Here is a 288,358-nt window from a genome sequence, read left to right on the forward strand (position 1 = left end):
GGATTTGGAGATTTCCAACAGCTTGACACTAAGTTGAACCTTGAAATATTCTCAAGAGCTCTTAAGAAACAGCTGCAAAAGATATGTGAACAGCTGAGCGCCTGAGCATTTGTTAATAACAAACAAATGGGTACATTAGCAAAAGGAAAATAATTTCCCAAGTGCTTCGATATGGAAGGCTCTAAAATTTTCTGAAGTCGTTCCTTTTCTTTCTGTTTGTCAATAATAAGCATTTTTGGTGTGCCTAAAATTATAGGACATTTTTTACCAAAAAGCAAGACTAATTAATTGATTCTAAGTCCATGGGGTCGCTGAGGGTCGGGCACGACTCAGCGACTTCACTTTCACTTTTCACTTTCTTGCATTGGAGAAGGAAATGGCAAACCACTTCACTGTTCTTGCCTGGAGAATCCCAGGGACGGGGGAGCCTGGTAGGCTGCCATCTCTGGGGTTGCACAGAGTCGGACACGACTGAAGTGACTTAGCAGCAGGTCATTTTGGTGTTTTGAATTTGAAATATTTAAGTTTCTGACTACTATACCAACACACCAGTGTGGTAAAAGTAAAGACTTCCAAATTATAGAAAGATTGTTATTTTTTCTCAGGAGGAAATAGTGCATCATAAATGGGTTAAGTCTCTGGGTACTTTTAAATAGAAGGGTTTCTGCCAATGTCATTACAGATGAGATAACTGTCTGCTATTACTTTCCAGAAACTAGGGTTTATTTCCCCACAAAGTCAGAGCCACTGGGATTCCTTTTATGGCCATGTAAACGTGGATCAACTGTTTTAAAGCATGAGAACATCTTAGGACAAAATTTATATTTGAATTAGGCATGTTATGTATCCTCAATTTAATATTAGTTAAATACCAATTAAATACTCTGTGTTTTAGTTTAAATCAGAGATCCCTTGTAGCTTCATGGCCACAGAGGAATGACTTTTCTCTCTGAATTTAGATCTATGCTTCTTGAGGTACACCAATTTCTGAGCACTCACTTGGTTTCTGTATACAGAATATCTTGCACTGAATTCTCCTTTTCTAGGCATACAAGCATACTGTTTAGATGCCAAGTCCCACATCTGCTATGAAAGCCATTTCAACTGGCTGCCCCAAAGAAACTCTAAGACTTAGCTTCTCTTTGTAAATTTCCTGTCTTTTCAAGTGATCTGAATCATTTTATCTGTTTCAAACTTTAGTTGTCATTTATCATGTATCTTCTACAACAGTGACTGCATTAGACATATAAAGCTAAAGAGAACCCTGTACTCTGTACTTACAGTCCAAGGAGAACTGTCCTAAATATGAATATCTGCCTGATACCATGCATTGTGATAGCTGATTGAAAGAAGCAAAGTGAAGAACTAGACTCGCATCTTGGGCTCTGTCTCTTACTAGCCTTCTGCCATACATAGTTTATGAAATTTTCCTGAACTCAGTTATCTCCTTTGTAAAATCAGGATAACCCCATCGCTTACCTATAGGATTACTATGAGGACAAAGTGAGATAACCAAAGGAAATCTTTTATCATGGTGCTTAGCGTGTTGGCATTTGTCATTCACGGTCAACTACTTAGGTTTGTGAGATACTTGTGACTTATCAAGGTACATTTGTGTATTAGGAAATTTTAAAGCTCATAGAACTGCAGAAATCACGTAGTTCAAAAACAGATGCCTGTATGAGTCAGGGTTCAATGAAGAGACAAAAATCCCACCAGTTATTTAAACAAAAATAATGTAGCACAAAGAATTGTTAATCTGGTAGAAGGTTGTCAATTCTGTAACCAATAAGATAAACTTCAAGGTGGCCATTGCAGGAAGCATCTATCATACCAAGGCTAGAGGAACAAAAGGAAGAGAATGTGGTTAGCAAAACTGAGAAGCTTGAAGGAGGGGCCCTAGAGCTGAAACTCACACCTCTGAGGAGACAACAGTTCTCAGTCCTCTCTGAGCTCAGAAAAGAAACCCATGGGACTCCGGTTAGATTCTGAGGAGGAGGCATTGGCTGGCTTCTGCCATACATAGTTTATGAAATTTTCCTGAACTCACTTATCTCCTTTGTAAAATCAGGATAACCCCATCACTTGCCTTATAGGATTACTATGAGGACAAAGTGAGATAACCAAAGGAAATCTCTTACTGTGGTGCTAGGAAGTTGATTCTGTTAAGTCACTTTAGTCATGGCCGACTCTGTGCGACCCCATAGACGGCAGCCCATCAGGCTCCCCCATCCCTGGGATTCTCCAGGCAAGAACACTGGAGTGGGTTGTCATTTCCTTCTCCAATGCATGAAAGTGAAAAGTGAAAGTGAAGTCACTTAGTCGTGTCCAACTCTTAGTGACCCCATGGACTGTAGCCCACCAGGCTCCTCCATCCATGGGATTTTGCAGGCAAGAGTACTGGAGTGGGGTGCCATGCCTTCTCCGAGGAAGTTGATTCTACGTAAGTTCAAAGAGCTGTATGTTGGATTCAGCTGCTGCTATTGGAAGGCACCACGACTTCTGAGGTAGAAAAGAGAATGCTGGCTAGATTCCTCATTCTGGTTCTTTCAAGAACTGGCTGCATCTTGACCTAAGTTTCAAGTCAACCCTGCTGCTATTGCTGCTAAGTCACTTCAGTCGTGTCTGACTCTGTGCGACCCCATAGACAACAGCCCACCAGGCTCCCCTATCCCTGGGATTCTCCAGGCAAGAACATTGAAGTGGGTTGCCATTTCCTTCTCCAATGCATGAAAAGTGAAAGTGAAGTCACTCAGTCATGTCCGACTCTTCGCAACCCCATGGACTGCAGCCTACCAGGCTCCTCCATCCATGGGATTTTCCAGGCAAGAGTACTGGAGTGGGGTGCCATTGCCTTCCATCTTTAACATAAATCCTTCATTCTTATTTAAGACTTTAATAGAATCTCTCTTACTTGGGGGGTGGAGAAGTCTTAGCTAAAACATAGTGAATCAGAGAAAAAAGTAACATTTTGTTTGAATATAGTGTACTTTTTGTTGCACCACCAAACTCCACATGACCATGTATCTTAAAAATCTACTCTAAATGTTGCACTAAGCTCAGGGAACAGGGTTACATTAAAAGCTTTCCTTGTATAAATTCTGACATGACTCTAGATACTGTCTGTACATTTCACTAGGATTTATTGATACATATCCATAATTTCCCATTCTACTGTTTTCCTCTATTTCTTTGCATTGTTTATTTAAGAAGGCCTTCTTATCTCTCCTTGTTATTCTCTGGAACTCTGCATTCTTTCCCTTTCTCCATTGTTTTTCCTTTCTCTTCTTTCTTCAGCTATTTGTAAAGCCAATTGGGAAAGGAGTACAACAAAGCTGTATATGGTCACTCTGTTTATTTAACTTATATGCAGAGTACATCATGCAAAATGCCAGGCTGGATGAATTACAAGCTGGAATCAAGATTTCTGGAAGAAATATTAACAACTTCAGACATGCAGATGCTGCTGCTCTAATGGCCGAAAGTGAAGAGGAACTAAAGAGCCTCTTGATGAGGGTCAAAGAGGAGAGTAAAACAGCTGGCTTAATACTCAACATTCAGAAAACTAAGATAATGGCATCTGGTCCCATCACTTCATGGCCAATAGAAGGGTAAAAAGTGGAAGCAGTGACAGATTTTCTTTTCTTGGGCTTCAAAATCACTGCTGATAGTGACTGCAGCCATTAAATTAAAAACCGCTTGCTCCTTAGAAGTAAAGCTATGATAAATCTAGACAGCATATTAAAAAGCAGAGACAGCACTTTGCTGACAAAGGGCCACATAGTCAAATCCATGGTTTTTCCAATAGTCATGTACGGATGTGAGAGTTGGACCATAAAGAAAGCTGAGTGCCAAAGAATTGACGCTTTATTGTAGTATTGGAGAAGACTCTTGAGAGTCCCTTGGACTGAAAGGAGATCAGACTAGTCAATCCTATAGGAAATCAACTCAACATATTCATTGGAAGGACTGATGCTGAAACTGAAGTTCCAATAATTTGGCCACCTGATGCAAAGAGCTGATTCACTGGAAAAGACGCTGATTCTGGGAAAGACTGAAGGCAGGAGAAGAAGATTGAGCCATGACAGAGGATGAGATGGTTGGATAGTGTCACTGACTCAATGGATATGAATTTAAACAGACTGGGAGAGACTGTGAGGATAGAAGAGCCTGGAGTGCTGCAGTCCATGGGGTCACAGCCAGTTGGACGTGACTTAGTGACTGCACAACAATCCATAATTCTGGAACCATTCTCACTGCTTCTTTGAGTGTACCCATGCACGTAAAGCTATGCAGTATGATAGCAGTAGAATGGCTCCTTTAACTGACAACCTCTAATTCTGCCTGACACAGGTTCTGCCTCACATAACCTCTAATTCCTTCTGATAAAGGAAATATCTAATTTCTTAAAGAGAATGTCAGCTCTCTTTAAAGTGAGTAAGCTAACAAAATATGTTCATTTTGCATGCCAAGTTTCGTGGTGTGGTTCATTTCAGCTAACACTTTGGTGCATCTAACAGTCTCTGCATCATTATCATCAACTCTCTGTGGTGCCAAAAAATCGCCTAGAAAAGCCTGTTGTATATGCTGTAGCAGTATAAGTCATGAATGTTCATCTGGGAGTTGTTTTGACAGAAAAATATTGGTGTTTCCCTATTTCATCTAGAATAATTATTTCAGATCATGTATTAGGCAGGATTTACTACTCAACACAAAATCTGTTTGGCAATAAAAAAGGTGATGGGAAGAGAAACCAGCAAACCATATTAGTGAGTTAAAAAAAATTAGCACATTAGCAGGACAGAGTATTAACTAGAATTCTATTTTCCTTCACTTAATACTTTTCTGATAAGTTCAGTAGCTCAGTCATGTCCAACTCTTTGCAACCCCGTGGACTGCAGCAAGCCAGGCCTCCCTGTCCATCACCAACTCCTGCAGTTTACTCAAACTCATGTCCTTTGAGTTGGTGATGCCATATACTTGTCTAAATTGTAACACAGGCATTGTTGAGTGATGAGGGAAGACGTGGGAAAGGAGGTATAAGCTCAACTGAAATCAAACACTTGATCTGCACAAGGATATGATGACCAATATTTTCACCATCATTTATTGCTCTGTGTGTGAATGTTTCACTTTTATGCCTCAGTCACATACACCCACCATCAGTTCAGAATATTTTACAGGCACTTTTTGATCATATGTTAGGAGACAGACAGTTCACCACCATATTATGTGTATGGTCCTGACTCAAACCTTAAATCTGGGCAGTTCTGAGATTTAGTCTTACCTGAAGATATATCCCTGTAGAGTATTACTTTGTTTGTATAAGCCAAAGTGTTTGCAACCAATTCCTTATCTTTCTGTGCCCTATTACATTTGGCTGTATGACAAGCATTTTAAAAAGTACTTAGAGGAAAATGTAATGATGACAGTAAAAAGCCTTTAGTTAGATATTAATGGAAAGCTTCTGCCATGTTAGAAGTTTAAGTTGTGTAAGACTAGAAATTGAGCAAATAGTAAAAGTCCAGATGTAAATAATTTGTGTTGTTTGATTATGTAGGTTTGAACCTGAGCCTGTGTGACACCAGAGTTTCCCTGAGGACTTCATAGGTCCCCTTCTGTTTCTACCACCCTAAAAGCCTCAAACTCAGGTGTCAATTTGGTTTGTAAGTTTACATTTAGGTCCTGAGAGGGTGGTTGCTTAGAGCTCAAGGTTAATAAAGCAGGATTCTTAATTCTACTTCATAGAGAGATAAAGCTAAGACTTAAGAGTTACGGGCTGATTCCATTGATTTAGAAAAAAACAATGGACCAGACAGAGACATTCAAAATAGAACTCAGCAGCTAATTTCTGTTGGTCATATACAATATGCCAGGCACTACCATAGTTACTTCATATGCCTTAGCTCATTTATTCCATTCAAAGAGTATGAGAGGTACTATTACTAGACTTCTTTAGATGAGGACATTGAAAAGTAAGAAAGTCAGAGAGGTAAGAAAGTTATGTAATTAGTAAGAACCAGAGACTCTATTCAAATCAAGTCCTAACCTTGGACTCTACTGCTGCTCAAGTGAAGTGAAAGTGAAAGTCGCTCAGTCGTGTCCAACTCTTTGGGATTCCATGGACCATACAGTCTTCCAACCCAGGGATCAAACCCAGGGGGATCTTCCCAACCCAGGGATCAAACCCAGGTCTCCTGCATTGCAGGCAGATTCTTTACCAGCTGAGCCACAAGGGAACTGCTGCCCAAAGTCCTCTTTAAAGCTCTGGACTATCAATTTATTGTTGTTGCTGCTGTTCAGTCACTAAGTAGTGTCCGGACTCTTTGCAACCCCACAGACTCTGGCACCCTAGGCTCCTCTGTCCTTCACTATCTCTGGAATTTTCTCAAATTCATGTCCATTGAGTTTGTGACACTATCGAATCATCTCATCTTCTGGTGCCCCTTCTTTTGCCTTCAATCTTTCCCAGCACTAGGATCTTTTCCAATGAGTCAGCTTTTCACATTAGGTGGCCAAAGCACTGGAGCTTCAGTTTTAGCATCAGTCCTTCCAATGAATATTTAGGGTTGATTTCCTACAGGACTGACTGGTTTGATCTCCTTTCAGTCCAAGGGACTCTCAAGAGTCTTCTCCAACACTTCAGTTCAAAAGCATCAATTCTTTAGTGCTCAGACTTATGGTCCAACTGTCACACCCACACATGACTATTAGAAAAACCATAGCTTTGATTATATGGTCCTTTGTTGGCTAAGTGCTGTCTCTCTCTCTTTTTTTTTTTTTGCAGTGTCTCTGCTTTTTAATATGCTGGCTAGGTTTGTCATAGCTTTCCTTCCAAGGGGCAAGCATATTTTAATGACTGCAGTCACTATCAGCAGTGATTTTGGAGCCCAAGAAAAGAAAATCTGTCATTGCTTCCACTTTTCACCCTTCTATTTGTCATGAAGTGATGGGACCAGATGCTGTAATTTTAGTTTGTTGAATGTTGAGTTTTAAGTCAACTTTTTTTACTCTCCTCTTTGACCCTCATCAAGAGGCTCTTCAGTTCCTCTTCACTTTTGGCCATTAGAGTAGCATCATCTGCATATCTGAGATTATTGATATTTCTGCCTGCAATCTTGATTCCAGCTTGTGTTTCATGCAGCCTGTCATTTTCCATGATCAACCTCTGCATATTTTTGACTTAGGGAGGCTTTCTTATCTCTTCTTGCTATTCTTTGGAACTCTGCATTCAGATGGGTATATCTTTCCTTTCCTCCTTTGCCTTTCACTTCTCTTCTTTGCTCAGCTACTTGTAAGACCTCCTCAGACAACCATTTTGCCTTTTTGCATTTCTTTTTCTTGGGAATGGTTTGATCACTGCCTCCTATACAATGTTAGGAACCTCTGTCCATAGTTCTTCAGGCATGTACATTAAACAGGGTGACAATATTCAGCTTTGTCATACTCCTTCCCCAATTTTGAAGCAGTCTATTGTTCCATGTCCAGTTCTAACTGTTGCTTTTTGACCCACATACTGGTTTCTCAGGAGACAGGTAAGGTAGTCTGGTATTCCTGTTTCTTTAAGAATTTTCCCACAGTCTGTTATGACCCACACAGTTAAAGGCTTTAGCATATTCAATGAAGCAGAAGCAGATGTTTTTCTGGAATTCTCTTGTTTTCTCCATGATCCAACAAATGTTGGCAATTTGATCTCTGGTTCCTCTGCCTTTTCTAAATCCAGCGTGTACATCTAGAAGTTCTCAGTTCAAGTACTGCTGAAGCCTAGCTTGAAGGATTTTGAGCATAATCTTGTTAACATGTGAAATGAACACAATTGTACCATAGTTGGAACATTCTTTGGCACTGCCTTTCTTTGGGATTGGAATGAAAACACCTTTTCCAGTCCTGTGGCCACAGCTGAGTTTTCCAAATTTTCTGACACATTGAGTACAGAACTTAAAAACATTATCTTTTAGGATTCTAAATAACTCAGCTGGAATTCCATCATTTCCACTAGCTTTGTTCATAGTCATGCTTCTTAAGACTCACTTGACTTCACACTCCAGGATGTCCTGCTCTAGATGAGTGACCACATCATCATGGTTATCTGGGTCATTAAGACCTTTTTTGTACAGTTCTTCTGTGTATTCTTGCCACCTCTTCTTCATTTCTTCTGCTTCTGTTAGGCCCTTATCATTTCAGTCCTTTATCGTACCCATCCTTGCACAAAATAGTCCCATGATATCTCCAGTTTTATTGAAGAGATCTCTAGTCTTTCCCATTCTATTGTTTTCTTCTATTTCTTTGCATTTTTTTATTTAAGAAGGGCTTCTTATCTCTCCTTGCTATTCTCTGGAACTCTGCATTCAGTTGGGTATACCTTTCTCTTTCTCCCTTGTCTTTCACTTCTCTTCTTTCCTCAGGTATTTGTTAAGCCTCCTCAGGCAACTGCTTTGCCTTCTTATATTTTTTTCTCTTTGGGATGATTTTGGTCACCACCTCCTGTACAATGTTATGAACCTCCATCCAGTTCTTCAGGCACTCTGTCTATAAGATTAATCCCTGTATCTATTTGTTACCTCCAGTTTATAATCATAAATGATTTGATTTAGCTCATACCTGAATGGCCTACGGGTCTTCCCTACTTTCTTCAATTTAAGCCTGAATTTTGCAATAATGAGCTCACAACCTGAGCCATAGTCAGCTCCAGGTTTTGCTTTTACTGACTATATAGAACTTCTCCACCTTTGGCCACAAAAAACATAATCAATCTGATTTCAGTGTTGACCATCTAATGATGGCCATGTGTAGAATCGTCTCTTGGGTTGTTGGAAAAGGGTATTCACTATGATCAGCATGTTCTCTTGACAAAACTCTGTTAACCTTTGCCTTGCTTCATTTTGTACTTCAAGGCCACACTTGCCTGTTATTCAGGGTATCTCTTTATTTCCTATTTTTGAATTCCAATCTCTTATAATTTAAAGAACATCTTTTTTTATGTCAGTTTTAGAAGGTACTGTGGGTTTTCATAGAACAGGACAACTTCTGTGGAATCAGAGGTCAGGGCATAGACTTGGATTACTGTGATGCTGAATGGTTTGCCTTGGAAATGAACCAAGATCATTCTGTCTTTTTCAAGGTGGCACCCAAGTACTGCATTTCAGATTCTTTTGTTGACTATGAGGGTACTCTACTTCTTCTAAGGAATTCTTGCCCCATAGTAGATATAATGGTCACCTGAATTAAATTCACCCATTCCAGTCCATTTTAGTTCACTGATTCCTAAAATATTGATGTTCACTCTTACCATCTCCTGTTTGACTACATCCAATTTGGACCTAACATTCTAGGTTCCTAGGCAGTACTGTTCTTTACAGCATTGGGCTTTACTTTCACCACCAGACACATTCAGAGCTGACCATCATTCCTGTTTTGATCCAGCTGCTTCATTCTTATTAGAGTTGTTAGTAATTGCCCTCTGCTCCTCCCAATTAGCTGGATACCTTCTGACCTAGGAGGCTTATCTTCCAGTGTCATATTATTTTGGTGTTTCATATAGATCATGGGGTTCTCCAGGCAAAATACTGGAGTGGGTTGCCATTTCCTTTTCCAGTGGACCATGTTTTGTCAGAACTCTTCACTATGACATGTCTGTCTTGGGTGGCACTACATGGCATGGCTCATAGTTTCATTGAGTTAAGCAAGCCCCTTCCCCATGATAAGGCTGTGATCCATGAAGGAGGGACTATCAGTGCAGACTCTTAATTCCTTAGTGCTTAGAAATCGTCTTCATTCTGCTAGATCAGATCTGTTAATGGTATCATAGTCCAATTGTCTTCAAACCTATATACCTTATCATAATGGTAATTAGAAAAATACTAGGGTATTTACTTGTTTAATGTGTTTCCCCTGACAGAGCATAATGAGCATAAGAGCAGAGACCACATTTGTAGGCTTACCCCTGCACTCCCAGTCTCTAGGTCCAAATTCAACCATTGAAGGCATTCAAGAAATTTTTGTTGAAATAAAAATAAAGAATGATTGACTATTTTATTAATTATCTTGCTGCATAACAAGTTATCCTAAACCTTAGTGACTTTAAACAACATTTTTTCTTTCACAGTTTGTATGGGTTAGAACTATAGGAATTAATGGAACAAAAGACTGGTTCAAAATTGGGAAAGGAGTATGTCAAAGCTATATATTGTCACCCTGCTTATTTAACTCATATGCAGAATACATCATGCGAAATACATAAATGAATGAAGCACAAGCTGGAAACCAGATTGCTGGCAGAAATATCAATAACCTCAGATATGCAGATGACATCACCCTTATGGCATAAAGTGGAGAGGAAATAAATAGCCTCTTGATGAAGGTGAAAGAGAAGAGTGAAAAAGCTGGCTTAAAACTCAACATTCAAAACACTAGGACCATGGCATCCAGTCCCATCACTTCATGGCAAATAGATGGGAAAACAATGGGAACAGTGACAAACTTTATTTTCTTGGACTCCAAAACCATTGCAGATGGTGACTGTAGCCACGAAATTAAAAGATGTTTGCTTCTTGGAAGAAAAGCTATGACAAACCTAGACAGCATATTGAAAAGCAGAAACTTTACTTTGCCGACAAAGATCTGTCTAGTCAAAGCTATGGTTTTTCCAGTAGTCATGTGTGGATGTGAGAGTTGGACCATAAAGAAGGCTGAACTCTGAAGAACTGATGTTTTTGAGCTGTGATGTTGGAGAAGACTCTTGAGAGTCCCTTGGACTTGCAAGGAAATCAAACCAGTCAATCATAAAGGAAATAAATCCTAAATATTCATTAGAAGGTCTGATGCTAAAGCTCCAATACTTTGGCCACCTGATGCGAAGAGCCAACTTATTAGAAAAGACCCTAATGCTGGGAAAGATTTAAGGCAGGAGGAGAAGGGGACAACAGAGGACAAGATGATTGGATGGTATCACTAACTCAATGGACATGAGTTTGAGCAAGATCCAGGAGATGGTGAAGGACAGGGAAGTCTGGAGTGATGCAGTTCATGGGGACGCAAAGAGTCGGACATGATTGAGAGACTGAACAACAACAATAGGAATTGAGGCTTAGCTGGATGCTTCTGGCTCAGGGTCTTTCACAAATTTGCAGTCAAGGTATCTGCTGGGGCTGGATGATGGCTTACTCAGAGGGTAGCAAGCCTCAGTCCATGGCCTTCATATAGACGTACTTCATAGCATGTCCTCACAACATGGCAGCTAGCTTCCCCACTGAAAGTGTGTGTGTGTGTTGGGGGGGAAGGTAAGAGAGAGAGAGAAGAGCCTGCAATGCTTTTTATTACATATAAAAAGTCACACAGTGTCACTTCCACCATACTCTATTCATGAGAAGCAAGTCACTTGGTTTAACCCACATTCAAGAGGAAGGGTATTAGACTCCCCCTCTTGTACAGAGAACTATTAAAGAATTTGTGGGCATATTTTACAACTACCATACCCTTTAACCTTATGTTACATGGGCAATATTTAAGCATGCAGGCATGGGGCTCCAGAAAGGAGAACATTTTAGGCAAAGAACAGAGTATGACACACAGGTAGGGAAACAATTTTGTGGAGAACAGCAGGTATCCTACATTACAATGGAGAGTAAGGATAGAAGAAGAAGAGAAGAAAAACAAAATGAAAAGAGGGAGGAGACCTTGAAGAGCTTTTTCACTTGCAGTGGTGGGCAAAGAAAAACAGTGGAATGACAGGATTAGAAATACTTATCTGGAATGGCAGAATTCAGAAATATTTATCTGGGAATATGGAGTTAAGCATTGAAGACTGAAATCTGAAATCATTAGGAAACCATTCTCTTTGCAGTAAGGTTGCAGAGACATTGACTTGAACAGAACAGTGGGAGTAGAAGGCTGGGGACAGATACCACAGTTCTTGGTAATTAAGTAAATGAGAGAGGAACCCAGAAGGAGTTGCCAAAGGTGAAACTCTGTTTTGGGTCTGAGTGACGGTATGCTATCTGAGTGACGATATGCTATTAATCAAAAGGGAAAGAAAGAGCACCAGAGGATAGAGGTATGGATTTTATAAGCAAACTCCATAGAATCAGAAATAATCTTAGGACACTGACTGTATATTTTCCCAGGAAGATGATGAGATATGATTGGTTTGTTGACACTGGGTTATGGAAGGACATACAAAGGAAGATGCTGAGCAGGTAATCAAATATGAGTTGAGATGTCAGGGGAGAGGTCTAACGTAAAGAGCAGCCCTATTGTCCACATGAGTGGACCAACAGGCCATAGACAGCCTGGAGCCAACCATGTTACTGAAAAGTGTCAGGAAAACATTTCTATGACTTACTCACAATACGAATCCTTCAGGTACAAGTGTTTCATGTTAATGGTATGACTTGTCTTTTAAAGTCATTTTTCTCTGAAGTGTTTTTTTGAAGAAAAAGTGCTCAGGTGGGGATTTCAGTCCTGCCTAGTGAGTCACTCTATCATATTTCTATTGCCGCTCTAACAAAGAACCACAAAACTAGTGTCTAAAAACAATGTCACTTTGTTCTCTTATAGTTCTGGAGGTTAGAAGTTCAAAATCTGTTTCTCTGGGCTCAAGTCAAAGTGGCTTCAGGGCTGGCTCCTTCTGGAGGCTTCAAGAAAAGAAAGAATCTCTTTCCTTGCCTTCTTCAGCTTCTAGCAGCCACCTAGATTCCTGCATTTGTATTCCCGTGTAGCTCAGTCAGTAAGGAATCTGGCTGCAATGCAGGAGACCTGGGTTCAATTCCTGGGTCAGGAAGATCCCCTGGAGAAGGAAATGGCAACCCACTCCAGTATTCTTGCCTGGAGAATCCCATGGACAGAGGAGCCTGGCAGGCTACAAGCCATGGGGTCGCAAGAGTTGGACACAATTTAGCGACTAAACCACCACCACCTCCATCTTCAAAACATATCACTTCAGTCTTTGCATCCCTCCTCACACCATCTCTTCTCTGACACTAACTCCTATAGTGTCCCTCTTACACAGACATTGTGTTTACTCTGGATTCACCAGGCTAATTCAGGATAACTTCCTATCTCAAAATCCTAAACTTATTCACACATGCATTGTTCCTTTTGCTGTTTAAGGTAACATTCATAGGTTCTGCAAATAAGGCATAGAAATATTTGGGAGGTCACTATGCAGCCTACCATGGCCCCCCAAATCCAACTGGGTACAAATCCACTGCCCTCCCAGTTGAATATACACCATCAATGTGAGTCTTTAAATGTAACTTCCCCTACCCTCTCAGCTTTATGAGGTTTTATGTTGTCTGTTTTTCATCAACAGATCATCACCAACATTCTGAAAAAGCCTTCAGTATCAACACACAAGTTCATGGTCCAAAGGGACCTCAAATTTCATTTAGTACAGCATCACCTGTATATTTATTACTACTGGTCTTCAGATCTGGAGATGGAAATTGAAGTACTCAAATTTACTTCTCCATTTCTCACTCAATTTGTCTTCCTTTCTTGCCACTGATTCCCTGGCAACTTACTCTACCCACAGTTTCTCTGTCTTCAGCAAAGAGAAATCCTAGAGACTTTACGACTTGATGTGTTAAAAGTGTTCAACATCCTAATCAGAGAAATGGACATAAATCTCCAACTATGATTAGACCTGATACAATTTAAGACCCTTCAGACCCTTGGCTTCTATGATTATGTTGATGTAATATAGACTTGCATCCACTGTAATATAAACTTGCATTATTTTTCACTAGAAATAATTTTACTTTAAAGAAATGAGTGAACTGTAGATCATTCCATTATTGCTCATGACTGAACTGAGATTGTAAGAATTTTTTTCAAACCTGTATATCACGTAGTTTGTAATTTTCAGTGATACATATATTTAGGTATGAGGAATGTGGTAGAAAGAGCTGTGATTTAGAGTTGAACAAATCAGAATCAGATTTTAGTAATGCAGCCAAGATGTTGGCAAGTGTGTTAATTTCTCCAAAACTTCACTTCTTTATTAGAAAACAGGGGATAGGAATACACACACAAAGCCTGGGGAGATTGACTGTGACAATGATGTAAAGTACTTAGCACTGCTTGGCACATAGTAGATGCTCAATAAACACTAATCCCAGACAGTCAGCTAGTGTTTATCTTCTACTATGTGTCAGGAACTGACTTCAACTCATTATGCCCTCCTCTTCACAATCATTACCACGCAAAGAATAGAAGCAGCATGGTCCGAACTTGACACTCAAGATTCTTGACTAACTGGGTTAATGTCCAAGAAATAATGATTAGCCAATATATTAATGATTAGCAGATTTATGGTTCTAATGTAAAAGACGGTTAGTCATTAACTTGAGTAATGTTTACTAATGGTAGCAATTACAGAAAATTATAAACTGTAAGAAAGAAAAGGCCAGTAATGGTCACAAGTGCCTGACATATTTCAGCAGGCTAAAATCACTGTTACAGTCAATGAGGTCGTAGGTCAAAGATACGATCATTGTTGAAAGAACAAACCATTGCATTGAAATTAATTCAAAAGTTAAAATGCATTCCTTCTATATAATTATCAATAAATTTATTACCATTTTCAGCTACACTATTTATCAAGCATGTCTTCTTTTATGCCTGGAACAAGTTAACAAAAAATAGACTTTAAAACATGAGTTTACTTTGTAAGTTTCTTATTTCTCTAAATGTCAAAAAAAAAAATGTTTTGTGTTCTATATGGGGAGAGAAAGATGGTGTTGTTATGTGACAAAAGGAGACTGTTGCTCTACACTGGCCTGACAATGTAGGTTTTTGGTGAAGAGGTGACATTTGAAGTCCTCACACTCCCCAATACAAGAAGTATATACTGTTTAGATCTTTCTCAACTTTAGCTCTGCCTCTTAGACTCCATCTTTGTAGGATCTTATATGGAAATGCCAACATAGATTATAAATTTAGCAGTGATACCAAAATTAACTTTCCATCTACTCATGCCTTTGGGTTTTGTGTTTTCTCTATTTATGAAATTATTTTCCCCTTACATGAGTCTTCATTAATCTAGGATGTTAAAATTCATTCAAATTGAGTGTTCACATATTATCCCTTCTGGAATTAATATGACCTAATACCTAAATGAAATTTAAGCCTATGAAACTGATGAGGTAGTTTCATTAATACAAAATTCTGGATAAATAAAATTCAAAGCCAGAAATTTGACAAGTTAACACAAGATGGAATATAAACTCATTGAAATATTAGTGCAAGCCAAGGAAATTTGTAAGCCTTAAATTCATCTCAATTCAGAAAAGAACACTAGGGATAGTTTACTACTTATATTGTGTTTACTTGTTCACTTGTCAAGACCATAATGTTTTTCTTAATCCAAATTATAGCTTGCTAGTGACTTCCTATGGCATGTATCTAGCGTGACATTAATTTGTTGTAAATCTTCTTATGAAAATGTTGTTAACCCAAACTACTACTATTAAGTGTAGCTTAACACTCAGCTGCATTAAGCTTTGGGCTTCCCTGGTGGCTCAGACGGTAAAGCATCTGTCTGCAATGCAGGAGACCTGGGTTCAATCCCTGGGTTGTGAAGATCCCCTGGAGAAGGAAATGGCAGCCCACTCTAGTATTCTTGCCTGGAAAATCCCATGGACGGCGGAGCCTGGTAGGCTACTGTCCATGGGGTCGCAAAGAGTCGGACAGAACTGAGCAACTTCACTTCACTTCACAGTAAGCTTTGGGACTGGCCCATGATAAGGATGGAGAGGAAGTATGATGTATGTTATTTTTCCTTTCTATAACTTGAATGGCATGCATCTTGATTTAAATTTTCCTAGTTGTTATTCTTTTTTTTTTTTTTTTAATTGAAGTATAGTTGATCTACAATGTTGTGTTAAGTTTCAGGTATATAGAAGAGTGGTTCAGTAATGTGTCTATGTATGTATACACACACACATATAACACATATATATTTTAAGATTCTTTACTTTTATAGGTTATTAAAAATATTAAGTACAGTTCCCTGTGCTACACAGTAGGTCCTTGTTGGGTATTTATTCTGTGTATGATAGTATGAATATGTTAATCCCAAACTCCTAATTTATCCCTTCCCCACTTTCCCTCCCCGTGGTTGTTCTCTATGCCTGTGAGTCTGCTTCTCTTTTGTAGATAAGTTCATCTGTGTCATATTTAAGATTACACATTTAAGTGGTATCACCCGGTATTTGTCTTTTTTCTGATTTACCTTACTTAGTATGATGATCTCTAGGTCCATTCATGATGCGCAAATGGTATTGTTATTCTTTAAAAATTTTTTAAAGTGTGGTTATCAACATTATGAATGAAATCTTATTGTGTTGTATTTCTTCAAAAAATTCAGAAATCTAGTCATTTCTCTAACCACTTCAACATCCTTCTTTAAATTCTTTGTATATTCTGGACTTTTGACACAAAATTTATTATTAATTATTATTTTCCTAGTATTATATATGGAGAAGGCCGTGGCAACCCACTCCAGTGTTCTTGCCTGGAGAATCCCAGGGATGGGGGAGCCTGGTGGGCTGCCATCTATGGGGTCTCACAGAGTCGGACACGACTGAAGCGACTTAGCAGCAGCAGCAGCAGTATTATATATTTTCCTCTTTAAGAATTATTAAATTCTCATGCTATTTTGTAATAGTGTTTAAGATAATTGCATGAACAGTTCTGTATTGAAACAGCATTAATTTTCATTAATAACCTTTATTAACATAACTTACTCATTATTAAGCTCTTTGGTTTGATTCATGTTTTCTGGTTCTTAGGAATTTTTTCTTCAGAAGCTTGTGCACTTGTTTATTATTTTAATTTATTACATATATTACTTCATTTTGGTTTTTCTTATTATTTCATTTTTAATATTGTATAGAAGGCCTCTGAGTGCAAACTGATTTTTTTTCCTTTACAAGTAATCCTTCTTCCTCCGTAGAACTCAACCTTCTCTGATCCTTTGTAGGAAAAATTATCTTTATTTTTGAAATTCACTTATTTAACCAGGACAAGTGTAAGTGCTGAATTCACTTTAACAATTTTGCTTGCTACAAGACAAACACTTTTGACCTGCAAATTCAGATCTTCAGTAGTTTTCTATTGTGTCTAACTTTTATTTCAATTTTCATATACTTCTCTCCCCTTTTCATTTGTCTTTTAAATGTGGGAGAGTGATTCAATCTTTTCTTTTACATGACGAATTCAGTTTTCTACAGAAGTAATTCTATTCTTTACTGATTATGATTTAACTAAAACTTTTAGTTATGGTAATAGTTTCTTCATAGTTTTTCACTACCTACCTAGTTCCCTTTCTTCCTTAGTTTCAGATTTTCATCTAATTTTTCTTCTTGGTCTCAAAGATTATGTTTTACTGTATTTTATTGTGGAGTACAAAGCAGATGTTATATAGACTTTATTTTTGCTTTGATGTAGTTTTTTTTTTTTTTCAGATGGGTGTTCTTTCTCTATTTCTTGATTTCAGTGTTTACTGAATTTGCAGAATGCTTTTTTAAAAATAGATTCTACACTGTTTATCCATTCCTGAACATGAAGACATTGATTTAGGCCTAGTATTAAATCCAAAACAGGTGAGTAGGTTCTGTGTGGATCCTAGTTATTTACCTAAACCATGTAAGTATGCTGCTGCTGCTGCTAAGTCACTTCAGTCATGTCCGACTCTGTGCGACCCCATAGACGGCAGCCCACCAGGCTCCCCCGTCCCTGGGATTCTCCCGGCAAGAACACTGGAGTGGGTTGCCATTTCCTTCTCCAATGCATGAAAGTGAAAAGTGAAAGTGAAGTCCCTGAGTTGTGTCCAACTCTTAGCAACCCCATGGACTGCAGCCCACCAGGCTCCTCCATCCATGGGATTTTCCAGGAAAGAGTACTGGAGTGGGTTGCCATTGCCTTCTCTGCATGTAAGTATGTATATTCTCTGCAATATTTAAGTTGGAGGCCCAGCTGGTATAAGTTTCCATGAGTAGTTCAGTGATTCCCCTAGATCCTTGGGAATGGGGAAAGATTTAGGGCTGTAGGCATATCTGAAGGAACCCACTTTATTTTGAACAATTTCTTCCCTGTTTTGGGTGAGAAAGTGCAGCCAGCATTCATCTTTCTATTTTATCACTTTTCCCAATTATCACTCCCTATATTTTATGTGTCTGTTTCTGGTCTCTTTACTGCTGTTCAGTGACTATAAAGGGCTCTACCATATTCAGTAGATGGCAGTCATCTGGGTTTTTCCTTCAGTGGAGTCACAACTATCTTTAACTTCCCCCAAAATCTGCTTGGAAAGCTTTCTGTCCGTAGTACTGGAGCAGCTCCTAACGCAAGTTCCCCATTCTCCTTTCTACTTTCACCTTCAAAACCTTCCTCCACTATTCAGGAATATGGGTGGGTCCTATCTATTTATTTAATAAGTATCTGTTAAGTGTAATTGCTGTTGTTTTCCTACAGTTTTAAGTAGAAAGACCCCTCCTACCAATTAAAAAAGATTGCAGAGAATTCCTAAAAATACAGCTTTTGTAAAATGATACTTCTGAAACTGCATCAAACAATTTTAATGAAGACATTGCTGAGGGAAATCTGGCATTCTCATTCTGCAGCAGCAAATTTCAGTGGAACACCATGTACAGCAGTCAATGTGCCAGGTCAACGGGTAGCCTCCGTGCCCTTAAAGTAAAAGCTACCAACATAAATGTCAAAAATAGAATATCAGGCTTGAACAATTCGCAGAGCATTAGAAATAATTGGAGAGGCAACGTTAAAATTCTGATCATTTTCTGAGAAATCTCTTCTAGTTAGGTTATAACTGTATACTCCTGAGATGATAACAGAATTATCTCTCAAAGCCTTTTCAACAAACTAGGTTCTACTCTGTGCCTCATCATTTATTGATTCACCTGAGTACCTCATGCCCAGACCAAGAAACTTCTTATGATAACTATCACACAAATTCTTTGCATTAATCTTTGATGCTCCACAAAAGGCTGAGATGTGAATCTCCAACTCTAAATTAACTGTCAAAGTGTGGCAGAGCTTCTGGATGCAAAAAGGATCAGTCAGCAACTTAGTTAAGAAACGCCTACAAATCATTAAGATAAAGACAAACAACCATAGAGATTAATAGGCGGAAGATATAAGCAGAAATTTCACAGAAGAAATCCAAATAGCCAACAAGCATATAAAGAGATGCCCAAACTTACTGGTATTCAGGGAATGAAATAACCAGATGATATTTCATAATCATAAAATTGGCAGAATATAAGAAGTTTGCTAACATCAAGTGTTAGTGGGGGAAAAGGGAACTCATAATCAGTGGTAGGGGTGCCAACTGGTATAAATACTTTGGAGAGTGATTTGGCGATATTTAGTTAACATGCCTGTAGCCTATTACCCTCCATTCCACTTCTGGGTTTATATCCTAGTGAAACTTTTACACATGTGCAACAGGGAGACAGGCCAAAGAATGTTCTTTGCAGTAATGTTTTTAATAACAAAAAGTTGGAATCGACTCAACTGTTCATCTGTAAAAGGATGGGGATTAATAAATTGTGATATATCGATAAAGATGGAATGTTGTGCAACAACTAAAATAAATTAGGAATATCTTCATATGTCAACATGGACAGATCCGAAAAACACTGCTGGATGAGAAGAAGCAAGTTACATTTCGATGCCATTCATTTAAATGAAAAAAATGGTGAGCATGGTAATGCTATACATCATTTCTGGATATACTGGAGACATATGCACAGTAAAAGTTGAAAAGCATGGATTAGACAGACTCTATATTTAGGATGAGAGTTGCTTCTGAGATTGGAACAAGGTAAATATGTTTAGCATCTTCAGAAGAGGTGTCAACTTTCTCTGTAACATGTGTGTGTTTATTTCCTTAAATAAAAAGTGATCTTGAAGTAACTATGGCAAAAACATTGCTCATTTTGAGTGGTGGGTGTGTCAGTATTTGTTGTATTTAACCTTTATAAATATTAATTTAAAAAAAAGATTAAAAATATTCTGGAATTTACCCTCCAGGTCACTGGTCTTCTGTCACTAAGTCCCTTGAGGGGCTCTGGGTGCCAGAGCACCTGGAAGATGGGCTGGGGCTTCCCTCTCCTCTCTCTACCTTGGAAACTGTTTGGTTAGACCTTGATTCAGCCTACACATGGCTGTTCTGGCAACATTCTGCTCAGCAGCACACACCTTAAAAGACAATATCAATCCAGCTTCAGCAGGAGAAACTATTTTAGAATTAGGATCTATCTTCAGTAATTTATTATTTTTTATATTTTAGGGTAAATGTAGGAATACTCTTTAAATTAAAGCAACACAAATGACATATTTATGTACTCAGACATTATTCCTATTTGTCTCACCTGCCACTTTATCTGGTGTTCTCAGGAGTCCATAATTCTCAAAGTACACAGTGATCTCCCTGTTTTAAAATTCAATGACATGGGAGATAGACACCTATTTCTCCAACTTTCCACATCTAACAATCCTCATTTTGCATAGCTAAAGCAAAAACCTGAGGGTTATGAAAAATAAAAATCCAGGGGAAAGAATTGCACTTCTCTGGATTTCACCAGAATGATTTGGCATGTTTTGAAATGTTTTAAAGGAAACTGTCTTGCCTAGGGCCGGAGTGAGGGCTGAGAGTGGAGTGGATCAATACAGGAGCCATCCCAGCTTTGCCTGAAGAGCTGTGATAATTAGAGGAAATGGCTTATCGGGTCTTTTTACAATCCAGAAAAGAAACCATTTGTGGAATCAATGGATGCCTGGCAGAGCCCATCAGCTGCGGTTCAAAGATATATATCTTCATTGCTCCCAGATTCCTGAGCCAGACGGAACCTAAATTTCACAGCCCAGTGCATTATCCCGGGTAAAACGCATCCCTCTGGTTTATTAGGCATGGCTAGTATATGCAATGGAAGGCTAGACATTAATTTTTCTCATAGGGAAACAAAAGCTGGTTTTACTTTTATTATCTGTACAGCTTAATAGATTCCTTATCAGAAAAAACTTCAAATCTATTACGACTCACTTGCAAAGACGAACAGAAAGAGTGAAAGGATACAAAATACAGTCACACTGTCAATAAAGTGTGCAGTTGCTTCAGTTGCTGGAATACTTTGCAATGTTCAAACAAACTCTAGCATGTGCAGTCAAGGAGAGAACTTTTTCCTCATTAGTGGTGTATAGGAAGTATAGAAAAGAGAGCAGAGAGTACGCTAGTAGCCATGTGCTACTGCCTAAGCAGAGCTGACATAAGACTCCCTTTCATTCTGCAAATTATTTCTGGGCTACAATGTTTAAATAAAAACAAGATGGATAGTTCCTCAGGATTTCAGAGCTGGAACAGAGAACCTTTTAGAGGCTGGGTGGAACTGTGGAGGCAGTTACATTCCAAGGAAAAAGTCCTCAACCAGGGAGGTTTGGCTCAGAAGATAGTGGCTGGGCAGCTGAAGTCTGAAGGCTTGTACCTTTAACCAGGAAAGCCTGTTTATAGGTCCTTGAAAATTTTGGATCCTTGTGGTCTGGCCTGGCTAGGGAATTGCATCGTCGTATAAATAAGGCACATTGAGCTTGAACATTTTTCTTCTAAGTAATTCAAATAGATCCCAATATATTTATTAGGACTTTGGGGGCCACATAACTAATAGCCCACTTCCTTCTTGGAGTTCAGAACTCACTGAGAAATATATCACTGGAAATGAGATAGTCCGAGGTTAAAATGCCAGTTTTTACTGATGGAGCTGAGCTGGAACAGAGCATGGACCTGCAACCACTAACACTTTTTTCTCTGAATGAAAGAGGCCCTCCACTCAGTGAGGGTGGAGGGAGACAGTTGCCAGCCTCTTGTCAGGCAGACCCCTCAGCACATGTATGTGGAGGTGAGGCTGCTCCCTAGAGAGAAAATGCTGAGCCTCAGGCCCCGACTAACTTAACTGCTGGCAGGGGGAGGAGGGGAAAGAAGTTGGGGAGAAAGAGGAGGAGGAGGAAGAAGGGGAGAAGGGAGAGAATGGCCCAAGTGTTTCTCCCACACTTTTCCTACCTAGCAAAATGTTTCCCTCTATTGAAACACAAAAGGTATTATATTATCTGTAATTTTTGACTTTTAGATTCTTCATCCTAGGCAATGGGATGGATCTACTCATTTTAATCCACATCCTAGGGGTACAGTTTATTTAACTTAAATAGAGATTCACTCTTCAGCTTCCCTGGTGGCTCAGATGGTAAAGAATCTGCCTGCAATGTTGGAGACCTGGGTTCGATTCCTGGGTTGGGAAGATCCCCTGGAGAAGGGCATGGCAACCCACTCCAGTATTCTTGCCTGGAGAATTCCATGGACAGAGGATCCTGGCAGGCTACAGTCCATGGGGTCTCAGAGTGAAAGAGGAGAGTGAAAAAGTTGGCTTAAAGCTCAGCATTCAGAAAATGAAGATCATGGCATCTGGTCCCATCACTTCATGGGAAATAGATGGGGAAACAGTGGAAACAGTGTCAGACTTTATTTTTTGGGGCTCCAAAATCACTGCAGATGGTGACTGCAGCCATGAAATTAAAAGATGCTTACTCCTTGGAAGAAAAGGTATGACCAACCTAGATAGCATATAGAAAAGCAGAGACATTACTTTGCCAACAAAGGTCCGTCTAGTCAAGGCTATGGTTTTTCCTGTGGTCATGTATGGATGCAAGAGTTGGACTGTGAAGAAAGCTGAGCACCGAAGAATTGATGCTTTTGAACTGTGGTGTTGGAGAAGACTCTTGAGAGTCCCTTGGACTGCAAGGAGATCCAACCAGTCCATTCTAAAGGAGACCAGCCCTAGGAGTTCTTTGGAAGGAATGATGCTAAAGCTGAAACTCCAGTACTTTGGCCCCCTCATGCGAAGAGTTGACTCATTGGAAAAGACTCTGATGCTGGGAAGGATTGGGGGCAGGAGGAGAAGGGGACGACAGAGGATGAGATGGCTGGATGGCATCACTGACTCAATGGATGTGAGTCTGAGTGAACTCCGGGAGATGGTGGTGGACAGGGAGGCCTGGTGTGCTGTGATTCATGGGGTCGCAAGGAGTTGGACACAACTGAGCAACTGAACTGAACTGAACTGAAGTGACTTTCACTTACTCACTCACACTCTTCAGCATTGCCAGAAGCACTCAAATCTCACCTCTGGCAAGTTATGAGTTAGTAGTTGTTGAGAATCAACAATACCAGTCCAACCCACTCATTACTTACAGATGCAGAATCAGGGGCCTCACCAACTTACTCAAGGTCAGAGCTAGCTGGCTGTGAGCTAGGAAGAAAACATAGGTCTCCTTCTTAATGGGCCAGTGGCCTCTTAATATGGACCTGTGTTTACTTTAGTTTTGGAATATTATTAGTTAACATTTTTGGGTTGCTTATTACATAACAAATATGGTTCCAAGCACATGATATCTTATTTAATTCTTACACTCACAGTGGGATTGGTCACATTATCATTTCCATTTAATAGATAAGAAAACTGATGTCTAAAGAAGGGCTTATCCAGTGGCACTCAGCCAGTGAATGGTAGAGCTAGGACTCCAACCCAGACACTGGAGTCCAGAGTCCAGACTACTTGAGTGTCTGACAGAGTGAGAAAAGTTATTTTTAGGAGAAGAACCTGCCTCACCCTCTCTTTCCACTACAAGGGAAACAGGTTCCGACAACAGGAAGAATGACTGCATTTACTTCACTGATGTAGCTGATCTTGCTCTAAGATTTTTCCTGATGGTCTGTTTGTTGAGTGCTTTCCAAAGAAGTGGATCAATTAGTCTTTTACCCATATTAGTATATAGAACTGCACATGTGTACTCAATAAAGAATGCAATGGAGTCTGTGACTTCCACTATTAATGATAGGTATCAGAGTATTTGGTGGGTTCAGCTAACGTATTATAGTTTCACTCATTGAGATGATTTTCAATTAAAAACTTATTAACCAAGTACTGAGAAAGTAAGATAGACCAAATGCCAAAATACGGCATTCTTTAATTACATGAGAAGTCTTTGGAGTCAAAGGCTGTATAAAATATTTTGACCTCTCTATAATGAACAATTGGTCCTATTGGATTCTAATTATTTACAAGAATGCTTGATCCCTGAAATACCAGAGGTGTAAAATAAATAGATTTTTTTTTGTTAAATAAGATTACCACACATTTAATATTAATAGTAAGCAACAGAGGGGTCTTACAAAATTTTTGATGTGTTTATACAGAGTCAGTGAAGTGGACTGTATTATTCATTTGACTCATGGGGATTATCAGGATATGTTGTATCTCATTTTTGCTTACTTGCCTCATCCACACACATACAAAGGAGGCTTTGGAGAAGTTTAACACGATTACTTACAGATAACCAAAGGAAAGAAATATGGCCAGGGCATGGGATCTTGAACTACTGATTCTGGATCCACTATTCCAGAGGACTGTGGTGGAAATTCACCAACAGAGAACAAGAAAATTAGTTTGGAAAACAAATACTCCCACCATACTGAGATTTTGGCCTCAACTCCTAATGTTCAACTTGATCAACCCAGGTAGGCTAGGTCAAAGGATGGATTCTATTCACTATTCCTAGATTGGTAAAGCAGTCCAGAACTAAGCGGGCAGAAGCTTCCTGTTTTCCTCCAAAATTCAAGGCCCTATTCCTAAATTTTACCATTTCCATGTGGAAATGATAGGTCTGAAGTGTACCTACCAGAGAGGCCTAGGGAAGCAAGGGTTTACCCATTGGTAGGCCCATGGACTGTAGCTGGCTCAAAGATACATTTTATTTAGCTTCTCAACAGTGTTCAAAATTTTAATTTTAAAATAAAGAGATTTTTACATGAAACAATTATATTTCCAGTTCTCTTAATAAGTTATCAGAGGTAGGTCAGAATGGCCATCATCAAAAGTCTATAAAAAATAAACGCTGGACAGAGAGTGGAGAAAAGTGAACCCTCCTAACTTGTTGCTGGGAATGTGAATTGGTGCAGCCACTAAGGAGAAGAGTATAGGGGTTCCTTAAAAAAACTAAAACTAGAGCTGCCATATGATCTTGCAATCCCCCTCCTGGGCATATATCCAAAAAAGATGAAAACTAATTTGTAAAGATACATGCACCCCCATGTTCATGGCAGCATTATTTACAGTAGTAAGACATGAAAGAAATCTAAATGTCCATTCACAGATGAATAGATAAAGAAGATGTGGTATATATACATACAATGGAATAATACTCTGCTATAGAAAAGAATGAAATAATGCCATTTGCAGCAACATGGCTGGACCTAGAGATTATCAAACCAAGTGAAATAAGCCAGAGAAAGACAAATATCACTTTTATGTGGAATTAATTTCAGGCACAATAAAGGACAGAAATGGTATTGAACTAACAGAAGGAGAAGATATTAAGAAGGGGTGGCAAGAATACACAGAACTATACAAAAAAGATCTTCACAACCCAGATAATCACAATGGTGTGATCATTCACCTAGAGCCAGACATCCTGGAATGTGAAGTCAAGTGGGCCTTGGGAAGCATCACTACAAACAAAGCTAGTGGAGGTGATGGAATTCCAGTTGAACTATTTCAAATCCTAAAAGATGATGCTATGAAAGTGCTGGACTCGATGTGCCAGCAAATTTGGAAAACTCAGCAGTGGCCACAGGACTGGAAAAGCTCAATTTTCATTCCATTTCCAAAGAAAAGCAATGCCAAAGAATGCTCAAACTACTCATCTCACATGCTAGCACGATTGCACTCATCTCACATGCTAGCAAAGTAATGCACAGAATTCTCCAAGCCAGGCTTCAACAGTACATGAACAGAGAACTTCCAGATGTCCAAGCTGGATTTAGAAAAGGCAGAGGAACCAGAGATCAAATTGCCAACATCCAATGGATCATTGAGAAAGCCAAGAGAGTTCCAAAAAACATCTACTTCTGCTTTATTGACTATGCCAAACCCTTTGACTGTGTGGATCACAACAAACTGTGGAAAATTCTTAAATACATGGGAATACCAAACCACCTTACCTGCCTCCTGAGAAATCTGTATGGAGGTCAAGAAGCAACAGTTACAACTGGACATGGAACGACAGACTGGTTCCAAATTGGGAAAGGAGTACGGCAAGGCTGTATATTGTCACTCTGCTTATTTAATTAATATGCAGAGTATAACATGAGAAATGCTGGACGGGATGAAGCACAAGCTGGAATCAAAATTGCTGGGAGAAACATCAATAACTTCAGATATGCAGATGACACCACCCTTATGGCGGAAAATGAAGAACTAAAAGTCTCCTGAAGAAAGTGAAAGAGGAGAGTGAAAAAGCTGGCTTCAAACTCAACATTCAGAAAATTAAGATCATGATATCTGGTCCCATCACTTCATGGCAAATAGATGGGGAAACAGTGGAAACAGTGACAGACTTTATTTTGGGGGAATCCAAAACCACTGCAGATGGCAACTGCAACCATGAAATTAAAAGATGCTTGCTTCTTGGAAGAAAAGTTATGACCAACCTAGATAGCATATTAAAAAGCAGAGATATTACTTTGCTAATAAAGGTCCATCTAGTCAAAGCTATGGTTTTTTCATATCGCATATGGATATGAGAGTTGGACTCTAAAGAAAGCTGAGCGCTGAAGAATTGATGCTTTTAAACTGTGGTGTTGGAGAAGACTCTTGAGAGTCCTTTGGACAGAGATCCAACCAGTACATCTTAAAGGAGATCAGTCCTGAATATTCATTGGAAGGACTGATACTGAAGCTGAAACTCCAATACTTTGGCCACCTGATGCGAAGAACTGACTCATTTGAAAAGACCCTGATGCTGGGAAAGATTGAGGGCAGGAGGAGAAGGGGATGGCAGAGGATGAGATGGTTGGATGGCATCACTGACTCAATGGACATGGGTTTGGGTAGACTCCGGCAGTTGGTTTTGGACAGGGAGGCCTGGCGTGCTGCAGTTCATGGGGTCGCTAAGAGTTGGACAGGACTGAGCGACTGAACTGAACTGAACTGAACTGAAATATGGCTAAACTTTTTTCTAAATCATAAATGTGGAAACAGTTTGATCCTTTTGGGTTTTTGCTTTCAGGATATGTTAGATGACATGAGATCAGTCTAGAGATTCACCATTTCTAAGTCAAGATCTTCTGAGTGTTCTACCTAGTAACTGATGAATCAGGCAGTTTTCGATCCAGCTGATAGGAACACGTACTACACTTGGCCCTGTGTGAGTCCAAAAGGGTAGTTCTCTAATCCTTTTGGATGATTCTTTCTCCATCCTCAGGAAGTGTCCTCATACATGTGCAGGCCAGTCTTGTGATGAGTATTTTAAGGGGTTTTATCTGGGTTCTTCTTCCTGTACCACCGCTTAGAAACTATAGACAGTAAGCTGACAGAATTGCAGGATTCACTTCATGTGCTTCCTTCTCTCAGAGATCACTGTCTTTTGTTATCTGATGTTCACTGTCTACTTTTTGGTTGTTTGAGATAGGAAGACAGACACAGTCTCTATTGCTCCATTTTGTCTAGAAGTAGAAGTATATAGCTAAAAGTTTTCTTTTAATGGGTTATGTCTTTTCAATTTAATTTGGTTGCATTGGGTCTTAGTTGCAGCATGTGGACTTAGGTGCCCTGCAGCATGTGGGATCTTAGTTCCCAAACTCACATCCCCTGTTTTGCAAGATGGATTCTTAACCACTGGACCACCAGGGAAATCTTAAGTGAAAAGTTTAATGACAGTATTTTGTTGTATTATATTTGTTCCTATGGTTTGGTTCAGTTCAGTCACTCAGTTGTGTGCAACTCTTTGCAATCCCATGGATTGCAATGCGCCAGGCTTCCCTGTTCATCACCAACTCCTGGATCTTGCTCAAATTCATGTCCATTGAGTCGGTGATGCCATCCAAATATCTCATCCTCTGTCACCCTCTTCTCCTCATGCTTTCAATCTTTCCCAGCATCAGTCTTTTCAAATGAGTCAGTTCTTCACATCAGGAGGCCAAAGTACTGGAGCTTCAGTTTTAGCATCAGTCTTTCCAATGAGTATTCAGGACTGATTTCCTTTAGCATGTACTGGTTGGATCTCCTTGTTGTCCAAAGGACTCTCAAGAGTCTTTTCCAACACCACAGTTCAAATGCATCAGTTCTTTGGTGCTCAGCTTTCTTTACAGTTCAACTCTCACATCCATACATGACTACTGGAAAAACCATAGCTTTGATTATATGGACTTTTGTTGGCAAAGTAATATCTCTGCTTTTTAATATGTTGTCTAGGTTCCTATGGTTATCTTGTACTTATGATCACTGATAATGATTTTTGATTTGTTATAGTTAATTTTCCTTTTAAAATAAGTTGATGATAGTATGAAAAAGTGAGTCAATTTTAAGAAAAATATTTAGAAAGACACAGGATACACCCTGGGAAAAATCCCACATGATAATGAAGGTAGAAATTGGAGTGATAAAGCTTTAATCCAAGGAATAGCAAGGATTGCTGGCAACCACCAGCAAATAGGAGACTGGAATGGAACAGATTCTCCTAAGGAGCCTCCAGAAGGAGCCAACCTTGTTGACACCTTGATTTCAGACCTCTGGCCTCCTAAAGAGTGAGAGAATGAACTTCTGTTTCAAGCACTGCCCTCCCACTGCCCACCTCCATTTTGTGGTAATGTGTTATAGCTGCCCTAGGGACTAAATAGGCAGTTTCTTTTTTCTTACAAGTTTGTAGGAATTTATTAAAAAGAAGAAAAACATTTAGTGAATAACAAAAGTGATAAAAACATATGATAAGCAATATGATGGCAATAAACAAATGAGGGAAATTTGGGACAATAATACCTTAGCATATCTGTAAGAGATAAATAATGCTGGGCATTGTAGCCTATTAATCAAGACCTGGCTGAGAAATCTTGACCCAGATGTCTATCAAACTCAAATCCATTAGAGATTATGGGTGGTACTAAGGACCATAAATGTCCTCATTTCACAAGATGACCGGATTTCATGGGGTGTTCCAGGATAAAAGGAGAAAATGTTCAGTGGCCAGCTGATACATGTTGTCTTTTTTTAATGATGTTAACTCATTGCCTTCTCATGTAGTGGGGCAGGTTATGGTATTGTGTTGAGAGAGAATGTGGAATTTGGGAGGAGCTGTATACTACTGGGCTGAAAGGAGGTTTCTTTGTTTTTCCTTTCTACATTTTGGTTAAAAAGTGGAGGAAAATTGGAGACATCGCCTAATCTGTCTCTGTTGTGGCTCTTTGTCTCAATAAGGTTAATAAAAATCTATCAAGTTATTGCTACCCTGCCTATCTTTGTCTATGGCTAATCTTTGCACTGGTAACATGGTCATCTGAGCTAAGATCTGAAGGATGAATAGGAGTTGTCTAGGAGAAGAGTTCTTCCATGCTAGTAAGGTTATGTTCAAAATCCTCCAAGTTAGACTTCACCATTACATGAACCAAGAACTTACAGATGTTCAAGCTGGGTTTATAAAAGGCAGAGGAACCAGAGATCAAATTGCCAATATTCACTGGATCATAGAGAAAGCAAGGGAATTCCAGAAAAACATCTACCTCTGTTTCACTGACTACGCTAAAGCCTTTGACTTTGTGGATCATAAGAAACTGGAAAACTTAAAGAGATGGGAATATCAGACCATCTTATCTGTCTCTTGAGAAACATGTGTGAGGGCCAAGAAGCAACAGTTAGAACCCTGTATGGAACAAGTAAATGACTGGTTCAGGATTGAGAAAGGGGTGTAACAAGGCTGTTTACAGTCAAACTGTTTATTTAACTTATATGCAGAGCACGTCATGCGAAATGCCAGGCTGGATGAGTTACCAGCCAGATTCACAATTGCTGGGAGAAAGATCAACAACCTCTGATACGTGGATTATACCATTCTAATGGCAGAAAGTGAAGAGGAACTAAAGAGCCTCTTGATGACGGTGAAGGGGGAGAATGAAAAAGCTGGCTTAAAACTCAATATTAAAAAACTAAGATCATGGTGTCCAGTCCCATCACTTTATGGCAAACAGAAGGGGAAAAGGTGGAAGCAGTGACAGATTTCCTCTTCTTGGGCTCCAAAATCACTGAGGATGGTGATTATAGCCATGAAATTAGAAGATAACTGCTTCTTGGCAGGAAAGCTATGAAAAATCTAGACAGGGTGTTAAAAAGCAAAGACATCACTTTGCTGACAAAGGTCCATGTAGTCAAGGCTATTGTCTTTCCATTACGGATGTGAGAGCCTGACAATAAAGAAGGGAGAGAGCCAAAGAATTGATGGTTTCTAACTGTGGTGCTGGAGAAGACTCTGGAAAGTCCCAAGGAGATCAAATCAGTCAATCTAAAACGAAATCAACCCTGAATACTCTTTGGAAGGACTGATGCTGATGCTGAAGCTGAAGCTCTAATACCTTGGCTCCCTGATGCAAAGAGCTGACTCACTAGAAAAGACCCTGATTCTGGGAAACATTGAGGGCAGAAAGAAAATAGGGCAACAGAGGATGAGATGTTTGGATGGCATCACTGATTCAACGGGTATGAACTTGGGCAAACTCTGGGAGATGGTGAGGGACAGGGAAGCTGGGTGTGCTGCAGCCCATGGGGTCACAGAGGGTCGGGCATGACTTGGTGACTGAACAATAACAACGGGAGAAGAGTTAAGGGGCTCAGAGTGAATGCTCACCTCTTCCACAGGGGTTTTTGGATTTTTACCATTTTATGCAACTGTGTGTGTGTGTGTGTATGTGTGTGTTAGTTACTTAGGCATGTCTGACTCTTGGAGATCCCATGGACTGTAGCTCCTCAGGCTCTTCTGTCCATGGAATTCTCTAGGCAAGAATAATGGAGTGTGTAGCCATTCTCTTCTCCAGGGGATCTTCCCAACCCAGGGATCAAACCCAGGTCTCCTGCATTACAGGCAGATTCTTTAGCATCTGAGCCACCAGGGAAGCCCTTATGCAGCTATAGAGATTCCATAAAACTCAATATTGCCAAATCCAATATATCCTACTTGTAAATTTTTCTCATGTTGGAAGGGCTAACATTACTGTAGTACCCAGCCAAACAATATGTCTATAACTGAGTTATTTCTATGCTTATCTGTTATATTTCTTAAAAAGAAGAGTCCTTTCTATGTTAAATTTTATAGGAAAAGAAAACTTCTGGAGTAATTTTCCCCATGAGAGTTGAAATTTCTTTCAAAATTTAAGGTGGAGTTCACTCCTGATGCTCTAAAGTCCTTGTACACCAGAACTGCTGCTGTTAAGTCACTTCAGTTGTGTCCAACTCTGTGCAACCTCATAGACGGCAGCCCACCAGGCTCCCCCGTCCCTGGGATTCTCCAGGAAAGAACACTGGAGTGGGTTGCCATTTCCTTCTCCAATACATGAAAGTGAAAAGTGAAAGTGAAGTTGCTCAGTTGTATCCAACCCCCAGCGACCCCATGGACTGCAGCCTACCAGGCTCCTCTGTCCATAGGATCCTCCAGGCAAGAGTACTGGAGTGGGGTGCCATACACCAGAACTACCTGTGCTTTACTCCACAGAACACCATTCATTTCTGAGAAGACCCGAGGAAACAGGAAGGAGCTAGGAGTGCCTCCTTAGTATTGGGGGAAGTAGAGGAAGTGGATAAAGGTACACATACCTGATGAGTTGAAACATGCAAGGCTCCACATGTGTTGGTGTCTACCTTTCTGAACTCACCTCTCCCATCTCTCACCCCTATCTCACACCATCCTTATACACTTACTAACCATTTTAGCTTCCCTTCTCCTCCTCAAACAGGCTAGCACCTTCTGCTTTGGGCCACTTGCTCTACTCTCTGCCTGGCAGGGTCTTCCCCAGGTCATCATATAGCCAGCTTCTCTTCATCCTTCAGTGCAGGATCAAATACTGCCTCTTCAGAGAGGCCTTCCCTGTGTATTTGAGGACTTGTCCTGTTTTGCTAATCTATCTCTTTTTCTCTCTAGAATATAAGCCCAATGAGGGCAGGGGCATCCCCTCTACTATACTTACCTGTAAGCCCGGTGCTAGCACAGTACCTACCATATAATATGTGCTCAATGACTGTTCTGGAATAAGTGAAGCAGTATCAAGTACTATGCTAAGTAATGGTCAATTTATAGGTTAAATAATTCTAAAAAATGGGGGGGAGCTATCTGGTTTAACAAGATACACAAAAAGAAACAGTTGATTGACTTTTAACTTTGTAGGATGATGACAAGTCTCACCAAATAAAACCAGAACTATACACTCATTTAAATGGGTGACGTACATCAGCTTTTGTTGGCACAAATGCTGTCACAGACCTGGAAAATAAATCAGCTGTGACCCTTTAGAGACTGGTTCCTCTAATTGATGGAAACAAAAATTGCCATTCTCGTTTGATTGGGAGGCTGAGTATGTGGAGAAGACCTAAATTTACTTCTAGCCTTGATATAAACTCATCTGTTTGCCATTTGTCTGGTACAATTGAAATACCATTCTCACAGCCAGACTGCCCTGTAATGATTTATCATACTTGCTGTTCCTGATGTTGTCAGAACTACGTCTCCAAAATAATATGCCAATACCAACTTCTGCTGAAGTCAATAATTATGCAGGTTTATCAGCCTAGAAGGTCAGCATATATTATAGAGTAGACAGTTCTGGCTGATTAGAAATCTCAAACACTGATAGCAGCTTGAACATCTATTATTGCTTAAAACACAACAAAAAAACCCAGCAGCTCCCTCTCCTGTGATTTATTCCTTTAGGATATAGTCAGAAAGAAGATTGCATCAGATTGTCCAGAATCTCAGGCTTGCAGCATCAAGTATTTGCCTACGTGTACTTGGATCTTTCATCAGGAAACATAGAGAAACACAGCCTGGTAGCAAAACAGGAAAGGCAAAGAAAAGAAAGAAGCTTTCTTTCGAGGTCTGAGAACTAATGGTAAGACCACGGTATGGAAGGCTGAGGAGACGTAGAATCTGGGTTTGAATCTGGGATTGATTACCATTTACTGATTATGGGACGCAAGGTGGGTTTTTGGCCCCTTTGCCCAGTCTCAGTTTTCTGTCTGTAAAATAAGACAAATAATATTTACCTCCCAGGTTATTCTCAGGATTAAATAGTATAATGAATGAGTAACTCTTTAAACTAAAATTTACTGTGGAAATACCAGGTATAAATTACATTCATAGGTGTCTTTTTAATTTTTAAAATGGACTTGTGGAAAATGGTAGAAACTTTCAGGTATCAAAGGCCACTGTACTCTTTGAAATGCCCTGAATATTGGCAAGACAATACTGTGGCAGGAAGAGTTCAGGTCTCCAAAAGACATGGGTTTGAATCATGTCTTCACTACTTCCTAATGAGGTGGTACTCATCAGTAAAAGGATTACTGCAAAATTAATTGACATAAATGAGTTAAACTACACAGTTATTGAGATTATCTGTTCTTAGCCAGAGAAAAATAGTTTCACGGATAACAGTAGTCTCTCATGCATAGAATCACTAAGGATCTGAAATTATCTGAATTTTATGGAAGAAATGGAACACTCACAAGTAAAAATACTGTCATAGGATTTAAGAAAATCTCAAGTGTAATTTAAGGTCTTTCTATATATGTGGGTCTCATTACCCACAGCTATCAAGCTTAAACCTAATTCTTTCCACCAGCTGTTATCACCCAACACATATTATTACCAAGCAAAATCTTATTTATTTTCTTTGTGGAGAAACAGGCTCTTCTGTATCATCTGTCATCTGTGTGGTCTTTGCAGCCCAAATATGTTGAAAATAAGATGGCTTGAGGTCCCTTTTCAGCAGAGCTAACACAATCACCCATTTCCTAAGCTCACAACTGCTCAAATGGTTCAGCCCCTCTTTTCCTCAGAACGTCTGGCAGCTATTAAATTTTCACCCAGCAATCAGCCTTCTGTATCTTCCCCTGAGGACTGGTATGGGAAATTTTCTCCCCTCCCTGTGAATGGTGTTGGATTCATTATTAAATTCTGTCTGGTGAATGAGGAAATCAAGGAGACGTGAGGTGATTTCAAAAGGACATGTTCCCCATTCTTTTTGGCAGGGCCTAGGGTGAGAACAATGAGATTGTTTTAGAATTTTGTTTTACAAAGAGACAATTAGTGGTGTCTGTAGAAGTATACATATTTTAAAGAAATCAACTTAGAGTAATTCAAATGACTTAAGTAATTAGGAAGTCAGTTTTGTCAACAGTGAAAATATCAGCTGACACCGTAAGGACCTGGGGTTTATGTCAGGGGGTGAATGCAGGGAACTGGAAGTTAAATACTAGGTAGATGGGGCCACGTGTACCTATAAGATATGACCACTCTGTGTCCGATCTTGCAGGAGCAGAAGCAGATTTTCTGCAGGGCCATGAACAGGCACCAAGCAGAACATTTAACATTTAAAAATCACATAAGCCTCAAAACATCCAAGACATTATTACTGCATTTTACAGAACAAAAATGGAATTGATGGACGAAAAGTAGCTCCCTGTCATCACTAGGAAGTGGTGGGGCTGGAATTCAACCTAGGTCTGTGTTCTTTAGAGTTATTGCCTGAGGCTTCCCTAGAATTGTCCTCTTCTTGCAACTCTACCCACCCTTTGAGGTTCAGCCTGAGTGTTATCTTCTGCAGGAATGAAATATTTATCAAACAAATCTCAGATAACTCTCCTTCTTTTAAATAATTCACCCAACATTCATCTCTATTTCCATAGGACCTGTCTTGTATTTAGATCTCTAATAATCTTTCTGATGTTTTATCTTAATTGGTTTCATACTTTACTACATAAATTTAACCATCCACATACCCTTTAACTCCTTCAACATTCCTTGATAAATATATATTGACCACCCATAGCCTCTAGGCACTGAATTAGGTGTTTGGAAAAGGTAATAAACAAAATAGACATGGTTCCTGCCCTTGTCAAGCTTGCAGTCTAGCAGGAGACTACAGACACAAATTAACCAAATAATCACATACACATATAACTACAAATTGAGGCGAGTGCTATAAAGAAAGGCAGAAAGTTGTGAATAATGGGTGGTTCTGGCATGTTTGAGGGAATTGACAAGACCCCACTGGGGAAGTGCTCTGTGAGCTGAGAGTTGGGGGAACAACCAAAAAGTAAGAGCTATCGCTTACCGAGAGTTTACGATGTGCCGAGCTTTGTTCTAAGACTTTTCATGTAATAACTCATTGACTTCTCAATATAACCTTATCTATTATTTCCTAGAACCAGTATCCTTAATCACTACGCTACTGCTTTCTGTGTCAGAGAAGAGGGGGAAACATTCCAGAGAGCACAAGTAAGAGTTGCACAGAAGTTGGAGGCTGATGCACAGAAATTAGAAAAGAGTGCTATGTAATGAAACCCCAGAGGCAGGGAAGGCTAATGCTGAGGTCTTTGGCCTTACTTCTACAAGTTTTGAGAATGTTTGTTTATTAAGCTAGAAAAGTGACATATTAGATTTGAGTGTTCAAAGATCAGTTTGGCTGCTGTGTAGACTGTTGAATGCAGGGGGGCAGAGTGGTGTAAGAAACCCATTGGGAGACCACAGCTGTCCTCCAGAGGAGAGCTTGGACCAGAGTGGGAGCCCTGGAGATGGAGACAAATGGATTGATTCAAGTATAAATGAGTAGTTCTGTATGCAATTCCAGTTATATGTACAAAATTCCAATAGATTCATACAATAAACTATAGTCTTTAAATGTATATTCACTCAAAGTTGCTTTAGTCTATGTCTCTAAGATCCAAAGTGTTATGAATTTCACTTTTAGTTTTCAGTCCTCCTAGTGGGGATAGCTTGAGAGATGCTATTTCTTATAATCAGATTCCCCAGGGGTTTCAGGGCTTGTTTTTGTTGACTGGCTAAGTCATGTCCAAGTCTTTTGTGACTGCATGGACTGTAGCCTGCCAGGCTCCTCTGTCCATAGGATTCTCCAGGCAAGAATACTGGAGTGGGTGGCCATTTCCTTCTCCAAGGGAGCTTCCCTACCCAGGGATCAAACCAATGTCTCCTGCATTGGCAGGTGGATTCTTTACCACTGAGCCACTAGGGAAGCCCTTCAGGGGTTCCACATATAATTAAGCAGCAGGCAGCAGTACTAAGGTCCTTGGAAAACTGGTGGATGTGATTTGACATTGACAACTAAGCCTGAGAAAACCTAAATTCAGTAAACCCATGACTTTTTTTGGTTCAGTGCTTCAGTTTGTAGATTAAAAACAAACTGTCATCAATCCCATAAACTCTGACTGGTGATTCAAAGGGCAATTTCAAGAGATTTTTCATAAATAGAAAGTTCTATTGTGATCGCTTGCCCATAAACTTATGAAAACCACATAGACTTAATATTTATTAAGCTATGCCTGAGATTTTTAAACTAAATGGAAAAGTGTTAAGGGCCAAACATTCTTATTTGCAAGTATTACAGAAATTCAGGATTTAAAAAAATCAGATAAAGGAGAAAAATCTCCATGATTTATACTTACAGTGTGGGTATTCTTACACATATAGGCAATCGAGACATTCTTCTACTTAATTAATACCCTCCAAACGGTCACATCAGATACTTGAGGTGAAATTTGCTTTTGATTTTTGGAAATCTGTCTTGTTTTGTTTAGTTTCATGGAGGCTGTGTGAATTTGAGTGACTGAGTAAAGGTATCTTAAATCTGTCCAGAGTGACTGAATTGTTTGGGGACTGAAAGAATATTATTAATACAACATGGAAGCTGGAAATGGTGTTGCTGGATTTCTACAGGTGCAAATACAAGGTATGGGGAATTTACACAGGACTGAAGATTCCTTATTTACCTGGATCCTAAAGCCATGGCAGGTGTGACCACAGTTCTGAAGAGTCCTGCAGAGCTGCAGCTTGCCAGGAGGGCAAAGTTTCTCTTAGGTCTCTAGGAAGAGCAAAACCCCATGTTCAGCAATGTGTTTATGTGTACAACTATATCTGGGAATGACCAATGGGACACATTCCCAGAGGCCAGTGCCATGAGCTCCATTTTGGGGCTAGAGGATAAAAAAATTCAAGGAGCTTTGGAAAGTGGTGAAAGTGATGGAAAGTGGTGAGACTTATCTGTAGTCATTTGGCTTGGACCTTAAATCTCAGATGTGTATTTCAAGTGGGTTTGCTTATATTCTCCTCTTCCCTTTTTCTCCCTTCTTCCCTCAATCTACATTTATGAAATGCTTCTGTGAAGAATATTATAGTAGTCACTGCGGAGAGAACCAAGGCAATAAGCCAGCTAACCCAAGCCAAAATCAAAACAAACAGTTCCTAGAAAAAAGAAGAGTATAATTTCTGAGCCAGACTTCATAATGTCAAGCCAAAATTCAGATAATTGGACTAATTGTGGTTTGTTTTGTCTATTTGACTTAACTAGCTGACTAATGTCCTTATTCCTAATTATATCTCGAAGAATGGAACCCCAAACTATAAGATATTTGTGCCCTGGGTGATTTAGGACAAGTTGTTTTACCTCTCTGATTCTCAATGATAACATTTTTCTCAAAAGTATATATATTTATACATATATTATAAAAGCTTCTTCAAGTTAAAAAATATATAAATGTGTTTTGAAATGAAACCTGGAACTTCTTGGCATATACAGAGCTCGCAGGAAGAACTTGTTACAGCTTTTATTAAGGTGAGACATGAAATAGAAGGATGCAAGGGAAGGTGGGAGGGCTTCCAAGGGACCAGCATTTATTAAACATCTACTGTTTGTCAGTTTATTCACCAAGAAGGTGTGTCTTCTCACTCTGTATGTTGGCCATAACACGTGTACTTTCCTTGGGCCCCAGTGAGTCAACAGTCCCTATAACTAGAGAAATGGGGTTGCACTGAACACCCTACTTGTAACATATTTTTCCTAGTTACTGACAGTCCTTAGATAAAGCATTAAATCTCCCTGACCCATAGAGTGAGTAAGTGATTCCTTTTTAAATTCTTTTCCAACACTGATCTCATCAAGTAGAAAATCTAAGTTTGGAGTTGTTAAATCTTTAACACATCTTTTACACTTCATAATTTCCATCCTTAACTAAAAAGCAGGTCACAAGCTCAAAACCTTAGTCAGACACTGTCTAGTCAAATTTTTAACACTTCTTTTTACAGAAATTTTATATAATTAAAATAATAATATGAAACTTTTCCTTTAAATATCATTGACTAAAATGGGGAGGTGATTTAAAAGAATAGTGAGAATTAACCAACTACAATAAAAATATATGAGGATATACAGCAGAAAATAACACAACATTGTAAAGCAGCTATACCTCAACTAAAATATATATTTATAAATATATAGAAAAATATGTTTATATATATATTTGTAAAATATATTTATAAAATGTATATATTTATACATACATATGTGAAAGTGAAAGTGTTAGTCACTCAGTGGTGTCTGACTCTTTGTGACCCCATGGACTATAGCCCGCCAGACTCCTCTGTCCATGGAATTCTCCAGGCAAGAATACTGGAGTGGGTTGCCATTCTCTTCTTCAAGGAATCTTTGTGACCTATGGATCGAACCTTGGTCTCCTGCATTGCAGGCGGATTCTTTACCATCTGAGTCACCAAGGAAGCCTTTATGTTCTATTTAAAATAAGCAAGTGCCATGCTCTTGATGGATCCATACAGTCATGTCTATTATCTCTTTATTATCTTGGGGTAGACAGCCTTATATGACTTAAAATCAGGCTAGAAGATGATAAGCCCAAATAGAACAGTCAGGGTTCCCTTTTAGCAAGAGTAAGTGTAATGATCTCATTCCACAGATAGAGAAACAGGTTCAAAAGAGTGAAATAACACCCTAGTCAGTTAAAGAGTTAGTAGAGATGAAGCCATAGCCCAAACTTAGATCACACATCATTCATTTCTCACAATGTTCCAATTGGATGGAACAGTGTTTTTGTTTTTTATTCAAGGTCTATATACATCCTGGAGTGCGAAGTCAAGTGGACCTTAGGAAGTATCACTATGAACAAAGCTAGTGGAGGTGATGGAATTCCAGTTGAGCTATTTCAAATCCTAAAAGATGATGCTGTGAAAGTGCTGCACTCAGTACACCAGCAAATTTGGAAAACACAGCAGTGACCACAGGACTGGAAAAGGCCAGTTTTCATTCCAATCCCAAAGAAAGGCAATGGCAAAGAATGCTCAAACTACCACACAATAGCATTCATCTCACACACTAGCAAAGTATTGCTCAAAATTCTCCAAGTAAGGCTTCAACAGTACATGAACTGAGAACTTACAGATGTTCAAGTTGGATTTAGAAAAGGCAGAAGACCCAGAGATCAAATTACCAACATTTGTTGGATCAAAGAAAAAGCAAGAGAGTTCCAGAAAAACATCTACTCCTGCTTTATTGACTATGCCAAAGCCTTTGACTGTGTGGATCACATCAAACTGTGGAAAATTCTTAAAGAGATGGGAATACCAGACCACCTGACCTGCCTCTTGAGAAATCTGTATGCAGGTCAAGAAGCAACAGCTAGAACCGGACATGGAACAACGGACTGGTTCCAAATTGGGAAAGGAGCACATCAAGGCTATATATTGTCACCCTGTTTATTTAACTTAAATGCAGAGTACATCATGTGAAATGTAGGGCTGGAAGAAGCACAAGCTGGAATCAAGATTGCCGGGAGAAATATCAATAACCTCAGATATGCAAATGGCACCACTGTTATGGCAGAAAGTGAAGAAGAACTAAAAAGCCTCTTGATGAAAGTGAAAGAGGAGAGTGAAAAAGCTGGCTTAAAACTCAACATTCAAAAAACTAAGATTATGGCATCTGGTCCCATCACTTCATGACAAATAGGTGGAGAAACAATGGAAACAGTGACAAACTTTGTTTTCTTGGGCTCCAAAATCACTGCAGATGGTGACTGCAGCCATGAAATTAGAAGACACTTGCTCCTTGGAAGAAAAGCCATGACCAACCTAGACAGAATATAAAAAGCAGAGACATTACTTTGCTGACAAACGTCCTTCTAGTCAAAGCTATGGTTTTTCCAGTAGTCATTTATGGATGTGCAAGTTGGACCATAAAGAAAGCTGAGTGCCAAATAATTGATGCTTTTGAACTGCAGCATTGGAGGAGACTCTTGAGAGTCCCTTGGACTGTAAGGACATCAAACTAGTCAATTCTAAAGGAAATCAGTCTTGAATATTCATTGGAAGGACTGATGCTGAAGTTGAAACTCCAATACTTGGCCACCTGATGCAAAGCACTGACTCACTGGAAAAGACCCTGATGTTGGGAAAGATTGAAGGTGAGAGGAGAAGGGGGCAACAGAGGATGAGATGGTTGGATGGCATTACCGATGCAATGGACATGAGTTTGAGTAGTCTCCAAGAGCTGGTGAAGGGCAGGAAAGCCTGGTGTGCTGAACTCCATGGGGTTGCAAAGAGTCTGACATGACTGAATGACTGAACTGAACTGATATACATAAGACTCAAAGGTTCTGGCTCCTTTTCTTGGAATTGGAAACACATTTATCTGCAAGCAATTATTTAGACATTCAATGCAAGTCTGGATTCATTTTTCTGTTTCTTGATGCAATAAACTGTTGATGATGACCTAGCAGAGAGCTTGGACCCTTTTGGTATTTCCCACATACACACAATTCCACTTACTAATTTTTTTTTTAACTGACTGATCCATTCATTTGACTACATTTATGAAATAATTGGAAAAGACTCTGATGCTGGGAGGGATTGGGGGCAGGAGGAAAAGGGGAGGACAGAGGATGAGACGGCTGGATGGCATCACCGACTCAATGGACGTGAGTTTGAGTGAACTCTGGGAGTTGGTGATCGACAGGGAGGCCTGGCGTGCTGCAATTCATGGGGCTGCAAAGAGTCGGACAGAGTGAGCGACTGAACTGAACTGAATTGAAATGTATGCTTTGTGTTTGGCATTGGCCTTCATCCTCTGCGTCTATTTACAAATGCATTTGGAGTTATCCTCAACTCACCAGTGTTACTAATTTTCCTGCATCAGGTGTGTTTCATACTGTACCATATGTTAAATGTGTTCCCAACATATCTGATCATTTATTATATCAATGTGGCAGAAGTTCTCCCCAGGGCAGTTGAATGAAGATGAGTTAAGAAACAAATGCTTTGATAAGAGAAATGAGTTCTAGAAACTATGTCTTTCTTCCTTTTATTCCCATTTAAAAGGAACAAAGTGAGAGAGAAATGCACAGACAAAAGACATAATTTCTTCAGCATATTGATGGCCTCCAAAAGATCTTCATAGATATCAACATGCATACACACACTCTCTTTCTCAACTACCCCTTCCAGCACAGAGTTTAGAACACTCAGAATATACAGATGGTATGCTATAGGTGAAGCACCAGAATATGAAGAAATTAGTAAAATTTTTAGGGGAAACACTGACAGAAATAACCCACCCTGGTGGTTGGGCAGGCCAGGCAAGATAGTAGCCACTTTTATGAATTATGTTAGAATAGGAGGTTCTGGTAAGAACACAGAACTAACAAACCACCACCAACCAGAAGAACTCAGGAAAGGTCAAAAAGAAGAGAGGAGATGCCAGTCCACACGTCCTACCCACCTCCCAGAATCCTCACCAGAAGCGACCTTTGCTGAGTGATGCACACACCACCAGGAAGGAACCTGAGTCAGAATTACTGACCAGAGACAAGCCAGAAACTAACCTAGTTACCATAAAGCCAGAGACTGCGAGCCACGTGGCATAGCAGTTCTCCCGGGTTCCCTTACTCTGCTGCTCTCCACCCTGGTGCCCCTTCCCAATAAAGTTTCTTGCTTTGTCGGCTTGTGTGTCTCCTTGGACAACTCAGTCCCAAGTGTTAGACAAGACCCTACTCTCGGGGCCTGGAAGGGATCTTCCTTTCTGCAACAAAATGAGCTTCCTTCTATTTTGCTTCAGGGCTCCCCAATATAATTTTTTCTTATAGTTTCTATCTAGAAAGTCAATTCAACTTCCCTGTCTTGTTTACTCTAAATGAGCTTTTCAATACCTCTGTAGTCTTAGCTTTTCAGTTCTTTATCAGTCTTGGTTTGAATGTAAACCTTCACCTATACTTGTTTGTCCTCTCAAGAGTGGCTTGCAAGCCTCTTGTTTTGATGAGCCTTGGATTCTCATTATTCTGTTCTTTGAAATCAAAGGCTGATTTTTTTTTTTATAAATTTTTTTTTTTTCCCCTGATAACTCCTTGTTTTCTTTGTCCTGAAATACCAAACAGATCTCTAATTCTGTAAGGTAGGTTTTTTTAAGGCAACATTTAGACACTGTGCTGGCCATTCAGGAGAACATATTACAAATTGTACATGCCCTTTTCCTTATTCCCTGGATGAATTTAATGCATTATTCACCGACGAATCTATTTAAGTAACATGTTTACTAAATGCCTACTCTGAGACAGTATGCTAAGGTTTGGCGACAATGACGAACGAAAGGTATACACTGTATCAGACTCTCTGTTTAACAAAAGAGGGTGACTGTACAATCAAATACCAATTATCTTCAGGTATATAGAATCACATATCTTTGTTTTCCTCTGCTACAAAACCACAATGTGGCTATTGATACCAAATAGAACCCTGTGGGGCTCCTGGGCACCAAAGCCTTTCTGTGTCCCCTTCTCTGAGTTCCAAAGAACAGGTTCAAACAATGGCTAATTCAGGGAAGGGAGGGGATGCGGAGGGAAGAGTGGAGCAGTCAAGAAACAATAGGACCTAACAGTATAGTCTAAGGGTCCTGGTTCCCCCTTCAAGTGATATACAAAACATTATCTGTGAGCTCTTCTGGAGAACTAAAACCCCCACCAAATAGATGACTTAAAGCACTCTATTCCAGAGGTCACAGTTTGCCTCTCATCACCGGATGCCAGATCATCTCTGGATCGAAGGAATGTGGGTCCTATGCACCCTGATCCTTATCAGCAACTTCTACCAGTAGACTATAAGACTCCTCACAGGAATCCCCAGCTGGGGACACGCAGTGTTGAGGGCATTAGCCCACTGTGGCCCCCTTTGCCTGGCAAAGCAATAAAGATATTTTTTCTACTTCACCTAAAATTTTGTCCCCAAGATTTAATTTGGTGTCCAGAGACCAGATTCAGCTTCGCTATTATATAAAGTTTGTAGCTGTGGATGTAATGAAGTAATATTTAGTAAATCTCTGAATGAATAAATAAAGGAATACAGAGTTAGAGAAGAAAAGTCACTGGAAAAGTTCAGTTAATATGATCTAGAATGAGGGATTTTGGTAAATATACACGTGAGAAATAAGCACTCAGTAAAGAAAGAGCAAGATTGAGAAGACCTAGAACTGATGTTTTCAAAACAGCTGAGGGGCCCAGAGGTGAAAAATAAATATATTTACAAACTTGTGGACCTTTTTGCTGTTTTTCAGTCGCTCAGCTGTGTCTGACTCTCTGCGACTCCATGGCCTGCAGCCTGCCAGGTCTCCATATTGCACCCCATCTCCCAGAGCTTGTTCAGACTCATATCCATTGAGTCATGTTCTGGAGTCAGTGTGCACCTCCAGGACCAGGTTAATTAAACTGCTCACTGGACAGGAAGTTATCTTCAGAACAAAAAAGAAACAGGAAATAATGCTTTATACTCTGCATTAAATGTTTTAAATCTGCTTTGTTGATTTATCGCATTTACTCCTCAAGACGTGATATAAGTTGGAAAATATAGTCTATATATGAGTCTATATATGTCTATATATGAGCCATGTGAACAATGGAGCCAAATCAACTTGGTCACTCACAATATTAGGTCCTTTTTAGAACTAGTAGCCTTAAAAAAATGCAGAGGTAGTTTACAGTTAAAGATCTTCTCATCTACAACCTTGCTGTGAGGTTTCAATTTTTAAAAGTCTTAAACTAAAATCTTTCACACATAGAGAGTATATTAGAAAGTGGGCACTGAATAGTTTTGAATTCATCACTTGAATCCCAGTTCTATCCTTTTAGCTTCATAATTTACACTAAGCCTCATGGGATGTAAACTGATGATATAGTTCATGTCTGAGTAAGATACAGTTAATGCTTGGCTGGCATTGCACAAAGAGTCCTCCAATTCAATGAACTAAAGAGACCCTGGCTGCCATTTCAAAAGGTATAGATAAGGATTTCCACCTAGAATAGAGTGGTTTATGACAACTTAACACTCCCACCTGAGTGCAATATTAAAAAGTTAGATAAAATTTATTTTTAATAAACCTCATTTCAAGGCATCAGAGACCTGCAAAAACAATGAGAATGAGATGAAATGAAAATTGCAGGTTTAGCCAGGTCTGGGTGTGACCAAGAGGCTAAACAGCCTAACTGGGCTCCAGCAAAGGCTCCTTCCGGGAGGGAGAAATCAGCACACCGTGGCAGTTACGCAGCCCTGAGGTGACCAAAACTGGTGATGTAAACGGCCTCCACACACAGCTGTTGTCCAGTGCAAGACATCTGCTTAGTTCTTACACACACACACACACACACACACACACACATATATATATATATTTTTTTTTTTTTTCCTTTGGTCACGCCACTCAGCAGCTTCCTGACTAGGGACTGAATACAGGCCCTTGGCAGTCAAAGTGCAGAGTTCTAACCACCAGACTACCAGGGAATTCACTAACATTTGTTGAATTCTGAAGCTGAGCAGCACGAGGCTTAGAAAATAGATTGAAAAATCTCTGAAAAGGAGAGAAGAATTTTCCTGAAGTTCGTGGTTCTGAGGAGACTATGACTTGCTAGGGGAGGAACTCTGGTTAACAAAGCCCTGGAGCCAGTGGTGAGCTGGCCTTTCTGGGAGCACTGGCCAATTCCAGGTGTGGCCGGAGCTGAGAATCCAGCTTGGTCTAGACCACTATGAGGGACAAGAAACCTCAAATGTTGGCTTCCATGGGAGTCTGGAAGGAGAACTGAGAGGCCCCAACCACACAGCTGGTTTCCACTCAAGAAATGTGTAGAATTCTAAAGCTTCTTCTCAAGCTTCATGGAGCAGGAGACTACGAATTTGTTAGTACTGAGACGTCAGTACATTTGTTAGTACTTTTTGTTAGTACTGAGAACTGAGGATCTGCCAGGAATGGAGTCCTGGTTAACATGGCAGGCTCTCGTTTGAAAGAAAGGTCACATCCTGGGAAAAGAAAGCAAACCTGAGGGAGGGCCTGCTCAGTCACAGGCCTGGGGGAGGTTTTTCCTTCACCCCAACCTACCCACTCAGCAGAAGAAAGGTTTGGTTTTCTGGTGGAAGGTAACATTATCTAGAACTGCCATACATTTTTTATAACCAACTTCTGTCATTCAATCAAAATGCAAAGACCACTGAGGTCAGAAGATGCTCAAACTCTCTCATGTGTTCCTAGACTATTTCTAGCCAGTCAACATCTTGAACACCTTAATTTCACAAATGAATGCCTTTCTAGCATCCATTATTGCTATTACTCAGTTGCTAAGTTGTGTCCGACTCTTTTGCGACCCCATGGACTGTATCCTGCCAGACTCCTCTGTCCATGGGATTTTCCAGGCAAAAATACTGGAGCGGGTTGCCATTTTCTCCTCCAGGGGATCTTCTCAACCCAGGGATTGAACCCGCCTCTCCTGCATTGACAGGCAGGTTCTTTACCACACAGCCATCTGTGAAGCTAGCATCCATTATGCTAATAAGCAAAAGCTACTGTCACTAAGCTAAAGTGAACTGAAACTCTTGCAGCAGCACTTCCAGGTGGTCCTAATGGTTAAATGCTGGCTGACAATCCTGCAGTGTGCACTTCTGATTAAGATGTGGATGAATCTGTATTATCTACAATGTAGTGTCAATGAAGTGTTTTTAAAGTAAATAATAAACTACATAACAGACTAAAAGCTCCTTAAAATCAGGAAACTTTTAAATTCAGCTTCATATGCCCAGCTCATTCAGAGCTTAGAACATGATTATCAGGGATCAATGATATTGGTTGAGTAGATTCATATGAAAAGTTGTAAATGATGCATGACTCTAGATAACATTCCAGTGGTGAAGAGAGCCAAAATAAGGGTTTGTTAGCTACTTTGCCCCTTTTCTCCCTAACTTATGATTGTGAAGCCTCTATCATATCCTTTTTTCTCTCTTGGTTCTCATTCCCTGTCTTAGATTGTTATGCTTTTCAGTCAGTTCAGTTCAGTCACTGAGGCGTGTCTGACTCTATGTGACCTCATGAACTGCAGCACATGAGGCCTCCCTGTCCATCACCAACTCCCGGAGTTTACTCAAATTCATGCCCACTGAGTCTGCAATGCCATCCAACCATCTCATGCTCTGTCCCCTTCTCCTCCCACCTTCAATCTTTCCCAGAATCAGTCTTTTCAATTGAGTCAGTTCTTCGCATCAGGTGAACAAAGTATTGGAGTCTCAGTTTCAACATTAGTCCTTCCAATGAACACCCAGGACTGATCTTTAGGATGAACTGGTTGGATCTCCTTGAAGTCCAAGGGATTTTCAAGACTCTTCTTCAACACTACAGTTCAAAAGCATCCATTCTTTGGCACTCAGCTTTCTTTAGAGTCCAATTTTCACATCCATACACGACTACTGGAAAAACCATAGCTTTGATTAGACGGACCTTTGTTGGCAAAGTAATGTCTCTGCTTTTTAATATGCTGTCTAGGTTGGTCATAACTTTTCTTTCAAGGAAAAATAAAAGACACTTGTCTTTTATTTTCATGGCTGCAGTCACCATCTGCAGTGATTTTGGAGGCCAAAACAAACAAGTCTGTCACTGTTTCCACTGTTCCCCCATCTATTTGCCATGAAGTGATGGGACCAGATGCCATGATCTTAGTTTTCTGAATGTTGAGTTTTAAGCCAACTTTTCCATTCTCCTCTTTCACTTTCATCAAGAGGGTCTTTAGTTCTTCTTTGTTTTCTGCCATAAGGGTGGTGTCATCTGCATATCTGAGGTTATTGATATTTCTCCCATAAATCTTGATTCCAGCCTTTGCTTTATGCAGCCCAGCATTTCTCATGATGTACTCTGCACATAAGGTAAATAGGCAGGGTGAAAATATACAGCCTTGACATACTCCCTTTCCTATTTGGAACCAGTCTTTTGTTCCATGTCGATATAACTGTTGCTTCCAAACCTGCATACAGATGTCTTAAGAGGCAGGTCAGGTGGTCTGGTATTCCCATCTCTTGAAGAATTTTCCACAGTTTGTTGTGGTCCATACAGTCAAAGGCTTTGGCATAGTCAATAAAGCAGAAATAGATGTTTTTCTGGAACTCTCTTGCTTTTTCCATGATCCAGCAGATGTTGCCAACTTGATCTCTGGTTCCTCTGGCTTTTGTAAAATCCAGCTTGGACATCTGGAAGTTCACGGACTATTGAAGCCTGGCTTGGAGAATTTTGAGCATTACTGTACTAGCGTATGAGATGACTGCAATTGTGCAGTAGTTTGAACATTCTTTGGCATTGCCTTTCTTTGGGATTGGAATGATAACTAACCTTTTCCAGTTCTGTGGCCACTGCTGAATTTTCCAAATTTGCTGGCATATTGAGTGCAGCACTTTCACAGCATCATCTTTTAGGATTTGAAATTGCTCAACTGGAATTCCATCACCTCTACTAGCTTTGTTTGTAGTGATGCTTCCTAAGGCCCACTTGACTTTGCATTCCAGGCTGTCTGGCTCTAGGTGAGTGATCACACCATCGTGATTATCTGTGTCATGAAGATCTTTTTTTGTATAGTTCTTCTGTGTATCCTTGCCACCTCTTCTTAATATCTTCTGCTTCTGTTAGGTCCATACTATTTCTGTTCTTTATTGTGCCCATCTTGCATGAAATGTTCCCTTCATATCTCTAATTTTCTTGAAGAGATCTCTAGTCTTTTCCATTCTATTGTTTTCCTCTATTTCTTTGCATTGATCACTGAGGAAGGCTTTCTTATCTCTCCTTGCTATTCTTTGGAACTCTGCATTCAAATGGGTATATCTTTCCTTTTCTCCTTTGCCTTTCACTTCTATTCACAGCTATTTGTAAGGCCTACGCAGACAACCATTTGGCCTTTTTGCATTTCTTTTCTTTGGGGATGGTCTTGATCCCTGCCTTCTGTACAATATCATGAACTTCCGTCCATAGTTCTTCAGGCACTGTCTATCTGATCTAATACCTTGAATCTATTTGTCACTTCCACTCTATAATCGTAAGGGATTTGATTTAGGTCATACCTGAATGGTCTAGTGGTTTTCCCTACTTTCTTCAATTTAAGTCTGAATTTGGCAATAAGGAGTTCATGATCTGAGCCACAGTCAGCTCCTGGTCTTGTTTTTGCTGACTGTATAGAACTTCTCCATGTTTGGCTGCAAAGAATATAATCAATCTGATTTTGGTATTGACCATCTGGTGATGTCCATGTGTAGAGTCTTCTCTTGTGTTGTTGGAAGAGGGTGTTTGCTATGACCATTGTGTTCTCTTGGCAAAACTCTATTAGCCTTTGCCCTGCTTCATTCTGTACCCCAAGGCCAAATATGCCTGTTACTCCAGGCATTTCTTGACTTCCTACTTTTGCATTCCAGTCCCCTATAATGAAAAGGACAACTTTTTTGGGTGTTATTTCTAGAAGGTCTCATAGGTCTTCATAGAATCATTCAACTTCATCTTCTTCAGCATTACTGGTTGGGGCATAGACTTGGATTACTGTGATATCCTGATCCTTTTCCATGCATTCCCAGGGAGATAGCTTAGCACAAAGTTTGGGAAACAGATATATAGTTGTCAGGCTCTCTTTGTAGGGGCCCTTGATCTGCACTTAACCACTTCTCAGACCACTGGCAAGTTACTTAACCTTTGGGTCTGAGTCCTCCACTATAGGATGGGTGCAGCAATAGTAGCTTTTGTACAAAGTTAATGTGAGGATTTAAAAGATAACACCTGTCAAATGCTTATGAGTGTGCCTTGCACATGATCATAGTACAATAAAATATTAACATTTATTGTTTTCATATTGAAGCTTATGTTTTGAGATTCATCCAAATAGTTGCATGTATCAATAGTTCATCCCTTCTTATTGCTAAGTAGTATTCTATTATGTGGATATTTCACAACTTAAGTATTTCCCAGAGTGTATGCACCATTTTGCACACCTATCAGCCACATATGGGAGTTTTAGTTGCTTCACATCCTCATCAGCCCTTGACATTGTCAGCATTTTTAATTTTAGATATTTAATAGGCATACAGTAGGTACTATTGGGCTTCCCTGATGACTCAAATATAAAGAATCTGCCTGCAATGCAGGAGACATGAGTTCGATCCCCGGTTCAGGAAGATGCCGTGGAGAAAGAAAAGGCAACCCACTCCAGTATTCTTGCCTGGGAAATCCCATGGACAGAGGAGCCTGGTGAGCTACAGTTCGGGGGTGGTGGGGAGGTCACAAGAGTTGGATACAATTTAGCGACTACACCACCACCACCAGGTACTGTAACTACCTCAGTTTTATGGGTGAAAAAAACCAAGGCTCAGAAAGAGTGAGTAAATCATAGGAGGCCTCATATTTTATGAGGATCAGAGATAAGATTTGAACCCAGACTATCTAATGCCACAGTTTTAAAAGCATTTCATACTGGGGTTAGAAGCAATGTATTTGATCAGACGTGTGTCTACATGTGTGGCTTTTATTCACAAGTTATGATCCTTTATTATGACTTGTTGATGTTTTTCAAAGTTGGGAATATTTCATATAATTGTGAGTTTTGAGAAGAAGCTTGAGGATACCTTCTATACAAATAGTTTTTCTTTTGCGAAGGTGGTAAGAGACAGCCAAGCAGACATATTAAAGACTGGGATTTGAATTTTCTCTTGAGTAAAAAAAAAATATTCAGGCCAAAAACAAAAAGAACAACAAACAAGGGGAAAAAAAAAAAAAAGCTCCCTGTGACCTTTACTTCCTTTCTGCTCTTTCCTCCCACAGAGTAATCATTTTTTTCTTTTTTTCTGGACAACAAAATGCCAGCTCTTAGAGCCATTTTTATAGATTTGAAAATGGACATTTTTTTCTGCCTGGTTTTCCTTCTCCCATTAAAAATTTTTTTTCTTCCCCTTAAACTATGGTCTTAGAACAATTTCACAGCCTTCCAGCAGGTTATGTAGAAAAGCCTCAGTAGTGGTAAAGCTGTAGAGGAATAAAAGCCTGATCCCTGGGTTCACCTACCTAAAAGAAAATTTAAAAGTATGCATTAAGTTTCTTAACAACTCAAAATATCAACCATTTGCCTGTAATTTGGTTAGATGGTTTTCCACAAACTAACCAATCTCTTTGTTTGATAGGTACTTGAATTAACCACAGGCAGTTGATATATAAAATGGAAATGAAAATATGCTCGAGATTCAAGACAGAGGACAGAAACCAGTTATCTTCCCTAAATAGATGAATTTCATTTCTGAGAGCAAGAAATGATTGTTTGACTCTTCAAACATCCATCTTCGCACAATCAGTTCTCAACTCTGCTTCTGAATATATTGGCTTTTCTCCCTCTTGCAGCTTCCTCTCCCTTCCTCTCCTCCCACCCACCCAACCCTCCCTCCCAGTTGGGAAAGTCCTTCTGTTGTGTACAGGATATATTTTTAAAACTATGTACCGGAATGTCAGTGTTGCTGGGGAATTCCTCCTAAAAGTGGCTTTATTTGTATGACAAGAGCATTTAATGCTGGCCTTTTCAGTATTCCATTACACACAACAGATAAAGGGATGCCTCCCAGGGCAGGTTAGAAAGAATCTTTGGATTCTGCTTCTCTGTCCTTTCTCTATGGGTCCCTTATTTCCTTCCTCTCTTCCATCTCTCCTACCCTGCATCTTCTACTTCTTTCAGGCACATTTTCCAAAGCTCTCATTATCTCTGGAGAAAAATAAAGCTGGATCCCTTTCTAACACCATATTTAGATGTGGACTCCAGATGTGTTTAAATGTAAAAGACAAAATGATACATGTAACAGAAGAAAATATAGAAGAATATCTTTGTTTCCTAGGGTGGGAAAAAAATTGATTGAACAAAACATTAAAAGAATAAAGTAAAAATATTATGATTACTTCAAAAGTAAGAATTTCTTTTCAATGAAAGGCAAAGTTGATAGGCAGATGACAAAATTGGGAAAGATACTGGTCACATCTAAAACTGACAAGTGATCTTTATTTATATTATGTAAGAAACTCTTATTCACCAAAAAGCAAAAGAAACCCAGCAGAAGAGTGAACAATGAATATAACAGACAATCTGTAGAAGAGTTCACCAGGGATTCACAAACATTCAGGAAGTGCTCAAAATCATCTGTAAATACGTAAGTGCAAGCTGACATAATAACAATATATCACTTAACTGGGAAAGTTTAGACAGCGGGACAATATTAGGATCTGGCAAGGATGAAATTAAAAGATGCTTGGTCCTTGGAAGAAAACCTATGACAAACCTAGAGAGTGTATTAAAAAGCAGAGATATCACTTTCTGACAAAGGTCCATACAGTCAAAGCTATGGTTTATCCAGTAGTCATGTATGGATGTGAGAGCTGGGCCATAAAGAATGCTGAGCCCCAAAGAATTGATGCTTTTGAATTGTGGTGCTGGAGAAGACTCCTGAGAGTCCTCTGGGCTGCAAGGAGTTCAAGCCAGTCAATCCTAAAGGAAATCAACTCTGAATATTCATTGAAAGGACAGATTCTGAAGCTGCTGCTGCTGCTGCTGCTAAGTCGCTTCAGTTGTGACTGACTCTGTGTGACCCCATAGATGGCAGCCCACCAGGCTCCCCTGTCCCTGGGATTCTCCAGGCAAGAACACTGGAGTGGGTTGCTGTTTCCTTCTCCAATGCATGAAAGTGAAAAGTGAAAGTGAAATCGCTCAGTCGTGTCCAACTCAGCGACCCCATGGACTGCAGCCTACAGGCTCCTCCATCCATGGGATTTGCCAGGCAAGTACTGGAGTGGGGTTCCATTACCTTCTCCACACGGAAGCTGAAGCTCCAATACTTTGGCCACCTGATGTGAAAAGATGACAAAATGGAAAAGACCCTGGGAAAAATTGAGGGCAGAGGGAGAAGGGGGGTGACAGAGAATGAGATGGTTCGATGGCATCATTGACTCAATGAACATGAGTTTGAGCAAGCTCCGGGAGATACTGAAGGACAGGGAAGCCATAGGGTCCCAGAGAGTCAGATATGACTGAGTTACTGAATAGCAACAAGGATGTGGAACTGAGAAATCCTTAGGTGTTCTGGTGTTGCTGACTGGGGAACCATTTTGAGGGTGCAATTTGGCACTACTTTGTCAAACTAATTATGTATAATTTTATGACCAACAACGCTGTTCCAAGTGTATATAAAATAAATGATCACATAGATCCTTAGAGGGCTACATAGGAGGATGTGAACTGTAATTTTATCTGTGGTGGCAAGAAGCTGGAAGCAATCTGGCCAGCCACAGTTGAGAAAGCAGGCAGATACCATGTAATGGATGAGACCACATGGCTGTTAAAGGCAAAGAATTAGATGTAGATACGGTGACATGGAGAGACCAAAAATCACAATGATTGTGAAAGAAGAAATAGAATAAGTTAAAATGCAGTATCATTTATATAAATCTAAAGCACACAGGCACAAAATATAATTACATTCATTTTGCATCCAAAGAAAACAACACACTTCAAATGCATTCAATTAGATTGACTGGGGAGAGCAGTATGGAAGTGGAAAATGGAGGTGAATGAGAATAAATCAATATAGCAAGAGAGGAGCCTGGTCCCACGGATCTATGAGGATGCCACGCCACAAACCAAGGATTATTATTAATGCAAGCAAGTCTCCGTTTCTGACAGCCACAGTAAACAAAAACGAAACAAGTTTGCTTGGGTGCTACTTTCACCCTTTTTCCACATCAGGCTCTCAAACCCAGGACATCCTTTCTGTCCGCAGCGACCACTCCCTTAGTCCTGAATAACACTGAACTTTTCCTGGACTGCTAGACAAGAGTTGATGGACTCCTATTTTTCCTTTCAATCCTGTTGGTGAATTGTCCGTAATATTGTGATTCTCAGCATACTTGCCTCTATGCAACGTAAGTCTTTTATAGTCTACTTATCGTTGGGTTCTGTGATTCCAAGTCCCACATCGGAGGTGTCTATGACAAAATGCCCATATTAAATGATGCATTTTTGCTGCCGTCCCTCTCCCTTTTTTTTTTTTTTTGCCAAGGGATGAAAAATGTGGAGCTGGTTAGGTAGAATTTCTGGCTGGCAGAGATATTTCTACATAAAAAAAAAAAAGTATAGTTAGGAGATAATCTCAGGAAGAGGGAAGATGGGTCTGATGGCAGAAGGAGGTTCTTTATTCTGCATTTACTGAAAGAACACTACTTGCAATGAGGATACAGAGTGAACACACTGACAAGTTCCCTCTCTTTTGGAGCCTGCATCCCAGCGGGGAAGAACTGATGAGTAAAGATCATTTCAGCATTATGAATTGCTCTGAAGAGAATATGGAGGGTAATGAAATAGACAATGATGGTAAAGGACTTCAGAGGAATTTAAGTTGAGGAGTGAACAAATGCATCCACATTTTTAAAGGTTGCTTTGGCTTTTGTCTGAGTAATGTATTGGGCAGGGATAAGAACAGAAGCAGAGAGACTCTACTATCAGGAGGCTACCTCAGTAGACCTTGGGAGGAGGTGATGGTGGCTTGGACCAAAGTGGTGGGGATGTGGATGAAAGAGGCAGGTGGAGAGATTAGCTGGTTGAAACAGGAAAGTCAGGCATAAAGGTGAACAGAACAAAAGGTAACAGAATGGGAGTTTACAGTAGAATGAACACTTGGAGATCATTCTGGTCCAACCCCTTATTTTCTACAGATGAGGAAATCACATCCCAAGAGGGTGAAGTGCTCACATCATCACCTCTCTGAGCCTCCTGGCCCCAACCCAGCACTCCTTCTACACACCGTGCTGGCCAAACTAGCATGGAAGGGGGATGGAAGAGCAAGCATATTGGGAAGGATAGGGCAAGAAAAGTGAGAGCGATGATGAGGGAGAAAAGAGAGAGGAAGGGGCAGCAAAGGGTCAAGATAGAAGGTGATCAAGATGGAGAGAAGAAAATGACAGGGAGTGAATTAAAGCAGGGGTCCCCAGCCTCCAGAATCTAATGTCTGATGATCTGAGGAGGAACTGATGCAACAATAGAAATCAAGTGCACAATAAATGTGATGTACTTGAATCATCCCAGAATGATTCTCTGACCCCAGTCTGTGGAAAAACTGTCTTCCATGAAACCAGTCCCTGGTGCCAAAAAGATTGGGGACCACTGAATTAAAGGATAGGGGCAGGCAGGGGAAGGGAATGAGGAGGAGGAGGGGAGCTTGTTGCTAGGATTATTAGGGGTGATGGTTTCCAGTTGGGGTTTGGCTTAATAGACCAATGCCTGGCTCACCACAGGTGTCAGGGCACCAGTGGCAGCAGTTGGAGCAGTTGCCTGAGCCACCTGTGCCACAGGAACAACGGCAAAGGAAGTACAGATGGGCAGGAAGTTGCCCTGGGTCAGAGCCAGGCTCACCAGGGTCACACTGCTCTCACCCTCCTCGCGGGACATGCAGAGTCTTCCCAAGGCAGTCCAGAGACCAGACTATTCTTCACCATTGCCATCACTCAACACTGTCATGGTACTACCATTCCTCTGGGCCAGACAATAAGCGTAGGCTTTACATACTTGTCTCTTTCATCCTCACAAAAACTCTTGAGGCAGGTATTAGTTCTCTGGGTTTGCAGACAACAGAAACTAGGCTTAAGTAACTTGCATGACACATCTCAGAACCAGGCAGTGGCAGGAAGGTCCTGCTGTCTAACATGAAGTGCTGGACAGACTTTGCAAGGTGTCAGTGCTTTTGCCCTTTCCGCAGATAGAGGACCCCTGGCTTTGGAAGACAGGACTGATGGGACCAGATGAAACTTCACTTTTCCAGCCTCCCATCTGGTCCCCCCAGATACCCGCTGCCCTGGATGAATATTCAGTTCCAGTTACATAGGCAACTTACAGGATACAAAATGAACCTTCTTTTAGAGTTTTTGTGCTGTATCATTGTTTAAAATGTACAATTACTAACCTTCTTCGTTTCTTTTAAGGTTTTTTCAAATGTCAGCCTTTCTGTGAAGGTTTCATTTCTCTCCAAGGAAAATAAATCACTCCCTCCTTGGTGCCCTCATAGTCCTGCATTTTGGTTTGAGGCACTTGTTTCTATCCTTCATCACAGCATGGACTTCTTGAGGAAAGGAACTGTGTTTTAATCATTTCTATATCCTTGGCACCTTGCTCACACCGTGCCTGGCATAGTGGAAATGGTCAATAAATTTTGAGTAGACTGAAAGCAAAAAATGGAAATGGAATTTGTGGGTGCCATTATAAATCAGCCGTTTCCAATTTTGCTTCCTTAACTCAGAAACTCATATAAAAGAAGACATTGTCATCCATATCTGCTCTATTGGTAAAATGTTAAATAGCATATGTGTTTCTTTTGGGAGAATAACGAATAAAAATATGTTACAAAGATGTGAGTTCTAAAACTGACCATTTGTTATTTCCAAATTGTTATTTGTAAGGAAAAAACAAGTATATATGAGTGTGTGTTTGTATGTGTGTATGTGTGCAGTGTTATTAGCGCTGTTGGGTCCGGCTCTTTGTGACCCCATGTATTGTAGTCTGCCAGGATCCTCTGCCCACAGGATTTCCCAGGCAAGAATACTGGAGTGGGTTGCCATTCCCTTCTCCAGGGGATCTTCCTGACCCAGGGATTGAAACCCTCCCACATTGCAGGCAGATTCTTTCACAATCTGAGCCATGAGGAAATGTGAATATATATTTATATATACATATATATATACACACATATACATACACACATGACTTTTAAGCTTTTATTTCAGACTTCTGTTCCACAAGCAATAGAAATAAGATGACCAACCATAATACTGAAGAATAAGCAATAGATACAACTCATTTTAGAGGCAACTATCATATCACACATGATACTGACACATTTTTACATGTTACTATGAGTAACATTATTGCAAATTCACTTTATTTATGATTTGGTGTTTGCAGCTCCTGTTTTATTGTTGATTGAAACTTCATAGCATCATTCTCACTGACATATACTGAAGACAAAAATATACTATATTTTCTTCATCTATCCTTTCTTTATTTTTTACTAAAAATATAGACTTGGGCCAAAAAGGAAATGGCAGGAAGCATATTGAAATCACAACTTAAACACATGACAATAATCTATAATCACTATACTTGTCAATGAATCCTCCATGGTGGGAGCTCGCCATGATGTACACAGCACAGAGAGGACAGGCTGTGGGCTGAGTCTACCTCATTTCTCTGCTCAAGATATTGGGATACAAATATTCAAGGATGATCTCCTTATAGGGTCAACTTTTAATATTTCCTAATTACACTTGCTGCTGCTACTGCAGTCGTGTCCGACTCTGTGCGACCCCATAGACGGCGGCGCACCAGGCTCCCCCGTCCCTGGGATTCTCCAGGCAAGAACACTGGAGTGGGTTGCCATTTCCTTCTCCAATGCATGAAAGGGAAAAGTGAAAGTGAAGTCGCTCAGTCGTGTCCGACTCTTCGGGACCCCATGGTCTGCAGCCTACCAGGCTCCTCTGTCCATGGGATTTTCCAGGCAAGAGTACACTTAAAAACACTTAAAATATTAACAAATATTAGTGTACTTAACTATTATTATTAGTATAACCCAAGTCATTCGGTCTCACCTACATGAGGCTACATATGGGATCATATATATAAAACTTACAATGTCTTTCTGACTCTGACTTGCTCAAAATAGGATTTGTTCTCACTAGAAGACATCCCCTCAAGTGGTGCTTCCTCTATTCCTACAAATCCCTCTGGTTAGCTATTACCACATGGCATCCACGTATTCTCTTTATCTAGCGTCCATTCTGTCAATGCTTATGACCTGTTTTTAAACTTTTCTTAAGATTCTTCAGTTTTGCAACATAGATGGTGGCAAAAATACGAATGTTGTAACTGTGTGCTCCTGATTCCAAAGCTGGCTTTTTGCAGCATGCCAGCATGGGGCAGGTTCCATGAACAGAGGGTGACTTGGAACACTACTGTATTAGTTTTCCACGGCTAACAGAACAAATTATCACAAATTTAATGGTTTAAGCCAACATGATTTATCATCTTACAGTTCTGGAGGTTAGAAGTTCAACAGGAGCCTTCCTGGGCCAAAACCAAAGTGTGGGCAGGATTATATTTTTTTTCCCTAGAAGGTCTATAGAATACTCCATTTTCTTGCCTTTTTCTGCTTCTAGATGTTTTGTGCATTTCTTGGTTAATAGCCCCATCCTCCACCTTCAAAGCTAACAACATTTCATCTCTCTAATCTTTCTTCTGTACTTACATTTCCTTCTAGCTCTCGTCATTCCCTTTTAACAACTCTTGATTACATTAGGTCCACCCAAATAGTCCAAAATAATCCCCCTCTCAAAAGCACTAGATTTATAATCTTAATCACATCTACAACCTCAATTCTCCTCTGAGACGTAACCTAACATAGTTACATAGGTTCTAAGGATTATGATATGGATATCTTTGAGGGAGGAGGCATTATTTTGCCTACTAAGTATACTTTGTCAGTTTGACTCCAAAGTGAGATTTTTTTTCATATCCAAATTTTCTTGTGTCATTAATTAACAAAATTCTAGTATAATAAGGTCAAAGGAAAAACATTTCAATACACAAAAGTCAATCATATCTCTATATATTAATGACACACAACTGGAGACTTTGAACTCAGCATAATATCATTTGCAATAATCTTTAGGAATATAAAATACTCAGGGTTTAGAGTACAGAATGAAGCAGGGCAAAGGATAACAGAAGAAAAAAAAAAAGGATAACAGAGTTTTGCCAAGAGAATGCACTGGTCATAACAAACACTCTCTGCCAACAACACAGGAGACAACTCTACACATGGATATTACCAGATGATCAATATCAAAATCAGAGTGATTATATTTTGTAGCTGAAGATGGAGAAGCTCTATGCAGTCAGCAAAAATAAGACCTGGAGCTGACTGTGGCTCAGATCATGAACTCCTTATTGACAAATTCAGACTGAAATTGAAGAAAGTAGGGAAAACCACTAGACCATTCAGGTATGACCTAAATCAAATCCCTTATGATTATACAGTGGAAGTGACAAATAGATTCAAGGGATTAGATGTGACAGACAGAGTGTCTGAAGAACTACAGGTGGAGGTTCATGACATTGTACAGGAGGTGGTGATTAAGATCATCCCCAAGAAAAAGAAAAGCAAAAAGGCCAAATGGTTTTCTGAGGAGGCCTTACAAATAGCTGAGAAAAGAAGATAAACTAGAGGCAAAGGAGAAAAGAAAGATATACCCATTTGAATGCAGAGTTCCAAAGAATAGCAAGGAGAGATAAGAAAGCCTTCCTCAGTGATCAGTGCAAAGAAATAGAGGAAAACAATCAAATGGGAAAGACTAGAGATCTATTCAAGGAAATTGGAGATACCAAGGGAACATTTCACGCAAATAAACAGTATGGAACTAACAGAAGCAGAAGATATTAAGAAGAGGTGGCAAGAATACACAGAAGAACTATACAAAAAAAGATCTTCATGACCCAGATAACCATGATGGTGTGATTACTCACCTAGAGCCAGACATCCTGGAATGGGAAGTCAAGTGGGCCTTAGGAGGCATCACTACAGACAAAGCTAGTGGAGGTGATGGAATTCTAGTTGAGCTATTTCAAATCCTAAAAGATGATGCTGTGAAAGTGCTACACTCAATATGCCAGCAAATTTGGAAAACTGAGCAGTGGCCACAGAACTGGAAAAAGTCAGTTTTCATTCAAATCCCAAAGAAAGTCAATGCCAAATAATGTTCAAATTACTGCACAACTGCACTCATCTCACACGCTAGCAAAGTAATGCTCAAAATTCTCCAAGCCAGGCTTCAACAGTATGCGAATCGAGAGCTTCCAGATATACAAGCTGGGTTTAGAAAAGGCAGAGGATTTTCATTGGAAGGACTGAGGCTGAAGCTCCAATACTTTTGCCACCTGATGTGAAGAGCTGACTCATTAGGAAAGACGCTGATGCTGGGAAAGATTGAAGGCAGGAGAAGAAGGGGACCACACAGGATGAGATATTTGAATGGCATCACCAACTCAATGGATATGAATTTGAGCAAGCTCTGGGAACTGACAATGGACAGGGAAGCCTGCTGTGCTGCTGTCTATGGGATTGCAAAGAGTCAGACGTGACTGAGTGACTGAACTGAAATTAATAAATGACATACAAAAATTTTACACTGAAAACTAAGAAACAGTGCTAAGAGAAATTCAAGGAGATTTTTGAAAAAATTGAGAAGTACTCTATGTTTATAGGGGCTTCCCTGGTGGCTCAGAGGTTAAAGCATCTGCCTGCAATACAGGAGACCTGGGTTCGATCCCTGGGTCGGGAAGATCCCCTGGAGAAGGAAATGGCAACCCACTCCAGTATTCTTGCCTGGATTATCCCATGGACAGAGGAGCCTGGTGGGCTACAGTCCATGGGGTCGCAAAGAGTCGGACAAGACTGAGCGACTTCATTTTCACTTTCACTATGTTTATAGATTTGAAGACTGAATATTATAATGATCTATAGATTCAGTACAATTCTAATGAAAATACCAGAGACTTTTAATAGCAATGGGCAAACTAATTCTAAAATGTGCAAAGCACTCAAAATAGGACACATTAGTCATTTATGGTCAAAATTAACAGAATTTAGTTGAAAAAAAATGAGCTTATTCTACATTTCAATAAGTATAGTAAAAAGATGGCAGTGGTATGATGAAATGATAAGATATCTCTGAGTTCAAATCCCTGCTCTGTTACTTACAACTATCTCACCCTCAGCATAGCTTCTGGGGAGGGAAAGGAGATGATGGATGCATACAATTTAAGAAGACACCTAAGGAGGCCTGGCTATAACTCACCCCTGCCTTCTCCCTGCTCCTCCCTCCCCCAGCTAAGCACCATGATATTGAGAAGCACTGTTCTAAATAAGTCAATCAAATGACACTGTGCTATTAGACTTGGAAGGGAACTTAGGTAATACTATATTTACCCAAGCTGTTTAGAAATGTTCAGAAAGGAAAAGAAAGGCTCAAATAGGGTAGAGTGGCTTGCTCAAGATTGACCAATATCAAAGTAACTGTTATTTATCAAAGTCAGGCCAAAGTCCAACCCAATCTACCAAAATCTGAGTACAAATCCCCAGATCTGCCACCAGCTAGCCCTGTGACTCAAGAATGAACGTCTGAAATTCAGATCTCTTAACCTGAAAAAGTGAGGGAAAATAACATCCATTTTTTAGAGATACTTTGAGGGGTAATAATAATTTTTAAAGTGTTCACCAAATTGCTTGACACCAAGAGTTCTCAATGACTTTTTCTTTCCTCTTTCCTCCCTCCCTCTATACCTAGTTGTGTGCTGTGCTGCACTTGGTCTCTCAGTTGTGTCTGAATCTTCGTGACCCCGTGGATTGTAGCCCACGAGGCTCCTCTGTCCATGAGGATTCTCCAGGCAAGAACACTGGAGTGAGTTGTCATACCTTCCTCCAGGGGATCTTCCCAACTCAGGGATTGAATCCGTGTCTCCCACATGGCTGGTTTCTTTACCTGCAATGGTAAAGAATTCTTCACCGTCTGAGTCACCACAGAATCCCATAAATACTAGAGTGGGTATGAGTAGCCAGTCTCTTCTCCAGGAGAACTTCATGACCCAGGAATTGAACTGGGGTCTTTTGCAAAGCAGGCACATTCTTTACCAGCTGAGCTACCAAAGAAGCCCAAAGCTGACCTCTCCTTAAATGTATACTCTTAACACGGGCATTACTTAGAACTTTTGTTGCAAGTAACAGAATTCTATTCAGATTAAGGTAAGTAAAAATGGGGTATCTGCTATAAGGATAGAGAAGATTATCATAAAGACCCCAAAGTCAAGAACTCAGCCAGGCTTCAGGAAATCACCAGAACCAGAAACCATAAAGACCCCTTTATCATCTCCCCTCTCTGCTTATCTCTCTGCATTAGCTTTTCTGTCAGGCTCTTTTTTCTTCTTGATACACATGATAATAGAAGATGGGAATTCCAGAATTAATGACAGATTTCTTCCATTTACTGGCCCAGACTCAACCATATTCTTTAGTCTAAATCCTAAACTTTTGGGAAAGAGAATCTGGCTGGCTGGTGGCAGAGAGGGCTAGGAGAACCATAAAATATAAATTGCCTGCCAGGGACCCACCATTCAAGCTTAAATGAACAGTTATAGGGGGTCCTTGCAAATCGGGTAGAGACAACTTAAAAATCTACTACAATATGCTGTCAACTTGCTAGTAGATAATCTGAGATGAATCCCCTTCATGTTTGAAAGTTTCCAGCTTAACATATAGCTTAGAGAGGTATTGCCATAATGGTCTATTGCCACACTTGTCTATCAGTGTGGGTATGTTGACAGTTTAGATTTTAATCTATTTTCAAAGCTCCCTGTTGATTTTTTTTAAATACCCAGAGTCATGGTCACAGAACAAATTTTCTCAAATCTCTTTCCTTAACTCAGTCATGAGGAGGGTGAGATTGGATATTCTTACTCTTAAAACCTGGGCTTATGGAAAAACTGTTCTTAAAAGAATCATCTTATTTTAGATAGGCTTGGCTCTAAAATAAAAGGCCCCTTTCATGGAGTTGCTTTGGAAAGCTGCCAAGAAATATACAGTATCAGGAAAAATATTGGCTTAATGTTTTTCAACATTATTCATCAGTTATTCCCAGAGTCCAGTTATTAAAACTCTCCAGCTCAGCAGTCTGGTTTTCTGCTTGTATACATAACTGCCTTTCTAATGAATGAATTACAGGTGAGCTAACTATAGAAAAAAATGTTTTTGGTAGGCTCTGGCATGGTCTGTTATTGGCGAGACCAACTGCCTCTTCAAGTTTTAGATTTCATAATTTTCTTATTAAAACCATTGATTTTAGTGGAAAATTAAATAAACAACATGCTTTTCTAATGGATGTAAGCTTATCCTATGCAAATATCAAGAGTCATGCATTGCTCCAAGTATGGCCCCAGTTTATCACCAGTAAAACAAACAAAAAAAACTCTTAACACAAGTCTCTTTTACCCCAGATAACGTCAGCTCTGATTTGAAGTTTTGCTAGTAATAAGCAGAAAATACTGCTCAGAAGTTTCATGCTCAATTCTGAAGCAGCCCATTCTTTCCATAGTCTCTGCATGTTTAGTTCTAAACTGATTAAATTGAAAATTATGAGGGTTTCCCAGGGGGCACTAGTGGTAAAGAACGTGCCTGCTAATGCAGGAGACATAAGAGAAGTGGGTTCAATCCCTGGGTCGGGAAGATCCCCTGGAGAAGGGCATGGCAACCCACTCCAGTACTCTTGCCTGGAGAATCCCATGGGCAGAGGAGCCTGGTGGGCTATGGTCCACAGGTTCGCAGAGTCAGATGTGACGTAGAATGTATGCATGGCACAGGTATTCCCCCACTTATGAACGTTGACATTAGTGCAGTCTAGCTGGAAGCCCAGAATTTTCATGTGGATGCATGAGGATGATGAGCTGATTGTGAAGTGGAGTTAATTCAAGGAAACAGGAAACATGCCCTTGCCTTTTCTCTGTACAGTGGAGTGAAAAGTCCATGTATGAGCTTGTGTATCTCTTTTTTTCCAAATAGGATCAACCCACCATGCTCTATGGTCCTTTCTGTTAACTCCTTGTTCTGAGAAGATCTAGAGCCCTATCAAAGAGGGCAGTGACTTCAAGCACATCACAAAGCTGGAGTTATAATACTAACAGCAGGTAAGCACAGAGCCCTCTTCCTAACTAACTAATGGGAAAAAGAGCAGTTAAAATGTTTGTGTAGAATAATATGACAGTCAGTATACATCACCTTTTTATCTCTACTATGTCAGCCTTTATTTTTAGGAATTAAACCTTTAGAAATGTGTCCTAAGAAATGTTTGCTTGATTATATGAGAGTTTTTATTGTGACAGTTTTTAAAAGGAAGAAAACTTAAGAACAAAGTGAAGCGTCCATAACTGGGGCAACAGTTAAATAAATTATGGTACATCCATAAGATGGAATACTAAGTGGCCAGCAAAAGGAATTTAGTACAGACATACACAAGGATATGAGAAAATGTCCATGATATTTGGCTAAATGAAAAAATCAAAACAGCACATATATTTATGATTTAATTTTTATAAAACAGTACATTACTATGGGCTTGTGTATGTAATTTTCACATACCAAAAGAGCCAAAGGATACACAACAAATTGCTAACAGCAAAATCTTGGTCTATAATGAATGGAAAAGAACTTACACCTTTAACTATGTACACTTTGATATTATTGAATTTCCTACCATTAGAAGACATTATTTTATTAGAAAAATAAATTTGTTATTTATTTTTCTATCAAATCTAATTATTTGTTTAATTAGAAAACAAATATGATAGGGTATAGAATTTCGGTTTAGGATGATGAATGAGTTCTGGAGATAAAAGGCACTGATGGTTGTACAGCAACAATATGAATGTGGGAATGCCACTGAAATGGATACTTGAAAATGGTTGAAATAGTAGGTTTTATATTATGCATAGTTTATCACAAGAAAAAGATGGCGTCCTTTATAAGGGCACCTCCATTATATAAGCAAGGGGCAGTGGTGGCCTCAAAGATGAGTCACTTGTTCTCAGGTAAGTTCAGGTAAGTGAGCTTGGACCTACTTGTAAAGTGTGGTGATGCCAATGAATTAGATAGTGTCCTTGGAGTTACAGACGATGTCCTTGAGCAATTGGGATAATATAAAAGTCACCTTCCACTGTGAGCATCACAGGAGGATTCCCTCTGGTAAAGTAGATATTTAGGGGCAGGTTCTTCATATTTCTTATGTATATCATCATAACCATAACCCCCACCCCCTTCCCCACTTTAGTAATGACTGTTTTTTTCTCTTAAACATGCGCCTACCAATAATGTAATATGTTACACCTTTGTACACAATTGCCTAACCTCATTTTATCTTATTAGATCCATATTGGAATTCCTTAAGAATCCATATTAAATGTCCTGACCATTTAATTGTATGAAATTATACCTTTCAAGCTTACATAGTATCTATAAGATAGAAAGAAATGAGGGTCCAAGGCCAATCTATACTTATAAGACAAAGAGTGTCTTTAAGTTAAGTGAACCAGTCAGTAAACATTTATTCATCACCTACTGTATGAGTTAGATAGGACATACCGAGGAGCATAACACAAATGTCTAAGCTTAGGAGGCTTATACTGTATAAAGGAAATATCAAGTATACAAGCATTGGATTGCACTGAACTGAATTGAGCTGAATTCGATTGGATTGGGTGGAAACGGATTTTTTTGATTTGATACAACAAACATTTAACACCCATAAAGATGTTGCACTGAGCAAGGTAGCATAGGTTTGAAGAGGAGAATAAGAACACTATAAAACATGCATCCTCTCAGATTCACAACTGAGGAGAGAGCAGGAAATGAAGTAAGTGAAAATCAAGCCATAGTGTACAAGTGGTACAACAGAGTTATTAATCCAAATTGTGACGAAGATAATCATTCTCTATGTGGAGAGAAGAGTAGATGGTGGGAATAGACCCAGGGTGGAGGGTGGGTGGTATTCAGGCTGAGGAACAGATTGAGCAAAGGCCTGGAGGGGAAAATGTGCCAGAGTGTTCAGGGAACAGAGTAGCTCAATTCATCTAGAGCATAGCGAGCAGGATGGGGGACAAGGCTCTCTGCATGAGATAAATTAGGGGAGGGAGATCAGGGCCAGAGCCTCAAGGCACTAGTGAGGAATCACACATTCCAGGGGCCACAGAGGCTGACGGGAACTTAGTGTTCACCTAATAAGGCTTTTATTCACAGGAAGCCATCACCTCTCACCCAGGTTACTCTATTAGCTTTTAACTGTACTTTCTATTCCCACTCTGCTGCTACTAAGTCGCTTCAGTCGTGTCCTACTCTGTGCGACCCCATAGACGGCAGCCCACCAGGCTGCCCCGTCCCTGGGATTCTCCAGGCAAGAACACTGGAGTGGGTTGCCATTTCCTTCTCCAGTGCATGAAAGTGAAAAGGGAAAAGTGAAGTCGCTCAGTCGTATCCGACTCTTAGTGACCCCATGGACTGCAGCCTACCAGGCTCCTCTGTCCATGGGATTTTCCAGGCAAGAGTACTGGAGTGGGGTGCCGCTGCCTTCTTCGATTCCCACTCTGGTACCCTGTAATCCATTCCCCACACAGCAATCAGTGTGGTCTTTTTGAGACTGCAAATCAAGTCATGTCACACTTCTGCCCTGGATATGTCCTTTGTTTCTAAATTCAAAATGTTAACATAACCTCGAGGTCCTGCAGGGTAGAAGTTCCAACTCCCTGACCTTGTGTGTGCATGCTCAGTTCCTATCTTTCTCATAATGCCTCAATCCCCCTGAGCTGCTCCTTCCTGATCCTTACTGCTCTGCAGTGTCTCTGTGCCAATCAGGATGATGGAAAAATACCAAGTGGCTAACACACAGTTATGGAATAAAGTAGGACATGCAGGCAGGTATGAATGCATGCATGAGTGAATGAATGAATGACATCAACAAAATTCAAGTACCATTCACCCTTGCCACTTACATCTACTGGGAAAGAACTCCCAATTCTGCCTAGAGAGCAAAAGACGAATAGGCACAGGTGGAGAAAGATTCTGGGGAAGGTCAGGAGGGGTTTAGAGCAAGAACAAGGCCATTGCTAAATTGACCTTCCATGAGTCCATTCTGGATAAGAGATGTCAGAAAGGTGGATACAGCCTGAGAGCATAGCCCAGGCTGACTAGAATCCAAGGGAGTGTGAGAGACATGTCCACAAGACTGCAATCAGAGAAAGAAATGTCAAGATCACAGCAGAGAAGTCCTGCTCTAGGTGGCTGCGATAGAGAAGAAGGTTGTAAAGAATCAAGGTCAAGAAATTGTTGGACAGAGAGCTGTCACCAGGGCTAACAGCTCACCTATTTATGGTACAAATAACTGCAATCCCACACTTATTTATTGACTTATTTGCTATTGTCTACTTCTTTTTTGCCACCCCAACTAGATTATAGTCCCCTCAAAGGCAAGGACCAGACATGTTTAAGTGTGATATCTAGCGTCTAGCATAATCAGAGATGCTTACTGAATATCTGGAGGGTAAATGAATAATTGAAGGGTTAGGGTTGCTGACTGTACCTCACTCTCATTCATCCTTTTATATTTGAAACTTATAGAAGTTGTGTGCCATGAGTGGAAAATATTTGAGAATTGTATAGACAAAATTTTATCATATTATCAAACTCTGGATTATACACGATTGTTTGTATTATTATTTGTTTAAATTGTTCTTTCTACTCTGAAAGTGCACGGTCCTTGAGGGCAAGAGTCAAATTCTATATAGCACTTCATTTCTATCCTCAGAGCACCCAGAGAGTGATAGGAAAATAGTATGCAGATGCATAGCAGCCTTGAGGAGAGGTTTTACAGTTAAACAGACTTTTGTATTTAAACCAAACTGCTTCTACCAAGTGATCTTTATGTCTTCATCTCAGTTTCTGTGTCAACAAAACAGGGATAAAAACCAGGCTATGGCTCCCAGGGTTGATGTAATGCTTAAATGAGATAACTATATAATCATACTGGTGCCAAGTGTATAGCATTCCATGCATGGTAGCTAAAGATAAAATTATTTTTTACCTGTTGTGGGACCTGGTGGGAGCTGCAGATGCATTTAGGGTTTGTCATTGCCTGCGTCAATGATACATTCATGCTCCTCTTGGCAAGTTGGTTGAAAGGAACATTTCCTTTCCTGCTTTGCCTTAGCAGCTGTGATTCCAGCCCAGCACCACTCTTCCCCAGGACCAGTTTGGTCTGCCTGCTCTGGCAGAGGCTGGGGGTGGCGCCCATGACCTCAGGGGATGATCTGAGTGTGCACAGCTCCATGCTGCCCTCTGGTGGTGGTATTTCGGGCTGCCCCTGTCTGCATCGGACTTTCTCAGTGCTGTGCCGACAGAAAGGTACGAAGATAAACTACAGAAAGAGCACCAGTAAGGAGACTCCCTGAAGACTACTGGGTGGTAATGGGGTTGGGGGGGCGGGGCGGTTGGGGGCTGTGCACTGCACCAGCTGTTCTATTTGCCTCAGTTCCTCTTAACACTATCTCTACTCAGGTTACTATGAGGATGTCTAGTCTCAGTTCAGTTGGTCTGTCATATCTGACTCTTTTCTACCCCATGGACTGCAGCTTGCCAGGCCTCCCTGTCCATAACCAACTCCCAGAGTTTACTCAAACATGTCCATTGAGTCGGTGATGCCATCCAACCATTTCATCCTCTGTCATCCCCTTCTCCTCCTGCCTTCAATCATTCCCAGCATCAGGGTCTTTTCAATTGAGTCCGTTCTTTGCATCAGGTGGCCAAGGTATTGGAGTTTCAGCTTCAACATTAGTCCTTCCAATGAACAATCAGGACTGATCAACCAGAATGGACTGGTTGGATCACCTTGCAGTCCAGGTGACTCTCAAGAGTCTTCTCCAACACCAAGTTCAAAACCATCAATTCTTTGGCACTCAGCTTTCTTTAGAGTCCAAACTCACATCCATACATGACTACTGGAAAAACCACAGCTTTGACTAGAAGGACCTTTGTTGGCAAAGTGATGTCTCTGCTTTTTAATATGCTGTCTAGGTTGGTCATAGCTTTTCTTCCAAGGAGCAAGTGTCTTTTAATTTCAGGCTGCAGTCACCATCCGAACTGATTTTGCAGCCCCCCAAAATGAAGTCTCTCACTGTTTCCACTGTTTCCCCATCTATTTGCCATGAAGTGATGGGACCAGATGCCATGATCTTAGTTTTCTGAATGTTGAGTTTTAAGCAAGCTTTTTCACTCTCCTCTTTCACTTTCATCATTAGGTAAATACAATCAAGAGGCTCTTTAGTTCTTCTTCGTTTTCTGCCATAAAGGTGGTGTTATCTGCATATCTGAGATTATTGATATTTCTCCCAGCAATCTTGATTCCAGCCTGTGTTCATCCAGCCCAGCATTTCTCATTGTGTACTCTGCATATAAGTTAAATAAACAATATACAGCCTTGATCTACTCCTTTTCCTATTTGGAACTAGTCTGTAGTTCCATGTCCAGTTCTAACTGTTGCTTCTTGACCTGCATACAGATTTCTTAAGAGGCAGGTCAGGTGGTCTGGTATTCCCATCTTTCAAGAATTTTCCAGTTTGTTGTGGTCCACACAGTCAAAGGATTTGGCATAGTCAATAAAGTAGATGTTTATCTGGAACTCTCTTGCTTTGTTGATGATCCAACAGATGTTAACAATTTGATCTCTGGTTCCTCTGGCTTTTCTAAATCCAGCTTGAACATCTGGAAGTTCATGGTTCACGTCCAGTGGAAACCTGGCTTGGAGAATTTTTAGCATTACTTCGTTAGTGTGTGAAATGAGTGCAATTGTGCTGTAGTTTGAACATTCTTTGGCATTGCCTTTCTTTGGGATTGGAATGAAAACTGACTTTTTCCGGTCCTGTGGCCACTGCTGTGCTTTCCAAATTTGCTGGCATATTAAGTGTAGCACTTTCACAGTATCATCTTTTAGGATTTGAAATAGCTCAACTGGAATTCCATCACCAGCACTAGCTTTGTTCATAGAGATGCTTCCTAAGGCCCACTTGACTTCCCATTCCAGGTTGTCTGGCTCTAGGTGAGTGATCACACCATCGTGGTTATCTGGGTCATAAATATCTTTTTTGTATAGTTCTTCTGTGTATTCTTGCCACCTCTTCTTAATATCTTCTGCTTCTGTTAGTTCCATACCATTTCTGTCCTTTATTGTGCCCATTTTTACATGAAATGTTCCCTTAGTATCTCTAATTTTTTTGAAGAGATCTCTAGTCTTTCCCATTCTATTGTTTTCCTCTATTTCTTTGCATTGATCACTGAGGAAGGCTTTCTTATCTCTCTCCTTGCTATTCTTTGGAACTCTGCATTCAAATGGGTATATCTTTTTTTTTTTTCTCCTTTGCCTTTCGCTTCTCTTCTATTCACAGCTATTTGTAATGCCTCCTCAGACAACCATGTGGCCTTTTTGCATTTCTTATCCTTGGGGATGGTCTTGATCCCTGCCTCCTGTACAATATCACGAACCTCCATCCATAGTTCTTCAGGCACTCGGTCTATCAGATCTAATCCCTTGAATCTATTTGTCGTTTCCACTGTATAATCGTAAGGGATTTGATTTAGGTCATTCCTGAATGATCTAGTGGTTTTTCCTACTTTCTTCAATTTAAGTCTGAATATGGCAATAAGGAGTTCATGATCTGAGCCTCAGTCAGCGCCTGGTCTTGTTTTTGCTGACTGTATAGAGCCTTTTCCATCTTAGGCTGCAAAGAATATAATCAATCTGATTTTGGTATTGACCATCCTGTGATGTCCATGTGTAGAGTCTTCTCTTGTGTTGTTTGAAGAGGGTGTTTGCTATGACCAGTGCATTCTCTTGGCAAAATTATATTAGCCTTTTCCCTGCTTCATTCTGTACTCCAAGGCCAAATTTGCCCATTAATCCAGATATTTCTTGACTTCCTACTTTTGCATTCCAGTCCCCTATAATGAAAAGGACATCTTTTTTGGATGTTAGTTCTAGAAGGTCTTGTAGGTCTTCATAGAACCGTTCAACTTCAGCATTACTGGTCGGGGCATAGACTTGGATTACTGTGATACTGAGTGGTTTACCTTGGAAAGGAACAGAGATAATTCTGTTGTTTTTGAGATTGCACCCAAGTACTGAATTTCAGACTCTTTTGTTGACTATGATGGCTACTCCATTTCTTCTCAGGGAATCTTGCCCACAGCAGTAGATATAACGGCCATCTGAGTTAAATTCACCCATTCCAGTCCGTTTTAGTTTGCTGATTCCTAAAATGTCGATGTTCACTCTTGCCACCTCCTGTCTGAATCGGACTTTCTCAATGCTGTGCTGACAGAAAGGTACAAAGATAAACTACAGAAATAGCAGCAATAAGGAGATTACCTGAAGACTTCAGGGTGGTAATATTGGGGGTCTGTGCACTGCACCAACTGTTCTATTTGCCCCAGTTCCTCTTAACACCAACACTACTCAGGTTACTAACAGTATGTGTAGTCTACACCAATGAAAAGCTCAGTATCTTAATAAGATCTTGGAGCTCATGGAAGTGGTTCAGAGGCTCTGAGAGGGGCAGTGTCTAGCCTTAGATCACACAGCTAAATGATGACATTGGCTTCTTCAGTCTTATATAATAGCTACCTGACACACCATTTTCTTTGTAAGGAAAAGTCAAGGTTCCCAGCATAAAATAAAATTTCCTACAGGAAGGCTTCAGCATTCAGCTGAAATTTATCTAAATGTTCTTTGTACACCCAGGAGCCATCTTCATTTCTTCCCTTTCCCTCAAGCTTCACATCCAATAAATAGGCAGACCGTTTGCTTCCCATATCATACATCTGCTCACTCTTCTCCACCTCATCTGCTCCAAGTAGCACTATGCACTATTTCTTTTGCTTGGATGACTACAGTGTTCTCCTCATGACTCCCTTCACTTTCCTTTTCTCCTCTTTCATAACTCTCTGTCCTTTCAAAAATTGGAGTGAGCTGCTGTCAGATCACAGATCAGTCCTGTTAAAACCTTTCTCATTGCATTTAAAACACCAACTGTCTACCATGCTTTACACATCCCTATGTGACTTCAATCTCACAACACACCTGTTCCTTCTCAGTTGTCCACATTCCAACCAATCTGATCCCTCTTCCTTGCCTCCCAAAAGGCTAGTCTTTGCCTTGGTATTTACTGTTCTCTCTTTTTGAAATATTCTTCATCCTTTTATGGCTAATTCTGCCTCTTCCTTCATCTCTTAGAGAAGCCTGCATTAACCACTCTATTGGAAGTAGCCTCTCTCCCCTCTACACTTTTATTATTCTTGATCATGTTTCTCAATTAATTTCCTTCATGGCAATAATCACTATTTGTAATTATCTTCTTTCTTTGCTTAGTGAATATCCTCCATTAGAAATAACTTTCAGAGGAGTAGAGCTCTTGCTTTCACACTGCGATATTCTCAATGTCTAGTACATAATAGATACTCAAAAGGTGCTTCTTGTGAGGAGAAACAGCACTTCAGATCTTGTGAAACTGGCTAACTTTCCATCACTTGCAGCTGCTCCTCTGCCATGTCCAACCACTTGGAGCCATCTTAATCAGATTGTGCTCTGAGGTTGGCTGGCTAAGTGAATGAGCATGTATAAGGGATCTCATTTCCCCATAGCATGCCTTGTGTGTGTGTTTATACATGAACAGACTAAATTTTACATATTTACACAAATCACATTTCTGCCTCTATGTGATTTACAATAGTTAGTGGATTTGTATTCCTTGTTCTTCACTGCAAGTCACAGTAACAAGATTTTGCAGCACTAAATGCCATCCCAATACATTAATAAAAACTTTATATTACATGTGTTTGGTATAGTTCTTTCTGGAACTAGGCATTCAGGTATTATAGCCAAGAAAAATAAAATAACTGAATAGGGAAAGAGATTAGTTGCCTTTAAAAGTAAAACCAGAAATCAGTTTGTGTGTGCTATCCTTCTCTGGTTTCACCTACAGATATGACTGGAAACAGGTCCTTAAGGGTGAGTAACACGAATTAAAGTCATAAGAGTCAGAAATAATGAACCAGTATGAAAATAGGCTGGGTAGGAAAGTATGCCCATGTGAAAAAATAGACATTCCAGTAAAGAAATATGCAGAAGCATATTGATATGTACACACAGCATCATGTCTCGTTTTGAGTCAGTAACAGTAATCTGGTTATGCAAGAGTGATATTTTAGTCAGATCTGGCCCCTGATGTGGAAGGTGCTGAATCACCTGCCCGGGGGGAAGCTGCAGACATTTAGCACTTTCACAGACAGCAGTGAGGTAACAGAATTACAGTCTGGCTCACTAAGCACACATCACTCGGCTGTGCCAGCTCTCTTTAGAGTGAAGACGCTTTCTCAAATGTCGACCACAATTTACTCTCCCTGCACCATTTCCCTGGTATCTTTACATCCTTCTCTATGGTATATGCCACATGAAAAGAGGGTAAGTTGAGAGGGGAAAAAATGGAACTGATGACAGTCTCCTGGATTTGTTTAATGCACCTTATTAGCCTACCAATAACACTAGAGTTTTACTTCCTGGGTTTTATTTTCTAATTAGAGTAAAAAGCATTTATCTTGGTTTAGGTGATGGTAAAACCACATTTCTGCCTCCATCTAATTTACAAAGGTTAATCTTCAAATAACTTTATTGCCTCAAAATAATTTTTACCTTTTCATTTAAATGTCTATTCAATGTGTAAGAAAAACAAGCTTTTCTTAAAAAAAAAAACTTTTTAAAATTGTAGTTGAAAAGTTGTACTTTTCTAAGAATTTGTCCATTTCTTCCAAGTTGTCCATTTTATTGGCATATTTTCCAAAACTGAACCAGGAAGAAATGAAAAATCTTAACAGACCCATCACAAGCACAGAAATTGAAACTGTATTCAGAAATCTTCCAGTAAACAAAAGCCCAGGACCAGACAGCTTCACAGCTGAATTCTACCACAAATTTAGAGAAGAGCTAACACCTATCCTACTAAAAATCTTCCAGAAAATTGCAGAGGAAGGTAAACTTCCAAACTCATTCTGTGAGGCTACCGTCACCCTAATACCAAAACCTGACAAAGATGCCACAAAAAAAGAAAACTACAGACAAATATCACTGATGAACATAGATGCAAAAATCCTTAACAAAATTCTAGCAAACAGAATCCAACAACATATTAAGAAGATCATACATCATGACCAAGTGGGCTTTATCCCAGGGATACAAGGATTCTTTAATATCTGCAAATCAATCAATGTAATACACCATATTAACAAATTGAAAGATAAAGACCATATGATTATCTCAATAGATGCAGAGAAAGCCTTTGACAAAATTCAACATCCATTTATGATAAAAAACCTCCAAAAAGGAGGAATAGTAGGAACATACCTCAACATAATAAAAGCTATACATGACAAACCCACAGCAAACATTATCCTCAATGGTGAAAAATTGAAAGCTTTTCCCCTAAAGTCAGGAACAAGACAAGGGTACCCACTCTCACCACTACTATTCAACATAGTTTTGGAAGTTTTGGTCACAGCAATCAGAGCAGAAAAAGAAATAAAAGGAATCCAGATTGGAAAAGAAGTAAAATTCTCACTGTTTGCAGATGACATGATCCTCTACACAGAAAACCCTAAAGACTCCACCAGAAAATTACTAGAGCTAATTAATGAATATAGTAAAGTTGCAGGATATAAAATCAACACACAGAAATCCCTTGCATTCCTATATACTAACAATGAGAAAACAGAAAGAGAATTTAAGGAAACAATTCCATTCACCATTGCAATGAAAAGAATAAAATACTTAGGAATATATCTACCTAAACAAACAAAAGACCTATATATAGAAAACTATAAAACACTGGTGAAAGAAATCAAAGAGGACACAAATAGATGGAGAAATATACCGTGTTCATGGGTTGGAAGAATCATTATAGTGAAAATGAATATACTACCTAAAGCAATCTGTAGATTCAATGCAATCCCTATCAAGCTACCAATGGCATTTTTGTATGGAAATACAAAAAACCTCGAAGAGCCAAAGCAATCTTGAGAAAGAAGAATGGAACTGGAGGAATCAACCTGCCTGATTTCAGTCTCTACTACAAAGCCACAGTCATCAAGACAGCATGGTACTGGCACAAAGACTAATGGAAATATAGATCAATGGAACAAAATAGAAAGCCCAGAGATAAATCCACGCACCTATGGACATCTTATCTTCGACAAAGGAGGCAAGAATATACAATGGAGAAAAGACAATCTCTTTAACAAGTGGTGCTGGGAAAACTGGTCAATGACTTGTAAAAAAATGAAACTAGAACACTTTCTAACACCATACACAAAAATAAATCAAAATGGATTAAAGATCTAAATGTAAGGCTAGAAACTATAAAACTCCTAGAGGAAAACATGGGCAAAACACTCTCCGACATAAATCACAGCAGGATCCTCTATGACCCACCTCCCAGAATAAACAAATTCTGGGATCTAAATAAAAAATAAACAAATGGGATCTAATTAAAATTAAAAGCTTTTGCATAACAAAGGAGACTATAAGCAAGGTGAAAAGACAGCCTTCAGAATGGGAGAAAATAATAGCAAATGAAGCAACTGACAAAGAATTAATCTCAAAAATATACAAGCAACTCCTGCAGCTCAATTCCAGAAAAATAAATGACCCAATCAAAAAATAGGCCAAAGAACTAAACAGACATTTCTCCAAAGAAGACATACAGATGGCTAACAAACACATGAAAAGATGCTCAACATCACTCATCATTCAGATCAGATCAGATCAGTCACTCAGTCGTGTCCTACTCTTTGCAACCCCATGAATTGCAGCACGCCAGGCCTCCCTGTCCATCACCAACTCCCGCAGTTCACTCAGACTCACGTCCATCGAGTCAGTGACGCCATCCAACCATCTCATTCTCTGTCGTCTTCTCCTGCTGCCCCCAATCCCTCCCAGTGTCAGAGTCTTTTCCAATGAGTCAACTCTTCGCAGGAGGTGGCCAAAGTACTGGAGTTTCAGCTTTAGCATCATTCCTTCCAAAGAAATCCCAGGGCTGATCTCCTTTAGAATGGGCTGGTTGGATCTCCTTGCAGTGCAAGGGACTCTCAAGAGTCTTCTCCAACACCACAGTTCAAAAGCATCAATTCTTTGGCACTCAGCCTTCTTCACAGTCCAACTCTCACATCCATACATGACCACAGGAAAAACCATAGCCTTGACTAGACGGACCTTTGTTGGCAAAGTAATGTCTCTGCTTTAGAGAAATGCAAATCAAAACCACAATGAGGTATCATTTCATTCCAGTCAAAATGGCTGCTATCCAAAGGTCTACAAGCAATAAATGCTAGAGAGGGTGTGGAGAAAAGGGAACCTTCTTACACTGTTGGTAGGAATGCAAACTAGTACAGCCACTATGGAAAACAGCGTGGAGATTCCTTAAAAAACTGGAAATAGAACTGCCATATGACCTAGCAATCCCACTGCTGGGCATACACACTGAGGAAACCAGAATTGAAAGAGATACGTGTACCCCAATGTTCATTGCAACACTGTTTACAATAGCCAGGACATGGAAGCAACCTAGATGTCCATCAGCAGATGAATGGATAAGAAAGCTATGGTACATATACACAATGGAATATTACTCAGTCATTAAAAAGAATACATTTGAATCAGTTCTAATGAGATGGATGAACTGGAGCCTATTACACAGAGTGAAGTAAGCCAGAAAGAAAAACACCAATACAGTATACTAACACATATATATGGAATTTAGAAAGATGGTAACAATAACCCTGTATGTGAGACAGCAAATGAGACACAGATGTATGGAACAGTCTTTTGGACTCTGTGGGAGAGGGTGAGGGTGGGATGGTTTGGGAGAATGGCACTGAAACGTGTATATTATCATATGTGAATCAAATTGCCAGTCCAGGTTTGATGCATGATACAGGGTGCTTGGGGCTGGTACCCTGGGATGACCCAGGGGATGGGATGGGGAGGGTGGTGGGAGGGGGGTTCAGGATGGGGAACACATGTACACCTGTGGTGGATTCATGTCAATGTATGGCAAAACCAATACAATATTGTAAAGTAATTAGCCTTCAAAAAATAAATAAATAAAAAGAAGTATAGTTGATTTACAATATCATGTTAGTTTCAGGTGTACAGTACAGAGATTTGTTTATATCAATACATATATACATGCATATTTTTTTCAGGTTGTTTTCCCTTATAGGTTATTACAAAATATTGAGTATAGTTTCCTGTGTTTCTTGTGCTATATGGTAGGTCTTTGTTGGTTATCTATTTTATAAACATTAATGTATATGTAATTACATATGCATGCATATGCTAAATCCAAACTCCTAATGAGAAATAAATGCTTTCTAATTCAAGATTTGAGTGCTTTAGGAAAACCTGTTTCAAAGATACCTTTAGGAATGGACTAAAGACAATGAAAAGTCAAGGTTAATAATCCCATCACCTAACATAGTAAATCTAATTAAGAATGTGAAAGAAGGTTTTTATCAAAAGATACATAAAGTAGGCCATAGATGTTTATCTAGATGACCCAGCTTTCCTTCTCAAACATGACTCGTCACAGAAAGTTTATTTGCTGTGCTCTATGTTTGCTGAAGGGAAGAATCTAAGATCTAAGGGGAGATTCAGTTTCAGATGACATAATTCTAGAATGTCTTCAGTTGATGGGTAAAGCTCATGAACTCTGGCCTCAGCAGACCTCAGAAGATAGGCAGATGGGTTAATAGACTCAAAAAACACCCATGTGTCAACTTGGTTTCATTCTAAGCTACAAATAACACAATATCTTTGTGGATGCCTTAAATTCACAGTTCAAGATTCTGATCCAGACGAAGTTTCAGCAAAGGTCAAGAATGACCTTAGCCTATATAAAAGGCTAAGTAGTAGAAAATCAGCATGTGCTGGGGGTCACATTTCTTAAGAGTCTAAACACTCTGACATCTCATATAACCTTGTAACTTAGGAAATTGAATCTGGCTAAGCCTTTTTTTTTTTTTTTGGTAAGATATGGATAAATAATTTTCTTGCATGACCTAGTTCTCTACTTGGTAATTGTGAAGTTCAAGTAAAAAAGAAAACCGTTTGAAACTATAAAGAACTGAAAATTGTAGGCTCTGATGAGTGCAGCAATGGTGCTGCTGATTATGGCCTGGCAGCTATTTGGCTATCTAGAGGTCAGGATACTTCGGTCTCTGCCCAAAACCACACAAAAGAATGTATTCAGGGAGCCATAAGCCCCAAAGCAGTGGAGAAAGGCAAGGGATTCTGTCCCCAGGTTTATTGCTTGGTAGGTACCCAAGCCCAAGGGAACAGTGTCATCCAAGTTTCAACACAGTCACAATAAAATGTTCAGAATGTGATACCAAGCAAGTGACTTAACCCTTCTGGGTGCCCTGGGTTAAAAGTCTACTTCTGGCTAGTTGTGTGGCCTTGGACCGGAAGCTCCACTTTTAACTTTTGATTAAAATTTTAAAAAATACAGTGTAATGTACATTTCAAGGGGTACAGTTCTACAAATTTTGACATATGTATAGATTTATGATGGCTCCACTACAATTAAGATGTAGAAGAACAATCCTACCACTCCATAGAATTTCCACGTTTTTCCTTTATAATTGTACCCTTCTATCATCCATAGTACATGGTGAACACAGAACTGCTCTCCGTTACTAGAAATTTTGTCTTTTCATAAATGTTATATAAGTGAATCAGACAGTAAGTAGCTTTCTGAAACTAGTTAATTTCACCTGGCATAATGCTTTTGAGAATCTCTAAGTCATTGCTTATGTTAATAGCTTGTTTCTGTTAAATACTGTTCCTTCCAAATACTCCATCATACGGCCATAACACAATTTGTTCAGCCATTTATCTGCCGAAGAGCAATTGAGCTGGTTCAAGTTTTGGTGATTATAAATAGAGCTGCTAAAAAAACACTTTGTACACATTTTGGAGTGGACATATATTTTCATTTCTCTAGAGCAGGGGATGTATACCTCTTTCTGTATAAAGTCAGATAGTAAATATTTCAGCTTTGTGGTCTCTGTTGAAATTAGTGTAAGCAGCCATCAGTTCAGTTCAGTCACTCAGTCGTGTCTGACTCTTTGTGAACCCATGGACTGCAGAACGCCAGGCCTCCCTGTCCATCACTAACTCCCGGAGTCTACTCAAACTCACGTCCATCGACTCGGTGATGCCATCCAGCCATCTCATCCTCTGTCGTCCCCTTCTCCTCCTGCCTCCAATCCCTCCCAGCATCAAGGTCTTTTCCAATGAGTCAACTCTTCACATGAGGTGGCCAAAGTATTGGAGTTTCAGCTTTAGCATCAGTCCTTCCAATGAACCCCAGGACCGATCTCTTTTAGGATGGACTGGTTGGATCTCCTTGCAGTCCAAGGGACTCTCAAGTCTTCTCTAACACCACACTTCAAAAGCATAAATTCTTTGGTGCTCAGCTTTCTTCACAGTCCAACTCTCACATCCATACATGACCACTGGAAAACCATAGCCTTGACTAGAGAGACCTTTGTTGGCAAAGTAATGTCTCTGCTTTTCAATATGCTATCTAGGTTAGTCATAACTTTCCTTCCAAGGAGTAAGTGTCTTTTAATTTCATAGCTGCAATCACCATCTGCAGTGACTTTGGAGCCCCCAAAAATAAAGTCTGACACTGTTTCCACTGTTTCCCCATCAATTTCCCATGAAGTGATGGGACCGGATGCCATGATCTTCGTTTTTCTGAATGTTGTGCTTTAAGCCAACTTTTTCACTCTCCACTTTCACTTTCATCAAGAGGCTTTTAGTTCCTCTTCACTTTCTGCCATAAGGGTGGTGTCATCTGCATATCTGAGGTTATTGATATTTCTCCCGGCAATCTTGATTCCAGCTTGTGCTTCTTCCAGCATTTCTCATGATGCATATAAGTTAAATAAGCAGGGTGACAACATACAGCCTTGACGTACTCCTTTTTTTTATTTGGAAGCAGTCTGTTGTTCCATGTCCAGTTCTAACTGTTGCTTCCTGACCTGCATACAAATTTCTCAAGAGGCAGGTCAGGTGGTCTGGTATTCCCACCTCTTTCAGAATTTCCCACAGTTTATTGTGATCCACACAGTCAAAGGCTTTGGCATAGTCAATAAAGCAGAAATAGATGTTTTTCTGGAACTTTCTTGCTTTTTCGGTGATCCAGCGGATGTTGGCAATTTGGTCTCTGGTTCCTCTGCCTTTTCTAAAACCAGCTTGAACATCTAGAAGTCTACGGTTCATGTATTGCTGAAGCCTGGCTTGGAGAATTTCGAGCATTACTTTACTAGCGTGTGAGATGAGTGCAATTGTGTGGTAGTTTGAGCATTCTTTGGCATTGCCTTTCTTTGGGATTGGAATGAAAACTGACCTTTTCCAGTCCTGTGGCCACTGCTGAGTTTTCCAAATTTGCTGGCATATTGAGTGCAGCACTTTCACAGCATCATCTTTCAGGATTTGAAATAGCTCAACTGAAATTCCATCACCTCCACTAGCTTTGTTCGTAGTGATGATTTCTAAGGCCCACTTGACTTTGCATTCCAGGATGTCTGGCTAGTGATCACACCATCATGATTATCTGGGTCGTGAAGATCTTTTTTGTACAGTTCTTCTGTTTATTCTTGTCACCTTTTCTTAATATCTTCTGCTACTGTTAGGTCCATTCCATTCCTGTCCTTTATCGAGCCCATCTTTGCATGGATCTGTAAATAAAGTTTTTCTGGAACATAGCCATCCTTATTCCTCTATATATTGTCTATGGCCACAGAGGACGGCTATGTTCCAGAAAAACTTTATTTACAGAAATAAGCAATGTATTGGACTTCACCTGCTGGTCACAATTTGCCAATCCATGCTCTGTTATAAATACCCAGGAGTGGGGATTTTAGGTCATATTATAGGTGTATTTTTAACACCATGGTAAGATGCCATGCTGTTTTTCTCAGAGTGGCCATACTATTTCACATTACCATCAGTATGTATAAGAGTTCCAGTTATTCACATCCTTTTCAACACTTGGGGTTGTCAGTGTTTTTAACTTTAGTCATTCTGATAGGTACTCAGTGGCATTTAACAGTGGCAGTAATTTGATTTTCCCTAGTGGCTAATAATGTTCAATATCTTTTCTTGTGCTTATTGACCATCCCAATATTCTCTTTGCTGAAGTGTCTGATCAAATCTTTTTGTTCAGTCTTTAATTGGGTGGGTTGTTTTCTTACTGTCAAATCTTGAAATTTCTTTATGTATTCTGGGATAAGTTCTTTCTGAATATACTATTTGTAAATATTTTTGCCCAGTCTGTGTCTTTTCATTTTCTTGACAGCAAATTAAATTTTCTAATTTTGATGAACTCTAAATGTTTTCTTTAATGGATAGTGCTTTTTAGTGTTATTTCTAAAATCTCTTGGCCTAATCACAGATCATGAGGATTTTCTCAAATGTTTTCTTCTGAAAGTGTTGTAGGTCTAAATTTTACATGTAAATCTATGTAAATGGAGCTATGATTCATTTTAAGATTTCATAAAGAGTGTAAGGTTTATTCTTTTATACACGTACATGAAAATTGTTCCAGCACCATTTGTTGAAAAGACTGTTCTCTTTCCATTTAACTGCTTTTGCACTTTTGGGCAAAAATAAACTGGCTAATTGCAATGTTGTATCCTGGGTTAGATCCTGGGATAGCAAAAGGATCTTAATAGAAAAGAATTAGTAAAATCAAAGTCTATAGTTTAGTGAATAGTATTGTACCAATGTTAATTTCTTAGTCTTGTAAAATATATGACAGAAATGTAAGATGTTAACATTAAGAGAAACTGGAAGAGGGGTATATGGGAATTCTGTAGTATCTTCAAAATTTTCTATAAAGTTAAAATTATTCCAAAGAAAAAAATTATTTTAAAAAATCAGTTGGATGCATTTATGGAGCTTATGTTCTGACTACCAAGGAATTCCAAATTAAATAAGACCGAGAACCTAACATGCTCACCAAGGAGAGGACACAGGTAAAGCTCTTAGCACAGAATACAAAATATGGCCCATGTTCAGCAAATGGTAGACTTAAATACTATTTTTCATCATTAAAAAACAGACTTGAGTATTTTATATGACCTCAAATTATTTTATTCATTCATTCATAAAATACTTATCCATCTGACAGAATGTATACCCTTTGTGTTTTGTTAGGAGCTAAAGACACAGCAGAGAACAGAGCAGACATGAGCATGCTTGCAAGAGTAAATTATATGAATAAGCATTCAAATCAATTTACTCCACGTGTCCAAACCTAATGCACTGTGAACACCTTACTCCACATGGGTTATGCATTTGCTTTAAAAGTAAAACTCATCTTCATCCATTTTAAAAAGAAACCCTATCTGTATTCTGACAAGATTTTCGGCTGTTGTTTAGTAATCTGTGATAATTGTCATAGCTGTAATAATTAGCTTGTGATTTCCAAGTATGTGGGAAAGATGAAAGAGCTAATTCTGGAAGCCCTATTAACGGGACCAAGGAGAAACAATAACCTTCAGGGCTTTTTCAGCTCCAGTATGTCACTGCTGTTTTTCTCCCCACCTTCAGTATAATATGCAAAATGACTCAGTAATTCTCTTTCTCTCTCTCACACACACATCCCTACCAATCATACTTCCTTAATGTGATTAGTGATTAGGATTGCTATCATTGTCTTTTACTCTCAACCAAAAATGAGAAGAAAAAGAAAATATTCAGTGACTCTCTTACCATCTGAGGAAAATTATTAAGTCCAACTTTGGGTAACGTAGGGAAGTCCCCTTGTTTAAAAATCCTTTCTCATTCCATATCAAACAAACTTTTCTCTACCTGCATCCTTACTTGCATGTATACATTCCTCAGTTTTTGTAAATGTCATTTAATAACCCAAAGAGGCTTTTCAGTCCCCTCTTTCTGATTGAATTAGGCAACAGTGAGCACATCTGATTTCTGCCTTCTGTTGTCCCCACTGGCTTGGAAGCAATGGAGTTATGTACTATAGGAAGCTAATTAGACATTTTCCTCTTTTGAATACGCCTTGCATCTTGAATACTTTGATCCTAGTTAAACTACATTCTTAGCTAATTAACAGCAAAACAATTAAGAGACTGTGTTGTCTGTTGAAAATAAACAGTTTTCCAGAAAAGCCAACTCATTACACATAGGCAACTATGGTCTTTGAAACCAATTTCCTGCAAAGACTTAGATAAACTGTTTTTTTTTTTCCCCCTGCATATCCACTTCTGAGATATAATTCTTTTTACAGTGATAAAATCTTTCCAGTGGAATACCCCTCTGATCCTGTAACCTTACAAAAAACAGCAAGTTGACTGATCTACATCAAACCAAATCAAAACATTTGGCCTGTCCCATCATCTTTAGGATCAGCATACCCAATAAAATTAGTCATTATCATGGATGTTACAATTTACATAATTTAGATATTCTGACAAGAAATTATGTGTGTATTGGGAAGTTTTTTGGGAGCACAGCAATCTTGGCTACACAGTGCTAATATTCAAGGAACATCTACAGAATGATACCACCAGTTTTGTAGACATTTATCTCCTTTACATCACCCCAGAGAAAAGCCTAACTTTAAATGCTAAATAGTACTTACACAGAGATTATAAATTGAACCTCTCTCCCACTGAGCCATACTTTCGAATGGCTATTGTTTGGTATATAAATTGCATTGGTCTTTTCATTTGCAGCATAGCAGGTGAACTCTCCACTGGCCATAGGTGATGGATAATATCTGCTTTGGTGTGAGGAAATTTACATTAGTCAGGGCATAGTCACAATGCTGAAAGATAAGTTAAGCAGCAGACCATGAAGAGCCATGTTGTACAGGATGAAGGCTACCTTAAGGAAGGGCAAAACTGATAAACACTGTAATTGGTTGGTATGTAAGGAAACTAGCCAATTGGCTGGTTGGTTGGTTGGTTAATTTGTTTAAATGACTGATTTAACAATTACTTATTGAGTACAATATGCAAGGCACTGAGTGATATGTCAGCATGTGATGAACAGTGAAAGGCTGACCCCAAAACACCTGTGATAAAATCTCTCATTTACTTTTATGGTAACTCCATTATTTGGCAGAGAATTGACCACCTGCTGTGTGCCCAGCACTGTATTTCTGTATAGGTAGAAGGCAATGGCACCCCACTCCAGTACTCTTGCCTGGAAAATCCCATGGATGGAGGACCCTGGTGGGCCACAGTCCATGGGGTCGCTAAGAGTCAGACACGACTGAGCGACTTCACTTTCACTTTTCACTTTCATGCGTTGGAGAAGGAAATGGCAACCCACTCCAGTGTTCTTGCCTGGAGAATCCCAGGGACAGGCGAACCTGGTGGGCTGCCGTCTATGGGGTCACACAGAGTCGGACATGACTGAAGTGACTTAGCAGCAGCAGCAGCAAAGGAAAATAGTAGCTAACACTCATTATGTGTATTTACTGTATCCCATTCTATAGGTTTCCCATGTATTACTATATTTAATCCCCATGTAAAATACCCACCTATAAAGATAGGTATGTTTTTGATACCTATTTTGCAGATGAGGAAATATAGCAAGTAAGTAGCCCAAGGTTACAATACTAGTGAGCAGTGGAGCTAGGTTTGAATTTGGGCTGTATGACTCTCCAGCTCACCACACCAACTATATTCCAGGAATGGCAAAACATCAAGTTCCTGTTCTAAAAGACATTAACATTGATCTGGGAAGCCAACATTCACTAGCACAAGACAAATAGAAAGTATTTTCAGAGTCATGTGTGCAGAACTGTGGTTTGTAGTTTAAAACTAATTCTAAAGGGATGCAGTATATGGTGTGGTCATGTGGGACAGGGCAGGTTCTGAAATGCTCCATAGCTTTACAATCAACAACAAGGGGCACAAGCTTAGGAATTATTTGCGTTCAAATACTGCCCTATCACTCACCTCTGTCACCTTCACCTCTTATGTCACATGTCCGCATCAGTGATACTGATTCTGGTACATACCCACTGAAGATCAAACAGAATAAAATATGTAAAGCCTGGTACATAGGAACCACTTAGTAGGTGTTAGATCTTCTTGAGGTGAAAGGTTTTCAGATGGAGCTTAGCAATTTCAGTGTGTAAAGATTGGCAAAGAAAGGGCAAGACAGTGAAGACAGATAGGCAATACATAGAGAGGCACAATATGGGAAATAAACCAGACGGTCTCAAATTCAACCAACTAAGGTCCTTTCCCCTTCCTCATTCTTGGCTCCTCACAATCATTCTGGATGTCCTCACCTCAAATAACAAAATTAGGGCCTTTGTGATGATGACACACACACACACAGAAACAGGAATACACCCAAACCTGTACCAGAAGGTCTTGAGACTTAGAATTTAATTCTGACTAAGGCAGATCGTGCTTTGCCTAAGCTTATCTCTATCAGGTAGGTGTACTTTCAGTGAATTTCATGCTGAATTTCAAGTGAATTTCAGCATTAGTAATGTTTAGTAATTCACTGGCCCATTGTGCTAGCTGGTACTCTCATTTCCAGGAAGAATGGAAACAGGTTCCAGTCCAATTAAGCAACTAGATTGAGACTATTTGTGGAATGTTTACTCCATGCCTAGTACAATGCTTGGTTCTTTCCTTCTTCCTGGAGAATAGGCAGACACTGTAAGAATCCAGTTAATTGCCCATGAATGTGCGACAGCTTACATAGCAAATTCTATCTGGGATCAGTGAAACTGAACACCTACTCTCTAGGAAGTTACTACAAAAAATAGTATAATAGTTGCAAGAGTACACATATATGTCATGCCTTACAAGCAAATGTTTCATCGATGAGCCTTGATTATTTCAAATAGGCTGTTTCAGTATTTCTTTTCATTTTGCCCTTTATTTTTCACTGGTCTCCAAAGCTCAACATACAGTAGAAATGGAAGCTATATTATAAAACTTCTACACAAAAAGGATGTAAATATCACCTAACTTAAGAGTAGACATACCCTGAGAAAACCATAATTGAAAAAGACACATGAACACTAATGTTCACTGTAGCACCATATACAACATGGAAGCAACCTAGGTGTCCACTGACAGATGAATGGATAAAGAAGTTGTGGTATATATATATATATGTATACATACATATACATATGTATGTATACATACATATATATATATATATATACAATGGAATATTCAGTTCAGTTCAGTTGCTCAGTCGTGTCCGACTCTTTGTGACGCCATAGACGGCAGCCCACCAGGCTCTCCCATCCCTGGGATTCTCCAGGCAAGAACAATGGAGTGGGTTGCCATTTCCTTCTCCAATGCATGAAAGTGAAAAGTGAAAGTGAAGTTGATCAGCCGTGTCTGACTCTTAGCGACGCCATGGACTGCAGCCTACCAGGCTGCTCCGCCCATGGGATTTTCTAGGCAAGAGTACTGGAGTGGGGTGCCTTTGCCTTCTCCACAGACCTCCCTATCCATCACCAACTCCTGGAGTTTACCCAAACTCATGTCGATCGAGTCGATGATGCCATCCAAGCATCTCATTCTCTGTCTTCCCCTTCTCCTCCTGCCCCCAATCCCTCCCAGCATCAGAGTCTTTTCCAATGAGTCAGCTCTTCGCATGAGGTGGCCAAAGTACTGAAGTTTCAGCTTTAGCATCAGTCCTTCCAATGAACACCCAGGGCTGATCTCCTTTAGAATGGACTGGTTGTATTTCCTTGCAATCCAAAGGGACTCTCAAGAGTCTTCTCCAACACCACAGTTCAAAAGCATCAATTTTTCTGTGCTCAGCTTTCTTTGTAGTCCAACTCTCACATCCATACATGACTACTGGAAAAACCATAGCCTTGACTAGATGGACCTTTGTTGGCAAAGTAATGTCTCTGCTTTTTAATATGCTGTCTAGGTTGGTCAGAACTTTTCTTCCAAGGAGTAAGTGTCTTTTAATGCCATGGCTGCAGTCACCATATGAACTGATTTTGGAGCTCAAGAAAATAAACGTTGTCACTGTTTCCACTGTTTCCCCATCTATTTGCCATGAAGTGATGGGAGCAGATGCCATGATCTTAGTTTTCTGAATGTTGAGTTTTAAGCCATCTTTTCCACTCTCCTTTTCACTTTTATCAAGAGGCTCTTTAGTTCTTCTTCACTTTCTGCCATAAAATTGGTGTCATCTGCACATCTGAGGTTATTGGTATTTCTCCTGGCAATCTTGATTCCAGCTTGTGCTTCAACCAATCCAGCATTCCTCATGATTTATCCTGTATATATGTTAAATAAGCATGGTGACAACATACAGCCTTGATGTACTCCTTTCCCTATTTGGAACCAGTCTGTTGTTCCATGTCCAGTTCTAACTCCTGCTTCTTGACCTGCATAAAAATTTCTCAAGAGGCAGGTAAGATGGTCTGACATTCCCATCTCTTTCAGAATTTTCCACAAGTTTGTTGTGATCCACACAGCCAAAGGCTTTAGCATAGTCAATAAAACAGATGCAGATGTTTTTCTGGAACTCTCTTGCTTTTTCAATGATCCAACAGACATTGGCAATTTGATCTCTGGTTCCTCTGCCTTTTCTAAATCCAGCTGGAACATCTGGAAGTTCACGGTTCACGTACTGTTGAAGCCTGGCTTGGAGAATTTTGAGCATTAATTTGCTAGCATGTGAGATGAGTGAAATTGTGTGGTAGTTTGAGCATTCTTTGGCATTGCCTTTCTTTGGGAAGGGATATATGCCTTTCTTAGAAGTCATATATGAATATAAAGGAGATACAGTTGGAATGTTAATTAATGTTCAAATATTTCCTTATCCAGTCTCTTTCTCCAGGGTTCTCTACAGCTGGGCTCAGGTGAGTGTAGGTTGTCAGGGAATCACAGAAGCTCTGAGCTGCAAGAGATCTCAAAGTCAGCTGGACAATGTCTAACTGCTCCAGTGATTGTTAACACTTGGGGTGTTAGGAATTCCTTCATGAGGCTGAAGGAAGCTGTGAAGAACATGCACACAGGTGTAGGCTCAGACAGTTTTGAATCAGGTTCCAGGAGAATTCACTGATACATGTCCCGACTTCTAAGTTACAGAGTCTGCACATAAAGAGCTCTTGCCTAGGGCTTGGGCTAGTATTGTCCAATGGCAATTGACCCTGCCAGGCGATTGACCCTGCCAGGCAATTGACCCTGCAGCAATTGACCCTGCCAGGTCAACATTTTATAAAGACCCACTCTGGCTTTTTTCTTCTTCATTTCCACACTGAAATAAGGTGTTCACAGAGCACAAGATGTTTGCCTGAAGCCCAGGTTGTATATCCATTTCCAGGCCTCTCTCTGGGGACCCAACTTTTAGAGCCTGTTAGGAGCCTCTTTTCAGAGTTTGCCATATTTAAGATACACCAAGTCACAGAGTGTATACCTTTGGATGGCTGTTTCCTTTGTGATGGATTAAGAACTTGACTGTTTCGGGTGTGGGTATTCACACACAGGAGCCTAAATCCCCTTACAGTACAGGATGGAGGCAGAAATGGAGAGAGTAGACTTTGGACCCAAATCCTCCACTTGTACTGGCCTTCGCACACACCTGTTACTCCTCTCTCTTGGCTAATCCCTACTCAGTCTAAGTCACTGCTTAGATGTTCTTTTCCCAGAGAGGCATTTTGGAACTGCACCCTTAATTCCCTGGTTAATGGTGAGCACCCTATACTTTTCTTTCATAGCACTTATTTAAAGGTTATTTGAGTGGCTTTTGAAAGTTCTGTCTCACTTAAAAATTATTTGTGGTTGTTTGTGCAAACTTGAGTTTGTTCACTGCTGTATCCTCAGCACCTAGCATCATGCCTGGCATTTAGCTGAGCCTCAGCAAATGTTTCTAGAATGAATAAATATCAGCTCTGGGACCTACATTCTCCATATGCTAAGAAATAACCCTGTTCCATTCTTTGAAAAGCAGGCTTTTTTCTCCTTAACCTTGTAGAGCCTATGAGCCAAAATGAACTTGTAATGGCCCTATAATGTGAGTGAACTGGGAGGCCTGTAGGTCTATGGGCTCTTGGGCTGTGGCTGTGGTTGAGGAATTCAGGAAACATCTGGAAAGTGCTGCAGACTAGTCCTTGCAGGGTGCCAGGAGCCAATAAGAGTCAAAGAAATCTCATACAGCATTGTGTCTTCTTTGACTCTTGTCATCACTGGCTAATATCATGATATAATAATCACAGGAATCTACTATGTGAGTGCAAATAAAGGCAGTCCAAATCTGGCATGAAGTGTGAATAACAAGCAGAAATTTCTTACCTCAATACTCCCTTTAAAATGACAGCCTGACCTCGATAAAGTGAATACTCTGATTTCAACGTTTTAGCAACTGGGTTCTTTCCCAATGACTTGGCTCCCCTTGCTTTCACTGGAAAAATCATTGTCCATGAGAACAGATATTGTCAATATACGTAGATATTGCCTGAATGCTGTGATATAAGTTAGATTTTCTAAAGATAAAGTGTGAAGTTCAAGATTTTCTGCTATGGAATAATGGAAAGAAGGTGAATCACCAAAGTGATACAGTACATGTATACTAAATAGTCATGGTTACTATAGAACATTTACTTTGTGCCTGGATCTCTGCTAAGTGCTTTATGTTCATTGTCTCACTTCAGTTCAGTTCAGTTCAGTCGCTCAGTTGTGTTTGACTCTTTGTGACCCCATGAACTGCAGCAAGCCAGGCCTCCCTGTCCATCACCAATTCCCGCAGTCCACCCAAACCCATGTCCATTGAGTCGGTGATGCCATTCAACCATCTTATCCTCTGTTGTCTCACTTAAAGTTGTACAAAACACTGAGAGGTAAGAATTATCCCACTTTACGAATGAGGGAACAGAGCTTTGAAGTGTTAGGCACTTTGTCCAAGGTCACACAGCTAACAAGTGGCAAAGCCACGTTATAAACCTATGTTTACATAAACCATTGTAAGCCTATGTAGACCTATTGTTTTTAATCATTTTACATTCTAACATGCAGTATATTGAAATCTCTTTATATAACAAAGAGATAACTCCCAGGTCACTCTCAAGAACAGAAGAAAAGGGGCAGTCTCAAGGAGGTACCGAATCTTGTTTTGTTTTCAACACCAGACATCAAGGGAGATGTCATTGCAACACTGCCCTATCCATTTCCATTTTATTAACTTCAAGAATCTAAAACCGTGCTCTATTATCTGTTGTTATTGTTGCTGTTTAGTCACTAAGTTGTGTTCGACTCTTTTGAGACCCCATGGACTATAGACTGCCAGGCTCCTTTGTCTTTGGGATTTCCCAGGCAAGAATACTTGAGTGGGTTGCCCTTTCCTCCTCCAGGGGATCTTTCTGACCCAGGGATCAAACTGTATCTCCTGCATTGGCAAGGGCATTCTTTACCACTGAGTCACCAGCGAAGTCCCTATCATATCTGTGCATGCTTGGTCACTTCAGCTGTGTCAGACTCTTTGTGACTCCATGGACTGTAGCCAGCCAGGTTCCTCAGTCCATGGGATTTCCCAGGCAAGAAGACTAGAGTGGGTTGCCATTTCTTCCTTCAGGGGATCTTCCTGACCCAGGGATCAAACTCGCATCCCTTACGTCTCTGGCATTGGTAAACAGGTTCTTTACCACTAGCACCACCTGGGAAACCCCCTATTATCTTAATGGCATAATAAACTGCTCCCCAAATACAGATGCTTAAAACAACCATTTGATTTTGCTAATACCTTTGTGGCTCAGGAATTTGGGAAAAGTTTGTTGGGAGGCTTCTTTTACAAAGTTAAAAAGTATTTTTTTTTTATTTTCTAAATATGTTTTCAAATTTTTCCTAGCTTTATTGCAGGTATAATTGGAAAAAATTATATATATGTTTAAAGAGTAAAACATGATAGTTTCATATATGTATACACTGTGAAATGATTCCCACAATCAAGCTAACACATCCATTATCTCACATTATTAGTATTTTTCTTGTGTAATGAGACCACTTAAAACTTATTCTCTTGGCAAGTTTCAAATATACAATATGGTATTATTAGCTATAATCAATGTACTATACATGGGACTTATTCATATTATAACTGAAACTTTGTGCTCTTTGACCAACATCTCCCCATTTCCTCCAGCCCCTGGCAACCACCAATCTACTCTGTAACTTCAACTTTTTAAAATACTACATATCAGTGATATTATATAGTATTTGTCTTTCTTATTTCACTTGGAAGCATTATGCTTGCAAGTTGTTCCATGTTGTCACACATATTAGCACATCTTTTCTATGGTTGAACAAGATTCCACTGTGTATGTATGAGTTTGTGAGTGTATGTACATACATGTGTGTGTATATATATATACACACACACACACATAAATATGTATACATACACACACACCTATTTTCTTTATCTGTTTATTCATTGCCAAACACAAGTTGTTTCCATATCTTGGCTATTGTGAATAACACTGCAATGAATATGGCAGTGCAGATATCTCTTCAAAACACTGATTTAATTTGCTTTGGATATAACTCAGAAGTGGTATTGCTGGGTCATATACTAGTTATATTTTTAAAGAACCTTCATATTGTTTTCTATAGTGACTGCACCAATTTATATTCCCGCCAACATTCTTTCTACATCCTCATCAACACTTGTTATCTCTTGCCTTTTTGATGACAGCCATCCTAACAGTGTGAAGTAATACCTCATTGTGGCTTTGATTTGCATTTCCTTGATTATGATATTGAACACTTTTCCATATACCCATTGGCTAGTTGTATGTCCTTTTTGGGAAAATAAACATCTATTCAGATCCTTTGCCCATTTTAAAAATTGGGTTACTTTTTGCCATTGAGTTGTATGAGCTCCCTTATCAGATACATGATCTACAATTATTTTCTCCATAGGTTTCCATTTCAGTCTGTTGACTTTCTTTTGCTGCACAGAAAATTTTTAGTTTGATATAGTCACATTTGTTTACTTTTGCTTTTGTTGTCTGTACTTTTGGTGTCATATCCAAACAATTATTGCCAAATCTATTGTCAAGAAGGCTTTTCCTTGTTTTCTTCCAGGAATTTCAAGGTTTCAGGTCTTACAGAGTATCACTGAGTGTAGGTAGCTGTGGAGCAGCCACTTCCAAGATGGGTCTTTACTCACATGAGTGGAGTTGCTATGCTCCTTGGTGTCTCTGCTTCTCTTCATGTGTTTCATTTTGCTTTCTTATTGTCCTGGAATTCTCCATGACACTTAGGCCTCTCACAACACAGTAATTTTAGAACAGATGGATTTATCACCTTGTATCAACTTCTCCTAGAGAAACTATTCCAAGAACAAATGTTCTAAAAGACCCTGAAGAAGTTGCAAGGATTCACTGAACCTCACCTTGTTAGTTCCAGAATGTCAGTTCTGTTGCATTTTGCTGGTCAAATAAATTCAAAGGGTCGAGGGAAGAATATTTTCACTGTTAGACCATAGAATGGCTTGGAATAGAATAATATGGAAAATTCTTTTATTTTTATATAAGAAAAATCAAAATATTGATGGTGTCCCTCTTGGAGGCAAGTTATTATAGACTCTCTCCTAAGAGCATCCCCAAGTTATCAGCTCCCACCCAAATAAATATTATGACTCTTTCCCTTTCCTTTGAGAGTACAGCCTAGAATAAAGGCCTCTTAATGGAAACAATAAGAGGTCAATAATATTTAATAATTACTTGCTACATGCCAGAGCCTGAAATAAGTATTCTATATGTATGATTTAATCTTATTCTTACAACTTCTAAGGTAGGTCAGATCAGTCACAATATTAGGGAAGTTAAACAATTTACTCAGTGACTAACAGTAAGCAGAGACTCTAAAGATTTGAACTCAGGTCTTGTAAACCCCAAAATTTGTACCCTTAGTCAGCACACAAATCAGGTTAGAGTTTGTGCAGAAGGTGAAATCACAGTTGGTATCAGACAATTTGGCAGGCAAATTTGAGTAAGTGATCAGAGCAGAGACAAAGAGGCAACAATATGAGTGCGGATAGAGATGTGGGAACTGGCCTACTGGATCATCAAAAAGTATGACTAGAATTGGACAGATTGGCAAGAGAAAAATTCTGGTGGCCATCAGCAGAGGAGCCTGATCCATTGAAACAGGAGTCAGGCAGCCCACTCATTCCAGAGGAAGTCTTTATACCAAATTTAATACTTCAATTAATAGCATTGCATTTCTTTTATTAATAACAAAGCTTCTACTACTGGCATATATTTGGAGAAAACCATAATCCAAAAAGATGCATGCACCACAATGTGCACTGCAGTGTTACTAACAATAACTAAGACATCAAGGAAGTAACCTAAATGTCCATTGACAAATGAATGGATAAAGAAGATGTGGTATAATATACAATGAAATACTACTCAGACATGAAAATGAATGAAATAATGCCATTTGCAGCAACATGGATAGACCTAGAGCTTATCATATTAAGTGAAGTAAGTCAGACAAAGACAAATATTATGTGATATCACTTATAAATGATACAGATGAACATATTTACAAAAAAAATAGACCCACAGACCTAGAAAACAAACTTCCAGTTACCAAAGGGAAAAGGGGAGGGATAAACTAGGAGTTCAGGGTTAACATGTACACACGACCATATATAAAATAGGTGACCAACAAGGACTTATTGTATAGCACAGGGAACTATGAAGGAAAGTTATGACCAACCTAGATAGCATACTCAAAAGCAGAGACATTACTTTGCTAACAAAGGTCCGTTTAGTCAAGGCTATGGTTTTTCCTGAGGTCATGTATGGATGTGAGAGTTGGACTGTGAAGAAGGCTGAGCGCCGAGGAATTGATGCTTTTGAACTGTGGTGTTGGAGAAGACTCTTGAGAGTCCCTTGGACTGCAAGGAGATCCAACCAGCCCATTCTGAAGGAGATCAGCCCTGGGATTTCCTTGGAGGGAGTGATGCTGAAGCTGAAACTCCAGTACTTTGGCCACCTCATGCAAAGAGCTGACTCATTGGAAAAGACCCTGATGCTGGGAGAGATTGGGGGCAGGAGGAGAAGGGGACGACAGAGGATGAGATGGCTGGATGGCATCACTGACTCGATGGACATGAGTCTGAGTGAACTCCAGGAGTTGGTGATGGACAGGGAGGCCTGGCGTGCTGCGATTCATGGGGTCGCAAAGAGTCAGACATGACTGAGCAACTGAACTGAACTGAACTGATAAAGGAAAAGACTCTGAAAAATAATATATATTCTTTTGTATCTATATAAAACAACTGAATCATTTTGCTGTATACCTGAAACCAACACAAGAGTATAAATTAACCATACTTCAATTTAAAAAAACAAAGAATGATACTGGGAAAATACCTAAAGTTTCAGGATTTGGTTCAACTATCTTAATTCCCAGCTATAACTCACATTAAGAGTGAATAAAAGTTCATACAAATCAATAAGTAGGGTCAAACAGTGGCCCCATTTCCACTCCAGAGATTTCCGTTGTGTGTGAAAAACTCTGTTCCTCATTTTTCTTAGAATTAACAATATTTGGGAAAGGAAAGGGAGTTGTTAGCTGGTAAAGCAATTTCTAAATCAATACCTTGACTTTGACCCAACTGTAAGAACTTATGAGGTTTTGTAAAAGTTTAAGATGAAGCTGTCTGAAACATGACTTAACAACATAAAAGTTTCACAGCTTTAGTAAAGTCCTATGGTAAAAAGAATGCTGGCTTCAAAGCCAAACTTAACTGGGTTTCTTTCTAGCTCCACCACTTACTAGCTGGGTAAATTTGGATGAATTACTTACCTCTTGGAGCCTTACTTGACATGTAAAAACTGGAAGAAGCACAATATCTAGAGGAGGCAGTGAAGATTCAGTGTGATAATACACAGGGTCTGGCTTATAGAAAATACTCAGTGCTTATTAGTTATCCATTTTAGGTGTTAGGTTCCTTGATACTTGGCCTGACTTCAGGTCTAATGCCTGCTCCACTGCTTAAGGGTAGGAATGGGAATGCTGCAGTGGATGATATGATTATAGTCCTGAGACTTAGAGTTGTTCAAAAATCCAGTCTCTTCATTGAACAGAAACAGCAGTGAAGGAGGAATTTAAGTCAAAATCTTCCCCTCTACTGCATTAAACTAATGATTGAAGGTATAACAGTACCTCCCTCACGGGGCTATTTTGAAGGCTTAAATTACATAAATCACACAACAATGGTAGGTACAAGTAAAGTTGTAATACAGTAAACAGTCCATGTATTATTTACTATATTTATGCATTCAAATATTCATTAAGTGGCACCTGTGTGGCAAATACTGTCCTTGGAGTTTCTTCAGAACAGATGGGCCTATGCATAGAAGATTGACTCTTGGCAGACAGACAAGACTTGCTAGCTGCCGTTTCAGCACTTGAATAAAAGTACTGACAAGGTGCATTCTGTCTACACTGTGGTTGAAGCAAACCCAGGGTGTGTGGTGTTTCTGAATACCTATGTCAATGTCTTAAGTTTCCAGGAGGCCACTCTAAACCAGAGAGGACGATTATTCAGAATGCCCAAAACATGACATAGTCAGGGGAAAGTCTCACTGAGGCTGAGAGAAAAAGTAAAATGTGAAGCCAGGTCAATCATGCCAGATGTTATGTAAATGAAAGAAGTGAGAAACAAAGATGTATAGAAGCAAAGCACAAGCTGGGTCAGATCAGAATGAAGACCATGGTCAATATGGGTATCTGAGGATGACTTTTACATGATCATGGCAGGATATGTGAGAGTGAGTCTTTTGTCTCAAAATGATAGGGTGGGGCCAGATTAAAAATGATATTTATACATTTCCAAAAATTTTGGGCCTTCCATTGTTTGGAATGAGGCCCAAGTTCAAGTCTTGGAGGTTGTAAAAACAGACATTTCAAGAAGTAATTGATCATCAAGGCATTTTTATTTTGAACTGCCTCTGTAGAACAATCAGAGTCTAAACTTGCTGACTTTGAAAGCACATGAGTGGTTAGTTATGATTTATGCTAAGAAGCAAACCAAATATGGCATTGGATGATTTAATTTAGATGCTAAGCACATCTAAAGGCATGTGTGTTTTCACTGACATGCCTCAAGCTGTTTATTTGCTGACAGACTGTAAATGGACAAATGAGGTGGATATATTGCAAGATACTGAGGCTGTGCAAGAACAACATGGTTGGTCTGCTTTCTTGCACCTGGCTCTGCTGATTCTGCATATTAAAAAATAAAAGGAAAAGGTGAAAATGACTAACTTTGAAATAATCTTGAGTTAAATGCTTTTTGCAAGAAAAAAGAAAGGAGTCTTATTTCAGAGGCTTTACTAATATGGCAAAAATGATGGCTTCACCTCGAGGTGACTGGGGAAAACCAATGCCAAATTTTTAGTTAAACAAATACTGATAGGATTAAGTAAGAAGATAAATAAGTGTTCAAGCCAGTCACTGTAGAGAAAAGAAAAATCCAAACCAGGCGCATGGCATGAACGGGTAAGCCTACCATCTTGTTGTCTAAGTTTTTGGCTTGTCAACTGATTAAGGTCAGTCCCTTCATATATAAGAAAATGTACAGGACATAACATGTTGCTCACCACCACCCCCTGCCCAAAGTCCCATCTGGCTTCATTTACCATCTTATTTAGTCTTGATTCCATCATCCATCATTATAATAACTCCTTTACAAATCCACTTAGCTTGACTGTCCATCATTCCCTTTTCCATCTTCTGCTGGAAAAACATCAGACCAGATGAACATCATCTGCCTTCTTTAAGATTACAGTTGAGCAGATGAATGTTACCAGATAAATTCACAAAGGGGGCTATTTTCACTTTTATTCCTATTGGATCTCCATGAGGTATTCAATGCATTCCAGTAAACCTACTGTTTCTCTAGTAGGCTGGACTTCTCTTTTTCTCAGGAGACCTTTTATCTCCTCATACTTCCTACATTCTTTCCTCCACTAATGATGAGCTCCTCCTCATCAAGAAATCTGAAATTACCAGGGAAAGTCTCCTTGTCTTTTAACAACCAAAGGACGAAACTAGTCTATACTTACAATCTTGAATTCTCTCCTACTCTTCTCTTCTACCATAATGAAGGTCAATATCTTCTTCATAGAGCCAGCCCCTCCTCTGTGCTCCAGATTTCATCCCCTTTCCTTCCATTTGTCTCTCTCTTTTCCTTGTACTGGTTCATTTCCCTCAGCAAACATGCTCAAAAACCTCTCATTATAAAACCAACAAGTCACAGAACCAAAACTTTCCCTGAACCCCACATATTCTTCTAGTCATAACCCCATTTCTCCATTCCCTTCTGTATTAAACTTCCCAAAAGAGTTGTTTACATATGCTGAGTCCGCTTTCTAACCTTCAGCTCACTCTTGTTTATTAACAAGCTGGCTTCTTCCCAGCTACCCCACTGAAACTGCTTTTGTTAAGGTTTCCAGTAACTTCCATTTTGTTACCTCATTTAGCACCTCATTAGCAAATTCAGGTATGATCAGAAAGGAGGTTGTAATGAATAACAAAAGACTCCTTCCCCTTAGGAAATTCCAAGGGTTTTAGGAGCTCTGTGCCAGAGACCAGGGACAAATACCAAGTACTTATGTTTTTATTATAACACAGTAGCAAAATACTTTCAGAATATGCATAGACTATATTGCTAAAGACTGGAGGAAATAACTTCTAGACCAGATGATATATGACAGGAGTTGTATCCTACAGCCAAGATGAAAGTACAGATGTTTCTAGACGTCTTGAAGCATGCTATCTGCTAGATTAGATTTCAGTAATAAACAACATGAAGAATTGCTTTTTTTGGCGTGTCACTAAATTAAATATAACTAAAGAAGATTTTTTTTTTGGCAGGGGGGCGGGGAGGGGTTCCAAAATCACTGCAGATGGTGACTGCAGCCATGAATTAAAAGATGCTTACTTCTTGGAAGAAAAGTTATGACCAACCTAGATAGCATATTGAAAAGCAGAGACATTACTTTGCCAACAAAGGTCCGTCTAGTCAAGGCTATGGTTTTTCCAGTGGTCATGTATGGATGTGAGAGTGTGAAGAAAGCTGAGCGCCGAAGAATTGATGCTTTTGAACTGTGGTGTTGAAGAAGATTCTTGAGAGTCCCTTGGACTGCAAGGAGATCCAACCAGTCCATTCTGAAGGAGATCAGCCCTGGGATTTCTTTGGAAGGAATGATGCTGAAGCTGAAACTCCAGTACTTTGGCCACCTCATGCAAAGAGCTGACTCATTGGAAAAGACTCTGATGCTGGGAGGGATTGAGGGCAGGAAGAGAAGGGGACAACAGAGGATGAGATGGCTGGATGGCATCACCGACTTGGTGTACGTGAGTCTGACTGAACTCCGGGAGTTGGTGATGGACAGGGAGGCCTGGCGTGCTGCGATTCATGGGGTCGCAAAGAGTTGGAGACAACTGAGTGACTGAACTGAACTGACTGAAAGAAGATATATTTTTGAGAGTAGATGACTTCTATAATTAACACAACATTTTTTGAAGAAATTATTTAAGTGTATTCACTCATAGAGTGGCTCCTCTTGAGACAGGAAGGAAGGAGGCAGGGCACAGCCATTAAAAGAATCACACAATCATTAAGAACAACAGGATACCTAGAACCTACTAGGTCCAAGAGGGCAGATGACTCAACTTCCAGTAGATCTTGACCCTCATTACATGACACACCCACAGATGCCATGACAGTTCTGAGGCCAACCATGAAAGGCCAAAAAATGAGTGGTGCCCCAATTCCTAGAAATATCTAATTCTTCTCCAAGACAGTTAGAATATTTTCCCCACTCATTAGCCTATGAAATAACCCAGTCTATAAAAAGCTAACCACCCCCACACCTTGGAGCCCACTGTTGCCTTCTGAGATGGACTGCATTCTGTCTTTGCAGTGTGTATCTTTCAAAATAAACCTGCTTTCACTCTACTATGGCTCACTTTGAATTTCTTTCTGCATGAAGTCAAAGACCCTCACTCAGCAGCCCATCCCAGGGACTTACTGAGACATGACCATCCTTTCATGCCCCATTTCCCACAATACTCTGATTAAAAATTTCTTTAAGTTTCTGGGATAATGTTACATAGATAATACTAAAATTGAAATTCATTCATCATATCATTCATAAGTAAGCTAATACAGTCAAGAAGTCAAAAGCACAAATGGCTATATTGATGTGATCAATTTTAAAAATTAAATTTAAAAACTTTCAAAAATCAACTTTTAAATTACAGTAGACTCTATGCCTGCTTTTGTAAAAGTGGACTTTTACAAAGGAAATTCTTATTTTGGATACAGCATTTGGAAAATAGATATTTGGAAATATTTCTATTACTCTCTGATTCTGTAAACATGATTACGTGCCAACTCTTAAAAACTCTCATATCTGTACACTTAAAAAATTATCAGCATATATTTTCTATTGCTGTACAACAAATTACCAGAAATTTGGCAGCTTAAAACAATACACACACATCTTTTATTTCACAGTTTGTTATGTCTTGGGTCAGGAGTTTGAACACTGTTTAGGGGATACTGCCTAGGGTTTTCACAAGCTGCAGGTAAGGTCTCAATGGGACTGTTTTCTTCATCTGGAGGCTCAACTGGGGAAGAAACTGCTTCCAGGTTCATTCAGGTTGTTAGCAGAATTCATTTCTGTATGATGGAGGAGACAAATTTTTTGCTGGATGCTAGCTGGAGACTGTCTACAGGTTCTAGAAGCTGCCCATAGGACTTCAGGGTCACCACAGTTCTTGGCTATATGGGCTTCTCCAGCATGTCCACTCATTTCCTCCAGATGACAGGGAGAGTCTCTCATTTCAGTCTGCTAAGTCAGAGTCTAATATAACCAAACACAATCATGAGAGTGACATCCAATCACAATTGTCATATTCTATCAGCTGCAAGTCAGTCACATGTCATGCCCACACTCAAGGGAGGGTGATTCCACCAAGGAGTGAACTTCAGGAGGGAGAAACCATGAAGGGTCATCTTAGGGCCTGACACACAGAATTTTCCAATCGCTTTGCAAATCTTCATAATACAGAGTTTCAGTGGACTTTGACTCCATTTATTAAAAATACAAGAAAGCAACTAAAAAAACCACTGACTGATGTCAGAGAAGTGGAAACTTATATGTTAAATTACTGCAAAGACTTTTGCATAATTAGTGGATGGGATGAAATATTAGCATCATGATTTCAAGCACAACCACTAACGCACTTCTTTAAATTAGATCTATTTCTCTTTGGAAGATATTTTTCTCAGCTTCGACAGCCATTAAAACCAAAAATTAAAATAAACTGAACATAGTGACAGATCTTTGAGTTGCTGAATTAAAAGTATTACAAATGTTAAATCAAGATTTTCCAACATAATGAGGCTTATTTTTATCATATTGTATTTACTAATAACAGTCATATTAATGAGTAAAATTTTAGAATCACCAGGAAGTGAAAAATTTTAAGATATGCCTATGGGGAAAGAAATTATATCCCAGCATATGCAAATTTTTTCTTTAGAAATTGCACACATGGGTTATGTTATAAATATATACTTCTAAAATATACAAAAAGATAAGTCAAATGAGATACAGATGAAACAAGACATCTTTCATATATTTAGAATATAACCCATGTATATAACTTCTAAAGAAATACACATACATATGTTGAGATGCATGTTCACTTTTTTCCGTATAGGCATGTATGGAGAACAAGTTGGAAGCCACTGCTCTCTGTGCTGTTCATAGCAACCAGCCATGTTGCTACTGGGGCTTTCCTGGTGGCTCAGAGGTTAAAGTGTCTGCCTGCAATGTGGGAGACCCGGGTTCGATCCCTGGGTTGGGAAGATCTCCTGGAGAAGGAAATGGCAACCCACTCCAGTACTCTTGCCTGGAGAATTCCATGGAGGGAGGAGCCTGGTAGGCTACAGTCCATGGGGTCGCAAAGAGTCGAACACGACTGAGCGACTTCACTCATGTTGCTACTGAGTACCTTCAATGAGGCTAATCCAACATTTCTGAGGTTTAGCCAAAAGACAGAATCTTATTTGATTTTTTATATTGACATTAAAATGATAATATTTTGATATAGTGGGTAAAATAAAATGTATTATCAAAATTAATTTCACCTGTTTATTTTTATTTTTTGATTAAAATTACACATGCAGTTCACATTATCTATCAGAGAGCACTACCCTAAGTTCTTGACAGACTGTTAGAAAAAATAGAAGACTAGTTAGCTGTATTTTCTGCACTAAGTAACTATGGGATAAATCTAAGTGACTTTGTAGGTTAAATCCTGGCTTCACCTAAAATAATTTGCTATGGTTCATACTCTTGCAGTTAATTTTTTTCCCCCTCACTTATCAGTAGTAGTTAATGTGATATTTTAATAGGATTAATGACTGAACCAGATCTAAAGAAACAAACTGACTTCCCCTCCGGACTGTACCCTCTGCTATGTCAGATGAACTGACAGTATTTCTTCTGGTAACACACCTGTTTAGACTTAGATTTTAGGATTCATAGCTAAGTACTTTCAAGGATTTATTTATCTCAATTGCATGTGTGTGTTTGTAGAAATGTACCCACATCAATGCCTATAGTGAGGTCCTTTTATTAACTATTAATGGCAGTTAATAATAGTTAAATAGACTTCCCTGGTGATTCAGATGGTAAAGCGTCTATCTACCATGCAGGAGACCCAGGTTCAACCCTGGGGTTGGGAAGATCTTCTGGAGGAGGAAATGGCAACCCACTCCAGTACTCCTGCCTGGAAAATCCCATTGATGGAGGAGTGTGGTGGGCTACAGTCCATGGGGTCACAAAGAGTGACTGCACTTCAATAATAGTTAAATCAGATCAGATCAGTCACTCAGTCGTATCCGACTATTTGCGACCCCATGAATAGCAGCACGCCAGGCCTCCCTGTCCATCACCAACTCCCGGAGTTCACTCAGACTCACGTCCATCAAGTCAGTGATGCCATCCAGCCATCTGATCCTCTGTCATCCCCTTCTCCTCCTGCCCCCAATCCCTGCCAGCATCAGAGTCCCCTCCAATGAGTCAACTCCTCACATGAGGTGGCCAAAGTACTGGAGTTTCAGCTTCAGCATCATTCCTTCCAAAGAAATCCCAGGGCTGATCTCCTTCTGAATGGACTGGTTGGATCTCCTTGCAGTCCAAGGGACTCTCAAGAGTCTTCTCCAACACCACAGTTCAAAAGCATCAATTCTTCGGTGCTCAGCCTTCTTCACAGTCCAACTCTCACATCCACACATGACCACAGGAAAAATCATAGCCTTGACTAGACGGACCTTTGTTGGCAAAGTAATGTCTCTGCTTTTGAATATACTATCAAGGTTGGTCATAACTTTCCATCCAAGGAGTAAGCATCTTTTAATTTCATGGCTGCAGTCACCATCTGTAGTGAGCCCAGAGAAACAAAGTCTGACACTGTTTCCACTGTTTCCCCATCTATTTCCCATGAAGTGGTGGGACCGGATGCCATCTTCATTTTCTGAATGTTGAGCTTTAAGCCAACTTTTTCACTCTCCACTTTCACTTTCATCAAGAAGCTTTTTAGTTCCTCTTCACTTTCTGCCATAAGTGTGGTGTCATCTGCATATCTGAGGTTATTGATATTTCTCCCAGCCATTTTGATTCCAGCTTGTGTTTCTTCCAGCCCAGCATTTCTCATGATGTACTCTGCATATAAGTTAAATAAACAGGGTGACAATATATAGCCTTGATGTACTCCTTTTCCTATTTGGAACCAGTCTGTTGTTCCATGTCCAGTTCTAACTGTTGCTTCCTGACCTGCATACAAATTTCTCAAGAGGCAGGGCAGGTGGTCTGGTATTCCCATCTCTTTCAGAATTTTCCACAATTTATTGTGATCCACACAGTCAAAGGCTTTGGCATAGTCAATAAAGAAGAAATAGATGTTTTTCTGGAACTCCCTTGCTTTTTCCATGATCCAGCAGATGTTGGCAATTTGATCTCTGGTTCCTCTGCCTTTTCTAAAACCAGCTTGAACATCAGGAAGTTCACGGTTCACGTATTGCTGAAGCCTGGCTTGGGGAATTTTGAGCATTACTTTACTAGCGTGTGAGATGAATGCAATTGTGCGGTAGTTTGAGCATTCTTTGGCTTTGCCTTTCTTTGGGATTGGAATGAAAACTGACCTTTTCCAGTCCTGTGACCACTGCTGAGTTTTCCAAATTTGCTGGCATATTGAGCGTAGCACTTTCAGAGCATCATCTTTCAGGATTTGGAATAGCTCAACTGGAATTCCATCACCTCCACTAGCTTTGTTCGTAGTGATGATTTCTAAGACCCACTTGACTTCACATTCCAGGATGTCTGGCTCTAGGTCAGTGATCACAACATCGTGATTATCTGGGTCATGAAGATCTTTTTTGTACAGTTCTTCTGTGTATTCTTGCCATCTCTTCTTAATATCTTCTGCTTCTGTTAGGTCCATACCATTTCTGTCCTTTACCGAGCTCATCTTTGCATGAAATGTTCCTTTGGTATCTCTGATTTTCTTGAAGAGATCCCTAGTCTTTCCCATTCTGTTGTTTTCCTCTGTTTCTTTGCATTGATCACTGAGGAAGGCTTTCTTATCTCTTCTTGCTCTTCTTTGGAACTCTGCATTCAGATGTTTATATCTTTCCTTTTCTCCTTTGCTTCTCGCTTCTCTTCTATTCACAGCTATTTGTAAGGCCTCCCCAGACAGCCATTTCGCTTTTTTGCATTTCTTTTCCATGGGGATGGTCTTGATCCCTGTCTCCTGTACAATGTCATGAACCTCATTCCATAGTTCATCAGGTACTCTATCTACCAGATCTAGGCCCTTAAATCTATTTCTCACTTCCACTGTATAATCATAAGGGATTTGATTTAGGTCATACCTGAATGGTCTAGTGGTTTTCCCTACTTTCTTCAATTTAAGTCTGAATTTGGCAATAAGGAGTTCATGGTCTGAGCCACAGTCAGCTCCTGGTCTTGTTTTTGCTGACTGTATAGAGCTTCTCCATCTTTGGCTGCAAAGAATATAATCAATCTGATTTCGGTGTTGACCATCTGGTGATGTCCATGTATAGAGTCTTCTCTTGTGTTGTTGGAAGAGGGTGTTTGTTATGACCAGTTCATTTTCTTGGCAAAACTCTATTAGTCTTTGCCCTGCTTCATTCCGTATTCCAAGGCCAAATTTCCCTGTTACTCCAGGTGTTTCTTGACTTCCTACTTTTGCATTCCAGTCCCCTATAATGAAAAGGACATCTTTTTTGGGTGTTAGTTCTAAAAGGTCTTGTAGGTCTTCGTAGAACCGTTTAACTTCAGCTTCTTCAGCGTTACTGGTTGGGGCATAGACTTGGATTACTGTGATATTGAATGGTTTGCCTTGGAAAGAACAGAGATCATTCTGTCGTTTTTGAGATTGCAGCTTTGTTAACAAATAGTTTGGCATCAGGTCAAACAATAGGGAGGGAAAACAGCCATGCCCATCAACAGAAAATTGGATTAAAGATTTACTGAGCATGGCCCTGCCCATCAGAACAAGACCCAGTTTCCCCCTCAATTAGTCTCTCCCATGAGGAAGCTTCCATAAGCTTCTTATCCTTATCCAGCACAGGGAAGACAGAATGAAAACTAACACAGAAAACTAACCAAACTGATCACATGGACCACAGCTTTGTCTAACTCAATGAAACTATGAGCCATGCCATGTAGGGTCACCCAAGATGGACAGGTCATGGTGGAGAGTTCTGACAAAATGTGGTCCACTGGAGAAGGGAATGGGAAACCACTTCAGTATTCTTGCCTTGAGAACCCCATGAACAGTATGAAAAGGCAAAAAGGTAGGACACTGAAAGATGAACTCCCCAGGTTGGTAGGTGCCCGATATGCTACTGGAGATGGGTGGAGAAACAACTCCAGAAAGAATGAAGAGATGGAGCCAAAACAAAAACAACACTCAGTTGTGGATGTCACTGGTGATGGAAGTAAAGTCCAATGCTATAAAGAGCAATATTGCATAGGAAACTGGAATGTTAGGTCCATGAATCAAGGCAAACTAGAAGTGGTCAAACAGGAGAGGGCAAGAGTGAAAATCGACATTTTAGTAATCAGTGAGCTAAAATGGACTGGAATGGGTGAGTTTAACTCAGATGGCCATTATATCTACTACTGTGGGCAAGAATCCCTTAGAAGAAATGGAGTAGCTATCATAGTCAACAAAGGAGTCCAAAATGCAGTACTTTGGTGCAGTCTCAAAAACAACAGAATGATCTCTGTTTGTTTCCAAGGCAAACCATTCAATATCACAATAATCCAAGTTTGTGCCCCAACCACTAATACTGAAGAGCTGAAGTTGAACGATTCTATGAAGACCTAAAAGTCCTTCTAGAAATAACACCCAAAAAAGATGTTCTTTTTATCATAGGGGACTGGAATGCAAAAATAGGAAGTCAAGAAATAGCTGGAGTCACAGGCAAATTTGGCTTTGGAGAACAAAATGAAGCAGGTCAAGGGCTAACAGAGTTTTGCCAAGAGAATGCACTGGTCATAGCAAACACCCTCTTCCAACAACACAAGAGAAGACTACACATGGACATGACCAGATGGTCAATACTGAAATCAGAGTGATTATATTCTTTGCAGCCAAAGATGGAGATGCTCCATACAGCCAGCAAAAACAAGACCAGGAGCTGAGTGTGGCTCAGATCATGAACTCATTATTGCCAAATTCAGACTTAAATTGAAGAAAGTAGGGAAAACCACTAGACCATTCAGGTATGACCTAAATCAAATCCCTTATGATTATACAGTGGAAGTGACAAATAGATTCATGGGTTTAGATCTGATAGCCTGCCTGAAGAACTATGGAAGGAGGTTCATGATATTGTATAGGAGGCAGTGATCAACATCATCCCCCCAAAAAAAGAAACGCAAAAAGGCAAAATGGTTGTCTGAGGAGGCCTTACAAATAGCTGAGAAAAGAAGAGAAGCTAAAGGCACAGGAGCAAAGGAAAGATATATCCATTTGAATGCAGAGTTCCAAAGAATAGCAAGGAGAGATAAGAAAGCCTTCCTCAGTGAGCAATGCAAAGAAATAGAGGAAAACAGTAGAATGGGAGAGTCAGACACAACTGAAGCGACTTAGCAGCAGCAGCGGCAGCAGAAATCTCTTCAAGAAAATTGGAGATACCAAGGGAACATTTCAAGCAAAGATGGGCACAATTAAGGACAGAAATGATATGGACCTAACAGAAGTAGAAGATATTAAGAAGAGGTGGCAAGAATACATGGAAGAACTGTACAAAAAAGATCTTCATGACCCAGATAATCATGATGGTGTGATCACTTGCCTAGAGCCAGACATCCTGGAATGTGAAGTCAAGTAGGCCTTAAAAGCATCACTACGAACAAAGCTAGTGGAGGTGATGGAATTTCAGTTGAGCTATTTCAAATCCTAAAAGATGATGCTGTGAAGGTGTTGTCCTCAATATGCCAGCAAATTTGGAAAACTCAGCAGTGGCCACAGGACTGGAAAAAGTCAGTTTTCATTCCAATCCCAAAGAAAGGCAATACCAAAGAATGCTCAAACTACTGCATAATTGCACTCATCTCACACACTAGCAAAGTAATGCTCAAAATTCTCCAAGCCAGGCTTCAACAGAATGTGAACCATGAACTTCCTGATGTTCAAGCTGTATTCAGAAAAGCCAGAGGAACCAGAGATCAAATTGCTAACATCTGTTGGATCATCAACAAAGCAAGAGCGTTCCAGAAAAACATCTACTTCTGCTTTATTGACTATGCCAAAGCCTTTGATTGTGTGGATCATAACAAACTGTGGAAAATTCTTGAAAGATGGGAATACTGGACCACTTTACCTGCCTCCTGAGAAATCTGTATGTGGGTCAAGAAGCAAGAGTTAGAACTGGACACGGAACAACAGACTGGTTCCAAATAAAAAAAAGAGTACGTCAAGGCTGTGGATTATAACCCTGCTTATTTAATTTACATGCAGAGTTCCTCATGCTAAATGACAGGCTGGATGTAGCACAAGCTAGAATCAAGATTGCTGGGAGAAATATCAATTACCTCAGATATGCAGATGACACCACCCTTATGGCATAAAGTGAAGAAGAACTAAAGAGCTTCCTGATGAATGTGAAAGAGGGAGTGAAAAAGTTGGCTTAAAACCCAACATTCAAAAAACTAAGATCATGGCATCTTGTCCCCTCACTTTATGGCAAATAGATGGGGAAACAATGGAAACAGTGAGAGACTTTATTTTTGGGGGCTCCAAAATTAGTTCAGATGGTGACTGCAGCCATGAAATTAAAAGACAGTTGCTCCTTGGAAGAAAAGTTATGACCAACCTAGACAGTATATTAAAAAGCAGAGACATTACTTTGCCAACAAAGGTCTGTCTAGTCGAAGCTATGGTTTTTAAATCCAGTTGTGATGTATGGATGTGAGAGTTGGACTATAAAGAAAGCTGAGCGCCGAAGAACTGATGGTTTTGAACTGTGGTGTTGGAGAAGACTCCTGAGAGTCCCTTGGACTGCAAGGAGATCCAATTAGTCCATCCTAAAGAAAATCCGTCCCAAACGTTCATTGGAAGCACTGATGCTGAAGCTGAAACTCGAATACTTTGGCCACCTGATGCGAAGAACTAACTCATTGGAAAAGACGCTGATGCTAGGAAATATTGAAGGTGAGAGGAGAAGGGGACAACAGAGGATGAGATGGTTGGATGGCACCCACCGACTCAATGGAGATGAGTTTGATCAAGTCCCAGGAATTGGTGATGGACAGGGAAGCCTGGCGTGTTGGAGTCCATGGTGTCACAAAGGGTAGGACACGACTGAACACCTAAACTGAACTGAAACAAACTGTGCCAAATAGAGTTCAAAGTATAAACTAAATTCTGGCAAGTACTTGAGATATACTTTTTAAAAAACTTGTCTTGTAATTTGTTTACATTAAACCACAATTTTAAATAACCCAGTCTAATCTCTGATAATTTCCTCTGCAATCCCACCATTCTAATAAGAAATATATAACCTTCATTTTTCCTCCCTGAATTTCATAAAGTATCCTTTCTCTAGAACTTCTTGCAGAAACCATCCTCAAAGGAACAAATCTTGCCCACCCCCACTCTGTTTCCTTTCTGAAAATGTTTCATGCTTTGAGCTTTTCTCAAATTGGTCTGTGCTCACAGGTATTTTCCTGCAACTGGACTCCCTCTGAGGTGCCATTAAACTCTAGGAGCAGAGCCTGTAATAATGTCCTCCCTGGAGGAATTATAATAAAGTCTGATTGTTGATAGTCTTCTTTATGTTGATCCAGACTTATGGTGTTAAATCTTCCTTCTATGGATACACAAAACACTCCTTCTTCCAGAGTTAATTCTAATATTTCCCCTAAATCTTTTCTTCTCTGGGATGCTTAGTTTCTTTAAGTATCCTCTATTCACTAAATATGTACTACCAAATGCTCCGTTAGTCTACTAAGGCTGGTATAACAAAATATCACAGAATTATGTTGTCAAACAACAGAATTAATTTTTTTTCCCAATTCTGAGGCTGGAGGTCCAAGTTCAAGGTGCTGGCAGGGTTGGTTTCTCCTGAGGTTTCTCTTCCTGGTTTACATAGAGCTATCTTCTTGCTATGCTCTCACATGGCCTTTCTTTGTGTGTCCACGCTCTTTGTGTCTCTTCCTCTTCTTACAAGGACATTAGTTCTACTGGATTAAGGCCATATCTTTATGACCTCATTTAACCTTAGTTACCTCCTTCAAGGCCATATCATCAAATACAGTCACATTGAGGGTTAGGGCTTCAAATCTAAATTTGGAGGGAACACCATCCAATCTATAAGAGATGCTTACACAAAAGATCAGAAAAACAAATCTCTGGTACTATGGATAGATGACATGGTTTCAAATCTTTTAAAATGTCTTTAAGGGATATGGAAGTTAGAACATAATCCAATAATAGATATGGAACCTGATCAACATGAAGGGGGACTATGTCTTCTCTCTTTTTGGAATTTATGCTCATATTTATTTGGCCAAAGATAAGATTCACTCTTGTGATCTGTGGATTTTTTTTTTAACAAAAAGTAATACCAGTTTCATATATTTCTCTACAATCACTGTACCTTTGCTATTGTTATTCAGTGGCTCAGTACTGTCTGACTCTATAAGACTCCATGGACTGCAGCATATCAGGCTTCCCTGTCTTTCAACATCTCATAGAGCATGCTCAAACTCATGTCCATTGAGTCAGTGATGTTCATCCAACCATCTTGTCCTCTGTTGTCCCCTTCCCTCCTGCCTTCAATCTTTCCCAGCATCAGGGTTTTTTCCAATGAGTCCATTCTTCGCATCAGGTGACCAAAGTATTGGAGATTCAGCTTCAGCAGCATCAATTGTTCCAGTGAATATTCAGGACTGATTTCCCTTAGGATTGACTGGTTTGATCTCCTTGCAGTCCAAGAGACTCTCAAGAGTCTTCTCCAACACCACAGTTCAGAAGCATCAATTTTTCAGCACTTACCCTTCTTTATGATCCAACACTCACATCCATACATGAGTACTGAAAAAACCATAGCTTTGACTATACAGACCTTTGTCGGCAAAGTGATACCTTTGCTTTCGAACATGCTGTCTAGGTTTGTCAATGCTCTTTCTCCAGGGAGTAAGCATCTTTTAATTTTGTGGCTACAGTCACCATCTGCAGTGATTTTTGAGCCCAATAAAGTCTCTCACTGTTTCCATTGTTTCCCCATCTATATGCCATGAAGTGAGGGGATGGCATGATCTGAAGATCTTTGAACATTGAGTTTTATGCCAACATTTTCACTCTCCTCTTTCACCTTCAAGAGGCTTTTTAGTTCTTCTTCACTTTCTGTCATAAGGGTGGTGTAATCTGCATATCTGAGGTTGTTGATATTTCTCCCTGGCAATCTTGATTCCTGCTTGTGCTTCATCCAACCTGACATTTTACATGATGTACTCTGCATATAAGTTAAACAAGCAGAGTAACAATATACAGCCTTGATGTACTCCTTTCCCGATTTGGAACCAGTCCATTGTCCATTTCTGGTTCTGTTGCTTCTTGACCTGCATACAGATTTCTCAAGAGGCAGGTAAGGTGGTCTGGTATTCCCATCTCTTTAAGAATTTTCCAGTTTGTTGTGATCCACACAGACAAAGGCTTTAGGTAGTTAGTGAAGCAACAAAGTATCTTTGTTGGAGTCTGGATAACTCTTCCATTTCCAAATTACATTAAAAGCTGGTTGGAATAGAGGGTGATGTCTTATAAGTCTTGCATGCCTATATTGTGACAAATGCTGTGGCCTATATACAAGAAGTGGTATTGGCTGACCAAGACTGACTTCATGAGAGTATGATCTATGCACTTGGTTTAATGCCTGATTGTGGCTATCTGAAAATTTTGAACAAAAGGATTCACATTTTCATTTCTCACTGGACCCCACAAATTGTGTAACTGACTTTCAGAGGTAAAACATTTATGAACATTTATGAAAGATCAACTGGATAGAAGTCAGAAGACCTGGGTTTGCTCCCAGATTCTGCTACTAACTAGCTAAATGTTCATTTATCTACCTACTTAAAAGACCCTCTCTTTTGACTCAAAATTATGCAACCCTCTATAGTAACCAAAAGGTTACTATCTACTATTTTTACCTTCCAAGCATCCAGCTGCCCAATTTTCTTCCAGAACTATTCCTCCTCCCATTCTCTCCATGTGATTAGTAGGCTCAAGAGGATGGCCCTCCTTTCCCCCAACTCCTGGTCCAGAGTGACCTTGTGGCTCAGAACTGGTCAATCAGCTTGTTTTATTCCCTAAAACAATCTGCGACTGGACTTGAAATGGGTCTACGGCCCAACTAGGCCAATGGGATTTGACTATAGGACTTTTGGGGAGGGTGTTCTCTCTGGTGCTGCTGAAAGGACAAGGTGGACCTGCAGGTTCTGGTAGCCACCTTGCTTCCATGAAGGAAACCTACCTGAGGACACAGCCAACCCAAAGGAAGTTCAGCCAAGAGATGAAGAGTGTGAGACCAAAACCTGAGGACATGGTGTGAGCCCTGGGCGAGCAGCTATGCCTGCAACCTGTACATAAAGATCGTGAGAGTCAATCAGGCCCTGAGGCTACTGATTTTGGTGTCTGTCCCTTGTGATAACAGGGATTATTAACCACTAGATCCCAGGTCCATGGCAGGGTGCTGCCATGTAACAGACACTAGGCTAATGAACACAGGAGTGCTTTGTCATGGGAGTCACTACAAGAGCAAATCTAATTGATACAAGAAGAATAATTTCTTAAAATTATATATAAATGATTTTCTTTGTTTATAGACATATTTTAGGGCCCCAGAGGTCAATAAGAACTAGGAAACATGGCACACTGGAAAATCGCCAGGCAGAGAATCAATTTTAATAACTGCCAAATCATCCTAATGGAGCTAATGAAAACAATCTATGAAAAATTTACAGGAAATAGCTTCTAAAATTCATACTCCCTTTTAAGTCTGGGAATTCAGCTTTAATGTGAGGATGTGTCCTACTTATTAAACATATCCTTGAGAAATACATGCTGAACAAGGAAGTAGTCTTTGATAAATAAACAATCAGAGCTAGACGAAACCTGAAATAATCTGTCTATACTTTACCTGCTGTGTCATCACAGATGTTGATTGGTAATGGAATAGCTTAAGTTATTTACCTTTAAAATATTATTACTTCTTGGATATTGCATTATTTTAAATTGTTCTTTGGTCACAGCTAAGAAGTAAGTCTACAAGGCTTCCTTTGGGGCAAGAGCCCACAGCTTTCACAATGAAGAGGCAGATGACTGTATGAAAAAGGCAGAGTCTGTTTCAGTATGAAAGAAACAAGTTAACTGCTATAGCCATAGAACAGTGGAAATGGACATCTCAGAGACTCTTTGTCCTTAGATAAAGAGTTAGTCTATTCTAACTGAGGATGTGTGATCTCTGTACAGAACTCTGGAGAAAGGTAATAGGTAGCTGGTTATTGGTTAGGTTTCTAACTCTGCAAATCTTAGGAGAAGTCACAAGAAATTATTTTTTAAATTGAAGTATAATTGATGTACAATGTCATGTTAGTTTCAGGTGTATAGCAAACTGAGTCAGTTATGTATATATATGTGTGTGTGTGTGTGTATATATATATATTCTTTTTCAGATTATTTTCCCTTATATGATATTACAAAATACTGAATATAGTTTCCTGTGCTATACAGTAAGTCCTTGTTGGTTATCTATTTTATATATAGTAGTATGTATATGTTAATCCCATCCTCCTGCTTTCCCAGCAAGTGAAAAAAAGAAATCACAATGATTCAAAACCTATGGGATGTGGCAAAAGAAATTCTAAGAGGAAGTTTATAGAGATAAAAGCTTATGTCAGGAACAAGGGAGGCTCAAGAGGAAGGTATACATATATATATATATATATATACACACACATATACATCTATATATGTATATATACATATATATGTGTGTGTGTATCCTCTTATTTATAAGTATGTATAAATATATAATATATATAAAATATTTTAAATATATATATTTAGATATACTTATAACTGATTCATGTTGTACAGCAGAAAATTATACATTGTAAAGCAATTATCTTTCAGCTAAAAATAAAAACAAATAAAAATCTCAGATAAACAACTTAACCTTACACCTAAAGTAACTGGAGAAAGAAGAAAAAGCAAAACCCAAAATTAGTAGAAGGAAATAAATCATAAAGATCAGAGCAGAAATAAATGAGACAAAAAAAAAAAAAAAAAGAACCAGAAAAGATAAATGAAACTAAAAGCTGGTTCTTTGAAAAGATAAACAAAATTGATAAACTTTTAACCTGATTCATAAAGAAAAAAAAGGAGAGGGCCCAAATCTATACAATTAGAAATTAAAAGAAGAATAAAAAAGAAGTTACAACTGACACCACAAAACTACAAAGAATCATAAGAGACTACTATATGTAACTGTATGCCAACAAAAGGAACAACCCAGAAGAAATGGACAAATTCTTACGGTCTCCCAACAATGAATCAGGAAGAAATAGAAAATATTAATATGAACAGATCATTCACAAGCACTGAAATTGAACCTGTGATTTCAGTTCAGTTCAGTTCAGCCGGTCAGTCGTGTCCAACTCTTTGCCACCCCATGAATCGCAGCATGCCAGGCCTCCATATCCATCACCAACTGCCGGAGTCTACCCAAATCCATGTCCATTGAGTCGGTGATGCCATCTAACCATCTCATCCTCTGTTGTCCCCTTCTCTTCCTGCCCTCAATCTTTCCCAGCATCAGGGTCTTTTCAAATGAGTCAGCTCTTTGCATCAGGTGGCCAAAGTACTGGAGTTTCAGCTTCAACATTAATCCTGCCAATGAACACCCAGGACTGATCTCCTTTAGGATGGAATGGTTGGATCTCCTTGTAGTCCAAGGGACTCTCAACAGTCTTCTCCACCACCACAGTTCAAAAGCATCAATTCTTTGGTGCTCAGCTTTCTTTATAGTCCAACTCTCATATTCATACATGACCACTGGAAAAACCATAGCCTTGACTAGATGGACCTTTGTTGACAAAGTAATGTCTCTCTTTTTTAACATGCTGTAGAGGTTGGTCATAACTTTCCTTCCAAGGAGTAAGCGTCTTTTCATTTCATGGCTACAATCACCATCGGCAGTGATTTTGGAGCCCCCCAAAATAAAGTCAGCCACTGTTTCCACTGTTTCCCCCTCTATTTGCCATGAAGTGATGGGACCAGATCCCATGATCTTAGTCCCTAACCTGTGATTTAAAAATTCCCAACAAACAAAAGTGCAAGACCAGATGGTTTCACAGGAAATTCTGATACCCTAAGTTTATAGTTGAATCTACAGTCATCATCCTGGTGACAACCAGAAGAGAGGAGAAATATAACCCATCAGCAGCTCCCTCCCAGAGACTCCTGTCATCTATCTGCCCAATAACGGGTCCATGTCAGCTCACCCCTTCCTCACCAGAACCTAGTGGAGCTCTTGGCACCAAGTGAGCACATAATAACTACTTGTTCAATGATCCAATAAACTGGATAATTGAATACATACTTTAGAAGTCATGAGTTCAGTTTTTCCTGCATTTATTTTGTTCCATACCTGTCAATTAAAAATCAATCATGTAACTCCCTGTGATATATCACATTTTTACCTTGTACCATATTATTTCACCTCTTATATATTTATGTTTTACCTTCTAAGATGGATCATGAATCTCTGAAGCAGGTCTTATATTCCTTTATAAACTTCTCAGTATTCAAACATTCAAAACAAGTTAACATTGTTCATGCAGATCACAAATAGTTGGTGAAAGCACTTTCCCCTTTATGAAGGTCCCAAAGCCTTGATGGAGATAATATCTAATTCCTCCTCTAAAGCCCAGGATAACAAAAATTCCCAAATTCAATGACCTTCTATTCTATTTCTCAATACACAGAATCACTGCCATTGTGGCCCACTTTAAAATCAATGCAAGTGCAAAGGGGTTAGCAGATCACTGGAGGTAAAAGTAATATTGAGGAACTTAGGGATGGTGTAAGTCAACTTCCTCATGTTGGCCATGTGTTCCAAGGCCAACCCCTAAAGTGAAAATGTTTGGTTAAACTCACTTGAGAAACTGCAGGAACTCAGAGATCCTGATTTCTGGAACTCTGCTCCTTGTGGACACTATGATCTCCTGGATGAAAGACATTGTTTCAGTAATGCTGCTGCTGCTGCTAAGTCACTTAAGTTGTGTCCGACTCTGTGTGACCCCATAGACGGCAGCCCACCGGGCTCCCCCGTCCCTGGGATTCTCCAGGCAAGAACACTGGAGTGGGTTGCCATTTCCTTCTCCAATGATGAAAGTGAAAAGTGAAAGTGAAGTCGCTCAGTCGTGTCGGACTCTTAGCGACTCCATGGACTGCAGCCTACCAGGCTCCTCTGTCCATGGGATTTTCCAGGCAAGAGTACTGGAGCGGGTGCCGTTGCCTTCTCTGGTTTCAGTAATGACTTTACTTTTTATGAACTAGATTTAAAATTGTCAAACATTCCTCTTTCAATGCTCCCATCAGGAAACACAAAAGAAGAGGGATTGATTTGAGTACAAAATGCTCAGGGGGTTATGCTTCCTCATCTGCACAAAACAAAGAGATAAAAGTTTAGATGTCAGGACTTGTACCACACAAGCCCTTACTGAAGGAACTGAAAGATTTCACTGTGCTCTATGGAAGTTAGTGATTAAATTTCAAAAAGAAAATAAAAATGAGAATATTTCCCCTGGAATTCAAGGACTCCAGCTAAGTTTACCCTTTAATGCTAAACTCCTGATATTAGATTATAAACTCAGTACAGTTCAGAACACCATTTACCAGCTGGATCCCAGAGGTTCCTGGAGCCTCTACTCAGCATTTGCAATTCATCCTTCAGTTTCTGCCTTGAATCCTAATTAGTGCTATAGTTTATCAGCTCCTTGAGGGCAGCAGCTGTGCTTTATTATAACTGGCTTCCTAAACGTGTTAATCACCTCAGGTCTCTTCTTGTACTGACAGCCCTTTAACGACTTTAAAGTGAACTTAAAATAAATTCAAGTTCCTAACCGTGGCCTACAAGGCACTGAGATAATCTAGCCCAGCCCACCCCTCTGGCTTAACCTTACCTGGTCCTCTCCTATGTACTCAGATCCAGTCATTTTGACCATCTTCATCATCCTTGAATGTGCCAGGCTTGTTCACTGTCCATGGATGCTGCTCCTGTTTTGTGGATGCTGCATGCTGGGGATGCTTTACTCCAAGATATTCAAATAATGACCCCTTCTCACTATTACTGTCTCAGTTCAAATATTTCCTCTGAGAAGACCTCTGAGAGGTCTTCAAATCACACTTTAGCACCTCCACTTTATTATACTTGTTTTGTTTTTTTCTTAAGGACAATTCACAATTGTTTGCTGATGACTCTGACTATTGTACTTCAAATATAGAAGTCTGTCAGGTAAAGTCATCCTTTGCCAAGAGTTAAAGGTGGCCCATGAAGAGTAACTTGAACATCATCTTCAAGCTGAGGTGGCTCTGTCTCTGACTCAAATATAATAGAAGTCTGTCAGGTGAAACCATTTGTTGCTAGTGGCTAGGGATGGTCCACGAAGAGTAACACACAGCTAGGTGTATTTTATTTCTTCTACAGTGCATTTCAATAACTGAAGTTATCTAGTATGTTTCTGTCTTTATTTGGTCATTGTCCATCTTGCTCCTCCAGAACATAAGCTCTCAGAAAACAAGAGATCTCATCTTGCTCACTGCTATATTCCTAGCTCCTAGAACAAAGTCCAGCATACAGTAGGTGTTAAATAAGCAGTCATTTAATGTACCGTCTGCAGTGCTTCATCCCATAGTGTCATATGCAGATATGCTGAAATCATATGGGAAAGACAGAGGATGGGAAAGAGTTAAGACTCTAAAACCATGATGGAATCTAACACATGGCTGATAGAAAGACAGGTTATTTAAACAGTTACCTGTCCTTAAGCACAGATAGTGGTTTTAAGAACAGATATCTGGTCCTCAAACAACACTGCTATTTTGAAAATGATGGTCAAAAAATTATATGCAGAGCTTGAAGTAGTTTCTTTTTGAAACATGCTTTTTCCTTTATATTTAGATGTTTCATGGTGTGAGATAGGAAGAGCACATGGCTGATTAAAAATAGCAAATATTTATATCATGTGGGCCAATTTGAATTGCTAGACAATAGCTCTCAAGGACTAAAGTAGAGGTACCACAAGAATGAATCCAAATTCACAATGTCTGCTCTGCTGTTGGAGAAATGGTTATGTGAATGACACTGAATTCCAAGGCTGTTCTGATGGACTGCTTTCTGTCACCAAAAAAAAACAGAAAGAAAAGAAAAATGCTATACATAGGAGTTTGGTGATTAATCCATACAACTATCTAGGCTAATTAAATCCAACAGGATTTTCATTTTCTCCTTATAGTAAATATATCATAAAGAAATTGACATGGCCCCACCATCTTTAGCATGCGACTGAACAGCTCATAATCTCTCTAAGCTTCAGTTCTCTCTGGTCTTATAAATAAGCTCAAATAATTTCAACCTATGTAAGTCATCAAAAGAACTAATAAAAAATACCCAATGAAAACCTGCATAGTTATCCTATACAAATGTACAGTTCTCTGTGAGAATTTGGAAACCTCCAGGCCATATTTATTTCCTCTGTGAACTAAATTTTCTTACTCTTACTCTGTGACAAGTTTGGGAGGCTGCCATGTGGCCCCTTGTCTTCCCCAGGAGGCACCCATGGCATTATAAAGTGGGCTCTAAGCTTTGATGTGCACATAACCAAAAGCTCTCAGGTGCCACTTGATGCCACCCAGGCAGTAGATCCTGGACCTTACTCTGCAAATACATTGCCTCATCTATGACTCTGGTTTGGAATATGTTTTGGACTATAAATTATTACCTTGAAAGGTAGTAGATTTATTGGCTTAATTAATTCTGAGAAAGTAAACAATAGTTTCTCAGGGATTAAAGTTTTAGGCTCCAGGCTCTATTTTTGTGAGAGGGAAGGGAGCGGGGATGGGGGTGTGGTGGGGACTGTGTGTGCTTTTCTGATCCTAAGTTTGTGTGCCTTTCACCTCTGGCCGGTGTTCAGACTCGTTGCCAGAGTTTGATAAAACATTCAAAAAGAAAATGAGAAGGAAGGCATCAGGGAAACAGAAACAGAGAAAAATGGTAAGAAATTCTTTAAGAAGTCCAGGAGCAGTGAGGGAGCAGGAATCAGAAGGCTGTGCTGACTGACGAGAGATGGAGAATCACCGAACCATAATAGACCTCACTTGTATTGACATGTGCTAACTGAAGTGTGAACAGCTGGGGTACAGTTACTAAGCATCTTATTTCAGAGTTTGGCAGGGGATGGAACTCTATTTGCAAAGCAGACAGGTATGACAGGATTTAACAGGTCGAATGCAAAGAGAAAATGGAGTCAGCTCAGCCCAGCGACTGAGGTACTGCAATGGGCCATTACTTTGGTGAGACACTCTGCTTTTATGGAAGGGACCCCCATGGGCTCTCTTTTAATATGGTATTTAAGGTAGCGCCTCCAATTCCCTTTGCTGTAGTCAGGATGGTAACAGCACAGTATTTGTATAGGTGATGGGCTACATCTGATGTTTTGCCTGCAGAACCTGATAAACAACACAGAAAAGAATTTACATAGCAGTGCTCCTTTTAAAAGCTCACATGAACTGAAAATTTATTTTACGTCAATCACTGGGATGAATCCTTTTGTTTAGCTCACCTTCTTTATTCTCAAAGTAACCCCATGTGGTTAGTACTATTATTATCTCATTTTTTCAGGTGGGGACTGAGGCTTGGAGACATGAAGTCAACTGCCCAGAGGCAGAGTTAGTCAGTGGCAGAGCCAGAAGTGCACCTGCGTGTGTCTGACACACAAGCCTGGGCAATTCCTCACAAGATAACATCGTTACCATTATCTCCGAACAACAGCACCATGTGTGGCAATCCCTAGATCTGCTTCTGCTTTGGCTATTTCACTCTTTGCCTTGGAGTTTAACATCAACCAAGTTCCCATTTGTCTCCAAATGTTTTCCTATGATCTTGATGCAACCAACAGGTTTCTAACAGTGGTTCATAACATTGTACAGGAGGTGGTGATCAAAACCATCCCCAAGAAAAAGGAATGCAAAAAGGAAAAACTGTTTTCTGAAGAGGCCTTACAGATAGCTGAGAAAAGAAGAGAAGTGAAATGCAAAGGAGAAAAGAAAAGATATATCCATCTGAATGCAGAGTTCCAAAGAAGAGCAAGGAGAGATAAGAAAGCCTTCTTAAGTGAACAATGCAAAGAAATAGAGGAAAACAATAGAATGGGAAAGAGTAGAGATCTTTTCAACAAAATTAGAGATATCAAGGGAACACTTCATGCAAAGATGGGAATAATAAAGGACAGAAACGGTATGGATCTAACAGAAGCAGAAGACATTAAGAAGAGGTGGCAAGAATACACAGGAGGACAGAACAAAAAGGTCTTACTTCATGACCTGGATAACTGTGATGATGCAATCACTCACCTAGAGCCAGACATCCTGGAGTGTGAAGTCAAGTGGGCCTTAGGAAGCATTGCAAAGCTAGTGCAGGTGACTGAATTCCAGCTGAGCTACTTCAAATCCCAAAAGATGGTGCTGTTAAAGTGCTGCACTCAATATGCCAGCAAATTTGGAAAACTCAGCAAAAACAAATTTGGAAAAAATAGGACTGGAAAAGGTCAGTTTTCATTCCAATCCCAAAGAAAGGCAATGCCAAAGAATGTTCAAACTACCACACAATTGCACTCATTTCACATGCTAGCAAGGTAATGCTCAAAATCCTTCAAGCTAGGCTTTAACAGTATGTGAACTGAGAACTTCCAGATGTAGAAGCTGGATTGAGAAAAGGTAGAGAAACCACAGATCAAATTGCCAACATCTGTTGGATCACAGAAAAAAGCAAGGGAATTTCAGAAAACATCTGCTTCTGCTTCATTGACTTCATTTTAGGAGAAAAGGAAAGATATATCCATCTGAATGCAGAGTTCCAAAGAAGAGCAGGAAAGATAAGAAAGCTTTCTTAAGTGAACAATGAAAAGAAATAGAGGAAAACAATAGAGTGGGAAAGAGTAGAGATCTCTTCAACAAAATTAGAGATACCAAGGGAACACTTAATGGCTAAAGCCTTTGGCTGTGTGGGTCACAACAAACTGTGGAAAATTCTTAAAGAGATGGGAATATCAGACCACCCTATCTGCCTCCTGTGAAATCTGTGTGCAGGTCAAGAAGCAACAGTTAGAATCAGACATGGAATAACAGACCTGTTCCAAATAGGGAAAAGAGTATGTCAAGACTGTATATTGTCACCTTGCTTATTTAACTTAGATGCAAAATATATGAGTACATCATGCAAAATGCTGAGCTGGATGATGCTCAAGCTGGAATCAGGATTGCTGGGAGAAATATCAATAACGTCAGATATGCAGATGATACCATCCTAATGGCAGAAAGTGAAGAGAAACCAAAGAGCCTCTTGTGAAGGTGAAAGAGGAGAGAGAAAAAGCTGGCTTAAAACTCAACATTCACACAATGAAGATCATGGCATCCGGTCCCATCACTTCATGGCAAATAGATGGGGAAAAATGGAAACAGTGACAGACTTTATTTTCTTGGGCTCGAAAATCACTGCAGATGGTGACTGCAGCTGTGAAATTAAAAGACGCTTGCTACTTGGAAGAAAAGCTATGACAAACCTAGATGGTGTATTAAAAAGCAAAGACATCACTTTACCAAAAAAGGTCCATATAGTCAAAGCTATGGTTTTTCCAATAGTCATGTACAGATGTGAGAGTTGGACCATAAAGAAGGCTGAGCACCAAAGAACTGATGATTTCAAACTGTGGTGCTAGAGAAGACTCTTGAGAGTCCCTTGGACAGCAAGGATATCAAACCAATCAATCCTAAAGGAAATCAGTCCTGAATACTTACTGGAAGTATTGATCCTGAAGCTAAAGCTCTGATATTTTGGCCATCTGATGTGAAGAGGTGATTCATTAGAAAAGACCCTGAGGCTTGGAAATATTGAGGGCAGGAGGAGAGGGGTGACTGAAGATGAGATGGTTGGATGGCATCACTGACTCAATAGGCATGAGTCTGAGCGGACTCCGGGAGATGGTGAAGGACAGGCAAGCCTGGTGTGCTGCAATCCATGGCATTGCATAAAGTCAGACACAACTGAGGGACAGGACAACAACAAGCTGGATTTTTTAAGTGATTTTTCCCTCTGAGGGGTTAAAAATGTTGGAGGTAGGCAAAGAGGGAGGGCTGATTTCCACCGTATCTTTTGGAAGACAAATGGGCCTGTGTGCCTGAAGTAAAGGCAGGGTAGATGGGGGTCTTGAGCCACGCCCCAGCTCTGTAAGGAAGTCCTACCATTTTAACAAGGAACATTGACCTCTTTAATCCTGGAGTCTTGTGAATGCAGATGGAAAAGATAGTATACCTTGTTTTCACTTGCCTTACTGCAATTTAGCATGCCATTCAATTATATTAATAGATGCAAATGACAAGTCACAGTAATATAAGCAGTACCTATGACTCTGTCACCAACAGAGTTTAGATATTTTCATAGCACATTACAGATATTATAGATAGTGTAGAATATCATTTATGCCAAACACTTCTTTGAAATCAGTGGTAGCCACTAGATAAACCTGCCACCTGGATTTTGTTATATAATGTGTGTGTTACTGTATCACAGTTTAAAAATAGTTTGATTACTGTGTTTAAATATAAGTGATTTCCTTTGAATCTCTTTCATTATTTTTAAGTTCAAAACATTTTCTTTCTGAGAAGAGAGATCTATAGGCTTTACTAGGTGGCCAAAGGACCAAAGGGATGCATCTTGCATAAAGAAGTGAAGAACTCCTGCTCTTCCTCACTCATGTAGAAGTATTTTACACATATTGTACATTTAGTTACTATATTATACCTCACCTTAAGGAAGAGGAAAGTGAGGTATCAGGTTGTTAAGGAAAATTTCCAAGGACAGTCCAGTATTTACTCAGTGCTTATTGTGTGGATTCTTTACTGTCAGCTCAGCATCATTCTCTTCTCTGTCTGCATTCCTTGTATCCCATGGAAAAAGCAGAGGAATGAGACATTCTCCCAGATCCCTTAAAAGGAGGGTTGTAGGTGAGATCCTGCTGAAGAAAGTCACTGTGTGAGATTTGGAAGGTGGATGAAAGGGCAGGCTATCATCTCCTTGTGATGTCTGTTGGCTGTCTTGAAGTTTGCATCAGCTTTGGAGCAGCTTAATGTGATTCATTCACTTAGATGCTGCTGGGAACTTTGGCTGCTATTTTGTGAAATTTCTGTAGCATCCTGACCTTAGCTAGCAAGGTTTTTTCTGACCTTCCTTCCAAAGTTATTCTGCTGCTGCTGCTGCTACTAAGTCGCTTCAGTCGTGTCCGACTCTGTGCAACCCCATAGACGGCAGCCCACCAGGCTCTGTCGTCCCTGGGATTCTCCAGGCAAGAACAGGTTGCCATTTCCTTCTCCAATGCATGAGAGTGAAAAGTGAAAATGATGTCGCTCAGTCGTGTCCGACCCTCAGCGACCCCATGGACTGCAGCCTACCAGGCTCCTCCATCCATGGGATTTTCCAGGCAAGAGTACTGGAGTGGGGTGCCATTGCCTTCTCCAAAAGTTATTCTGAAGATTCTGTAAATCACTATGTTGAATCCCTTCCAGTTTGAAAAACCCAGAAGGCTTTCTGTCCTGACTGAACTATACACTTGTTATGGTCTGGGAACAAATGAGTTAATAGCAGGAGATAAATAATAGTATTTCAGTTAAGATTGTAATAGAAAACAGATGGGATAATTGAAGAGCTTTTAATAAAGGGACTGTTTACAAAGGTATGAGAGAGTTTAAGGGAAACCAAGAATGAAAAATAACAGGCTAGTAGGAACAGGAGCCCAGAAAGGCCCAGACATAGTATGAGAGATGTTCCTTTCCACAGGCATTGTGGCCCAGGCAGAGAAGGATCCAGGGGACAAAACACCCCAGCATTTTTCAGTCTTTCAACTCTTTTCCCTTCTGCTAATCCTACTGTCTTTGCCAACTGCATCTGAGGGCAGGGAAATCTGGATGCTGTGGTAAACAGGGGCCAATTTTCTGGGGCACAGAATGGGGAAAGAGTTGGAAAAAGGGAGGTGGAAGAGAAAGCAGAGAATATACTGCAAAGAGATGAGAACAGACATCACTATAGGTAAACCTTTTTCATGGTTCAGGTTAAAGAAAGGGGAGAAATGAACTCTAATTACATCATAACATATAAATGAACTCTTACTAGGGAAATCAAAATGATTCAACTCCTAGTAATACTTCAATTTGTCAGTAAAGTAGTTTTATGTATGTTTTCCCTCTGATGAGTTCTCAGTTTCATCCAAGTAGACACTGGGGACATTGACTAGATCTGTGATCTGTAAAACAAGGAACTGTTCAAAGATACTCTCAAAGGATATTTCAGACTCAAACATACCGTCACTCTATGTGTTCTAGAGCTGGTGGCACATGGCTTTATGTTAAGGTCATCGTGATGACCAGTATCAAGTTATTCATATTTGCCTATAGATAACCAAAAGCTTTACCTGGTGGCTGTCCCATTAATGACTGATGTACAAGACCCTTGGATTTTCTAATTAGCACTGAACAGAATCAAACTAGAGGAGTACTGGAAATAATGTCAGTTACTATATTAAATAAAATTTATGACTCTTTTCTTCTCTAACCAGGTTCATCAATTCTCTTTGTAGGAGTGATATTTCCATTGGCTTTTATCTAGAAAACAGCATGGAATTATAACATCTTGCCAGTTCTTGTAAAGAAGTCACTGGATGCACTCTAATCATTTTTTTCCCCCAATAACAATACTACTTACTCTCTCATCCATCAATCTCATCTTTGTTCATTCTTGTTTCCTTCCAAGATCCCTAGTCTTTATTTATATAATGCTATAAAGAGACAAAGCAGAGATGAGGTCCAGTGGGGAAGAGAGATAAACATTCAATCTTTATATTACCTTTTACTGGAATGGAAACATTTGGCACATGTGTGTATTCACTTGGCCTGTTGGTTTCACATACCCATTTGGGAAGCGAAGCCTCCTCTATTTGTTGCAGATACAGTCAAAATTCTCTAGTTACAGAAATTTTCTTAGAAACTAGCACTAACAGAAGGAGAAGGAAAAGTCAGTTCCATGATAATTTCTTAACATTCATTACCACATTTTCCTTATTGCTGTTAAAATTTAACCTTTGGCCCACTGGCTCTTTTGAAAACATAATGAGAGCAATAGGAAGATATGAACAGTTATAAAGCCATGTACTTTACAAGCCCCAAAGTTCCAGAGGCCCTCGCAGGTCTAGTGACATCACGAGAGATTTTTGGGGAGAAATTATACGTATGAAAAAGAGAATTATCAGCATTACTTCCTTCACTGCTCCATGCATGCTATTTCTTGTCTGCAAAAGACCCCAGATCCAGGTACTTTTCTTACCCTTTAGGTCCCTGCTTAAAATTCCTTTCCTCAAATGGGCCATCTTTGACCACAGTATAAAGTAACCCCAGGCAGTAACCCTAACTTTGTTCCATTTTCTTTATAACACTATTTTCTTGTGGTATTGGGAATTTGAGTATGATAGTTGCCACCCTCTAGTAGAAAATATACCCCATAAGAATCTTTGACTAGTGATGATTTATTCCTTGCTCTAGTCATGTGCGATTTCTTTCTAGTGCTTGTACCAATATTTGCATTTGTTTACAAAGGACAGTTTTAGTGATCTGAACTGGACTGGATATTTAAGGGCATGGTTTTTAATTTCTAGTGTCTACAATCAAAATGATAATCACATAAAAGGAGAAAAACTAAGCTCAAAAACTGAACATATGTAGATGTTTGGGCTACAGGGAATCAATTTCCCATTAGGATGCTAATAAATGCATAATATCCCCATCCTTAATTAATTGGTTAACTAAATAGAAAGGCTTCGGTGAAACAGAAGCATGATTATTTAACATGGAAAAATCAAGAAGGCTGGATGAATAACAATTACATAATTAACAAATAATAAAGAACATTTGAGTTACAATTAATCCTTATTGGCAGCTCAGTAGCATCCACCAGAATCTGTTCCATTTCATTGCAAACTGGGCCTTTCAAGTTTAAATAATTTTAACACTTGGTCTGTAATATAAATCCACTTATTAAAAATGTTCAAGATCAACATGATACATTTAGCGACAAGAGCAAGGCCAATTAAGAAACTAATTTGGTCAAGTGAAGATGTATTATTCCCCATGCTTGAATACAAAGGATTCTATTGTTTGAATTCAGTACATTTCTTTGTAAAACAGTTATTCTACTCATGCGTTATAATGAAAATAACAGATGCAGCTGAGGATTAGAGAGGCTGTGGTCCTGGTAAAAGTCCGTCAGATGATTGCTAATAAGACTGTATTACTTAGGGTTCTTCAGAGAAACAGGAGAGAAACAGAGAGATATAGAAAGACATATATACACATACATACACACATACAGATGGTATGCATACACACATATGGATATATGTGTGTGCATGGAAAATCCCATGGACAGAGGAGCCTGGTAGGCAGCAGTCCATGGGGTTGCGAAGAGTCGGACATGACTGAGCGACTTCACTTTCACTTTTCCCTTTCATGCATTGGAGAAGGAAATGGCAACCCACTCCAGTGTTCTTGCCTGGAGAATCCCAGGGATGGGGGAGCCTGGTGGGCTGCCGTCTATGGGGTCGCACAGAGTCGGACACGACTGAAGCGACTTAGCAGCAGCAGCAGCATGTATGTATATTATGAATGTATTGTGTGGCTATTTGTACACACACATATATATAAAGAGATTGATTTTTAAGGACTTCGCTCACAGGATTATGAGGGCTGTCAAGTCTGAATTCTGTAGGCCAGCAGGTTGGACACACAAGGAAAAGTTGATGCTGACACTGGTATATGAAGGCAATCTGGAGGCAGAATCCCTTCTTCCTTGAGGCACCTGCATCTGTTTTTTGAAGGTCTTCAAATGATCGAAAGAGGCCCACTCACATTATGGATAATAATTTGCTTTACTCAAAGTCTACTGATTTAAATGTTACTCACATAGAAAAAAACACCTTCACCACAATAACTAGACTAGTGTTTGATCAAAAACTGCAATCATGGCCTTGACAAGTTGACACATAAAACTAATCACACAGTGTGTACAGGCTGAATTGAGAACCCAAGTCCTTGGGGTTCTGATGTAATTGGTCTGGAATCAGACCATGAGAAACTCTTAACTACCCTCCTCAGCTTCCTTCCCCAACTACTCTCCCTAACCTTCTTCCCCATTCTATGCCTACCCATGATTCTAATGCATATCAAAGTTTGAAAACCAAGGACTAGAAATCTGACAGAGATTCTAAAATTAGTTTTCCTAAAATTAGGAGAGGGAAAAGGAAAGGCAATTTATAGAGAATTTTATAAAGTTGAAATAGAGAATTTTAAGGCAAAACTAAATATAACCTTAGAATTGAAAACAAACAAAAATGTCCTATCTAAGCTGGGTCTGGAATTTAATTCAAATCCAATGATTTTTTTCACAATCTTCCTAGATCTAGCTAGATTTTAAATTCTAATGTGACTGAACTCCCAAAACTGTCTCTGTCCATTACATAGGGAGAATTAATTACTAGATTTTAAAGAGGTTAAACTTCTAGAATGCCATTTGTTAGATTCCATACTATGGTGATTGAAATCTTATGACCTATGTGCTGGTTCTCCAGGCACGTGGAGGGAATGTTGCAGAAGCAATTTTGAAAGGCAACACTTTGGCTAATGTTTCCTAGAGTGGGTCCTGTGGAACACCAATCCTTGAAGACTTGCACTTTGAAGAGGGTTTCTTGACCAATTATGTATGAAAACATCTCACATTAGAGCCTCCAATCCCTGGAGAATCATAATTTAGTTTTGAAAATAAAATCTTCAATAAATCCCATTGTAGAAAAACTGGTAATTTGATTTTGTTTAATTTAGCATTTCTCAAATACAACATGCACCACTTCCCCCCCACCCCCCCCACCCATTCACATCCCCAAAAGGACAATTGAAAAAATGCATTTAAACAATTAAAGACCAAAACCAAAAGACTTTACAATCAGAAAAATGACTGCATGATTTGCACTGCCTTTAGAGAACTGAATAAAACAGTCATGGTTAGATGTTTCCTTAAAGAAGGCTGGGCACATTCCCAGCTTGCTGAATCACTGAGCTAAATTCCACCCCAGAATGGCACAAAATGGTCATGTAGGGTGACCCCATAAACCAAAAGACAAATTGTTGGCTGCCTTTCCTAAAGGAGAAATGGTTCCTTTAGCAAAACTGTCATGGGGAAAAAAAATCCGAAACACTTAACTGGGACTGATAAAAACATGTTGAAATAGTGAGGCCTCTTAGTGGTCAACTAGATTAAATCTTCTGAACCATCTGCATTAGAAACTGGGGTAAAAAAAGCCAGTTTGCACATCACTGTTTTTTTGCTATTTCCATGAAGCCAGGTAAGCTTTGCACTTGGAGTTCTAGAAGTTAGGGGCTGGCTGGCACATGGGTAGCCTTTCAAACTGCAAAAATGTACTTTCTCTGAGCACACAAATCAGAAAATGATATCCCTTCCTCTGGGTTCATGGCAGCCTTCTGCCAGACCTAGGGCTTGTGACAGGATTCCCCCTCACTGGCCCCGTGGTTGGTGCCCTTATGTGGAGCATATCAATATATGTAGGGGTTAGGAGGTGGGGGTGAATCTAAGCAGAGCGGTAAGATATTTAAAAGAGTGATGAGAGGCACTCAAGCTGGGATGTTCAAACTTATTTCAGATCTTAAGGATTTTCCAGAGTGTGGTACACGTGTGACTAGTAGCACATATGGAAAACTTATGGCGTGTTTGTTTGAGTTTAAGATAACTCTAGACTTAAGTTTTCCTTAAAAATGAGAAAATATTTCCGTAACTTTAAGAGCAGAATGATTTGGACCAAAACCCACTGTTCCATGAGAAGATTTTAGAACATTTACTTATTCATTCATTTACCCAGCATTAAACAAAATTGAGCAACTTCAATGGATAGAATGCTGTTCAAGTCCCAGAAGATACTGTGGAAAACAAATTAAATATTTTTCTTGTCCTTTCTGAGCTTATACTCTAGCAGAGGAGATGAGATAATTAAATAAAGACCATAAATGCAAGAGAGTCATGGCAGAGGGAATACATGGAGGTGAGTGGGAAGACATCTCTCTACTCTACCCTGATTTGACTTCCCACCACGAACAAGGAAGTGTCCTGAAGAAAGAGTCCCCAAGGACCAGTCAGAGGCAAAAAAGTAGGAAGAAAAACTATAGAGAGCTTAGAGAATCCCAGAACAGGGAGAACTTCTCTAAATTATATAATTGTTGAACAGGAGGTATACATTAAGGATATTTATTTGGAAAGAGTACAGATACTAAAGGGCTTTTAAAGTCACACTATGGGCTGCAATGTGATGAATTAGTGAGAAACAAGAATGGAAGCAGGAGACTATTGTAATAATCCAGGAGAACTGTGATAGTGGTAATAGGGGTGGAGAAAAGTGGGTGAATTGGAATTCTTAGCAGGTAGAGGTAGCTGGGCTGACTGGACATCAATTAAGAAAGAAGAACCAGGATAGAAGGAGGTGAAGGGACAGTTCCCAAGGATAATTTTTAGGTTTCTGGCTAAGGCAACTTGGGGAATGATGGTGCCATTCAATGAGGTACAGAGGCAATTCTAGAACAGGAGCTTGTTCAGTTGGAGTTCCATTTGGTCATGTTGGGTCTGAACAGTCTGTGAGACTCTCCAGTGAATATGAACAGTAGGTAGGAATATTTAGGTCTGGAGCCATTGGAATGAATGATGAAATCACCCAGACAGAGAGCACACAGAGAAAGAAGTCAAGGGGCTGCAATGGGCTTGATAGAATAGAAGTCTGCACAGGAACTAACAGCTGTCAGAGGAAAAGAGTCAAACCAGGGTTTTGATGGTGCAGAATCCAAAAAAGGGCAAACTTTCAAAAGGGAATTGTGATTGGAGTCTAAAGTCATAGAGATACCTATAAGGACTAAGAAATGTTCATCATATTTGGCAACTCGGAGGTCACTGATGACTTGAAAAAATTAGCGTGTTTTGTGGCCATTAGGAGTAGAACTCAGAGATAACAGAATGGCAGGAAGAAATAGAGAAATGACAAAACAACTCAGAATGAGTCTGGCAATGAAAGAAGAATAGAAAGAAAGCTTGGAAGTGTCACATGGTAGGACCAGTTCATGGTAGGACAAAAGAAAAAAAAGAGTTGGAGAAAATGAGTATGTTGGCATTGAACAGAAAAAAAGACAAAGCTAGAGATACAAGAGAAAATAAAAAAACAGTGATGGGGGAAAGTCCTTGAAGAAGCCAGAATAGAATAGATCAAGGACTTAGTCTTGAATAGAATGATGGCATCTCTTCCCAAGGGGCAGAGAGGAAAGAACAAATCTGGGTGCAGCATGAATTGAGATGCACCAATTAGGAAAGAAATTATTAGAAAAAAATTATATATATTTTTTATCAATAGGTGGTAGGATAATCAGCTAAGAAGGATGGCTTCATGTATTCACTGTACTTATCTATACTCTGTTATTCTTCATTATCCTGTATTTGCCCAAAGAATGCTCAAACTACCACACAATTGCACTCATTTCACACGCTATCAAAGTAATGCTCAAAATTCTCCAAGCCAGCTTCAACAATATGTGAACCGTGAACTTCCAGATGTTCAAGTTGGTTTTAGAAAAGGCAGAGGAACCAGAGATCAAACTGCCAACATTCATTGGATCATCGGAAAAGCAAGAGAGTTACAAAAAAACCCCCCAAAACCACACATCTATTTCTGCTTTATTCACTATGTCAAAGCCTTTGACTGTGTGGATCACAATAAACTGTGGAAAATTCTGAAAGAGATGGGAATACCAGACCACCTGACCTGCTTCTTGAGAAATCTGTATGCAGGTTAGGAAGCAACAGTTAGAACTGGACGTGGAACAACAGACTGGTTCCAAATAAGAAAAGGAGTATGTCAAGGCTGTATATTGTCACTGGGCTTATTTAACTTATATGCAGAGTACATCATGAGAAACGCTGGGCTTTATGAAGCACAGGTTGGAATCAAGATTACTGGGAGAAATATCAATAACCTCAGATATGCAGATGATACCACCCTTAGGACAGAAAGTGAAGAAGAACTAAAGAGCCTCTTGATGAAAGTCAAAGAGGAAAGTGAAAAAGTTGGCTTAAAGCTCAACATTCAGAAAACTAAGATCATGGCATCCTGTCCCATCACTTCATGGCAAATAGAGGAGAAACAGTGGAAACAGCGGCAGATTTTATTTTTGGGGCTCCAAAATCACTGCAGATGGTGACTGCAGCCATGAAATAAAAAGACGCTTACTCCTTGGAGAAAATTTATGACCAACCTAGACAGCATATTAAAAAGCAGAGACATTACTTTGCCAACAAAGGTCCGTCTAGTCAAGGGTATGGTTTCTCCAGTAGTCATGTATGGATGTGAGAGTTGGACTATAAGGAAAGCTGAGGGCCAAAGAATTGATGCTTTTGAACTGTGGTGTTGGAGAAGACTCTTGGGAGTCCCTTGGACTGCAAGGAGATCCAGCCAGTCCATCCTAAAGGAAATCAGTCCTGAATTGGAAGGACTGATGTTGAAGCTGAAACTCCGGTACTTTGGCCACCTGAGGCGAAGAGCTGACTCATTTGAAAAGACTGTGATGCTGGGAAAGATTGAAGGCAAGAGGAGAAGAGGACGACAGACGATGAGACGGTTGGGTGGCATCACCAACTAAATGGACATGAGTTTGAGTAAATTCTGGGAGTTGGCGATGGACAGGGAGGCTTGGCGTGCTGCGGTCCATGGGGTCACAAAGAGTCGGACATGACCAAGTGACTGAACTGAACTGATCCTGTATTTGTTGTATTGGTTATTTTTTGAATGTGTCCTAAAAATGTCTTCCTCACTTTCAAACTTGAAATTTTAGCCAAAGTATGTGTGGTTATGTTGATGATTAGAGGAAAGTTTTCTATAGGAAAGAGACATTTTAGATGATGTGATGCACTCTTATGACCAAAAAGGACATTTTACCTCATATTGTACTGAATAAAATTTCAGAAAAAAGATATTTTAGCATTTCACTAAAAGAATATGAGAAAATTCTATTGCTAACTGATTGAGCGTACTCCCGCTACCACCACCTCTTTGTTTTTGTCTTATTCTTTTCAAAGCTCCAGCAGTTGCCAGTTTACAATACTGTCTTTTATTCCTGAGCTCAAAACGTTTTTCTGTTTGTTCTTTCCCCTCTTTTTCCTCTAAACACACTTAAACCACAAAGCTTTTTTTTCCCCCAAGTAGTGCCAGGAAATTGACAAAATGCCAACTATCTTTTTTAACTATGCAAACACACACACACACACACACACACACACACACACAACCTTTTAAAACATGGCTTAAGACAGTAGGTTTATTTATCTTTATATCTTTTTCCCTCAGTTGGGTTTATGGATGATGTCCAATATTTAGGCTCGAGTGAAAGATCCCATCTCATCCAGAGAAAAGCTGTAAAGCTTCTGGAAGCTCTAGGGGGCAGTTAGAAAGATTGCTTAAGGAGAGGCTGTCCGCTTGCCTCTGTACCACGCTCTTCTGAGGTGACCCTCATCACAGGTCTGTACGAAAATGCAAAAACTGACTTAGAGTTCCAAAAACTACACTTGAAATGGCACTTCATTCTAGAGAAATCTGTAAGTAGTACAAATGCAGCCTCCAGAATGACTTTTGTCAGTGGAAGTAGTTTATTATATATCAGGTCTTATTTTCTCTTTTCAGTGTACTCGTTCTTCTTTCTTGCCTGTGAAAAGACTTTTGGAGAAGAGCTACAGTGGTGAAATGGTAAAATTTGAGTCAAATGTGAATAATTAAAAAAATTTTTTTCACTAGGACTCCTTTTCTTCTGCCACAAAATCTTGTGTCAAATGTATACTTACTAGACAACCTTCTTAGAAATAGAGTTTATAACTTCTCTTTACCTTTTCACTTTTCATTTGTTCTTTAATTTGGATTTTTAAAAATCACAAAAATATTACAGAGTCAACCAATAAATGGGCTTTTTTTTTTTAGTTAATATTCTCTGCTGTCTTCCTCTCTAATATTCTCCTCCTTACTAAAGGAACCAGAAATAATATATTTGAGTGTTTCTTTCTAGGCCTTTCTTTACTCTCACATCTAATCACTCTTCAGGCTACTTATTGGTCATTAAAATCAAATATCCATTTCTTCTCGGTATTTATATTATTTGACATCTAAAGAAATTAGAAACTGTTCATTAACCTTTCCTTCCTAAGACCCTGTCTTGTGCTTTTCATAACCTTATACTTCTCTCATTTCTCTCCTATCTTTCTGGTCACTCCTTTCCAATATTTGTTACCAGCGCTAATTCCTCTGCCTGTCAACGGTAGTGTTCTATCCCATGGAGTGAAATTATATCTCAGGAAACTCCATACGTTAAACTAAAGAAAATTTTGGACAAAACAAGGAATTGTCCCTCGTCTGAATTTTATTGATAAGGAAACCAGGGCAGAGAGAGTGAGGAAGTACCATATCTAAGGCCATTTCAGAACCTGAGCCTCGAACAGTGGCTTGCTGACTTAAAATTCAGATCTTGAAAATGGTCAGCAACCTGCCAATTTCCTGGTATATTTCCTCTTTTTTATTTCCTCTGCTTAGTTGTAGCAGAACTACAAGGCAAACCTAATCTTGAAAGGTTTTATGATGGCCACCATAATATGCTATATAGGAATTCACCCGGGGAAGCCAACAGAAAGAACTCAAGAGGCTAGTCTGTTTTGTTATTCTGTGAGCAAAAAGGAGTAAATAGGCTCCCATAGAGATTGGGGTGAATTATAAATGGCACAGAAAGAAAGCTGAAATTATCTGTAAAAAGGCCCCTTTCAGAAGTGTTTAGGAAGCTACAGGCGCTGGGTACAGCCATAAGTCAAACTCACCTAACAGCTCAATACAGCTTCTATGGTAAAAGCCACTGAGTCACCACCAAGTGTTTTGGGGTACCTTTTTTGTGCCCAGATTTATGCTAAACCCTTTGTGTGTGTGTGTGTGTGTGTGTGTGTGTGTGTGTGTGGATGTGTGTGTTAAGTCGTTTCAGTCGTGTCCGACTGTATGCAACCCTATTGGCTATAGCCTGCCAGGCTTCTCTGTCCATGGGATTCTCCAGGCAAGAATACTGGAGTGGGTTGCCATGCCCTTTTCCAGGGGATTTTCCTGAACCAGGGATCGAACCCATGTATCTTACGTCTCCTGCACTGGCAGGCAGGTTCTTTACCACTAGTGCCACCTGGGAAGCCCCAATCCTTTGTATACAGTGACCCTATTTTCCAAACTCCAAATCAGGGCATATCAAATGATCATAGAAAAGATCACTTGAAATTTGGGCATTTCATAGCTGCTATGCCATAGAATGTTATAGGATACAAGTCACAGCTTTTACCACCCAAAATCTGCAATTCTTTTAGTGGAACAAGATATTGTGTGTAGCAGGGGGGTAATGTGGAACTCTGGGTATTAGTTCTTAGCTGACACTCCAAAATTTAAAAACAAAAATTATAAACCAACCAGTTTTAACTAACGCACTTCTTTGAAGCAGGCTGAGAAATTCCAAAACCAACTCTAAAAACCTTAGTGATCCCTCTCCTCTATCTCTGAAAGCAGCTGAGGTAGGAGAGGCTGAGGGAAGAGGAGAGAATTTCTCTGAGTTTGTCTCAGCTGCAGAGAATGACTCCATCTAAGGACATCTCTTCCTGGGGCCCATATCCAGTGGTTTGACTGAGGTGGGGAATGAAGGACAGGCCATTTTTGGACAACTCTGAGGGTTGTGAGAGCCCTAAAGTTCCCTGTGGGATAGGCTGAGGATGCCCCTGGGCCCCACACCTGCTCTGTTCCTTCCCTGTGCAACTGCTTCCATCTCTTCCTGTCACAGGTATTCATCTCACAAATCCCTCTTATGAATCAACCTACATACTAAATTGTGTCTCCGAGTCAACTTTTGGGAAATCTAGGCCATGAGAGGAGTGGATAGGTACTTCCTTCTCACCTAAGCCAAGCCAGTGGGTGTTCCAGGGGATTCCTGCAGAGTTTGATTTATGTCTCCCAGGTCTGGGTAACAAGACAGACTCAGGACCCTCATGGTGAAAGTGAAGAACTAGAGGTGGCAGCATAGAGTGAGAGGCAGGGAAACAAAGAAGAGGGATCGTGCTGCACTGGGAGTGGGTTGTCTTATGCTGAGGAGACAACAAAGACAAGAGAAAGACAGACATCAAATGCATTCAGAGCAATGAGGTCCTGCAAGCAACAGGCCAGGGATGGAGAACACGACTAACTCAATGTCAACTCCAAGTAGTTGATAGTGAAAGTCTGCATATTATAGTTGAAAGAAGAGTTTTAGATTGTGTCTGATTTTAGGGAGAAAGATGAAAAAACTAATTAGCATCATCTCTCATGGCTTCAGAAAAACAGAACTGTAGCACAAATTTGCCATTTCTGGAATAGAGAATAAAGAAGAGATGCTATATAAATTACTAATCATTTGACATTGAAAATAAACTTGCTATCTGCCATGCTTGAACCAGAAGTAAATTGTCAGAAAGTCAGACCTGCTCAAACTACTCCACTGATGGAAAGCCATTAATGGCTCCATACTTTAGGATGATTCAGAGGCCCTTCATGTGTGAACTCCTGTCAAGTTTGTCCCACGTTCCCCCTACTAGGGTCTCTCTAGCCACTTAGAGTTTCCTTTTTACACTTTTATATCTCAGTGACTTTACAGATGGTGGTCCCTCTGTCTAAAATTCCTAGCCTTCACCATTCCTACTTGTTCCTCAATCCCCAGGTCAGGTATTTCCTCCTTTGAGAACCCTTCCTGAAACACAACTCTCTGTTCAAAGTTGGTCCCATTCCCCTTTGGGGTATTACTCTGTCTTGATTCATGAAGCATTATGAGGCTATGTTGTAATACCCACCCTTCACTTAGACTGCAAGTCCCTTGAAAGTAGATATGTTTCACCTTTTTTTCCCCTTAGATCTCAGCCCTGGGGCTGGCACACAACATGGACCAAATATTTTTAAATAAGTGGAAAATGCCCAGAACCATTAAGGGATCCTTCACTGAGTGGGTCAGAATTAAATATGATGCTGCAACTCTTGGGCCAAGTGTGACTTAGAGGGGACTGTCCATTGTTTCCCATGGAAACCCCAAATCCAAATACCCAGGGGATCCAAAACAGATGTAACTACAACTCAGCTTTGCAGAGCTGAGAACTCTTCTAGCATAGACACTAATCCACCACACTTGGAATTTTTGCTATTTAAAGAAGGAAATCTCACCTGACAGATGGATTACTGTTCAGGCAAACTCTATTTGCACAGCTGCAGAGTCGTTCTCAAATAAGATGTTTGAGCTCTCCTCTCTATGCAGGAAATTTGTTGAGTAGATGAAAATATTAAACCATTTACACAGAGCTTGGAGAACTGTGGGAAGCACCATGTCCATTAACAACATTTATAAAAATTCCTTGAAAGGTTTTTACCCTCTTCTTTCTGGTGTGTGTGTGTAAGTTTCTTTAGGTTATAAATAAAGACTTTTAGACTCTACCATGAATCAGGGAAAAATAGAAGCTTGGATGGCCAGGTGTCTAGACAACCCATCAGAAGCCTGACCACATAATGGACCCCATGGCAGCTCTTAAGCTGTCAAATACTGTCTGATAGGGTTTATCCTGGAGTTGTCTCTTCAGCTCAGCTTCTCTTTGCTCTGCAACCATTTTTCTGAGTGAAGAACTGCAATGAATGCAATTCAGGAGAAACACACTTTGGTCACAGTCACCTAGAGTGTGCTTATTCAACACAGGGCTCTTATAGGAACTTAATTCACATGTGTAAGTCAACCAGGGTCATGTATGGCCACAGGACAAAACTCAGAAGACTTCCTGCAAGCTGAAAGCAGCAGCACGGTTTATAGAACCAAATGAGATTTCTGGGGGCAACTCTACTGGTTAAGCCTATGGTCTTGAGGCTTTGGGGGTTGTAGATCTTTGTAGATTCACATAGGAAGGGTTTTTAGCTCCTTCAATTATTAAATATGAACTCTTTTAGGTTAGGATAGTGGGGAAGAAGCTCTTGAATGGGTGGAAAAACAAGGTTTTGAGAATTGATGGTACCGCAAATTCATACTATCAAACTTGAAAAGAGAGTGGTGACAGCTAAGGGGTTCCAATCTTTAAACAATTACAATGGAAGGACAGTAGGAGAAAAAGGTTAAAGTGTGCTATATAGTTCCACTTTTTAAGGCTTTTCATGGTGCCTACTGGCTTCCCTGGTGGCTCAGAGGGTAAAGCGTCTGCCTGCAATGCAGGAGACCCGGGTTCAAGCCCTGGGTCAGGAAGATCCCCTGGAGAAGGGAATGGTAGGTAACCCACTCTGGTACTCTTGCCTGGAAAATCCCATGGACAGAGGAGCCTGGCAGGCTACAGTCCATGGAGTCGCAAAGAGTTGGACATGACTGAGAAACTTCATTTTCACTTCACTTTTATGGCATCTAGCACCTTCTTTGGAACAAGTGAGCTGGTTGAAAAGTCAAAGCCAACTATTAGCAAATAAAACAAAAAGGAAAAAAGGTTGGGAACATGGAGAAAAACTGAAAACATGTCCAAATATTCTCTTTCAAAAGGACAAAAAGTCCATGTGTCCCAGGATATTTGGGTCTATGTTAAAAGAGCATATTCTTTGCTTCTATGTAAACACACTATCGCATCTATATTCAACAGCAGAGAGGGAAGAGAGGGAGACATAGAGATGAGAGAGAGAGAGATAAAATTTCAGGTCAGAAACCCCAGTGCTCAACATCTGAATAATCCTCTGCATTTACCCTTTGGTAGAAATATTGCAGGCATTACAAACTGGTACAGCTTTAAGAACCAAAAGGGATACACTGAACAGTCCAAATCACACACAGCCACTGCTATTCTAGATAGAGGGAAAACCTCTTCATAAAATATTTACCAAACATATTAAGAACAAGAGATGTAAGAATGAAAGAGTTGGAATTTTTAAAAATGGGAGATAAAATAGTTTTAAAAGTCAAAAGAATTCAATCCATAATGAAAGTGACAACAGATCCATGATTGCATTGACTGAGCTGGAGATACTTGTACAGAAATGACCCTTTCCCCCTCCCATCTACTTCCTTCTTCCTTTAGAGGGCACTGTATGGATAAAAGTTTCTCTCAACTCATTATGTTTTTGTGGAGCCACTTCTTTCCAACTGTCAGTTCATTCAGCTTGAGTATCATGGATCCTACCCAATGGCTTTCGGGCTATGCCCAGCCAGGCATGACCAATCAGAACACTCCATCCCTCTAGTCAGTAGTGATTGGTTCAGGGATGGTCATCTGCCCAAACCAAGGCAATGAAAATATCCTGGCAACTTCTGTAGAAACTACTGATAAAAAAAGTAACTCTCTTTGGGGGTTGCTAATCAGAAGAGCCTCCTTGAGAAAATAGCCAACAGGGAGAAAAACTGAGCTGAACAATGAGGAGGGAAAGTGGGCACATGGTTATCTAGTTGGAAGAAACATTGTTGGATTTCTTGAATTTCCAGTTAAGTAGGACAATCAGTTTCATTTTTTGCTTAATATAGTTTGAATAGGGTTCCGTCACTTGCCATAAAATGTCTTAATACAAAAGGGCAGAGCTGGAAGGTCTTAGCTTGGAACCCAGATAACCCTCTTAGTTAACTTTTAGAAAACAAGGAATACCTGGGACACTGCAGTTACAGTTGACAAATGGAAGAAGACAATATAAACAATCGGATCCAAGCCTCTTTCAAACAATCCTCAAATGTTTTCGCAGTGTCGTCTCTCATGTCTGCAGGCATCTGGGTTCTTTCAAGATAGCACGACAGTTAAGCAGATTGATAGCCAGCATCTTCACCCAGTTTTCTCCTTGACCTCCTCTGAGACTTCTGCCATTTTCCCCAGGTACATGCCACTGCTCCCATCATTCTTATGTGGATTCTCCTTGCTGTGTGCCTTTCTCTAGTGTACAACTTGGTACACTGTCATAGATGCGTCCTAATCCATCTACCAAACCAGATAGACAACTCTCCCAGACTGGGAATGCCCATAATTCATGTTTTAATATCTGGAGCCTAGTACAGAGCCTAACACACTAGTAAATTATGCATTGAATTGAACTCGAGGCTCAACTCAGACTTACTCTCTGACCATCACTCAGTGCCCAGCCTCTGTCTCCTTGAAACCCTCAGAGACTTGTCTGCCTGTGATCTCAGTCTGATACTGTCTCCTGCTTGGCCTTGTCAATTATATAGAAACTGATACAAACGTCCATATGGTCAAAGCTATGGTTTTACCAGTAGTTATGTAAGGATGTGAGAGTTGGACCATAAAGAAAGCTGAGCACCGAAGAATTGATGCTTTTGAACTGTTGTGCTAGAGAAGACTCTTGAGAGTCCCTTGGACTACAAGGAAGTCAAATCAGTCAATCTTAAAGGAAGTCAACCCTGAATATTCATTGGAAGGACTGATGCTGGAGCTGAAGCTGAAGCTCCAATACTTTGGCCACCTGATACGAAGAGCCAACTCATTGGAAAATACCCTGATTCTGGGAAAGACAGAAGGCATAAGGAGAAGGGGGGAACAGAGGATGAGATGGTTGACTGGCACCATCAACTCAGTGTATATGAGTCAGAGAAAACTCCAGGAGATGGTGAAGGACAGGGAAGCCTGGCATGAACAACAACATGTCTATAAACAGGCTTATTTATTTATTGAACACTTACCAGATAAGAACTCTGTGTATTTTAACCCATTCAATCCTCACCATAGCCTCTCTGTCTCACAGATGAAGACACAGATAAAGGTTTGAGAGGTTAAGTGACCTTCCCAAGGTCACCCAGCTTGTGTGTGCAATGTCCAGGGATTCAAAACAAGCAGCCTGTTTTGAACTGGAGTTATCATCAGCACTTTGTGGGCCCAAAATGTTTCATTTATATTGTTAAATTAGCCTCACAACAACCCTACTAGCTATGATTATTAGCCCCAATTTCCAGATATGACAATTGAGACCCCGTGAGGTTATTTTTCCAAGGTCACCTGACTGCAAGAAGAAAAGCTAAGATTACATCCCAGGGTGCCCAGAACCCACATCCAATAAGCACTGTGCCCAACAGTTGTCTATTAACTGATTGTTGATTGTATCAGAAGAAGCTACCAAGTAACCTACCTTTAATTACCATTTGTTTTTCTTCTTATTGTTTCATAGATATAGCAACATCTACTTCATAGGATTGTCATACACCCTTCTATCTATGTTTGTAAAGTTCCAAGAATGTCTGGCGTATAGTAAGTGCTCAACAAATGGTAGTTATCATTACTGTTTACTGAGTGCTTCTTGTGCCAGACATTGTACCGGCACTTTACTTGCAATATTGCATCTAATTCCCACATCAACCTCATGAGGTGGATACCAATATGATGCTCACTTTATATATGTGGAAACTGAAATGGACATTTCTCCTTGTGTTTCCTCACACTCAGCACATGATCACAAGATAAGTAGCCTATTTCCCTAAGCTTCCATATAGAAAAATGTTAAGTTGCCAAACTATCTCATTCAGTATTGGCTGACAAGGCTACTGAGGAATATGCTTATTCAATTATAAGTGGTTATATAGGTATATTATAGTCCTACAATTCAATTTCATTCTGACACTACTCAGAATTAGCACAAAACCCACAGGTTAAGGGTTCAGTCCACAGGACCACTTCAGACACGGGCCACAAACAGGGTGCCCAGGCTATCTGAATTCTGCTTGGCTGTCTACAAATTTGAAGGTTGCCATGACTCCCCTCAGATCTGATAATTCAGTAAAACAATTCATAGAACTTGGAAAAATACTTAACTTACACTTGTCATTTTATCATACAGAATACAACTCAGAAATAGGCAAATGGAAGAGATGCATAAGGCAAGGTAGGATGGGTGGATAGAGCTCAGGGTCAACTAGATGAAAAAGATGGAGTGGGGTTCAGAGCTCTCTCCAGGCGTGCCACCCTCCTGGCATGGTGATGTGTTCACCAACCTAGAAGCTCTCAGATAGTTAGTGCCCAAGGCTATACAATTAGTTGTTTGATAGAGCAGCATGGTACTAGTTGTGACTCTCTTTCTTACTTACAAAGTTCTGGTGAAGAGATCAAGGGCCCAAAGATCCCGCTGGGTCATCCCAGTGCACCAGCCCTGAGCACCCTGTATTATGCATTGAACCTGGACTGGCAATTCATTTCACATATGATAATTTACGTGTTTTAATGCCATTCTCCCATATCAGCCCACCTTCACCCTCTCCCACAGAATCCAAAAGACTGTTCAATACATCTGTGTCTCTTTTGCTGTCTCGCATACAGGGTTATCGTTACCATCTTTCTAAATTCCATATATATGTGTTAGTATACTATATTGGTGTTTTTCTTTCTGGCTTACTTTACTCTGTATAATAGGCTCCAGTTTCATCCACCTCATGGGGAGGGAAGTGGGAAGGGGTTCAGGATGGGGAACACATGTACACCCATGTCAGATTCAAGTCAATGTATGGCAAAACCAATACAATATTGTAAAGTAAAATAAATAAATTAATTAGTTAAAAATAAAATAATAATTAAAAAAAAGAGCCCAGTGATCACTGGCCTCTCATTTGCTTCTTTTAGCTCCTGGTCTTTTGATGATTCCTTAGCCATGGGCCTCAGCTCATAGAAGAAAAGCCTGCACATTTACAACTCTGCAAAGTTAAAGGAGAAAGAAAACATAAGCATATTGAGCTCCTACAATATTTGAGCACCAAGGGCTGGGGACATGAATCTATCCAATCTGAAACCATCTTGCTCAACAGCTAAAAATGCAAACCTCTTCCTCATCCCTGTTCTTACTGATGCTGTTCATGGGGGTGAGCTGGCACAGGAAGAAAGAGTTGGAAATTTCCTTGTTAATTTCAGCCTTGTAGATGATTCAGATTTCCAAAAAAAAAAAAACCTTGGGTCAAAAGCATATGGACAAATTATTTGTGCAGATTAAATAATCCAGATGGCTATCTGAGTTACTGAAGCAGAAAAGAAAACAGTTTCATCATAGATGGAGCCAATTCAGTAAATTCAGGGAACAACAGATTTCTTTTACCTTGAATGACCTGATTTCTTCTCTTCTTCATTTGGCTGGCTTAATTTTACTGTGCAATTGCCAAATCTTCACTTCACTTGGGCTATTTAAATAGTCACAATGTTGCCTTTTTATATAAAAGATTAACAAATAAATAACTAAAATTTGATGGAGAAGAATGACATGTGGAATAAAGGATCAATCAGTTCTGTCACTCTCATTTGGGCAGCAAAATCAAGCCTCTTGTTTGGGAAAATACTGCTGGATGGGATAGTTTTCACATTGCCAGGCTGCTTTACTTTTTTAATATCACAGCTGATTTGCTGTGGTGCAGACTGCTACAAACTGCTGGCACTATCACTAGTTACAAAGTGGGTTTGCCAAACTACTCAGGGTAGAGGGAGCCATACTGTATTCTTTAACGGTGGCCTTCTTCTGCCAGGGAGAAGACCAGCATAGAAAAGAGCCTCATTCGTCTTCTCCCCTTCACCTCCTGTGGCCTGAACAAAGTGAATGTATCAGACTGTTTGTGTGGAAAACACTGGTAGGAATTTCTATGTTCCTCTCTATCCAATACTGCTGTTGGAAACTTTTAGCAGGTGTTTCAACCACTGACTTTCTCTTATCCTTGTCCCTTGGTGCACATGGCCGCAGAACCTTGGGAATATGCAGATGGCTCACCTGTTCCATTGCTGTGTTTGAAAAATACAAAGGACGGTGGGCACCAGATGCTTTTGAATCCGTCTTTAATAGTCAAACACTCCTGTCAGTTCTCTTTTAAGTAGCAAAAATGTAAAATCAGAGGGACCTAGACAAAGTTCCAAACTGTAATTCTAGCTCACTCCTGGAAACTCTCACATCAGTGCACTGTATTCTATGGAAGATAATTATACTATCTTTTTTTCCTGTCGGATGTCAATACATGGTGAGTGGTTTCCAGAAATTTACTTCATTTGCAACTAAAAGCAAGAAGAGAAGGCAATCCAAGCCACCCTGGCATCCTGACAGCTCAGCACTCTCTACTAAGAACACAGCTCCAAGCCAGTCACCTCCTGGGTGTCAAGGCAAGAAAGCAGGGATATATTATTTAGGACACATTTAAAAATAAGAATTAAACTGTCACAGTACAAATCTTCTCCCTTTCTAAACCCTCTAAACCAAAGAATCAACCTCTCCCATTAGGTTGAAAAGACAATGATTCAGAGTTAAAGGTGAATAAAAATGCAATATTTTAATTCACTTTCAGAATTCCTTGTGTGAATTACATTTTTTTGAGTATAAAAGAAAGAAGAAATCCCTTCTTAAAACTGACTACTGACATTAGTGAATAACAAGATCAGAGGGAGGAACTAATTAAGAATGGGCTGAGTGCTATGACCATCATACAATTTTACTCTTAGTTTTGCAGGTAACTTGGCTCTATTTTTCATTCACACATGCATTCAGTGCTGAGAATTTGCACTGGCCACTGAAATTAAATTCTAGGTAATTTTCATTACACTCTTATCATGAACCAGATACTGCTCAAAATGCTTTACTTATGTTACTGTATTAAATTCTCACTAAATGCTATGAGATAGGCACTATTCTTATCCTCTTTTTCCAGAGAGAAAATGCAAACTTTGAGAGGTTATGAAATTTGCCAAAGGAAACCCAATTGGCAGGTGTGGAGGAAGGCTGTGAACTGAGGCAGTCTTAACTTCAGAGCTAACATTCTAAACAGCCCACCCAACCAATAGCTAGTTGGTGGGATAGTATTAGAACAGGACCTCAGAGAAGCCAGGTGGCTACCCAACAAGCCACTTCTACTTCTGAAGGGTTTATTTTTATACCCTATTGCCTTCTTTACAGGAGAGTTTTGGAATGAACACAGGAAGTGACCTACTGGCAAGAAGAAACAGATGACTCCTGTTGAACAGGGAGGAGGGTGAGAAACCCTTTTGAGCCACAAGAATACCATTTTTTCACATCAGTGGAGGTCACTGAATGCATTCCCATTTTGAGAGGTCACATGGAGAAGAGTCCCACGTTTGAGGAGGATACTCTGATGCCAAAAAGTGATCTAACAGAAGTTTTGCTGCAGAAAGGCTACTTTTATTGAACCTTGCCCAGGAGCATATGCTGTATGAAGTTGACCAGATAGCTTGTTTGGTCAGACCTTTCCAGATACTTTAATGATCTTGAAGTGTGTCCTGCAAGTCTCCTGGAGTAGGTGCATGTGGTTCCAGGTACTCTACTGACAAGCTATAAAGGGCTTTAGGCTACCTTGTATGTTGTTATTGTTTTTTAGTCATTAAGCCATGTCCAGCTCTTTTGGGACTCCATGGACTGTAGCCCATCAGGCTCCTCTGTCCATGGAATTTCCCAGGCAAGAAAACTGAGATGGTTTGCCACTTCCTTCTCCAGGGGATGTTCCTGACTCAGGGATCGAGCCTACGTCTCCTGCATTGGCAGACAGGTTCTTTACCAGCCACCAGGGAAAGTGGTGTAAAGTGTTCTTTACAAACACACTTTTCTTTGCGTGTTTGTAAATTGTCTGGGTTGCCAAATAAGTCAGAGGGTTTGGTGGTCTGGCAATAACTCAAAGCTCTATATTCCTCTTCTGTCTTGGATTCATTTATTCCAACAGCTTTTCCTGAGTATTTCTTTGGGCCAGTTACTAAGGGTCTCCAAACAAACAAGGCATGATCCTTTGCCTCAAAGAACATGTAGTGAGGAGATTTAAAGCCCCATAACCTCTGGGAGAGAGCTTCCTGTCCTCTGCTCCTCGTCACTCAGGCTGGGCATGATGTAGAGAAAATGAGTTTTCCCTTTTCTCTTTTATCTGATGCTTTGTTGCTTAGGTACCATCTCTAACCTCCTACTTGACTGGTTGATGACTTTATGTTGATCCAGTGTTAGAGGATTTCCAAGTGCTAATAAAAAATAAAAGTAACTCACAGCATAAAAGCTCTGCATGTGGCACACATGTGACAACCCTTTGAAGTAGTTTCTGTTATTGTCCTTATTTTCTACAGCAGAGAACTGAGACACAGGAAGTTAAAAAAAGATGAGTCCAAAGTTAAAATGTTACTCAGTTTCTCTTCAAAGCACATTGTAACAACCACTGCTATATAGCTGTGAAAAGAAGAGAAGCGAAAAGCAAAGGAGAAAAGGAAAGATATTCCCATTTGAATGCTGCTGCTAAGTCGCTTCAGTCGTGTCCAACTCTGTGAGACCCCGTAGACAGCGGCCCACCAGGCTCCCCCGTCCTTGGGATTCTCCAGGCAAGAACACTGGAGTGGGTTGCCATTTCCTTCTCCAATGCATGAAAGGGAAAAGTGAAAGTGAACTCGCTCAGTTGTGTTCCACTCTTCACGACCCCATGGTCTGCAGCCTACCAGGCTCCTCTGTCCATGGGATTTTCCAGGCAAGAGTACTGGAGTGGGGTGCCATTGCCTTCTCCACCCATTTGAATACAGAGTTCCAAAGAATAGCAAGAAGAGATAAGAAAACCTTCCTCAGGGATCAATGCAAAGAAATAGAGGAAAACAACAGAATGGGAAAGATGAGAGATCTCTTCAAGAAAATTAGAGATATCAAGGGAACATTTCATGCAAAGATGGGCTCAATAAAGGATAGAAATGGTATGGACCTAACAGAAACAGAAGATATTAAGAAGAGGTGGCAAGAATACACAGAAGAACTCTACAAAAAAGATCTTCATGACCCAGATAATCACAATGCTGTGACCACTCACCTAGAGCCAGACATCCTGCAATGTGAAGACAAGTGGGCCTTAGAAAGCATCACTACGAACAAAGCTAGTGGAGGTGATGGAATTCCAGTTGAGATATTTCAAATCCTAAAAGATGATGCTGTGAAAGTGCTGCACTCAATATGCCAGCAAATTTGGAAAACTCAGCAGTGGCCACAGGACTGGAAAAGGTCAGTTTTCATTCCAATCCCAAAGAAAGGCAATGCCAAAGAATGCTCAAACTACCGCACAATTGCATTCATCTCACACGCTAGTAAAGTAATGCTCAAAATTCTCCAAGCCAGGCTTCAGCAATATGTGAACCGTGAACTTCCTGATGTTCAGGCTGGTTTTATAAAAGGCAGAGGAACCAGAAATCAAATTGCCAACATCTGCTGGATCATGGAAAAAGCAAGAGAGTTCCAGAAAAACATCTATTTCTTCTTTATTGACTATGCCAAAGCCTTTGACTGTGTGGATCACAATAAACTGTGGAAAATTCTGAAAGAGATGGGAATACCAGACCACCTGACCTGCCTCTTGAGAAACCTATATGAAGTTCAGGAAACAACAGACTGGTTCCAAATATGAAAAGGAGTACGTCAAGGCTGTATATTGTCACTGTTTGATAATACTGCCATTATAAAGAAACTTGCAAGAAGAGATAAGAAAGAAGCTGATACAGAGATGGGGAAAGATGCTAAGTGATAAATCATAGCAATAGTTAGCATTCAGTAAATGTATAGAGATGATCTCAAATCCTCAAAGCCTCACTGCTAGCTGGATATTATTTTCCACGTGAGGAAATGGATATGGTAGAATAGGATTTGAATCCAGATCAGCTTTCTCTCCTTGGGCTTCTTTAGCTGCATCATACTGCTTCCTGGTGAAAAGAAGAATTACACAGAGCATGAAGATGAACTCTGTCTCCCAGTGAGAGACCATCACTGAGATGAGTAAGATGCAACTCCAGTTTAATGGAGAACATCAGAATTAGATAATCTTAGAGACCACTCGGAGAAGGCAATGGCACCCCACTCCAGTACTCTTGCCTGGAAAATCCCATGGATGGAGGAGCCTGGTAGGCTGCAGTCCATGGGGTCACTGAGGGTCAGACACGACTGAGTGACTTCACTTTCACTTTTCACTTTCATGCACTGGAGAAGGAAATGGCAACCCACTCCAGTGTTCTTGCGTGGAGAATCCCAGGAATGGGGGAGCCTGGTGGGCTGCCGTCTATGAGGTCGCACAGATCGGACACGACTGAAGTGACTTAGCAGCAGCAGCAGCAGAGACCACTCAGTATAACCATTTGCCTGGTGACCTAACCTCTGGCAACATCCCCATGAAGAATGTGGAGACCAATTTGGGACCTAGAACAACTGATGTCCTCCTGTTCTATCAAGAAAACTTATACTAGAGAAAATTTTGCTGGAAAGCTGAGCTGTTGATCCAAGCACTAGAAACCCTCGAGAGTAGAAAGATGTCACATGCTTCTCCATTCAGCGAGGCCTCCGCCTAGGAAACCACTTTGCTGGCTCGATACTGGAATTTTGCATTGTTTGTCCCCGTCAATCAGATTATAATTTGTTCCATGGGGGCAGTTTTCAAAGGGCTGAAGAGTTGGAAATAGCTCTTGGACACAGAACTAGTACTGCTAGAGTCTTGCTGTGTCTTTGGTGATGCAAGCTTGTCATTTGTAGTCAGAGAGCTAGCTGTGGTTAATAGGAAATAATTTCTCTGGTTATACAGACACATACTGCCACATAAATGCACATGCTGTGTGGGGAAGCCACAGCCTCTGCTCTTATATCTGTTCTAAATCTTGCACAGACCTGCCATCACCCTTATGTATCATTATTTGAGTTGCTCAGTATATCTCTCTTCACCTATCAGTGAGTCTTTGTCATGCATAACTTATTTTCATTTCTTTTGTGAACAGAGTCTTGCCTTAAGAGGATCTGAATTCCTCCAGACCATTCTTTAAGGAATTAGATAAAAATAATAATTGAGTCTTTAGCAGATATTGAGCTAAATACTTTGCATTAGCTCATTTAATCCACACAAAACCTCTAATGAGGCAGGTACTATTGTTAACTCCATGTTGCCAGTGATGAAAGACCTAGGTTATGCAACTTGCTCAAAGCACACAGATTCAGCTGAGATTCACCTGTGGCCTAATGGACCTCAGCTTGCAGCCCTGTCTCCTGCTGCTGCTTCAAAGTATGGCAGGCTCTGTTCAGCAGAGGGTAAATGTTTTTAATTTCCTCTGAGTTTAGTTATTTTGGAATGGATGAAGGAGGAAATATTTGGTAGAATTTTCATTTCTCTATAATTCTAGCATGAGGATTCTGAGATATGATTTAATTTTCCCAGTTACTTAAATATCAAGTTCATAACCTGCCACTCACATTGCTTTGTGTACTTAATGAAAACACTTTCTTTAAAAAATTACATGTGTAAAATGAAATGTAGATTCTGTGAGACAGGGGTATTAATAACTATATCCTCAGAATCAAGAACATGTGCCTTTTCCATGGTAGTGTGAAAGTTGCTCAGTCATGTCCGACTCTTTGCGACTCCATGGACTATACATACAGTCCATGGAATTCTCCAAGCCAGAATACTGGAGTGGATAGGCTTTTCCTTCTCTAGGGGATCTTTCCAACCCAGGGATAAAACCCAGGTCTCCCACATTGCAGGCAGTTTCTTTACCAGCTGAGCCACAAGGGAAGCCCTATGGCCAGTGGTCAGTAAATACTTATTGATTAAATGTATGAATAAGAGGTTTAAAGTGGCATAAAGGTGTCCGTCTCCCTGAAAAAAAATCACAGTAAACTCCTGAGGACTAAGTTCTCAGAGGCCAATTATTTTGAAATCTGAGAATAGTGTTATATTTACTGAAAGAGCCCCTGGCCTTTGGTGAGAAAAAGTCACATGTGTTTGTGCTTCTTTGTGAAGTATCTATGTTTCTTTGGAAATAACTAGCTGCTGCTGCTAAGTCACGTCAGTCGTGTCTGACTCTGTGCGACCCCATAGACGGCAGCCCACCAGGCTCTGCTGTCCCTGGGATTCTCCAGGCAAGAACACTGGAGTGGGTTGCCATTTCCTTCTCCAATGCATGAAAGTGAAAGGGAAAGTGAAGTCGTTCAGTCATGTCCCACTCTTTGTGACCCCCATGGACTGTAGCCCATCAGGCTCCTCTGTCCATGGGATTTTCCAGGCAAGAGTACTGGAGTGGGGTGCCATTGCCTTCTCCAGAAATAACTAGAGGGCCTGATAAAGAGGAAAGGAGGGTGAACAGGCAATATTATTTTCAGTTGTAACCCTAATGAAACCATGGTTCATGTGGTTCAGTCCATGAGAAACTTTAAATTCAAAGTGCTATCAAGTAGAAATTGTAATAAGTTGTACATCTTTCAAACAACATAAATGGGACTACTATTAAAAGTCTCTGTTCTTGTCTATGGACTCAGAAGTCTCTGGATCATCTCTTTCTCTCTGCAGAGCCATCTTCCTCATAACCTACTACTCCACTTAGCCTCTGTAATCCCTATTGATTAACAACTCTTCCTCATCCCCACGCTCTGCCTTTCCACACAAATGACACTCAATAGGTTATTTCTCTCCTGCTTAGGGTTCTCTAGAGAGTGATATTCCTCTACCTTGCTGGTTTTCTTTTCCCCCTTCAGCTAGTCTCCAAACTCAGCATCACCAGTGGGAAAGCCCTCTGCAGAGGATGAGATAGGGTCAGAGTAGGCAAAGTCCAAACTGTTTTGCACACAGGAAGGAGGGGAAAGGCTGTGGAAATGTACAGACAGATACTTTCATCCTTTCAGTTATAATATGACTGTCATGCCTAATACAGTGCTTCTCCCAAATTATACAGTACTTTAAGAATCTACTAAAATCTAATTTTTCTAATAGCATATCTATATCCATATCTATCTATCTATATCTATCTATCTGTCTATATCTACCAAAGAACTCTTACCTTCCAGAGAGACATTTATAAATATGGCATTTATAAATCCATAGGCCAAGATGAGAGCAATGTTTCATTACAGCTCTTAGTTTCCTACATTATTTTGTCACTTATTTGTTAATTCAACCCAGCATTTAGTCATTTTGTGCAAAATAGATTTAGGATCTAAATCCTTATTTACAAATAGATTTAGGATCTATACTTTTTTTCAGCCCAGCCAAATTGGTTGGTACTATATTAAACTGAGAATGCTAACTTGCTTAGCCACCCTCCTTGTGCACATCAAAACTTCTCATTGTCACATTTCTGCCCAGATATTAATAACATGAGTGGGAAGGAGAATAAATGCATGAAGTGCTGCTGCTCAGCCTTTTTAAGCCTGTGGAACTTTCCTCTTCTGCTTTGGTTGAAGATGGGGTGATGATTAGGCATGCCGGGAGCCCAGCTGTCTTAGGGAAAAACCCTAAAGGGAGAATCTGTCAATTGAAACAAATTTTTGGATCCCAAGATGGAAACCTAGATGGAACCAATTTTCATGCTACAGCACTACCATCAGCACTGGGCACATCAGGATAACAAGAGGCAGATGGCTTTCAGCAAAATGAAAAATTCGAGGGCACCACACATATGGTCACAGTTTCCAAACTTTGAAGGAATTCTGCCCCTGAAAGTGTATTTGTTTAATCTCTCCCAAGTCCAAAGGCAAGGAATCCTCAATGGCATCATGTATTTCTTTGAATTAAAGTTGGCTCTTGTACCTTTGTAAATGGAAACATTTATCAGTCTTATGACCAGAGCAGTGGGAATTTGCTCCTGGGAAAAGAGTTCAGGGAACGATGTTCCATTTATTGAAGGAAGAGGAAGATATAGATCAAAAAAAGACAAAAATATAGCCTGGGAAATAGATATTCACAGAGATCTAAGGAGACACTGGAACCACAGCACTCCAAGGGCTAAGAACACACAGTCTAGAACAGAGATGGCATCTGGAAGACAGGGACTCCTTCAGCCCATAGATATTGTTATTGGGTACTTGAAACATTGAAAGGAACACATTTGAAATAGATGCTGATGTTTTAAAATTAGGAAATTTCACATTGAAAATATTCAGATTCAGTTCAGTTCAGTTCAATTCAGTCCCTGAGTTGTGTCCAACTCTTTGCAACCCCATGAACTGCAGCACGCCATGCCTCCTGGTCCATCATTAACTCCCGGAGTTCACTCAAACTCACATCCATCGAGTCGGTGATGCCATCCAGCCATCCCATCCTCTGTCGTCCCCTTCTCCTCCTGCCCCCAGTCCCTCCCAGCATCAGGGTCTTTTCCAAAGAGTCAACTCTTCGCATGAGGTAGCCAAAGTACTGGAATTTCAGCTTTAGCATCAGTCCTTCCAAAGAACACTCAGGACTGATCTCCTTTAGAATGGACTGGTTGGATCTCCTTGCAGTCCAAGGGAGCCTCAAGAGTCTTCTCCAACACCACAGTTCAAAAGCATCAATTCTTTGGCACTCAGCTTTCTTCACAGTCCAACTTTCACATCCATACATGACCACTGGAAAAACCATTGCCTTGACTAGACGGACCTTTGCTGGCAAAGTAATGTCTCTGCTTTTGAATATGCTTTCTAGGTTGGTCATAACTTTCCTTCCAAGGAGTAAGTGTCTTTTAATTTCATGGCTGCAATCACCATCTGCAGTGACTTTGGAGCCCCCCAAAATAAAGTCTGACACTATTTCCACTGTTTTCCCATCTATTTCCCATGAAGTGATGGGACCGGATGCCATGATCTTGGTTTTCTGAATGTTGAGCTTTAAGCCAACTTTTTCACTCTCCTCTTTCACTTTCATCAAGAGGCTTTTTAGTTCCTCTTCACTTTCTGCCATAAGGGTGGTGTCATCTGCATATCTGAGGTTATTGATATTTCTCCCTGCAATCTTGATTCCAGCTTGTGTTTCTTCCAGTCCAGCATTTCTCCTAGTCCAGCGTTTCTCATGATGTACTCTGCATATAAGTTAAATAAGCAGGGTGAAAATATACAGCCTTGACATACTCTTTTTCCTATTTGGAACCAGTCTGTTGTTCCATGTCCAGTTCTAACTGTTGCTTCCTGACCTGCAAATAGGTTTCTCAAGAGGCAGGTCAGGTGGTCTGGTATTTCCATCTCTTTCAGAATTTTCCACAGTTTATTGTGATCCACACAGTCAAAGGCTTTGGCATAGTCATTTATTGACTTTGTGCAGAAGTAGATGTTTTTCTGGAACTCTCTTCCTTGATCCAGCGGATGTTGGCAATTTGATCTCTGGTTCCTCTGCCTTTTCTAAAACCAGCTTGAACATCTGGAAATTCATGGTTCACGTATTGCTGAAGCCTGGCTTGGAGAATTTTGAGCATTACTTTACTAGCGTGTGAGATGAATGCAATTGTGCGGTAGTTTGAGCATTCTTTGGCATTGCCTTTCTTTGGGATTGGAATGAAAACTGACCTTTTCCAGTCCTGTGGCCACTGCTGAGTTTTCCAAATTTGCTGGCATTTAGATTACTGAGTTGAAAAAAATCAGCAGACCTGGGCTCACACTTCTACATAGTCTCAAAGTGGTGGAACTGAGCATCCAAGCCAGCATGGCCTGTTTTACTTATTTGTATTACCTTCCTTGCCTTAGAAAGCCATGAACTCCTTTGTCCTGGCCCAATTCTGGTTTGGCCACTTACAGTCATGACTCTCTGATCATATCACTTAAGGCTTTCAAATCTTTTAATCTTTCTAGTGGAGATAATACTTTACCACAGTGCTGGGAAGGTTAGGTAAGACATTGTACGTAGAGTGCTTAGCTCAAGGCCTGGCACATATTCATACATATTAACCACTATCATCATGAATGTTGGTCTTACTGAACAAACCTGTCCAAATCCTTTTATCACCTCTCTTTTAATATAAATGAGGATATATGAAAATGATGACCATAGATATGAGCCTCCTACTGCTCAAATCTTTTGGGTCACTGGATGTAGTTTGGAACAGTCAGATTATGTAATTTGCCTAAAGCCATATATAAACTGGGCAACTGTCTATTTCAATTAATCACCATAAGGAGACAGAGCTGAAAACTAAAGAGTTCCATAGAGAAGTGCAATGGTGTGGGGCAGGCCAGAAGTGGTTTAGAGGTCCATGGCTCCATCTGTTAGGTAAGAACACCCACTAATCACCCCTGAGAGTGCATGCAATATACTGAAAGGACATCACAGATGGGAGACATTCAAATCACATCTCCATCACCACCAGCTAACTTCAGTCATAGAACTACTATAAGTTTTGAGTTTCTTTTTATAATCCATAAGACAGAGATAGTGGCAACCTATCCTGCAGAGCTGTTGTGAATATTAATTAAAATAATGAGCACTTAAATACTTAGCACACAGTAAGTGCTCAAAACACAGTAATTATAAATAAGAGAGTAAATTACAATTGGTCATCTATTGAAAATAGTTAAAATCTTTATTGAAAAATAATAATCCTCAAGAGTTTAAGAAAACTAACTGGTAAACTAAGGCAAAATGTGATACATATAACCTTACATTAGTGTCATGTACTTTTTGAGCCCATTATAATTACCATTATTTACTGATCACTATTTCCATTAATGCCTCATTACTCCCAATGACATTATTGATAATGTTTCAGGGGGTTTGTTTGATTTGTATTCAAAAGTTGTGATGCATGGTCTCTTCCTAATATGTGTGGTATTGTGCTTCCTTTTAATTATAATTCAGATGTAAAATTCTGCTTTAGCCTTCTGTTCTACTTCAGTCTAGTTCTAACTGATTAGAACTGAGAATTACAAATTCTATGTGTACATTCTATTTAAAATACTCTGGCACCCAGCTGCTTGAAGTGACCTGGTCACTGCTTGCAAATGAATGTGTCTTGATTCTCAAAGTGGCCAGTGTGTTTGTTCAGTCAAGTCTCTTTTCCCCTGAGCAGTCTTACTTCTAAAGCCTCTCTTTCTTTTAAAATTTTGCTATAATGGAGGCTAAGGACAGCATTTTATCCACCTGGGATACTACCTGTAGTAATAGAATCAGATGGTGACTCTCCAGCATCACACAACGACAGTGAGAAGGTGAATTAACTCATGCAGGGCTGACATTTATATATTTGTATAATGAAGGTCAGAGGGGCCAAATTGCAAGTGTGATTTCCTACACAACCAATTATGTCTGTGATGAAAACATCCTCCTCTACTGACATAAGTCGTGAATGAATTCCCTTGCCCTGAGAAACTAGGGTGGCTATTTCTCTGCTCCTCAGAACACATATCTGAGCAACCGGCTTGTGAGGCTGGTGCCTTACCAGTGTCATTTTTGTGTGCAAAGGCTCAGCTTTTCCTTTCCTGTGACCATGTCCCAGTGTCTTTCTGAGCTCTTATAACTTTTATTAGGTTCCTAAAAGATTGAAGAGAATATATTTTAAATGCTTGTTAAAGTCAAAGTCACTCTGAATTTCCTTCTCATATCCATAAAGTTTTATGAGACTCCTTATTTTGAAGACTTGCAAAGTAAGAATACTTGTCTTAAAACAAGACAGCTTTTTATTGCTCCTTTGCAGAGCAAGAACTCCCCAAGGAGACTGTCCTACAGATCTCATGCTTCACTCTCCAGTTTCCAGGAAGGCTGTCAATTGGCCAGACTTATCCCTGGGTTCCTTTCCACTGCCTCCTCTCTCCATTTGTTCATTCTCTTTTTCTTTCCTTTTCCCATGCTCACTAAGAGGAGAATGGGAAACCCTCTCTTTTTCCAAGATAATGATATTCAAAGCTGGAGTGGATATCTGCTGATTTTGCTTGTCTATCATCTTTGTGCTCTAGTAGCAGAACCTCTTTTTTTTTCCATTTGGTAATCCATCCATGTGATTTTGGTACAGCTATCAACCAAACAGAAGTGGAGACATGACCCAGTCAGGATACCATGCCTTGGACCCACAGCAGTTTCAGAAGTGGGCGTTGATGGATATAGGACAAACAGGGACCTGGAGAGAGAGTTTCAAGCTATTTGGAATCACTAGCTATGGAGACTCATGTGGTTGCTGGAGAAACAGCTTACCTGTTTCACTGGAAACTCACCATGAGAATGATAAAACCAAAGTTGCTATGACTATATTTACTGTCAGAGTCAAAGATGAAAGAGGGAAACCTCACAGCATTTTAGTTCTTGGAACAGCCAATATGTGGGGCCAGCCTCTTATTTTCAACTTCCACATTCTGGGAACCAACAAAATGTCTTTTAGTGTAAGCTAGTTGAGTTGCATTTCTGTTATTTACAACTAAAAGAGCCCAGATTCTTTTACAGCTTTAAGAATTTTGCCATTTAGTGAGGAAATGCATCATTATAGAGGAGGAAGGCAGATTGTAATAAGTGCACAGGAGGGACCTGAATAAATCACATAGAGGGCATATAACACAGACGATTAATTCTGATTGAGGACACCATGAAAATCCACAGTGGAGGAAGACAGCATTACAGCTGGGTGTTGTACAGTAAGTGGAATTTCTGGTGCTGTGAGGAGGCGGCATGGAAGGAAGTGGTACCAACAAATGGTATCATGCTTGGAAGGTACGGCATGAGGAAAGGCCTGGCATGTCAGAGGACTGATGAGTGGTTCAATGGGGCAGGACCTAATGTACGTGGATGTATGTCTGAAGCAGGTAGTCAGTGGGCTGGAGTGAGTCACCTTTTGGTAACCTTTGCAAACCATTCTAAGAAGCAAACTATTATTCTCTAAGCAGGGGGAAGCTGCTGATGTTTTCCATAACAGGATTAACATGACTAGATGTATGTTTCAAGAAGAAAACTCCACCTCCCTCCCTGGGCTCAGTCATGATTTTCTGGAGGATGGCCTCCCTGGATTCCCTGATTCAATTCACTGCCTCTATTATCTGTTCCAGGCATCTCATCTCACTTATGCAAAGGTACAAAACCTGAGCAATAATTTCTGAAACAATTCTGAGACTTAATCTAGGATAAGGTTAGGGAAGATGACACACCCTCGTCATCAAGTTTAAGGGCACTGGCACCAGCTGGGTGACTTAGGCATATCACTTGATGTAGTGTACCCAGTTGATGCCTCATCCAGATCCTCGATCCAAGGTAGGTGCATGCATCTCACCGCTGATATTGATGAGGATGATGTTGATACTGGTGACGAGTTTTGGCTGCTACAGCTCACAGACTCTGCCCTTTACCAGAGGACAGCCTGAATCCCAACCCCTGCCTGCAGCCAATGACCAACTGATGTGGAGTACAAATGCCAAACATCCATGCTGTGTATCAGTTTAAACTGTGGTGTTTATTATTCATGCTCTAGGGTTCTCCCATGATTCCTTGCTTCTCTCATTTCCTTAATAAATCACTTACACAAGAAAACCCATCTCAGGCTCTGCTTCTAGGAACCTGACCTAAGACATATGACCTTATTTGTAAAATTGACCTTATTGTAAGTCTTAAATTGTTAATGTCAGTAACAAATAAGTAAAAATTAGTTGATATAATTAAGTAAAATTAGATGTATGTTAATATAAGGGAGGAATTGTGCTGGAGGAAGCACAAGCTAGAATCAAGATTGCCAGGAGACATATCAATAACCTCAGATATGCACATGACACCACCCTTATGGCAGAAAGTGAAGAGAAACTAAAGAACCTCTTGATGAAATTGAAAGAGGAGAGTGAAAAAGTTGACTTAAAGCTCAACATTCAGAAAACTAAGATCATGGCATCTGGTCCCATCATTTCATGGGAAATAGATGGGGAAACAGTGTCACTTTATTTTTGGGGGCTCCAAAATCACTGCAGATGGTGATTGCAGCCATGAAATTAAAAGATGCTTACTCCTTGGAAGGAAAGTTAAGACCCACCTAGACAGCATATTAAAAAGCAGAGACTTTACTTTGCCAACAAAGGTCCGTCTAGTCAAAGGTATGGTTTTTCCAGTAGTCATGAATGGATGTGAGGGTTGGACTATAAAGAAAGCTGAGTGCCAAAGAATTGATGCTTTTGAACTGTGGTGTTGGAGAAGACTCTTGAGAGTTCCTCGGACTGCAAGGAGATCCAACCAGTCCATCCTAAAGAAGATCAGTCCTGTGTGTTCATTGGAAGGACTGATGTTGAAGCTGAAACTCCAGTACTTTGGCCACCTGATGTGAAGAACTGACTCATTTGAAAAGACCCTGATGCTGGGAAAGATTGAGGGCAGGAGGAGAAGGGGACAACAGAGGATGTGATGGTTGGATGGCATCACCAACTCAATGGACATGTGTTTGGGTAGACTCCAGGAGTTGGTGATAGACAGGGAGGCCTGGCATGCTGCGGCTCACGGGGTCGCAAAGAGTTGGATACGACTGAGCGACTGAACTGAACTGAATATAAGGGAAACAGAATATTGCCTGGAATATAGCAGGTGTTAGGTAATATTTGTTTTTACTAATGTTATAATATTACTTCTTCAAACATTTCAGATCTTACCAGATTTCCTCTCCCTCTTTACTTCTCTTCTACAAATATTTGAGTGTTTATTGTATACTGGGCACTGTTCTAGGGACAAATTTGGGCAAGTTACCAAACTGAGCCGCAGTTTACTCATTTGTAAAACAGATACTCTAAATCTAATATATAGGATAGTGGTGAAATTAAATGATAAAATGTTTATAAAACACTTAGCTCATATCTAGTGAGCATTCTATAAACTTTTCCTTTTTGATCCCTTTCTGCTAATCATTTTCCAGCATGTAAATAGCAGACACAACCAGAGGGGTATTATTTACTGGTTGTAGACTCCATTTGACAGATATATTATTCCTACATTTAAAGCATTAGTAACAGAACTTCTTTAACAATGATAACCTTGCTTTTCCCTATTAAAGCACTGTGATCCCTGCATATATTATTGTAATGTACATGCTGCCCTGGTGGGTTAGTGTAGAGAACCCACCTGCAAATGTAGGAGATGTGGGTTCAATTCCTGGGTCGGGAAGAACCCCTGGAGGAGGAAATAGCAACCTACTCAGTTTTCTTGGCTGAAGAATTCCATGGACAGAGAAGCCTGGTGGGCTCTAGTCCATGGGGTTGCAAAGAGTTGGACACAACTGAGTGACTAAACAACAACAATGCTGCAATATACATATTGTCAGATCACAAAGAGATATTAAGTGCTATGCTGTGAACTGCCATCAAGGCGTCACTTTGAGCAGGTTAGTGGTTGCCTCTATGTCAAAAGTCCATACTCAGCCCTCTGCAGGCACGGCTCATAGTAATGAGAATGTGGCCATGATGAATGCCTGCATGCTGAAAGCCAGTCCAGAGAACAGAGGTGAATTTGAGCGTAAAGCAGAATTTGAATCCAGTTATGTAAGTGGTGCTTTCAGTTCCCTTGATCTTTGTGAAGAAAAAAAAAAAAAGGGGGGTGTTTTTTTCTTTCATTCTGCCTCTTTCTGTGCAAGTTCAGGATTTCATAGTTTTCCTGGGCTGCTTTTGAGGTCTGCCACAGCTTAAGTGAAAGAAACAGAAAATGACTAAAATTTCTCTTGGATTCCAGCAGAAAGCAGACAGAAATTAGCACAGCACTGGGTGAATTTGATGTGTTGAGACTGAGGATCAGACTATACCCTATATCATATGCTCTATGATATTTTTTTTAATGTCAAACATACAAGATAGTCAATGGAGTCCAAAATGCACTGTTTTTGTTTTCTTTTCTTTTCTTTTTCAGTCATGACTCCTCACAGTGATCTGTTAAGACAGTACATATTTCTTTTGATTTATACAATCCAAATAAATGCTGTCTATCATCACAGTGATTATCGTGTTTAAATAGTTGGGATGTAAATATTTTTTAACCTGAATTTCTTTCTTGATATTTGGGCTTCTGCCGGTTTTTTATTCTTTCATGTAATTAGGTGACTTAATTGAAAAGATGAAAAGACAATGCCACTAACTGAATTAAAAAATAGATATGAATATAAGATGGGATGGCTAGAAATTAATAAGGAATTGTTTTGAAACTGCAATAAGTTTTGAAATTTATATTCAGTTACTTACAGTACTTGCTCTAGAAACCTACATCTGAGGAGAGTTGAAAGAAAGATCATCATCATCATCATCATCATCATGTTTTTATATATTGTCCCTTTCTTCCCAAGGACTAAAAGTACTTCAGAAACATTGTAGCTGAATCAATAGAAGAAAGGGAGTAGGTCTAATGGTTAACAAGCGGGGACCCAAATGGGGACACAAAAACACAAATAGCGCAGGACCAAGAGGGTGAACTGCTGTTATAGTCTTTATAGTAAAACAACTCTCTGTGTATTTTATTATATATTAATTAAATATTTTATATTTTCTTTTATATATTCGTTAAACATAGTATCTGCTATGTGCAAATCTCTGAACTAGGTACAATGGAGAGGAAAAAATCAGAATCTTAAGGATCTTGTGCTCACACATGTTAGACCACAGCTAAAGGCATGGGTGGGCTCTGTGAGAAAATCTTTGAGGGTGTCTGAATATGAAACTACAAGCTTCCAGGCTCCACCTGCTGCATCAAAATGAAAACTTCACCTAGTAACTAAATCCATGTAAGAGAGTCTTACCTGCCAAGTCTGGAGCTAGGAGAGCAGAGAGGCTCCTCTCAGTATATACTGTTCATCCTTCTACCCCTTCATTCATTCACACATCCACTTAATAAATTCTTGTCAATCATGGTGAAAAGTCGTGCCCTGGGTATTGAGCAAATAGGACTTGTGCGAGGAGCTGAGAACAGAGGGGTGGATCAGAAAGAGTTGTGACGCTTATGTTCTCATGGGGGAAATGGACATTTAACAATTATCACACAACTCATTAATTGTACCTATGATAGGGAAGAACAAATCTGACTCCATATTACATCCATTCCTTTTACTTTAACCTTTGTGCTTCATTGCTTGTGCTTAGTCATGCTGGCTCTGAACCTTTTGTAAAAGTGTGTTGCCTATAGCCTGAAATTAAGCCTATTCTCAGGGCTTTGACTTTTAAGAGTCCATGCATACAGAGATGAAAATTTGAAGAACAGAGAATAACATCTGTCTTGTTGGAGGTTTGTAGGAACATGTCCTGACTTGACCTCAGTGGACAGCTGCAAGACAAAGGTTTCCAAAACCAAGAAATTTGCAACAATTAACCATGCCCTCCCTTCACCATGCCTTTAAAAACGCTTTGTTGAAACCCTTCAGGGAGTTAGGGCTTGGGGGCATGATCTACCTGTCTCCTTGGATGGCCCTACAATAAATCTTTCTCTGCTCCAAACTCTGACATTTCAGTCTGTTTGGCCTCACTGTGCACTGGGCATGTGAACTTGCATTACATAACAGTACTTGTGATAAGAGCTTCAAAGAAGAAATATAGATTGAAAAGAGGAGTGTGGATGAAGGAGGACACTGAGAGAATCATGAAAACATTTAAAGGAAGTAAAAGTGGCCAATTGAGGCCTGTACCAGCTAGCTAGTGAAGAGAAAGTTAAGGTGCAGGGAAGTAGAGGAAATGGGTTGTTAAATGTCCCAAAGAGTGCACCGCCTTGCCCTCCCTTCTCCCACTGTTAGGACAGAGTTCCTGTGCTGCTCTCAGAAACTACTGGCTCTAAGAGAAAGGAAGGGGAGAAAGCCATTGTGCAAGGGTCCACCCAGAAAAAAGGGTACCCAAAGCCCTGGACCAGTTTTGGGGATGCAAAAGCTGGTATAATTGCCCATATTTCTATGTTGTGTGTGACCCAAACATTAAACTGACTTCCTCCCAGATGCCCCAAGCTGAGAGGTGGGAATAAATTCATACATTACATAGCGTGATTATCATCCATGATATAGATGTTGTTCAGTCGCTAAGTCATGCCTGACTCTTTGCAACCCCATGGACTGCAGCATGCCAGGCTCCTCTCCTTCACTATCTCCCAGAGTCTGCCCAAATTCATGTCCATTGAGTTGGTAATGCTATCTAACCATCTCATGGATGCATTTTGATGGCAGTTTGAAATAATTTGATAAATCCCACAACATTTGAGAGTAGAATATAAACCCAATGTGTTTTAGATACCCAGACTGGTCTGTCAACAGTAGAGGTAGAAAAGAAGAATTTCTATTACAAGTATCAGATAAAATATTGTGTGGTCATGTAGGAAACGAGTTGCCAGTCCAGGTTCGATGCACGATGCTGGATGCTTGGGGCTGGTGCACTGGGACGGCCCAGAGGGATGGTATGGGGAGGGAGGAGGGAGGAGGGTTCGGGATGGGGAACACATTTATACCTGTGGCGGATTCATTTTGATATTTGGCAAAACTAATACAATTATGTAAAGTTTAAAAAGAAAATAAAATTAGAAAAAAAACGTAAAAAAACAAAACAAAACAAAACAAAATATTGTGTGGTCTTTTTCATTCTAGGACTGTTAGACTGCTGAGACAAAGTTTACTGTTTAAGTTCAGTTCATAATTTGTTTTTGAACTGAAATTACTATTTGCATGATCAAATTCACCAATCTGAGTGGTTGTCTTGGTGCCATACTGACACAAACCTCTAACACTTGAAGCGTCATGGGTTTTTCTTTGTTTAAAGATAAGATTCAAAATGGTACAGAGTAGTAAGGGAAAATTCAGGTAAATGATTAACCGATGGTTTGGTGACCTGGAAATGTGCCCTTGGATCATGGAATCACATTCCATATTCTGTAACTAAGGAGATTTAGGAATATTTAGAGTTCATGGCATAGGCATAATAAAAACAATAGCTATCTTGGACTGAAGACATATACTATGCTGTGTACTTTATAAGATCCAACTTATTTAATTTTCCTACACACTTTATAATATAAGCTTTTATTATCCTAATTTTACCAAGACAAAATGAGACCTAGAAAGAATAACTAATTTGCCTAAGATCACAGCTAATAATTGGTAGGGTCAGGATTTGGCCTCTACATCTAAGTCTAAGGTTTGCATCTAAATTAGTACCTTTGCCCTGTGCATCTGTGAAAGGCAAACAAAATCCCACAAATCATTCCTTAGTATAGATTATTACCACCATAAATTTTCTTCATTAGTAAAGGGGAGCTAGTTACACATAGAAGCCCATATTATTTAACTTTTTCCCTTTTATTATACTGGTGGATTTCTTAATGACTCTTTAATTAAAAAAATTTTTTAGTTTGTACATTTATCTTAGGTTAACTAAAAGGTATCTAAATGCACTTGGCTTAGATGAGGACTAACATGTTCTTATAACCATTATGATACAAACAGAAGAAACTTGGAGATGGCCTTAACAAAACCCAGAGCCTTTGATAGCCACTAACATGCATCATGTTAGTAGAAGAAATGGGGAGAATTAAAAATCCTGGAGAAATATGTCAATTTAGATGATGATCTAAAAATCTCAATTTTACATTGAGAATTTTAATAAATTCTTATTTTACCCCAAATGTTTCTAATATGCCTGAAAAAAATATGACACGAGTAAAAGGAAGATTGACAAATTTCCTGGAAGCAAGTAAAAGCCACAGAGGTGAGGGATGGTCTGGGGTGAGGTGGGTGCTGAGGAGAGAGAGGCTGGCATTTTGGAAAAGGCACAGACTTTGAAGGTGACTTAGGCCCTAAATCAAATCTCAGCTCAGCCACTTAAGAACCTTGATCTTGGACAAGTTTCTTATACTCGCCAAGCTTTAATGTTCTCATGTATAAAAGGGAAAAACTATACCTGCAATAGGACTCATGTGAAGACTTAATGGGATAGCAACAACACTGTTGTTATTTGGTGATGTTTTATTACATACCAATTATTATAGATAATTATATAAGTTATAAAATGAAAACTATAAAGTGTCATTATTCTTATTCTATGGATGAGTGAAGTGATGCTTAAAGAGGCTACACTTTTTAAGGTCACAGAGCTAGTGAGGAAGGGAGTTGTGACTCACCTGCATTTGTTGTGACTGCCAAGGCCAGGTTCCTCTACTCTGTGAGATAAACTGCTTCAGGGTCATAGTCTGAACTACCATTTAACAAACATTTTGTGTGAACCTGAGCTGAATGCTCTATGTGCATTATTTCCATTAGTGACAACTTGAGGAAATAGGCCTTATCATCCTTACTTCACAGATAAATCAATTTTGAGCTTTGGAAACTTAAGTCATTTGCCCAAGGTCACAATGGTAAGTGATGAACCTGAACTCTGAACCCAGATCTGCCTGATCTTAAAGCTATGCCTTTCTGTCTTCCATCACATGTTGTTCAGGGGTAAGTTAGAATTGCCATATTGTAGGTGGTACTTATTAAAAAGCAGAGATATTACTTTGCCAACAAAGGTTCATCTAGTCAAAGCTATGGTTTTTCCAGTAGTCATATTTGGATGTGAGAGTTGGACTATAAAGACAGCTGAAGAATGGATGTTTTTGAACTGTGGTGTTGGAGAAGACTCTTGAAAGTCCCTTGGATGGCAAGGAGATCCAACTAGTCCATTCTAAAGGAAATCAGTCCTGAATATGCATTGGAAGGACTGATGCTGGAGCTGAAACTCCAGCACTTTGGCCACCTGATGTGAAGAACTGACTCATTTGAAAAGACCCTGATGCTGGGAAAGATTGAAGGCAGGAGGAGAAGGGGACGACAGAGGATGAAATGGTTGGATGGCATCACCGACTCAATGGACATGAATCTGAGTAAACTCTGGGAGTTGGTGATGGACAGGGAGGCCTGGCGTGCTGTTGTCCATGGGGTCGCAAAGAGTCAGACACGACTGAACAACTGAACTGAACTGAGGTGGTACTAGTGATTTTTATTGAAAATCTTTTTTCCTTTCATCAACATCCAACTATACAGAATAGCCTGACAACAGTTACAGTAGAAATGAGAAGGTGAGAAGACTCTGCTAGCTATTCTAGGTCAAAATATTACAGTTCTATCCTTCACACTTTAGACTCAAAGATACTCCTTCCATATTGTTTGAGAGTAGATCAGCCTCAGGATCAGAATATCTGATTATAAAGAAGCATAATATGCTGAAAAATCTGGTCAACACTTAGCACTCACAAAGCATGGAATGAGCATCAATTTATACACTGTATGATTCTAGGACCTTTTGGTGAAACCCATAGGGAAGGCCTGGATCCTTGCCTTGAAGAATATCACATGCAATATATTTATCTTCTGGTTGGGTCTTCTCCAAAAGGATCACCTACAGTGGTACAGGAAAATATTGTTTTCAAGAGGATTGCTGTGTTAAAGCCCAGGGAGTAACTGCTGGCGAGGTGTTTTGATACTTTGTTGTTGTTGTTCAATGGCCCGGTCATGTCCAAATCTTTGCAACCCCATGGACTGCAGCATGCCAGGTCTCCCTGTCCATCACCAACTCCCAGAGTTTACTTAAGCTCATGTCCATTGAGTCAGTGATGCCATCCAACCATCTCATCCTCTGTCATCCCCTTCTCCTACTGCCTTTAATCTTTCCTAGCATCAGTGTCTTTTCAAATCAGTCAGTTCTTCACATCAGGTGGCCACAGTACTGGAGTTTCAGCTTCAGCATCAGTCCTTCCAATGAATATTCAGGACTGATTTCCTTTAGGATTGACTGGTTGAATCTTCTTGCAGTCCAAGGGGCTCTCAAGAGTCTTCTCCAACACCACAGTTCAAAAGCATCAATTCTTCAGCACTCAGCTTTCTGACTACTGGAAAAACCAGAGCTTTGACTAGACGTACCTTTGTTGGCAAAGCAATGTCTTTGCTTTTCAATATGCTGTCAAGGTTGGTCATAACTTTTCTTCCAAGGAATAAGTGTCTTTCAATTTCATGGCTACAGTCACCATGTGCAGTGATTTTGGAGCCCCCAGAATAAAGTCTGTCACTGTTTCCACTGTTTCCCCATCTATTTGCCATGAAGTGATGGGGCCAATATCATGATCTTAGTTTTCTGAATGTTGAGCTTTAAGCCAGCTTTTTCACTTTCCTCTTTCACTTTCATCAAGAGGCTCTTCAGTTCTTTGCTTTCTGCCATATGGGTGGTGTCATCTGCATATCTAAGATTATTGATATTTCTCCTGGCAATCTTGATTCCCGCTTGTGTTTCATCCAGTCCAGCGTTTCTCATGATATACTCTGCATATAATTAAGTAATCAGGGTGACAATATATAGCCTTCCCAAATTGGAACCAGTCTGTTGTTCCATGTCCAGTTCTAACTGTTGCTTCCTGACCTGCATGCAGATCTCTCAAGAGGCAGATCAGGTGGTCTGGTATTCCCATCTCTTTCAGAATTTTCCACAGTTTATTGTGATCTACACAGTCAAAGGCTTTGGCATAGTCAATAAAGCAGAAATAGATGTTTTTCTGGAACTCTCTTGCTTTTTCAACCATCCAACGGCTGTTGGCTATTTGATCTCTGATTCCTCTGCCTTTTCTGAAACCAGCTTGTACATCTGGAAGTTCAAGCTTCATGTCCTGTTGAAGCCTGGCTTGGAGAATTTTGAGCATTACTTTACTAGCGTGTGAGATGAGTGCAATTGTGTGGTAGTTTGAGCATTCTTTAGCATTGCTTTTCTTTGGGATTGGAATGAAAACTGACCTTTTCCAGTCTCATGACCACTGCTGAGTTTTCCAAATTTGCTGGCATATTGAGTGCTGCACTTTCACAGCATCATCTTTCAGGATTTGAAATATCTCAACTGGAATCCCATCACCTCCACTAGCTTTGTTAGTAGTGATGCTCTGTCTAACTCAATGAAACTATGAGTCATGATGTGTAGGGCTACCCAAGAGGGACCGGTCATGGTGGAGAGTTCTGACAAAACATGATCAACTGGAGAAGGGAATGGGAAGCCACGTCAGTATTCTTGCCTTGAGAAACCCATGAATGTATGAAAAAAATAAAGTATATTTGTCTAAATTCAAGTTTGTTGGAAATTGTGTTCATCCTCTTTTTCATGCAAGAGTCATTACTCATTTGTGACAAACAGCAGTTGCAAATTTTAGAAGTGAATTTAAAAAGAGAATCAAAGTATGAATAAGAAAGGTAAAATAACAGGAGCTATTTTGTATTCTCTCTCAAATGAAAGTGATATTTTAGAGGTGAGGTAACAAGCTAATTTAAAATATTACTCTGAAAGAACAAGGAGTGTACAGCAAATCAATAGCAAAATGAGAACTTCTTTGGCATTTGTAATAATCAAGTTTTGAGTAGGGGAAACAAAAGTTATTCAACAATTTTAAAAGAAGTGTTAAAAACAGTTTCATATTACTGAAACATCTTTTTCATAACTCGAAATAATTACAAATACTTTGACACATTTTTTCCTAAAATGATTTTGATTATCACTGTCTAACAGGTGGATGTTCACTGCTATTCAGGCTCTTTGTCCTGCCATCAGACCCAGGATTTCTTCCATGCAGTCTTCTCCAGTCTTAATTATTTCTCAGGGGCTAATCTACAAAGAGGTCAGACTCCCAACACAAAGGCTCATTTTATGCCCCATCTTTCCTAGTACTTGTATCTGGGTTTTGAAATTATGTAATTTCAGCACAGATAGTGTATATAAGCACTACATGAGTGGACTTTGATTTGTGCATTTATTTGGGAGCATTTTAGTAGTTACTGATGACTATATGCTTTGATAGATTCAATAATGGATGGATTGATTATACCACATTAGAGTTAGTTCAAATTGCCCTGAAAGTGAAAGTCACTTAGTCGTGTCTGACTCTTTGGGACCCCATAGACTATAGACTATAGATCCCATAGACTATAGACCCCATAGACTATACAATCCATGGGATTCTCCAGGCCAGAGTACTGGAGTGGGTAGCCATTCCCTTCTCCAGGGGATCTTCCCAACCCAGGGATTGAACCCAGGTCTCCGGCATTGCAGCTGGATTCTTTACCAGCTGAGCCACAAGGGAAGCCCAAGAATACTGGACTGGGTAGCCTATCCCTTCTCCAGTGCATCTTCCCAACCTAGGAATTGAACCAGGTTCTCCTGCATTGCAGAGAGATTCTTTACCAACTGAGCTATCAGGGAAGCCACACCAACTCAACTGACTGAGATATGTTTAGTAGATCCTAGTGGGTATTTCTGATTTTGACAATATTGTAAATGATTTGTAGAGAAGAGTCAACATGCTGTTTAAAAAGCCTACAGACATTGTATTGTAAGATGTCATCAATGCTACTAAAGTCAAAAAATAAGACAAACATGATTGGGATAGATTGAGAGTACAATTGAAGCTAAATAAGATTCACCATAGAAAGAAAATGAAAGCTCATAAACATAAATATTATTGTTCAGAAAAGCGAAGATTCACAAGTATAAACCTTATTGTTTGGGAAATATGAGAAGGACTGAATTAAACAAAGATGGTTGATGCACCAGAATGGGAAACAGAAAGAGCAGAGTCTTCTGATGACACCAATAAAAGAGAATCAGATTACCATGGCAAAGACCCTTTTCACACTTGACTGCCTTTAATTGCCAGTTACAATCAAATGAGGCATTTTCAAATAAATGCCTTTACACTGGAAGTCTCTGCTCTCTTTGAAGATTACTCATTGAGACATAATTAAGCATGGGAAATACTGCATGGAAAAAAAAAATTCTAGGTCCAACACTGTGTGTGTGTGTGTGTGTGTAGTATATAAGGGAGTGAATTCTAAAGGTTCAGAGTATGCTAACATCACATTTCCTAAAACCTAGATCCAAAGTAAGAAGGTGAGCAATTAAATAAACATCTTTTGACCTGATCAATTTAGTTCAGTACAACAATGTGCAGTCCACGGATAGTAGACAAAATCTACCCTGAATTACATACCGACGCAGGGATATTCTTGTCATTTCAGATGAAATTTGAATTATTTAGACTAAAAATGTCACTTTTCTGTGACCAAAGACTCATCTGAATGCAAGTATTTTCCTAGGAATTTTGTAAGGTGGATTTAATTTCTTCTTTACAAAACTAAATTCTAAATCATATGTGGTTCATTATTTATTCCCCAAGCATTTTAATAATGCATATAAATCTATGGTCACATCCACCATTAGAAGTAGAAGAACCAAAACCATTGAGACCACAAGAGAAGAAGTGGAGTGTCCAGAGCCATTCATAAATATTTACTGAGCACTCAATTGTGCATGAGGGCTGCTTTCAATGTTAATGGCAATGTGAAGTTAAGTACCACTGTTCTCTTCATTAGGCAAATCATATCTGGAGAAACATGTATAGTGTTAGGTTTCTTGCTTTACATGTCTGACCTGGGAGTAAGAGATAAATGTTGCCTGAGGGAAATGAATCAGTGATGGTGAGCCTGAAAAAGAAGAGGTGTGGTGAAAATAAGGTAGTAACCTTAAACCCCATGAGGTAAGGGACCACCTCTGATTTATTCTTCTATGCATCCTGGCATAAAATAAATATTCAACAATTACCTGTGGAATGGGTTTTTGAGGGGAAATCAAGTTAGAGAGGGGTTTTCTATATTTAATACAACTCAGAGCAGCAGAGGTAGGGGTAATGACAGAGTTGTGTAACAACAAGTTCCGCCTTAATGTAAGGAACGACTTTCCAATGCTGGCTCATCAGAGTAGAGGCAGCTTTATAAAGTGTTGAGCTTACTAAAAGTAGAAATAAATGTAAAAATAAATGCTGGGTAGTTATTAAAGAGATAATTGTTGTTTTGGATGGAAGATTTAACTAAATAAGTGTCAATATTATATGATAATCTAGCTACCTGACAAGCTTTACATCAATGACTTTGATGGTTTATGAAAAAACATATTTGTACCTTTCATTCAAATTCTCTTTTCAATGTATATGTGAGAATCAAGCCTGACCACATACAAAAAGAATCATGAGTAGGACATTTGGTTTGTGTTTCAGCTGGTTCTCATTCTTAGTGGTGAAAATGTCTTTGACAAACTCACAATAAAAACCCAGCCTCTATACTTAGCCAATCCCTAAGAAAGGCAATGCCAAAGAATGCTCAAACTACTGCCCAATTGCACTCATCTTACATGCTAGTAAAGCTCAAAATTCTCCAAGCCAGCCTTCAACAACACATGAACCATGAACTTCCAGAGGTTCAAGCAGGTTTTAGAAAAGGCAGAGGAACCAGAGATCAAATTGCCAACATCTGCTGGATCATTGACAAAGCAAGAGAGTTCTAGAAAAACATCTACTTCTGCTTTATTGACTATGCCAAAGCCTTTGACTATGTGGATCACAACAAACTCTGGAAAATTCTGAAAGAGATGGGAATACCAGAACACCTGATCTGCCTCTTGAGAAATCTGTATGCAGGTCAGGAAGCAACAGTTAGAACTGGACGTGGAACAACAGACTGGTTCCAAATTGGGAAAAGGGTACGTCAAGGCTATATATTGTCACCCTGCTTATTTAACTTATATGCAGAGTACATCATGAGAAACGCTGGACTGGATTAAGCACAAGTGGGAATCAAGACTGCCGGGAGACATATTAATAACTTCAGATATGCAGATGACACCACCCATATGGCAGAAAGCAAAGAACTAATGAGCCTCTTGATGAAAGTGAAAAGGAGAGTGAAAAAGTTGGCTTAAAACTCACCATTCAGAAAACTAAGATCATGGCATCTGGTTCCATCACTTTGTGGCAAATAGATGCGGAAACAGTGGAAACAGTGACAGGCTTTATTTTTGGGGGCTCCAAAATCACTGCAGATGGTGACTGCAGCCATGAAATGAAAAGATGCTTACTCCTTGGAAGGAAAGTTATGACCAACCTAGACAACATATTAAAAAGCAGAGACATTACTTTGTCAACAAAGTCCATCTAGTCAAAGCTATGGTTTTTCCAGTAGTCATGTATGGATGTGAGAGTTGGACTATAAAGAAAGCTGACCACCAAAGAATTGATGCTTTTGAACTGCGGTGTTGGAAAAGACTCTTGAGAGTCCTTTGGACTGCAAGAATATCCTACAAGTCAATCATAAAGGAAATCAGTCCTGAATATTCATTGGAAGGACTGATGCTGAAGCTGAAACTCCAATACTTTGGCCACCTGATGTGGAGAACTGACTCACTGGAAAAGACCCTGATCTTTCCTTTTTTCTTTTCCTGATCTTTCTTTCAGTCTTTTGGGAGGAGAAGGGGATGACAGAGGATGAGATGGTTGGATGGCATCACCAACTCAATGGATGTTGAGGTCCTTTAATGGACTGGTGGTCCGGTGTCGACTGATAAGAAAGTAAAGGAGAGAGAAAGAGGCTGATATTCCTTGGTTTACACAGAAAGCCAATAAAGCCCCTGGCACAGGGCTTGCTCTGTTCACAGAGGCCTCAGGTGCCCTCTCGATGGGGTGAAGGCACAGAGCACCTTCTAGAGAGGGTCTTAGAAGCCTGAGCAGGAAAGTGAACTCAGAGAGCCTCTGTGCTCCAGTGGATCAGCCTGAAAAAGAGAGAGAAAAAGAAAGAGAAAGAAAGACATGGGGACCAAAGCTCTGATGGAGCAAAGGTAAAAATCAACATGGTGTGGGCATATATACTTTATCTCAGCAAAGATAAAGATTAAAATTCCAGACTTACAAAACATAGGCAATCCATATTTAAGAGAGAGAGAGTTGTAACAATCACTTTTACCATATGGTTCACAAGAAGGAAGAGGGTACTTATCATCGTATTGAAAAACTAATGGAAGGAAATGCCTGTATCCCTCAGCCCCAGGAGAGGCTTGCCTCTCCTCATTCAGGAATTAATAAGGAACAGACAGTTCCTGACAGATCCAAAACAGCAGACAGGAAGCCTCCTGTTAAATGCTTCCTGACAAATGGACATGAGTTTGAGTAAACTCCGTGAGTTGGTGATGGACATAGAGGCCTATTGTGCTGTAGTTCATGGGGTTGCAAAGAGTCAAACATGACTGATCAACTGAACTGAACTGAACTGATACTTAGTCATAAATACATGGGGTTAGGATGTGTATGCCACATGGGTAAAAATATCCTTCAAAATTTAGCTATTTCAGGGAGCTGACTTCCCCCAAATGTGATTCATTTTTCAATTTTAACCCTCATTCTGATTTCCACCACTATCTTGTATAGACTGACAATTAGAAGGTAAGCTAGGGCATGACATCTTTTCTGTGATGCTAGGCCAATAGCTGAGTACCTCATGCTCCTCTTAGCCACTTTTGGAGAATTAGAAAAAAACATCCAGTGATGCCACAAGTCCAACAAACAAAGGTGCAATTGCCAATTGAACCTCAAAGAGTGGTGGATGCAAAATGAAGGAGGAATTTGGTGAAGTGATCGAATTCTACAGTCTTAAATCTTGTTGGTTAAGATTATACAGAATCGATCTTACTTTCATGACAGAGAAAAAAGAAAAACCAGATCAGTTAATAAACTCATCAAGTTTCACCCGCAACAACTGCATGTAAGTTACAAAGGCTAAGAAAATCTTTCTCAAAATTATTTTATGATAGTTTTATATCACTAAAAATTTTAATTTTAAATTAATGACTTCAGTATTTTTTTCCCATTTTGTTTATTTTAGTAACATTAAACACCGGGAGTTCTCAGGTATATGCATGGCTGGTTTTCTGTTTGAACCTAACACATAGAAATACAAACTGATTTAACCTATATCAATTATTGATACATGGGAAAAAACTCTCTGACCCTAGCCTAAAATATTTTAAGTGGTCCACATTTTAAGGAAACCTCTGACACCTAAACTGATAATAATATTTAGGACAGCAACCACAACTGCAAACATACGAGCAATTATTATGAGTAAATGTGCTTTTAGCTACCTCAACAAGATTAATTTTATTCTTATGTCTATTCTTAAAATAAGAAAACCAAGAGACTGGGAAGTTAGGCAGTTACCGTAACTACCGTAACTACTACATGACAGAGATGGGCTTTGAACAAACATCATCTGACTCTAGAATCCTTGCTCTTATCCATTACCACCTCCTGTCTGTCTATAGTTAGGGAATGAAAGCACCAAGAGGAAGATTCAGTGTAGACCTTGAATTACTGAAACGAGGACCAGACTAAGGCCCAAAGAACGTCAGATCACATATACCCAATGGCAACCAATAACAGATTAGTTTCAACCTCCTCTAGGTATTAGTGACCCAGGCTCCTAAGGCACTGGCTAAATAAATGAGCCAAGTATTTAGACATGTAGCTGCAATGCTGTGGTGCCTCCTTTCTTCTGTCTTTGACTCTCTACTCACCAAGACTGGATATCATACACACAGCTTATTACCTATAATGATTAACACATCTTTACTACTCTACATCTTCATAAACATAATTTTACTATTCCACAGCTCTTACCAAGAAAAAAATGTTGCAACACCCTTTGTTGTTCACACCAAGAACTAAAAACTGATCAACTTTTTTTTTTTAATTTAAATTTATTTTAATTGGAGGCTAATTACTTTACAATATTGTATTGGTTTTGCCATACATCAACTTTTGAATGGAAAGCATCAAACAACAGTTTACATTCTACAACTCTAAAATCCTTGAATCAAAATTTTCACCCTGCTGTTTTTTCTGAAACTAGTTTATTTTATCATGATACCCAACCAATCCTCCCTGTGTTGAAAAACCTACCTTAAACAAGACTTGAAAATCTCAGTAAGTATCTCATCTTGGTCCTTCTCCCTCTGAGATGCTATTAAAGTTCTATGGAGGGGTGTTTTCTCTCTTTGCCCCAAGCAATAAACTCAGCTTTGTTGACAAGCTGTGTTCTGTGTATCTGTGGGGTCAGCATTGAACACCTTCAAGAAGTTGGACACTCCTTCTCAACTCCAAAAGAAACAAGAAGCTTAGGATTTGCTCAGCTGCTGTATATTAACAACATTTTGATATTGTTAGAATATTCACTATTTATCTTGTCATTGCCTGTGCTGTGCTTACTTGCTCAGTGGTGTCCGACTCTTTGCAGCCCCATGGACTGTAGCCCTCCAGGCTCTTCTGTCCATGGGGATTCTCCAGGCAAGAATACTGGAGTGGGTTGCCATGCCCTCCTCCAGGGGATCTTCCCAACCCAGGGACTCAGCCTAGGTCTTCCGCACTGATTCTTCCACGGATTCTTTACCGTCTGAGCCACCAGGGAAGCCCTAAGTTCAAGCAAAATATTCTTAGTGTATAAATATCAGAGGATTCATGATGTATCAGCTCATTTCAGTGTTAAATGTTTGCTTTTTGTTTAAAATTTCCATTATACTTCATTAAAAATCATGATTTGTTTGCTTAAATAAATTATTGTGGGTAGAAAAAAATAGGTGGGGAGAAAAAAGTGAAGATTTTTACCTAAATGTCATCAAAATGGTTTGATATACAAAGTAAACTGGTATGTTACAGAAATGTTAACTTCCTCTCAAAAATAATTTACTTTTTTGTTGTTTCCTTTTTTAGATGTTTGATAGAACAAAGAATATTTTTAATGTGTATGCATAGCTTTAGTAATTATAATACAAGAAACATGTATTCACTACCTTGGTTAAAATACAGAATATTACCAGAAAGGCCCTATTTGATATTTTTACCATTATCAAGGTTTCTAGATATACTTTTATAAGCATCTTTCTCAGACTTACTATGCAATGATAATGTCAACTTTTTCTTCTAGTGGCAGCCCTACAATCTGACTTAGAGTAACATTTTAGCTGTTCGGAAAGGAGGTTGACAATAAATCTTCCAGATTAAAAAATCCTAGTAAAAACTAGGAAAAGTCTTGGCAGTTTATTCACTATAGAATTTCCTCCTTCTTTTCTCCCTTTGCCCATAATGAAATTGTTCTTGAATGCTTGCTAGCTCCCATGACAATCTGGACCACTGCCCACACCCCCATGCCTTTCAGAGTCCTCTCTCCTCGCTATCATTTATAGTTGGGGGTGGGGGGACTGTGTGTTTGTCCCTAACATCCTGTAACACCTTGTATTGAGTATATACTCAGCACGTGTTAATTAAACGAAAGGCTGGCATTCTCAATAGATGCTAAATCTTGTAGAAATCTTGAAAGAAATATTTTTCTTTAACCTTCTCTTTCTCATCTTCCCTTCTCCCCTTCTCTCTTTCTACCCTCTCACTGCCTGTGTTTTATGTATCTTTCCCTGGCAAGGGTTGCAGGCTCTCCTTTCCCCCCTGATAGAATGCAGAATAATAGATTGACAGCCCTGATTTATCATGGCTTCTCTTCATTTTACGCTTGTTTTTTTTTTTGTCATTTATTTTCTGTTAGGAATTCTCACTATATTTTTTAATTTCAAAAAGAAATCATGTTCTTTGTAAGAATGACATGGTCTAAAGATATATAGAGAAATGTCCTTCCTCTGGTCCTATCTTCTGAATAAGCAATGTCAACAGCTTAAGACATTACAAGCGTCTTTTATCAATGTCCTCAGAACTACACATATCTCTCTCTCCTTCTCTTCCCCCACAGACACACAAGAATTTCTCCCAACTTCCTATGCTGCCCTCAGAAGGAACTGTATTATATACATGATTCTGAAAGCATATTTTTTCACTTAACAATAAATCATGGATTGTTGATATGAGTTTAATTTGATTTATTTAATGGCTACTTATATACCACAGTATAGATGTACTGTAATACATTCAATCATTTTTTTTAAGTGAACATTCTGGTTTTCAGTTCTTTGTCATTTCAAATAATGCTACAGTAAATAACCTTGTGTTGGGGGAGGGGCGTGTATCTATAAGTTTTCTATCATTTGCCCCGTAAACTGCCACAGATAACAGAAATAGATTGTTGGGACTTCGTTTCATTGAAGTTCTTTGTTCAAGATAAAATAAGATCCCTAACATGGAGCTGATGCATTTCATCTCATTTCTAAAAGGACATTAAATTTTGCTATAATGTAAGCTGAAATGAGACTTAAAAGTTTCTAATTTCACCTTGTGGTAAGGCACACCATCAAAGAAAAGTAATCAAAATGAAAACAAAAGCTTTCTGTTCAAGAAAAATATAAGTGGAGACTTCGAATGAGTTGGATGGCAACTATTTCTTATTGAAAAAAATTGTTTTACTACAAAATAAATGAAACATTTAATGTTTCAATTCCATTTGAGAATGATGTATATTTTAAGGCACAATTCCTCTTGCTAATCAAAAACTCAGAACTCCTTGGATCTTCATAACATAGGCAAAGGGAGTTCAAACATCCAGTTGCCTAGCACAGAAAGTCTGTAAAAGTGAAAGAAAGTGAAAGTCATTCAGTCATGTCCAAATCTTTGCGACCCCATGGACTACACAGTCCATGGAATTCTCTAGGCCAGAATACTGGAGTGGATAGCTGTTCCCTCCTCCAAGGGATCTTCCCAACCCAGGCATCAAATCTAGGTCTCCCACACTGCAGGCGGATTCTTTACCAGCTCAGCCACCATGGAAACCGAGAAAGTCTATAACTGGAGTGAAAAGAGGGTGAATAATGTACAACTCTTACTCCAGATGAGCCCACAAGGCATGCAGAAATTTTTACCCTATATTCAAAATGTTTGTGTGACAGAAAGAATTCTTAAAACTAGTTTGGGAACTAAAATTTGAAGTATAATGTATGCTTGCAAGAAATAGTCATAATGAGAACATTTCCTTTTAGAGTATTATCAAGTACACCAAACTCTGTTCTGCAGCCCCCATTTAATTCACTTTAATTCACCCATCATATAAAAACAATCAGAATATTTTAATAATTCATTCCTTCAGTTTTCAAAGATGAAGCCTTCTTATAATCCTTATTCTATGCTATATAGCATATATGCAAATACAGTCCCTCCCGACACCTGCACTCTATTCTAACTTCAGTGAGGAAATAAGGGATTATAATACAGCATGCTGAAGTGTTGCAATGGGGCAAGTCCAGGGGTCCCGAGAAGGGCTATCTGACCTTGACTTGGGGTCAGGGAAGACCTTGAGGGTCAGTGATGTCTACGTGAGGGACTAGTTATAGCTGGATGAAAACTGTTCCAAGCAGAGGATACAGCCTCAAAAATCAAGAAGTGACAAAGAACACAAAGCCTTTAACACACAAAGAGTGACTTCCAGGTGGCTCAGATGGTAAAGTGTCTGCCTACAACGTGGGAGACCTGGGTTCAATCCCTGGGTCCAGAAGATCCTCTGGAGAAGGAAATGGCAACCCACTCCAATACTCTTGCCTGGAAAATCCCATGGATGGAGGAGTGTGGTAGGCTATAGTCCATGGGATCACAAAAAGTCGGACACAACTGAACAACTTCACAAGGGATAAGAAGATACTTAAATGATGGAGCATAGTAAGCAAGGGGTGATGAGGATGAGAGAAATCAGGCTAGGAAGAAAGGTCAGGATGGGAGGGTGCTTCTACAAGACCATACCAGGTGCAATAAGAGCTGGGGAAGAACAGGAACCTGAAGACAGGCTAGGAGGCTGTTGCAAATGTTTTAGGTGAGATGATAATGACCTCAACTAGAGAAATGGTAGTGGAGATGGGAAAAAAGAGATAGCATCAATCTGCCAAGTTTAAGCTGGGAGTCTCATTTATTTGGAAGTAGACCATCTGATAGTCCTGGGCTTGGTTTGATGACAATTTCTTTTCTGAAAACATAGAGGAAACAAGAAGGGACACTGCTTGTTTGATTTAATTCTAACCAACATGGAAGAAACATTTGATGCTCTGGTGGCTACTCCTATGGAAAAGTCTAGTGGTTTAGCAGACTAACCAGTCAGTTAGCTGAGACTTAGTAAGCATGATTAAAACCTAACAAGAAATACAGAATTCCCTCTATTATGGAGTAACTTCAGTTCCAGAAGTTTGTATACAAGTCTATTTCTTGTTTTAATGTTCAAAAAAAAGAAAAAAAAACCACGAAACTATACATTGCTATATATAGTTGTTGTTGGAACTCAGAAATGAAACACTTTCGGGGTGATCTTTCTTCTATATAGGCAGAGCAATAATATGATTTACTATGCTCTTCTCTACTATGATCCTCACCACCTCCCCATTAATAGAAAGGCTGCAAAGACAACTGTCAAAAGATTTAAGTAATGAGAAGGTGAACTAAAAGGATGTCAGGGGTCCTCCTAAGCCTCAAATTCAAGTATTCTAGGTATTTCTAGAATATGATACTAAAAGTATGCTTCAGGTAACAAAATTACTGAGAAAGAGAAGAGATTAGTAGTTGCCATGGGTCAGAGGATGTGTGGTAGGTTGGTGTGGTTATAAAAAGGATCCTTGTGATAATGAAACACTTGCATATCCTGACTGTAGTGGTGGTCACAAGAATCTACACATTTGATGAAACTGCACAGAACTAAACACACGTGCACACACACATGCACGTGAAACTGGCAAAATCAAAATAAGGTTGATGCTTGTGGATTCCTTGGTGGCGCTACTGCATAATTAAGCAAGATTACTACTGGGGGAGACTATACAAGGGGACACACGATCACCCTGTATTATTTCTTGCATGTGAATCTGTAATTATCTCAAAACAAAAAATTTAAAACATGTAATTCAAGCACACAAAATGATTATGCTGACAATGGCTGTTGTCCTTCCCTTGCACTCCCTCTCTACCCCACACTTCTCCAGTGGGGACAAACCTGGGGTTACTACAGAATGCACTCCCTCTGTATTCCAGGGACCAAGTCTAACTCAAGACACTTACTCCCAAGTTTCTCTACGCTGGAGACATTAATAATTCTTCTTAGTGCTTTTATTTGCATTCCTCCACAACATTCAGGAAAGTGTTGTCTGGAAAATGCATGTTGGAAGATAATAAAAGTTCCAATATTTGTTGATTTTAGTTCATAGAAACAGTGAGGGTAATAGAAATAAGGAGGAAAAATCTGTATGATCAAATGATTAATAAAATCAATTCAGGATTTCATAAATACAGAATTTGGATGTATCTTGAATATTATCTCCAAATAAGATTGACTCATCTGATTTTCCAAAGAGCATCTGGAGAAATGCTGCCTTATAATTTTAGCCCTCTGAATCAGAAAAGCAATACATTATTTTTTTAAAAAGAAAGTATAAAATCATCTATACTATCATCACTCATATATACATATCAATTTTTCTTCAGTGCTCTTGTTCTTCTTCATTTTTTTTTTCCTCTGGTTCTTCTTAATCACGACACTTGATTATAAATGGAAGACACTCATCAAAACTTTGCAAGCTTCAGGCACACTGAGAAACAGGGGTTCTAATGTTGTACTTAGGACTCATCCTCAGGTTTTCCAACTCCTGACCTCATATGCTTTTGTGCTGCTTCCATCTTTAGGCAGGTCTTTCCCTTTTGGTAGCAAAACCTGCCACAGCATGTCCTGACTTCTGTCTCATGTTTAGGCAATCTTAGACAGAAAGAGAACTTCCTCATGCTCTAATAAAAGTCCCCAAACAGGGTCTAATTAACTTGACTGGGCTAAGAGGCTGTTTCAGAATCAATGGCTAACTGAAGCTATAGAGATTGCTCAGTGCCAGGTCTGGATATTGGGCATGAAATTAGGGCAGATGATGAGGGTATGGGATCAGAGTTCTTTCACCATTATAAATGTTTTAGTAGTCACCAAATTATCTGTAAATCAACAAGCTTCTGCTGTTTTCTAGTCTTTTGCCCTAACTCCAGTGTGGTAAAAATATCACCTTAAATGCAAACAATAACTTCAGATATGCAGATGACACCATCCTTATGGCAGAAAGTGAAGAACTAAAGAGCCTCTTGATGAACATGAAAAGGAGAGTGAAAAAGTTGGCTTAAAACTCATCATTCAGAAAATTAAGATCATGGCTTCTGGTCCCATCACTTCATGGGAAATAGATGGGGAAACAGTGGAAACTGTGACAGATTTTATTTTTCTGGGCTCCAAAATCACTGCAGATGATGACTGCAGCCATGGAATTAAAAGATGCTTACTCCTTGGAAGAAAAGTTCTGACCAAACTAGACAGCTTATTAAAAAGCAGAGACATTACTTTGCCAACAAAGGTCCATCTAGTCAAAGCTATGGTTTTTCCAGTAGTCATGTATGGATGTGAGAGTTGGACTCTAAAGAAAGCTGAGTGCTGAAGAATTGATGCTTTTGAACTGTGGTGTTGGAGAAGACTCTTGAGAGTCCCTTGGACAGCAAGGAGATCCAACCAGTCTACCCTAAAGGAGATCTGTCCTGAATATTCATTGGAAGGACTGATGCTGAAGCTGAAACTCCAACTTTGGCCACCTGATATGAAGAACTGACCCATTGGAAAAGACCCTGATTCTGGGAAAGATTGAAGGTGGGAGGAGAAGGGGATGACAGAGGATGAGATGGTTGGATGGCATCACTGACTCAATGGACATGAGTTTGAGTAAACTCTGGGAGCTGACGATAGAGAGGGAGGCCTGTCATGCTTCAGTCCATGGGGTTGCAAAGAGTCCGACATGACTGAGCAACTGAACTGAACTGAATGGACAAAAAATGGAAATAAATCTAAGACCACTAAGATACTGTCTAGCTAATATATACTTAGTACAATCAATCATTATAGTTGTGGGGATAATACAGCTTCTCATATGCTGAGACTAATAAATCGCATTGGCTATTAGTTCTGAGAGTACATAAGACATTAACAGAAAAGAAGATTGAAAAAAAAATAGAGATATGACTGTGCAAATCAATGTTTTACATCATGATTTATTTCATGGGTCATGAAATCAATTTCAAGCATCATGACAAATTTAAGGAAAGACAGTAGAACATATGAAAGTACAGCACATACAGTAAAGTTAAGAACTGCTTTGTAAAACTTTACAGAATATATGTGGGTGTTACAATTTATGTGTGAGTAAGGCACAGGCATGGACACACTCTAGGTCACAAGTCAAAATGTGTTTCACCATAGGTCGAGTTACTTGAAATCATCGTGTGACTGATATAATCAGAGCTGGTATCTAACATGTTTAAGAGGAAAAGTCCGCTTAATATCTTCTGCACTGAGCATGAGTCATGACTGAACGAGCATCTCTTCAATATTCAAATCCCATATAACCTGAGAGGGTCAGTGACTTGCATTGTGCTGGGATCACCTGGTTTAAATTAGAACAATCCCCACTGGGCTTAGAATGAATCTCATGGGCCTACATGAGTCTTCATTGCCATTTTTGCTAAGCGTCCTCAGTAAAACATTAGCGTCTCCAGGGAACACTGGTCAAGGTATGTCACCTTTCCTTTAAAATAAGCAGATCTTTATTTCCCAACTAACAGTAGTGTCAACATAACTGAAAAATTCAAGCAAAATTTGAACTGATTGTTCTGTCCTTATCAAATATTTATATATTATCTAATATCAAGTAATGCTCTGATCATTTCTTTCAGTGACTTGTTAATCTCATGTTTTTGCACACAAAGGCTTATAGTTCTAGTGAAGACTGAACTGTTTAAAAGGACCTCCTTTCTACCTGATCAATGTGTAAGACAGTGGCAGTTCCTTAAACGCCTTCCCATAATCATCATTTTCCTTTTCCACTCTAAAAATAAAGGTCTATCTTTTTGACCTGTTGCAAACTTCTATACACAAAAGCTTATGACCTCACCTTACAACCAGATTCCTACTTGTGACTTGCCTCCCCTTCCTCATATGGAAACTCTGTAGCAGCTACTCTCATATTTCTTCAGAATCCCAGTGACTCAGTGTAGAGCCAGATCTGCTTTTTCTCAATTTCCAGCACCTTTCAAACTCTTTCAGATACAAATGGAGTTGAAATGGGTCCACATATCTTCCCATCATATGCTCAAGGACACAGATTTCAGAATCTTTATCCTTAGGCTTTCAAAGGCTAGGCCTATAACATCATATACTCACAAGAGGTGCTCCATTTTGAAGTCCCCTAAATGGCACAAATCTAAATATAAACTCTTTTCCTGTCCTCTGGAACTGCTATTTTCTCCTCCTGACTTCCTGTGTCTATTAGAACCCACTGTATTCCCCAAGATAACTCAAAACTTCAAGTTCATCTTGGGATTCCTTCTTTGGTCCTTATCTTCCATATGAAAACATAATAAAGCTTTAATATCACTCAGCCATTTGTAAATCTGCCTTGCTGGGCTCTGAACCTACTCTGGAGTTTCATTCTGTCCAAGAAGGAATCCAGAGAGTGTCACTTTTGACCAACTGATGAAGCCAGAAATAATGTAGCATGACATCATGTTAGGAATGGTTTTCTATTTCTAGCTTAAACCTAAAACGTAATAGGAGCTTATTGGGAAAAGCAAATGGTTTTATCATTTTCTGTTATTTTTTAAAACAAAAATAATTCTCCTTCTCACTATCCTAATCATTAAATACCCATTCCAACATTATATCCAGGCCCTTGGCAGTGGAAGTGTAGAGTCATAACCTCTGGACTGCCAGGGAACTTCCTTTTTTCCTCTAATTCTTCTGTAAAGGAACCACTTTTCATTTCTTTTTTCTACAAATGGAAAAGCAACAAATATATTTTGAATCAGTGAGGGTAAAAAGGTTGCATTTTTCTTATCAGCTAAGATTGCTAATTGCTACCTCATGCTGTATCAGGAAGGACTGTTGGTTACAACCAGGTTCTTCCAGAAAGAGTGCTGTGGTCAATTAGTGAGGTCTGCTATTGCCTTTAGGAGGATAGATGATGACTTGCAAGTCATCCTAGGTTGAAACAAGAATCAAGGCCAATCTTAAATTAGATGGAAGAACTGGGCATCTACATGGCATAAGTCAGAGGTGGGTTATTAGGGCTTTGACCCAAAAATAGCTATTTGTCACAATACTGAAATTCTAGGATTAGCAATTCATGAAGACTTTTTGAGAACTTTCACTATTAAAAAATTTTGTGGGAAAAGTTTCACTATTAAAATACTACAACTGTTTCCCTTATTCTGGGAAAGATAATGAGCTTAAGCTGTTATCAGTAAATAGCTAAAGGATGGACTAGTCTATTAAACTGCTTTTCAATAGCAGTGAAAAAAAGGAACGGTCCTTTGTATTGAAACATGGGATTAATTTATTAGAAGGAGAGAGTCAGGAGGATGAAACTGAGTGGGCAAAGAGAAATGAAGGAGAAACTAACTGGTAACAATAGTATTTTTTTCCTTCTTAAAACATAACCTCCTACTGCCACTACCCACCCCCTACCCAAGGGGAAAAAAAAAAAAACTTTAAAAAATAAAAAAAGGCAAACAAACTAAAAAAAATTTTAAAGAGAACAAAAAAACAACAACCCTGGTAAGACTCATCCCTAATATTCTCTTCAAAGGCTACAACTCTCCTTACCCTTCTTTACTTATAAACAGCAGCAGGCATATCCAAGAAGTACAAACTTGTTGAATTCTGTTCAAAGTAGAAATAATTTTGCATCAGCTAAAAAGCACCAGGAATTTAGGCCATTCAGATCATGGTGATGATAACAATAAATATAATGGGAACCATTCATCATGTGTGCCCTGGCTCAGCTCTGCGTGAACTGTGCCTTCAGGATCTCATTTTAGTTCTCACCTCAGTCCCTGAGGGGTGGCTCTTATTATCCCTGAGGCACAACCGACTTTCAGTAGTCCAGCTTGAAGTAGGCAGCTTGAAGTCACATACAGAGTAGATGAGAGTGAAAGAGCCAGAATTTGAATCCAAGTCTGTCTAAGGTCAAAGCTTATTCCCTCCTTCCTCCCTTCCCTGCATCCTCTTCTAGCTCTTTGCAGGGTCCTAGGTCACTGTCCTCATCGGCTCTGGGGCTCAGACTGGATGATCTGAACATGCCTGACATATGAGAGAGAGAGGGAGTTAAAACCCCAAGCATGAAAAGTGATTTTCATATTGTGTATACTTAAATGAGACCCTCTGGACTAAAATTCTCTCATTTCCATACTTTGTGTGGATATGTAAATTATTCCAAAATGGAATTCACATGACATTTACACAGTAAACATTAACCTGAAATCTCTCAATGGGGAAAAACCCTGTAAACTGATGATAATATTCACATGGGAATAGGAAAATACGGACAAGCCAAAGAAAATGCTTTCTGGTTTGTATACCTTGTATATACAGATGCTAAAACTTTAGTTTGCCTACGTCTACCAAGTATATAAATGAGACCTAATTAAACTGAAATTCCATGGAAAGCTTTCCAAAGCTCCTAGTTTACTCACCCAGTATAAACACTGTAAATGAATAAAATACAGTGTACTAAACAATTTAAATATAGCGTTGTGGTTCTTTAAATTTAAGAAATACAGTATTCCAGTTGCAATGAGGGACCAAAAGTGACTGAAGTTTTGTTTTTTAATTGAAAAAGCAATTAATACAGAAAAGCACATAGTATAACTTCACTCATGCGTCCTCAACACAGAATTAACAAATATTAACATTTAGCCGTATGTATTTCTAAAATTGTTTTTAATGAAAGAAAAATAAAGAATACAGGGGAAGCTGAAGTATGTTGTATGCTTCCCCAGTTCCATACCCCTCCTTCCTTCTCTACTTCCCCAGAGACACCTTCTCTTTGGAACTTGTTGGGTATCTTTCTAATTCATGCTTTTATCTATCATTAGGGACCCAGAAACCAAATATTATATTGTTATTGTTTGTGATTTTAGGTTTTCAAAAATGGTCTGTTTTACATTGTATATTCTGTCATTTGCATTTTTAAACTAAATGTGGTATCTATCCAACTTAGTACAGAAAGATCTAGTTAACTGCTACATTGTATTCCATCATTTAACTATACCAGAGTTTACACACACTTTTATCAATGACATTTACTGCTTCCCACACATATCTTTTCTATTACAAACTTCTTGTATACATGTATGTGTGTTTTAAAAGAGTATACACCTAGAAGTGAAGTTACTGTGTCGTAGGCGTTTGTATTTTCAACCTTACTAGATAATTGCCAAACTACTCTCCAAAGCCACTGTACCATTTTACACTCCCACAACGGTACTAGAGCTCCCATTTCTAACAGATTTATAAATACTTCAAATTGTCTGACTTTTAAGTTAGGAGTCCTGATTTAATTTCTTACTTTGACAGCCTTTACATTGTATATGGGGTATATCATAACAGCTGTTGGCAGGTATTTTCATTATTATTAACAAAGAGCACAGAATAAGCAACACTGATGTCTTAAGGTCATATTTGTAACCGATACATATTAAATGCAAATTAAATTTGATTATGACACCACATAATAGAACAAAACAAGTACTTCTTTTTGAGGAGTTTGACTAAGTCAAGCAATCACGAGGCAATACACACAGACTTGGAAGAGTAGAATTGTTTTGTATTACTTTCCTTTGCTTGCAGTATCAACCACTTACTTTTTATCAGCACTTGGCACAATACTGACATTGACTTATTCCCTTCTATTTGTATTCAGACAATCTTTGCTTGGAATGGAGGCATAGCAGCTGTTTTATCTAACCACCCCTAAGGGATTGTATTAATGGTATAATAGTTACTACATACACAGACTGGCAAAACTTTTTCATACAAAGATAAATTGTCAAGCCCATAGAATGAAAAAGAGGGCAAAAGGATAAAACAGGAAAGGGAAGGTATAAAATAGACCTTCCCTTTTTAAATGTAGCATTTGAAATCAATATTTTCCATTACATCTGGTTGTAATGATGAAACAACGTAAAACTCATCTGATAATCAATGAGTGGCTGATTCACACAAATGTGCTTCTGTGGTTTGATACTGCTTCTACTATTCCTTCTCCTTTAGACCTATGAATGGGTCTACAAATTCATAAAAATGGGCAGAAAGAACTACATGGTGTTTACAGATGTCATTCTAAAGATGGATACAACACTTAGAAGCTTATGAAGAAAAAAGAAATTTCATGTTTGTTTCCTATCTTTTTCCTTTTTGTGGGTGTAAGAATGATGGTAGGCCAACAAAACCCAAGAATTTATGCACAACAGAATTTTAGAGATTCGTGGGCCATTTTTAATTTACAGTTGGAAAATCTGAGGCATTTAAATAACTCATTTAAGAGACACACTGCGCTTCATTATTCTGATGCTTCCTGTTTTCTCCATAAATGGGAAGATGTCTCCTCTCCTTTCCTAATGAAATGACTGAACTTGGTTGGCTTCAATTACCTAATATTTGGTACGTCACACTCAAATTCACCACATCATTAAATTTTCCTCTGAAATACCATTAATGGCAGAGGAAAGTGAACATTCACAGGGAGAATTTTTCAATTCTATCTTGAATTTTACACTTCATGATATAACTGTGTTTGTTTTAAAAAACCATGTACTGGAATTTCATTTCATGACACAACTATGCTTGTTTTAATTTAAAAATACCCCAAATCATTGAACAGAATTGGTGTTTCAGAAAGATATGTCATGCCTGTCCTTTTATTTAACAAATATTTATTAAAGAATCTGCTGAGAAAACAACAGAGGTCACTGCCCCTCTTGGCATTTACAGTATAATCATAAAGCATGTGACTGTAAACAATTATACAAAGAATCAGCAGAAGGTGCTGTTGTATGTCTATAAAGGAGAACTAAATCAGCCCAGGGGATTAGGAAAAGAAATGTTTAGGGTAAAAATAGAGTAGGAGGTAGCTTTCAATACTGCATGCCAGAAAAAAAAAAAAAAATACTGCCTGCCTCATAATCATTAAATTCAGAGAACCATCAACTAATTTTTCATGTTGGTCTTTTCTAAAAGATGAGTTATAATGCTTTTGTGACATATTGGGTTTTGGACTTTTCTGCATATAATTTTGGAGAAGACAATGGCAACCTACTCCAGTACTCTTGCCTGGAAAATCCCATGGATGGTGGAGCCTGGTAGGCTGCAGTCCATGGGGTCGCTAGGAGTCGGACACGACTGAGCGACTTCACTTTCACTTTCATGCATTGGAGAAGGAAATGGCAACCCACTCCAGTGTTCTTGCCTGGAGAATCCCAGGGACGGGGGAGCCTGGTGGGCTGCCGTCTCTGGGGTCGCACAGAGTCGGACACGACTGAAGCAACTTAGCAGCAGCAGCAGCATATAATTTTAATTGAAACAAAGATCACATTTTAGAAATTATTTGTTAGTCTGTATTTTTGGTACCTTTTCCTCCTTAACACCCTATTAGTTGCTTAAATCTGAGCTCAGCAATCCTGGCATATGTAAATATTGAGGGTGATCCTGAATTCTAAGACAGGAAAGGAAATAATCCAGAAGAAAGAATTTCAAAGATGCTCTTGAAAGACTGAATTTAACTGCCTAAACAACAAGCTCAAATCTGTGGAATACTGATCTCTGATTCTAATTCCATTAGGTCCTTTAAAATCCATGCTCTGCCCCCACCCCTTTCCTTCTCTGTAAAATGGGAATGACACAGTGAAGTTGACTAGCGATTAATTTTCTTAGGTACATATTTTTCTGGGCTCTTTTGTCCTGTTCTATTACATAGTCAAGGAGGTCAAGCTTTTAACTAATGGTGAAAACTGTTTGTTTGCTAAAGGTCCTAGATTTTCATTATTTGTAAGAAAATGAATTAAGCATGATGAATAAACATGGATAATAATTAGCTGATTCTGTGTTGGGTTCTCACATGGAACCAGATGGTCTAGTGATGCCTGTAAATAGATAATTTATTTCATTTGGAAATCTGAAAGTTGAATAAAAATTAGATATTTGTTATTAAAGTACATTTACCAATGTGCTCTAATTTAATATATTGTTAAAACAAATGGAAAATGAAGTTAAGGGACTTAAATTATTTTGGTCAGCCAGGAATAAATTCAAAAGCTTCTTCAAAAGCTTTTGACGGCCTACAACCTAGCTGCTATTTACTGAATGTTTGTGTTCCCTCAAAATTCGTATGCTGAATCCCTAATCCACATATAATGGTGTTTTGAAGGAGCTTTTGGAAAGTAATTAGGTTTCGACAAACTCATGAAAGTGGGGACTCTATGATGGAATTAATGTCCTCATAAGACCAGGATGACAGACAGAGTTTCTCTCTCTCTGCCAGTTGAGGACACAGTGAGGAAGAAGTCATCTGTAAGCCAAGAAGAAGGCTTTTACCAGAAATGAATCTGCAGACACCTTGATCTGGAACTTTCCATCATCCAGAAATGTAAGAAAATAAATTTCTGTTGTTTTAAGCCACTTAGTCTATGGCATTTTATTATAGCAGCCTGAGCTGATTAAAATACTAGTTCATTTATTTATTTTATTTAAAAATTACATTAAAATACTAATTATAATTAGTAAATATTAATTTAACTGGGCCTTCTGAAAATTTTTGCACATACAACTAGGGGGAAGCAGCATATATCTTATAGGGTTACTTCATGCTTTATGAGAAGTTGATTTTACCATTAAAAGTGAGAGATTTATGCACCACTGAACACTCAACAGTATTTCCTGATTTTTACACTAGCATACCTTACCTTTCTGCATGCTTAGTAAATATATATAACTTTGGTAGAAAGATTTAATCAGGTAACAAAGAGGAAGAATTATTTGACTGTGTTCTTCAACAATAGATGATATGGTGCCATGTTGGTATATTTATGATAATATTGTATTTGGTACAACAAAGAAGAGTTGGCATTCTTTATAAATGATTTTATAAAAAAATATCTCCCTGAAAACTCTAAAGGTGGGAGTAAATCTCTTATATCATAGATAGAAGTAATATAAGCACCTCAGTTTTAAATGAGGTGTTCAGAATGATTTCATAATAGCAATGATGCTATTAAAGGAATGATAAAAGTTTGGAGACATTGTGGTTTTGTCATCTTGTTCCTGGGAAAAATAGTGGATCTGATAATACCACTTTCAAATCTTAATTCCTCTAAAGGATGTGAAAAGTCATTATTTAAATACGTGAATAATGAAACTTACTTTGTCCATAAGACTGTCAAAAATTTAAAAGATGCTATTTGTTGTTTTTTTTTGTGACTCTATCATGTTAATTTCAGACAACAAAATTTACTATAGACAATTTAAAAGGAATGAAACATTAAAAATTACTCAGAAAATTAGCATAGTTGCAGAAACAGACTCTAAGTTGTATAACAAAATAGATCAATTGCAAGGCTCTAGAACTGTCCTATTGAGGGAGCTGCTCCCATCCTGGACCGTGAATCACAAGCTCTGCCTCCTCCAGCACCAGCGAAAATGAAGTCCTCTGTCTAACCACTTCTCATATGGAATTCTTTTCTGATCCAAGTTTCATTTGAATGACTCTTAACTGGTGGTTTCCTACTTGCAGAAGAAACTGGAAAATGTAGATTTTTAATTCTTTGGAAAATAAAGATTCAAATATGTACATTATCAAAACAGAAAAGGTATGCAAAATTTCTGAATAGCCTCAAATGACTAATGTTTTTCCTGATAAGACACTGGAAGTTGGCTACCTTCTATAATCCTGACAATTGTATCCACTAGGGAAGGATTTTTTGAAAGGCAATTTATGTTACCAAAGACAACTTAAAATTCATATTCAGTATGATTAGCTCTTTCATTTCCAGGAGCCTGGAATGGGAGAATTTAACTCAGATGAACGCTATATCTACTACTGTGGGCAAGAATCCCTTAGAAGCAATGGAGTAGCCACCATAGTCAACAAAAGAGTCTGAAATGTAGTACTTGGATGCAGTCTCAAAAACGACAGAATAATCTCTGTTCATTTCCAACGCAAACCATTCAGTATCACAGTAATCCAACTCTATGCCCCAACCAGTAATGCTAAAGAAGCTGAAGTTGAATAGTTCTATGAAGACCTATAAGACCTTCTAGAACTAACACCCAAAAAAGATGTCCTTTTTATTACAGGGAACTGGAATGCAAAAGTAAGAAGTCGAGAGATACCTGAAGTAACAGGCAAATTTGGCCTCAGAGTACAAAATGAAGCAGGTCAAAGGCTACCAGAGTTTTGCCAAGAGAACACACTGGTCATAGCAAACACCCTCTTCCAACAATACAAGAGACAATTCTACACATGGACATCACCAGATGATCAATACTGAAATCAGATTGATGATATTCTTTGTAGCTAAAGATGGAGAAGCCCTATACAGTCAGCAAAACAACACAGGGAGCTGACTGTGGCTCAGATCATGAACTCCTTATTGCCAAATTCAGACTTAGATTGAAGGGAAAATCACTAGACCATTCAAGTATGACCAAAATCAAATCTCTTATGATTATACAGTGGAAGTAACAAATAGATTCAAGGGTTTAGATCTGACAGACAGAGTGCCTGAAGAACTGTGGACGGAGGTTCATGACATTGTACAGGAGGCAGTGATCAAGGCCATCACCATGAAAAAGAAATGCGGAAGGAAAAATGGTTGTCTCACAAGGCCTTACAAATAGCTGGGAAAAGAAGAGAAGCAAAAGGCAAAGGAGAAAAGGAAAGATATACCTATTTGAATGCAGAGTTCCAAAGAACAGCAAGGAGAGATAAGAAAGCCTTCCTCAGTGATTGATGTAAAGAAACAGAGAAAAACCATAGAATGGGAAAGACTAGAGATCTGTTCAAGAAAATTAGAGGTACCAAGGGAACATTTCATGCAAAAATGGGCACAAGAAAGGACAGAAATGGTATGGACCTAACAGAAGCAGAAGATATTAAGAAAAGGTGGGAAGAATACACACAAGAACTATACAAAAAAGATCTTAATGACCCAGATACCACAATGGTGTGATCACTCACCTAGAGCCAGACATCCTGGAATGTGAAGTCAGGTGGGTCTTAAAAGCATCACTGTGAACAAAGCTAGTGGAACAAAGCTAATTCCTTGGACATCAATGGAATTCCAGTTGAGCTATTTCAAACCCTAAAAGATGATGCTGTGAAAGTGCTGCACTCAATATGCCAGCAAATTTGGAAAACTCAGCAGTGGCCACAGGACTGGAAAAGGTCAGTTTTCATTCCAATGCCAAAGAAAGGCAATGCCAAAGAATGTTTAAAGGATCACACAATCACACACATCTCACATGCTAGTCAAGTAATGCTCAAAATTCTCCAAGCCAGGCTTCAAGAGGACGTGAACCATAAAATTCCAGATGCTCAAGCTGGATTTAGAAAAGGCAGAGTTACCAGAGATTATATTGCCAACATCTACTGGATCATCAACAAAGCAAGAGAGTTCCACAAAAACATCTACTTCGCTTTATTGACTAAGCCAAAGCCTTGACTCTGTGGATCACAACAACTGTGGGGAATTCTTGAAGATATGGGAATACCAGACCACCTGACCTGACTCCTGAGAAATCTGTATGCAGGTCAAGAAGCAACAGTTAGAACTAGACATAGAACAACAGACTGGCTCCAAATTCGGAAAGGAGTACGTCAAGGCTGTATATTGTCACTGTTTATTTAACTTATATGCAGAGTACATCATGAGAAATGCTGGACTGGATGAAGCACAGGCTGGAATCAAGATTGCTGGGAGAAATATCAATAACCTCTGATATGCAGATGACACCATTCTTATGGCAGAAAGCAAAGAAGAAATAAAGAGCCTCTTGATGAAAGTGAAAAAGGAGAGTGAAAAAGCTTGCTTAAAACTCAACATTCAGAAAACTAAGGTCATGGCATCTGGTCCCATCACTTCATGGAAATAGTTGGATGAACAATGGAAATAGTGAGATACTTTATTTTGGGGGGCTCCAAAATCACTGCAGATGGTGACTGCAGCCATGAAATTAAAAAAACACTTGCTCCTTGGAAGAAAAGCTATGACCAACCTAGACAGCATACTAAACAGCAGAGATATAACTTTGCCAACAATGGGCCATCTAGTCAAAGCTATCCTTTTCCCAGTAGTCATGTATGGATGTGAGAGTTGGACTCTAAAGAAAGCTGAGCACTGAAGAATGGATGCTTTTGAACTGTGATATTGGAGAAGACTCTTGAGATTCCCTTGGACTGCAAGGAGATCCAACCAGTCCATCCTAAAGGAAATCCGTCCTGAATATTCATTGGAAAGACTGATGCTGAAGCTGAAACTCAAATACTTTTGGTCATCTGATGCGAAGAACTGACTCATTGGAAATGACCCTAATGCTGTGAAAGATTGAAGGCGTGAGGAGAAGGGGACGACAGAAGATCAGATGGTTGGATAGCATCACTGACTCGATGGACATGAATTTGAGCAAGCTCCAGCAGTTAGTGATGGACAGGGAAGCCTGACATGTTGCAGTCCATGGTGTCGCAAAGATTCAGACATGACTGAGCAACTGAACTGATACTGATAATCCTGACAATTTTATCCATTAGGAAAGGATTTTTGAAAGACAATTTGATGTTACCAAAGATAACTTAAAATTCACATGCAGTTGAATTAGCTCTTTCATTTCTAGGAATCTATCCCACAAAACTAATTACCTATGTATCAAAAATACATACAAATATGTTGGCTAGGTCATTGCTTGTAATGTTAAAGATAGTCAACATTAACTAAAGGTCCTGTAACATTAAGGTTCTGAACTGTAGTTTGACCTTGGTTGAGAACTGCTTTCCAGCTGTGACTAAACTTTGCCATATAACATGGATGACCAACAATGGTGACTTTGAGAGATTGCTGATTATAGATAGGGTCACTGTAGTTCACAGGGACCATGACCTTGCCAAGGAGTGGAACCAGATGCTTACTCATTCCCTTTCATCACCCCTATTTTCATCATCAAGCCAATGGAGTACACAAGGAACATCCAAGGGGCTTATGTATGAAACAATTTCTTGGACACCATTCCCTAGAGATTGTGACTCAGTAGTAAGTGTGGAGTAAAACCCAGGATTCAGCATTATTGTTAGGCTTCCATAATGCAGTAAGCAGAGTAATGGCCCCCACAGTCAAAAGATAACTGTATCTTAACCCTCAGAATTGTGAATATATATTACCTCACAGGCAAAAGGGACTTTCCAGCTGTGACTAAACTTTGGATCTTGAGATGGGGTGATTATCCTGGATTGTCCATATGAATTTGATGTAATCATAGGGTCCTTAAATATACAAGAGGTGAGCAGAAGAATCAGGGTAAAAGTGATATGATGAGAGAAAGACTTGACCAGCTATTGCTGTCTTTGAAGAAGCAAGCAAGCCACAAGCCAAGGAATGCAGCAGCCATTAGAAGTTGGGAAAGACAAGAAAACAGATCCTCCCCTAGATTCTTAGAAGGAACATGGGCCTGCTGGCACCCTAATTTTAGTCAAGAGAGACTCATTTAAGACATCTGACCTCTTGAACTATAAGATAATAAATCTATGTTGTTTTAAGCCACTAAATGTATGGTTGTTTATTACAGTAGCAATAGGAAACTGGGTCACAAGAAATTTTGATGAAAGTCCTTTGTCCTCATCCCTCTCTACACTCATTCTCATTATAATTTCTTCCAATCTCATGACCATAAATACCATCTTTATGCCAAAAATATGCAAATTTAAACTCTTTCCCAAACTTCTCTCCTGAACTCCAGTCTCCCATCTCCAACTGCCTCCTCTACATTTCCAGTCAAAAGTCTAATAAATACTTCAAGCCAAATGTGTCTAAAACCAAACTACTAATGTCTTCCTCCCCCAACATCCAAAACCTTCTCTATTCACAGACTTCCCCATCTCAATTTCACTGTTTCAGGACAAAAACCATAGAATCATCCTTGATGCCTCTTTCCTCCTTTTTTTTTTCATATCATATATTTAATCCATCACCAAACTGTATTGATAAAATTTCAAAAATATCCTGAGAGACCAACCATTTAAAATCACCCAATCACCACCCTAGTTGAGTCATCAGTTGGATTACTGGGCCACTACAACAGCCTCTTCACTGGTCTCCCAGATTCCCTTTCACCTTTCATAGTCTATTCTCAATTCAGAAACCAGAGTCATACACAGAAACACATAAGATCTCTCAGTTCAGTTCAATTCAGTTCATTTCAGTCACTCAGTCGTGTCTGACTCTTTGCAGCTCCATGGACTGCAGTACGCCAGGCTTCCCTGCGCATCACCAACTCCCAAAGCTTGCCCAAACTCATGTCCATAGAGTCGGTGATGCCATCCAACCATCTCATCTTCTGTCATCCCCTTGTTCTCTTGCCTTCAATCTTTACCAGCATCAGGGTCTTTTCCAATGAGTCAGTTCTTCACATCAGGTGGCCAAAATACTGGAGTTTCAGATCTCTCAACTCAGCTCAAATCCCATCAGTAGCTCCTCATTCCACCTACAAGTCTACAAGTCCTAAATAATCTGCCCCCATCCAGCTATCACCTTCCTGATCTCAGCTCTTCCTACTCTTGCTCTCTCTTAGTCTCAGCCACACTGCTCCTACCTAAAGACTGTCACCTCTCCCTGGAATGCTCTTTCTGCAGACATCCATATTTCTATCATTACTCTGTTCAAATGCCACTCTGTCCATAAAGTCTAAACCAACTAATCTATTGAAACTGCAGCCTCTCCCAGTGCCTGTAGTACTTATTTGCTTTTTATGTTCCATTTCTAATGAACATTATGGCACCCCACTCCAGTACTCTTGCTTGGAAAGTACTCTTGCTCCTCCCATGGATGGAGGAGCCTGTAAGGCTGCAATCCATGGGGTCGCTAAGAGTCGGACAGGACTGAGCGACTTCACTTTCAAGGAAATGGCAACCCACTCCAGTGTTCTTGCCTGGAGAATCCCAGGGACAAGGGAGCCTGGTGGGCTGCTGTCTATGGGGTCGCACAGAGTCGGACATGACTGAAGTGACTTAGCATAGCATAGCATTGTTTACTTATTTAATATGTCTATACTTTATTATTTATCTTTCCCCTCTAGAATAATAGTTCCATGAGGCAGGAATTTTATCTGTTTGGTTGATGTATCTCATGTTCCTATTTTAGTGTTATAAAGGGGATAAATAAATAGCTGTTACATTTGTTGAAATAGGACCACAGACCACACTTTGAAACAGAAATAAAAATCTTTTGCAAGATGTATTTATCATTTCATCATGGGAGTACTAGAAAAAAATCATATTAACTTGTTTTATTAATATAATAATTGTATTTTTTGAATAATTTGTGACTTTAGGATCACAAAATCTCAAATTCTTATACAAGATATTCTTTCCTGATAAAAAGACTACTTACTTTTGATGGCTTAATGAAGCATTTTAATGCGTGGCCCACACAGAGCTCTCTCAAGAACTATCATCAGAACATTTTGCTCCCTGGACCCTGAAACTAAATTGTGAATATAGGGAAATAAGATGGACTTTATTTTTACATTTTTTGGAAAAGCTGCAGTGGTCTAGAGTTTTTCATTGTTCTTTATTCTACTCACTGAAAGGAACCAAATGCAAAGTTATTTTTGATCAAACGGTATTTCTTAGCTTATGCTAAAACTAAAGAAAAATGCTCAACAGAGGGAAACTTGCCAGAAAATAATCTCACACATTTTGGAGGTCAGTCATATTGTGTTCCAAATATGTAATTGAATATGTATCTTGATCAACGGAATAACCAAATTACTATTATTTACCAGTTGGCTTTTCTTTTCTAACTAGTCTAGCTTGGTTTTCTCTGAATGAGTAAATGAGCAACATAAAAACAAACCTACCAGAGTCGGACATGACTGAAGTGACTTAGCAGCAGCAACACACTTACCCTTGCTCTACAGATCTGATTCCTCCTGGGATATTTAAGAAAGTGGCAATTACTGGATAGCAGAAATATTCCTCAGAAGGGTGACTGTACTTTGCGTTATAGTTTTGCAAAAGTATTACTGTGCCATATATTTACTGGGGTCTGTCTTATCTCAGCATGTTTTATACATTCCCTTCCTCTTTTTTTGATTCTGAGCTCAAGAGTCAACATCCTCTACATTTATCTTCTTATTCTCATTGCTTTCTTATCACCCCATGTTATAGTTATCTTGACTTTTATTACCACTCTGTTTTGTAACCCTATGTTGTAATCAACAGCTTCTTTGCTGTTCTCTCCTAGAACATGTCTTTTCCCTCTCTGTCCCCATTTATACTATGGTGTATGGCACATAGTTCTAAGTGAGCATTTGGCAGTGAACTTCTTGGAAGGAAGATGAGCACTACCCAGGGTTGGGCCATCAGAAGGTAGAGGAATTTTTACAGAGCCTGATACCTGGACATTAGGTAAGACAGACTACTCAGATTTCTGTAAAACTTTATAATAACCAGCACCTTTCCCCTTTTCTGGTCTCTCATGAAATGAGAAATAAGGGGAATATTAGCTTCAGCGAGATCTTTATTCAAATGCTAATTCATTTTATACATATAACAACAGAAGTTCAAAGAAGTTAGAAGTTTTTCTAATCACATACAACTATCAAATCACTGCTACAAGGAAACAAGCACTCCATGCAAGTTGTTCCATCTTAGATATCATTATCATGGGAAGATGTACCCCAAAGGGGGATTACATAGCCATTACTAGCACCCCACTCTATATTGTATGCTAGCCATTCTATCTACATCATTTCACTTAACTCTGCCAATTCTTAGAAGGAGATCAATGTTCAGAGAGGCAACACAATGTGTCCTAGGTCACACAGCTACCAAGTGGTAGACTTTGAATTTGACCTCAGGTTTTTCTGACTCATACCTGGGAGAATTCCATGATTACATGCTGCTTCCAATAAACAGAGGAAGTACCAAAGTCTTGGTTGAAAAGATCATGATGTGAATCACCAGACATAACACAGAAGCAGTTTTCTACTAGACATGTAAAATGAGAGACATGATTACTATCATATTAGAATACTCAGGATACAATGACTGCAAAGATCGTTGGTTAATTTAGGTAGTAACAACTCTAGCTTATTCATAGAAGTTCTTCTTGGTTTGGGGGAAAAGTGTTTTTCTAGGAGGGAATTAATTGACTCTGTTTTTCCCTTCACAACCTCATTACCACTCTTTTGCAATGACACGGAAAACAGAACCATCTAGAAGAATAATGATATAACTTTTGCTAATTAAGCCTTTACTGTGTGTCTGGCATAGATTGCTTCATAGTTAGTATTTCACTCAACCCATCAAAAAACTATCAAGTAAATATCTCCATTTTAAAGTCAGGAAACTGGGGGTAACCTCGTTTTCCTTCAATGAAACAGATAGGGAAAACCAGCTCCTGGGTTTGAATCACCTCCACATTGTCCTGAAAAGTGCATCTTTAAACCACAACACTTCATTGCCTCTATTCTGAAGCAGGCAGCTAAAGAAAAAGAGCCACAAACGAGTGCTCCTTTTAGACAGCTGCTATATTTAAACCAGAGATTATTAATCCTTATATAGTCTGTTTCTCAAGTGCTTCAGAAAAGGGGTATAAATTGTATGGAGCATACAGTGGACTCTGATTTTGCACATTTTGGCAAGAAGAGAAGGTCTTAGCTTCTGTACATATCTCTCCTGCAAGAAAGAAGAACTCTTGTAGGAAACGCGATCTTTTAGGGATATCAGATCAGTCACTCAGTCATGTCCAACTCTTTGCGACCCCATGAATCACAGCACGCCAAGCCTCCCTGTCCATCACCAACTCCCGGAGTTCACTCAGACTCACGTCCATCGAGTCAGTGATGCCATCCAGCCATCTCATCCTCTGTTGTCCCCTTCTCCTCTTGCCCCCAACCCCTCCCAGCATCAGAGTCTTTTCCAATGAGTCAACGCCGCATGAAGGGGCCAAAGTACTGGAGTTTCAGCTTTAGCATCATTCTTTCCAAAGAAATCCCAGGGCTGATCTCCTTCAAAATGGACTGGTTGGATCTCCTTGCAGTCCAAGGGACTCTCAAGAGTCTTCTCCAACACCACAGTTCAAAAGCATCAATTCTTCAGCGCTCAGCCTTCTTCACAGTCTAACTCTCACATCCATACATGACCAAAGGAAAAACCATAGCCTTGACTAGATGAACCTTTGTTGGCAAAGTAATGTCTCTGCTTTTGAATATGCTATCTAGGTTGGTCATAACTTTCCTTCCAAGGAGTAAGTGTCTTTTAATTTCATGGCTGCAGTCAAGATCTGTAGTGATTTTGGAGCCCAGAAAGATAAAAGTCTGACACTGTTTCCCCACCTATTTCCCATGAAGTAATGGGACTGGATGCCATGATCTTCGTTTTCTGAATGTTGAGCTTTAAGCCAACTTTTTCCTTCTCCACTTTCACTTTCATCAAGAGGCTTTTTAGTTCCTCTTCACTTTCTGCCATAAGGGTGGTGTCATCTGCATATCTGAGGTGATTGATATTTCTCCCGGCCATTTTGATTCCAGCTTGTGTTTCTTCCAGTCCAGTGTTTCTCATGATGTACTCTGCATGTAAGTTAAACAAGCAGGGTGACAATATACAGCCTTGACGTACTCCTTTTCCTATTTGGAACCACTCTGTAGTTCCATGTCCAGTTCTAACTGTTGCTTCCTGACCAGCATACAAATTTCTCAAGAGGCAGATCAGGTGGTCTGGTATTCCCATCTCTTTCAGAATTTTCCACAGTTTATTGTGATCCACACAGTCAAAGGCTTTGGCATAGTCAATAAAGCAGAAATAGATGCTTTTCTGGAACTCCCTTGCTTTTTCCATGATCCAGTGGATGTTGGCAATTTGATCTCTGGTTCCTCTGCCTTTTCTAAATCCAGCTTGAACATCTGGAAGTTCACGGTTCACGTATTGCTGAAGCCTGGCTTGGAGAATTTTGAGAATTACTTTACTAGCATGTGAGATGAGTGCAATTGTGCGGTAGTTTGAGCATTCTTTGGCATTGCCTTTCTTTGGGATTGGAATGAAAACTGACCTTTTCCAGTCCTGTGGCCACTGCTGAGTTTTCCAAATTTGCTGGCATATTGAGTGCAGCACTTTCACAGCATCATCTTTCAGGATTTGGAATAGCTCAACTGGAATTCCATCACCTCCACTAGCTTTGTTCGTAGTGATGCTTTCTAAGGCCCACTTGACTTCACATTCCAGGATGTCTGGCTCTAGGTCAGTGATCACACCATCGTGATTATCTGGGTCGTGAAGATCTTTTTTGTACAGTTCTTCTGTGTATCCTTTCCACCTCTTCTTAATATCTTCTGCTTCTGTTAGGTCCATACCATTTCTGTCCTTTATCGAGCTCATCTTTGCATGAAATGTTCCCTTGGTATCTCTGATTTTCTTGAAGAGATCCCTAGTCTTTCCCATTCTGTTGTTTTCCTCTATTTCTTTGCATTGATTGCTGAAGAAGGCTTTCTTATCTCTTCTTGCTATTCTTTGGAACTCTGCATTCAGATGTTTATATCTTTCCTTTTCTCCTTTGCTTTTGGCTTCTCTTCTTTTCACAGCTATTTGTAAGGCCTCCCCAGACAGCCATTTTGCTTTTTTGCATTTCTTTTCCATGGGGATGGTCTTGATCCCTGTCTCCTGTACAATGTCACAAACCTCATTCCATAGTTCATCAGGCACTCTATCTATCAGATCTAGGCCCTTAAATCTATTTCTCACTTCCACTTTATAATCATAAGGGATTTGGTTTAGGTCATACCTGAATGGTCTAGTGGTTTTCCCCGCTTTCTTCAATTTAAGTCTGAATTTGGCAATAAGGAGATCATTGTCTGAGCCACAGTCAGCTCCTGGTCTTGTTTTTGCTGACTGTATAGAGCTTCTCCATGTTTGGCTGCAAAGAATATAATCAATCTGATTTCGGTGTTGACCATCTGGTGATGTCCATGTATAGAGTCTTCTCTTGTGTTGTTGGAAGAGGGTGTTTGTTATGACCAGTTCATTTTCTTGGCAAAACTCTATTAGTCTTTGCCCTGCTTCATTCTGTATTCTGAGGCCAAATTTGCCTGTTACTCCAGGTGTTTCTTGACTTCCTACTTTTGCATTCCAGTCCCCTATAATGAAAAGGACATCCTTTTTGGGTGTTAGTCCTAAAAGGTCTTGTAGGTCTTCATAGAACCGTTCAACTTCAGCTTCTTCAGCATTACTGGTTGGGGCATAGACTTGGATTACTGTGATATTGAATGGTTTGCCTTGGAAACGAATAGAGATCATTCTGTTGTTTTTGAGATTGCATCCAAGTACTGCATTTAGGACTCTTTTGTTGACCATGATGGCCACTCCATTTGTTCTGAGGGATTCCTACCCGCAGTAGTAGATATAATGGTCATCTGAGTTAAATTCACCCATTCCAGCCCATTTCAGTTCGCTGATTCCTAGAATGTCGACATTTACTCTTGCCATCTCTTGTTTGACCACTTCCAATTTGCCTTGATTCATGGACCTGACATTCCAGATTCCTATGCAGTATTGCTCTTTACACTATCGGACCTTTTTTCTATCACCAGTCACATCCACAGCTGGGTATTCTTTTTGCTTTGGCTCCATCCCTTCATTCTTTCTGGAGTTATTTCTCCAACGATCTCCAGTAGCATATTGGGCACCTACTGACCTGGGGAGTTTCTCTTTTAGTATCCTATCATTTTGCGTTTTCATACTGTTCATGGGGTTCTCAAGGCAAGAATACTGAAGTGATTTGCCATTCCCTTCTCCAGTGGACCACATTCTGTCAGATCTCTCCACCATGACCTACCCATCTTGGGTTGCCCCACGGGCATGGCTTAGTTTCATTGAGTTAGACAAGGCTGTGGTCCTAGTGTGATTAGATTGACTAGTTTTCTGTGAGTATGGTTTCAGTGTGTCTGCCCTCTGATGCCCTCTTGCAACACCTACCGTCTTACTTGGATTTCTCTTACCTTTTAGGGAGAGGAACACTTAAAAAGAGATGAAATCACAAAGGACAATCAATTGATTTAAGGGTCAGACAAGGAACAATGGATTGTTTCTGGAATTAATGATGTCCCATTCCTCTGGGAACTCAATGATTTCTCTGGGATGGCCTTTCTGGATTGAATAAACTGATGAGTTCATTTTCTAATCCCAATGGGTAGCATACATTGTTCTTTGTCTCTATCAATTCAACCAGAATTTACTGAGCATGCATTTTGTGCCAGCCTCCTAGGTTGCTATTTTGTCACTAAGTTGTGTCTGACTCTGAGACTCCATGGACTGTAGCCCCCCAGGCTCTTCCATTCCTGGGATTTCCCAGGCAAGAGTACTGGAGTGGGTTGCCATTTTCTTCTCCAGGGGATCTTCCCAACCCATGGATTGAATTGGAGTTTCCTGCACTGCAGGCAGATTCTTTATCACTGAGCCACCAGGGAGGCACAATATTGGGTGATTAATAAAAAGGAAAAGAAACCAACAAAATCCATTGGATCCTGCTTTCATGAAACTTACAGTCATGTGAGGGAGTTCATTATTCATCAAAGAATCACAGTGAAGAGTATATTAACAAATTGTGTTGCCCATCTCTGAAGGAAAAGACCAGAGCAATATGACACCATGTAGGATCATAAATTGACATAGACTGGAGTTAGGGAAGGCTTTGCCAAGGAAGTGAGATTGAACTGAGATCTGAATGTGGTAGAAGTGAGATTCCTCCATGCAGAGAGGATAGCCCGTGCCAAGACCACATGGCAGGTGGCAGCATGGCACACCTAAGGAACACATAATATGAGACAAGAGGAAGTCGAACCACTTGGGGCAGGGCAGGCAGGGCTTGCAGCCCTCAACAAGGACCCTGGTCACTGTCCACACAGCCCTGCATAGGTCTTGGTTGAACACAGAGGTCAGGGAGTAATGCCATATACATACCCTTATCCTGAGGCTCTGTAGCACCTCATGTCTAAGAGGATGGGTACCTGGGTTTTAGCTTGGCCCAGAAGGGGGCCCTACAGAAGTTTTCTTTCCACTTGATTTAGCTCCCCTATCCTTTTGGATCTTTGGGAAAACTAAAGGCCGAGATTTTTTTTAACCAAATTTATCAAAGCACTTGGGATTCCAGAAATCAAGATAACAATAATAAAAATAAAAATTAACCCTTTCTGGGGTTTTATTAGATTCTGACTAGGTGCTGTGTTGAGCATTGTGGATGAATTATCTCATTAAATCTGTTCAACAAATTTTAATGCAGACCCTCAAGCAGTGCGGGTCTAGGATTCAGAAAGCTGGAACTGTGGATTATTGAAACTGATACAAGCAAACTTACATTGTGGGAATTTGAGAAGAGCCTTTGAAATGTTTGACCAGTTACTGTAGGAGTACTGAGCAGCAGTTGGCTGTTGACGTTAATTATGCTGTGGAAAGGGATTTCTGGAGCCATTGGAACATCCACCCACAAACCTTTCTCTTTTTGATGTCAGGGGCAGAGCCTATCCTACGTTCAGTCTGCACATCAGGGATAATCACAAGGCTCCACATTTGTGCAGAACAGGTTGTTTCCAAATGGCTCTGCATTCAATGGTGAGGTCACCTCCAGGGCCTTCCCCTCCTAGGAAGCATGATCTGCCGCCTCCCTACCATTAGTCAGGCCTCTTCATTTAAAGATAGAAACCCAGCTCATACTGGCAGTGGAAGAAAGGGAACTGATTGGTTTATATTATATATAACTGAAAAGCTGAAAAGCTCAAGGGTAGTCAGGCTCCAGGCTCAGCCTGTCCCCAGCTCCCTCTCCAGTCTCATCCACAACCCTCCTCCTCTCTCTCTGTGCTTCAGCCAAACTGAACCTCTCCCAGGTCCTTCAAAAGGACTTATTGTGCCTGCCTTTCTGTCATCAAAGATGCTGCTTATGCCTCTCCTTCCACATTGCCTGATTCCTACTCATTGCTTCTCCCATTAATAAAAATAAAATTATTGAGCATCTAGAGGGGTGCCTAGATTTTAAAGATGACCCCCAGCCCTGATGAACCACACTTTCAGAAAGTCAAACCCTTGTGTGATCCTCTCCCTCCCTGAGTCTGAGTTGGCCTTTGGACTCACCCCCAACCAATAGGACAGAGCAATAGTGGCTCCATTCCAGAAATCTGCCTAAGCCTTACAAAGTCATGGCAACTCTTACTTTTGCACTTAGAGGATACCTCGGCTGTCAAGTAAGAAGTCCAGGGACACTGCTGGAGAAGTTACATGAATAGGCCATAAGGAAAGGCCCTGAAATAACAAGGACAGAGAGGTCTCATGGTCCCAGCCATCCCCAACGAGCCCAAGCCTTCCAGCCATCTTTCCTAATGTACTAGTGAGCCACCTTGCACATGTCTGCCCATTTGAGACCCTAGATGACTGCAGCTCAAGCCAATGACATGTGGAACAGAATAACCCTCAGTGGAGTCTCACCAACCCACAGCATTATGAAAGATGAATAAGTTGTTGTCATTATAGGCTACTAACTTTAAGAATGGATTGTTTCATAGCAATGATAACCCAAACTGAGTATCCGCCATGTCTGGTGCTAGTTTTGGTTTATAATTACAAACACAGTAGGCACGGTCCATAGCCTTCCACATCTATTCACCTTTCCAGGCTCATCCTTTTCTGAGGGATTTCCTGACTTTGCTTACCAAATGAGCTTCCTGTCTAATAAGCTCTAACAAGATTCTCAATGTCTCCACTATACCCCTTTGCATATTCTGAAGTAAGTTACTTATTTATTTCATATAAGTTTCCCAGTTAAGATGTAAGCCCTTGAGGGGGTAGGGTCCACACATGGTGAGCTCAGCATGACATGCTCTCTACCCTGTGCTCCACCAGGAACATGACAGATGCTCAATGGGCATTTGGTAGTTGGTTGAAGCAGCTTCCCTCTATCCACTTTTCTGTTTTTTGCTTTTTTTTGGGGGGGGGGGGTTATGTTGAAAAAGATGCTGGGATGATGACTCCTTCACTTCCTGTGGGGCAACTGAGAAAGGAATAGTCACTTTTTAATAGGTTTAGTAGCCCAAGTCCTAGAAGAGCAGTCTGATCCTGAAAAATATGTTCCCTTAATCCCTTAATAACAAGGATCTTTTGCTTATCTTAATTTGCAAATTGCATGCACAGTAGTTGCCTGGGTTTTTTTTTTTTTTTTTTCCTTCATCTATTTCCCTCAAAACATATTAAACCACTAGCACATTTTTACCATCCCACATCTTCAGAGGCCTAGCTGTTATGGAGGCTCAAAGAAGAGAGTATTTTTGGTAGCTTAACAGGAGTAAGAGTATAAAATGTTTGATTTGCAGAGGAACATGGATCATGGCCCTCAGAGTTAGCTAGTGTAGCACAAAGCAAGGACTAGAGTCCCTGCTTTCTGTTGTGGCAGTTGGGTCCCTCTCTGCCTATATCAGCACATTTCAGAGTTGAAAGCATTTTCTGCTAGCTGGTTCTGAATCAGCCATTTCCTTGGCCCAGACTCCCATCTCTCATCTGATAGAGACTTAAAACAACCTTGCTGAAGCAGTTTTAGCAGTATGCTCCAGAAACAGCCTTATCAGTCATGGACGTTTACATATGGTTTAGATTTAATGTATGTGCTAGCTTTAAAATGCTAGCTTTAAAATATATTCTCTTTATTGGTTGATTGTTCAGCAAGCCTTCTACTGTATACTTAAAGCTAAGGCATTCCTCTCATAAATTAAAGTAAATCTTTAATCCAATTTTCTGTTGATGGGCAGGGCTGGCTTCCTTCCCTGTTGTTTGACCTGAGACCAAACTATGGTGGAGGTAATGAAGACAATGGCGACTCCCTTCAAAAGGGCCTGGGCACGCACTGCCGAACTCACTGCCCCCGACACTGCACCAGGCCACTGCCAACCCACGCCTCTGCTAGAGACTCTTGAACACTCACAGGCAAGACTCCTGGGTCAGTCTCTTGTGGGGTTACTGATGCTTTCTCCTGGGTCCTGGTGCACACAAGGTTTTGTTTGTGCCATCTAAGAGTCTGTTTCCCCAGTCCTGTGTAAGTTCTGGCAGTTCTATGGTGGGGTTAATAACAACCTTCTCCAAGAGGGCTTATGACACAACCAGGTCTCCTGCACCCAGAGCCCCTGATCCTGAAGCAGGCCACTGCTGACCCATACCTCTGCAGGAGACACTCAAACACTCAAAGGCAGGTCTGGCTTAGTCTCTGTGGGGTCTCCTGGTACACAAAAGATTTTGTTTGAGTCCTCCAAGCATCTCTGGAAGGTATGCGGTTTGATTCTAAATGCTATTTCACATCTCCTACCATCTTGCTGGGGATTCTCCTCTGCCCTTGGACTTGGGGTGTCTCTCAATGGTGGGATCCAGCATTCTCCTGTCAGTGGTTGTTCAGCAGCAATTTGTAACTTTGGAGTTCTCATAAGAGAAGATGTGTGCACATCCTTCTACTCTGCCATCTTGGCAAGAACATCTTGCAATAGAACAAGACCCAGTTTCCCCCACAGTCAGACTCTCCCATCAGGAAGCTTCCATAAGCCTCTTAACATTATTGCTCAGAGGGCAGACTGAATGAAAACCACAGTCACAGAAAACTAATCAAACTTATCACATGAACCACAGCCTTGTTTAACTCAATAAAATTATGAGCCATGCCATTTAGGGCCACCCAGGATGAACAGGTCATGGTGGAGAGTTCTGACAAAATGTGGTCTACTGAAGAAGGTAATGGCAAATCACTTGAGTATTCTTGAATTGAGAACCACATGAACAGTATGAAAGGGCAAAAATATGACACTGAAAGATGAACTGCCCAGGTTGGTAGGTGCCCAATATGCTACTGGAGATCAGTGGAGAAATAATTCCATAAAGAATGAAGAGACAGAGCCGCCCCCCAAAAAAAATAATAATTCAACACCCAGTTATGGATGTGACTGGTGATGGAGTTAAAGTTCGATCAATAAAGTAAAGAACAATATAACACAGGAATCTGGAATGTTAGGTCCACGAACCCAGGCAAATTGGAAGTGGTCAAACAGGAGACGATGAGAGTGAATATTGACATTTTAGGAATCAGTGAACTAAAATGGACAGGAATTGGAGAATTTAACTAAGATGACCATTATATCTACTACTGTGAACAAGACTCACTTAGAAGAAATGGAGTAGCCATCATAGTCAACAAAAAAGTCCAAAATGAAGTACTTGGCTACAATCTCAAAAACGACAGAATGATCCCTGTTTGTTTCCAAGGCAAAGCATTCAATATCACAGTAATCCAATTCTATGCCCTAACCATTAATACTGAAGAAGCTGAAGTTGAATGGTTCTCTGAAGACCTACAAGACCTTCTAGAACTAACACCCAAAATAGATGTCCTTTTCATTATAGGGGACTGGATGCAAAAGTAGGAAGTCAGAGGATACCCTGGAGTCACAGGCAAATTTAGCCTTGGAGTACAAAATGAAGCAGGTCAAAGGCTAACAGTTTTGTCAAGAGAACGCACTGCTTATAGCAAACACCCTCTTCCAACAACACAAGAAGACTCCACACATGGACATCACCAGTTGGTCAATACCGAAAACAGATTGATTAAGTTTTTCGTAACTGAAGCTCTATACGGTCAGCACAAATAAGACTGGGAGCTGACAGTGGCTGAAATTATGAACTCCTTATTGCAAAATTCAGACTATGATTGAAGAGTGTAAGGAAAACCACTACACCATTCAGGTTTGACCTAAATCAAACCTCTTAACAATTATACAGTGGAAGTGACAAATAGATTCAAGGGATTAGATCTGATAGACAGAGTACCTGAAGAACTATGGATGGAGATTCATGACATTGTACAGGAGGCAGTGATTTCATCCCCATGAAAAAGAAATTTAAAAAGGCCAAATGGTTGTTTGATGAGGCCTTACAAATGGCTGAGAAAAGAAGAGAAGCTAAAGGCAAAGGAGAAAAGGAAAGATATACCCATTTGAATGCAGAGTTCCAAAGAATAGCAAGGAGAGATCAGAAAGACTCCTCAGTTAGCAATGCAAAGGAACAGTGGAAAACAATAGAATGGGAAAGGCTAGAGATCTCTTCAAGAAAATTAGAGATACCAAGGGGACATTTCATGCAAAGATGGGCACAATAAAAGACAGAAGTGGTATGGACCTAATAGAAGGATAAGACATTAAGAAAAGGTAGCAAGAATGCACAGAAAAGATCTTCATGACCCAGATAAGCATGATGTGATCACTCACCTAGAACCAGACATCCTGGAATGCAAAGTCAAGTGGGCCTTAAAAGCATCACTGTGAACAAAGCTAGTGGAGGTGATGGAATTCCAGTTGAGCTATTTCAAATCCCAAAAGATGATGCTGTGAAGGTGTTGTTCTCAATGTGCCAGCAAATTTGGAAAACTCAGCAGTGGCCACAGGACTGGAAAAGGTCAGTTTTCATTCCAATGCCAAAGAATGTTCAAACTACCACACAATTGCACTTATCTCACACGCTAGCAAGGTAATGCTCAAAATTCTCCAAGCCAGGCTTCAATGGGATATGAACCATGAACTTCCAGATGTTCAAGCTGGAAAAGACAGAGGAACCAGAGATCAAATTGCCAACATCTGTTAGATCACTGACAAAGCAAGAGAGTTACAGAAAAACATCTACTTCTGCTTTATTGACTATGCCAAAGCCTTTGACTGTGTGGATCACAACAAATTGTGGAAATTTCTTGAAGAGATGGGAATACCAGACCACCTGACCTACCTCTTGAGAAATCTGTATGCAGGTCAAGAAGCAATAGTTAAAACTAGACATGAAACAACAGACTGGTTCCAAATTGGGGAAGGAGTACGTCAAGGCTGTATACTGTCACCCTGCTTATTTAACTTATATGCTGAGTACATCATGCAAAATTCCAGGCTGGAAGAAGCACAAGCTGAAATCAAGATTGCTGGGAGAAATATCAATAACCTCAGATATGCAGATGACATCATCCTTATGGCAGAAAGCAAAGAAGAACTAAAGAGCCACTTGATGAAAGTGAAAGAGGAGAGTGAAAGAGCTTGCTTAAAACTCAACATTCAGAAAACTAAGATCATGGCATCCGGTCCCATCACTTTGTGGCAAATAGACAGGGAAACAGTGGAAACAGTGAGAGACTTTGTTTTTTTGGGCCCCCAAATCACTGAAGATTGTGACTGCAGCTATGAAATTAAAAGACGCTTACTCCTTGGAAGAAAAGTTATGACCAAACTATACAGCATATTAAAAAGCAGAGACATTACTTTGCCAACAAAGTTCCATCTAGTCAAGGCAATGATTTTTCCATTAGTCATGTATGGATATGAGAGTTGGACTATAAAGAAAGCTGAGGGCCAAAGAATTGATGCTTTTGAACTGTGGTGTTGTAGAAGACTCTTGAGAGTCCCTGGACTGCAAGGAGATCCAATTGGTCCATTCTAAAGGAGATAAGTCCTGATTATACATTGGAAGGACTGATGCTAAAGCTAAAACTCTAATACTTTGGCCACCTGAAGCAAAGAACTGACTCACTGGAAAAGACCCTGTTGCTGGGAAAGATTGAAAGTGGGAGAAGAAGTGGATAACAGAGGATGATGGTTGGATGGCATCACAGACTCGATCGACATGAGTTTGATCAAGCTCTGGCAGTTGGTGATGGACAGGGAAGCCTGGCTTGCTTGTGGTCCATGGGGTCACAAAGAGTCAGACACAACTGAGTGACTGAACTGAACTGAACTTATACATATATATATATATATATATGTATATAATTCTAAGCCAGTTAATTTATTTCTTTGCTAACCTCCTTTAATGGTTTCCCATCAAAATCATGCAAAAACTCAAAAGGCCATATGTGATCTGAATCTAATCAAATTCTCCCTCACCTTCCCCTTATTCTACTCCAGCCATACTGACCTCTTTATAGTTCCTTGAATTATGTTGAGCATGCTCCAAACTCCAGATCTTTGCATCTGCTGTCCCCTCAGCTTGAAAACTTCTTCTTCCTGTTCAACCTATGGCTCAATTTCTCACTTGCTATAGGCTTCCTCTAATCATATGTCAAATCCTCATGGGACTTTTCCCTGACCTTCCTATATAAAGTGTCATAGTAATGCCCTGTCAGCTCCATGTTCCCTGTATATCTTACCCTGCTTTATTTTTCTCCATGGTACTTATCATTGAGCCATTACATACTAACTTATCCTGGATTTTATTTTGCCCCTCCATATTCACTGTCTTCTTTCCATACCCATTCTCTTCTCTGGGAGGCTCACCGATGTGAACTGCCTCACACAGGCACTCTGGCCCCTGGCCTTCTAGATTCTAGTTAGATTCAACAATGGTGGGCAGTGGCAGAAACTGCACCATGGGAGCAGGGCAAGTTTGGAGGGTTAGTTCCTATCTCTATTCCTGCTTTTCTCTGTTTTGGAGTGCCTGTTTCTTCTCCCATGGTTACAGTTACAACAGGGAATGGCCTGCCACTGCTACAGCTCTCTCTAACTGGGTCATGTGACTGCTGCCTTCTCCTAATCCTTGAGACCTAGAAAGGAAGCAGCTCTACTATTGTTACCCCAGGGTACTTCACCTCCTCCTTAATCTTAGCACCTTTATAATCAGTCACTTCATTTAACTCTGTCCAATCTAGTTACTCTCCCCAACTGAATTATCTGTTTCCTATGGGCACCTCAACTTATTGGAATCAGTTGCAGTATTTGCATTACTACTTTACACTATTTTTTTCATTAAATTATATAATATCTTTCATATTGCTATTAAATGAAAGGTTGTTAATTTTATCCTGATAACATGATTTTGGATTGTGTCACATAGTTTGTGGATTAAGTCAGTTGCCATAGCAGTTAAATATCCATAGAGGAATGCCTTCAGTTCAGTTCAGTCATTCAGTCATGTCTGACTCTTTGCGACCCATGACTACTGGAAAAACCATAGCTTTGATCAGATGGACCTCTGTTGGCAAAGTTGTGTCTCTGCTTTTAAATACGCTGTCTAGGTTGGCCGTAGCTTTTCTTCCAAGGAGCAAGCATCTTTTAATTTCATGTCTGCAGTCACCATCTGCACTGATTTTGGAGCCCAAAACAAAGTCTCTCACTGTTTCCATTGTTCATCCATCTATCTGCCATGAAGTGATGGAACCGGATGCCATGATCTCGGTTTTCTGAATGTTGAGTTTTAAGCCAGGTTTTTCACTCTCCTCTTTCACTTCCATCAAGAGGCTCTTTAGGTCTTTTTAGCTTTCTGCCATAAGGATGGTGTCATCTGCATATCTGAGGTTATTGATATTTCTCCCGGTCATCTTGACTCCAGCTTGTGCTTCATTCAGCCCAGTATTTTGCATGATTTACTCTGCATATCTGTTATTGACTATGCCAAAGATTTGACTGTGTAGATTACAATAAACTGTGGAAAATTCTGAAAGAGATGGGAATACCAGACCACCTGACCTGCCTCTTGAGAAACCTGTATGCAGGTCAGGAAGCAACAGTTAGAACTGAACATGGAACAACAGACTGGTTCTAAATAGGAAAAGGAGTATGTCAAGGCTGTGTATTGTCACCTTGCTTATTTAACTTATATGCAGAGTACATAATGAGAAATACTGGGCTGGAGGAAGCACAAGCTGGAATCAAGATTGCTGGGAGAAATATCAATTACCTCAGATATGCAGATGACACCACCCTTATGGCAGAAAGTGAAGAAGAACTAAAGAGCCTCTTGATGAAAGTGAAAGAGGAGAGTGAAAAAGTTGGCTTAAAGCTCAACATTCAGAAAGCGAAGATCATGGCATCTGGTCCCATCACTTCATGGCAAATAAATGGGGAAACAGTGGAAACAGTGGCTGACTTTATTTTGGGGGACTCCAAAATCACTGCAGATGGTGATTGCAGCCATGGAATTAAAAGACACTTACTCCTTGGAATAAAAGTTATGACCAACCTAGACAGCATATTAAAAAGCAGAGACATTACTTTGCCAACAAAGGTCAGTCTAGTCAAGGCTATGATTTTTCCAGTGGTCATGTATGGATGTGAGAGTTGGACTGTGAAGAAGGCTGAGTGCTGAAGAATTGATGCTTTTGGACTGTGGTGTTGGAGAAGACTCTTGAGAGTCCCTTGGATTGCAAGGAGATCGAACCAGTTCATCCTAAAGGAGATCAGTCCTGGGTGTTCATTGGAAGGACTGATTTTGCAGCTGAAACTCTAATACTTTGGCCACCTGATGTGAAGAGCTGACTCATTTGAAAAGACCCTGATGCTGGGAAATATTGCGGGCAGGAGGAGAAGGGGATGACAGAGGACGAGATGGTTGGATGGCATCACCGACTCAATGGACATGGGTTTGGGTCAACTCCGGGAGTTGGTGATGGACAGTGAGGCCTGGTGTCCTGCAGTTCATGGGGTTGCAAAGAATCAGACACGACTTAGTGACTGAACTGAACTGAACGCTGCATATAAGTTAAATATACAGGGTGACAGTATACAGCCTTGATGTACTCCTTACCCGATTTGGAACCAGTCTGTTCTTCCATGTCCAGTTCTAACTGTTGCTTCTTGACCTGCATACAGATTTCTCAGGAGTCAGGTCAGGTGGTCTGGTATTCCCATCTCTTCAAGAATTTTCCACAATTTGTTGTGATTCACTCAGTCAAAGGCTTCAGTGTAGTCAATAAAGCAGAAGCAGATATTTTTCTGGAACTCTCTTGCTTTGTCAATGATCCAACAGTTGTTGGCAATTTGATCTCTGGTTCCTCTGTCTTTTCTAAATCCAGCTTGAACATCTGGAAGTTCACGGTTCACACACTGTTGAAGCCTGGCTTGGAGAAATTTTAGCATTACTTTACTAGCGTGTGAGATGAGTGCAATTGTGCAGTAGTTTGAGCATTCTTTGGCATTTTCTTTCTTTATGATTGGAATGAAAACTGACCTGTTCCAGTCCTGTGGCCACTGCTAGTTTTCCAAATTTGCTGGCACATTTAGAACAACACCTTCACAGCATTATCTTTTAAGATTTGAAATAGCTCAACTGGAATTCCATCACCTCCACTAGCTTTGTTCACAGCAATGCTTTTAAGGCCCACTTTACTTTGCATTCCAGGATGTCTGGCTCTAGGTGAGTGATTGCACCATCATGGTTATCTGGGTCATGAGGATCTTTTTTTGTATAGTTCTTCTGTGTATTCTTGCCACCTCTTGCTCATATCTTCTGCTTCTGTTAGGTCCATACCACTTCTGTCTTATTGTGCCCATCTTTGCATGAAGTGGTGTCTTGGTATCTCTAATTTTCTTGAAGAGATCTCTTGTCTTTCCCATTCTATTGTTTCACTCTATTTCCTCACATTGCTCACTGAGGAAGGCTTTCTGATCTCTCCTTGCTATTCTTTGGAACTCTGCATTCCAATGGGTATATCTTTCCTTTTCTTCTTGCCTTTGGCTTCTCTTGTTTTCTCAGCTATTTGTACAGCTTCCTCAGACAGCCTATATGTATATATTATATATATATATATATATATATATATTATATATATATATATACCTTATATTTATAAGGTATATTTATATGTGCTGAACATGTACTGAAAAGGGGCAAGAGTAGATACAGGAAGACCATTTAGAAATCCATGGCAATGTTCCAGGACAGACATGATGGTAGCTTGGACCACATGGCAATTGAAGAGGTAGGAGAAATAAGTGGATTCTTGCATATTATGAAGGTAAAGAAGATAGTATTTTCTGATGATTTTGAAAGGGATTATGAGAGAAAAAGAAGACTTTAAAATGACTTCAAGGCTTTTGACACAAACAGCTAGAATGATGAGACTGCCATTTACTGGAATCAAGAATACTGGGGAAAGAAAAGTTCTGAGATACATAAAACACTCAAATGACCAGAGTACCACCTTTACAAATACCTCAACAACAGTTCAATTGATGAAACTCTTGTTAAAGTTAAGGCATGATTGGACACCTTTTAAGAATCAGACAGTTTAGTTCTTATCTCAACCTGATTCATTATCCTTTGAATTTATCATGCTGTTCTTCAGTGACCTACCCTATCCATTCACATTTAACTTTATCCTTTTTTCTTTACTTGGACCCCTACTTCTGAGATTCTACCAAGCTTTCAAAGTCCAGCTCAGTTCCCATTGAATCCATGGAAATTCCTGACTATATCATTTGACATTCAGCCAAATGAGATAAAAGAAAGGTTTATAAATTTTAAGTGCTTATAATATTCCTTTTCCAAGAGTGAATATGTCTATTTTCTGGATTAGGACCATGGGTTTCCTTTGGAGGTCAGATATTAAATAACTGGCAGAGCAAAACACAAAACTGTGGAATCCAGAGAAGTTATACTGCTTCATATAATAAAGAGTAGAGATGGAGGAGGTGGAAACAGTAGAGAGTATAAATGGGAGTGGGAAAGTTTTGTTTTTTTCCAGGGGAGAGAATAGAATGAGGTGGAGAGAGGAAATGGAATAGCCATTATGTTTGTGAGAGTGACAGAGACTGAGAGAATAGGAAAAGAACATTCTTTTAAAATGCTGATGTTTAAGAATGTACTCCCATCTGCTTTTTTTTTTTTAGTTGAAGATACTTAGTAAAGACTGAATTAGTTCCATTTATCTTAATTCTGACACTATCTACCTGGAGAATAGCAACAGATCCCATCCCATAGGTTAAGGACTCAGCCTCACAAGACTGCCCCCTACCTTTCAGATTTGTTGTTCAGTCACTAAATTGTGTCCACCTCTTTGCAATTCCATGGACTGTAGGACACCAGGCTTCTCTGTCCTCCAGTATCTTCCAGAGTTTGCTGAAATTCATGTCTGTTGTGTCAGTGATGCTCTCTAACCAGCTCATCTTCAGCTGCCCCCTTCTCCTTTTGCTTTCAATCTTTCCCAGCATCAGGGTCTTTTCTAATGAGTCAGCTCTTCACATCCAGTGGCAAAAATATTGGAGCTTCATCACCAGTCTTTCCAATGAATATTCAGGGTTGATTTCCCTTAGGATTGACTGGTTTGATCTCCTTGCAATCCAAGGGACTCTCAAGAGTCTTCTTCAGCACCACAATTCAAAAGCATCAATTCTTCAGCACTCAGCCTTCTTTATGGCCCAACTCTCATATTTGTACGTGACTATTGGAACAAACACAGCTTTGACTATACAGACTTTTGTTGGCAAAGTGATATCTCTGCTTTTTATTACTAATACACTGTATATGTTTGTCATAGCTTTTCTTCCAAGGAGCAAGTTTTAATTTCATGACTGAAGTCACTATTTGCAGTGATTTTGGAGCTCAAGAAAATAAAATCTGTCCCTGCTTCCACTTTTTCCCCTTTGCCACGAAGTGATAGGACCAGATCCATGATCTTAGTTTTTTAGATGTTGAGTTTCAAGCTAGCTTTTTCACTCTCCTCTCTCACCATCATCAAGAGGCTCTTTAGTTCCTCTTCACTTTATGCCATTAGAGTGGTATTATCTGCATGCAGATGATACCTTTCAGATACCAGTCACAAATCAAAATTGTTACCTGTACTTCTGACTGACTGGCTATAATTTAGAAGTTCCTACGATGCCCTCCAGAGGTTCAACTAATTTGCTGGAGTGGCTCACAATGCTCAGAGAAACATTTAACTTCCTTCATTACCAGTTTATTATAAAAAGATATAACTCAGGAAACCCAGATGGAAGAGGTACATAAGACCGGGTATGAGGAAAGGTCTTGGAGCTTCCATGCTCTCTCTGAGACTGCCATTCTCCCCAAATCTCCTCATGTTCACCATCCCAGAAGTCCTTTGAGTTTTTATGGAGGCTTCATTAAGTAAACATGATTGCTTAAATCACTTACTATGGGAAATTGGTTCAACCTCCAACCCATCTCCCTACCCCAGAGGTCAAAGGGTGGGACTAAAAATTCCAACTCATTAATCACATGGTTGGTTCTCTTGGCATTGAGCCCCCATCCTTGGGTGTGATCCAAAACATCACCTCACCAACATAACAAAAGACACCTTTACGGCTCTCATCACAGGAAATTCCAAATTTTTTGGAGCTCTATGCCAGAAATGGGGATGAAGACCAAAAATGTATCTCTTGTTATAAACCACATTACTACAGTTGCCTCTCTTTTCATTGCCTTTCTTTACCTCTTCTGGTTCCACCTTAACAAAGAACATGTTTCTTCAAGGGGCAAGTAAGGATGACACTGATTCCACACTCCTCCTGAATAATATGTACAAATAACCCTTGAACAACACAATTTGAACTGTGTAGGTTCACTTATATACAGATTTTTTTTCCTATAAATATATTCTATATGATCTAAGGTTAACTGAATCCTTTCTTGAATGTAAAACCACAGAAAACAGAACAGACTGTAAAGTTACATGTAGATTTTTGACTCCCTGGGGGTCGATTCTCCTAACCTGCATGTTGTTCAAGGATCAGCTTTACTTCTTAACATTAAAATATCATATCTTCCATTCTACTTTCTGTTCTCCACTGGTCATTGTAAGACTTAGGGGAAATCCAAAGCATTTCCACCTGACAAAAGATTTGGATGGCTTACTTTAAATCATTCCACTTGATTTCCTCACTGGAGGGAAACAAATAATATGCAAAAGATCAAATAATAACCCCAGCTATCATTTAAGAGCACATACCCTATGTCCAGTATCATGTAAATGCTTTACATGCATAATATCTCACTTAATTCTTTCCTCTAGCAAATGAAGTAGGCAATATTAGAAGAGAAATAGACAGGGATATCCAAGGGAAAATAACCTATTTAATATCACAATAAACACTTAGGAATAGGCTGTTGTTGCTTTACACCCATGACCTACAACTAGCAGACAGACAGACACAATCAAGGCAGAAGAGTCAGGTGAAAGGCGTATAAACCTTCACGATAATGGTAAGAGTACATGTCACACTTTGAAGAATCTTCTCTCTGTGGGAGTGAAATTTTTGGCAATTTTTATAATATCATCAAGAGTTGAAGACCTGAAAAGTCAATATCTCCAACTGGGAGACTACTGCCTCATCTCTGACTTCATGTAATATCCATAATTTTCTATTCTCTTTTCCATAAAGAGGCTTTTCATCCTTTAAGTATTTTTGTTGGTATTTGTCCATAAATCACATCCCCGTTTTGTAACAACCATATAATTTCATTTCTCATTCCTCTATCAGAAAATAGAGGTTACAGAATATTAAAAACACTTTCCTGAGATCAGATAGGTAGTAAGTGGTAGAGCCAGATTTGACTCATGTCTAAATGATTTCAGAGACCAAGCTTTGAATCTCTGCTTCATATTCCTTCTCCAAAAATGTGCAGTGAGCTGGATATATGCTTGCAAGTCTGTTAGAATTCTCCAGTTTCTGTCATCCAGTTACCAAATAAACAGAAGAATAATACTGAGCTATTTTCACCATCAAGACATAGTGAGTTCTCAATGTTCTTCCCTGCTCCAAGTACCAGCCATATATGTGCCATAAAGATGAACATGAATAAGGAACCACTATGCTTACTGTTAGGGAAATAAGATGTAGGAGTTGCTAGGTATGAAAGCAGAGATGCCACAAGTCCTTGAACTCAGAAAAGATGGAGGTAGAGTGAGATGGGGATTATCCCCCTGCAGAATGAAGAACATATGCCGAGGCAGGAAGAATATGTAGTGAAGTCAAAGAAAACAAATGGTCCCTTAGTTACAGGTTACCATCAAAGAAGCAGAAATCAGAGTAGTGATTAAGTCCTTCCTCAAGTGAGGGCCTTGATGTCAATAACAAAAGTAGAAGAACAATGGCATACAGTGCTGAGAGTTAGATTGGGGCCATATACCACAGGGCCTTGGATATCAGGCTGAGGAGCATGGACTTTATCAGGCAAATGATGGGCATTGCTAAGGGACAAAACATCTGAGTGACATGATCAATGCTACCCTATAATAATAAAGCATAAGATGGATTTAGTCTCAGTAAGAGCAGATGATCAGGAAAACCAACCAGGAGGCTGCTGCAGGGGTCATAAACTGCTGGGATAAATTTTTGCATAGTAGGTAGCTGGAAAATATTTGTTAAGAGGATGAAGCACCTTTAGACATATGTTTTTATGCCTAAAAACATAAATGTTCCAGATTGAATATGTTCTGAGAAGATTATATGATATTCTACAAACTAGATTATAATGCTATTTAATTAGAAAACTATAGAATTATAACTTATTTTCTCCATGCCAGAGATATAGTGGAATACTGTCCCATTTCATCTACTTCAGAATCATGTTGAACACATCACTGGTCCTTTGGGCTGTCACTGTGAAATCTTACTTTACAGGGCTTGTTGCTTCCTCTAAGCTTTAATACTCTTGTTGTAAATTAGTGTCAAATATCTCCATGCTGTTTACACTAATTGGAGTTTGCTTCCAACACGAATCAATATTCACAATGTCTCTTGTACTGGTTGAATGACAAGTTGAAATTAACATTGTTGCTGGGCATACTTTTTTACCTACAACATGCTGAACTTTCCTTTATGGAAGATGTGGTAGAAAATTCAGAGGTCAGGAAGGCTTTTGACCTGAAATTTAATCTATCGTCTAGTTCTCTTTATGTTAAGCTACTGCAGAACATTAAATATACTTTCCTGGAAAAAAAAAAAAAAAAGAGAAGGAAGGGATAAAGGGGAAAAAATTAAATTTGTCTGAAAAGGAAAAGAACATGAACAAGGCCTGGTGCTTTTACAACTCTCAGATTTATTATTTTGCCATTATTGGCTTTGTATAGGCTAATTGCAAACAGCTATCTTCCTGCCTATAATACGAGGATGGTGCATTTGTAACATAGCAACCTACTGTTAGAAACAGACAGGCCTCTCACTATAGGGAGAGACCAAATATGCCCTTATTGAAGATCATTTTTTCAGTTACTCTTATGAGAATGACTGCAAATATTGACTGCTTTGGAAATAGAATTCTGGACATTTTAGTTCATGGTAAATAAACTGTTTCAAGTTTAAGAATTTTGAGTGAGTGTAGAAGGAGAAAATAATATGTACACTATTTATTGAGAGACCACATATTAAAAGAAAACTGAAATTTTTCCTGTCTTAAAAAGAATTTATTCCTAAGCAGAATATTTATTTTGCATTAAGGCTTACATTCATAATTATGTTTACTTTATTGACAAATGAGATCAAACCACTGGATATGCATGTATTGTCCCCAAATGTGCTCAATTTAGGGCAATAATATACTGAATATTCAGTTTTCATATAAAACAGAATTAATTCCATAGAGCAGTTAGGATAAATTTACATTTCAAGGCTTTTCTTTGTCTCTTAGGAACATGAAAATGCATTGTAATACAGTCCTTCTGAATCTAAACCTTTTGAAACATGTCTATAAAGATAATTATTAATACAGACTTATTTGAGTGGCCTAAGCCAAAAGCATGGGAATCATCTTTCACTCCTTAGCAGTAACATGCCCTTGATCACTAAGATCTTTCTATTTGATTTCAGTGGCAGACAATACAGATTGCTTACCCAACAGGTGTTTCTGGCCTTCCTTATTTCTAGCTGAGAAAATTCCATCTTTGTTCAAGTACTGATCAGCCATGAGCATCAGGAGAGATGGGGTGAATTCTGATTGGTCTAAACCAACAATAGTCTCCCCATTCCCCTTGCAAGTGATTGGCTCAGGAATGGGTGTGCGATGCAATTATGGCTGATCAAATGAGGAGCCATCTGTTATTAATATGCATAACTGAATCACTTTGCTCTACACATGAACCTAACACAACATTGTAAGTCAACTATACTTCAATTAAACAAAAGAAATATGCGGAATTGAAAAGAAATATTCTAGAGCTTTCCTTAGAAATGAGTCCAGCAGTTCTGAAAGGCTTTCCAGGAAAGACGTACAAGAAAGAATTAACCCTCCTTAGGGAAAGTTGGGCCATTAACCTTACTGTCAGGACTTCTCCAATACTCTCAGGCTTCTAATGGACCTTCTACTAGAACCTATCCCCATTCTGAGACAGGGCTTAAAGTTCTAGTTACTATATAATAAACACAGAGTCCTCCTCAGAAACATTAGTGACTAGGACCATAAAGAAAGCCTAAGAATGGATGCTTTTGAAGTGTGGTGTTGGAGAAGACTCTTGAGAGTCCCTTGGACAGTAAGGAGGTCAAACCAGTCAATCATAAAGGAAACCAGTCCTGAATATTCATTGAAAGGACTGATGCTGAAGCTGAAGCTCCAATACTTTGGCCACCTAATGAGATGAACTGACTCACTGGAAAAGACCCTGATGCTGGGAAACTTTGAAGGCCGGAGGAGAAGGGGACAACAGAGGATGAGATGGTTGGATGGCATCATCGACTTGATGGACATGAGTTTGAGCAAGCTCTGGGAGTTGGTGATGGGCAGGGAAGCCTGGCGTGCTGTAGTCCAAGGGGTCACAAAGAGTCACACACTGCTGAGCAACTGAAGTGAACTGATTCATCAATTCTGAGGCAAGTTGCTGCCATATGATGGCACTGTATAGAGTGAATGCAGACTTGGTCCCTATCCCTAATGGGCTTTAGTCTAGAATATACTTGTATCTTGGTAAAAGAGGAAGAAGCCTCATTTAGAAGTTGTCAACAGTTCTTACTCATCATACATGGAAACACTGTGGAACTCACTTTGCTTTGGGGAGGCCACCATATTGGGTTCTTAAGTCAACCCAGTGAAACTGAACAATTCTTTTAAAACAAATAAACAAACAAATTAATAAACAAAAAGACATCATTACTTACTTGAAGGCAGATGTTTCATACTGAGATATTGACCTGTTTGTTTACTGAGTTAAAATGGATCTACTGTAGAAATGTACATTTACACAGCTCAAGAAATGTGCAAATTTCTTATAAGTATAGATTGTGAATAGTCTGTTTCTGATATTTATTCTTGGGAAATGTGAGAGTTAAAAAGAGAACTAGAAAAAACCAAACATATAGTGAGCACTTTATGAGAAGGACGTTTATAACTCTATGTTATAAATTAGAGGAAATTTAGAGGAAAAAAAATAGTTTCTAGCTGATGAGATTAATTATAGAATAAATCCCAGGCAAGTTGACATTTTGACAAGCTGAGGTCTTTGACAGAAAATCATGTGAGTAAAGACATGGCAATATGCAGATATGAATCAGTAGGTAATGTCATAAGAGGTCTGGTTTGGATTGAGTGTTAGAACCCTCAAGGTGAGGAATTTTCTTCTGGGATATATTTGGTCAATAATCATTCACCACACATATAAATCCTGTGCATTCTACAAGTCAGGGAGGGAGAAAATAGCTGAAGTGGTCATGAACTCAGGTTTTATTTAGTACCATCTGGCTCTTTTCTGAATCAGCATTGCACACAATTTCCTCAAGGTTTACAATTTCATAATATATCCATACTATTGTCACAAATTTCCTCCAAACTCCAGTTATTCACTGCCTCTCAATCTTAAAAATTCTCTTTATCCTCATTCTTCAAATATACATGAGCTCTGAACACATGGTGTTGTCTCACTCACTGGAAATTTGAATACACTGAGCCTGAGCAGGTCCCAACAAGAGCAGGTAAAAGTCAAGAATCTTTTTATATGGTTCTTGAGTAATAGGATCTTTCATAAAAAGAAACCACTCTACTCCACTCCTCTATACTAGCCATTTTCCACCTGTTGAAAATGTCAATGTTCCCCCCTTGAAGTGGGTTTTTGCTGTTTTCAGGCCACTTAGAAGTCCTTCCCTCTTCTTAACAATGCTTCAGTTTCCATTGGATATTTAATTCTCCATTGAGTATTATGATGAAACTAAACCCACAACAAAAGAAACTTGCCACCAACAAAAGAAGCCCCAAGAGGTCCCTGGAAGCCCTTTCTCATGAATTCTTCCTCTCATTACTCTGATTCAGCCAGGAGACAGACAGGCGACCAGAGCCCAGACAATCAGTGGTGACTCCCTGGCCAGACTGCTATTCCCTCTTAGAAGACCGTTCCTGTACTTCCTGCTTCCTTCCCATTTCCAAGTGTAGGTCTCCAACCTTCCATCAACAGTTGTTTTTTCCCAGTTTCTCAAGCATATTTAAGGCCTTTGAACTTGCTCTTCCCTTTATCTGAAATTCTTGTCCCCCAAATCTTTGGGAGTGCATTGTTTAACTAGAAAGTGTTATCATTTTCCCAGGCAATTATCTACAATTAGTCTGAGTTGTGTTATTAGAAGCACCAGAAAAAATTCAAAAGTGATAATGTAGTGCCATTCAAATTATTAATTATAATATTGCATTTTCTAAAAACAAGGAACATTGTATATCTGATTCTCTAGATGTTATTTTCCTGATTCAAACAATAATTTCCTACTCTTTACATAAATGTAATGTGTTCAAGGTCTAAATTATTTTTCCTGTCATATTTCATTCTTTTTTAACCTAATCAAGGTTTCATCTAACTGAACAACATACATATCTTCTAGACTTCCCTTTCCCTGTATTTCAGCTTAGCTGTTTGCTTCATTTCAAATACTTTCATCTTACTTTTCCTTACCCCCTTTTTCTACATACATATATTTATGGATTAAAAAACATTTTTTCCACAAACTCTCTATGACCAGTCACTCAGAAACATTTTCTCTCTGAATTCCCAATATACTTTATGTGCATTATTGCTATCGGAGCAGAGGAAAGGTATTTGTTGTTACACCACTGATATTTGAAATGCCCGATACTCAAATATTTATTGAGTATTTCTTCTATGCAATGCATATTCTAAAATTTCAATTATAAAACTGATTCAAGTAATACTAGCTATTGTTACAACCCATTTGTAAAATGAGGAGGGTCTGGGGTACATAATATCTAACATCTTTGGTTTTCTTAAAAAACAAAACTCATAGTTCAGCCGTAGAAAAATACACATACAACAAACTAAACAAGAAAACTGTTGAGAGAAAATAAATACTAAGAATGGAGGACTCTCATATAAGATAATTAATTCTCTAGAGGAGGAAAAGGTATAGGTTTCACACGGGAATCACCATAGTTTGCATATAATAATTTCAGTATGAATTTGTGGTGGAGAAAGATAAGCATGGATACATTTAACAAACTGTACTATGCTGAGTTATGTATTGGAGGAAAGAACAGTGCCTTGGATGATGCATAGTCAAAAAATACCTCTCCCAAAGTTTATTTTTTGATTTTGAAGTACACTCCATGATTTATCCACCTCATTGTTTCTGGCATAGACTTCTCTGAAATCAAGTCTAATAACTGAGGATGGACCAAAGGAAGAAAGCAATTCTGGAGCTATCATGTACTATGAAAGTTTCATTTCGTGAACTTGGCTACATTTAACAATATGGAGAAAAAAAGAGAATAGGAAAAAGGCTATCAGTAACTCTAAGAGCATTGATACTAGAAAGTGAAGGGGCCATTCCTTCAACTCCATTCTCCATGAAGACCTCTACTTGCCTTGTGCTTGCAGGCAACCAGTGTTGAAGAAACATACACACTTTTGAGAACTCAGCTATCTACCACAAAGCCAGTGGATCTGAGGCAGTAGCCTTTTAATCTGAAATGACAAATTCATTCTTTTTTTCCCTAATCAGAGATGGATCTACTCCTACCAGGTAAGGCTACCATGTTTATTTCCAATTGATCAATAGTGACACCTGCTGGCTTAGGATGAGAGTCACCTGTTTGTCTGAAATGACACTAAAACTAAATTATCTGTGAGAAATTGTGGCTATAGCCATCAATCCAAAACACCAAAATAAAAAAGCTTTAAGACCAAGCTAATTATTATGTGGAAATTCTCAAGATGATGACAAAAATGAATCAATGGGTTGTAAATTTGGTGGTCATGCAGAAATATGGCCTCAAACTTGTAAAACACTTGAAGATATAGTAAAGATGTCTTATTTTACCTGACCTTCCTCACCTCACTCCTAGATTAGGACAGAACCTTCCAATCCTGGTCCCTGCTTTTAGCCTCATTTTATTCCAACTCATCCTACCAAAGCACCCAGAGTAATATGGTATGTCACACTCTTGTTCCAAAGCTTGTGATTTACAAGGGCAAAAGCAGGCACATACATGGTACACAGCCTTGCAGTAACACCTGCTCAGACCCAGTGGCAAGACCAAAACCTGCGACCAGGTATGCTCTGACAGGCAGAGACACAGGTGCCAAGGGTCTGGGCTGACGCATTTCACAGCATGATGCCCGTATGGTGGCTTGGCAGGTCTGTGGAGCAGGACTCTCTCTCAGATCCTCCAGCCCCTTGCTCCTGTCCTGTTCTCAGCTTTAGTCATGTCTTCAAGTGCCTCCTGCCTACCGATCTCCCAAGCTGTGCAGATGCCCTTCAGTCCCACAGTTCTGCATCCAAGGTCTGGTATTCCTGAGGAGAAGACCATGCTATGAAACTACTCATTGCAACTCCTCTCAGTTTCCATTCAATTTAGTGCCTGCTTTTAGTTAGTCCTCCCAGGGGAAAAAAGACAATATCAAAGTTAAGCTAAGTAAATTTGCACTTTAATGAGAAAACCTAGTCATATATAGTCATAATATATTCAACCCAAAGTAATATATCTTTAATGACCTAATGAGCATCATGCCAAGGAGCGAGAAAGAGATATTTAGGGTGGTGGGGGACAACTTTCCAGATGCACTTGAAATGAATACATATAAATAAAAGCAATAATAAGTCAATCTGAATTATTAGGTATTCACATGTATGAGACATAGTGATATATGTTTGACTTCTCTTACCATATAGGACCATCACAAAAATCTTAATAAGTAGGTTCATGATACCTAGCTTATAGATGCCTATACAAATGTTCAGAACATTTAAGGAATTTGTCTAAGATGACACAGCAAATACATGGTAAATCTGGGATTCCAGTCAAAGTCTTCCTGATTCAGAATTTGTCCACTTAACTGATTATGCTCTGTTGCATGTTTCTTCTAAGCCTGGCCCAGAACATCAATGACACCTGACTGTTTAAGAGAACAAGGCGTAGGCTCCACAGGTAACAGTCCAAAGGAACAATTTTAGAAAAGAATCATGTAAACTGCGAAGCAGTGTATACCTGTTAATTATTATCATCATGGGAAGAATAAGGCATAAAGTTTTAGCTTTTGTGTAATTCTATAAGAATTGATGCTTTTGAACTGTGGTGTTGGAGAAGACTCTTGAGAGTCCCTTGGATTGCAAGGAGATCCAACCAGTCCATTTTAAAGGAGATCAGTCCTGGGTGTTCATTGGCGGGACTGATGTTAAAGCTGAAACTCTGATAGTTTGGCCACCTCATGCAGAGTTGACTCATTGGAAAAGACCCTGATGCTGGGCGGGATTGGGGGCAGGAGGAGAAGGGGATGACAGAGGATGAGATGGCTGGATGGCATCACCGACTCGATGGACATGAGTCTGAGCGAACTCTGGGAGTTGGTGATGGACAGGGAGGCCTGGCGTGCTGCGATTCATGGGGTCGGAAAGAGTCGGACATGACTGAGCGACTGAACTGAACTGAACTGATAGGACACGTGGAATGAAAGGGAGATTCAGGATGACAGGGACCTGAGAAAAGAGCATCTCAGCAAACACAATGAGTTCATCTTTTTGTGGAAGAATGTCCACATGGACACACAGTAATGTACTGGGTTTAATTAACTCACTTAGCTACCCCTGTCCTAACTGTTTTATTTGCAATCAATCAACCTCAGCATTTGGTGTCATCAGTACTGCATTAGATCCTGCATATGTCTAACACCATAGTCCTTTCATAAAACAAAAAGCAAAAAATGAATAGGTAATATATCTACTTGCTTCAAATAGATAGCTTAACTGACTCAATGAACATGAATTTGGGCAAACTCCAGGAGACAGTGAAAGACAGGGAAGCCTGGCAATGTTGCAGTCCATGGAGTCACAAAGTGTCAGACAACTTAGCGACTGAACAACAACTGAGAACCTTATGCCTATAGCATCCTCATTCTCTCAGTTCCCCTTACCTCTCCAGATAACTCATTAACAGTTTTCTGTATATCCTTCCAGGGCCTCTTTACACAAGGATAAGAAAATATAAATACATATTCTTATTTTTCCAACTTATCTAGGAAACAGAAAAATTTTAAAAGACTAGTGTTATAAATGATAATATAAAAATGATAGGGTTTCAGAGAATGCAGAGATCACAGATGAGATAAGCATTGGTAAATCTCTTAGGAGTTGACAGGGAGGCAGGACATTATTCCTTGAAGGAAGAGGTAGCTAAGCTATTACATAGCATCTTAATTCACATGCAGGTGAATTTCTTGCTAACCTTGATGATACTTTAAAATTTACTCAGCTTCCTCCAGTCTCCATTTAGATTCAAGTCAAGAAGCAACCACTGTTAATTGCAGCATTTTCCCTGTAGAAACTAATTATAGCCCGATGCTATCAAAACAAGGCAAATTGTTAATGATACTTTACCTGACAAAAAAATAGAACTATTTTGCCATGAAGGAGAATGTTGGGAGTGTGTCACAAAAGGCATTTTAATCATAATTATAAAAATGAAGAGGGCTGCTGGAGAGAATCCATCGGGGCCCATCATGCTCACCTGGTTCTCCCCGAGAAGAGAGGCTGGAGGGGGAGAGGGGGAGGAGGAGGGAGCATCTTCCCTTGGCCTGGGCTCCAACTTTCCAGATGAGACGCTGATACAGACAACAGTTTCTGTAGTATGTAGGCTGCTCAGGACTCCTGACTGTTTCCACAGATGTACAAGCAGCCATTCTGTAAGCTGTTTGAAAGCCTCTGTTCATTCATTTAACAAACACTGAGTATCCTTGACCTGTCAGGCCCTTCTCTAGGTGCTGAGATCATGGAAAGAAAGAAAGTGAAGTAGCTCAGTTGTGTCTGATTCTTTGCAACCCCATGGATTGTAGCCTACCAGGTTTCTCTGTCCATGGGATTTTCCAGGCAAGAGTACTGGAGTGGGTTGCCATTTCCTTCCCCAGGGCATCTTCCCAACACAGGGATCGAACCTGGGCCTCCCGCATTGTAGGCAGATGTTTTTACCATCTGAGCCACCAGGGAAGTCATAGCAAGTGATTAAACAGAATTAAGAAAAGCAAAGCAAAGCAGAACAAACAAAATAAAACAACAAAACCTCTGTCCTGTGTGGTTTATATTCTATTATATATAATTTTATATAATAAGATAAATAAGCAAAAATATATCTATATATGTCAGATGGCAGTAAGGTTACACAGAAAAACAGAAAGTCAAGGAGTTGTGTAAGGAGTGTAGGGGTATGACTTAAAATAGGGTGCTTGGAATGGGACTCACAGAGAAGGTAGCATTTGAGCAAAGACCTAAAGGCAGTAAGAGATAAAACCTTACAAGTTTCTTTAAAAGTCAGAAAATATAGCAGAGGCAAAGTTGACATTCATCCAGGAAGGTTAGTAATGCCAAACAGGTTGTTAAAATACTGAATTATGTCTGCACTAGATGGTACAGCCACCTGTACAGGCAGTAGATAACTAAAGGTGTATTCTTCACACAACAAAAGTCCTCCAGGACCTTCTCCTTCTGTTTCCAAATGTCCCTTTCCTTCCTCTTATAAAGACATCAGTCACGAGGTTTAGGACCCGCCCAATCCAGAATGACCTCATCTTAACTTGATGACCTCTGCAAAGATCCTATCCAAGTAAGGTCACATCACAGGTACTGGGAGTTAGGACTTAAATGTATCCTTGGGGGAGACATAACTCAATCTACTCTAGTAGCTTTGACCAGGGTAGCAGCAGTGGATATGGAAAAATGCATTTTGACTCAGTATATTTTGGACAAAGAGCTAGTAAGTTTCTCTGAAAGGCTGGATGTGAGAAGAAGAGGTATCAGATTTGATTCCAAAGTTTTTTGTTCTGGGAACCCAGAAGATGGAGTTGCTATCAACTAGGATGAAGAAGAGAGAAAGGGGACAAATTTGGGGCAGGAATCAGGAGTTCAGTTTTGAATATGTTGAGTCATCTATTAGGTATAAGAGTAGAGGATGAATAGGCAGTTAGATTCCACCTTCTAATTTTTATATATTCTTTATAACTTCCCCCAGTGTGAGGTATGGCAGATGTCTTAACAAATGATGTGTGTAAAAATGAACGAATCAAGGACTACAAGCAGAAAAAAACATAGTTAAAACAAGTATGGCTTTTTTTAAACTTAGGATGAAAATGGTACTTCTTAAGAATAGAAACTAACATTTGTATACCCTTTCCCATTTGCAAATTTTCATTTCATTTTTCACATGCCTTATTTTAACCATCCCTTAATTTACTGATCTATAAATGCCATAACTATATCTGTCCTTTTCTCCTTTACTTTTCACTTTTCTTCTTTTCTCAGCTATTTGTAAAGCCTTCTCAGGCAACCATTTTGTCTTTTTGCATTTCTTTTTCTTGGGAGTGGTCTTCGTCATTGCCTCCTGTACAATGTCATGAACCTCCGTTCATAGTTCTTCAGGCACTCTATCTATCAGATCTAATCCCTTGAATCTATTTGTCACCTCGACTGTATAATCATAAGGGATTTGATTTAGGTCATACCTGAATGATCTAGTGGTTTTCTCTACTTTCTTCTTCAATTTAATTCTGAATTTTGCAATAAGGAGTTTATGAGCTGAACCACAGTCAGCTCCCGGTTTTGTTTTGCTGACTATATAGAGCTTCTCCATCTTCGGCTGTGAAGAATCTAATCAATCTGATTTTGGTATTGACCATCTGGTGATGTCCTTGTGTAGAGCTGACTTTTGTGTTGTTGGAAGAGGGTGTTTGCGTGACCAGTGCATTCTGTGGGCAACACTCTGTTAGCCTTTGCCCTGCTTTATTTTGTACTCCAAGGCCAAACTTGCCTGTTACTCCATTATCTCTCGACTTCCTACTTTTGCATTCAAGTCCCCTATGATGAAAAGGACATCTTTTTTGGTGTCAGTTCTAGAAGGTCTTGTAAGTCTTCTAGAACCATTCAACTTGAACTTCTTTGGCATTAGTGGTTGGGACATAGACTTGGATTACTGTGATATTGAATGATTTGCCTTGGAAACGAACAGAGATCATGCTGTCATTTTCAAGACTGCACCCAAATACTGCAAATTGGATTCTTTTGTTGACTACAAGGGCTACTCCATTTCTTCTAAGAGATTTTGCCCACAGTAGTAGATAAAATGGTCATCTGAATTAAATTCACCCATTTCATGCAAAGATGGGCACAAAGAAGGACAGATGGTATGGACCTAACAGAAGCAGAAGGTATGAGGAAGAGGTGGCAAGAATACACAGAAGAACTATACAAAAAAGATCTTAATGACCCAGATAACCACCATGGTGTGATCATGTACCTAGAGCCAATCACCCTGGAGTGTGAAGTCAAGTGGGCCTTAGGAAGCATCACGACAAACAAAGCTTGTGGAGGTGATGGAATTCCAGTTGAGCTATTTCAAATCCAAAAAGATGATGTTATGAAAGTGCTGCACCCAACATGCCAGTAAATTTGGAAAACTCAGCAGTGGCCACAGGACTGGAAAAGGTCAGTTTTCATTCCAATCCCAAAGAAAGGCAATGCCACAGAGTGTTCAAATTACTGCACAATTGCACTCATCTCACACACTAGCAAAGTAATGCTCAAAATTCTCCAAGCCAGGCTTCAACAGTACATGAACCGTGAACTTCCAGATGTTCAAGCTGGATTTAGAAAAGGCAGAGGAACCAGAGATCAAATTGCCAACATCTTCTGGATCATTGAAAAAGCGAGGGAGTTCCAGAAAAACATCTCTTTCTGCTTTATTGACTATTCCAAAGCCTGTAACTGTGCGGATCACAATAAACTGTGAAAAATTCTGAAAGAGATGGGAATACCAGACCACTTGACCTGCCTCCTGAGAAATCTGTATGCAGGCCAAGAAACAACAATTAGAACTTGGCATGTAACAACAGACTAGTTCCAAATACAGAAAGGAGTACATCAAAGCTGTATGTTGTCACCATTTTATTTAACTTATATGCAGAGTACGCCATATGAAATGCCAGACTGGATGACAAGCTAGAATCAAGATTGCTAGGATGAATATCAACAACTTCATGTATGCATATGACAGCACCCTTATGGCAGAAAGCGAAGAACTAAAGAGCCTCTTGATGAAAGTGAAAGAGGAGAGTGAAAAACCTGGCTTAAAACTCAACATTCAGAAAACTGAGATCATGGCATCTGGTCCCATCACTCCAGGCAAACAGTTGGATGAACAATGGAAACAATGAGAGACTTTATTTTGGGGGGCTCCAAAATCAGTGCAGATGGTCACTGAAGCCATGAAATTAAAGGACACTTGCTCCTTGGAAGAAAAGTTATGACCAACCTAGAGAGCATATTAAAAAGCAGAGACATTACTTTGCCAACAAAGGGCCATTTAGTCAAAATTGTTTTTCCAATAGTCGTGTATGGATGGAGTTGGACCATGAAGAAAGCTGAGCTCCAAAGAATTGATGCTTTTGAACTGTGGTGCTGGAGAAGACTCTTGAGAGTCCCTTGGCAGCAAGGAGATCCAACCAGTCCATCCTAAGGGAAATCAGTCCTGAATATTCATTGGAAGGACTGATGCTAAAGCTGAAGCTCCAATATTTTGGCCACCTGATGTGAAGAACTGACTCATTGGAAAAGACCCTGATGCTGGGAAAAATAGAAGGCAGAAGGAGAAGGGGATGCCAGAGGATGAAATGATTGGATGGCATCACCGATTCGATGGACATGAGTTTGAGCAAACTCCAGGAGTTGGTGCTGGACAGGGAAGCCTCGAGTGCTGCAGTACATTGGGTCGCAAAGAGTCACACACGACAAGCAACTGAACTGAACTGAACTTATATCTATCCTACAGTGAGAAAACCAACAGCTAGAGAGGTTAAACCAATTTACCAAGCTCACCCAAAGAGGAAGAAGTAGAATGAGGCTTTAGTTCCAGACTTCTACCCCAAATTCCAAGCCCTTTTCACTATACAGAGTTCTCAGAGATATACATTCTGATCAGATTAGTGGTTCTATTTCCTCTGTTATTTAGAAATTTCTTATATCAGAGTCAACATAAGAAAATTAGCTTAGTTTGTAATAAGTGGTCTTCAAATCCCACTTTTTTTTAATGCTGCTGCTGCTGCTGCCCGCCAAGTCACATCTCTTTTAATTTGAAATAGCTGATTAGCTTGAAGTAACTTTCCTAAATATAGACATTCCACATCTTTTCTGTAAAAATGCTAGATATACCCTGTTTTTGCTTTGACATTCAGCAAAGCAGTGCTGACTGGAGCACTTAACTACAAAGAAGAAATGCCCTCCTTCACTCTCAAGAAGAGGAACCTCTGGAAATCATGAAATTTGCATTTTTAGTTCTACCTGTCTCAGTAACTCTTTGTGAAGCTTTGCATGAGCCATGATTTCTCTGGGTCGCAGATGTAGCAAAAGTAAAATGACAGGTTGAGATTTGATGGTCTTAAGACAGCACATCAGGGCTGTACATGGGCTCTGAAGTCAGACAGAAATGGAGCCAAATCTCAAGTCTACCACATACTAGCTACTAGCCAGGGCAGTCACCAACTTTAAGCCTTTATTTCCTTACCACTAAAACGGACAAAATGTCTACTTTTCAGTATGGTTGTATGGATTAAATGAGACAAGGTATAAAAAGCACTTAGCATGGTGCCTGACATATCATAAGAGCTCAATCCAGTTGGTTACTGCTATCAACATTAGAATATTATGCATCCTTGTACTTCAGAAAATGAGTGGCACCTATAACATAAAAGAAAATCAGATAATGCATCTGAAAGAGTGTGAAATAAAAACCATGATGTTTTATTTCTCTAATTTACTGATTCACTCATGATCTGTACTATTCTGGCTCTGTGCCTTGGTTTATTGATCTTTAAAATGGACAAGGTATCACTACGTGTTTCCTTTACAAATATTCAGGGTGATTAAAAACTATGTTATTCATATGCCATATTTTCCTGATAATATCATTCACGCCTTAGCCTTTACATCATTAGCTAGAATTAGGCCTCTTAAAAAATCTTTCATCTTTTAATTAGAAAGAAGAAACCATGAAAAATCAGCTAAATGATAAATGGAGTAAATTGTGGCATCAGAAAAATAGGCAAAGCTGTTTCCAGCAACGAAACTTACAACTAAGAACTGCTCAAGAAAGCACAGGCTATTTCCAGTAACACATAAACATAGATGCCTTGGTGGTACCTTAGTTTATCCTGTAATGAACAATATTACTGCTAAAAAAAAGGTATTTTCTCAACTGAGTGAAAAGCAAGAAGAGATCATACAATAGATTTGTTTAGGCTGACACCTGATTCCAGAGCTATAATTGTTTGCCTTATTGTGAGTTGAGGATCCAGAGCAAAGGTTTCCCAACAACTGGGAACTACAAGGGAATATGGATGCTCCTCTCCATTATTCAATCAGATCAAGTATAATCCTTTGGCTCCTTCTGACAGAGTCTGCTACTCAGAATTAAGAGAACGTTTCATGCTCATCACATTGCCTTGGAGTTGGTCTTCAGTAAATGTTTGTTGGGTGAGCAAGTGGAAATAATTCAGTTCACTGGAGCCAGAGCCATGGTCTGTCCTTTATTAGAGCTACTCATGCCTGGGCTCTTTTCTATCCATATTGGAGAAGGCAGCAGGCAAGGCTTAGTCATTTGGGAATCCCAAATACCTTACATGTCGTAGGAGCATAGTAAATATTTTTGTGATTGTGTTAGCTCAAATTGCTTTTAAACCCCTTTAGGAGGAACCCTAAGGAAAGCCAATGCCCAATCTTTTCTTCTATTGCCAGAAGGACATCCATGAAGAGTCTCTATGCACCCTTGTTATTGTTCACCCAGAGATTTCCAGAGCACTACTCTCTTCAAGGCAGGGCAACAGGTATACTAATGACCCAGGCAAGGTTGCTGCCCTCCAGAAATTCACTACTCGGTGGGAAAAAAGATGGAACACATACAAAGATAAATAGGAGATAGAGCAAACTGTGATCATGTGCCAGCAAAGAGGTAAAACTAACAGCGAGAGGAGACTGCCACATCAAGGTGAGTTGTCACTTAAAAAAGTATTTGCATTGAACATTTTAAAGATAAGCAGGTACAACTTTCACTTGTAAAAAGGATATAGCGAGCGGTCCCTGATGCAACTAGTCCTGACTCTCTAATCTGGTACTTAAGAAGAGAGAAAAAGATGAAAATTAGGCACACTGAAGATTAATATTGGAAAGAGGCCCATGACTGGAATCTAGAATGACTTTGCACTACACCTAAGGTCAGTGGAAATGGCTTAGGAAACTCAATCAGGAAGAAGAACTGTATCTGTATTTTACCTTTTGAAACAGCCTTTTCAAGTACAGAAAGACGGCAGAAAGAACTATCCTTCTACCACTGCCAGCTTCCTGGTCCAAAGAATCTCTGGAATCTCTACCTAATGGAAAACTGATCAGACTTGAATGCATGGCCATAACTTTTGAAGATCCTCTTTGCTCCCACTTTTCTATACCCATCTAGGAACAACTTAAATAACTCACTAGAAAGGAGTGGTTTGGACTTTTTCTTTTTACATCACATCCCAAAATATGATTCCTATAAAGATAGAAAAACCTAAGAAGAATGCATGCTAGGATTATGGTTTTCCAAATACTGGATTAGTTCGAAGTGTCAAAGAACCAGACAGTGTATGTGGGGGAAAATCTTAGCCCCATACGACTGAGCCACATTAGATGCATTGCTATTTGACACTGAGAACTAAGCTGCAAGTTAGAAACAACAACCACAAGAATTTAGAAAAGAATTTGATTCACACCCAAAGCGGGGATGATAGGATCAGGGGAGATCCATACAGTCTGTGGACAAATGCCAGCTTCCAAAAGATCTCCCCTTGTTTGAAGATGAATAAAAAGGACCCCAAACACACCCAAGGGTCTTATGAAAACACACTGCAAAACAATGGAAAGAAAAAAAAAATCATTCTGAAGCTTTGGAAGAACAGACCTCTAAAAATGATCTGTACAGAACTCAGAAGAAAATTTTACAATATCATGTAATGTCATTAGTGTGCTGCTACAAGATATGATTGAAATGAAACAGGAGAAGAAAGTTATTATGAGAATAAGCTGAGATGTAAACAGAATATAGTGTAATGAGAGTGAGCCAAGAAAAAAAGGGAGCTGGATAATATTATTACAAATTGCAAGGAGACTGTAAACTTGTAATAAAACCATCTAAATCCACCTCAGAAGTAGTAAAATAAGGCCTGTCAGTACAGAAAATTAAATCCGTAACTTGGAAATGCTTTCTGAGGATATAGGAGAAAATACTAAAAGATGAAGAGATGAAAGAAGGTGGTAAGTAAGCAGAAGGAAGAAAGAACAGAGAGATACCTAAGAATTGAGGAATCTCAAGAAGCAAAATAGAGCAATTGGAACAAATGCATTAGAACAAGAAATGATTGGGAGCAAAGAAAAATTTCAAAGATGAGTCAAGAATGAATTAAAATAATATAAAATAATGGATAGTAATAAAGATTCCTTGAACATCTATCTAAAGATTTTGTTCATGTTAATTTCATTAACTCACAACTTCATATTAATAAAATTATGTCCATCCAATCGATGATGCCATCCAACCAACTCATCCTCTGTCATCCCCTTCTTCTCCTGCCTTCAATCTCTCCCAGCATCAGTTCTTTACCAATGAGTCAGTTCTTCACATCAAGTGGCCAAAGTATTTGAGCCTCAGGTTCAGCATTAGTCCTTCTAATGAAATTCAGGATTGATTTCCTTTAGGATTGACTGGTTTGATCTCCTTGCTGTCCAAGGGACTCTCAAGAGTCTTCTCCAACACTACACTTAAAAGCACCAATTCTTTGGTGCTCAGCTGTCTTTATGGCCCAACTCTCACATCCATATATGACTACTGGAAAAACCATAGCTTTGACTAGACGGACTTTTGTTAGCAAAGTAATGCCTCTGGTTTTAATATGGTGTCTAGGTTGGTCATCACTTTTCTTCCAAGGAGCAAGCATCTTTCAATTTCATGTCTTCAGTCACCATCTGCAGTGATTTTGGAGCCCAAGAAAATAAAGTCTGTCATTGTTTCCATTATTTCCCCATCTATTTGCCATGATGTGATGGGATTGGATACCATGATCCTCATTTCTTGAATGCTGAGTTTTAAGCCAGTTTTTCCACTCTCCTCTTTCACTTTCACCAAGAGGCTCTATTGAAACTTTTTTCCCCTTCAGTGTAGTCTCTGTGCCTAAGAGTTACCTAACAGTCTTAAATAAATAAACTGCTTTTATGTTTAAACTAGTTAGGATGGCTTCTGCTTTGCCCCCAACAAGCCACCTAGATTTGAGTTCTGCTCTAGTTATCAAAAGAAGTCATATACTCTCTCTAAGCTTAAGTTTCTGCATATCATATCTTACTTTATTAACACAATAACCTTATGAGATTGAGTCTGTCTTCCTCAAAGACCCCAATCATACTTCACTAAGGTAATACAAATGCTTTCCTCATTCTCAGTTGAAAGTCATACTCACTAGACTATGTCTACCCCCAACTCTTCTATTTGCAAAGATATACTAATCTGGGCCAAGAGATGCAGTGAATTGGAATCCTAGAACTGGGTAGTGGGGAGCAGGGGAGGGTTTTAAAGAATTTCTAGCTCAACCACTCATCTGATATATGGAAAGTCAACACTGGGAATGCTTATGTTGATATATTTGCAATCCGTCTAAAGCTGAACTTATCCCGAGCCTGCTTTTTGCCACAAGTGTGCAGCAAAGCATGACATTAACCAGTTGTTTTGTCTACATGTCACCTAATTTGAGCACCCTTTATAAACTGACTGTAGTGATTAGTTGTTCATTTACTGGAGAAGTTCATCCCAAACGCCCATTCCAGAAAGTGGCAGACATAACAATCTTATGAGGCATTTTCCTGAGAAAAGCTGGTCTGGAGCTTCACTTCTGCCAATCACTATCACCTTCACTGACAAGGTGATATCTAGCAGCTCAAACAGAAATGGTAAAAAGAGCCAAGCCTGGCAATAATACAAACTGTATAACTCAAACTGTTCCAAATTGAACCTTAGGCAGTTTCTCCAAATGAATTATTGACTAACTTGCCCAAGGTCTAGAAAGCTTCTCCATAAATTTTCCTTTGTATATTTATAATTACAGACTTCTCTCTGAATTGTTGTCCTTTGCCCTGGGTAGCATTTCACAGTAAATGTAACACAGAGGTCACATCCCTTTGCTTCCCTAAGGTATTTTTACTGTGGGCTCTAATTTTCTGGCTCCCATTCAGTGACCACATTTGCTTTCAGAGCAACAAGTTATCTTCCCATTTTATGAATGTAGGCTGACATAGATGTCACCTGGCAACATGAGAAGATGCTGAAGGCAAAGAAAGGCCGTGTAGATGAAGACCACAAACTGAGCTCAGGCTCTGAAACCCTCCAGTGACCAGCTTTCAGGAGCTAGGAATGGCCATTACATCTATTCTTAGGATCAATATCTCAGAGGATGTCTACACCATTGCTTTGAGGTAGACATTCTGGGAATGAGATTTAAGAGTGGACTCTTACTACCCAGTGAACTATTTGGTTTCATCTGGAGATGGGTTCTGCCATCCCCAGAGTGTCCACACACATACACACATAAGACTAAACAGTGTCAGTCTGCTGGTCTGCATGTAAACAAATCCATCCTCAATGACTCCTTCCCCTCCCTCCTGCATTCTGGGTTGGCCCTCAATTCTAAGTAACGCTCTTACATTGCCCAGTTCCTTTTCCAATGATTAAACTGAAACTTCCTCTCAGTATTGAAAAATCATTCACACTAAGACTTGATGACCCCTACCATTTCTGTTATCTCTGAACTTTTCATGACTCTTTCTCATGCATCAGTAATGGGTCCTGACTCACCTCTCCTCTGGGACCACTTCTGTCATCATGACTGTAGACCTTAGCCTCCACATGATGGCCCATCTGCCATCTTGGCCTCTCAGTCCTTTAGCTCAAATGACTGTTTAACCACTTTAACCTCAGCCATTCACGTGGTCACTTCCTATACATATTTTTATCATCAGAAACTGTGCAACTTGTAAAATCTCCAGTTCATACTTTGAACTTGCTGTTCACCCTTTACAGTAATTTCTTGCTATTATTTTCCCTTCAACAGTTCTTTAACCCCACTGACTTCTCTATCACATTACTATCATTTTTATAAATTGTCTCTGCTTCATGTCCTAACTTTCCTCTTATTATCCTGCCCAAATCCCATAATGCACCACTCAAATAACTGCTTTTAAAACACCTTATTTTCTTTGCCCCAGTCTCTTTCTGTTACACTTGCCTGGCAAATAACGACCATAATTACACTCAAATATACCTTTACTGTACATAGTCTCCTATGCAGACAAATTTTACTGGAGAAAATTAGGCAAATGTACTAACTGGACTCACTTAAAATTTATGACCACAAATCTGACATGGGCATTCAATATTGTATAGCGATCTTATATACTTCTTCAGTAAATTAACTTTCCCACTCTTCAAAATGGCTATTTCATACTTTTCTTTTTTCTCAAATCTCCACCACAGTCTTCTCTCTCTACTCTCTGCTGATAACTTTGCCTCAGACTTCAAAGGGAAAAGGTGCAGTGAGATCAGAACAGTCTCATCTTCCCACTATCAATTCTGCCAACTTATCCACAGCATATGTTCTAAATCCCTGCTTGTGAAAATGAAAGCGGTATCCCTGTTCTTAGCAAAGAAAACACTTATCCTTGTGTATTGGAACCCATCTTATCTCAACTTCTCAAGTACTCTGAGGCAAGTGTCTTCCAATGTGACACAGCTGGGGCCCACACTTGATCCATAAATCAAAATGCTAATTAAAGCTGAGTATCATTAAAATAATTATAACTAATGTATACCATTCTTTCATTTGCCACTCTTTTGCAGGACAAAACTTGCAGTTCTGGTTCTCCTTTTGCATACATTGTGTCATCTATAAATTTTAGTTTTGTTTCTTTTCAGTTCAGGGAGAATGGAAAGATGCTTAAAAATGATCTGAGGCCAACATCCTTGATTGTTATGAGTTCCCCAATTATTTATAGTTGTGTTGCTCACAACAATAGATCAATGTTTTTAGTAACTTACTAAAAAAGTCTTTTCAAAGCATTCAGCTAATGTTTCAAGCAATTTTTTCAATGCTTTATTCATTTTATGTAGTATTTCATTACATTACATAACTATAGTAATGAATACAATAGGCTGTACTGGTTGACTAGGGCTGCCATTCCAAACACCCAGACTGAGTGGCTTGAAAAACAGAAATTTATTTCTTACAGTTCTGAAGGCTAGAAATCCAAGATTAAGATATCATCAGGTTTGGTTTCCTTGGAGGTCACAGGACAGGATGAGACAATGGCCTTTGGCTTATAGATGGGCACCTTCTGGCTGTTGTCACATAAGGTATTTTCCCTCAGTATGGATGTTCCTGGTACCTCTCTTCCTCTTCTTAAAAGGATACCAGTCTTGTTGGCTTCCTAGGTGGCACAGTGGTAAAGAATCTGCTTGCCAGTGCACGAGACACAAGAGACTTGGGTTCAGGAATGGGTACTGACCCCAGTATTCTTGCCTGGAGAATCCCATGGACACAGGAGCCTGGCGGGCTACAGTCCATAAAGTTGCAGAGTCAGACATGACTGAGCACAGCACGTACTAGATTAGTGCCCCACACTTAGGACCTCATTTAACTTTTCAGAACATCCTTAAAGGTGCTATCTCCAATTACAATCCATTGGAGGTTAGGACTCCAACATAGTGGACTGAAGTGGAGGGCAACATTCAGTCTATAAATTAGGCTTAGCTGTTTTGAAGATGAATTACAACTGCATCTTTGTAAACAATAGATCAAACTGGAAAACACAGTTATTCATGGGCTTCAGAGTGTGAAATACCAGTTATGGGGATCACTGCTTTACCTCCCTCTCCTGAAAAAAAATGGACAAAGACTGCTAATCCAATCTGAAGTAGAGGTTGATTAAGAGAATTTCAATCATACTAGTGTATCTGAAATGGCAACCCACTCCAGTATTCTTGCCTGGAGAATCCCAGGGACAGGGGAACCTGGTGGGCTGCCATCTATGGGGTTGCACAGAGTTGGACACGACTGAAGCGACTTAGCAGCAGCAGCAGCAGTGTATCTACATTATCAGTTTTTTCCTCTCTACTAAGTGAGTTACATCTCTGTATAAATGTGGTTTAAAATAATATTTTAGAAAAGATTTTTAAAATGAACCCTTCCTTGGCCCCCTGTCCTTCTGCTGCTGCTCTATTTCTTTTCTCTCTCTTCCCTTCCAAATCCCTCTTAACCCATTTACTTTCTCTCAAGTCACAAAAGAACTGTACATATTTGGTGTCCATTTTTATTTCATCCTTTGCTATCCACTCTGATTGGGCATAATGGTCCTTTTCAAGGTCACTATAATTTTCATCTTGCCAAAGTCAATAGTTAATTTTTTTGTCTATCTTGAATTCTCCTTGGATATTTATAGTCAATTGTTCCCCCTTTTGAAAAATGTTTTAATTTCTGGCTCTGTGACAGTCTCTCTCCTGTTTTCAATCCCCTACTATCATATTAGCCTGCCAATCTTGGAGTGTCCATGGCTCTGTCCTTGGCTCTCTCATCATCTTTTTTTACATTCTATCCTCAATGTAATTCTCATCCCATCTTGACTTGAAAAACCATTCTGACATTCATAATTCTCCTACATCTCTTCTCTCATGACTACACTCATATATCTAACTGCCTATCTAACATCTCCACTTAGATGCCAAATGGCTTCTCAAATGGAAAGGGACCAAATTAGAATTTGTGCTTCCCACTCTCACCTTCAATACAGGAAAACTCTCTTCTTTGCAGCCATTCCAAGTTCAGTAATGGGGCCACCACATCACCAGTTACACAAATCAATAATGTAGGAGTCACTCAGATTTCCTTTTTGTTCCTAACATTCTACATCCTTTCATTAAAAAGTCCTATCAGTCCTTCCCCAGAACCTATCCCAAATCCCACCACTTCTTATCATTTCCATGCCACCTCTCTTGTTGCAGCTACCTCTCCCCTCGGTCGCTTCCACAGCTCTAAGTCATCTTCCTGTCTCCATTCTTGCCAGTATAATCATTACAGTCCATCGTCTACAAATAAGGCTTCTAAAATGTAAACCGGATCATTCCCCTCCCCTACAATAAAATTCTATAATGGTCTCCATTATTTTTGAATAGACTCTAAATTCCTCCACTGGACTACAAGGTGATCTGACCTCTACTGACTTTTTGATCTCACGTTTCTTTATTCTCTTCATTATCCACTAGCTTTCAGTCAAACTGGCTTTCTGGCCACCCTTCAAACACACCAAATGAGTTCTCTTCTGAGAGCCTTTCCATATGTGGATTCTTCTTGAAGCATTCTTTTCTTAGATCCTTGCAGAGTGGCCTTCGATTTTCTTGTCTGATTGAATAAACGTAAATGACTGCTATGACTAACTGCATTGTGCAATTTTTTTAAAGGCCAGGCAAAGTCTTAACCTAAATGAATTTAATTTTATGAATGGAAATCAGGGTGTCATTATGTTTGATGAGGGAGAAAGGGAAGTATAGTAGCTTCCTAGGCTGGACCAGTCAGACCACATACACTTTCCTGGTTTTCTTGCTTCCTACCTTCTCTTTTCTGCTTGTGGAAATTCAGTCCTGGTAAGTTCATGACTTGGACCTCCCATGTCAACCCAGTTCACCATAATCTGGGAAAACTTTCTACTTGCTATCTCCCTGCCATTCCTCTGGACATCTCCTTGGGACATCCTTCCAGCCAGGCCTCAGAATCAGCTATATAATATGTGGGGCCCAATGAAAAATGAAAATATGAGGTTCCTTGTTCAAAATTATTAAGGACTTCAAGATGGTGACAGCAGAGCATTAAACCAAGAGTGAATCAATTCTAAATACAGGACTCTGGTGACTCATAGGTCACATACCTTTGAAGTTAGTTTCTTAGGCCCTTCTTTGACATCAGGCTCATTTTCTTTCTGATGCATCTTCTTTTTTTTTTTAATTTAAATTTATTTATTTTAATTAGAGGGTAATTACTTTACAATATTGTATCAGTTTTGCCATACATCAACATGAATCCGCCACGGGTGTACATGTGTTCCCAATCCTGAACCCCCCCTCCCACCTCCCTCCTCATACCATCCCTCTGGGTCATCCCAGTGCACCAGCCCCAAGCTTCCTGTATCCTGCATCTGATGCATCTTCTAACACACCTTTAAATCTCTCCTCCATTCTGACTTCTCTCTCTTGATTCCTGTCCCCAATACAACATTAATCCAATGTGTGAAAGGTGAAACGTTAGAGTGGAGAGAATCATGGGCAGAAGGAGCTGGAAGCTTGAAAAATCAGAGAATGGGGATGGAAACACAAAGCCTAGCAGGCAGGAAAATAAAAATGCTTGCTCACATTGGGCAGGTAACAATTACCCAGGGCTTTAAAATCCCTGGATTCCGATATTTTGATATCTCTACAATCCTCCCAATTAGTTTTGTTCATATAAGGGACTAGATCCATAGTAAGAATGGTATTTTGTTACAGTTAATTAGCTTTCCTTTATTGTTGTCATGAATTTTATCCTTTTTACATTGCCTAGAGGAGAAGGCAATGGCACCCCACTCCAGTACTCTTGTCTGGAAAATCCCATGGATGGAGGAGCCTGGTGGGGTGCAGTCCATGGGGTCGCTAAGAGTCGGACACGACTGAGTGACTTCACTTTCACTTTCATGCATTGGAGAAGGAAATGGCAACCCCTCCAGTATTCTTGCCTGGAGAATCCCAAGGATGGGGGAGCCTGGTGGGCTGCTGTCTATGGGGTCGCACAGAGTCAGACACGACTGAAGCAACTTAGCAGCAGAAGCAGCAGAGGGAAAAATCTCTCTTGTCATTCCAGATGCATGAATCTATTTGCCTTATTCTGTACACAAGCTGAACTGTACAAATTTCCACTGTTTCTTTGCTTGTTTCTTTTCACTGGGAGAGATTCATTTTGAAATTGAGTTCACACTTGAAGAATGAAGCCCAGGTCATTGCCAGCAGGCCTGGAATTCAGCTATTTTCAGTGCAACCAGGATTTGAGCAAAGCTTAGATAAAAAGTAAAATATTGGGGCAACCAGAAGGAACTATGTAGACTCAAGAGACCTTTGTGTTAGTGTTTTCCCTTCAGTGGCTACCTATATTTGATGGGTCAAACGTAATTTTCTCCTCTTTCCCTCTGGCATTTCTTCAAATAATGTGTGTCACCATTAACAGGCAGTCAGGTCACTAGAGGTACTTTCCACGCTTAAAAGCTTTCAGGGAATCTCATTTTCATATGAAAAAGAGGCTACTTCTTCTTTCTTTCTATTTGGGACATCACAGCTGTCTCTCTCCTCTTCCCCCTAACTTCCCAGTGACTTAAAGAAAAAAAAAAAATTAGTCTGCCTCTGACCTATTTTGGTGACTTGGATCTCCATGGAGATGCCTGGATTCCTAATATAAAATATCTTCTGTCCAATTCCAATTACCCATTTACTTAAACAGTGAAAGCTGGCATGGAGATAATATTTTTGAGGAGCCAAAAAGCTAGAATACAAATAATCTGAGGTGACAGTGGTGCCACTGCCTCTTGGCAGTACCTCACATGCTCTTTAAGAAACCTTAGTTATAAAGTATGCCACCCTACTTTCAACAATGACCTGTGCCTCTCATCCCTTCTGTGGCATGAATCCTAAGCCTAACTTTAAACTGACACCAGTCACCTAAACTCTTTCTCCAGCCGGCCATGTTGGAGGGTTAGTTCACAGTCTATAGGTGCCTCCATGACAATTTGATGCATGAGTAAGTTTGGGTCCCCCTGGTCAATATAGGCTCCAACTGTCCTTAAGCAGAAAGCAAGCAAGAAATCTCTGAGCCAGAAATCAGCAAATAAGAGTAAGCCATTCACTGGGTAGCCAAGGGTGCGCAGAGGCCCTGTCACGGGCTACCAGACCATGCTGAATGGAATGTGCAGTCAGTTTGCCTCTGTGCTGTGAGGGACAACCCCACTGCCATCCATGGTCACCAACTCCCTGCCCCCCACCCCAGGTGTCTGTATGCACCAGGGTCATCGCAATCTGCAAGACAAGAACGAGAGGAAGGAGAAACCACCCCACACCTTTGACCCAGTGCTACTTGAGTTCCTAGTGTGCCTGCTCTCCAAGAAGCCACTCAGATATGAAGCATTGACAAATGAATTGATTAATGAAGAGTTAGGAGTAGCTTATTCAATTATTGATGGGATTCCTAACATGATACCACAGGCAGCTAGGATGACACATCAAAATAAGAAGCAAGAAGAAATGGAGCATTAGATCATATTTAAAAACAACAACACGCAACTGAATATTTTAAATACCATCTACATTTTAAAAAGTCAGAGTGGCAGGTAATAAGTGGAGGAGAACATTTCTGTCTCTTCCTATGTTGACTGTTTTTATTCTGTTGGTAATCTTTGGCAGGACTGTTTTACTTGGCCTCTGTGAAAGAAAAGTTCCCACGGGGCTGCACTAGCGCTGTGCTTTTACAGTCTGCTCTTGCCGATCACCATACTTGTTTATGTGTTCTTCCACCTTTGGACTTGGATGGGTATTAAACTTTTCAGGCATAATTAATGCAATCAGAGCCAAGCTGGTATATCCTAATGACGTGTTTGAATGTCTATCTCTGAAAGCTCAACTACATGGAAATATTGGAAACCCACTTAATTTGCAGGAAAGATACTTTGGCTAGCTTCTGTCAAAGGCTTAAGGACTATGGGAGGATTAAGCTGCAGAGGCTTCATTGTACTTTGGTTTTGCCCATGTTTTTTGAAGGTTGTCATTTATACCTCAGGTAACAGAAGAAACATTCCAACAAAGTGCCTTGGAAATTAACAGCCCCAACCATCATCTGATGACTTCCCCCTTCATAATTAAAAGTTTCCAATTTTAAATTTTATGCTTATTTTAGATTCAAAGTCTTTGGTAAAGTCACATGTTAAGAATGATTGAAATAATTCCAAAGGAGCAATGTTGGTGTAGCTTAGAGAAATGCATTTGAACTAATGTGATATAAAATTGTAATAAAATGAAAATTCCATGGACTTGCCAAAATTCAGTTTGTAAAAAAACCTTCATTTATTTGGCATCAAATGCTTCCATCAATTATAATAAAATAAGATATTGATGCTTCAAAAAAAAAAAAAAGTGCCTTCCTCAGCGATCAATGCAAAGAAATAGAGGAAAACAACAGAATGGGAAAGACTAGGGATCTCTTCAAGAAAATTAGAGATACCAAGGGAACATTTCATGCAAAGATGGGCTCAATAAAGGACAGAAATGGCATGGACCTAACAGAAGCAGAAGATATTAAGAAGAGATGGCAAGAATACACAGAAGAACTGTACAAAAAAGATCTTCACAACCCAGATAATCACGATGGTGTGATCACTGACCTAGAGCCAGACATCCTGGAATGTGAAGTCAAGTGGGCCTTAGAAAGCATCACTACGAACAAAGCTAGTGGAGGTGATGGAATTCCAGTTGAGCTATTCCAAATCCTGAAAGATGATGCTGTGAAAGTGCTGCACTCAATATGCCAGCAAATTTGGAAAACTCAGCAGTGGCCACAGGACTGGAAAAGGTCAGTTTTCATTCCAATCCCAAAGAAAGGCAATGCCAAAGAATGCTCAAACTACCGCACAATTGCACTCATCTCACATGCTAGTAAAGTAATGCTCAAAATTCTCCAAGCTAGGCTTCAGCAATATGTGAACTTGAACTTCCAGATGTTCAAGCTGGTTTTAGAAAAGGCAGAGGAACCAGAGATCAAGTTGCCAACATCCGCTGGATCATGGAAAAAGCAAGAGAGTTCCAGAAAAACATCTATTTCTAGTTTTTTGACTATGCCAAAGCCTTTGACTGTGTGGATCACAATAAACTGTGGAAAATTCTGAAAGAGATGGGAATACCAGACCACCTGACCTGCCTCTTGAGAAATCTGTATGCAGCTCAGGAAGTAACAGTTAGAACTGGACATGGAACAACAGACTGGTTCCAAATAGGAAAAGGAGTACATCAAGGCTGTATATTGTCACCCTGCTTATTTAACTTCTATGCAGAGTATATCATGAGAAACACTGGACTGGAAGAAACACAAGCTGGAATCAAGATGGCCGGGAGAAATATCAATAACCTCAGATATGCAGATGACACCACCCTTATGGCAGAAAGTGAAGAGGAACTCAAAAGCCTCTTGATGAAGGTGAAAGAGGAGAGCTAAAAGCTCAACATTCAGAAAATGAAGATCATGGCATCCGGTCCCATCACTTCATGGGAAATAGATGGGGAAACAGTGGAACAGTGTCAGACTTTATTTTTTTGGGCTCCAAAATCACTGCAGATGGTGACTGCAGCCATGAAATTACTCTTACTTGGAAGGAAAGTTATGACCAACCTAGATAGCATATTCAAAAGCAGAGACATTACTTTGCCAACAAAAGTCAAGGCTATGGTTTTTCCTGTGGTCATGTATGGATGTGAGAGTTGGACTGTGAAGAAGGCTTAGTGCTGAAGAATTGATGCTTTTGAACTGTGGTGTTGGAGAAGACTCTTGAGAGTCCCTTGGACTGCAAGGAGATCCAACCAGTCCATTCTGAAGGAGATCAGCCCTGGGATTTCTTTGGAAGGAATGATGCTAAAGCTGAAACTCCGGTACTTTGGCCCCTTCATGCGAAGAGTTGACTCATTGGAAAAGACTCTGATGCTGGGAGGGATTGGGGGCAGGAGGAGAAGGGGACGACAGAGGATGAGATGGCTGGATGGCATCACTGACTTGATGGACGTGAGTCTGAGTGAACTCCAGGAGTTAGTGATGGACATGGGGGTCTGGCGTGCTGCGATTCATGGGGTCGTAAAGAGTCGGACACGACTGAGCAACTGAACTGAACTGAACTGAACCCATTCAAACTAGATAGAACAGAACAACATTTCTTGAAATGTTGTAATAGTAAATCACTGAATCCATAAGTAGGAAGTGGACCTTAGGAGACATGGCCAGACACAGGCTCTCCCCTCCCCACCTCTATTCTCTCTTCACCTCTATTCTCTCTTCACCTCTCTCACTCGTTTGCTCATGTACTCAATATCAGTATACTTAGTAGGCAAGAGTGTGGACTCTGGCACTAGACTTTCTAGCTTTCCATTCTAACTAATCTGTGCTTCAGTGTTCTCTTCTGTAAAATAGTACATCAGTTCACTTCAGTCGCTCAGTTGTGTCTGACTCTTTGTGACCCCATGAACCGCAGCAGGCCAGGCCTCCCTGTCTATCATCAACTCCTGGAGTCCACCCATACCCATGTCCATTGAGTCGGTGATGCCATCCAACCATCTCATCCTCTGTCATCCCCTTCTCCTCCTGCCCTCAATCTTTCCCAGCATCAGGGTCTTTTCCAATGAGTCAGCTCTTTGCATCTACCTCAAGGTGTTAACGTATAAAGTGTTTTGCTCAACACTTTGTATCTATTAAGCTCCCCTCAAACTAAGCTTTCTCTGCTTGTTTATCAGTACTCATGACTAAAGCATAGTGATCCTTGTTCTGGTTTTTATAAAGTCCAGAGCTCTCTGTTAATTGACTCTGGTATACTAAGGGACAAAAAAAAAAAAAAAAACTCTGCTGCTGCGGCTGCTGCTAAGTCACTTCAGTCGTGTCCGACTCTGTGTGACCCCAGAGACGGCAGCCCACCAGGTACTAAATCACAATTAGATTTTTTTTTTACCAGTTGAAACTAATCAGAGTAAAAAAATCCTATAGAACCTATAGAACTGAATTCTGAAATGACATTATGATTTAAATACTACAAATTCCATATTCCTGGGAAGGTAGCCATTCTAGTCCAATTGTCACTCGCTAAAGGGGGTGGCATTGGAGCCATGTTAGCAGAAGCTAATACATCACTGTGTGACGCCAGTGTATGCTCCTTGGTTTTTGTCTCTTCACAACAAAGATTTGAAGGGATGGACATTAAAGCCCCCTCGGCGTGTCACAGCTCTCGGGTCTTGGACAGACCGTGTTATAGCTCTCAGGTCTCGAATGGACCACGTTATAGCTCTTAGACAAATCAGTGTTACAGCTCAGTGTTACAGCTCTATTTTATTTAGAAGATAGCAGGAAAATCCATCTTCGAGGTGTGAGTGTATATTGATCCAAAGACGCGAAGAGCGCCCCAGTGTGGCTCCTCCTTTTATATGTTTTTTCTTCTCCCTGGGCCTGCCCTATGCAAATTGGGCTTAGTCAGGAGTCCTGTTCTGCCTGAAGTTCTCACTCCTGTCCTCAGACCTTCCTTTGACCTTCCTTTGTTCTATTTTCGCAGGCTTTTCCCTTCCTTGTCTTTTAGCCACTGCCATTTTGGACTCCTTTTCCCTATTCTAACTACCTAACAATTGCATGACAAGCAGTGTTCTAGGAACTGATATGTATTACTTCATAAAAACTTCAAACTAGTCACTACGAATAACCTCACTTATAAAGTGAGGGCCTATTAGGATGAAGAACTGAAAGCCATGGAAATAATAATAGCTGAACCAGAATTTGAGCAAAGACCTCTGGCCTTAACTGGCCCCTCACAATCTCACCCTTGGGAAGGAAGCTGACTGTCAGAAAGGAAGTAAAGGCAGATTTAAAAAGAAGGGGACTGTAGACAGGGAGGAATGATTAATCTTTCTTATTCAGAAAAATCTTTAGGGTGTACATCTTTGAAGAAAGCAAAGTCTCTGTCTATGTGAACTACGTTAAACCCTGATGTGATGTGAAACCCCAAGAAGTAGAATTATCTGACTCTTAAGTCATCATGGACAATGAGTTGCTAGAATCATAGAAAGATTCAATACTACTGAGTCATGTTGATGAAATTAGCTTTTTGTTAAGTTCTTAAATACAATTATCTATAGGCATTTGTTAAAACTCCTTCTGAATATATATACAGGTATTTATGTGAATGCATTTATATGAATAGATATATATAGCCCTATGCATATATGTGTATAACATATGCATAAATGTCTTATGCTGTGAGTTATATGGCTATGTATAGTATCATGAGAATTCATGATAATCCAAATATCACATAAGATTAAATTTAAAAGTATTAAAAGCTGACTCATTTAAATTCTAGTGTTGGAGAAGACTCTTGAGAGTCCCTTGGACTACAAGGAGATCCAACCAGTCCATTCTGAAGGAGATCAGCCCTGGGATTTCTTTGGAAGGAATGATGCTAAAGCTGAAACTCCAGTACTTTGGCCACCTCATGTGAAGAGTTGATTCATTGGAAAAGACTCTGATGCTGGGAGGGATTGGGGGCAGGAGGAGAAGGGGACAACAGAGGATGAGATGGCTGGATGGCATCACCAACTCTATGGATGTGAGTCTGAGTAAACTCCGGGAGTTGGTGATGGACAGGCTGGCGTGCTGTGATTCATGGGGTCGCAAAGAGTTGGACAAGACTGATCGACTGAACTGAACTGAATTGAAGGTTAAATAAAAATAAAATGCCCCTCTAGGCACAGAGTTACAGTCTCTGATTTTCAGCTTCAGATCATCTACTGAGCTGATAAGAATAGAGAGATCTTTGACTTTTTATAAACTGCAGTATTTCTTTTTTCCTCCCTGGGTCTCTATCCATCTTTATTTTTCCTCTCTCCAAAAAAAGAAATCTTATTATAATTCCTTTACCTAACACTTCTCACCCCCACTGGCATCAAACAAAGCTGCCACTTCTGAAATGCTTCTTTGTTGCAGACACAAACCTTTTCTGCACATTAAGAATCAAAGGCTAAAAAATCATCTGCAGCTTTTCCAGCTCCCAACGGATAACTTGAACCCCCGCAAATTCGATCCAGTCATCTCAAAAAATCCTGAGAATTTAACATCTGAAAAGAACCTATATTCAGTAGAGTGTTTTAAACTCCTTCAAATTCTATATGTAAAATCACTATGCTCTAAAAGGTTTCAGATTAATTTGTTCCAAAAATATTAGACTGCCACCCACATTCAAACTGACTTGGTGTGGAAGGAGAATGTAATTTAAGCAAGACTTATGTCTGCACTTAAAAGTCTTAAAATTAAGAAGTAAAGTCTACACACAAACTATACATCACGGGAGAAACTATCAAGGTTCAGGGTAATTATTCTATATCTTTTAATTGTCATGTCATGCATTTGAAAACTAGAATTTTTAATGGCTTGACGAAAAGATTCAAAGTAACACCAAAATAAATGAGCAGTAATTACAATAATATAGCACAGAAAAAGAGTCTATAAGTGTATGGGGGACACATTCACAGAATAGTGCTACCATTTCCTGTCAACTCTTCGGTTTCAGCCAGTTGATCAGAACACCACTGCCTGACCCTGTCCTTTTCAGATAATCAGAAGCAAAGTTCTCAGAGGTTCTAGGGAAGAGGCAATCTCTCCTTCATGCCTTGACTTTGTTCTGCCCTCTTTGACTCTCTTCTACTATCTTATTTCTTACATCAAATTGTGCCAAACCCTGCCCCATATCCCATCGTATCAATACACAGCACTGTAATGTTGCATCACCTCAACTGTAAGGAACTATATTATATACATCTGCATCAGCTTGGGCTCTTTTGTTGCCAATGAACAGAATAACTGGTCATCCCAGTTTGCCCAGAAATGAGAGGTTTCCTGGGATGCAGGACTTTAAATGACAAAATGAGGAAGTCCCTCACTATAGATAGGAAATTCAATTCAAACTGGCTCAATTTAAAAGGAAAATCATGAGCTTACACAGAAGGGGAAACATGCAGCTTTGGGAATGCCTAGATCCAGAGGCTCAAAGATCATCCAAGTAGTCTCTTTCCATTTCTTGGTTCTATCCCCTACCCCCTCCCTCCTTCCACCCTATACTGGTTTTCATCTCAAATCCCACCCAGCAGCATGTCAGTCCCAGGCTAAAAACCTCCCAGATTCAAATGTAGGAAAAAAAAAAAAAAGTTATGCTTCTCTCTTCTATTCCCAACAATCTGAACAAGGGCCTAGTTTTTATTGGTCCAAGATGCGTCATGCACCCATTCTTAAACCAAATCCTGAGCTAAAGGAAAGAAGTGCTGGTTTGCACAGGCATAGGTCGCATGCCCACTTATGCCTCTAAGACTGGGGTCAAGGCCACCCAAACACCAGGAACTAAGAGAGAAGACATGGCAGCTCCTCCAAAGAAAACACCAAAGTAGACAAAAGTAGATTCTGGGAAACCAATAAATACATTAACAATTCATGTGACAAAATTTGGTGCTATCCCTGAGCCAGTATTATGGAGAATAGATACACTGAGACATACTGGCTTTAGAAAATGTTGTAGCTGGGAGAGGGAATGTTGATGGGAGGGACAGTAACAGAGGTAACAGAGCTGGGCAGAAATGGTGGGGGCACATCAATAATTGAGTAACACTGATGCTATTGATCTTAGGATAGTTTTTCAGAGATCATCTGTTACTTTTACTATGCTTCACAATGAAATTTTCTGAATTTTTCAATTGCTCGTTTTTGTTACTGGGCAAAGGCATTGTATGTATTAGGTTGGTACAAAAGTAATTGTGATTTTGGACTGTGAATTTTAAATCATTATAACTAGGCTCAAACACATCTTTATTAATCAAAGTAGGAACCATTACAATCAACACATTTTTTCCAAAAAGAAATATGTTTGTTTATTCCTGTAGTGTAAAAATCCACGGTTCAGGATTCAGCGAACTCTTGGAAAGCATTTTCCACCTCCTGCTGGTTGTGGAAGTGTTTTCCTTGCAAAAAGTTGCTTGAAGAAGTGGTAGTTGGTTGGAGAGAGGTCAGGTGAATATGGCAGATGAGGCAAAACTTTATAGCCCAATTCATTCAACTTTTGAAGCATTGGTTGTACAGTGTGTGGTCAGGCATTGCCATGGAAAATTGAGCCCTTTCTGTTGACCAATGCCAGCTGCAGATATTGCAGTTTTCACTGCATCTCATCGATTTGCTGAGCATACTTCTCAGATGTAATGGTTTCTCCATCTCAGATGTAATAGTTTCTTTAATGGGATTCAGAAAGCTGTAGTGGATCAGATGGGCAGCAGACCACCAAACAGTGACCATGACCTATTTTTAGTGCAAATTTGGCTTTGGTAAGTGCTTTGGACCTTCTTCTTGGTCCAACCACTGAGCTGATCATTACTTGTTGTCGTATAAAATCTATTTTTCATTGCACACCACAATCCAATCAAGAAACAGTTCATTGTTGTTGCACAGAATAAGGGACGTCGATACTTCAAAAATGACAATTTTTCTTTTTTTTTGGCCAACTCATGAAGCCCCCATTTATCAAGCTTTTTCACCATTCCAATTTGCTTCAAATGCCAAATGACTGTAGAATGGTTGTCACTGAGTTCTTTGGCAACTTCTCAAATAGTTGTAAGGGGATCAGCTTCAATGATTGCTCTCAATTGGTCGTTGTCAACTTCCAATTGCCAGCCACTATGCTCCTCATCTTCAAAGCTCTGGTCTCCTTTGCAAAACATCTTGAACCACCACTGCACTGTATGTTCATTAGCAGTTCCTGGGCCAAATGTGTTGTTGATGTTGCAAGTTGTCTCCACTGCTTTATGACCCATTTTGAACTTGAATAAAAAAATCACTCGAATTTGCTTTTTGTCTAACATCACTTCTATAGTCTAAAATAAATATAAAATTATAGCAAGTAATAAATCATTAGAAAAAAAATTACAGCAAAAAATGTGCATTAAAATGATGTATAACATAACCACATTTACTTAAGAATGTATTCCAGTATCAAACGGCAAAGTTCAATAATGCAACCACAATAATTTTTGTACCAACCTAATAGTTCAGCCACAGACATGGAGAAGGCAGATGCTATGTGGATGTCAGAGAATGGTTGGACTTTTAGCTCCAGACCAATGTCTACATTGAAACTTGTTCAAATTGCCTCATCTGTCTTTGACTGAAGTGACAAGAATGAACACTTGGCTTTGTCATGAAGTCATAAAATTCATTTCAGTCTGGTTTTAAAAGACGCCCAACTGAGGCCAGAAATTTAGGAACTGTTAGTATGAATTAAGTGTTGATTAAAAATAAGAGAATTTCAAATCATACTCTCTAGCTGACTTCATGGATTTTTGAGGGGGTGGGATGTTAATCACTCAATTTTATGGAAAATAAAAATAAAAACAGGTGTCATTAAGACTGCACCTTTTCTAAATCTTAGGTAGGGAAGAATAATGAAATAATCTCTTAAAATGCCTTGGTCCTCCTGGGAATGAAACAACAGCCAAGTCTCAGAGTTCCACAGGTGGTCTATTCATCCTAAGGTTTCTTGGGAATGAAGCATTTCATGTTTCTAGCATTTTTCTGCTTTCCCATACAATGTTCTCATTCAGTTCTCACGATGAACCTATGAGGTTGGCAGATAATCTGTTCCATTTGCAGATAGAAGCAGCTGGCCTGCAGAGTGGTTAAATAGCTTGGCCAGGGTTAAACAACTAGTTCAGAGACTTAGGACCACCCACCAGGAGTTGGGATTTTTTTGTTATAACTGCCAAATACCATCCCAAGTAAGTTGAGTAAGTTAGTAATTTTACTTCTCCACATATGGAGTATGCCCACATATGGAGTAATTTATTAATTCTTTCATTTATTATTGATTGCCAACTCCATTCTAAGGACTATGCTGGGTGATAAAAATACAGAGATGAATAAGGTACACCCCCTGCCTTCAACGAGCTCTCAGCCTACATGGTTTCCTTTCCTTATATGTTACCAGAAAAAGTTAAATATAAATGATTTTTGGACTATGCATCGTTTTTTTTTGCTTTGCATAATTCCATTGTAATTATTATAAATTCAGAGAGCAAACATAATAACTGTAACTCTTGACTATGTTCCCAAAACTGTGCTAGGTACAAATTTAATTCAGTTTTCAAACCAGATGTGCAGAGCAAATATAACTTATTCAATTTGTCTACAATTTATCTGGTCTTCCTTCCAAGGCCCAATGCTTTGCTTAAGAAGAAAAAAATAACAATTCTTGTTCCAATTCCATTTTGAGCTTAATAATAATAATAATTTAAACTGTCCCTTAGGTAGTGTTCCTGCAACATCCAGGAAGCAAATCAAACCATTCTGAAAAACCCTATTTTAAATGTCAGAGGTTGAATATCACCCTTCTCTCTTTGTATTTTTTTCTGAAACAAATGCTAATACATCCTTCCTCATGCTCACATTGCTTCATGAGTACTTCCCAAGATAGATGTCCCATGCAACTAAGAAGGTCTTGTACTCTCAAAAGCTAAAAGGAAAAATTTATTAATCATTTAAAAATATAGCTCCTGTGAAACACATATTATCCCCCAAAGTTTTCACGGAAGCTCTAAGGGAGAGGCGGCATTTATAGATGAGTTAGCTAAGAGATGGGGAGGCTTAATGCCACATTTAAAACCACAAAGCGGATTCATTTTCCTGTGCACTTAATGATTTAGCCAAAATACTACAACTCCAGGTGTGACCACATGGGTCTGGCAGGAAGAGTGGTGTTTCACATGGCTTCCCTACCAGTGAAGGGCACTTGCTGTCCACTCTGCAGAGAATGCTTCCTTTCTGTGTGGCTCTCTAGAGCCCAGCATGCTGCCTGGGCATACAGTAGGTGCTCAGCAAATGTCTGCTGAGAGTTAACTGCTTGCAGTCACTCTGGGAAGTTTTTTTTCTTCCTCAATGTCCATTTCACAGATGGGGAAATGGGCACAAGGACACAATGCTGGTGGTGGCTAAGCTGGGGTTGTCCCAGATCCTGATTCCCAGGCTGATCTCTTCCTCTGCCCTTCACCTTGTACAAGGCTCTGAAGCATGCGTGAATCCTGCAGGAATCAGTGTTAGACAGACTGTTTTGGACATCTGGAAACATTCCTGAGGGCATGCAAGAGTCCTATCACTGAACCAGAAGACAGGCTCAGAGGCTGGAGAGCACAAACTGGGGACACAAGTTCTGCAATGCCTCCCCACAAAGAAGATATTAACACCCAAACCTAGGCCAAATTCTGTATTTCTAGTCTTGGACACTATCTGGTAGCAAGATAAATTAACCTGATTTGCCATGTTGTGCAGTGGGTGCCTCATAAATGGTGGTAATACTAGGCTTAACCACTTGACTCATGTTAGACTATTTGATGAACGCAGCAACTCCCTTGAACAAGTATATTTATCCACATTTTATAGATGAGACATTGGGGCTCAGTATAGTTCACTTTCAGAATGTCAAAGAGATCTCAGGGTGGTCTACTTTGGAAGTCTTTTGAGAACTGTGCACTTCTGACTTCTAATAGAATGACTATTGTTCTGTAACCCCAGAGTGCCTTAGTCAATAGTTAACTCAAGCACCTACTTAGGTTTTTGGCAAGGCCTAGGCAGCCTCTAAAAGGCTCCAAGCCATATTTGGGCATGAGCAGAAAATATTGCTACTGAAGTTTGAGCTGGCAGAAGCCAGCCTGATGGCCCCGACAGGGTCATAGGCTCTGTGGGAATATGGAGTGGAAGGCAGTGTGGCCTTATGATGAGGAGTTGCTAGGGCCAGATTCTACTCCAGGCTCTACTTTTTCTTAGCTCTGTGTCCTTGGATAAGGTAACTAAACCTTTCTGTGCTTCACACCACATCTCTTATTCATAAACTGTGATAATGGTACAGAGACACTGAGAGGATAAAATGAGACAACACTTGTAAAATGTTGAGCCCCACTGCCTGGTATGTGGTAAACATTCAAATTATGTCACCTAAATAGACAAAAAGGGGATAGAAGAGGTGGCAAAGACCAGGAACAGCCACAAGACATACTGAGTTAAGATCCAGAAACCAGAGAAAGCTGGTATCCCTGGGAAATTATCTTAATGTCTTTTTCATTTTTCATGGTTTTATGTTCATCTTTCCCCAGTCTTGTTAAGTCTCAGTATTTGTTAACACTGACCTTTCAATAATAATTGCCAAAATGTATTGAATACTTATATGTGCCAAGCACTGTGTGAGCTAAGTATGAATTATGTTAATCTCCTAAACATTTTGTTGAATAGTCAGTATTAAATCCCCATTTTACAAATGAGGAAATGGAGCAGAGACATGGAGCATCTTGTTTACTAAGAAGGGGTGGACCAGGATTTGAACTCAGCTGGGTATCTCCTGAGTTTTTACTCTTGACCACTCAGTGCCTCTTGATGCTGCTGCTTCTGCTAACCACCACCCACACCATCATCCTTCTGATCATCATCATCATTATTATTATTACATCTAACTTTTATTGAGCTAAACACAGCCTTTCAGGATTGCTTCAAGAGCTTTATGTATATGAATGTGTTTAATTTTCACATTCTTATAAAACAAATAAACATAGCATTCTTTTTTTTTTTTTTTTTGCATCCTCATTTTATAGACAAAGAAAGGAAGTGCCTTACTCAAGGTCAGCCTGCTGTAAGTGGTCCAGCCACAGTTGAGATCCAGGCAGTCTGGCTCTAGACCCCATTAACTCAATGCTTTGTCAGTAGAACACCTCATGAATGGTTTTGTTTGCCACCATCTACAAACATTTTTCATATTTTCTATTTGGAGCCTCACTCCCATCCTTTCAAGGAGGATGCCTCTTATACAATGAAGGAGGAAGTTGAGCCTCACAGATGGGATGTACTCAAGATCACCCAGCTGATCTATAGAAAAGCCAAGAGTAAGCAGGTCTGTCTACCTTCAAGCACAGTGCTCTTGCTATGATTCTTCAGCTACAAGTAACTACCCTAACTCCACCCCATCCTTATTCTCCTTCCCACTCCACCACAGACACCCCATAGATACCCTCTGACTGATTTCTCTTTGTACTTCCCTATCTTAGATAAGCACCTCAAGTGTGGTCATCTTAAGTCAAACACCTCTAGTGTGGTCTAACTTCACACTGGTCTTTAGTTAAAAATCAACCTGAAAAACCAAGTCATGTTAACCTATCTGGAAAAACAGAATTTAACACTAGATTTGAGTGAAGAAATAATATTTTAAAGCAAAAACCTTAAGCAAGTGCCAGGCCAGCAGAACAGATTGGTCAAGTTCTTCTAAAAACCTCTATCACCATATCACATGCCTGGTTGACCACAAGGTAAAACTGTTCTCTCCTCTCTCTAGCAGGTGCTTAGCTTCAGGAGGCTATCAATTATAGATTGATAAGGAGATCAGTCTATAGCTTCAAGAGATCAATCAATTATAGATTGATCTCAGTCCATTCCTCCTTTATCTTCAATCCAAAGAGGAAGTGGCAGGCAGGCCTTAACCCAGGTATCATAAAACAGTAGAAATTTTTCTTCCCTGTCCCATAGCTCTTCATAAAGAGAGTGGAACAGCTGAACTAGATGGAGATAGCACCTTAGACTGAGACAATAAAGGCCAGTAAGTGCCAAATTACTCCTTAAAATGGAGAGAATACATAGACCCTAGAAGAGAAGTCTGAGAACTCAACATCGTAAGTCTCCATTTAAACCACAATCATGATGAAATCAGCAAGGGAGAAAGAAAGAATGGAAAAAAATCATTCATCCAGTCATTAATATAACTGTATGCCTATAGATTAAATTTGCAAAAGTTATATACTCCTATAGTGGTCATCATATAGCAAGTATTTTAACTAGATACATCTTTTGGCAAAAGGGACTAAATACTACTTTTTTGTATCTCACACAGTGCCTGGCAAATAGGAGAAATACTCAAGAAAGTATTTGTTGATATCAAATCATTGATTCATTGAAGCATTGATTCAATACTTACATTGATTCTAAACTTGCCAAGTTAAACCTCTCTTTTATTGTCATTCACTAATTTGCAAATATTTGCAAATGCTACTCTATGCCAGATACTAGGATGCACATTTTTAAAATATACACAGTTACTGATCCTTAGGATCATACAGTCCAGAGGGAAGACTGTGAAGAAATAATTACAGACAGGATGGGATATATAAAGGGAAATCAGGACACTAACGATGTATAGACAAGTCACACTGACCTTGCTTGGGGTTTTCAGGACATCTTCTCTAAGCAAAGGAGGTTTCATCTCAGACCTAAGTGAAATTTACTGAGTCAGAGAGAGAGGGAAGCTGGAATCCAGGAATGTGAGAAAGTTTAGATGTTAGAGAAGAAATGCTACTTTAGAAGTAAAGAAAGGAAGTGTGACAAAAGTAAAACAAAACAAAGTGAGAGAGAGAGAGATCAAGGATTGGACCTTAGATGACTTCTAAGCCATGGTTAAGATTTCAAGTGTTATCCTAAGGGGATTTTAAAAGATCTCTTGCTGCCAAAGGAGGACAGATAACCAAGAATGGATAACAGGAAAAGCCACCATACTGCATAGGAGCAATAGTATAACAGGTGACTTCATTCACCAGCAAACAGAAATTGCTCAGATGGGTAATACCTAAATTTGTACAACCTCCAAGCCACATTTATGGGATTCTTCCCAACAATCTTCAGAATTTGAAAAAGGAAATAATAAAAGCCTGGTGAATAGACAGAAAGGTCACATGCTGAAGGATAAGTGGGAGAAATTAAACTATTAGTGTATGAGTGCCAAGTGCCTTCTAAGTGACCGTGGATATTCAGGTAAATGTGTCTGGTTGGACAATTACTGAAACAGCAGGCACCCAGAGGACAAAATGTACTCAAGTAAGTCTCTAATTAACAGGCAATGTGGTGTTGACTGATGCCCTGTTAGGTTCTAAGCCTGGGTATACAGATGGCAGCCAACATCCAGACGAAAGATTAAATATTCAGTGACCATCTGGATAGGCCTTGCCACCACACCAGACATCGGGATCATTGGAAACATCTGGAATATTGATCTGACTTTCTGCTTTTCCTAGGAAAATTTGCAGCACTGCAAGTCTAGCCACAGGGACTCAAAGAGATTACAATTATCCACTGGCCACTGTAGGAGTTCAGAGAAATGAGTGTCCAGGTAATTCAATGGATTTCTATGTTTAGGCTAGCTGCTTCATCACCCAGGAATCTAGTTTTTCTTATCAGAAAAAAAACTTGATCCTAGAGTGCTATGCTAAAATACAAATGCCTAAAAGTCAGCTGTCATTCCAAAACAGATTTAAATTCCCAATTCCTGAAACATGATCAGCAAACACACTGTTTTACAAGGTGAAATATTAATGATTCCTGAAATGAACCCTCTTCAGATTGAAGTATCTAAGACAGTAACACCTATCTCAGCTGAATGCAGGGATGTCCAGTGTCCTGAAGAGTTAGCTTTGCTTGGTTAATTCCATTTAGATGCCATAAACTATTACTTCCCTACTTGGTGTCCTCCAATGCAAAACAGAATTAGAACTAGAAGTTTAAGGGCAGTATCTGAGTCCTGATCAAGAATCTTCCTGCTGCTGCTGCTAAGTCGCTTCAGTTGTGTCCGACTCTGTGCGACCACATAGACGGCAGCCCATCAGGCTGGAGTGGGTTGCCATTTCCTTCTCCAATGCATGAAAGTGACAAATGAAAGTGAAGTCGATCAGTTGTGTCCGACTCTTAGCGACCCCCTGGACTGCAGCCTACCAGGCTCCTCCGCCCATGGGATTTTCCAGGCAAGAGTACCGGAGTGAGTTGCCATTGCCTTCTCCAAAGAATCTTCCTAAGGACACTGAAAGCCAACTGAGGGGTGAGCTGTAAAAACTACAAAAATCTCAGGAAACTCAGAATTGTACCATCAGTTAATATACTCATAACAAGACTGAAAAAGCTCATCGTGTAAGGATAAAATGCTATAATTTTTCCTGATTAGGAAACTACCATGGGATTATAGTAAAAATAAATTGAGAAGGATAAAGAATGATAGTAATAAAAAGTCATAAATAATAAATTTACACATAATCACCCTACTGAAAGAGAAATGTCATTAAAATCAGGTAAATTTCCTTTCTGTCTTTTTCCTTCTTGTGTGAATATTATGTTTGTGGGTGTGTACATGTGTACCCATGTGATTAATATTTAACAAAATTGTGATCATCACATATTGTTTTGCATCCCAGTTTTCAAAATGAAGAATATTTTTTCCCTTTATTATTTTAAGTAAACTTGATTTTTAAAGGCTACCTAAGAATTCATCCATAAGGTACTTTGTTGCTGTTGTTTAGTAGCTAAGTCATGTCCGACTCTTTTTGTGATCCCATGGGCAGTAGCCCACCAGGTTCCTCGGTCCTTGGGACTTCCCAGGCAAGAATACTAGAGTCAGTTGTCATTTCTGTCTCTGGGGCATCTTCTTGACCCAGATCAAACCCACATCTCATGCACTGGAAGGCGGATTCTTTACCACTGAGCCAAGGCCTGAATTTATTTAAGCACCGAGACACATACATAAATAGGAATTGGGTAGCACTTTGGTATTTCCAGTACCTATGCCAAGGACTTCCACTTTGCTATTAAAGAAGAAAAAAATGACAATTTGTTAAAAGGCCTTTTTCTAAGCAATAATAAATACAAGTCAGAATGGTTTCTATAAGATTCTAAACATTGCAAACCTTGAAGTTTATCTTTTCAAAGAGAAAATACTCGCATTTGCAGTCTCTGCCTTCATTTATAGAAATTCTAAGACAAATCGAAGGAGGAAGAAATTCAGTGTCTCAAGAAGAAACACTTTTCATATCTCTAGAATTTGGGGAAAAAGTTCATGGAAGAGAACCTGAATTCACATAGTGAACTGATTAAGCTTGATTCTTTTATCTGCAGACATAGGGAAAAAAAACAGATCTTAAGAAATCAAAAGGAAATATTGATGGGATTGCTTTAAACAAATAGAAATGATTTATGAACACCTACAAGTCCTAGAAATAGAATGTCCACAAGCCCTTCCCATCCATCCTCCCATCTACTTCCTCTGCTGTAATCTTAGTTCATACTCTGTCCCTCCAGGCACACCCCCCACAACCTCTCCCCCTTGTCCCCTGTGTCCCAGAATAGCTAAGCACAACAAGGTAGAAGGGAAAACAGAGTAGAATGTGGGCAGGTCTTGTATTTTCATTTTCATCACATCTGTGGAAGTTCTGAACATGTATGTCAGATGAGATACATGTTTGAAACATAGGTTCTTAGTTCCTTATACCCAGAAATCCTGACTTAGTAAGTTTGGCAGAGATCTTGGCCAGATTCAGAGATCTGAATTTTAGCAGCTCCCTAGGTTACTTGAGATTAAAAAATCACATAAGTAGAATATGAGATAGCAAAACCAGAGAAATAGAATTAAGTGACATTATTATTTTTTAAAATTCTCCATTTCCTAAAAATCTTGGAAATGAAAACCTAAACACAGTTCTTAATTGCTGATTCCACTGCCCCGTTCCTTTAGTTTAGTTTTCTAGTCTTTAAGGTGGGGAACGGGTGGGGCAATTTTAAGAAAACACAAATAGGACTTTGGGACCACTGACTTACAGCCTGTTTCTCATATTTAGAGCAAAGCTTCTAAGAAAGTTTTTCTGGAAACTCCATGTTTCCTAAATGGATAACATCACCCTCTGTACCCAAAGATCTAACCACACTGGATAATTCCCAATTTCCTCTCTCATGATAGATATCTTTCCCCACAACTGTTTTTTTCTTCTTTCTCCACTTGGTGATTCCCTCCTCATCCTACAAACCAGTTTCAAATGCTGACCTGGGACACCTTCCATAATACTCTGCAGAATTCATGACTCATTCATTCATTCAATTATTAATTGACTTGAGTGATATACTGAGAACTTACTATGTGTTTGGCATTTGGGAGAGCTTGAAAAACACAATTTTGTTTCTGCCATCAGCTTACATTACTCTTCCTCATAGCATTTTGTTTGTAGATAGCTGTTGGAGCTAAATTTGCTGAGCACTTTGTTTGCTCCAGGCTCCATACTAAACATTCTACAGGCACTGAAACCTATGAGATTCATTAATCCCATTATATGTATGAATGAACTAAGGCAAAGAGAGGCTAAATACTTAGCCCAAATCTCACCACAAGGTGAAATCACAAAACTGGGGTTTGAATGCAGTTAGACTGAGTTCAGAGGCTTTGCCTCAATCATTCCATGACATTCCTTCTGTATCTTTACCTCACTTTCACTGTACAGTATTACAATTAGCTGTTTATCTCGCTGTTTCTCTCATTATACATCGAATAGTTCCAGAGAAAGCGCAAAGGGAAAATCTATTTTATATCACTTAGCACCTGGCATATAAAATGTACATTAAAATATGATTGGATCCTAGAAACTGAGGTGTTTATTTCCAATCATAAGTGTGCCTTGGTAAGTAAAGCAGAACAAGACTGACTTGTTGTGTATATTTGGAGCTGGAGGTATAATTTAGAATTTGGATGGTGTTCAGTTTTAATCTTGTACTCCTTGGCTGGATTCATGTAGTCTGGTTAAAATAGTTTCTTTTATTTTAGGGTTTTTAAAAATAAATGTATCATAGTAAAATACTTTGCTTTTGTTGTATGTTAACAGGAATAAAATTGTAAACCTTCTCTGAGATGATAATAGAAGCTAAAATTTATTAAACATTTACTCTGTGCTTGAAACTGTGCCAAGCACTTCACAAGTACTATCCCACTGGATCTTCCCCCAAAGAGCTCTGACCCACAAACTATTTTTATTCCCAACTTGGACCTCTGGTTCAGCCAAGGTGCAAAGAGCTTATAAGTTATCACTCCTGTCCTTACAACAACCACAACAAAAATTTGGGCAATCTAAAGATCAACCATTTTCCTGGAAATGTCAGAGAATTGAGGTTGAAGGACAAATAGCTACCACAACATATAGAGACACAAGCAAACAGAGACAGTCACTGCCAGACCACTTACCTGGAGCAGAAGCCACTAGAACAATAAATTGGAAGGAACACTTAGTGGTGATTTTGATGGACAGATGAAGATGGCATGTTTATTAGCATGAAAGAAACAGTCTTGTTGGGGGCTATAGTCTTAGAGTCACAACAACACTTTCATGACTTTTACCTCCAGGAAGCACACTAGGTTCTCATGGTAGAGATTCAAGAAACGTCCTCTCCTGGCTTTGGCAGAGGGAAGGGAAGAGTAATCATGGTGAAATAATTACAGAGCCGTCTCCATAACAAAGGCTCACTTTCCAAGGAAGACTTTGCCAGCATCAGCTCAGCAGGAGGAAAGGCCTTCCTCCTAGGACAGGCCCCTCCAGCCTTTTCATCTCACTTAATGGGAGGGAAGAGGGAGAAACCACAGTCACTGGCAGCATTTCCCAGGTGGCTCAGTGGTAAAGAACCCTCCTGCAATGCAGAAGATGCGGGTTCCATTCCTGGGTCAATATGATCCCCTGGAGAAGAAAATGGCAAACCACTTCAGTATTCTTGCCTGGGAAATCTCATGGAAAGAGGAAGCTGGCAGGCTACAGTCCACAGGGTCACAAAGAATCGGACACAACTGAGCATGCAGAGCAGTGAATAGCACGGTCACTGAGGTCAGCCCTTTAAAAAAGCAGACTGAAAACACACAGCCAAGGAAGAATGTAGGGGCAGTGTGAAAATACCAATATGTGAAGGTCACAGCCCAGATGGATAAGCCTATCAAAAGGCTAATTTAATTGTAAGATTGTAGAATGTTCACCCTCTCCAACAACTTGCCATGACAACAGGGCTCTGGTATGGTGGATTAAAGCTCAAAGAGCTTTAGAAGGAGTACTTAGGGGAGCCCAAAATCAAGAGAAGAGACAAAAACAAGGACACTAGAAGAATTTGAAGCCTCCTGCACCTGTAACAACCGCAAACATTAAACACAGCCTAACTCCTGGGTAGATTATTAAAAATCCCCATCTAAAGTTTCTACTATCTGATACAACATATCTGACTTTCAACAGAAATTAAAAGGCATGCTAAAAGGCAAGAAAAAATACAGTACAAAAAAGAAAGCAATAATCAGAATCAGACTCAAGTATGACACAGATGTTGGCATTACTTAAAATAACTATGATTAATATGTTAAGGGATCTAATGGGAAAAGGAATCAACATGCAAACATAGATAGGTAATACAGGCAGAGAGATAAAAATTCTAAGGAACAGTTGAAAGGAAATGTAGAACTAAAAACCACTGCAACATAAGTGAATACCTTTCATGGACTCCTCAGTAGATGTAACACAGCTGAGGAAACAATCAGTGGGCTTTAAGCTAGGTCAGCAGAAACTTTCCAAATATAAATGCAAACAGAAAAAAAAAAGGAAAGAAAAAGCAAAACAAATGAGAACACCCAAGAACTAACAGATAATTTTAACATATAAATTGTTGGAATTCAAGAAGGAGAATAGAGGACAAGAACTATTTGAAGCAATAATATCTGATAGCTTTGAAAATTAATGGCAGACACCAAACAACATAAATAAAAAGCTCAGAGATTACCAAGTAAGAAAAATAAAAAAACAAAAAGTACTTTGGCATACCATTTTCAAACTGAAAAAAACTAAGGACAAACAGAAAACCTTGGGAAAAGCTGGAGGTGGAATGGGAAAACCACCTTATCTATAGAGAAGAAAGGATAAGAATTATAGCAAACTTCTCATTAACAACTATATAACAAAGAAGATAGAGGACTGAAATTTTTTAAGTGGTGAAAGCAAAAAGAAAAAAACAAACAAAAACAAAACAGCCTAGAATTCTATTTTCCCAGCAAAATTATCTTTCAAAAGTGAAGAGTTGGTGGTGGGGTATACTATGCGGAAACAGTAGAGACCTAGTAGAAGCTGAAGAGATCAAGAAGAGATGGAAAGAATACACTGAAGAACTGTACAAAAATGACTGTAATGAATTGGATAACCACGATGGTGTGGTCAGTCACCCAGAGCTAGACATTCTGGAGTGTGAAGTCAGGTAGGCCTTAGGAAGCACTGCTGTCAATAAAACTAATGGATGTGATGGAATTCCAGTAGTTATTCAAAACCCTAAAAGATGATGCTATCAAAGTGTTTCACTCAATATGTCAGCAAATCTGGAAGACCCAGCAGTTGCCACAGGACTGGAAAATGTCAGTCTTCATCCTAATTCCCAAGAAGGGCAGTACTAAAAAATGTTCAAGCCATCAGACAACTGCACTCATCTCCCATGCTAGCAAGATCATGCTTAAAATCTTGCAAGCTAGGCTTCAGCATTACACGAACCAAGAACTTCTGGACGTCCAAGCTGGGTTTAGAAACAGCAGAGGAAATAGAGATTAAATTGCTGACATTCGCCAGATCACAGAGAAAGCAAGGGAATTCCAGAAAAAACATCTACCTCTGCTTCACTGACTACACTAAAGCCTTTGACTGTGTGGATCATAACAAACTGTGGAAAGCTCTTAAAGAGATGGGAATACCAGACAATCTTACCTGTCTCCCGAAAAACCTAAACGTGGGTAAAGAAGCAACAGTTAGAACCTTGTATGGAACAACTGATGGGTTCAGGATTGAGAAAGTATGACAGAGCTGCCTGTTGTCACCCCATTTGCTTAACTTATACGCTGAGCACATCACAAGAAATGCCAGGCTGGAGGAGTTACAAGATGGAATCAAGATAGGAAGGAGAAACATCAACAACCTCAGATACATGGATGATACCACTCTAATGGAAGAATGTGAATGGGAACTAAAGAGCTTCTTGATGAGGGTGAAGGAGCAGAGTGAAAAAGCCAGCTTAAAACTAAATATTAAAAAACTAAGATCATGGCATCTGGCCCCACTGTTGCTGCTCCTGCTGCTAAGTTGCTTCAGTCATGTCTGACTCTGTGCGACCCCAGAGATGGCAGCCCACCAGGCTCCCCGGTCCCTGGGATTCTCCAGGCAAGAACACTGGAGTGGGTTGCCATTTCCTTCTCCAATGCATGAAAGTGAAAAGTCAAAGTGAAGTTGCTCAGTCGTGTCTGACTCTTCGCGACCCCATGGACTGTAGCCTACCAGGCTCTTCTGTCCATGGGATTTTCCAGGCAAGAGTACTGGAGTTGGGTGCCATTGCCTTCTCCATCTGGCCCCACCACTTTATGGCAAATAGAAGAGGAAAAGGTGGAAGCAGAGACAGATTTCCTCTTCTTGGGCTCTAAAATCACCGCAGATGGTAACTACAGCCATGAAATCAGAAGACGGTTGCTTCTTGATAGGAAAGCTATGACAAACCCAGACAGTGTTTTGAAAAGCAGAGACATTATTCTGCCAATGAAGGTCCATCTAGTCAAGGCTATGGTTTTCCCAAGTGGTCACATATGGTTGTGAGAGCTGGACTGTAAAGAAGGCAAAGCACCAAAGAATTGATGCCTTTGAACTGTGGTGCTGGAGAAGATTCCTGAGTGCCTTGGGCAGTGAGGAGATCAAACCAGGCAATCTTAAAGGAAATCAACCCTGAATACTCATTGGAAGGACTAATGTTGAAGCTGAAGCTACAGTATTTTGGTCATCTGATGCAAACAGCCGATTCATTGGAAATATCTGAGAATATAAGCAACCCCAGTGAAAGCCTATCAATTCTTTGGCTGAACCACTAGTAGTTAAGGCCAATGAATTACTAAGTTTGGATTATGCTATTTAGCTGACAGTCTTAGTACAGGTAAGACAGCCCAGAAAGTTCCATAAATGCCCACTGGAAGAAGGAAATACACCAAGATCTGACTCTTTGTCTAGGCTCTCACACTTCTAAACCACTCCCTACTCATATACACCCTCAAGCTCAAGGTTAGTGCCAAGCTGATGTAATTTGCCCAAACACAGTAGGAGTCTTTTATCTTTAGATAGGAGCTCCATTGCTTGAAAAATGTTTTTTCCTCCCCGAATTATTCTTCTTTCAATAGCCAGATCACGTCTCTCCTTTGTGAAAACTTTCCGAATCTCTACTTCTATACGTCCTCAAGACTCTCATGATAGTGTATTTTTCCCTCTGTAACTACTTTGTACATATCTGTTTCCTTCACTGGACTGAGAGTTTCTTGAGAAAAGGATGACTATTCTTATTCATCTTCCCTCCCTAGTATCCAGGAATGCTTGGTGCATGCATGAGAAGTGCTCCTAGGATGCTATTGTGAGACGTAATAATGATATAATAATGGAAACTATTTATTGTACAATTGACCCTATGGGCTTCCCTGGTGGCTCAGATGGTAAAGAATCTGACTGCAATGTGGGCGACCTGAGTTCAATCCCTGGGTGGGGAAGATCCCCTGGAGAAGAGAATGGCTACCCACTCTAGTATTTTCGCCTGGAGAATTCCATGGACAGAAGAGGCTGGTGGGCTACAGTCCATGGGCTTGCAAAGAGTTGGACACAACTGAGCAACTAACACACACACACACTTACTCTATGCTAGGTTCTCTGCTAAGAATATGCATTATGTCATGGAATCCTCATAATAATCTTTATAAGACAAATATTGCTATAATTTGTATGAGTGAGGAAATTGAGGCTTAGAGAGGAAAAGTAAATGCCCATGGTCCCCAGGAGGGTATAGACTGAACCAGGTTGGCTTTTTTCCAAAGCCCAAGTTCTTAGGGCACTAAGAAATATTGCCTTATTGTGAATATCCCACTATGAAAAGGCAGACATAACTTCTGAAATGTCAGAATGGTTTTATCCTTTATTTAGTATGGACTGATGCCCTGCCAGAGTTCTGTTTTTCTACCCACAAGATACATCTCAGAAAGTTTCTTTGGAAGCACTTATTGCCTTTAGAAGAGTAAGTTTCCTTTGAGTCATTGAGGGCAGAACTCAAAAGTGTGGGTGTACCAGGAGGATGAGCAAATGGCTCCACTGACAAGGAAAGGCAGCAACATCACAGCTTTGTGTCTGAGGGTGGAAAAAGAGACTCTACTCAGTCCCCTGGGAAGGGATTGGGGGAAAGGAAAATTGATGGGGCTCTTGATCCATGAGATTGCAGGAATCTTGAGCTAATCTGTCTGAGTCCAGCATCTAGGAACTGGCTGGTGGCTTGGCTAACAAGGGCTATTCAGAATGCTAGAAATGAGCCAGCACTACCATCTATGACAGAAGCCAGAATAGAAGATACACACTGTCTTTTCAGTTCTGCTACTGCCACCCAGCTGCCAGCACCTCCCTCATAGTCACAGTTGAAGATGACATGTCCTTATTCTGTTTCCAGCTTCCTGAACTAAGGGTATGTTCTGATGACAACAGGAATGAAAATACTGCTGATGCAATCATATTAAAATGGTTTGTTACGTAATCAGCTATTTGTGTCTATATTTGGCCACCTCATGCGAAAAGACTCTGATGCTGGGAGGGATTGGGGGCAGGAGGAGAAGGGGATGACAGAGGATGAGATGGCTGGATGGCATCACTGACTCGATGGACATGAGTTTGGGTGAACTCCAGGAGTTGGTGATGGACAGGGAGGCCTGGTGTCCTGTGATTCATGAGGTCGCAAAGAGTCGGACACGACTGAGCGACTGAACTGAACTGAACTGAACTGATATTTGGTTTTCTTTCAACTGATCTGACTGATTTCATCTAAAAACAGATATGCATAACCTGGGGCATAATTTAGACATACTAGAGTCATCTGTGAGGAACCACTGGAGTAAATCTAATAACTATTGGTGCATGCCATCTGTATGCCATCTATTTAAGGCAATAGGAGATCAAGGCAGAGTAGAAAGAGCTTTTTCTCCAAGTAAATTTAGGCAAAGATTTGGAAATTCCCATTTTCCATCCTAATGCTGAAAAGATGTGACCTCTAAAATTCTGACATTAGCTCAATTAAAGCTTGAAATATAGTGGAGTCCTACACACAGATACACATACATGACCATAACTGAACTGAGAAGAAATCAGAAAAGCTTCAAAGAATAGAGTCAACCAGTCTTCAAGCTCTTCAAGGAGCTTCTTACCCCATCCTGCCACTGGCTGATGGTCCATTTCTGGTCCGATTGGACTTCAGAGTTATTTTAATGCACTACCTTGAATCTTTACTCCTGCCATCAGATGATTTGCATCTTACAGACATAACCTCTGCCTCTGAATGTACACTCTTCAAATTCCACCAAAATTAAAATGCTATTAAAGAGAATCTCTATTTTTGAGCTGGACTGGGGAGCAAATGAGTCTTATTCATCATATTCTTCCTCTGACCAAGACTTTGTCTAAAACACTGTTATTCATCTTGCAAATGTATTTTAGTAATTTCAATAACACTGAAAAAGCTGAAAGGCCTCCAGTATACATTCAGATTCTGAATTTGAACTGTGAATACCAAAAAGACTACATTGAAAGTATGCAATTTGCACAGGAATGTGTCATTCCTTTGAAACTTTACCATGATAAACATCAGTCAGCATTGTTCCTAAGGTAGCCTAGACCTTAATGCAATATGGAAATAAATGAAAATGGACCACAGATTCTTATCTTTCTACTTCTGGGAGGTTTAACTTCACATAGGACAGGTTAATGGAAATTTCTAAAGGGAAGTTATAAGGGGACTAGATAACTCCTGGGGTTGTCAGCAATGGCTCCAGAGATGATATTGAGCTCAGGGTTTTTCACATCATCCACAGGCACTGATGGTTAATCCCGAAGGAGTCAGATTTGCCTCATTCATTTCAGACTCCACAGAGTCAACAGTAATATCAAAAATGTGGCTTTCAGTAGAGGTTAGTTTCCTAGCAACAAAGGCCACAGGAAGTTGAGACCCATTAAGAATAAGAAGGAAACACAATGCTGTCATTGCTCTGATACATTGAAATAGCTCTTTAGAACGCTGAACTTTCAATTCATCTATCTTACAAATTAATTACTGCTTTCACTGTGACTGTCTGTATATATGTATTAAAAAAAAGAAACAAGAAAGAAATCATAATGCTTTGTCAAAAAGCAGCAGCAGTGCAGTCTGAATTACACTCTTCATCTGGATTGAAGATTTTGAGAAAGATCTGCATGCATTTAAATATCTTTTTTAAATGGTAGCCCTCCTTTTGAGTTGAGAATTTAGAGGATTCTTTGCTCTAAAATGGGAACTCTTTTAGCATGTTTAATTTTCTCATGAATAGTGAATTAGCAAATAAGATATTTGGGTGTTTAATCTCTAATCTACATAATAATAACTGCTCTCAAAACAAAATCATCTATTTTAAATTCTTAGTGGGAAACCACTTCACACGAATTTTAGAGGAAATGTAATGCTTTGCATCTAGAAGACCAATATTTACTTTCCAGTTTTTATAGAGCTGTGAATAATAATGAGTCATTCTCCTCCAGATCTGAGCTTTTCCTCTAAGAGAATTTAGACAAAGATGGAGAAACTCTCATTTTTCATGCTCATGGTGAAAAGATGTGCATTCTAGAACTTTGATGTTAATTCAATTTAAATCATGTTGGAAGGAGAAGTAGAAGGAAGAGAGAAAAGGGCAGAAGAAGAAGGAGAAAGAGGAGGAGGAACAGGAGAGAATGGTTGCTGTCAAAGGTTAGACTCCTGGGTAGACTCATGGGTACAAGTAACTGCAGTGGTTAGGTTAGAGGAAGCACACTGACTGAAACTGCCCACCCTGGCCAGGCACTATAGTAACCATTTGTGTGAGCTATTTTATGACAAGAGGTCCTGGTAAGGAACAAGAAACTAACAAGCTACCACCAATCAGAAGAGTTCAGGAAAGGTTAAAAGGAGATGCCACATGTCTGACCACCTCCCACAATTCTTCTGGCTGGCATCCATCTTGGCTGAGCAATGTGGGCGCCACCGGGAAGGACTCTGAGTCAGAATGTTTGGCCAAAGACAACTCGGAAACTAATCCTATCACCATAAAACCCAAGACTGTAAATCACATGGCAGAGCAGTTCTCCTGGGTTCCCTTACCCTACTGCTTTCCCCCGGACGCCCCTTCCCATTAAAGTTTCTGGCTTTGTCAGCGCATGTGTCTCCTTGGACAATTCATTTCTGAGTGTTAGACAAGCGCCTACTCTCGGCCCTGAAAGAGATTCCCCTTCCTGCAACAGTTATAGAATAATACTTACTCAAATGGCAGCCATTTATTGGGTGCTTAGGCTAAAAGCTTACACCTATCATCTCATTTAATCCTCACATCAATCCATGAGGCATATTCTGATTCCTATTTTCCAGAAGATAAAACTGATACTCTGAAGTTAAATGACATGCCATAAGTTTCCCAGCTGCTAAATGGAAGAGCCTAATTTTGTAATAAGGAATAATAGAATCTCACTGCATGTTGGATCTGTTTCTTTTACTTTAACCTTTGCTCTCCATTGCTGTTAGTATAATCACTGAAACGATGCTGTCTATAAGCTATAAGTATACATACTGGCCTTCCTCCATGAACCTTGCCCCACTGCCTGAATGTTACACTAGAGTGCCTTTGTTTAGCTCACAGGGAGAAATTCTGACCTTGCCCACTTGTGAATGGCTGTAGAAAAGAAGAAATCAACACATTCCCTCCCTGAGGCTGGCCAAAAGGAAGGTATTCTGCAAGAATTATGGCCTTTTTACTTTACTTCCTCACCTCCTTCCCCTCTCTTTTCTATAAAAGAAACTGGCATCCAGACCCTGATAAGAGGTACTCTCAGACACTAGTCTACCATCTTTGTGAATGCCGGGCTTTCTGAATTAAGTCACTATTCCTGGCCTCAACACCTCATCTCTCTATTATTGGTCTGTCATGTGGCAAGCAGACTGAGCTTGGATTCGTTAACAATTAGAATTCCTGAGCTTGCAATCAGCATTCCTAAACAGTTTTTTTAAAAATATATGGGTTGCCATCTGTTAGCACTTTGCTATTTACATTTAATGGTTTATCTAATTTATCTCTAAAAACAAAAAACAGAATTTGGATCTAGTCCATCCATTGCTGAGTTCATGCTAATTATCACTTGTCTACTGTCCTTCCATTAGGTCCTCCAAAAATAGTTTTCAGATTTGCTTAGGATGCCCTCAGAGGTTCAAAGAAGATACTTCATAGAATGCATAAACAATGGTTTATTTTTAGCCTCTGTCAAAATTTAAATTGCCTGAGGACCCCATTCATTTTTGTTCATTTAAAATATTGAGGCTCCATCTTAAATTTCACTTAAAAAGAATAAACAAAGAACAAGATACTACACCACAATTTAAGTGAATGTCTTTCATCCTTCTCTCATGCTGAGTCTGCCTACAGGGCTCTTAATCCTCCAACTAGAGCTGAATGCTTCCTTTTATATATTTTCTGTTTATTTTGTATCCAGATATTTAAGGCATAATTAAGACTATTTCCTCAAGTCTGGCTTCCTTTCCTGAATGACTCAAAAGTCTTAAAGAAACCAGAAAACATACTTTTAAAGAATGACTAGACAAGAAAATATTTGTCAAGTAGAGAATTAAGTAATTCTGCCAGGAAATAGGGTATCCTTCTTATGCCTTTTAGTATACATATGTTTTGCATGTTCACTCTGCAAAGCTGGGCAAATCTCTTCTTTTTCTCTAAGACCTCATTGGTAAAACAGGTATAACACTAACCTTTCAGATGCTATGACGTTGAATAGGATAAAATATGTCACGATAAAAATTTGCAAGCCCAAATTTTGCTGTGCAAGAAAGGTATTTTTTTAGATCGACTTAAATCTTCTCCAGGAGTCCACCCAGCAGGCTGGTGTGGAATTCAAGTACAGCCATCTCTAGAGATCTTCCTCCTTTCCTTTCATCATCCTACACCTGTCAAAGCATCAAAGACTCCTCCAGAATTTCACCCACTCTGGGCGCCAAGAAGACATTCACTACAGGTCTGGTGGCTCTGCTTTATCTTGGCACTCCTGGGGCACAGATTCTCAAAAAACAAAATATTCTGACACTTGTTAACAATGCTAAGGCAGGAATGTTTTGATATATGTAGGAACTACTGCAATGGGGTTTTGCAGTAGGGGAGAGATTGAGCTCAGCTCCAAATATGACAAAGTGGGGATTATAGCCAAGGAACAGAGAAGGGGGAAGGAGTTGGTGGATGGAAAATTACTAGGACAGAGGCTGATGTGTGTGAAAGTGGCTTATTCATGTCTGACTCTTTCTGACCCCATGGACTGTGGCCCACCAGGCTCCTTTGTCCATGGGATTCTCCAGGGAAGAATACTGGACTGGATAACCATTACCTTCTCTGGGGGATCTTCCTGACCCAGGGATCAAACCTGGGTCTCCTGCATTGCAGGCAAATTCTTTACCATCTAAGCTACCAGGTACCAGGGAGGCCCAAGACAGAAGGTAATTCTTGCTAAATTGACCTAGCTGTATTCTTACTGAAGGCTGGCCAGGGTGCTTAGATATTACCAGAGGGATGATGATGATGGATAAATTGAGGCAGATATTGAAGGTTATCAGAATCTCAAAAGTGGGAGATTCTGGCTAAACTACCATAGCAATATTCTTGCTAAAACTGGACTCTATAAGGACAGAGACAGTAGCCCAAGTTTGGGACTAGTCAAGCAGAAGGTTCAGAGGAGCCTGACTAAAATGTGGTCTAGGAGAGAGTCTTTGACAGGATTGCCACAGAGAATTAAAATCCTGTAGATGGGGGTTTACCTTCCTATGTGTTTTCGGAAGCCAGCTCTTGAGACCACCTTCACAAGGTCGGGGGCAAGGCGGGGGGCGGTGTATGCGGTACACAGTACTGAGCTCAGGCCTAGACCCTCCCCCAATGTGGAGGTGGGGAGAGTGGAGGGCAATCAGTATCATCTTTAAAGCTCAACTGTTATCAGAACCAGGGAGAGCCATTCTTGCTTCTGGCCCTGCCGCAAACTTCCGTGAGTAAAGAGAACATGAACTTGACTATAACTAGAGGAAGAACGGTAAAATTATACACAGCAAAATGCACAACAGTACGGCAATAAAATCCTGTGTCCCATATGTACAGGATCTAGTTCTGGACTCATCCCACAGCAGGAGCTCAAGAAGGGGCCCTATTTTCACTCTGCTGTGGGTAGTCAATCTCCCTGGTAACTAATTTTCAAAAATTCTGTTTTGTGTGGTGTATTATAGCAACACAGACTCTCTTCTAAGGAGAGCTTGTAGAGAATTCTCATTGTTTGGCGAGAAAGAAAGAATAAGAGAACAGTTTCTGCCCTGGTGACCTGCCCTGCTCCCTCCTTTCAAGAAGCTCTAGAGCCACTAGGGCACATGTAGGAGCCGGTGCCCTCAGTCAGGACTGCTGCATTTCTCCAATGCATATTACCATATAGAATACCCAGAAAACAACACTTCATAGATGTCTGCCATCGTATTTCACTGGATTTAAGATGAGTCAGTTTTAAATTGACAAATATACTAAAGCAAATAACTAAGTCACTGATTATGAAACACACAATGTATTTCAGCTCTGTTAAATTTGAAAAAGATACATGCTTTAGAATGGTGAAAATTCAGTCCTGAGATGACTTTTTAGGCAGTAAAGGAAAACACAATCCAAAGCAAGTATTTAAGGAACATTGCTTAAATTTTCCTATTTTAATCGACAATCCTCTCTATGCTCTGATGATCAAATGACACCTTTTTGTTTTTATAACTGAGTAGAAGAGGGATAAAGTATGGAGTGCAAAGAGTACATTAGACTGCAGAAAATCTGAAATATTAATTTGGTATAGGTAGGTGGTCCACTTAAACTTTTAACTCGTACACTTCAAGATAAAAACAATGGGATTATTTGACTAAATTCTTCATAATATATCTAATAATACCCAGATAACTACTTAAATACAACTCTAGAAAGTAACTACACATTGTTCATTTAATACCTTAAGGGAAACTAGGTACATTTGAGGAGCAAAATAGCTTCAGAACAAATATTATAAAAGCCTCCTTCTTGTGAATTAATTTTGAAAACTGAAACACTGCTGCATGCAAAGCCCCGATAAATACAGCCTTAAAATTATAAAATTAGTTTTCACTATGTTTTTATACTATTATGCTTTACATTATGTTTAATTTTTATGACCTGAAATCATAACATTTCTTTTTTCTTTAGAATCAGATTTAGGGACTATGAAAACAGCATAGGGAGAAGAATACATGTTAGGGCCAACGGCTTCTCCCTGAGACTCCACTATAGGTAGGAATTGCCACAAATAAAGGATAGGTGTTCAAAGGGCATGGAGAAATCACAAAAACATAATAAATGCCCACTACTGAGCAAGACCCAACATTCTGACTCTATAGCTACACCGTGGGAACCTACAGGCTGATAAAGGCACTGCATAGGTCCTTCTGAAGCTCTTAGAAGCTTGAAGGGGTCATTGGCCCATCCTTTAAAGAAGCATGTAATTATCCTTCTGTAGAAGGCTTTGACATAAGCAAGCCACAAATAGTCTCATGAGTTGAGGGAAAAGACTCAAAACCTTTGGTGCCCTTCTCTCTCTGTTCCAGATTACATTTCTCTGGGTTCAAGGACAACTGAAATACATCAGATACCAGATGGTTAAGACTCTATTACAATTTTTTACCTCTGTCGTGCACTGTGTATTTCAATTTTCTTACCTTAATTTTCCTCTTGAAATTTATTTTCCGCATCTAATTTTATATCTTGTTTCATGATATATATTTTCTTTGGGATGTCTCAAATCCTTTTTAGAGTAAAAAGTTGCTATGGAATAAACAAACAAATTATGTAACTAATTCAGCTCAAAACTCCCTTTCTTGAACATAGCTTGAAACTTCCATGCATACTAATAAAGTGCAGAAGTTTCTAGTATCTCAGATGTCTACCAATGGATGATCTGATCATTCTCACCATACTTCAGGGGTGATGTGTTTATCAAACTCTTAAAAATTTAACCTTCCTCAGTTGGGAAGGTGGTGACACTGCCTGCCAATTATGGAACAATCACACCAGGCACCGTGTTAAGTACTTCAGGGAAATTACGTTGTTTAAACTTCACAGCAATCCTAAGAAGTAGGTACTAAGAATACACCTACTTTATTAATAAGGATGCTGACCAAGGCTCAAAGCAGTGAAGTAACTTCATAGATTCAGATATATTAAGTGGCAGCATGGTGCTTAATCAATTTCCATAACTGACACACCAGAACCACCATGATGAGATGGCCAATGTGATGCGGAGGAGGAGGAAAAATCAGGGCCTGTGGCCTTTCTGTACATCTGAGCAACTCTCCTCAGCTACATGGGAACTTTGCACAGAGCGCTGAGACAGTCTGTGACACAGAGCTCTCCTGGTTGTTCTTTGTGGTGATAACACTGCTTTAAGCAGTAAAGGGATAGATATACTTTGATGCTTCAACAGGAATGTGAAAGGAAATCAGAAATCCTCATCCAGGGACTTCCCTGATAGTCCAATGGTCAAAAATAAGCCTGCCAATGCAGTAGACACAGGTTTGATCCTTGGTCTGGGAAGATCCCACATACCCCAGGGCAACTAAGCCCATGCACCACAACTACTGAGCCCACACACCTGAGAGCCTGTGCTCCACAGTGAGAAACCACTGCAACAAGAAGCCTGTGCACTGCAACCAGAGATAAACCCCACTTACTGCAACTACAGAAAGTCTGCGCATAGCAATGAAGACCCAACACAGCCAAAAATAAAACAAGTAAATAATCTTTTAAAGGATTCTTATAAAAAAAGAAGTGGAAGAAATCCTCATCTAGAAGGCACCATGCCTAACACTGTCCCAAATATGAGCAGGATGACCATACACCACACCTCTGCCCATGTAGGCAAGGAACCTAGAAAACATCAAGGCTGAGTCAGCAACTCTGTGCCTTCTTCCTTACAACCTAAACTTTGACCTCTCACATGGCTATGTATTTCCAACAAGTATTTTTCCATTCCACAATTGAGTGTTTTACGTGTCTGAACTGTGGAGATCAAAGGGACCCCAAGATCATCAAGCCCAGGCTCTTTATTTTGAAAATTCACTTAGCAAACAGTACTTTTAGAGTACTCAATACTCTACTGTGCTTCTGGCTTAAGACGGTGTACCTAGATTTTACCATGCATTCCAATGTTTTGTATATGTGCCAATGTGCATTTAAGTTTTTGGAATTTTATCTGTGGGAAATAGTTGAGACCAAAGTTGAGGTTAATTTCTCTAGATATAACTTCTATCTGCTTCTTCCTGCTGCTAAGTCACTTCAGTTGTGTCCGACTCTGTGTGACCCCATAGACAGAAGCCCACCAGGCTCCCCCATCCCTGGGATTCTCCAGGCAAGAACACTGGAGTGGGTTGCCATTTCCTTCTCCAATGCATGAAAGTGAAAAGTGAAAGTGAAGTCGCTCAGTCGTGTCCGACTCTTAGCGACTCCATGGACTGCAGCCCACCAGGCTCCTCCATCCATGGGATTTTCCAGCAAGAGTACTGGAGTGGGGTGCCATTGCCTTCTCTGCTGCTTCTTCCTAGCAACTGAGTATTCTTCCTACCTAGGACCATTTTAAATAAACTTCTTGGCCTGAGATTTTGGAGGGATACAAATACACTATGAATTCTAGCCCCATATTTGTTTGAGGTCAGGGTTATTATTATAAATTTTCAAAAGAGATTATCAACAATTTACCCTCCCCAATCCAAAGCCAAGACTATCTTGGTTTGTGGGTTTTTGTCTTTTCTAATTCATTCACCAAGGTCAACACTTTTCAGGGGAGGGGGTGTCTCTGTTTTATGAGAGTGACTCCCCACCTTGTGCAAGGTGTAGGCCTTGCCTTCTACTTCCTATGTAAAGTCAACTAAAACTGAAGCTCTAGTCACTAGAAATTAGTGAATACCCTTAGGAGGTATTCCAACCAACTGCCTGGTTATATGTCCAGAACTGTACTTTTCATCAATTTGGCTTTTCCTTATTTTCTAATGAACAAGCTTTGAATTTTAAAAATGTTTTTATGTTTCATTTAGCATTCTTATGAATTGTACCTGGATGCTCATTTGGAGGAAATCTAGTTCATCATAACATCAGTTCCTTTCAGTTCAGTTGCTCAGTCCTGTCCGACTCTTTGCGACCCCATGAATTGCAGCATGCCAGGCCTCCCTGTCCATCACCAACTCCCGGATTTCACTCAGACTCACGTCCATCAAGTCAGTGATGCCATCCAGCTATCTCATCCTCTGTCGTCCCCTTCTCCTCCTGCCCCCAATCCCTTCCAGCATCAGAATCTTTTCCAAGGAGTCAACTCTTTGCATGAGGTGGCCAAAGTACTGGAGTTTCAGCTTTAGCATCATTCCTTCCAGAGAAATCCCAGGGCTGATCTCCTTCAGAATGGACTGGTTGGATCTCCTTGCAGTCCAAGGGACTCTCAAGAGTCTTCTCCAACACCACAGTTCAAAAGCATCAATTCTTCGGTGCTCAGCCTTCTTCACAGTCCAACTCTCACATCCATACATGACTACTGGAAAAACCATAGCCTTGACTAGACGGACCTTTGTTGGCATAGGAAACATTTATACACCATACTGTGTTTTAAAATTCAAGTTTTCTTACTGTCATTGAAAAGACAGTTTGTTACACTCACAGATCCCAAGAGGAAGGGGCATCACACTACAGTGGGGGAAGTGACAGGGCTGTTCAGGAAGCAGAGTCCTGTGTCAAGAGCCTTTATTGTGTTTTCTTCAGTAAGTAATTGGTGAGACTAGAACAGGCTAGTTTGAATAATTCAGCATGCTCTGGGGTGGAAGGAGTATGCCGAGTTGTTTGGGAGTCAGACCCTGGGATGATTAAATTAGGGAAATAGGGGCTTGGAGTTCAGTTCAGTTCAGTTCAGTTCAGTAACTCAGTCATGTCCGACTCTCTGCGACCCCATGAACTGCAGCATGCCGGGCCTCCCTGCCCATCACCAACTCCCACAGTTCACTCAAATTCATGTCCATCGAGTTGGTGATGCCATCCAGCCATCTCATCCTCTGTCATCCCCTTCTCCTCTTGCCCCCAATCCTTCCCAGCATCAGAGTCTTTTCCAGTGAGTCAACTCTGCACATGAGGGGGCCAAAGTATTGGAGTTTCAGCTTTAGCATCATTCCTTCCAAAGAACACCCAGGGCTGATCTCTTTCAGGATGGACTGGTTGGATCTCCTTGCAGTCCAAGGGACTCTCAAGAGTCTTCTCCAACACCACAGTTCAAAAGCATCAATTCTTCGGCACTCAGCTTTCTTCACAGTCCAACTCTCACATCCATACATGACCACTGGAAAAACCATAGCCTTGACTAGATGGACCTTTGTTGCAAAGTAATGCCTCTGCTTTTGAATAAGCTATCTAGGTTGGTCATAACTTTCCTTTCAAGGAGTAAGTGTCTTTTAATTTCATGGCTGCAATCACCATCTGCAGTGATTTTGGAGCCCCCCAAAATAAAGTCTTACACTGTTTCCACTGTTTCCCCATCTATTTCCCATGAAGTGATGGGACCAGATGCCATGATCTTAGTTTTCTGAATGTTGAGCTTTAAGCCAACTTTTTCACTCTCCTCATTCACTTTCATCAAGAGGCTTTTTACTGTCGGAATCTTGAGCTACAATTTTAAGAAACTATTAGCATTGGGACTGTAAAACATTTATGAATCAAATTCATTGCATAATTTCAAATATCTTAGTTAATTGCTTTCTTAGATGTTCATTTTTTCCTCATTAATCTCTCCTGTTCCCTCTCACTATTCTTAAAAGATTCAAATTTAAAATTAAAAAATAAAGTCACAATTAAGACTAATAACATATGGTCTTTGCTGGGAATTTAGCTGTAGGTATAGGTGATTGTAACTTCAAAAGATTCAAGTAGTGGAAAAATCAACTTCCTCCTTGGTTTTCCACTTCAATCAAATGGCAACTGCTTTTGATTATGAAATTGAGGAAGTTACCTAACATATTCCAATCACATGTCAGATTTCCCTTCAGTTGTGTTTCTGCCCAGCAATGTTTCAGAAATGCATGTTTAGATTTGATCCATGCTGAGGATAAAAGCAATCTCTCCTACAGTTCCAATGATTTAGAAAAGCACTGTGCCAAATTCTCTGACAACACTTAAGCAATCCAAATTTATATGTGGTCTAAGTGTGAGTCCTATTTGAGGAAGGATTCCACAGAAAGGATGGAGACAATGTTTGTGAATAATAAATATATATATATAGAGAGAGAGGTGTACCTTTAGAAGTGACAAATCAAGACCATCATTCCCATGTTTGCCCAAGGGCTCATTTCCATTAGGATGGGATTCAGCACAAATGCTAGGACTGCTGATATAATAGGTGAAGTATTCTCTTTTCCTGCAGTGACCCAGCATCTCTTTGAAGTTACAAACATTAATGTGGGTAAGGGTGGCGCTGAATTTCATGTATGTGATAAAGTCTTAGTACTCGAGGCTTTAAATCATTTGTACCTGATAAGAGAAATCAGCCCCTTTTCCATCTGCTAATGAGTATTTCCCAACGAGAACAAATAAGATTTCATATTTTGTTTAGGATTTTCTTTGCTGTGCAAATGAAATGACAATCTATAAACAAAAATATCTGTGGACAATGTGATCAATGTGGTAACCCAAGGACTAAAGAGCAGATGAAACCAAGGAGAGTCTTGGAATGCAGGAAAATAAAAACCAGACCCTTACCGCCCTTCTCTCCCTCATGTTGTAATTATTAATAGATTTCAGCTCCTCTTGAGTGGTATAACCTGTCTCCCCTCCTACCCCACACAGGGAGAGGTATTTGCCTTACTCTTCCCCCACCCAGTATATGTGCCTCATCCAATCAGTAAACGACCCAGAAGACCCCTATCCCACTCCTTGTACCCTGGGTATAAAAGTGGACTAAGGACCCTTGTTCAATGTTGGTTCTCCCTTGAGCTGGCCCACTGTTCTAATAGCGTCTCCCATTCTAATAAACTTTATCTCTCTCTCATTTTGCCTCTTGTCTGGAAATTATTTTCCAACCTGCACCCGGACCATGATAATCAACAAAGGTTTAATTTCCAAAATAAACAAACAGCTCAATAATGAAAAACAAACAATACAGTTAAAAAATGGGCAGAAGACTTAAATAGACATTTCTCCAAAGAAGACACACAGATGGCCAATAGGCACATGAAAAGATGCTCAACATCAGTAATTATTAGGGAAATGCAAATTAAAACCACAGTGAAGTATCTTCTCACACCAGTCAGGATGGCCATCATCAAAAATTCTACTAACAATAAATGCTAAAGAGGGTGTGTAGAAAAGGGAACTCTTCCATAATGTTGGTGGAAAAGTGAATTGGTACAGCCACTATAGAAGGGCTTCCCAGAGTACTTGATGGTGAAGCGTCTACCTGCCAATGCATTTTTGATCCTTAGGTCGGGAAGATCCCCTGGAGTAGGAAATGGCAACCCACTCCAGTATTCTTGCCTGGAAAAACCCATGGACAGAGGAGCCTGGAGAGCTACTGTCCATGGGGTCGAAAGGAGTTGGACACGACTTAGTGGCTAAACATACACACACATAGCCACTACAGAAAACAATATGAATGTTTTTTTAAAAACTAAAAATAGAATATATACATGATCCAGCAATCCTACTCCCAGACATGTATCCAGAAAAGATGAAAAGATACATCCCCCTCAATATTCATAGCAGCACTATTTACAGTAGCTAAGGCATAGAAGCAACCTAAGTGTCCACTGATGAAGAAGATGTGGTGTTTGTGTGTGTGTGTGTATGTGTGTGTGTGTGTGTTTGTATATATTTCTATATATATATGTATATATATTTCAATATTACTCAACCACAAAAAAGAATGAAATAAGGCCCTTTTCTGCAGAAAGGGCAGAAATATATTATAGATTATCATACAGATTATCATACTAAGTGAAGTAAGTCACAGAAAGACAAATTCCACAGGATATCACTTACATGTGGAATCTAAAAAATGATACAAACGAACTTATTATAAAACAGAAACAGACTCACAGGCATAGAAAACAAATTTATGGTAACCAAAGGAGTAAGGGACGTTTGAGATTAGCAGATACATACTACTATATAGAAAATCAACAACAAGGACCTCCTGTATAGCACAGAGAACTATATTTGATATTTTCTTTTAAAAAATGGAAAAAGAATCTATCTCTATATCTTTATATAACTGGATCTCTTTTCTGTACACCAGAAATTAACACAACATTGTAAACCAACTATACTTCAATTAAAAAGATGCTTTACAAAATAATCCTCTATTCTTTAGGAATACAGTCTTCTCCTCTTTCTATGTATAAGGCAAAACAGAAAAATGCCTGTTTGGAATAGCTCTATCTGCTCTCTGATAGTTTTATTGCTTCCACCCTGTGACAAAGGAAAGCCTTCAGCTAAATGACCTCATAGACCAGATACTCACGGAAGGCTATTCAGATACATACAGTTGAAACATTTCCTGAACTAAAGTCAAGGAATATTTTCTTATTTTCTCCATCAGGTAATGACAAGCAAGCTCCCTGATCCAGGAACATTCCACATGCCAGGGATCAACTAAGCCAGTGAGCCACAACTACTGAGTGTGCTCCCTAGAGCCTATGCTCTGCAACAAGAGAAGCCACACAATGTGTAGACTCTGATCTCTAAAACTAAAGTAAGTCCTCACACAGCCAAAAATAAATAAATAAAAAAAATTTAAGAATACCTCCCTAATTGTGATGGTTTCACGCTTTTATTAACAACCCCTCAAAGCATGCAGCTGCTGCTGCTGCTAAGTCGCTTCAGTTGTGTCCGACTCTGTGCGACCCCATAGATGGCAGCCCACCAGGCTCCCCCGTCCCTGGGATTCTCCAGGCAAGAACACTGGAGTGGGTTGCCATTTCCTTCTCCAATGCATGAAAGTGAAAAGTGAAAGTGAAGTCTCTCAGACGTGTCCGACTCTTAGTGACCCCATGGACTGCAGTCTACCAGGCTCCTCCGTCCATGGGCTTTTCCAGGCAAGAGTACTGGAGTGGGGTGCCATTGCCTTCTCTGCCTCAAAGTATAAAAATATCAAAATGACAGGAGAGCATTTTGGTACATACTCTGTATATTGTAAACACATCGATATTCACTCAGATAGTAAAGGTAAATATTCACCATATTGCAAACATAGAAAAATATAAATACACTAAAAAACAATAAGTTAAAGCAAATCTGTATAAAGTTAAATAAAAACATATATTATTCAAAAAATTACAAGGAAAATAAAGCATTATTCAAAAATAACCCAAATAATAAACATAAACTAACACAGTATAAACCAATGAGCACTGAGAATGGAATATATCTGATTTTTTAGAAAGCAATCTTAAAGTATTATAATTGTTAACACAAATTTGTTCCAGTTTCTGGAAAAGTTTTAGAATTCTAGTTGACAGAAGCTGAGAGGAAAGATAAAACTCTAAATGTTTTCCTTTGACTCTTTTCCCTTTAACTACTCCCTCTATTGTTTTATTATTTTGAGAACATATTAATCTTTTTCTCAAGAAATGTAATTTAAATCATGGTAAACAATACTTGTTTTAAAGAAAGCATTACTGATTTCTTTTCATCTGGTTTCATCATATATAGATTGAGATTCCAATGTAGATTAAGTTCCCTGTCTCAGTTTTAGTATTTTCAATTTATTTGCACTTGTTCAGGAACTCTTTGAACTAGAAAAAGGACTATTCTTTCAATAGAAACTTTGCTTTTATTCCTCTTCTCGAGGATTTTGAAGATAGTGAAGAACATTTCCTAAACAGTTGCATCTTTATTTGATTTGAAATTTTAATGCAGTTTGTTACTCTCCAGGAATAATTTAAGACAAATAATTTAGATTTTAGTTTTAAAATAATTACACCGGATCCCCCCTCCAAATACTGATATTTCAATACTTGAGAGAAACACTGCTTACCAGAATATCAGAACACCAAAAATTTGTGCGACAATGTACTTAAAGAAAAACTGACCACTAATTTCAGTGAAATATATATTTATATATGGTTACTTTATCAACAGCATTCAGTCATCACATATGTGGCTATAAAATTTCTACTCTTGATTCAGATCAAGAGTAGAAGTTAAGAGATGTAGATTTCTCACTTTTGTTTAGACTTTTTATAATAACTTTAATTAAGGGATTCTTTTTTCTTCCAGTTTTATTGAGATATTAATTGACATACACCACTGTACAAGTTTAAGGTATACAGCATAATGATTTGATTTATATAAATCATGAAATATTATCAAAATAACTTCAGTGGACATCTATAATCTCATGTACACATAAACTTAAATAGAAAAAAAAATGTTTCTTTGTGATGAGAATCAGAAGGATTTACTCTCTTAACAACTTTTATATATAACACATATCATTGTCAATTATATTTGTCATGCTGAACACTATAACCCTAGTACTTGTTAATCTTATTACTGGAAGTTTGCACCTTTTCTCTGCCTTCATCCAATTTACCCCCCCCTCCAATTCTTACCTCTGGTAACCATAAATCTAATACCTTTTTTTTTATGAGTTGTATATTTTTGAAGTATTACTGACCTACAACACTATTACATAGTTAGTTCCTGCTATACAACATAGTGATTTGATATTTCTATACATTTCAAATGATTGATCATAAGTTTAGTTATGATATGTCACCATACTAAGGTTTCCCTAATGGCTCAGATGGTAAAGCGTTTGTCTGCAATGCAGGAGACCCGGGTTCAATCCCTGGGTTGGAAAGATCCCCTGGAGAATGAAATGGCAGCCCACTCCAGTATTCTTGCCTGGAAAATCCCATGGACCACGGAACCTGGTAGGCTACCATCCATGGGGTCGCAAAGAGTTGGACATGACTAAGCGACTTCACTTCACCATACTAAGATATTATATAGCTATTGACTTTATTTCCCACACTGTACATTTCGTATCTACAACTCATTTATTTTGCAACAAAGTCTTTATCTGTTAATCTCTCTCATCTCTTTCTTTCCTCCCCTCACCCACTTTTCCTATGACAACCACCTGTATGTTCTCTGTATCCATAACTCTCTTTCTGTTTTGTTATGTTTATTCATTTGTTTTTTCAGATTCCACATATAAGTGAAATCATACAGTATTTGTCTTACTTTGATTTATTTCATTTACTATAATATCCTCTAAGTCCATTCATTTTATCACAAATTGCAAGATTTCATTCTTTTAATGGCTGAGTAATATTCTACTGTGTACTCATATATGTGTAAATACACCACATCTTCTTTATCCATTCACCTATCTATGAACTCTTATGGATACATAGGCTGTTTCCATATCTTGGCTGTGGTAAACAATGCTGCAATGAACATAGGGGTGCATATATCTTTTCTAATTAGTGTTTTCATTTTCTTCAGATAAATACCCAGGAGAGGAATTGTTGATAGGTTTTTTTTTTTTTTGACCATACTGCATGGCATGTGGGATCTTAGTTCCTTGACCAAAGATGGAACCCATGCCCCCCGCAGTGGAAGCACAGAGTTTTAACCAATGGACTGCCAGGGATGACCCATGGTAGCTTTACTTTTATTTCTTTGATGAATCTCCATACTATTTTCCATAGTGACTGCATCAAATAATATTTCCAAAAGAGCATGAATGTTCCTTTTTCTTTACATCCTTGCTGATACTTGATATTTGTTGCCTTTTTGAGGACAGTCATTTTAACAGGTGTAAGGTGATATCTTATTGTGGTTCTGATTTGCAATTCCATGATGATTAATGATGCTGAGCATCTTTTCATGTGCTCGCTGACCATATGTAATGTCTTATTGCAAAATATATCTATTCAGTTCCACTGTCCATTTTTTATTTGCATATTTGCTCTTTAGATGTTGAGTTATATGAGTTCTTTTTATATTTTGGGTATTACTTCATCAGATATATTATAATATCATCTTCTAGTCAGTAGGCAGCCTTTATGTTTTGTTGGTAGATTGCTTCACTGTACAAAAATTTTTTAGTTTGACACAGCTTCACTTGCTTATTTTTGTTTTTGTTTCCCTTATTGGAGGATATATATGTATATACATGTAAATATTACTAGGTTCATGTCAAAGAGCTTATTGCCTATATTTTCTAGAACTTTCATGGTTTCAGCTCTTTACATTTAAGTCTTTAACCCATTTCCGATTCATTTTTGTACATGGTACGAGAAATTAGTCCAGTCTGATTCTTTTGCATATAGCTGTCCAGTTTTTTCCAACACTATTTATTGAAGAGGCTGTGTTTTCCCCATTGTATATTCTTGCCTTCTATATTATAGATGGCTTGCCCATTTAAGTGTGGGTTCATTTCTGGGCTATTCTCTTCCATTGATCTATGTGTCTGTTTTTGTGCCAGTATCATACAGCTTTGATTAGTGTAGCTTTGCAACATAGTTTGAAATCAGGGATCATGATACTTCAAGCTCTGTGATGATTTTTTTAAGACTGTTTTGGCTATTTGGGATCTTTTGTGTCTCCATAAAAAAATTAGAATTATTTGCTCCAGTTCTATGGAAATATGTCATTAATATTCTGGTAGGGATTGCACAAAATATTGCCTTGGGCAGTATGATCATATTAAAAATATTAATTGTTTCAACCATGAACACAGTATATCTTTCCATTCATTTGTATTGACTTCAATGTCTTTCCTCAGCTTCTTGTAGTTTTCCAAGTATGAGTTGCTAACCTCCTTGATTAGATTTATATATAGGCATTTTATTTTTTGATGCAATTATAAATGGAATTTTCTTAATTTCTTTTATCTGATAATTTTTGTTGTGTATAGTGTATAGAAGCACTATAGATTTCTGTATATTAATTTTGCAACTTTGCCAAATTCATTGATGAGTTCTAGTAGTTTTTTTTTTTTTTTTTTTTTTTGGTAGCATTTTGAGGATTTTTTAATGTATAGTATTATGTAATGTGCTAAAAGTGACAGTTCTACTTCTTCCTTTCCAATTTGGATTTATTTTATTTTTCTTCTCTGATTGCTGTGGCTAGGTCTTACACTACTATTCTGAATAAGTGATGAGAATAAGCATCCTTATCATGTTTCTGATCTTAGAGCAAATGCTTTTAGCTCTTGGCCATTGAGCATGACATTGGCTGTGAGTTTGTCATATATGGCCTGCATATGTTGAGGTATGTTTCCTCTATACCCATTCTGTTGAGAGTTTTTATCATAAATGGATATTGACTTTTGTCCAAAGCCTTTTATGGGTCTACAGAGATGCTTATAATCTTTGTACAAGAGATCCTTTATATTGATAATCTTTCTGAGTTGTATTCTATTTTGTGAGAGATATTCTAGATAAAGCCAGACATTATAACCTCAAGATAATCAAATTAAACTGTGAAAACTGAAAGCTAATGCACTGAGGGTGTTGTATATGTGTTTCTAAATTTTGTATGTTGAAGCTCTAACAACCAATGTACTAATTTTTAAAGGTAGAAATTTGAGAGCTCATTAGGTTTAGATTAGGTCATGGGCCCATGATGGAATTAGAGTCCCTTTAAGAAGGGAGAGAGATACCAGAGCTCTCTCTCTTTCCATCATGTGAGGATATAGTGAGAAGACAGCTATCTGGAAGCCAGTAAGAGGACCTTCACTAGAATTTAACCATGCTGGCACTCTGACATCAGAATTCCAATCTACAGAACTATAAGAAATCAATTCCTGTTGTGTAAGCCCCCTACTCTAAGGTATTCAGTTACAGAAGCCTATGTTGACTAATCCAGAGGCTATCAGTCAACTTCTTCATGGGTCAAAAATCAGCCTCTTCCTTTAAGATTCCTTGAACATAGTAAGTAATAACCCCTGTAAAAGAGACAGAATGAACCTACTGAAAAGGATAGGTGATAGAGCATAGGGACCTAGATCTGGAGAGAGGTAAGGAATCATGTAGATGGGGGTGGGGTGGCATGGGAGCTGGGAACACTAAGGTGGGTTAAATGAGGAAGGTGGGCTCATACTTTAAAGCATTTCAGGCCCTCCTACTAGGGCCATTAACTATACTTTGTATATACAAAGGGCTAGGGCCCAGCATAGCACTTGGACATTTAATCAAATGTTATTAAATTTAATTAAATGAAAAGAGTTGGAATCATTACATGACTAATTTAAGGCCTCAGGCACTTTCCACAGACAGCCAACATTTGGTGGGGGCTCAATCAGTGCCTGCAGAGGTGATTGTGCTGCCCCAGTTCAGAGGATTGAAAGCTCCTCATTATTTGAGGGGCAGTGGAGGAGAAAGAAAAGCTAGAAATGTCTCCACTGAGGAGTCAGACTGTAAAATGGAATTTAACAGTTAGAGATTTTCTTGTGTCTTTTTCTTTGAAAAAGATCTCAATTTTTTAATTATAAAGACAAAACAAATGAATTACAGTAAATTTAGAAAGTGAAAATTTATAAAACTGCTTTCCAAAAAAGAAAAATGAAGAAAAGTAACAACAAAAAATTGTTCATAATCTCACCAACCAGAGACAACCATAGAGCAGAGTTAACATCTTGGTGTCTATATACTCAGTCTTTTCTGTGTGTGTGTGTGTGTGTGTGTGAAAAAAAGAATTAGAGATACAATAAACACCCCCAAAAATTCATTCTTCACTACCTCTACTCCAAGAAGAGGGTAAATTCTAATTTCAGTCTTTTGATAGATAAGTACCATCATGTTTAGTATTGTTGTTCAATTGTTATGTCCAACTCTTTGCAACCACATGGACTGGAGCACACCAGGCTCTTCTATCCTCCACTATCTCCCAGAGTTTGCTCAAATACATGTTCACTGAGTCAGTGATGCTGTATAACCATCTCATTCTCTGCCACTCCCTTCTCCTTTTGCCTTCAACCTTTCCCAGCATCAGGGTCTTTTCCAATAAGTCAGCTCTTTGCATCAGGTAACAAAAGTATTGGAGTTTCAGCTTCAGCATCAGTCCTTCTAATGAACATTTAGGGTTCATTTCCTTAGGATTGACCAGTTTGGTCTCCCTGCAGTCCAAGGGACTCTCAAGTCTTCTCTAGCACCACAATTCAATACCATTAATTCTTTGGAGCTCAGTCTTCTTTATGGTACAACTTTTACATCTGTACATGAGTACTAGAAAGACAATAGCTTTGACTATATGGACCTTTGCTGGCAAAGTGATGTTTCTGCTTTTTATTATTAATGTGCTGCCTACCTTTGTCATAGCTTTCCTTCCAAGGAGCAAGCATCTTTTAATTTCATGGATGCAGTCACTCTCCACAGTGATTTTGGAGGTCAGGAAAATAAAATTTGTCTGCTTCCACTTTTCCCCCTTCTATTTCACATGATGTCATGGGACCGGATGCCATGATCTTAGTTTTATAATGTTGAGTTTCAAGCAAGCTTTTTCATTCTCTTTCACTCCCATCAGCAGACTCTTTAGTTTCTTTTCTTTCTTTCTTTTTTTTTTTGTTAGCTCGTATCTTTAGTTTCTTTCCATTTTCTGCCTTTAGAGTGGTATCTTCTGCATATATGAAGTTGTTGATATTTCTCCTGGCAATCTTGATTCCAGCTTGTGATTCATCCAGTCTGGCATTTCCCAAGATGTACTCTGCATAGAAGTTAGAGAAGTATGGAGACAATATACAGCCTTTTCATACTTCTTTCCCAATTGTGAAGCAGTCAGTTGTTCCATGTTCGGTTCTAACTGTTGTTTCTTGACCTACATACAGGTTTCTCAGGAACAGGTAAGGTGGTCTGGTATTCTCATCTCTTTTAAGAATTTTCCAGTTTGTTGTCATCCATATAGTCAAAGGCTTTAACACAGTCAATGAAGCAGAGGTAGATGTTTTTCTGGAACTTCCTTGCTTCTCCATGATCCAATGAATGCTGACAATTTGATCTCTGGTTTCTCTGCCTCTTCAAAACCCAGCTTGGACATCTGGAAGTTCTCAGTTCACGTACTGCTGAAGCTAGCTTGAAGGATTTTGAGCATCACCTTGCTGGCAGGAGAAATGAGCACAATTGTACTGTAGTTTTTTGAACATTCTTTGGCATTGCCCTTCTTTGGGATTGGAAATAAAACTGACCATTTCCAGGTTTGTGGCCATTGTTAAGTTTTTCAAATTTACTGATATATTGAGTGCAGCACTTTAACATCATCTTTTAGGATTTGAAGTAGCTGGGAAACAACTGAGAGACTTGAACAACAGTGGGAATTTTGTCACTTCCACTAGCTTTGTTCACAGCAATGCTTCCTAAGGTTCACTTAACTCTTCACACTCCAGGATATCCAGCTCTGGGTAAGTGAACATACAATCATGGTTACATGGGTAATTAAGACCTTTTTTGTATAGTTCTTCTGTATATTCTTACCACATCTTAATCTCTTCTGCTTCCCTGAGGTCCTTACTATTTCATGCCCATCCTTGTATTAAATGCTCCTTGATATCTCCAATTTTTTGGAAGCAGTCACTAGTTTTAGTCTTTCTATTGTCTTCCTCTATTTCCTTGCATTCTTCATTTAATAAGGCCTTCTTATCTCTCCTTGCTGTCCTCTGGAATTCTACATGCAGTTGGGTATATCTTTCCCTTTCTCCCCTGCTTTTCACTTCTCTTCTTTCTTTAGCTATTTGTAAAGCCTCATCAGACAACCACTTTGCCTTCTTGAATTTTTTTCTTGGGGATGGTTTTAGTCACTGCCTACTATAGAATGTTATGAACCTCTGTCCATCATTCATCAGACACTTTGTCTACCAGATCTAGTCCCTAAACCTATTCATCACCTTCTCTATATAATCATAAGTGATTTGATTTAGGTCATACCTGAATGGCCTACTGGTTTTTCTTACTTTTTTCCACTTAAGCCTGAATTTTACAGTAAGGAGCCAATTATCTGAGCCACAATCAGCTACAGTTCTTGTTTTTATTGACTGTTTATAGCTTCTCCTTCTTTGTCTGCAAATAACATAAACTGATTTCAGTATCGAACATCTGGGATGTTTATGTGTAGAGTCATCTCTTGGGTTGGTCTCTTGACCAAATTCTGCTAGCTTTTACTATGCTTCATTTTGTGTTCTGAGACCAAACTTGGCTGTTATCCTGGCTATCTCCTGACTTCCTATTTTTGTATTCCAATCTCTGTGATGAAAAGGACATGTTTTTGGTGTTAGTTCTAGAAAGTGTTGTAGGTATTTACAGAACTGGTCAACTTCAGCTTCTTTGGCATCAGTGGTTGGGGCATAAACTTGGATTACCGAGATGTTGAATGGTCTGTCTTGGAAAGGAACCAAGATCATTCTGTTGTTTTTGAGACTGCCCCAAAGTACTGCATTTTGAAATCTTTTGTTGACTATGAGGGCTACTCCATTTCTTCTAAGGGATTCTTGCCCACAGATATAATGGTCATCTGAATTAAATTGACCCATTTCTGTCCATTGTCTTTAGTTTACTGATTTCTAAGGTATCCATGTTCAATGTTGCCATCTCCTGCTTGACCATGTTCAATTTACCTTGATTCATGGACCTAACATTCGAAGTTCTTATGCAATATTGTTCTTTACAGCATCAGACTTTATTTTTACCACCAGACACATCTACACTGAGTGCCATTTCCACATTGGCCCAGCCACTTCATTTTTCTGGAGCTGTTAGTAATTGTCCTCTGCTATTCTTGCCCCCTATCCCCAGTAGCATACTGGACACCTTCCGACCTGGGGGGCTCACCTTCCAGTGTCATATCTGTCTGCCTTTTCGTACTGTCCCTGGGGTTCTCCAGGCAAGAATACTGGAGTGGGTTGCCATTTTCCCCTGTTTTGTCAAAACTCTTCACTATGACCTGTCTGTTTGGGTGGCCCTGCATGGCATAGATTATGTAGTGTCACGGAGTTACCCAAGCTCCTTCGCCATGATAAGGCTGTGATCCATGAAGGCTCCTGGCACATGTCTCAGGCTTAGCCAATCAGGGTACTGCAACTTCTGACACACAATGATGAGTTCAGGAAAGGGCATGTGACTCAAGCACCATCAATCAAAGTTCAGAGACCTAAAGAGAGATTTTCATCTCCTGTTCTGAATTGAAAGCTGGAAGACTGTTGTGAGTATGGAGCTATTTATTAATAATATTTTCCTCACTACAAAGAGAGAGTCTTCAGAAAATAAAGCCAAGCAGGGTCTAACTGAGCTGAGAGAGGCAGAGAGAGTGACAGAACTCTGATGATATTATTTGAGCTCCTGGGAGCAACCATGCTTGGCTTCCCAGTTCATCAGTAAATAAATTGCTTTTTTTCTTCTCTTGTACTTAAGCCAGTTTAGGATGGTACCTGGTAAACATACTTCATAATACAAAATAAATTTGGAGGGAAAAAATCAAAATTGATAAACTGATTCAAAAAGTAGTGAAGGAAGATTTGATCTAAACAAGAAGGAAGCACTGTTATTCTGTCCTATAATGGGTACCAGAATTCAATCAAAAGGAACCTAATATTTTTACAATTTAATCCTCTATGAATGAGAACTTTAGGACTCAGAAGCTTGCTATCTTGGCTGAGGGAACATAGCAAATAAGAGGAGAGGACAAAGTGTGGCATTTTTCATCAGATAAGGAGAAATTACCTACTCTGCCAGCATATCTCACTAAGCAAATATGGGGAAACAAGAAAAGAATAAAATGAGGATGTATGTTATAGGATTAATAATTCACTAGTAATTACAGGATTCATTTTCATTCAATATTGGGAAATTAAGTCTCACAACCCTTTCCCACCACACCCCAGATTCTATTCAGGTTAGAATCTGTTTTATTTTTTCCTCTAAGCCAGGAAAATGCCTGATCTATACCAGATATATTTGACGCCCACTACAAAGTAGCAGAGCTCCTATCCTGCTAGGAAGAATGGACTTCCTTCAGTTCTTGCCATAAGCATCTTCAAATATCTCCATTCACCTCTAGTCTATATCCTTTTCCCTCTGTTCAATTTTGATCAAACTTAACTCACTCTAGGAGAAGGCAATGGCACCCTACTCCAGTACTTTTGCCTAGAAAATCCCATGGACGGAGGAGCCTGGTAGGCTGCAGTCCATGGGGTTGCTAGAGTCAGACACGACTGAGTGACTTCACTTTCACTTTTCACTTTCATGCATTGGAGAAGGAAATGGCAACCCACTCCAGTATTCTTGCCTGGAGAATCCCAGGGATGGGGGAGCCTGGTGGGCTGCTGTCTATGGGATCGCACAGAGTCAGACACGACTGAAGTGACTTAGCACCAGCAGCAGCAGCAACTCACTCTAATCCCACAAATATTGAGAATCTGTTGTGTGTTAGATGCTGTGCTGAGCAGATAGCCTGGTTGAGAAATGGATTTGTGGCTTCTTGTTTCAAAAGAATGAGTGGTTTGCCTTCCTCTTGATCCATTCTCCACCTTCCCATATCTAGTAACCAATCTTTGGTGTGCTG

At 39.6% G+C, this 288,358-nt stretch overlaps 1 pseudogene; it reads left to right on the top strand.

The window, feature by feature from the left end:
• Positions 1 to 67,175: 67,175 nt before the first annotated feature.
• On the top strand, positions 67,176 to 239,582 carry LOC102266733 (phosphatidylinositol N-acetylglucosaminyltransferase subunit Y-like; annotated as a pseudogene).
• The last annotated feature ends 48,776 nt before the right edge of the window (positions 239,583 to 288,358 follow it).

This window comes from Bos mutus, chromosome 7 (genome assembly GCF_027580195.1).
Source record: "Bos mutus isolate GX-2022 chromosome 7, NWIPB_WYAK_1.1, whole genome shotgun sequence".
NCBI classification, from domain to species: Eukaryota; Metazoa; Chordata; class Mammalia; order Artiodactyla; family Bovidae; genus Bos; species Bos mutus.